Source organism: Mya arenaria, chromosome 16, assembly GCF_026914265.1.
Source record: "Mya arenaria isolate MELC-2E11 chromosome 16, ASM2691426v1".
Lineage (NCBI taxonomy): Eukaryota > Metazoa > Mollusca > Bivalvia > Myida > Myidae > Mya > Mya arenaria.
In genome coordinates, this window is record NC_069137.1 from 7856220 (window position 1) to 8141219 (window position 285000).

A 285000-nucleotide genomic window follows, 5' to 3' on the forward strand; every position below is an offset into this window, starting at 1 on the left:
TAAAATAGTAGGTATACTCAACGGGCAAGGAAATGAAGCTTACATACGCTACCTGGCTAGATAAAACAGTAGGTATTCTTAACGGGCAAGGAAATGAAGCTTACATACGCTACCTGGCTGGATAAAACAGTAGGTATTCTTAACGGGCAGGGAAATGAAGCTTACATACCCTACCTTTCTATACAAAACAGAAGGTATAATAACGGGCAAAGTAATGAAGCTTACATACCCTACATGGCTAGATAAAACAATATATACACAAATCGGGCAGGAAATTAGACTTTCATGGCTATATAAAACAATAGTTAATTCAACGGGCCAGAAAAATAAAGATTACAAACCTAACTTTGCTAGATAGTTTAATAGTTACACCAAAAGTGTCAGAAAATGAATGTTACAGACCCAACATGGCTAGATAAAACAATAGTTTCACCAAACCGGCCAGGAAATGAAGCCTACATACCCTACATGGCTAGATAAAACAAAATATTCACCAAACGGCCAATGAAATGAAGCTTACATATCCTACATGGCGAAATAAAACAATAGCAAAAGGGCTATGAAATGAATCCTACAAACACTACACGGCTGGATAAAACAAACAATACATTAACCAAACGGGCCAGAAAATGAGGCCTACATACCTTACATGAATTGATAAAATTATAGTTACACCAAACGGGCAAGGAAATGAAGTATTCATACCCTACATGACTAAATAAAACAAAAACATCCCCAAACGGACCCAAAACGTTATCAGTATTTGATATGGGATCAGTTTCTTACTGCGGCATCTGGTAGATATTAAGGAGATTGCCCCCCATCCCTGTTCCGCCCTTCATAAAAGGAAATATTTTACATAAAACAATTTAATTAGTTCTGTCTACGCACTTCGTGCGTAACCCATATGTGTAAGCCGAGAAGAATATTAATATGCTACATGAATCCAAAATGTTGTGCAAATGACGCACAAAGGTTATGTTATGCAGTTTATACACGTTTTTCATTGTGCAATCCCAGTTAATTCAAAGGCTGTATAAACAATTTGTGATTGTTATAAGAGAGTCCGTATTTCGTCTAACTTTTTTATGTTCACGTCGCATCATTTTGTAATTTATTTCCAACTGATTAAACTGACAAATATCAATGAGTTACAAAATAAATGTCAACTTACTTTAGCGCGGAATATATCCATATTATCTTCCACACAAAACACTTCAAAAAAGTTTAAATAAAAGCTGTGTTCTACATGTTTCTGATACTGATGATATTTCTTACTATTTATAAAAACAAATAAAACACTACAAGCAGCACTTGCGTCCACTTGAATCCTTTAAAAGGAAATCACAAGTTCCATTTCACTGTTCTAAACTAGCACAATGCGAATGAATCCGGCTCCGCATCAAGTATAGATGTTTTTGTTTGTCTAAATATTCAGGGTTTACTCTTACCATACGTTTACAGCAAACTATGATATAGCCTATCGGGTGACAAATTAGATGCAGTTTCCTCCGCTGAATGATTTTTCAAAACCTTCTTTGCAGCAGGTTTTCGAAAATTAAACGCATATTTGCTATACTGTTTTTCTATACCGGTGTGGTATAATCTTGATACGGTTCGTTTATTCCAACATATACATTGCAAATAAATTGTTCGTATAGTGTCTGTGTCCTATTGTTTGAATAACTTATGGCCATTCTATTTCAATGACTCACGAAAATTGGTTAAGCGTATATATGTAAATATCTGCATTTAGTGATATTTCATAAGGGGGTTAAAACGAAGATGAATCTCCATACACAAACACAAAACACCATATAGACAGTTGTTAATCATTTCTTAAAGAAGATAGATTTATAACAAAGATGATTCGATGAATATTTATGAATATGTATATTATTTACAATTATATACATTTACTACGATGACAAGAGTATGTGAACTGTATAAGATTAAGAAGACCACTTGCATTTTATCAAAAGCAGTAACGGTGGAATTGGGGTATATTTACTGGCCGTCCTTTTATTGTATTGCATATACAATATTAAGTATAATACTTATTTGCATGTTATCTCTTTGAGGGCAATATATTGTGTATAAGAAATATACTTTGTATACAAACTCCCTCATTACTTGAAAAAGATATATCGGTGTTTGTTCCAAACAATTTCCATGATATAAGCGACAAATGACAGTGGTGTCAATACATTGCAAACAGAAATGGTTATGAACTTTAACAATACGTCATTCTTGTAATGTATTTATTATGAATTTGGTCCAGTTATAGGTGTTAATATATATGGCCAGCCTGAATTGATAATAAGTCATTTATTTTCCAAAACTTGAGGCTGAACTACAAAAACTAAATTTAAATCAAAATTGTGTACAAGACCCTATTTAAGACAAAGCCTGCAGAGTGCCGATGAATCTGTGTCGTGTCAAGGCCATTGCAAAAACAAGGCTTACATTATCGTCCCTCTTAAGAGATTGCTCAGCGTGATTTATTCGTTGGTATACGGTCGTTAAATACTTGTAATTTATTAATCAGTTTATATGTAATTATTTACATTATTCGTCATTGTTTTCAAGTTTATGCTTTCTCTGCTGAGGCTTACATTTTAGATTTAGAAATTATTGATACATGTTGGGGTAGGTGTAAGTTTATGGCTATGTTTACTAGTTTAAGCCCCCTAGACGACTCGGGTTACAGTCAATATATATGCAAAACGCTACAGAATCAAGCTAAGTAGCAACAAATTATCTGTTGCCGACCAATAACTTCAGTCTGGTTCCACTTAGACACAGGTGTGTTATCTGTGTAACTATATGTTGTTACTTGTCCTGGCATAAGTGTTTAAGCCCCAGGCAGACGAGCCGCTTCAGTTTGGTTCTACGTAGGTAATAGTGTGTTATCTGTGTAACTGTAAGTTGTCACTTGTCCAGGCATAGGTGTAAAGCCCTGGCAGACGTGTCGATTCAGCCTGGCTCAATGTAGATTGAAGTGTGTTATCTGTGTAACTATAAGTTGTCAATTGTCATGGGAATAAGTGTAAAGCCCTGGCAGACGTGTCGCTTCAGCCTGGTTCCATGTAAGTTATAGTGTGTTATCTGTGTAACAATAAGTTGTCACCTGTCTTGGACATATGTGTGAAGCACTGGCAGACGTGTCGCTTCAGCTTGGCGCAATGTAGGTTATTGTTTGTTATCTGTGTAACTATAAGTTTTCACCTGTCTTGGGCATAAGTGTGAAGTACTGGCTGACGTGTCGCTTCAGTCTGGTTCAATGTAGGTTTTAGTGTGTTATCTGTGTAACTATAAGTTGTCACTTGTCCTGGGCATAACTGTTAAGCCCCATTCAGACGTGTCGCTTCAGTCTGGTTCAATGTAGTTTTTAGTGTGTTATCTGTGAAACTATAAGTTGTCATCTGTCCTGGGTATAAGTGTGAAGCCCTGGCAGACGTGTTATGCCTGGTTATATGTAGGTTTTAGTGTGTTATCTTTGTAAGTTTGCTTTTTTAACTTGTCCTTGGGATTAGTGTGAAGCCCTGGCAGGCCAGTCTCTTCAGCCTGGTTTTACGTAGGTTGTAGTGTGTTATCTGTGTAACTATAAGTCGTGACTTGTTGTACATGTTTAAGCCCTTGTAGACCGACTTTTTAATCTCGTTACACATATGATCAATTGTGTTATCTCTAAAGACATTTATAATATGCATGCAAACCATCCTGTGTTATAAAAAGAAAAAGACTTTAAACATGTTTGAAGCTATTTTTCACTATGTGTGAGTGTTCTTTAATCATGGTGCTTTCAAAGCGGCGTTAAAAGATCAAATCGTAAGGATTTAAGGTTGAGTCAAGAGCCTTTTATAAGGTACATATTTTGAATGTCGTAATGATAATAACGGTATATTAGATTTAACAAAAATGGTCACAAAGGAAGAGTACACACACATAATAATGAACTAACTTTCAGAGGTACGAATGGCTCTATTAATTTCGTCACTCCATGGCCCTCAGTAGACAGTATAAATGATCAGGATCCAACTATTATATGGTGTCTGGGGAACTCGTTCAAACACATTTGAGCTAATTGAGGTCTAACCTAATGTCTGTGTTACCATATTGACATAAACTCATGTTAACTTGAATAATTTTAGATGGGGCATCACCTACTGTAACCATCAGTTATTATAGCTGATTTATGTCCTCGGTAATAAGTGTATCAGTGCTTTTGCTCTATTTTGTTTATTCATCTTAGTATTTATAATCAATATTTTGTGAAGGCCTAACCTGGAACAACATAGCAGATATTTTGTATTCTTTTAAAAACATAGTCAGCCCAAAATGCGAAGTTTTCATTTGATTTTGCTGAAGATGGATGTGTTGTTTTTAACCACTTTTCCCTCATATTAAGCTACGTGTAATATAATCCAGCACAATTAACAAGATTCTACTTGTCTACTAATTATGTTCTTTATACTTTAACAAGCGTTTCATTGGGAATCGGTGACTAGAACCCCCTGAACATTTCCATAGTGTTGTGTTTATACAAAACAAAAACAAAAACAAAAAACACGGACACCAAAATGCACATTTTAAACTAAAGAACATTGAATATCTTGAGATACATGTAATGAACTAATGACGGATTCGTATCTGTTCAAGCGTTCATGTAATATACACGCTAGGGCGCAATTTTGAAATTCCATTAAACGCATTACCTTACAGTTAGAATTGTTTATATTATATTTAAGCTTTACAAACTCTATCTTAGTTTGCGGATACGATAAATCACATGATGTTTACATCTTCTTAAGTAACTAGATAGTTTTCCTTGTCTGGGTTTAAGAAATCTTAATCGTCATTAGGCTTAGGGGTGCAGGGCTTCATACTTTAGAACCGCAAATCGAATTTAGGTCTCCTGATATCAAAGGTTTGATATGACATAAGATAATAATGCGCCGGGGTTAGAAAATGGAGCGTATAACGTTATGTGGTTTAAAATAGTGTGTGTGTTTAAAGACCACTTTATATTTATACGTCTATAAGATTGAAACTTTAATGTGAATTTAAAAGAAAACCGACGAATCTTATATAAATCTTGGTAAGTAAACGAGGGTAATAGAGAACTACAGTTTCTTACGCCGAAAATTGACATGTGTTATCTAAATGACCCTGCCTTACTTAATCTACAACAAATAGTCAAAACGTCTTCAGCAAACAATGTGTTCATTTAATTCACTTGACAATAAACGCGTGGAAGGAAAGTACTGTTTATATAATAACTATCCAAATAAATATAGGTTTATCAGTTTATGTTAGAAAACTAACTAATTGTATGAAAAATTGTATTACAGAAACACCTAACATTACCTTTTCTTAGTTAATGATAGGGTTAGGGTTAGGTTATCTAAACAGCATGGTATTTCGATCTTAAACTGTTAAACTCCATGCATAACGATCGATATTTCGACTTATTTGTTCCATCATGACGTCGTTTGGTTTGTAAGAAGTAATTCCCGTTTATTATCAGTTGAACCAGAAAGTGAATTCAGCCCAGCACGTTGCCCTGAGCTTCTATCTGGTTTAAACAAATAATAAAATTATTCATTGATCACGAAACATGTACATTGACACGAATGTTAATATGGCATTATAGTTAAAATCATCCTTAAAATTCAATAGGGATTAGCATATATATCGCCAATGAATTCCATGACATATTAAAGGGACTAGACCCTAGATGATACAATTGCAAATTATTTTTATTCGAAAACGTACATAATATTGTGCTTAACACATTGAATCTGATTTTCGGATGAATCACATCGCTTGCAAAACAGTTTTTGCGTTGTTTTTTTCGTATTCTAAACTGATCAGGTTTGGCTACCACCATACAATAAATTTTAATTAAAAAATTAACGTCGGTATATGTATTTGGTCTAATCACGTGATTTTCACATGCTAAATAATCACATTATCAAGTGGAAACCATAACGCGCTATTTTCAAACGGACAAACACAGCTGTGGCAGCGACGAAATATAATTTGAATCATGTAAAGTGATGTATTATGGACCTCATACCAATTCATATTGGCATTACTAGGCTTGATTTGGGGAAATACTGAAATTTGCTATTTAGGACAATCTGGTATCTAGTCCCTTTAAGAGTTTTATTAGTCCATCATAATGAGCCCTTCAACAGTAGCAGTTTCACATATTAGGTATCATATTGCAAGATATGCAAAATACACGTCCTATAAACCGATTTTTAGAAAATTACTGACCTTGAACGCTTTGCAAAGTAATTTACATAACTATTAGATGATTAAAAGAGTAATACTAGCCATGTTTTTGAACAAAATTGTATTTTAATGTGAGCTGAGATTAACTTAGTTCATATATCATAATGTTTGTAACTGGGTAATCTGATTTTTAAATAATGTGTGCATTAAGGCGTTGAAATCTGCTCGTTATTTAAGAGATGTCATTTACTTTCATATCAAATATACTAAATACATTTGTGTCACTTTTTAAGTTTATTTTTTGTTTAAATACATCACCTTAAACATTCGTTTTGCTAAACAATTTATTTAAAATGAATATCATTAGAACTTATATCATTCTCAATACAAGCACAAACAGGTCGAATTGCAGTATCATGCAATATAAGTGGCTTTAGTTACAGATTAAAACACAGTCACACAATAGAAATGAAATGCATCAGGGTATTTTCAAAGCGGTATTTAAAAAATTAAGCAAACAGGTTATAATTTCCTTAACAACACATTCTTTAGTTCAGGTTAAAAATCCGTTTAATAATAATACCTTTATCGGAAAATGATATTATGCGTAAAAATTTTATCTCTTGATTCTGAAAATGTGAGCGCATTAACAATAGTTTGCGCATTGTCTTGGTTTATCTGAAGATCTTATATTGAATGACCGTCCTATTGTATATAGGATCATGGTTTACTCCCAGTAAAAAGGTGAGCCTGCTATTTCATTTGTTTAAATAATGTTAGAATACGCAATACACTGTGTGACGCCAAAATTGACTCGTATTTCTTCGCGTCATGACGTCAGTAGAGAACACTGCAAGTGAAATGTACAACGTGTGATTTCTACATCACGTTTTACAACAAAACCGATTATTGAAATTTGTAATAGTAAAAACCATCATTATTCTGCTTCCGATACGGCTGGGATAATCCGATCTTTAGGCACACTGTGTGGCTGTTAACCCGGCAAACCTTGTTGTTGTTCGGAGTTTTTACACAAAAACGAGATCGTATAATATATATAAATATTCTGACTTTTAAAGACAAATACGGGTAACATTGAAATTATATGAACTATTAATCATGTTTTAGTAATTTGGCTGATTGAGACATTGGTGAAAATTAATTAATCTAATAAATATAGGTTCGTCATAATAATTGTCAAATAGCCTTTCAACGAAAGAAAGTATGGCTCGTACTTAAAACATTGACTTTTAGGGAGTAATTTGACAGCATTAGCATTTAAATATAACAAACTAGATATTTTATGTTATCAGCAACTATTATCATCTATAAAACAGGCTTGTATCACTGTTTGCTCAATTAAATGTTATGCAACGTGATATTGGATTGCTTTAAACATTCCTTTTCGCCATATGATCACACAATGACAAAGTAACCGCATTATCTAAAAATAACATTCCATGAATTTTAAGTCGTTACAAAGAAGTAACGTGATTTTGTTCTTTTTGCTCATATTTAAGTTTCCATGAAGTCACACCTGAACTTTCAAATATACAAATACATAAGGGAAAAAACTATACATATTTAAATATATGTTGAATACCTAGAAGCGAGTGCTCATGTGTGAGTTTCTATTTATCTCAGTTATAAAAAAAAAACAATAAATTAAATGGATATTTGAAGTTATTTGCTTGGCTGAATGTAAAATGGATTTTCGGTTGTAAGAGCTTTTGGAGGCGTGCGGATTGAGGGTATATGGCAACACACCCGCTTAATCTACTGTTTATATTATATATGAATATCAACGTATGTTTTGGTAAAATAGATAAGTATATTTCAGTGTAAGGCTGGATATTAATTTGTGAAGTGTTATGTGGGTCGCTGACGACGAACAAAGCATACTTTTATTGTAAGACGATACCCGGGTTTGACTTACCTTGTCTGAAAACATTTAATGAATATGAATTAGTTCAGGTTGTTAAAGGGGGTTTAAACCAACTTATGTAGTTTGTTGTATAGAATGAAAGCGTTTCTTTGGTCTTAAAATAATATAGATTAGCCTTTAATAATTTTATCTACTGCAATATGAAACCTATAGAAACGTATATTCCCGCACCCCCCCCCCTACCCCCCCAAAAAATATATCACCATAAACACTGATAAAGTGTTCATGTATTTTTTTTTCTCGGATCATGTTATACTTTCGCGGGAACCATTTCAATTTCTTTCACATATGTACTAATCATTTCAGCATTTAATGTTATATTTACTATAGTGCTTTTGGTGATACGGAAAGCTGATGTATTTTATCCGTGCACAGTGGCATCAATATATAAGCTAATTAATTCAATAATTTTCACTGTAATCGATCAAAATACTTTACACTCACACGTAGGGAGCATACGAGGATAATAAAGTCCTCGAACTTTGCAGCACGTAGCTACGAAACAGATATCCTTGCGAATAATAAACACAGTGTGTGCATTGACCTGCTTCACAACTATCTTGATAAATCGGTACAGGTAGCCTGCATGGTTAAACGCTGTTTACGACGGAATGAGTATTTCAATCGTGATATTTATATTATAAACTACAGTTACAAGCCCAAAAGCCATAATCTTAAACATAACGGTTTAACATTTAAACAACCATTTATCAATATCAGACACCTTTCACAAAAATCAAAACATTCAAACTTAATGTGAACCAAACCTTAAGGAGGTCATGATATAGTAAAAGCGTATCGAATTGCCTCCCTTGATTGTATTTATGCCTTCTCTAGGAAAGTAGTATAACTCAATGCCGACTATTCCAACATTAGCAAAAAGTTGTTATCGTTAAACATTCTGCATTACTTAATCTATAGCGTGCCCGTATTTGTGCGGTCAGATTGAGAATGTCATATACAATGCTGCACAGCCATTTCACACCGTCGCAATGAAACGACGTACTATGGTTTTGACTAGTGAACGCGTATGTTTAATTAGTTAGTTAATGAAGTTTTGGAGAAAGTATATTCAATTACGACATACAGTTTTTAATTAATAGATTTGAATTAATAAAGCCACCTCAACCACATTATATGATAAGGATATCACAAACAGAGTAATCATAAAGCTCTAATCATCATAAAATACTATTTATATAACAGTCGTTCATCTCAAACCAGAGTAAAAATGATCAGGTGTTTATTTTAACTGCAGCTAGAGTAAGATGATCAAGCAATTATTCACTAACATTTGTCACCCGTTCACTCATATCCCGTATTAACACCGTAGCTCTTACTTTCACGCGATATAAACATTAAACAGATATAAAGTGGGTCAAAAGAGTCAGATTTCACTCGCTAGCTGTATATTGCCCTATTGTTAGGCCCATCATAAGATATTCGATGAGCTATGCTTACATTCATACGTTTTAAATTATACACAAGACAGGGTTGCATATTTACTCTACAAGTACAATTAATGTTCAAAGCCCAGAAAGCAATGATGATGATAAAGCTGCATGATATCTGAATAAAGGGACCTGATTATGACATTATCACACATTTGAGCCACTGCAAAATCAAAGTCGCAGAACACCTGAACCAAATCATGTTAATAACATATGCCCATATTATTCTCATGCGACTGTATCGAAAACCTACTTTCTAGCATGGTGTGTCGGTCAATCTTCTTGTTTTGCAAGATGATTCAAAATATGTTTTCATCATTTCAAGGATCTCGATAGCTTTCCTTGTGATTTTAAAAAAAATATGAATATTTTTCTTTCTGTGAACGACAAGACTGTAAAGTATTATGTTTTCGAAAACATTTGTACCTGACACAGATAAAGATCACGCTGTAATATAATGAAAGTATATATAGACTTAATATATGACATAAACACAGCTATAATGCAAATACATTAAACTCATATTACTACAACAGGTCTAACAGAGTATGAAATATAAACACGGATGTTTTAAACATAAGTTTGAATGGCTTGTTTAAAGCCTCAGTGCCACGTATGATTCAGTAATTCAAGAAAACAATAAAAGTGAGTTTGTAACTTTGATAGGTTCTCATATTATAATTAATCATTGAGGTCCACACGACCTTAGGCCCCGTGCCTTACTAAATGTTTATGAGGCAGATTAGTGAGCGGATCATAGCAACAATTTTGTTTGGTGGAATTAGCAGATGGGTACTCCATCATGTGTTTGTATACGCTTTTTTGTATTCCAAATTTAAGTTTGGTCAATCATTATGAGTGTTTATACTAAGATACTTAAGGCAGGACCCCCCCCCCCCACAGCTAAGTTATACTGATGTTTGCTCAAATATCGTCTTTGAAGACGTGTTTGGTTGATTTACATTATCACGTGAGGTAAATAATGTATGAACAAGATGTCAAATCCTTTACACAATGTATCGTAGTCCTCGTGGTCTAGTGATTCAGGTGATGTTTTCCTGTTGTTGTTTTTTTCTAACGGCGTGGGTTACCATTAAAGCCAAAATATGTTTAATACAATGACTCTATGTTTCTGCAATTTCGATAACATAGAGTACAATAAAGATAACATGAGTGTTTTCAGATGCATTTCCGGTAAACAAAAACAAAAATCTTCTAATCGCAAAAATGCAAATCATTATTATATAAGGCAAGTAAGAATTTAAGTCATTTAGAAAGTCAGGTGATATGCAAATTTCGTAAAGGCGTTGTACGCCGCCGTTTACATTGTTAATTAGTATTTAACAAGTATAATTATATACTTAGATTATACAATGACTTTATATTTTGTAACTGTATGTTTATCTTTTTAGGGGGTTAATGGTCAAAATGGTTAAGAGAAGCCATTACGATACACATTCAACAAATAAAGTTTGTTACTAAAATATACTGGGACTTTAACAGTCGCCTCGTTTGTAAAACGATTTATAGGATGTTTACGCCATTTCAAGAAACTTGATAGTTTGCCTTGTGCGATTGTTAGATACTTAAATCATTTTCTGAACGACAAGAGTGTAAACTACAATTATTAAAGGCTGATATTTGGCCTTCACACATATGCATATCACGTTTGCAACTTACTTTCTGAACTCAAGAATTAAAGTAAACACAGCAATAATACGAGTACAACTTCGATCTTTAATTAATACAACAGGTCTCACAAGGTTAACGGTATTTTATATCCAACAAAGGGAAAAGTTTGCTGGTAGGAATATATGATGCATTTTATATTCACTTAGATTAAACGGAGTATTATGTTAAATATACTTTACAGCGTGTTCACTGATTGAATACGCTTTAACAAAATTTGAACAAAATATGTTTTTGCTGGTAGTCGAATTCATTGCATTTATTTTATTGAGTTAGTTTTAAACATTTATTAGTTTAAATAAAGAAAATATTATTAACAAGAAAATGAAAAATATAGGTACGTAAAAAACAAAACAACAGAGGTCGAGTTACACAAAACAAAACGTATCAATTTGCAAGTATTCAAACACCACATTCAGGCCTACACTTTTTATTGTGCCATATTCTCCTTAGGACGATGTTCAAAACAAATAAAGCCTAATAATTGTCGAATGGAATCGTGTTATATGTTAACTTAATAATAGTTTAAGTAATATAATGTTTGCAGAAAACCGATGTATATATGCCTAACCAAAGCCAATAAAAGCTGGCGAAAAAAATGTCCAGAAAGCCAGATTGACACGCTATATACGTTATAGATGGCGTGTTAAATGAAAGGACATTCCGTTCGACACATTGTATTATCGCAATTTAACTGGTGTGAAAAAGGACCGGCTAGTCGGTTATATATTTTTCCCAAGGGAATACTAACTTACGATGTAAACTACAGGGCAGGCCGTTTGACATGTTTTACATAGGCATTAATAGTGTGAGTTTGAAAGGACGAGACAGGCAGTTCAACACGTGTTCTAGGTATTTGATGGATCTTACAATCACTTTATGACCATTGCCTCCAACATTAATTTAAACTCACGTACGAATAACTATAAACTTAATTGAAATCTTCATCAAACTGAAACTCATTTGCTATAGCAGTACCTTCACTAGAATTCCGTTTAGGCTTGATTTATCAACTCTTTCTAATACGTCCAATTCATTTTGTTTCAAATCAAAACTAGCTGTATTTTTTTTAAATAACAGAGCTGTTATGCGAGTGTAATAATTTGCTTGCTAGACTCACAAAAATGGTTACAGTAAAAGAAGTAAAACGACTGAGAGAAGTTACATTGTCGTAACGAGCTTTTAAATCCTTGTGTGAAGACGTGTTTGAGTAAATAGACACACTAAAGAACGGACCCCTTTCATCAGCATAGATTGCGCCATTGTACAATAAAATAGATGAACAAATACTTTTGTTTGAATATGTCTAAACTATGTTGTGCTTTGGGGCATTTGAGAGCATTCGATACGTCATATACCGTGTGGTATTTACACATTGGTACTTATTTGGCTACTATCCACTGTAAAGCTAATTGATCCGATGGTTTCCGTAATGGGCAATTTTCCGAGGCGCTTAAGTCATCCTGATACTTTTTTTCATATCTTAAATAATCAAATTGGTTTACCAAACATGAGTAGGCCCTTGAAAAAGGGTGTGTAGCATTATTATTACGAAAACAAATGATAAATGCTTGAATACAAAGACAGTGGAGGAGGTTTAAAGTAGGGGGCTTACGAATGGCAAAATTGATATTCGAATAATTCGAGTAATTCTTTCGAACGAACATTCGAATATTCGATTACCTAAATATATCTTTAAAAGATGTGCGAGTAGTAAACTATTATAGTATTCGCTGATGCAATAGCCCTAATTTGGCGTAACCACTACGCGCCGTGGATCCTGAATTTCACCAAATGAGCATCTGAAATTCCTCATTTTAGAAAGACAAAAAGAAATACAATATGAACAAAGTAAAAACTAAATATTTTCATGTATATTCATGTGCCTTCATATTGTAAACAACGTAAACTTGCATATTAATGGAATTCTAGTCAAATAGCGTTTTACGCCAATGGGTCTCTTCGTAGGACGAGCAGCCTCGTTCTGGGATTGACCTCTACTTAATAAAACTATGGAAACACACAAACCAACTCGGGAACTAATTTATTGTTATTTTGCAATGTATTTACCAATATAATTGAATTTTGTGTCACTTGTATTATAGCCAGTTATTGTAAAATTGCGGGAACTGTGTATAGTACCCGACGATATGTCCCTAAATGACATGTGAAAATGTGATTAATCCCGCTTAAACATGCCTTATAATAACAATTAAATACGACAAACTGTAAAGGTCATGAACCTGCCTTAATTATCATCTTATTTAAGAACTTAATAATATAAAATAAATAATAGCATTAAAGTACGTTATCTGTTTTTCGATTGACATTCACTTAATTACTACCTCATGCAGCCTTTTGATGTTGTTATCATAATATCATTAACCTAATCTTGCCCAGAGCCGTTGTATTACAGTTCAAAGTGTCTGCCGATATTATCAACGTTTATAAAGAACATTAGCTATGAATGTCTTTTGTTGCAGTTGTAATCATGTACCCGTCTTTAAAGCCCTCTAATTAACCTCAGCAGAACAACGATCCGCTGGTCTAGTTATTGTATTTGATCTGAAGTCATTATTCGAATATGGCATGTCAAAAATCGTTCAAATGGTCCAATCATTTATTAACTATTATATATATTCACTTCATGACAGTTGTGTCATTTTATTTATGTTCTATCCACTATAGCAGCTAAATAAAGTCCTTATTGTTTTTACTAAACAGGACAAATATATGCCACGGTTTCTATCGAATAAAAATCCTCAAATAAACTATGTTATTCACATATAGATACGTGAATATTAAGGATACTTGCAAGAAAAAGCAATATTTTTTAACAGAAGTGTTATAGTTTGCATACTATCCGTGCCGTATCAATTGGACGCAATTACTCATACATAATGCGTTATTTAATAAATTCATTGCACGGTTCAGCCTATTATTTATAGGCCAATTCAATTATACTAATCTCATTTCAAACGGTTTTACCACACTACGAAATTTGCAGAATCTACCTTTATTTTAACATTTCTAAAAATTTGATTTGCATTCCATTGTGGACATTGCGTGAGTAAGGTTACACCTTATTCAGCGTTGAGGATGCTTTTAAGGTGTGCTACTAAATAATAGCAATTGTTTTGAGGAAATTTCCACATTTTTTCCGCCATCTTTGTTTGCAGAATCCCAGAACCTCCATTGCACTATACGGACTCACCATACGTGACACTTGTTGGGACAATAGTAGGGGACGCTTAGAAGCTTTTATCAGTCGCTTATGTTGCCCTTTGAGCTGCTTTTATATTTGTTATGATAAGTTTTAATATATTGAAAAAGGTGTTTATTGCTTGACCTTTAGCAAAATTGCAAAGCATTGAAAGCCTTAAAGAGAACAAACACAGGAAAAGAACAATACATAGTGTTAAATGTATACGATTACATATCAAAAACGAAAAGAACTGGAAGGCATTTTGATGATTGTAGATAATTTGATTTTTTTAGAAAGGAGCCAAATCACCTTAAAATGTCCCTATGAATGCCGTTCAAACGTGTGTTAAAGTATTTTAATCTAACTGACAAAAGTTGACAAGTGTTATAGCACAACGAGAATATGTCCCGATGATTACGTTTTAGACGTTTAGAATTAGTTAGCTAGCTATCAATAGTAATACCCTTTGGAATCATGTCTCTAAAGAGGCTCATATATCTAATTATGATACTTGTTGGGATCATTGTGAAGTTACAGTCACACATACAAGCATTATGTTCGTGTTTCAGTGAAGGCAGAAACATCATTATTCATAATTGGTAAAACTAGATTGATGCATATGGGTGGTGTGTATGTGATGTTTAAACGCTTGTGTCTTTTGTTCATTGTCGTTCGGCCCATCGCCTCTAAACAAGGTTTTCTACCACATGGCTTGTTTCTAAATGTTTTCATACTTCGAATGATGGTCTCTTCAACCTAATGATTTTCATCTTCTTCACGTCTTAAGAACCAGTGAGACGATCGTTATCGGATTGCAGGTATGTACAGATTTCATGATACAGAGCTGGCCAAACAATTGTTTTGAACATATAAAACTATCACTATGTGCAGCTAATAAAACCGGGATATTCAGCCTGATGTGAAACACGTTTGGAAGACAAATGCGATATTACACTTACACAAACGAATTCTCGCATATGATATAACTTAATGCTGTTTAACAAGGTAGGAGTGGGTGCCAACTACACTGTTTGGCATGGGAGACTAGGGGAGACAACTGCTTGTTGCTGCACAAGCCGTGTTGGGTGAGATAATAAGTATAATCCATGGCCGAGAAAACACCGCAAAACACGCTACTCTCGGGCTTGGGATAAACCTTTCTTACACAAGCGGATATGGTTGATGCTTTTTCTCCCACTTCAGTAAAACAAAATAAGGTAAAAATGTATTTATCGCTGGAACTCCTATTTTTTATAGAATGATGGCCCTTTTAATTTTTTATCAATTTTTCTGCCAAAATAGGTCAATTCAAAACTTCCGAATTAGAATAAAATTAATAATGTAAAACAACACATTTTGTTTATTTTCTATAAATTTAATACACATTTCTAAATATCAGAGCTTAAACAATGTTTTAAGCAAATTATTTCACGATAAAGGAAATGATGAACAAAAGTTATTTTTTAAGAAATTTTAAAAAAGCCGTATATTTTGACGAATGAACTAGCAAAGAGATAAAGTCAAAGAACATTTTCATTCTTCCATTCATTGATGGACTGTTGCATTTTTACAATTAACATTATTATAAATAGGAATATTATAGGCAACACTAAATTAGTTGCCTCGGTAACCATTCAATAAAAAAATGCTAAGAAACATCGCTTTTTGTCATAAAAAGAGTATTATCTAGTAAGTCCATCTTGCATTGATTTGCCTGGCAATTGTTAAAAAGGTCAACGTATACCCATATAGCAATTCTGAATATTTTAAGTGTGTCAGCAAATTTCAAGGTTAAATCATAACTATAATTGTATACACAGTATCGCCAAATGAATAAGAAATAAAAGAAACCTTTTATTGAATGAAGCCGACATGCTCAAAATTATCACATTGAAAATACTAAGATTTACGACATAATGACAGTTTCCTAAGTACACTAGACTCTGGTAACCATGGTAACTGTTTAAAATAATTAAATTGACATGGTAAGTATAAACGTGAATAATATCACTTATTATTTAGAAACAAACAAAACATTTCTGTCTTAAACCAAATTTAAAATAATTTAGTGGTTAATTTTTGGAATCAATATTTTCATAGATGTATTCTATGGCCTTATATCTTACTGAAAGGAAGAAAGGATTAAATAAAAGAGGGGAAAATACCAATAAATGACAAGACTGACCATCCATGAATTGGCAGACTTACAAGATTTAGTTAAAAAGCAAGAACAGCCATTCATGGAATATGATGTTTGAAATAATTTCGAATGAATCATCAACATTGAGTTGAAAATTAATGACAGCAATTGAAATCCTATAATAACAGGAATTCCAAAAAATGTGAAGAGAAATAATGTTTGAAAAGTTGAATAATGTTTACAGAGAGTGATTTTATAATAAAAGTATACAGAACATAAACATGTTTCCAGAAAATTACAATTTAAAACATTGATATGTTGAAACTTTAAACTTTCCAAACATTATTGAAGTATTAGTTACTTAGTGATAATGTATGATTTATAAACAATTAAATTTGGTAGGCATCCACTTAACTGTTTAGAAGATTTAAAAATGCTTACTTTCTTAGTTTCAACTCTGAAATGACTATACATGAGCCAGCCTATATTTTTTATTAACCAATAAAACACTTAATGGAAACTTAGCGTTGTAATTTGATTAATTGATTTTGGGTTGTCGAGCTCCTTTAGGTTATTAAATATGGATTTGTCGAGCAATCCCATTGGCAGAAACATGCGCATAAACTTCGGCTTGACAGATTTTTAATTAATAATTTAGAATAGCTTTAAAGTTGCACTCTCACAGATTGAACGTTTTGACAACATTTTTATTTTTTGTCTTGGAGCGAGCCATTTTTTGCGATAATCTATAGAAACCATTTATATCAGACTGTTGACAAAATAGATTGAAAGTTTTTATATTTAAGGTAAAAAAAATGATGTTTTATGCATTTTTGGAACCGTTAGTAACGGTTAAAGCCATAAAACATTAATTTCCGTACGGAAATATGAAAATCTACGATCTGATTTTTGTCAGCAATCTTCAATCATTGGTTTGCAGAATTTTATGCAAAATTTTTCTCTTTCCAAGACAAAAAAATAAAACAGTTGTAATAATGGTATATCTGTGAGAGTGCAGCGTTAATAAAAAATAACCGCTTATTCTTCATTAGTTTATTTACTTTTTTTAAAAGTGACCAGATCCCTTAAGAACCCCGTCTGTTGATTTCTTTAAAACCGGTCTCAGTATTCTAAATAAAAACATCTGCAAATGTCTTATTTATTTAAATTATAATAACATTTGATCAATTTTCATGCAAAAAAATACCAATAATATAATAATACAATGATATGCATAAACCTACCTCAATGTTTACTCAAAATGAATTACTATTTACAAAGGTTGGCATTTTAAGTAAACAAAAAATAACATCCTGGTTAATTCGGATACTCTCGGCTTTTAAGGTTGCAAGCCTTATGAGTTATCAAATTGCTCTTGTTTTGGCCAATCTCAGAAACGATGTGTTTATAAATAGCCCTTGCGGAAAAATGCGATAGATTACTGAATCAAATGGATAGTATCACTGTGTAGATAAATTAATGCTTTTTCAGAAATTCGATGATGCATTGATGTTCTCTTTCGATTGGAACCTGTACATCAGCATGTTTTATCCCCTGTGTTAGTTTTTGTAAAAATAAATGCAAAAAATATACATAATTCTTCATAAAAGTTATACTCACCGATGCAGGAGACGTCAAAGTATCTTTGTAAAGTCACTGACAATCAAAACAATTATTCAAATATCCGAATAAAATAACAATCAAAACGTCCCGAGACCGGCAGAAAAAGTGTAAAATACGACGTCACGCTGTTATTGCTACTATATGTTTTTTATTATTTGTTTTATTGTTAACTTTCCTCAAGGAAATGAATACTTTGATAAAATTTACCCTTTTCCTTTTTTCTTTATTTACGATTGTTGGGATAAAAGTGAGGTTTGTGCATATAACTGGTTTTAACCCCCAGTAAATTTACATTTTACTGACCGTTCCAATGCAGTACCTAACAATCCTTGATACATATACCTAGTTTTAATTTGTATGCACTGTGCTGTTTGTGGAGTTTTGTGCTGTTCTTTCATGTTTCTTATTTGTGATTTTATGTTTTTATGTTCTATGTCTATGGCGTTTACCCAGTGCCATTAAACCGGGTTTATTGTTAAACTGTTTTGCTACTTGAGCTTGTAACTGTAGTTTTTCGCATACATATTTCCATACGGGAACTTGTTGTAAGAGTATCTAGCACGGACATTTTATTTTATCTTTTTATCTGAGTTGAAAGAAAACTGCATGTTTGAACAATTCAAGTCGGGGAAGATAACTGCATGTTTTGAGCAAGTCAAGTTGTGGGATAAAAATGCATGCTTTTGAACAAGTCATGTATCGGGGCGATAACTGCATTTTACTGAAATGTTTTGCAACAGAAAACTGTGGGATATAACACCATGTTTAACATTTCATAAGGAAAAATTAACATATTGCTACTGCACAAGGCAGGAGGTGGGTTAATTGCATGTCCTGGCACAAGGCAGCAAGTGGGGGTAACTGCATAGTCTGGCACAAGGCAGCAAGTGGGGTTAACTGCATAGTCTGGCACAAGGCAGCAAGTGGGGGGTAACTGCAAAGTCTTGCACAAGGCAGCAAGTGGGGGTAAGTGCATATTTTGGCACCAGGCAGGAGGTGGAGATAATTGCATGTTCTGGCACAAGCCAGGAGGTGAGGATAACTGCATGTTCTGGCACAAGGCAGCAAATGGGGGGTAGCTGCATATATTGGCACATGGCAGGAGGATGGGGACACTGCATGTGTTGGCACTAGGCAGGGGTCGATATAATCGCTTTTAGTTGGGAAAGGCATGAGGAAATATAACTGTTTGTATTTACCGGATGTCGACAGCCTTGGTATCATTTCGTTACCTATTTCGATGGAATATGCCAACAAAGCATGAGATCCTTTTTAAGATCACTGAACTATTCGCTACGATGTTCCTTTAATCTCTTGTATGAACTAAACCCTTAAAATTAAGATGATTGCTAAATATTGTTAAGTAAATAAGGTATAATATAATATATTTGCCTCTCTATATCTGATTCACCGAATATATCAAATCATATTATGATTTCAGAGCTGTGTGTGAAACCTCACACGTGTCGGGTACTATGTCGTAAAAGTATGTAGGATTCTAATAACGCAATATATATCTATAGTAAAACTTCGATCGTTCGAGGTCGCCGGGGACCGAGCCTAAACCTCGAGGAAACCGATGTTTCGAACGACCCGATTTTCAATTCTCCAGTCTGTTATAAAATATCTTTCAGTGTATTTAAGTTTGAATTCGTCTGTTGACTAAGACACCGATTATGTGTTGTGGAAATCGCTCATATGTTCAAAGGCTGTCGTATAATATATGTATACTAAATGTAAAAGAAATATCAATAAATGAATAAATAGAAATGTTTATGTTTAAAAAAATGCCATATTGCAAAGCAAAGTGACAAGAAGGAATTTTTTTCAGAGATTCCGATGTAAGATCGATGATATGGATGGATCGATGGTAGTGTTTATTCACATGTTTATTACCCATTATATTTCTCATAATTAACTTCTCGCCATCAACTCATAATTATCTTCTAAAATGCCCATATCAACTACTATCGGTAATGCCTTAACAGTGATAAACGGTTTTTCACACGTTATCAAATTGCTTTTAACACCTAGCAATTGTTTGTTTATTTTGGAACACGCGTTCGGAAAAGTGTGAAATTATGACCACCAGGGAGCCATAAGGTTTTGTGCATGATTCGTGTACTTGGGACCGATAATATTGCTCGACTCCTCGACATAATTAGGTTTCGATGCAGCGTAGGTATATTTTATATGAAAATAGAAGAAAAAACGTTCGCGACCAAGTTCCGACCTCGAGGGAACGCCGGTTCTCAAACGACCGCTTGTTCGAAAGAATTAGCGTGTAATCCGTTTTAAGTGAATTTATTAATGAAAACAAAGTTTATTTGAAATAATATCTTAATGGTCAATAAAGTACGTACATAATATTCAAGAGAAAACAAAACAAACCAACTATGGCTTTACTTTTTTGACGTCCGTTTTGAATACAATTAAGAAGCTGCCGTAAATAAAGTTTGATATGTTGAATGAAAAATACCTCAACATGACAAGTGTTTCATTCATGTGATCTGCCATAAGTGTTATCGACAAACCGAATTATTTGTAACTGCTAATCTTAATAAACAATTTGTCCTGATGATTAATTCGAGGACCAATGATTTGAACACAAGAATAATGTTCTGATGACAATGTCTTGACACAACTGATCTAGTGACGTTTTCGATTAACAAGCATACCAAGACAATAAATGTTAAGGACTCAAGTTATTTGGGTAACAATTACCCTGAGCTCGAATTAACTTTTCGGCAGAGCTACGGAGATTGCTTTGAGTAATTCTATTTTTAGAAAGGACACATTCTTATGGACAGTACCATATATCGAGGCCAATTTTAAGCCATGATTTAGCTTACTGTAAAGGGGTGTTCACTTTCATTCCTACTCCTTACAAACAAAGACATAATAATGTTCCTGTGTGTATACCAGACCAACCAATGGTAATGTAATATTCCAGGGAAGTTAGTGGATAATCGCCCAATTAATTGTAATATTGTTGTTCATTTGAGAACTGTCCCTAACCTTCTTTATCACTTCGATGCGAACGTCATGATGGCAGCGGACAAAAAAAATAAAACTCGAAAAAACAGCCTTTGTGTACAAGTCTAGATTTGGGTTACTCTGGACTTAATCGTTCAAGAGACTTTTCAACTTTTGTATTTTGATATTTAAGTTCATGTCATGCAATCACAACTGACAAAAAGTAGAAACAATTTTATTTCTAATACATAGTACAATAAGATAAAATAACGGCAACAATTTACAAAAGGAAATCAATCATCCAAAGTTAATTTAAATATGAAATTATCTTACTGTTTATCGCAATTAGAGTATTATTAGCAATAAGAAAGCGATTTTCACCGACATGTGGAGTAACTGCTTAAATAAAATGTCCCCATGGATTAAACATGATAATTATTATACAACAATTCGTCGGGACATATTTTATTTGTTTTTAAAAACACAATTAATGTATAAAGAGTTGAGAAAGGAAAAAATACACTTTTGCTCTATTGATTACCAGTCAGTTGCAGTTGGTAGTTTTGGTAAGATCTTCTTAAAAAACAAAAACAAATGTAGAATTATTAAAAAAAATGTGAAACTCTGTCCTAAACAGGAACTCTTTAATATAGTCCTTTACAATGACATTGAACAATGGAATATCAAAATTTTCAAATATTAATAAACATGATTATAATACTTCATAAAAAACATATGTTTATTCATAGACCAGATATAAGAAGCCTTTTCGTTATGAAAACACAACTGAGTGCTAGTATTTTACGACTTATCACACTATGTATGAGAAGGAAGTTCCGGATGGTTATTAAAAGTTAAGAAAATTAAAAGAACATTTTCGTATCTTATCATAAAATACAAACGGTTAATAGTGACCATTTTGTTTTTATAAAGTGACGCTAGCGAAGATTTACGGACAATAGGGTAAACATGTAATGGAACAAGTATATGAAGTAGTTCAAGGATTGCCTGCATGTCAGAGTGTGGCTGACACCATCAACAAATCAGATTCAAACCCTATATATATTGCTCATACTCAATGGTTTGATACAACCATACATTTATTCACTGTAATGTGTTAAAAAACACATTTTACACCGATATGTCATCTCCGAGAGAGGGTTTAACGACAAATGTGACGTTGGTGGAACGAGAGACATAATTATTTCAACGCTGTATAGGCTTAATTACATAAATATCATGATTAGGAATTTGAATATAGAAATTGTAGATAGTCATGATAGTTTGGTTAAATACGCGCATTGAAGGTTAATGCAGTAGCGGTCAAAGTAACTGATATGATGCTTTTATTTTGAATATACTTATAGATGAACCCATAATTCCTAATAAAATAACATACAACATGAAACCGTATTCAAATAAAATATACCATATAGGTTTCAACCAGAGAATAGCAGGTCCCCTAAATTCATATAATTATTTTTCTCTGACAAGCACTTATTCATTACCTACATACTTATACACGAAGTGACATAATTAAGAGTATACAATATTAGCAATATTCAATTCAAAATTTCATCAATGCTTAATAAATGTTGAATACATAAAATTTAATCTGATCAAGTTGAATGTCATCCATTTTTTACATGTATGAATGTTACTAAAAAAGAGTTTATTTATGTTTTGTAAAATCTGACGTACTTATTTAAATCTTCTGCATTTTCTAAACACTTTACATGCCTTATGTTTTGAATGCATTCCACTAACAAAATTCGTATTTGTTGTTTAGTTCCGTCAAGTTGTTTATCATATGCGAAGCATAATATATTCCGTTTTCTTCAGAACAGACCATGCCCACAAGTGCAAGATCATTGTTGTGGGCAAATCTTTCGTCGTCATTATTCGTTATGTTTACTAAAGTGTTTGGGTTTAGTGCATACACGAACGCTCCAGAATCACCAACATCGGAAAACCAAGGCTGATGGTTTTTTTATGCCCTTATGATATGTTCTTGCACGTCTTGTTGTTAGAATAGTGGCAACTTCTAAAACGTTGTTTTGATCAACAGGCCATATTTCTATTAGGTTAGTTTGTCCTGCAGACAAAACTGCAACTCAATCAAGATGCACAAATCCAAAAGTAAGGCCTGTTCTTTCTCCGTATTTCAGGACGATGTCATTGATTTTTGGAAACAGCAATGGACCCCGAGAGAACAAAACGTCAAATGTTTTCGAAGTCCTTTAAAAAGCATATAGATTGTCATATAACATGACCAATTATATAAACGCAAAAACGTTATTTATTATACGGATTACACAAGTTAGTTTTAATTGAACATTCTTTCAAAATAAGGTTTGGTATAGATTACGTTGAGTAGATGATAACTGTTTATTTAATGATGCTTAATGTTGACGGATGCATAAATAAATTAATTAAGTCTCATAACGCTGTTCTGGTTATGCTTTTAAGGTTAGGATACTGTTTATAGCACACTACTGATATAATCTGATGTTCTGTCAACGGTCGTCTGTTTTGTTTTTGATCAAACAAGTTTCATACCACGACACTGAAATTGTAATAACGGGCCTTTGTTGATATATGCTTAGTTTGTTTTACACCGTGCCAACGAAGATTAATCTATTAACTGATGTTGGCAAATTTTAAACAAGTATGCAATTATTTCAATGCAATGAAGAAATGTTTAATACAGCGCGTTGAATATAACGATTTCTGTAAAACGACTTCAGTAAAAATACAGTAATGTTAAATAACACATTCACTGGAAGTGTAATTCATATACTTGTGACATGCTGTATTTCTAAAAGAAATGAGACATCGGTTTCAGCGGCACTAGTTTATATATAAATGTGTGCGCATTTCGTAAACTATTTCATGTATAAAAATTAACAACGATGTTTTTAATCAAGTAATTAATTCTCGTTTATTTTTTTGTTAAATTTATTACTTTAGAAAAGTTAGAACAACAAAAGAAGTGAGGAGTTTCTTTTTACAAAATGAATGAGAAAACATTGATGTTAGCGTCAAGTAATCAATTGGGTTCGCCTCGTCCAATATTTTATACTTAGACATTATTTTTTGTGCTTTGATGGTAATATTGTTCGCTCGATTTTTGGAATCTGTTAGTAATGGTAAGGCCGTAATTGTTAATAATACATACTTGTTGACAGGCATGTTGTTAATAATACATACTTGTTGCCAGGCATGCTGTTAATAAAACATACTTGTTGTCAGGCATGTTGTTAATAATACATACTTGTTGCCAGGCATTTTGTTAATAATACATACTTGTTGCCAGGCATGTTGTTAATAATACATACTTGTTGCCAGGCATTTTGTTAATAATACATACTTGTTGACAGGCATATTGTTAATAATACATACCTGTTGCCAGGCATGTTGTTAATAATACATACTTGTTGTCTGGCATGTTGTTAATAATACATACTTGTTGCCAGGCATGTTGTTAATAATACATACTTGTTGCCAGGCATTTTGTTAATAAAACATACTTGTTGACAGGCATATTGTTAATAATACATACCTGTTGCCAGGCATGTTGTTCATAATACATACTTGTTGTCAGGCATGTTGTTAATAATACATACTTGTTGCCAGGCATGTTCTTAATAATACATACTTGTTGCCAGGCATTTTGTTAATAATACATACTTGTTGCCAGGCATGTTGTTAATAATACATACTTGTTGCCAGGCATTTTGTTAATAATACATACTTGTTGACAGGCATATTGTTAATAATACATACCTGTTGCCAGGCATGTTGTTCATAATACATACTTGTTGTCAGGCATGTTGTTAATAATACATACTTGTTGCCAGGCATGTTCTTCATAATACATACTTGTTGCCAGGCATGTTGTTAATAATACATACTTGTTGATAGGCATATTGTTAATAATACATGCTTGTTGCCAGGCATGTTGTTAATAATACATACTTGTTGACAGCAATGTTGTTAATAATACATACTTGTTGCCAGGCATATTGTCAATAATACATACTTGTTGTCAGGCATGTTGTTAATTAATACATACTTGTTGTCAGGCATGTTGTTAATAATACATACTTGTTGACAGGCATTTTGTTAAAAATACATACTTGTTGCCAGGCATGTTGTTAATAATACATACTTGTTGCCAGGCATATTGTTAATAATACATACTTGTTGCCAGGCATTATGTTAATAATACATACTTGTTGCCAGGCATATTGTTAAAAATACATACTTGTTGACAGGCATGTTGTTAATAATACATACTTGTTGCCAGGCATTTTGTTAATTAATACATACTTGTTGTCAGGCATGTTGTTAATAATACATACTTGTTGCCAGGCATGTTGTTAATAATACATACTTGTTGCCAGGCATTTTGTTAATAATACATACTTGTTGCCAGGCATGTTCTTCATAATACATACTTGTTGCCAGGCATGTTGTTAATAATACATACTTGTTGATAGGCATATTGTTAATAATACATGCTTGTTGCCAGGCATGTTGTTAATAATACATACTTGTTGACAGGAATGTTGTTAATAATACATACTTGTTGCCAGGCATATTGTCAATAATACATACTTGTTGTCAGGCATGTTGTTAATTAATACATACTTGTTGTCAGGCATGTTGTTAATAATACATACTTGTTGACAGGCATTTTGTTAAAAATACATACTTGTTGCCAGGCATTTTGTTAAAAATACATACTTGTTGCCAGGCATGTTGTTAATAATACATACTTGTTGCCAGGCATATTGTTAATAATACATACTTGTTGCCAGGCATTATGTTAATAATACATACTTGTTGACAGGCATGTTGTTAATAATACATACTTGTTGACAGGCATTTTGTTAATAATACATACTTGTTGCCAGGCATGTTGTTAATAATACATACTTGTTGTCAGGCATTTTGTTAATAATACATACTTGTTGCCAGGCATGTTGTTAATAATACATACTTGTTGCCAGGCATGTTGTTAATAAGACATGCTTATGATGCAAGTTTTTGCTGTATATGTTTATCGGTTTCCCAAATCGCTTCACTGAGACTTCCAAAATAATACTACTGAAAAGTATTGATTTTGTTGTTTTCTATAGGATAGGAGGTTATAGAATGGAATTAAGGGAAATTTAATTTAGTAGTTAAGCTTAATGATTTTACTTTTGGGAATCTTAATTATGTTTGCAATAATACACTTCACTCGCAATCAATTTTAATATTGACCAATACATACAAGCTTAAACACTTAATCCATTAATGAAGTTATTACAAACTTAACGAACTACTTAAACTGATGTACCGGCATACCGAAGTTGTTTTTGATAAAAAAATGGCGAGGAGTTCCGAATGCAGTCAATATTCAAAATAAGCTAAAAATGATAAAAACATGGCTGTTTTAAATTGATAATTTAGTACGAAATGTAATGTTTAAATATAAGGACTAACATTCTCGTGAATATAACTTTTCTCAATATACTAGTTCAAGGTCAATCACAAGTTTATTTCAAGGTCAAATAATGAAATTTATTTAAAAAAATAATTCCTGTAATGCTGTTCATTTTTTTATTTGTAAGAAAAGATTGTGTCAAAATGTGGCGGAGAATTGCAAACTGTATTGTCCTTCATTTTAAAAAAATATTTTAAGGTAAAGGTTTTATATATCGTTAAATGGTGTATGTTCGTATACACTTACAGAGTAAATAAGGCAAATTGTGCAAGTGTTACACTCCAAGTCTTAGTCAATATTATTTATACAAAGTGTTTCATGTTACCATGCATGAATGATCTCTTCAATTTCAAGGTCTAGTTCATTTCAAGGGCAAAATACAAATCAATACGCAACACATGCTTGTAACTTTAAGATATCATGTCTATTTTCTCCCTCTTTAAAGTTTACTATGGCATGTTCATTATATCCCGACACTGATCGACTGGCAAAACCCCTCTGATTCTTCTTTTCGTTATCAGAATATTATACATGTTCTTGTTTGAAATCCCAACTATATGAGCAATATTTCGACCTTTGTATAGGCAATCTCTTTCGATTAGCATGTTCATCGCAGCAATTTGCTGTATAGTAATACGGGCTCTAAACCGAGCGAAGTATTTTTTCTGTTCATAAACTTTATTGAGCGCGTGCATGCGGGACACCAAAATGGGCAAAATCATAAGAGCGTGACGACACCGAAGAAAACAGGCTCATGAAATTATGGGATGCGAAATAGCGCCCCACTAGTTATTAGAATAATTCAAAATATGCTTATAAACAATTACTATGAATACTTGTGGTAAATTCACAAAGACAAATAAAACATATTTCTATAGATTGTCTGAGATATATACTTTGTTTTCACTTGTTTATTAAAGATATTCATACGCATTGTTTACCATTTTATACGAAGGTCACACTTGACAGTTAGTAGTTGTCATTTTAGGCTTTACAATATCGATACTATTTAGATGTTTGACAGTTGTTGATCGGATAGAAATTACGAAGAATTAATTCCTGTTGGATTACCGATTCAATTACGACCATGGATTATACCGGTACACATAGCAGAGCTTGTCACGTCAGCCAGGTACAGTATGATTATTTTGTAGAAAACACCTTTCAGTTAATCATACAATGAAGATATCAATTTCATATACTTATGACATGCGGTTGACCAGGTCAGTAATCGCTATGGCTGAGCGAGATATTGTCACTGAAAAGATGGATTGGGGGTACCGTCTGTGAGCCTCACCAATGGATATGTGAGATGTTTTGACTGAGATCAAAGGATGGGAACACCTTTCAATTCCCAACACGCTGGTTGAGAGATTGAAACTAAAAAGATATACAGAAATTGTGTGACAGGTGAACTCTTGTGCTATGCAACACCACTTTTTGTGTAAATTAAGAAGTTTGGCGGGGAGGGTGCTGGAGGGGTATCCCCTCCTTACAAGTGAAACCATGGCGGAGCGCAAGATTATGACTGAAAAGATCAATGGACGGTTACGGTCCGACACCATGTGAATGATAAAGATTGTATGTAATATTAAAATATTTAATATGTGAAAATATACGACCAAAAGTGGATTATGTGTTTATTATATGTATGTATCATAGAGTACACAAGCACTTTTTTAGGATTCTCAGACCAAGCGATCACCCAAGGGACCATATCGCCCCAATCAGATAGCTCGACTGGCAAAAACTGCAGTCCAAGGTAAAGATGAATGGTTTTGCTTTGATCCACAGATTGTGTGAAAGATTGTAAATAAATAGTGCCGAGTGACCCCTCGTGCCAAGCAACACTATATGGGAGATGAGAGATTGTGACTGAATATGTTGAGAGGAAGGCTGACACCATAAGAGTGCAAGATTGTGATTGAAAGACAAATCGGCAAATGCGGGTTGATGGTTTTGCTGTGGGCCACTGATCGCATGAAATATTGTAACTAAATAGTCAGTCCAGGGTGTGTACAAGGCGAACAATCTTGCCAAACAACCGCCATGACTGAGTGAGAGTTTCCGTCCCCTTCCGATAAATCTCAATGCTGATCAAAACGTGGTCTTGTGATGGAATTCCTTACCGGTTCTTGGCAATGATTCCCGAGAAAGGAATATCCTCTCCAAGTAAGAAATAATTATAAGTATGTATCGTTTCAACGCTTTCAAAATGCATCCAGGTACTCAATTAGTTGAGATTAACCTTTGAGTTGTTAAAAACTGATTGCAAAATGTCCAAAAGACTATATATATATTTAATATTTTGTCATAAAAATCTTTGAATTAATGAACTTTCCTGCATATTTATCAAATAAATGCCTATATAAAAGGTTGTGTATGCCTCAAATGAGTGTTTACAGGCATTTTTCATACTTTAACAGTATAAAATGCATTTTCTACATCGTGTAGCCACCTCATACATGAACACACTAGCAGTTGTCATGAATCTTTCAGTTTTGGTGGGGTTTTTTGCCATTTCTTTTGTTGCGCCATTTGTCTCGGAAGCAATCAATTTGGCATATAGTGGTGTTTAGAATGTCTATAAACACATTATCACTTATTTTGTTTTGCTAAACTGAACATTTCTGTTACCTTTGTATATATAACTGGACCAGAAAAGCATAAATTTGAAAAGCTGAGGGATTTCAGTTTGGCGCTATGTCATGTTTTTATATAAAACAATAAGCCGATAAAGTGGAAAAACCTTATTTTGCTTAGAAACAATCTTATAAGAGTAGACAGGCCAATTTTGTGGTGCTGTTTTATAGACACCATTGAAAGTTACAAGGAGAACTTTACTTGGTCAGATTATTCCAATGCATGAGGAAACAATGGCTCTTAAAAAGTTTGCGGCTAACCATTTGATAGAAATGGCTATTTCTGCCTTTTAAGAAAACACCACAGGTGCTAATACTCATTCTTTAAGTGTTTAAGATATCATTGCCAAACTTTTAGTATGTGTTGCCTACAGCCTGGAATTGAACTATAGGGATTTTGAATTGCAAAAACATTATATGCAACGACTGTTTTGAAGAGAAAAGCCAGGTTAGTGTTTATATGAAACATATACTAAAAACATTTGTGGTCTTGGGTCATATTTACATACTTTTAGCAAAGGTGACTTCATTTATTAGTGTGATAGCCTCTTCACCTGTGTCAATGTGAACAAATTGACCCTTGTGTATTACTTCAATTTGGTGTTAATCTGTTTCAGATCGGGATCCATTACTTCAGTACCGTATTCACCAATAACGCAGGATACCAGATTGGCATCTGGGATTGATCTCTTCAGTACTGTATTCACCAGTAACGATTTGTCCAGGATACCAGAGTGGCATCAGGGATTGATCTCTTCAGTACTGTATTCATTAGTAACGTTTTATCCAGGATACCAGAGTTACATCAGGGATTGATCTCTTCAGTACCGTATTCACAAGTAACATTTTATCCAGGATACCAGAGTGGCATCAAGGATTGATCTCTTCAGTACCGTATTCACAAGTAACGTTTTATCCAGGATACCAGAGTCGCATCAGGGATCGATCACTTCAGTACTGTATTCAGCAATAAAGTTTTATCCAGGATACCAGAGTGGCATCAGGAATTGATCTCTTCAGTACCGTATTCACAAGTAACGTTTTATCCAGGATACCAGAGTCGAATCAGGGATTTATCACTTCAGTACTGTATTCAGCAGTAACGTTTTATCCAGGATACCAGAGTTGGCATATGGGACCGATCACTTCAGTACCCTAGTATACCAGAGTGCATATTAGATCTGGGATTGATGACTTCAGTACCGTCATCAAAAACATTTAAACTAAGAGACAAGAATTGCATATGCATCTCAAAGTGTTCTCAAAAGAGCATCATAAACTGTAATAAATATTGATTTACAAGTGAAAGTGGTTAAATTTTATGAATAAACATCATTTAAACACTAGTGTTGTTTTTTTCGAAAGTGTGTGTAGAACATCTTTAGTTCCTTTACAAATATTTCTTATCATATGATAAATTATTGAAATGGTTTTAAACATCTTGTAGAAATGTTATTTGTCAGTATTGTAGAATTACCTTTCATGATTTTGTACCATATGATGGCATATTTTCTTTAGCTAAAAACCAGGTTCTGATTCCATTATATTTCCAATTTTCATAGATATATGTTAAATTTGTATATTAGCACAAAAACACAAGTTCTTGGATGTTCATTTTTGAGTCGTATAAAGTAATGTGAAAGTGCTCCATATAATGCTGGAACTAACTTTGTTAGCCCAGGCACATATTCAGCCCTGGCTTTAGGGCCGAAGCCCCCCCCCCCTCCCCAGCTGGGCCCAAAGATATGCTTAGGGGAGAGCTGATCTTTTTTGTCATTATTTGTTGACAAATGCAGGGCTGATTTGTCCATTTTCAAGCAGAGTATTCCCTTATCACTAGATAAATACATCATGGTTTATTTCAGTCACCTGGTCAGTAGGCCATTAATCCCTTGCCAGGGGAGGGGGCAATAAACTTTGTCCAGAAAACCGTGGGTTGTTAAAATTAAAACTAAGCCTAGTACGTTCTGACCAATTAAGTGTATTTGAAAAGGATATAGTTTTAAACTGAATGAGCTAATGAATGAGCTGATTATGTTGTGAACTGTTAAACTGCTATATTGTGAATATATTACATGTTTACAACATTGCAGTAATATCCGTACAGAATACTCTTAATTCTTCTTTCTTGTTCATTTTACATCTATAACATTTAAAAAAAACAAGCACATAGATTATTCAACAAAACATGAGTTATTGATATTAATATTATTAATATCAATAACTCATGTATTGTTGAATAATCTATGTGCTTGTTTTTTTTTAAATGTAATAGATGTATTGTTGTTGAATGTTTATTTTTCAGTTTAAAGTCTCATACTTTAAATAATTAAATATGTTCATACTTTCTGCATACATTGTTATATTTAATGATGAAATGGTGCTAACAACGTCAACTACAGGGAATTTATATTCATTTCAAACTGCTGAGGGGGTCAAACCATTTTTGGGGGTTATTTGCAGAACCTTTAACATCTAAAATATACACAATGCTGTTTTACATATTAAAATAGTAAAGTACAGGTTGATTGTCAGATAACTGTGATCATTAATTTTTAAGTTAAGGTTTGTTTACCTTGTTATGTTTAACATTGTTTTGTTCTGTAACTGCTTGTATGATTTTCAGTATTAGGTAAATAAGAATATTTAGTGTGTTTGTAATGATGTGTTTTCTCAAACATTAAAATATTAAATTTGCTTTGCATTGCCTTAACCTTACTTGTGATGCACCTATATGATCTAAATGGTCGTAGTCATAACCGTAGTATGTCATATAAAATCAATTTTGCCTGTAGTTGATAACATACATAGAGCCCGTCTCAGGCAGTGCCTTATTTCATATTACACTTTAATGTCCTTTACTACGGCAGCCACCTGAAATACTTAATAAACTTACTTTTGTCCAAAAATGCTGATGGTGCACTTAATTTGAATAAGTCAGTGTTTGACATAGATATTTGAACATCCAAGTGACACGATCAATAGCTTAACCTAGGATATGTTCGTTACCACTGGATGTGAATACCATTGCTGTACCCAGTTAAATTGCTCGTGTGGACTTCACTATTGAATGGTAACAATAAATTAAAATAAAACTCATTTAGTCAAAACATAACGAGCTCGACAAAATCGTTTTTGTTTTTTTAGAAAATAGGAAAAAAATAGGTTAAATTTTAGTTTATTGAAGAAAACTCTTGTTATGCTATCACCAGCATACACGGATATTTTAAATAAAAGCCCCTAAAAGTGGCAAATGCATCACTCATTAACACTAAAAATAAACTTATGTGAGAGCAACAATTGCACACAATGAAATATCAAAAAAAAATAGTTAAACTTGTTTGTGCAGATAATTGGTTTATTACACATCTGTTCCGATGCTGCAAAATTAATCTAGTAACTATGAACACTGTTTATGCTGTTTACATGTTCCTGTTTAAAAAACGCAAATCCGTTTTCGAGAATGGTGTTCTCCTTTGAGGACCTTTGATGAGTATCTCTATAAATTATGTCATCTTCCCTTTATGTTCGTTCACAGGGTCGGTTATAGCCGACTTTAGGTATTTTGTGTTCTATTTATTCTTGTGCAGAAAAATGGTTTGCCTGGGTTCAACTGTTTATTCATCCATTGCCTTTTCTACCTTGTCTTAATCATACTGTACGTTAACTTTCCAAGCATCGTCATCACAAATATTTGGAACCGTTTGTGTTTGTCTTGCGTGCATTGTGTGCGCACTACTTTAATTATAACGGCAAATATGATTTTCTACTGTGATGTGAAAATCCTTACTGCACCATGTTAAGCCGTGAATAAGTGGTATAGTGATTACTTGTAACGTTACTATCCTTACCTCACCATGTAACGCCGTGATTGAATGGTATAGTGATTACTTGTAACGTTACTATCCTTACCGCATCATGTGACGCCGCATTTGAATGACTTAGTGATTACTTGTAACGTTACTATCCTTACCTCACCATGTCCCGTCCTGATTGAATGATATAGTGATCACTTGTAACGTAACTATCCTTACCTCACCATGTAACGCCGTGATTGAATGATATAGTGATTACTTATAACGTTACTATCCTTACCGCACCATGTGACGCCGTGATTGAATGATTTAGTGATTACTTGTTACGTTACTTTCCTTATCGCAACATGTTCCGTCCTGATTGATAGATATAGTGATTACTTGTAACGTTACTATCCTTACCGCACCATGTAACGCCGTGATTGAATGGTTTAGTGATTACTTGTAACGTTACTATCCTTACCGCACCATGTAACGCCGTGATTGAATGGTATAGTGATTACTTGTAACGTAACTATCCTTACCGCACCATGTAACGCCGTGATTGAATGGTATAGTGATTACTTGTAACGTTACTATCCTTACCGCACCATGTAACGCCGTGATTGAATGATATAGTGATTACTCGTAACGTAACTATCCTTTCCGCACCATGTGACGCCGTAATTGAATGATTTAGTGATTACTTGTAACGTTACTATCCTTACCGCACCATGTAACGCCGTGATTGAATGATATAGTGATTACTTGTAACGTTACTATCCTTACCTCACCATGTAACGCCGTGATTGAATGATATAGTGATTACTTGTAACGTTACTATCCTTACCGCACCATGTTACGCCGTGATTGAATGGTATAGTGATTACTTGTAACGTAACTATCCTTACCGCACCATGTAACGCCGTGATTGAATGGTATAGTGATTACTTGTAACGTTACTATCGTTATCACACCATGTTCCGTCCTGATTGAATGATTTCGTGATTACTTATAACGTTAATATCCTATATCGCACCATGTTCCGTCCTGATTGGATGACTAAGTGATTACTTATTACGTAACTTTCCTTATCGCATTTGTTACATCGTGATTGAATGGTATAGTGATTACTGGTAACGTTACTATCCTTACCGCACCATGTGACGTCGTAATTTATTGATATAGTGATTACTTGTAACGTTAATATTCTTATCGTACGACATTACGTCGTGATTGAATGGTTTACTGATTACTTGTAACGTTACTATCCTTATCACACCATGTTAGGCCGTGATTGAATGGTATATTGATTTATTACTTGTAACGCTAATATCCTTAATGCACATATTACGCCGTAATTGAATGATATAGTGATAACTTGTAATGTTACGATCCTTATCAACCTTGTTCGTCGTGATTGAATTATAGAGTGATTGATTACTTGTAACGTTACTATCCTAAATGCACCATAATATACCATAATTGAATGATAAAGTGGTAATTACTTGTAATGTTACGATCCTTACCACACCTTGTACGTCCTGATTGAATTATAGAGGGATTGCTAACTTGTAACATTACTATCCTTAATGCACCATGTTACGTCGTGATTGAAAGGTATAGTGAATACTCGTAACGTTACTAAGCATAGTTATTGCCCTTTTGTTCTAGTCAAGTGCATGTGTACACTTTTAAGCTCGGCTATGGTCATTTAATTTCTGATTTGAGTAATAACCATTGGAGTAAGGAGTGGTATTAGCATTGTGCAGAATAGGGAAGTGTAAAATACGACGTCACAATGTTATTGTTACCTATGGGCACATTGAGCTCAGTTTTGATAATATATATTCTCAATTAAGGACCTATGTATACAGAAGCATACTTATTGCCCCTTTGATCTAGTCAAGTGCATGTGTACACTGTTGAGCTCGGCTATGGTCATTTAATTTCTAATTTTGAAACCTATGTACACAGATGAGCTAGGGTATAATAATATATGTTCTTATTAGGTGTCGATATTGAGCTCGATTACGGCCCTTAATGTTCTTATCAAGTGACCTGTGTACACATTTGAGCTCGGTTACGGCCCTTTATGTTCTTATCCAGTGACATGTATACACAATTGAGCTCAGTTACGGCCCTTTATCTACTTATCAAGTGACCTGTTTACACAGTTGGGCTCAGTTACGACCCGTTTTGTTCTTATCCAGTGGCATGTGTACACAGTTGAGCTCTGCCTCGGCCCTTAATGTTCTTATCCAGTGATCTGTGCACACAGTTGAATTCTGTTATTGTTCTTTTTAATCTTATCAAGTGACCTGTGTACACAGTTGAGCTCGGATAAGGTATTTTATGTTCTTATCCAGTGATCTGTGTACAAAGTTGGGCTCGGGTATGGTATTTTATGTTCTTTTCAAGTGACCTGTGTACACAGTTGGGCTCGGGTATGGTCTTTTATGTTCTTATCCAATGATTTGTGTACACAGTTGGGCTCGGGTATGGTCTTTTATGTTCTTATCAAGTGACCTGTGTACACAGTTGGGCTCGGGTATGGTCTTTTATGTTCTTATCCAGTGATCTGTGTACACAGTTGAGCTCGGGTATGGTCTTTTATGTTCTTATCAAGTGACCCTTGTACACAGTTGAGCTCGGGTATGGTCTTTTATGTTCTTATCCAGTGATCTGTGTACACAGTTGAGCTCGGGTATGGTCCTTTATGTTCTTATCTAGTGATCTGTGTACACAGTTGGGCTCGGGTATGGTCTTTTATGTTCTTATCAAGTGACCCGTGTACACAGTTGGGCTCTGGTATGGTCCTTTATGTTCTTATCCAGTGGTCTGTGTACACAGTTGAGCTCGGGTATGGTCCTTTATGTTCTTATCAAGTGACCTGTGTACACAGTTGGGCTCGGGTATGGTCTTTTATGTTCTTATTCAGTGATCTGTGTACACAGTTGAGCTCGGGTATGGCCCTTAATGTTCTTATCAAGTGACGTGTGTACACAGTTTGGCTCGGGTATGGTCCTTTATGTTCTTATCAAGCGATCTGTGTACACAGTTGGGCTCGGGTATGGTCCTTTATGTTCTTATCAAGTGACCTGTGTACACAGTTGAGCTCGGGTATGGACCTTAATGTTCTTATCTAGTGATCTGTGTATACAGTTGAGCTCGGGTATGGCCTTTAATGTTCTTATCTAATGATCTGTGTACACAGTTGAGCTCTGTTATGGCCCTTTATGCTCTTATCAATTGACATATGTACACATTTGAGCTCGGGTATGGTCCTTTATGTTCTTATCACGTGACCTGTGTACACAGTTTGGCTCGGGTATTGTTTTTTATGTTCTTATCAAGTGACCTTGTACACAGTTGAGCTCGGGTATGGTATTTTATGTTCTTATCAGGTGACCTGTGTACACAGTTGAGCTCGGGTATGGCCCTTAATGTTCTTATCTAGTGATCTGTGTACACAGTTGAGCTCGGGTATGGCCCTTAATGTTCTTATCTAGTGATCTGTGTACAAAGTTGGGCTCGGGTATGATATTTTATATTCTTATCCAGTGATCTGTGTACACAGTTGAGCTCGGGTATGGTATTTTTTGTTCTTATCTAGTGACCTGTGTACACAGTTGTGCTCGGTTATGGTCCTTTATGTTCTTATCCAGTGATCTGTGTACACAGTTGAGCTCGGGTATGGTCTTTTATGTTCTTATAAAGTGACCATTGTACACAGTTGAGCTCGAGTATGTTCCTTTATGTTCTTATCGAGTGACCTTTGTCAGAGTTGAGCTCGGGTATGGTCCTTTATGTTCTTATCCAGTGACCTGTGTACACAGTTGTGCTCGGTTATGGTCCTTTATGTTCTTATCAAGTGACCCGTGTACACAGTTGGGCTCGGGTATGGTCCTTTATGTTCTTATCAAGTGACCCTTCTACACAGTTGAGCTCGGTTATGGTCCTTTATGTTCTTATCTAGTGATCTGTGTACACAGTTGAGCTTGAGTATGGTCCTTTATGTTCTTATCAAGTGATCTGTGTACACAGTTGGGCTCGGGTATGGTCTTTTATGTTCTTATCCAGTGATCTGTGTACACAGTTGAGCTCGGGTATGGTCCTTTATGTTCTTCTCTAGTGATATGTGTAAACAATTGAGCTCGGGTATGGTCCTTTATATTCTTATCAAGTGATCTGTGTACACAGTTGGGCTCGGGTATGGTCCTTTATGTTCTTATCCAATGATCTGTGTACACAGTTGAGCTCGGTAATGGTCATTTATGTTCTTATCCAGTGATCTGTGATACAGTTGTTCTCGGTAACGGTCCTTTATGTTCTTATCCAGTGATCTGTGTACACAGTTGAGCTCGAGTATGGACCTTTATGTTCTTATCAAGTGACCCTTGTACACAGTTGAGCTCGGTAATGGTCCTTTATGTTCTTATCCAGTGACCCTTGTACATAGTTGGACTTGGGTATGGTCCTTTAAGTTTTTATCGAGTGACCTTTGTACACAGTTGAGCTCGGGTATGGTCATTTATGTTATTATCAAGTGACCCGTGTACACAGTTGGGCTCGGGTATGGTCCTTTATGTTCTTATCAAGTGATCTGTGTACACAGTTGAGCTCGAGTATGGTCCTTTATGTTCTTCTCCAGTGATCTGTGTACACAGTTGGGCTCGGTAACGGTCCTTTATGTTCTTATCAAGTGATCTGTGTACACAGTTGAGCTCTGGTATGGTCCTTTATGTTCTTATCAAGTGACCCGTGTACAAAGTTGGGCTCGGTAACGATCCTTTATGTTCTTATCTAGTGACCATTGTACACATTTGAGCACGGTTATTGTCCTTTATGTTCTTATCAAGTGACCTGTGTACACAGTTGGACTCAAGTATGGTATTTTATGTTCTTATCCAGTGACCTGTGTACACAGTTTGGCTTGGGTATGGTCCTTTATGTTCTTATCACGTGACCTGTGTACACAGTTGGGCTCGGGTATGGTCTTTTATGTTCTTATCAAGTGACTTGTGTACACAGTTGGGCTCGGGTATGGTCTTTTATGTTCTTATCCAGTGACTTGTGTACACAGTTGGGCTCGGTTATGGTCTTTTATGTTCTTATCGAGTGACCTTTGTACACAGCTGGGCTCGGTTATGTTCCTTTATGTTCTTATCAAGTGACCTGTGTACACAGTTGGGCTGGGGTATGGTCTTTTATGTTCTTATCCAGTGATCTGTGTACACAGTTGAGCTCGGGTATGGTCTTTTATGTTCTTATCAAGTGACCCTTGTACACAGTTGAGCTCGGGTATGGTATTTTATGTTCTTATCAAGTGACCTGTGTACACAGTTGAGCTCGGTTATGGTCCTTTATGTTCTGATCCAGTGATCTGTGTACACAGTTGAGCTCGGGTATGGTCTTTTATGTTCTTATAAAGTGACCATTGTACACAGTTGAGCTCGGTAGTGGTCCTTTATGTTCTTATCTAGTGATCTGTGTACACAGTTGAGCTCGGGTATGGTCCTTTATGTTCTTATCAAGTGACACGTGTACACAGTTGAGCTCGGTTATGGTCCTTTATGTTCTTATCTTATGATCTGTGTACACAGTTGAGCTTGGGTATGGTCCTTTATGTTCTTATGAAGTGATCTGTGTACACAGTTGGGCTCGGGTATGGTCTTTTATGTTCTTATCCAGTGATCTGTGTACACAGTTGAGCTCGGGTATGGTCCTTTATGTTCTTATCAAGTGATCTGTGTACACAATTGGGCTCGGGTATGGTCCTTTATGTTCTTATCCAGTGATCTGTGTACACAATTGAGCTCGGTTATGGTCCTTTATTTTCTTATCCAGTGATATGTGTACACAGTTGGGCCCGGTAACGGTCTTTTATGTTCTTATCCAGTGATCTGTGTACACAGTTGAGCTCGAGTATGTTCCTTTATGTTCTTATCGAGTGACCTTTGTCAGAGTTGAGCTCGGGTATGGTCCTTTATGTTCTTATCAAGTGACCCGTGTACACAGTTGGGCTCGGGTATGGTCCTTTATGTTCTTATCAAGTGATCTGTGTACACAGTTGAGCTCGCTTATTGTCCTTTATGTTCTTCTCCAGTGATCTGTGTACACAGTTGGGCTCGGTAACGGTCCTTTATGTTCTTATCAAGTGATCTGTGTACACAGTTGAGCTCGGGTATGGTCCTTTATGTTCTTATCAAGTGACCCGTGTACACAGTTGGGCTCGGTAACCGTCCTTTATGTTCTTATCTAGTGACCAGTGTACACATTTGAGCACGGTTCTTGCCCTTTATGTTCTTATCAAGTGACCTGTGTACAAATTGGGCTCGGGTATGGTCTTTTATGTTCTTATCAAGTGACCTGTGTTCACAGTTTGGCTCGGGTATGGTCATTTAAGTTCTTATCAAGTGACCTGTGTACACAGTTGGGCTCGGGTATGGTCTTTTATGTTCTTATCAAGTGACCTGTATACACCGTTGGGCTCGGTAATGGTCTTTTATGTTCTTATCGAGTGACCTGTGTACACAGCTGGGCTCGGTTATGGTCCTTTATGTTCTTATCAAGTGACCTGTGTACACAGTTGTGCTCGGGTATGGTCCTTTATGTTCTTATCCAGTGATCTGTGTACACAGTTGAGCTCGGGTATGGTCTTTTATGTTCTTATAAAAGGACCATTGTACACAGTGGAGCTCGGTAATGGTCCTTTATGTTCTTATCTAGTGATCTGTGTACACAGTTGAGCTCGGGTATGGTCCTTTATGTTCTTATCAAGTGATTCGTGTACACAATTGGGCTCGGATATGGTCTTTTACGTTCTTATCAAGTGACCCTTGTACACAGCTGAGCTCGTTTATGGTCCTTTATGTTCTTATCTAGTGATCTGTGTACACAGTTGAGCTTGGGTATGGTCCTTTATGTTCTTATCAAGTGATCTGTGTACACAGTTGGGCTCGGGTATGGTCTTTTATGTTCTTATCCAGTGATCTGTGTACACAGTTCAGCTCGAGTATGGTCCTTTATGTTCTTATCAAGTGACCCGTGTACACAGTTGGGCTCGGGTATGGTCCTTTATGTTCTTATCAAGTGATCTGTGTACACAGTTGGGCTCGGGTATGGTCTTTTATGTTCTTATCCAGTGATCTGTGTACACAGTTGAGCTCGGGTATGGTCTTTTATGTTCTTATCAAGTGACCCGTGTACACAGTTGAGCTCGGGTATGGTCCTTTATGTTCTTCTCTAGTGATATGTGTAAACAGTTGAGCTCGGGTATGGTCTTTTATGTTCTTATCAAGTGATCTGTGTACACAGTTGGGCTCGGGTATGGTCCTTTATGTTCTTATCCAATGATCTGTGTACACAGTTGAGCTCGGGTATGGTCCTTTATGTTCTTATCAAGTGACCCGTGTACACAGTTGGGCTCGGGTATGGTCCTTTATGTTCTTATCAAGTGATCTGTGTACACAGTTGAGCTCGAGTATGGTCCTTTATGTTCTTCTCCAGTGATCTGTGTACACAGTTGGGCTCGGTAACTGTCCTTTATGTTCTTATCAAGTGATCTGTGTACACAGTTGAGCTCGGGTATGGTCCTTTATGTTCTTATCTAAAGACCAGTGTAAACATTTGAGCACGGTTATTGCCATTTATGTTCTTATCAAGTGACCTGTGTACAAATTGGGCTCGGGTATGGTATTTTATGTTCTTATCAAGTGACCTGTGTACACAGTTTGGCTCGGGTATGGTCATTTATGTTCTTATCAAGTGACCTTTGTACACAGTTGGCCTCGGGTATGGTCTTTTATGTTCTTATCAAATGACCTGTGTACACAGTTGGGCTCGAGTATGGTCTTTTATGTTCTTATCCAGTGACCTGTGTACACAGTTGGGCTCGGGTATGGTCTTTTATGTTCTTATCGAGTGACCTTTGTACACAGCTGGGCTCGGTTATGGTCCTTTATGTTCTTATCAAGTGACCTGTGTACACAGTTGGGCTCGGGTATGGTCTTTTATGTTCTTATCCAGTGATCTGTGTACACAGTTGAGCGCGGGTATGGTATTTTATGTTCTTATCCAGTGATCTGTGTACACAGATGAGCTCTGGTATGGTATTTTATGTTCTTATCAAGTGACCCTTGTACACAGTTGGGCTCGGGTATGGTCTTTTATGTTCTTATCCAGTGATCTGTGTACACAGTTGAGCTCGGGTATGGTCCTTTATGTTCTTATCAAGTGATCTGTGTACACAGTTGGGCTCGGGTATGGTCCTTTATGTTCTTATCCAGTGATCTGTGTACACAGTTGAGCTCGGTTATTGTCCTTTATGTTCTTCTCCAGTGATCTGTGTACACAGTTGGGCTCGGTAACGGTCCTTTATGTTCTTATCAAGTGACCCGTGTACACAGTTGGGCTCGGTAACGGTCCTTTATGTTCTTATCTAGTGACCAGTGTACACATTTGAGCACGGTTCTTGCCCTTTATGTTCTTATCAAGTGACCTGTGTACAAATTGGGCTCGGGTATGGTCTTTTATGTTCTTATCAAGTGACCTGTGTTCACAGTTTGGCTCGGGTATGGTCATTTAAGTTCTTATCAAGTGACCTGTGTACACAGTTGGGCTCGGGTATGGTCTTTTATGTTCTTATCCAGTGACCTGTATACACCGTTGGGCTCAGTTATGGTATTTTATGTTCTTATCGAGTGACCTGTGTACACAGCTGGGCTCGGTTATGGTCCTCTATGTTCTTATCAAGTGACCTGTGTACACAGTTGGGCTCGGGTATGGTCCTTTATGTTCTTATCCAGTGATCTGTGTACACAGTTGAGCTCGGGTATGGTCTTTTATGTTCTTATAAAGTGACCATTGTACACAGTGGAGCTCGGTAATGGTCCTTTATGTTCTTATCTAGTGATCTGTGTACACAGTTGAGCTCGGGTATGGTCTTTTATGTTCTTATCAAGTGATCTGTGTACACATTTGGGCTCGGGTATGGTCCTTTATGTTCTTATCCAATGATCTGTGTACACAGTTGAGCTCGGGTATGGTCCTTTATGTTCTTATCAAGTGACCCGTGTACACAGTTGGGCTCGGGTATGGTCCTTTATGTTCTTATCAAGTGATCTGTGTACACAGTTGAGCTCGAGTATGGTCCTTTATGTTCTTCTCCAGTGATCTGTGTACACAGTTGGGCTCGGTAACTGTCCTTTATGTTCTTATCCAATGATCTGTGTACACAGTTGAGCTCGGGTATGGTCCTTTATGTTCTTATCAAGTGACCCGTGTACACAGTTGGGCTCGGGTATGGTCCTTTATGTTCTTATCAAGTGATCTGTGTACACAGTTGAGCTCGAGTATGGTCCTTTATGTTCTTCTCCAGTGATCTGTGTACACAGTTGGGCTCGGTAACTGTCCTTTATGTTCTTATCAAGTGATCTGTGTACACAGTTGAGCTCGGGTATGGTCCTTTATGTTCTTATCTAGTGACCAGTGTACACATTTGAGCACGGTTATTGCCATTTATGTTCTTATCAAGTGACCTGTGTACAAATTGGGCTCGGGTATGGTATTTTATGCTCTTATCAAGTGACATGTGTACACTGTTGAGCTCGGGTATGGTCTTTTATGTTCTTATCAAGTGACCTGCGTACACAGTTGGGCCATGGTATTGTTTTTTATGTTCTTATCAAGTGACCCTTGTACACAGTTGAGCTCGGGTATGGTCTTTTATGTTCTTATCAAGTGACCCGTGTACACAGTTGAGCTCGGGTATGGCCCTTTATGTTCTTATCCAGTGATCTGTGTACACAGTTGAGCTCGGTAATGGTCCTTTATGTTCTTATCCAGTGATCTGTGTACACAGTTGGGCTCGGTACCGGTCCTTTATGTTCTTATCCAGTGATCTGTGTACACAGTTTAGCTCGGGTATGGTCCTTTATGTTCTTATAAAGTGACCCGTGTACACAGTTGGGCTCGGGTATGGTCCTTTATGTTCTTCTCTAGTGATCTGTGTACAACGTTTTGCTCGGGTATGGTCCTTAATGTTCTTATCAAGTGATCTGTGTACAACGTTGGGCTCGGGTATGGTCCTTTATGTTCTTATCCAGTGATCTGTGTACACAGTTAGGCTCGGTAACGGTCCTTATTGTTCTTATCCAGTGATCTGTGTACACAGTTGAGCTCGGGTATGGTCCTTTATGTTCTTATCAAGTGACCCTTGTTCACAGTTGAGCTCGGTAATGGTCCTTTATGTTGTTATCAAGTGATCCTTGTACACAGTTGGGCTCAGGTATGGTCCTTTATGTTCTTATCGAGTGACCCTTGTACACAGTTGAGCTCGGGTATGGTCCTTTATGTTCTTATCAAGTGACCCGTGTACACAGTTGAGCTCGGGTATGGTCTTTTATGTTCTTATCAAGTGATCTGTGTACACAGTTGAGCTCGGGTATGGTCTTTTATGTTCCTATCAAGTGACCCGTGTACACAGTTGGGCTCGGGTATGGTATTTTATGTTCTTATCAAATGATCTGTGTACACAGATGAGCTCGGGTATGGTCCTTTATGTTCTTATCAAGTGACCTGTGTACACAGTTGAGCTCGGGTATGGTCCTTTATGTTTTTATCAAGTGACCTGGGTACACAGTTGGGCTCGGTTATGGTCTTTTATGTTCTTATAAAGTGATCTGTGTACAAAGTTGGGCTCGGTAACGGTCCTTTATGTTCTTATCAAGTGACCTTTGTACACAGTTGAGCTCGGTTATGGTCTTATATGTTCTTATCTAGTGATCTGTGTAGAAAGTTGAGCTCGGGTATGGTCCTTTATGTTCTTATCAAGTGATCTGTGTACACAGTTGGGTTCGGGTATGGTCTTTTATGTTCTTATCAAGTGACCCTTGTACACAGTTGAGATCGGTTATGGTTCTTTATGTTCTTATCAAGTGATCTGTGTACAGAGTTGAGCTCTGCCTCTGCCCTTTATGTTCTTATCCAGTGATCTGTGCACACAGTTGAATTCTGTTATTGTTCTTTTTATTCTTATCAAGTGACCTGTGTACACAGTTGAGCTCGGGTATGGTCTTTTATGTTCTTATCCAGTGATCTGTGTACACAGTTGGGCTCGGGTATGGTCTTTTATGTTCTTAGCAAGTGACCTGTGAACACATTGGGCTCGGTTATGGTATTTTATGTTCTTATCAAGTGACCCGTGTACACAGTTGGGCTCGGTAACGGTTTTTTATGTTCTTCTCCAGTGACCAGTGTACACAGTTGAGCTCGGGTATGGTCTTTTATGTTCTTATCAAGTGACCTGTGTACACAGTTGGGCTAGGTTATTGTCCTTTATGTTCTTATCAAGTGATCTGTGTACACAGTTGAGTTTGAGTATGGTCTTTTATGTTTTATCGAGTGACCTGTGTACACAGTTGAGTTCGGGTATGGTCCTTTATGTTCTTATCAAGTGACCCTTGTACACAGTTGAGCTCTGTTATGGTCCTTTATGTTCTTATCAAGTGACCTGTGTACACAGTTGGGCTCGGTTATGGTCCTTTATGTTCTTCTCTAGTGACCTGTGTACACAGTTTGGCTCGGGTATGGTCCTTTATGTTCTTATCAAGTGACCTGTGCACACAGTTGGGCTCGGTTTTGGTCCTTTATGTTCTTATCAAGTGACCTGTGTACACAGTTGAGCTCGGGTATGACCTTTTATGTTTTTATCCAGTGATATATGTACAATTTGAGCATGGTTATAACCTTTTGTGTTTTATCAACTGACCAATGTACGAATTTACCTCAGTTATGGCCCTTTATGTTTTTATTCAGTGACTTTTGTACACAGTTGAGCTCTGTTATGGCCCTTTATGGTTTTTTTCAGAAACCTGTGTACACAGCTGAGCTCTGTTGTGGCCCTTTATATTCTTATTCAGTGACCTGTGTACACAGCTGAGCTCTGTTGTGGCCCTTTATATTGTAAATCAGTGACCTGTGTACACAGCTGTGCTATGTTATGGCCCTTTATATTCTTGTTCAATAACCAGTCTACACTGTTGTGCTCTGTTATGATAATCTATTTTCTAAGGTAATAACCTTTGTTCACACTTAGCTCGGTTATGGCCCTTTATATTCTTATTCAGTGACCTGTGTACACAGCTGATCTCTGTAATGGCCCTTTATATTATTATTCAGTGACCTGTGTACACAGCTGAGCTCTGCTGTGGCCCTGTATATTCTTATTCAGTGACCTGTGTACACAGCTGAGCTCTGTAATGGCCCTTTATATTCTTACTCAGTGACCTGTGTACACAGCTGAGCTCTGTTGTGCCCCTTTATATTCTAAATCAGTGACCTGTGTACACAGCTGTGCTATGTTATGGCCCTTTATATTCTAAATCAGTGACCTGTGTACACAGCTGTGCTATGTTATGGCCCTTTATGTTCTTATTCAATAACCAGTCTACACTGTTGAGCTCGGTTATGATAATCTATGTTCTAAGTTAATAACCTTTGTACACACTTAGCTCGGTTATGGCCCTTTATATTCCTATTCAGTGACCTGTGTACACAGCTGTGCTATGTTATGGCCCTTTATATTCTAAATCAGTGACCGGTGTACACAGCTGTGCTATGTTATGGCCCTTTATGTTCTTATTCAATAACCAGTCTACACTGTTGAGCTCGGTTATGATAGTCTTTGTTCTAAGTTAATAACCTTTGTACACACTTAGTTCGGTTATGACCGTTTATTTTTTAATCCAGTGATTGTGTGCACAATTGACTTTGGTTATGGTCAGTCAAGTTCAAATATAAAGACAGTTTAAATCAGTTATGATCCTTTTTTTTTCGATTTTAGTTACCACTTGAGCCCTGTCGAGGTCGTTCTAATTATTTGACTAGTATACTAACATTGATTCCGTTTACGGTCTAACACAATGAAATAAGCACAGAGTTGAACACGGTTGTGGTCCATTATGATCTAATTCATTTACAAAGTTGTGATCGATATAAGGCCTTTTTGTTTATTAAATGTAGCCAAGCTTCTTGTTTAGTTACCAGTGAAGCTCATTATAGCAGGATGACATTTGCAGTCACAGTAATGATAACCTTCTGTGTAAGTTATATCTTATAGTTGTCTAGACAATCTGAACAATAAACACACGAAACTATGCGAATATTTATTAGCAATATGTATAAGCAATATGGGTGACAATGCAATACGTACATGTGTATAGCATTTGTATAAATAAATGTCCAAAGGCACATTAACAAAGCGTAATTAATTCATGTGATTATTTTTGTTACTTAGGTGTAATAAAATTGAACTAGTTAAACTGAGAAAGGATACCAAAACCTATTTATCTTTGATGTAAAACCACACTAGTTTACATTGCATATCGCGAAACACTACACAATCATTATAACGGTTTACCTTTTTAGGAGTGATATCTTTTCGGGAAACCGGCGTTTGAAACATATTAAGGTTCACATAAATTGTGCATCAACATATTCAATACATATGCTAAGCTGTTCGAAATGATTTCATGAATAGTTAAGAAACATCACTGCGACGTAACATAATGCGGTATGGGTTGTAAAGGAGGTCATGATTAGTAAAGAAGTTAGAACAATGCAGCAATGATAACGAGATAAGACTCAACAAACAGGCTTCGTACAATCACAGAAAATATAATTACCTGGCTTCCCCTGACCGTTTTTCTATTATCCCTTACCAACTTTAAATAACTTTACATAATGTGTTTTATAACCGAACCTTTCCATGCATCATGAGAATAAACTATATAATAAAGATGTATGCCAGTTCACTAAATTATAACGATATCATGTCGCGTTATATAATTCTAAATCACAAAAAGTCATTGATAAATCAAACGCATCAGTGGAACTTATGGAATAAAATATCATTTATTATATTTTTTTTAAAAATCATATCAATGATACGCCTAGAACTAAACACCTTTTATTCAAGTAAAGTCAAATGAAGTAAAGGTTGCATGCTTATAAGTTAAGTATTATATATATGGCAAGCCCAATTTTGAGCTACTAAGATAAATAACGAGTAAATAAACACGTTCCATAAAGTAATGCTAAATTAATCATGCGAATATTTATATAAGTACATGCCCACTTATTGTTCATACAAAGATACATCATGTGGTATAATACACAAGTCCAATGAAATTAAACTTACATAATTGTGCGATAATTTATATAAGTACATGCCCACTCTTTGTTCACACAAAGATACATCATGTGGTATATTACACAAGTCCAATGAAATTAAACTTACATAATTGTGCGATTATTTATATAAGTACATGCCCACTCTTTGTTCATACAAAGATACATCATGTGGTATAATACACAAGTCCAATGAAATTAAACTTACATAATTGTGCGATTATTTATATAAGTACATGCCCACTCTTTGTTCATACAAAGATACATCATGTGGTATAATACACAAGTTTAATAAAATTAAACTAAACTAATTGAGCGATTATTTTTATAAGAACATGCCCACTCTTTGTCTTTACAAAGATACATCATGTGGTATAAAACAAATTCAAAGAAATTCAACTCAAATAAGTGTGCGATTATTTATATAAGTACATGCCCACTCTTTGTTCATACAAAGATACATCATGTGGTATAATACACAAGTTTAATGAAATTAAACTAAACTAATTGAGCGATTATTTTTATAAGAACATGCCCACTCTTTGTCTATACAAAGATACATCATGTTGTATAAAACAAATTCAATGAAATTCAACTCAAATAATTGTGCGATTATTTATATAAGTACATGCCCACTCTTTGTTTATACAAAGATACATCATGTTGTATAAAACAAATTCAATGAATTTCAACTCAAATAATTGTGCGATTATTTATATAAGTACATGCCCACTCTTTGGTTTTACAAAGATACATCATGTGGTATAATAAACAAGTACCATTATATTTAACATACATCGTTGTGCTAAAATTTATATAACGACATGCCCATTCTTTGTTCACACAAAGATACATCATGTGGTTTTATCAACAAGTTGCTAAAGTACTCAAATAATAGTGCGATTATTAAAGTGAAATACCTGTCCACTTTTTTTATACAAAGATACATCAATTGGTTTAATACACAAGCTTCATGAAATAAAACTTACTTAGTTTTGCGATTAGGTTTATTAAGTACATGCAAAGTCTTTGTTTATACAAAAATACATTATGTGGTATAATAAACAGGTATCATTACATCTAACATACATCATTGTGCTATAATTTATATAAGTGCATACCAATTCATTGTTTATGCAAAGATTCATCGTGTGGCATCCTACACAAGTTACATGAAGTAAAACTTAAATAAAATTGCGATTTTTTTAATGAAGTACATGTCCACCCTTTGTTTATACAAAGATACAGCATGTGGTATAATAAACAAGTTTCATAAAGTAAAACTTACAGGATTTTGCGATTAGGTTTATTAAGTACATGCTCACTTTTGGTTTATACAAATATACATCATATGGTATAAGATACAAGTTCATATAGTACAACTTACAAAATTTTGCGGTTATGTTAATGAAGTCCATGCCCACTCTTTGTTTATACAACGATACATCATGTGGTTTAATACACAATTTCAATGAAATTAAACTTACATAGTTGTATTATTATTTATATAAGTACATTCCCACTATTTGTATCTTCAAATATACATCATGTGATATAATAAATACAATTTATGAAGTGAAATTATCATAATTATATGGCCAAGAAGAAATAAACACTATTTGTAAAAAAATCAATTGAACATGCCACTCTTTCTTGATTCAAAAATGCATACTTTACTGTACGAAAGGAATCTCAAAATGTGCACTTACATAATTCTGAAATAAGGTATAAAAGGTACATGTACACTATTATTTTATTAAAAGGTACATCATGTGGTATTCTACACAAGTATTAATATATAGTTGAGTGATATGTATTATAAGATACTTTTATGTACAAAGGTTCCAAGCAATTTTAATAAGTAAGTACAGACGATCATAGCAATTTTACAATTTGCGAACAAACTTTCCAAGCAATTTTACAATGTGCGTACAAACAATTCAGTTTCTAAGAGTTGTTTTTATACAAGCTTCTAGATTCTACTATGACTGTTCTTTTTATATCACAAGGGTAATTCCTATATACAATTAAATTTTCAAAAAAACAATGCTTTTAAAAACTGCATTCATCATCAAAATACACAGCATCACAATTTTCCGTACTGTGATAAATGTTTCTAAAAACGGCTTTTTGAACATGCGATGAACACATATTTTCAACAGAATTACAAAATATATTAAGTTTTTTCATGAATTTCATCGTTTTTTCCGGATCTTTCGTTATTAATAAAAAGTGTGTATATCCTATTTTTTACACTTTCATTATTCAAAGCATTAATATACTCAAGTTTATTCTCATACGTCCATTTGTATTGTTATGGTAAACAACTAACCTCATCATCATTTTCCGGATGTAAGTATTAAAGGCTGTCAATATCCCATCTAAGTGAAGTATTTTTATAACAATTTATACTTGAAGTAACAATGCAGTGATCAGACAAGATAGTTGGGTCTTATACCTGGAAGCTATGTACAGTTGGAAACATTACTTTTACATTAAACAAAATCAAAGATACTTCCGCCCAGTAATTTATCAAATGTATAATTATTTTCTACTAAGCCTTATCCTACCCTTACATTCCAAATTCTCAAACCAGACATCTTACAAAAATGTAACACTATATATCTTAATTTACATTTTGATATAAATTGCTTTAAAATAAATATTCATCTTGTACATCATCTGGTAAAAGATATTCATAACAAAAACGAAAATTGATATTTGCAACAAATCTGGCCTATCACCTACTCTGGCGTTAAAATCTTCACATGAAAATCTCATATGTACTGTCATACTTATCAGTGAAATTCAACGTATCATCTAATATTTATATAAAACAACACTTTTCCATCAAAAATCTCTAAAGCTACCTTGTGAGAAAATGTAAATATCAACACATCATGCTTATGTTCAAATAATTTTATATCTAATTGCATCCAATGTCAACAATCACTTGTACATAGAACCAGGTATTATAAAAGTTGTTTCTGTTGAATCCTTTTGCCTCAAATCAAACGTTGTTTTGCATCAATTATATCAAACTTTTTATATATTATTTTTTTAATTAAGTCTGGAAATGTTTTGCATTAAACGAAAACATGTTGTCAAAAACGTTTGATGCGCAAGAGCTTTGTGGATGCAAACCAATGTCCACTGTTATCACATTTTATGATGTTATAGTTCCAAGCCATACATAGACTGATTCCGTAAGTCATGTATCTTTTTAATTCTAGCCATTTTTGAAGGACGAAACAGGGATTGTATTGAATATTGACGACTGGGCGTGTTCCTGTAGTTTCAATTTTGTTATTGTTAGTTAACACCATTCTGATACAAATCATCCTTCGTAAAGCTTTCTCATTAGCTACTCTAAATACTGTACCTCAAACATGAACGAGAATAGAGTTTTCAAAAATAAACATGTGGCCTTCAAAACAAACTTTTGAGTCGCAGTAGTGTCTTAATTGCAAAATGTTTTCATTCACCTCATCATTGCAAACGACACACCATACCTTTCACACAAGGTTTCCATCCCCTCTTTTAATGAAAGTGCAAGATATTGCGATTGCCTGTGCATCATCTTTCCTATCACCACCGCGATAAGACTGACTGAGCCGTCCCTTTCATCAGAACAAACAATGGCCCCACTGTCACCTTCCTTACAAAACGGACCCCCTGAGGTATCAGTTATTTTAAAATGATTGAATCTTCCCACAGTAATATCTACTTCTTCAATTTTACCAACTCCAGGTTTTGATGATGCACCCCAAATAAATACGTGCAGTCCACATAAATTTCTATTTTCAATCACACAGAGTCGGCCCCTTGCTAAGCGCCCGTCCTCCGATATAAACTGCGTGAGACACTGCGACAAAAAAGGTTCCACGACATTTGCCAGAGCTATATCGGGCTGATCGTGAACAAGCCGTGGAATATTTGCAATGGTATTATTCCGTATTTCAACATTTGTCGTTCCTAATTGCGCAACAACATGTCTTGAAAGCACAACATGCTTATCTTTACCATCACCAGATAAAAAGAACCCACCAAGAGTACCGTAGCCCTGGCTGTCTTGAGCCTCGACCTTTTCTCCGCATACGTAACTTGAATACGGTTTGACCTCAAAGGGAATAACTGTGTATGGAACTTCGGCGGAGTTATCCTTCAGGAATGTTTCTATCCTGCTCGATAAATTGTTTTGATCCTCAGACGGATCAACCCAGATATTTACGCATGCAAACGTCTTCTGTATAGCCATAACGCCTTCAATATTTTGAAGATCTCCTTGAACCTATTCATAATAAAATATATCATGGTTAAATACTACTTTCTTGACTTCGAGCATCAAATAAACCAGTTATATTTCATGACATATCACATTTACGAAATATGTCATTATCTATGAAAAAAATATGTCACCATTAACATATGTACATAGCTTAAATGAAAAAAAATCTCTTTATTGACATATATCGTTATCATGTAATAGTGTATTAAAAAACGCACTATATACTAAATCAAACTAATTGTTTGAGGTTATTTGCAGCGTTTTCAAAAAATCTAATAATAATCAAAGAAAAAAAGTCGTTAACGTCATCGTCGTTGATGTAAACACCAAGCTTTACGTTTACAAACTTTGAAATAAATGTTTTAGCTGTTCTTGTTTTGTATATATATATGAGATATATACATAAATATATGGGTACCATAAACCTAACCCTATTTATATATATAAGCAATTAAAACCTCTGGATCAATATTAGGAGTGTCTAAAATATACCAAACCTTTAGCGAAATATCATACGTTCGCCGAAAATGGAAACGGAGTTTCTCCTCGATTGGGATCATACTTCGCGCATACAATGCTTCGATTTCCTGGACTAATTGTTCATGACCTGAAATCAATTACGAACTTGAAAACATCTAAAAATATAATGTGATACTTTTCATCTAAGAATCTGAGATAATGTCGACGTACATTTGGTTTAGATAAATGTGTTAATTGTTAACATGTCCCCACTTGCAAACACGCATACCCAAACGGCTTTATAAATTAATCAATACAATTATGTTATGATACAACTTCTCTTTGATAATGTCATTCATACCCTATATTCTATATAATTATATAGATTTTGTTTAATGATCCCATTAGTTGGGATATGCACGCAAACACTAAGTATATTCATATAAACAAGGTGTATAAACCCGATTAATGTCACAGCACAAAAAAACACGCAGAAAACAAAGTGATTTCATTCTTTTTACAATTCAGAAGTACAAAATAAAATAAACACCTAATACCTGCATTCATTTGCCACTTTTGACTACTGTATAATTGCAAGGTATCGCGAGCAGCTGCGAATGCAAATCGTTCAAGGATATCGTTGCATGCAGACCAAGCATCTCCTTCGCTGACTGTTTTTGACAAGGAAATACTCCCAACCGTGAAATTTAAATGTATATGATGTTTAGTAGATCCGATACTGCTTTGGCCAAAAGTTGTTTTCGATTCTTGAAATTTGACACATGGTGTGTGACTTTTATGTTTATAATTTCGTTTTTGTATCAGTTTGGTTTGCGTTTTTAATGATTCTGCAATTATTTGGTTGCAATTTATATATACATGCGTTGCTGATAACAAGGTTATACTCTTAGACTTATTGTGTAACCATTCAGTATGTTCCTGCGATAACGTTTCATTATCATGTAAGATGTAATCTGAACGCAATAAGATATCATTAAGATGGCGTGCTGTGATGCGGTACGCCGGAAATTCGTCAAGTGAACTTGCATACCAGGTAAATTCAGCGTTGTCCGTGTCTAAAATTGAAAAATAAAACATTGATGAGTTCTCTTTTTATGCTATTTTTTGTCTACTTAGTAATTAACAAGAACAACCTCAAAAAGGAAAAAAAAACTATCATTTATTGAAAATTTAATAATTTAATATATATTATATTTGCCAAAAGTAGGTCAGTTTCTAGAGAAAAGTGTCAAAGTTTCTTAAGAATATGTTGGTGCTATATCAGTAAACGTAGCATAATGAAAGTGCAGAAATTGGAGTTACCAATAAGTTTTCCAGTTAAAAACTTGACTATATACCTATGTCTAAATACAAGCAGTGTTCAGTGTGTTGTTTTTTTTAAATTACTTAAAATTATAAATTAACCCACATAACAGACCAAATTACGGTTAAAGATCTTTAAGGTCATAATACAAATTATACCGGGTTGGAGTGTTTTCTTTGGTTGTGTCTATAAAATATCTGAACGGTTACCAGAAGGCTTATATTAACCATAAAATAACTAGAGTCAAGTTTATAATATAGCAAATCACCTATACACATGATAGTTATTGAACATTATTCTTGACGACAGTTACGTTACCCTCTACTCTCATTATTGAACTATACGAAAGGTTGCTGATGCACTGTAATATAGCTTACTTTTCGAGATTGAAGATCTATAAAGCATACTTTTAAAGATATTTGAAGTTCAGCTCGGTTCAAAGTTAATGCCAAGTTATGTAAATCTTCTTTATTTTATTCAATTCATACTAATGTGTGTAGAGAAAGCAGTTTAAAACTGAAAAGTGGTCATTTTTTTAATAAATATGTCGAACTGACGGGAAACTCGTCAAATATGAAAACAGCTACAACGATGTATTATTTTTTTCTAAAACTTATACGGAACGTCAGTGAGTTCTGAGTTCATTGGCCAAATATGTCTTATCATATAGATATGTAACAACTGTAACGTGTCTTGTTTGGGTTTGTTTTGATCTGAATATACTATATCGTTCATAAAATGTATTCAAGGGCACTGTGTATGCTTACCTAGTGCTACACATGGTTTTTTTTTTGGGCTAAATGGAGATTATGGCCTTCAAAATGTAGTCTAAATGGCACATTGCATACTTACTTATAGCTGCCCATTGGTTTGTTTTGTTCTCAATTGACTTTGTGGTTTTTAACAGGAAGTCTAAAGGGCACTGTGTAAGCTTATTTAAAGCTGCACATGGGTTTGTTTTGGGCTAAATCAGCTTCATGGTTTCCAAAATGTAGTCTAAAGGGTATCATGAATGCTGACTTAAAGCATCCTAATGGTTTGTTTTGGTTTAAATTGGTTTCATTCTTTCCAAAACACGGTCTAAGTAGGCTTACTTAGTGCTGTTTAATAGTTTGTTTTGCTCTAAACGGGCATTATGTGTGTCATAATGTAGTTTTATGGGCACAATGTATGCCGAAATAGAGCTGCAATTGGGGTTGTTTGCATCTAAATGGGTTTTATGGTTTCCAAAAGGTGGTCGATGCAACACTGAGTAGGCCTCGAGCGATAAGACACTCTATGATTTTGCACTAAAGAGGCAACGAAGTGACAACACCAATAATTATCGAGTGTTTTGCAGTGCTGGTAGCCTCCAAGTGTTGATGACGGACTTTGGCGGCTTATCGTACTGCGAGACTTTCTCTGAACTGCTAACATCGCGCTGATGTGTAGTCTTTTGTGTGACTCAAAATGAGAAAAGACTAAGCGTGAGGTTGCTTAAACATTCAGTTAACTGGTGTATCATTGACCGCACCGATGCGGTAATTCCATCCTTTTTTGAGGCAATTGCGGTCTGTGTGTTGTATTTGGACGTTAGTGTCTCTCAGTTCCATTTGGGCAAAACCTGTGCCTTTAAGTATGTTTAAACTTTGACATTGTACTACTGTGCTTGTTCTTGTAGGTTTCATTGTATCATAAATCTATAATTGCTAACTACTGGGTTTTTCTCTATAATTTTCGTTGTATAATTGCGTCCCTTGATTATGTGCAATCCAATGGAAATATATTTAAACAGATTCAAGTTTAAATTTAATATTTCCAACTACAGGCGAACCTTATATCACCACCTTCAACGACCCCATTTTCAGGCATCACTTATAAGAATTATGCATTAATTGTTAAAACCACATTTGTTGTAAAATAATATCATTACTAAGTCGGCTTGATCTTGGGAATTGTCGAAAATCCTGTTTAGAAATGGCATTCATATGGACAACTTACGAGCATTTTCCACCGTAAATGTCAAAAATTGGATTTTTTCCAATCTGAATTATGTATCTAAAGAAAAGCTGTAAAATGGTATTCGATATTAACGTTATATTTTCTCGACCTAAAAGAGTTCGAGAACAAGTATTTTGATAAAATAAATAGAACAAAACGCGACAGCAAATAAAAATGGTAAGAGAACATGTCGCCCTTGGTTTTTAAGCTAGGTGTTCTTTTAATCATCTGCATAATAAATAGTTCAAAAATAATTTGTAGAAAAAAAAATATTCCAAGATTATTTTCATTTTAAGTAACTGTAATTCATATGGTGGTTATAATGATTTCCTTTGTAATTATCTTGTTTTAATCAAGAAAAATAATGATATATTTTAACTCCTGTTTTACATATGCATAACAAAGGACGCTTTGAACCATTCCAATCAGTTTATGCACATATATATATATATATATATATATATATATATATATATATATATATATATATATATATATGCGTAATAATTCTGAATGTAATAAAGTAATGTACGGTAAATATTCAATGCCATTAATGGGACCATATGTAGACCTTCTAGAAAAGAGTTTGTCCAGTCAGGCCTGTCCTATTTTAAGAGACAGTGTTCTTGGGTTTATGCTTTGATTATTTCATCGCATGATATTTTGGGGCGGTATTTGAAATAATTTCAATACACGTAAATGAACTCAATGTAAAAAAGAATGAACGGTATATATTGAACACTATTTATGAGACCCCTGGCAGACCTCATAGCATATAATTTCCTGTCAGGTCTCTCCTATTCAAAAAGATAGTGTTCTAGGGTTCATGCTTTAAACGAGTGACATTTTTTAGGCGGTCAATTGCCAAAACGAAACTTAAAATAGTAACATTTTACGTTGATATTGCAAAAATACTGTGTTGATATCTCTACCGTTAAACCAGTTTTACAATTATTGATAATCAACACACCTGCTTCTATGCCAAAACTTTATAATAAGATAAAGTCCGGTAAACTCATGTACCGGTAATAGCAAGGTCTCACCATGCGACATTGTTAGCAACGACACAAAATAGTAAACAGGTTTTCAATATTATTTACTGCTTTCCTTTATACGAAGTAAGTATAAGGAACCACATACTAAGCTAAAATGATGATTAAAAAACTAAACAAACCTGTTGAGAAAGATCGCATACATTGCCAAAAGCTAAAACATAGTGGCGATGAAATCTTTTGTTAAATTAAGTGATACTGCGAGCTAGTAATTTTCTATCCATCTTATAAAAGAGTATTTGATGCGCGCTTTCCAATTGAAAGTTTTATAAAAATAAATGACATACGAATTGAAATCTAGATAATGTGTAAGTGAACATTTGTTGGAATATGAATTGAACATTTTACTAAGATCCAATCTTGAATACGATCGCAAAAAGCTCCATGATAAGCACCGCGCCGCATCGATGAGATGCGGCATATAGAAAGTATAAGTACGAACTTATTTTGAATATGATTACACAAATAGAAAACATTTTATGCAGTGCAAATATTTTCATAATGCAAAGTAGCTGCACCAAAAATGAAAACAATACCAAGGAGTTCTGGAGATAACGTGCATACACTACTTCATGTGTGTAATAAAAGTATGTAAAATATAAAACGAGGACAGCTTAAAATGCCGATGTTAATGCACAAATAGGCTTGAAGCTTTCCTGTCATGTAAGTAAATTCCCGTCAGGAGTTTTGGAGGTCCTTAACTCTTTCGAGAGCCCAAAGTATGTGGGAAAAATAACTGAGCGAAACAGGTAATACAAGTTTTAGTACTCATAATTACTTAAAGTTTCAACAAACACTGCCAAAAAGTAAAGATAAAATAGTACCAAATTAAGTTTTTGTCGGCCTTTAGACTTAATGACGACACCGACACCGCCATAAGTAATACTTTTTTCTTGCATTTCAAATTTCAAATTAAATAACAATCAATCAAATTATAACTTTTAAAACGCCAACAATTAATAATGTAAACAAATCCCTACTTCGCATTAAAATTACGTGTATTTTTAAGCAAAACATGTGGTCTATGTAACTCATCAGAATAAAGCGCAATTAATATATACTTATACAAACCTTTAAGCTTTGCTTTGACTTTCTCAGGCCACTCTGTATCCTCAAGAGATATGGAAATCGTATTTGCTTCGAGAGGTTCGATAACCCCTTTGGAAGTCTTGTCGTTCACCAGCACTTTCAATCGTTGGTTTGGAACATCGTAAACTGAGTCGACGTCGATATATTCGCTCGGGACCTGACACTCAGTGAGTGCAGACCTGAATCGATAGAAATGTTTCAGCGGGGTAAGAATTTGATTAACTGTTTTATTTTTAAAGAATAGTTAATTTGTATTCAAATAAACAAGTTATATCATTTTAAGCTTTTTAAGTCATTTAAGATCAGTGTTTGATAAACTATGAAACATATGGGCTGGTATTCATTATTTTTCTAATTGGATATACGAACGATGTAGCTAATGGGATTACTTGTTATAAGTTAGTACCCAAGAGAATGAATGGAGTCAATAATGTATGACCCTGAGATTAACTTATGTTGAATACCACCACAGATGTTAAACTAAGTTTCATTCTTACGATAAAAATTAGTTTTCAACGGCATCATTGTGTCGGGCTGTTGGTATATTTTGATTATTTTTTTAAATCCGCCTGACGCATTTGCATATTTATATCCAGGGAAATCAGCATTACAGTCAACGATTGCGTAACTATTAAAGTCACCCCTAATAATATCCACTATGTGTTTCCGCACCGGATTGAAATATACGATCCGAGTGCACGCGCTTAAATCGATAATGATGCTTGTCGAAAAAAAAGAGATTATTTTTGAGTGCATACCTAAAGTAATTAATTAATAAAAATGTTGATGTAGAAAACGCATTTTTGCACAATTTGGCAAAACGCGCGTGCGACGTTTCTTACTGACGTCAATACCCGTAGTCTATTAAGATCACTGTTAATGTCAAGTGGATCCTTTCAAGATCGCGGTTTTAATTAAATCCCGCTTACTTATTCATTTATTTGCGCTTTATAAAAATGACACAATGTAAATTTTATAAACAATACAATGAAATAATAAGAAGTGGCGCGTTGTTGCGCGTGACTCATCTGGCTTGGCTGAATAAACCGGAAATGTCCATCGGTGTGCATGAAACAATATCTTATACATGTAACTGGAATACATTGTGGGTTCGGCAATATTCCATGATAGGTCTGGGTAACACTAAAAACAATAGATACGATTTAGGATTTGTAAATAAATGATTTGTCGTCATGGTCGTAAGTATTATATGTGGCATTGTTTTAAAAACTGTATCTATTATGTTGTTTTAATCTGTAATGGTGAGACTCTAATAAAGAATTGAAACTCGCAAAGATACTCAATACGCTAATGTATTCCACACCTTTTATTAGGTTTTGCATTAATATTTTAAAATATACCTGCAAAAATTCCATTTTAAAATTGCAAACTCCGTACAGACTAAACTTGTTGGCTCGATATTGCATGGCTCGATATACACGTTGGCTCGATATTGCATGGCTCGATATACTCGTTGGCTCGATATTGCATGGCTCGATATACTCGTTGGCTCGATATTGCATGGCTCGATATACTGTTGGGTCGATATTACATGGCTCGATATACTCGTTGGCTCGATATTGCATGGATCGATTTGCATGGCTCGATATACCCGTTGGCTCGATATTGCATAGCTCGATATTGCATGGCTCGATATACTCGTTGGCTCGATATTGCATGGCTCGATATTGCATAGCTCGATATACTAGTTGGCTCGATATTGCATGGCTCGATAAACTCGTTGGCTCGATATTGCATAGCTCGATATTGCATGGCTCGATATACTCGTTGGCTCGATATTGCATAGCTCGATATTGCATGGCTCGATATAATCGTTGGCTCCATATTGCAAGGCTCAATAAAATCATATATATGGCTCAAAACAGTTTAAGAGGACCATTTTCTACTATGTGTTCATATTAAATTCAATCGGATGGCTCGATATCGTGATATCTTTCCACGCTCGATGTCATTTTCGCGGTACCTACTATGAATTTACACTGTGTTTTGTTTATTTGGCTCTATGTCATTTTCGCGGGCTCATGTAAGAATTTCACACCTTAACTTGTTTCCTTGGCTTCATTTAGCACAATGCCATAATCGATTAGAATTACTTGAGGGGAATCATCATTATTATCAAATCTGGGCAAACATGCTATCAATCCAATTTCTGCCAATGATTGGCATGAGTACAAACATCTAAATTTTGTCATTGCATCTGTAAATCTCAATGTATTTTGATCAGGCGTTATTCAATTATAATATAGCTCGGAATGTTTCTACAAATATTAGAATTCACACAAATGTCAAATGCTGAGCAATCTAGAGAATGACCCGGTACAACTTAAGCTATGTTAAGGTGTTTCTCACTGAATAAATATTGCGTCTTTATTGCATAGAGGTAGTTATAGTTTAACTGCTATTGCTTAAAAAAAATAAATGCTATTTTCATAATATCGAATGCGTCATATTACGAACTGTACGATAAATATTTCCAATATATACTGTTCTCTTGCGAACATAACGTAGTAAGTAACAAACGAGTTAAACAAGACGTTCGCTAATGCACCAAAGACAAATACACATTCAGTAAGAAATTCCGCTTGGCTCGATATTCTCGAGGCTCGAAGTATTTTGGCCGGTTCCGGGAATAGCCACTGAGTTTCGACAGTATTTCAATATAGTCTTTGAATGGCTATTGCAAAACGTTACCGTTATACGTGCTTAAATAAAGCCTAGAATGGCTATATCAAACATAATTAAAATATATATAACGTAAACTAACTTACTTTTTTGCGGTTGCTTTAAAACGGATGTCCCATGTTTGGTCTGCTTCATAACTTTTGGGCCATATCCAGATGTGCTCGTACTTTGGTTCAAACTTGAATTTCTCGATCTGAATGGCAGGGTCTTCCTCCATCTTTTTCTTCAATGACCTGACATCCGGGGGAGGCCATACATAACACTTATCTAACACACACTCAACCAAATGTCGAGAAATTTTTGCTTGGCAGGCGAGACGCTCAACTACGTGTTGTGGTATTGATGCTTCATGAAAAGTGAGTTTTGCTGTATGAGCAGGTGAGTGGATGGCAGCCATCTGGGGAAAGTGAAGATTGTCTGCATGCGGCACTTCACTGGGCAGTATATCACATCGTGATATCTCACACGTGTATCCATAATAAATTGCACTGGAAGCAACATACAAACACAATGTTTCCGATATGTCCATGTTTTCGATGGTAATACGTTTGGTATAGTTTAGTGACGTGTTTGGAGGAGGCACCATCTGATGCCTCAGCGGATTGTACTCGTCTGATTTTACGGTACACCTCTCCAATGTTAATGTTACTGAATGGTCGAGTTGATTAATCCTACCGACGATTTGACAAATTTGTTCTGTTGACATCTCAATCCAAGATAGTTTCAACTCCGTGGTATAATCAGCTGAGATAGGCTGTGGACCCAACATCGGTAAGACTGGTTGTTCAGCAGCAGGGTTTGAATGCAGGGTTAGCCATTTCAAGTCACAGTCCACGGAATGACCGCATCTGGTCACGTAGTCAATAAGTCGAATAAACCCCTCTACTGTGATGGTAACATACCGAAGACAAATGCGTGTTGTACACTCAGATGATACTACCTGCTGCTCGCATTCATTCTGAAGCTGCGGTACATCATCCCCCGGTTCTATGGAACAGAACACCAACTCCAATGACGTACCTCCCGCTTTTATGAAAGACTGAGATAGTCGTCTGAACTGTTCCTCTGACATGCGAATATTTTTCAGGGATAAGTCCTTCAGATGAGAGAAAAGTCCTTCCCGCTCATTCTGTGAAATGATGTTTTGTTATAATTATGACATGTTTCTTGAATAAGTATTACCACTAGTATCAGTAGTAGTCATATTAGGTTGTAATAATAATAATAATAATAATAATAATAATAATAATAATAATAATTATAACAATAATAATAATAATTATAAAAATAATAATAATAATAATAATAATAATAATAATAATAATAATAATACGAAGAAGAAGAATAACAATAATAGATATAATAAGAATAATAAGAATTATAAGAATAATTATAATAATAGTAATGAAATAATAATAATAATAATAATAATAATAATAATAATAATAGTAAAACAATAAAATAGATGAATAATACTTATTATTAAAATAATAATAATAATAATAATAATAATAATAATAATAATAATAATAATAACAATAATGATAAAAACAATAATAATAATATTGATAATAAAAATACTAAAAAATATAATAATAAAAATAATAGTAAAAAAAAATAGATAAATAATAATGATTATTAAAATATTAATAATAATAATAATAAAAGTAAAAAATATAATAATAATAATAATAATAATAATAATAATAATAATAATCATAATAATCATGATAATAAAATAAATAATCATAGTAATATAATAATAATAATGATAATAATAATAATAATAATAATAATTGTTTTAAAACAACAGGGTATTCATTGTGTATTAACAAATATAAACAGGGCATATTTTTTTTTTAAATTCCAAGACACTTAGTCGTACTTTGATATTTTAATTTTTTATTTTAACAATGCTGTTTATCCAGTGTTGCTTGCTTTTCAAAACCCTTCCACTATTGGTATATCAATTATAAATATATTAGTATTAGCATAAATGTACTACACATAATTCTGCAAGTTAATGCAAAAGCTTAAATTGGGTTACCACATTGGAACAGTCAACAGAAAGCGTTTTTCCGCTATAATAAACAACGCAAATCGTAATAATATTGCACACACATGCACGCACGCACATACACACACGCGCGCGCACGCGCGCGCGCACGCACGCGCGAACGCACACAAGCGCGCACACACACACACACACACACGCACACACACACTTGAACAAATAACCAATTATCCGCTTCGAAACAGACATAATTATGTAACTATACCTAGACGTTTAAGTAATTACTCGAAATCAACAATCCCATCTTCCATTGCTTTGTGGAACCGGCTTGATGTTCACCTTCGTAACAGTAACACGCTTAATGAATTTAAGGCATCTTTAAAATATACATGCAAATGCTCAATGGTTCCGAAATAATATCTTGTCAGAGAGAGACTTTCAAATCTCCACCATACAAGAATCAGAAATGCGTGCAGCAACCTTTATGCACATCTCCACATAAACTATCTTCATGATAATCCTATTTGTGACTGTGGACAAGGCACAGAAGATGCAGAACATTATTTCTTTAAAGTGACACTCTTATTCAAAATTAAAACATACACATGTATAACAAGCATAAACTTTGAATGATAAACCTTTGACTTATTACTTAATAATGCATTTATGGAAAATATTAATTACTGATAACACGAGTGATATATAAATATAAATACTATATAAAAATATATAAATATTAAATGATTGGTAAATGCTAAAAGTTTTAAGTAAGTACTGCAATCTTCCATCGTGTCATAAGGTAGAAATACCGTATTTTCTGTACCTTTCTTTCAAACTCGGCATCCTTCATAAGAATAATTGTTTTTGACATATAATCCATTTTAGGGGGAAAATTAAACAATTGTTTTAATTGCGGTAAATCGTATTTGGGAGTAAGAGTGCATCTTTAAATGTAGTAGATACGGCGAAGAACGCGTGTTATTTTTTTTTAAAATACTCGAATGTTTCATCCTTTAAGTAAATTATTATTTTAGAAAGAAAATAGCAGTCGATGAAAACAGTGTACTTTTTATTGAAGTTTTTAAATACATACAATTAACGAAACGTTTCTTTTGATATCATCCTCAATAACGATATAAATGGTCTGGGATGTTATTATATTTTTTTCTCTTTTGTGGTAACCAATTCTTTTCTTTTCTAAAGTAAATAACATTTTTTCATTGTTCTAGTAACTTTTAATCATGGATTTTACACGACATTGACGCTATATTGACGCCTGGGAAGGGCTGAAACTAATGTTGTTATAACTTGTAGCCCAACCATTTTGTTCTTTTTTGTTCGATTTGATTATAAGTGTTCGTGTAAATAACGTGTAAATTGCATGTAATTTATACTGTTTACAAAAGAGCAATAAAATATTATAAAACTAACACACACTCACACGCACACACGAACGCACGCACGTAAGCACGCACGCACGCACACACTCTTACGCACGCACTAACGCACGCAGGCACGCACGTACTCACACACGCACACATGCACTCACAAACCTACATAAGCACTTACGCACACAGGCACGCACTCAAGCAAGCACGCACTCACTCACGCACGCACTCACGCAAGCACGTACTCACACACGCACTCACGCACGCTCTTACGCACGCAGACAGCACGCAGACAGCACGCAAACACACACACCGTTCGTATATCAATAAAGGGCTTTATACTTTAACGAATTATATAATTTTCCTGTATTATATTACTACACATTTAACTGGGTTGATAATGCATTAATCTTCTTGTACTTCGTTTTGGATAGTCTACTTTAGTTCAAAAGGTGCTAAAATTTGAGTCTTCGAGAGTTCATTAAAGACAATTTCTAACATTGGATTCTTGTCTGTTTTATCGTTTTTCGATCCCTGTCGTTCCTTACGAAATTAACAACTTACAATAAATATATCACTGCTGTTCACACCTGTTAATTTGATGCTGTATTATAATTTCAAAATACGGACCTGTGGCTCCGTAAGTAAACACACTAATAAAAAATTTCACGGATGTAAACAAAATATAAAGATACTTCAATAAACTTGTTCTAAATCTGTTTTCATTTTGGAATTCTCCTGGAAAAAGGCAAATGACAAAACATATAAATATATATATACATATCATAATTTATATGTAAAAAACATTAGTTTTTATTATTATTTGACATAATATGAATTGACGAAACACTTGAAAAAAAATATTTTATGTCCATACCGACTGAAGATTTGACAAATACCCAAAACAAACAAACAAAATGTATGACTACAAAGTTATCAATGAAATACACATTTGTTACATTATTGTAAAGGAATATATCATCTGATCTACATCTATATTGCTATTGTAATTCAATTGCATATAAACATCGGTATGTTGTACAGTTTTTGTTTTCAAATTTTGATGCTGATGTTATGGCGTTGCAGTGCTAATGCCACTTGACACGACTTAACCACACGACTTAACCACACAACTTAACCACACGACTAAACCACACAACTAAACCACACGACTAAACCACACGACTTAACCACACGACCTAACCACACGACTTAACCACACGACTTAACCACACGACTTACCCACACGACCTAACCACACGACTTAACCACACGACCTAACCACACGACTTAACCACACGACTAAACCACACGACTTAACCACACGACCTAACCACACGACTTAACCACACGACTTAACCACACGACTTAACCACACGACCTAACCACACGACTTAACCACACGACCTAACCACACGACTTAACCACACGATTTAACCACACGACTAAACCACACGGCTTAACCACACGACTTAACCACACGACTTAATCATTTATTCATTCCATTATTCAATCGGTCATTCACTCCCAGGCCGCAACATTGTATGTTTTATCATTCATGTTTACTTTAATGATATGAATTCAACGTTAATTAAAATTTTACAATGTGCTTGTAATGTTTTTTATGTTTATTCCAATACAAACTTCCCAGGGGAAGGTGGAAATCTACAACAAACTAAAATTATATTCAAACAAGCAAAATTACCTACAGAAAAAATATAGTTACTGTAACATGCCGGCTGTATGTTCAATCGGTGTCGTAGAACTTATATGGATCGCTCTTATATAAATTTTCCTCAGGCTACGTTGCCTTATGATTTAAACAAATTCGAAAAATGATTGGTGGGCTAAAACAAAATCAACCTTACGGGAGCTTGTTTATTTGCGATGCAAAACATCTTAACCTTTGTCAGCGCGCAGATCGCAATGCTCTGTGGCCAACGCAGGTGTCAGGTATGAGGCTTACTAGAGTTTCTAGCCACCAGCTCCGTTCACCAGACTAGATTGCAATGCTCTATGTAACTGGCTACTTGAACTGGAACGCTAGATAACCCTATAGATGTCAAGTTCCTGGTGCCTTTTTATACCACAGGTCACAATGCTCTGTGTTCAATATTAAACAGCCAGAAGGTCAAGACTCTAATTATTTGCCTTCAAAAGACCATTTCTGGTTTACTGTTTGATGTTACCTCGACGGCGGTCAAACACAGACTGAATCTTTCAGCCGAGCGACGCGCTTATATACTCACCGGGCGGACGAGTTCATTATTAAGATGGGAAAAACGGGTATATTCCACTTTCCGAAAACATGAAGGGAGACAGCTTTATTTTCACTTATACTTTTTATGAAAACAACTCCAGGTTAATTAATAATGTTTAACATGATTTCTTTAATAATTATTGTCGCTAATAAAATATTTGTATGGAATAAATAAGTATAAAATGTAAAACTAACCTTTGAAATACACCGCCAGACATTTAACTTTGTAAGTGCAAATGGCTAATTTATAACAAAGGGCGGTAATCGTGCAACTATGCGGTTACGCTACACAAATGGCTAATTTATAACAAAGGGCGGTAATCGTGCAACTATGCGGTTACGCTACATTACTAAGACAAGCATACAAACAAACAAGAAAAATACATAATAACGGAAAATGTAGAAAATATCAGCGCAAGGAAATGATTTATCAAATAATAATGGAATGAATTCAATAGGAACTTACTCTGTGGGTAACCCAAAACTATCCTTAATTATAAAGAAAATACAAATTTCGCAGTAACACATTTTCATTGCAGAAATGGCCTAATTCTAACTAAGGGAGATAAACGCGCAAAACGAAAAAGTACCCTCACTGGCTTAATTGCCCATTACATGACAACAAAGTGCTATATTTGCAAAAACAAGAAAAAAATCTCAGTTTGAATTGAAAAAAAACAACAACATTTATTACGAGGAGATTATGTGAAAATTAATATGAGTTCTTAGATTATATAACATTAACTTGTATACACAACAATGTACTATATTTGCATAACCCATGTTAGCTAAAGTTCTATATATCACAGTCTTTTAGTTTATAATATAATATAAGATCGCTGACAAAAAATCATATCATAGATTTTCATATTTCCGTTCGAAAATTAATTTGTTATGACTTAAACCGTTACTAACGGTTTAAACCGTTACTAACGGTTTAAGAAAAATGCATAAAACATCAATTTTTAAAGTTAAATATAAACATCCGCGATCTACCTTTTTTGTCAGCAGTCTTATATTACTGGTTTCCATGGATTTTCGCACAAATTGGCTCGTTCCAAGACAGAAAAAAATAAAACAAAGTTGTCAAAACGTTCAATCTGTGAAAGTGCAGCTTTAAAGTGCAAATGAGTCAAACAAATACATTTTTTCCTTCATGTTTTAGTATTATTTCTTAATATAACTGTCAAACACATGAATATCACCTTTTGTTCTTGTAGCCAGTTCAAGAGCTTGCTGGGGAGTATTAAAATGTATGTTGCATTCTCATAAATTCCTTGAGGACAATATATGTTTTGTTTTAATTTAAGTACTTTAAACACTTGAAATTCTCTCAATCAAGTATTTCGCTGTCGCTATGTTTCGCTTTGTATTTGTCATTTTCCGTTAGAGTAGGATGAGGCTCTTCGTACAACTTTTCAGTTACCTAATCAGTGTTGAGCCAAATACACACACTGTGCTTATAGAATTATCACATAAATTAAACAGCTCCTTTATGGAATCTGAAAATAAATAATTAATGAGTACTTATCAATTGTAAATATAAAATATCATATACATGTCGACAGAGGTATAATATCATGGGAGAGGGTCGTATCTAATAATGTTATGTCAATGTACGAAATTATTCTGGTAATTAGTATTTAGTAATGTAGAAGATAAAAAATAGTTATTGGTATGTTTTTATTAGCGTACTGTGTGTAGTTTTCATACATTTTGTGTTTAATTATTTGCATCAATAGCGCAACCAATTTATACAAATTATATAAACAAGAAATCGTGCAACATGAAGATAAAGTATTACTTTTGGTTTAAATTAAGAATCATATCATACTAGTATAACCTGTTTTGTAAACTTCTGGCGCAAATTCTTATTTGATTATAACGTTAACATCGTTTGTATTTATACGCTTGAAGAATTGTGGAGATTCTGATTGCAAAGAAAGTGTTACCAAGCGTGAGAAAAACATGGGGAGTATACAGTGATGTGACGAAAATATCGTACAGATATGTTTGTTTTGTAGGAATGAATAAAAATAATATTTTAGAGATAATTGCAAATATTTCTTACATTAAAGGGGTATTAACCAAATATGTACGGCCGCAAGTTGATGGAGAGGCCTATTAACTCCATGTACGATATAAAGCAGCATGCATGAAGTTGTGAATCAGAAGTTAGATCGTTGTGGTAAGATTATTTAAAGTTTTGACTTTAGAACAGTTCAAGGAAATTGCAATTGGCAGAAGAGAGAAAGCTGAAAACACGTGAAAGATATATGCCGTTTTGTTAACATTAACATGTATATATTAGTACAGTCTGCAAGTGATTTGCTTTGGTAAGCACGCCGCTGTTCTCATCAAGATTTTATTTTTTATCTTAGAAGTGAATTTCGGTTCTAATGGATTGAATATCTCACCTAGCGTTGTTAAGTTGCTAAAAGACAACCAAGACACAAACGAAGTCCACAATATAAAAAACAGAATATTAACCAACAGTCTTCAAGTCCATACATGACTCCACTGTGGCCTGGAAAACGTCCGTAGTTATGGATGAAGGCTGCAATTTCGTTATGGTCGATATGTTCACAGCTGGTCGTTTCGTCATATCTCGTCATTGCACGAGGAAAGCTTAAAAATTCGTCATTGTACCAAGTTTCAGACGGGGCGTTCTTCCGAAACCGTCTCTGCTTATGTTGGAGTTGGATTTCATCACGAAATACGTCATAAAACGACAAAAAATTTCGCCATGTCGGATATTCTTCCGTGTTCTTGTGGTCACTGACATAGTCCTTTAAGCGAAATAATATTTGTATGTAATTTAACTGACTCGGACTTTACAGCATGCAAAACAGCTTTCCTCGTGATGAACACGTCCTTTAGATGCCGTAGCCATTATCGTGACTCGGGACTGTCAAAAAAGCCCATATTCACTCCCCTTATCTTCATTCAGTCCAATCTCAGTCTAAAATAAATAAGAAAGATCTCTAAAATGCATATAGCGGATTACAGCATCTAAGCGTTGAATATTTTTTAAGTTAAGTTATGCTAAAGTGTTGTTTTATTGTTTATGAATGCCAAAATAAGTACAGTAACAAGCCAACTAGCAAAACCATGCACTTGTCTCATCTTAACTTGAAATAGTATAATCAACATATATGTAGTTGAACAATTTGCATATGTAATTTTGTTTATAAGTCTTATGAAGAATTTTGATTATTATTGAATACAATCAGATTTCATACTTACTATTAACAAAAGATTGAACTGGCGGTGTATTAATGTTCAAGAGTTGTTCTATACCACATAACAGCGTCTCCTGTATAATTGTTTCACATATATTATTTATATATTGTATCACACGCCCTAGTTTGTTCTCAATTAAACAGAACCATCACGTATCTTTATGTTCAAAACATGTTTATTATGAAATTGCTCAATTTAATTTGGTCAAAGAAATAACCGGTACGAATGTTTATAAACAATTTAATTGATAACAAATGCTAATATTCTAGCAAGTCTCTCATTTTGTTTTGATGATTTCTTTTTAGAGAAAATATTTTTTTGATCTAAATGTATGTTGCAAACATAATATTTTGGTACCTTCTGTCTTAGACAGGAAATGACTTCACGAATATATAACAAACTATGACGTAACCTGGTGTCACGTAAGAATTTCAAAGAAAGCAAAATTATTTTAAAATAAAGTGTTTATATTGTGACTGTTACTGGATCGTTCTTGTCACTTGATATGATCTCAGTGTATTTACTTATTGCCGGAATTAAAACGAGTCGATACATGTTTGGTTTTAAATTCTTCCTTGTACTACCTTCAACAATGCATACATCGCGTACATTGCATTGCTATATTGAACTCGGCTCATCATCCGCGCAAGTGAAACTCGTCATCATTTAAAAATTCGAAGGAATATTTTATTAGCAATTCTGGAGCTCGTTAACATTATTTATTATATGACGACTCAAGACAGTTCCTATTTATCTATACTTTGTGTATGAAGTACTTGTATGAAGCTAGGTTGTGTAACCAGTGAGCAGAATCACGCCTTTGAACAACAGTGACACTGCATTGTATGTTTTATACACATGTAATCATTTTATCATCAAACAGTCTATAAACTCTTTGTTATGCTATTTTACCTGTTTTAACTCATCTACAAACCGATTCGGGTGTTGCATAAATTTTTACTCAACCTAAATGTGAAAATTGATACAAAAATTATTGTGGTCGGGTGAAATTTAAAAAATACTTATTTTGATGTGGTCCGGTGTAATTTAACAAAACAGTGTTAATTTGTTGCCCGTTGTTATTTAGCGAAGCAATCATGTGTTGTGGTCCGGTGTTATTTAATCAAACAGTCATAAAAAGTGGCCTTGTGTATTTTTTTTTAAATCGTTTCATTGCTTTTTCTAGTCATTAACCACACATTCCATAACGATATTGTTTTATGGAAAACTTTAAATATGTGATAACATTTGCGTTTTAATTTCTATAATAATAATGATAATTTACACAAAGGTAACAACACATATAAGTAAACATTCAGAAGAGGTGTTTTACATCCTGATGTAAAAGACATCGACAATAGAATAAAGTTTGTTTTACTTTTATCGAGAAGTACATAAAAATCTGATTTGCTGGTTATAAGAAAATCAAACACAACTACTGGGCTTGTCAAAATACTTAATCATTTTAGATGTACAATGGTGAGATTACTGCCTTAGAATGATCAATGGACAATGATTACTAGGAGTAAAGACTTACAAAGTTGACTCAACAAAGCCATTATTAACTTATTAACTATAACAAATAAGTAAAACTATCATATGCACTGACATTTATAAGGTCTCAATGAACTGATACTGTTGTTACTTGCAAGCGTATTATCAACTATTAAATTTAAATCGTCATAAATACTATTAATGAAATATGCTTTATCGGAAATTGGATTGAGATAACAGTATTACAACAGCCTCAACCAAAATAACCTCTCTGTTTCATAAAACGTTGTGATACTGTACATTAAGTGCACTACTAAAGAAATATTACACATCGCAAAAGGGTCATATGACATTATAAGGACCGGCCAGTCAACCCCAGAAGGTGTACATGGACCGAGGCGTTAGTTGTTTTTTGTTATATTTCTTATATTTTACCGAACACTTTATATTACCATTTATTACTTTTAAAGCGCCTTTGATGTTTAATTGAACAAAACTTATAATGTTATTTCTGAATTGTTTTTTGCCTTTGTGAAAATCGCGCACTCACCAGAATTAATACGTCAGTGGTTAGGGTTACGGTTAGGGTTAACCCTGACTGATCAACTTGATATAATAAAAGAAGGAACGCATTTATGTAAGGTATAATATTATTATTTAACGTAATAATTAACGTATTGTATATTGTTTTGCTAATTTTCTCTATAATCATTAACATTATTAAGTTTGTATTGAATATTAATTTTGTTTTTTGACGTCATTTTGTTCAGACCACCAAACGCAAAAGGTAAACGGAAACAAGCAACACACTTTAAACAACAGCATAATGAATTTACTTACAGTTTTACAAAGGTAAGTTCAAAAAACTAATAATGAAATTATTTTTAAATTTAAAAATAACGAAACAACGTTTAAAAGGTCACAATTAGTATATACTGCTCCTGGAATATTTGAAGGTCAAGAGAAATAAATACACATGTTACATCGAGCAACCTAATTTCTCACTTTTATAGTCAATCTACACTTTAAGGATTTATTTTGTAATAGTCAAGTTTCATTGTTAGGTTTAATAAATTCATTAACATAAGTGTTTCTCTATGATATTCAAAAAACTTTATCAGGATTTGTTAAGAATGCTCAAGAATCTTCTAGTTATTTCATGAATAAGTAAATAATATAACATAAGATTCTGCTTAAATTTTTGGGAAAGGGCATACGGATTTCAGTAGTATGTTCACGGTATATAAGGGCAAACTTCTCTGATCATTTTCCTTTAGTGAAATGGAAGGTACAATATGAAACGTAGTATTAATATAAGTTTACCCATTCTTAAACATGTTTTTTAATAAATTACTCTGTGAATATTACATATCAACCTTTTGTGGAAATTATTATGAAAGTATTGTTTGATGTAAATGGACTTCATATCGTGTATTATACTTTTTGGCGACTTAATTATGGTGGCATTGAAATCAATTACAATATGCAGTGAACCTTTCAATTTCGGACGTTATATTTAAATCGGAGCCTATGAAGGGCATATATTCTTAAACCGACAAAATTTATATCAGCAGAACAATTTATTTTGTTATTCAGTCAACGGTTATTTCTGTGACAAGATTAGCGTCAAATAACACGGGTTTTATCCATAGTTTATCAGCGCCTTGTGCGTCCAGGCAAATGATAACGCAAGAAATATATTAAATTTAACTGCAAGTGGGTAAATAACTTAGAGCTTATTCATGAGACATAACGGAATGACTATTAATAATCATAGTTAATAATACGAAGGCTACATCCCGTGTATTAGGATAAATTAGTAGTTTATGTTTGAAAATTGCGGACTTTCACCAAACAATCGACTATAAGAGATACATGTGGAATAGCGCCAAATAAAAATATATAGGTTAAATGAACATTACTTTTAACATTTGAGTTATACATAAGAAAACTGACGAGCAAAGCAATCTATTATAAATAGCATTGATTATACAAACAGTTAGGATTAAAAAAAAATATTTGAATATTGATAACGTAATAAATTAAGTTGCTATATAAACGTTATGACGACACGAACTTGCTGTTAGACTTGAACAACACCAAAACGAGTTTATCCTTACACTTCACCCTTGCCTCTTTAATCATCTTTAATCATACAAACTTTACAGAGATGTTGACTCGATGAACAAATAAATAAAGATTTTATGGCATTGGAACAGATGTGAGAGTCGTTATGTTTAGCTATCAATGCATATATATATGCAAAAAGACATTTAGATACTTTCCGCATCGGTCCATGAAAGTTCTTATATTGCTCAAACTAATGGAACTATAGTTTTTCTTTATTTCAAATATCTGTCCAATATACTCAATATTCTAATTAGATTTGCCCAGTTGTGTAATTTGTGTTACATTAACTCGTATCTAGCGTTTGTTTATGTCACGTTTATCATGGGGTAAATATTGGTTTCCTGCTGTTTGTGCACACCCATAAACACGTGTCAAGTTGTTAGAGTATAATGGAATCCTCACACTGATATACATGATGCGATGCGACACGATTAGATCCCAACATAGTCCATAGATCCATAACCACGTACTTAGACAGAGTCTTTGACTAAAAGAAGGTGATGGAAGGCAAGCATGATCTCATTGAAGGCATTTCATTACGTTATTTAAGCGCCACATAATTTCGTTTTATTTTGGAGGTTGGCGAATGTGTGGTATGCAATACAGAAAACACCTCCAAAAAACACTTTTCAGTTGGCATTTAATTTGACACGTTAATCAATTGACAACCAGTTACATACTTTAGTTGTAATATTAGTAGAAAACGAACATCAATTGCAATTTTACAGTTATTTGGTTCCTCATTTGCAATAATGCAATAATTTGAATATACACGAAACGAAACATGGCAGCAGAGATTTTCAGTATAAGTCAAATGTTTATTTAATATTCAATAACAGATTTAAAAAATACACTTACTTCAATAATTCACCTAGAAATTTTCCTTAATTGGAAAAGCGATTTCATAAAAAAAAAACATGGTTTGTAACTTTTGTCTGAATTGTTAGTGTTGTTTACTAATCTTCTAGTATAAAATACATTTACTGAAACTGTTGACTATATAATATGCAAACTCACATTGTGTCACTTTGGACGTTTGTGTCACAAAATAAATAAAACAGTGTGCAAACAAACCGGATTTGCAAACTAAAACCGGATGCTATTTGTATATTTACAAATATTTTTGGTCTGTATTCATGTTCAACAATTATTTGCAATAAAATATCATTAAATTGCAAATAATTATACCATTTATGCTCCAAATTTTAATAACATTAAAGTTAATCATCAAACATTCCTGTCACATAATTTAGTTGATGACGGGTGTCCGTAAGACACCACTAAATACATGTCATAATTATTGTTTTGTCAATAAATCAAGGCAATGAATGCAAGATTAAATTTATTTATAGTGCTTTACCACCCCCAATCACCATTTTGGTGGGAGAGAGTCACACTTGGGTACTAAACATTTAACAAGGTTAGACAAAAATTATCATTTTTCCTAATAACAAAAATATTGCTTGATGGAATTGTGTGTATTTGGTAAACTGACAATGTCTGATATACAAGAAGCAGGCACTAATAAGAAGAACAGTCTGTTTTTATGCCCCCGAAGGTTGGCATATTAAAATCGCACCGTCCATCCGTCTGTCCGTCCGTCCGTCCGTCCGTGTGTCCGGCTCAATAACTCGTGTCCGGGCTGTAACTTTCCCTTGTATGGACAGATTTTTAAATAACTTGCCACATGTGTTTCACATACCAAGACGACATGTCGCGTGCAAGAACCGTGTCCCTACCTCTAAGGTCAAGGTCACAATTAGTGTTTATTCACAATGGAGTGCTGCTAATAAGGACATAACAGTGAAGGTTGTCAAGCATGAGTGTTATTTTTTATGTTTAGAGGCAGTTTAAAATAACTTTCCATATGTATTTGACACGTAAAGGCAAGATCAAGTTTTCATGTACTGACCTTGTTCATAGGTCAATGTCACATTCGGGGGCATTCGTCACATACTGTGACAGCTCTTTTTGAAATAACAAACCAGTCAGCTTCAAAACCCATTTATAAAGTAGGTAGCCAATTGTCGGAGATGGTAAAACCTTCAGTTCACGGCCATGTGTTAATAAAATACATAAGGCATGCAACAATGAGTAGAGACTTCCGAATTGGTGTTATTATCCTATATACAATAACAATTTCTAGCTGCCATCCTTTAATAATACACACTAACACACTCACACACGTACACGTACACACGGTATACTTACTTCCGTAAAATTACGTATTTTCCCTACATGTGTGTATAGCTGAGCACAAATGTTTAATATTTAGAGTTGTGCACTTGGATAAGTGTACTTCAAATTTATTTGTCCACAAATCCGAACTCTAGTGAATATGTTAAAAGCGGCTATATCTAGAAGTCTTTCAAATATTAAAACACTGGTCTTTCGGTGTATGCTTTGTAAATCTTGCTCCTTAGAATATGTCTTAACATTTTTCGAATCAACGTTTAAGGATAAAACAACCAATCTTGAAAATATGTTCCCAATGTTGATACAATCATCGTGTAATCATAAAACGCTTATTCGTTGTGGAGTCATGTATACGACACAATATTAATTGTGCAGCGTTCGGTCAAGTTTGCTAAAGTGTTTATTGTGTATTTTTATTTCAATTAAATCATGAAGTATTTAATATTTTGAAGTGTTCGAATAACAACACATTTGTTCTTTGTTGGAAAACTGTCCAGAATATACACAAATAGGTACAAAGCATCGTTCAAAATAATCGTAAACAATTTAATTGAAATAACTCCTTTTTACTGCCTATATACAACATTTATTTGGTTTTAGATATATGTCAAAATCAATCTTATACACAACGTTAAACAAAATAGTTACCTGGAATGTTCCATGTGTTAATAACGTTGCCATAAGCAGTGGTGCTCGCTGTTTCTCATTGAATCCAAATTGTAACGAGTGTAATCCCAACGCTTGTAGATTCACCACGTCTGAGTAAGCCAGATTGTGTAATACAAGTTCGGTTAGGTTTTCAAGGCCTCTTAAATCAAGATGTCCATTTCGTTCTGGACTTTGACGTAACAAGGCCAACCCCTCCACATATGACAATTTAAGTGATTTCATTTGTTTAAAACTATCAATATCACAGTGGTAAAATGTATCTATGAGGTGCTGTGGTGTTGGACTTTCCTGCCAACAGTCTAATTTTATATATAAATCTATATCGCATTCTCTTAAATTACTAAGATTCAAACCAATGACATCTTTATAGTGTAACTTTTCCAGGTGTAAGTACTTAAGACTTGTGAAATTCTCGAAATCAAGGGCATTGCTGTCGATACTATTTGCAAAATGGGATGCATGGTTGGTGTCCCCATATATATTCAGTGATACTATGGATGATTTATTTGTCTTTATCAGTTGTTCTAAGACGGTTGCCTCCTTATCATTTACGGCTATGATTGTACTTATACGGATGTGTTGCAAGCACAGTTTACTGCCGGAGTTATCGCTCATGTCTAGCTCTATTTGGCCTTTTATGATCATGGCCTGGAAAATTTCCAATTCCCATTCAGAACAACCATATAAATCGCAAAAATTAGTGAACAGTTGGTTAATTGTTTTTGCCAGTTCTTCGGCAGCTTCTGAATTCAAACCACAAAGGAAAAGTAAGACATTTGACAAGCTTATTCCACTTTCTCTCCTGTGGTTTTTGTATGTTTGTTTGATATGCAAACAACATTCCCCAATGCATTCCGATAAAAACAGCGCCGCTAGGTATTCTTGAACTGATTTGTGAAAGAAGTAATACAGCCCAGAATATTCACCATGAACGTTTTTACAGGATATGATGCCAGACTTTAGCAATGCCTCTTCTAGATTTTTCAAGGTCGTCTTCTCCTGCTCATTTATTTCAAAAACAATTGTCTTTTTTTCATCTTCAGCAAATAACTTTTCAAAAGCTATTTTGCTCAGGGCACGTATGACGTCATTGAATTCGATTTTATATCCCATAGCTGGCCACCTCACATAGAATTCTTCCCATCGTTCACCCAGCATGGTTCTGTAAAGAACAGAGAGGTTTATATCTGCCAAAAGCTTTCCCTTGTACCATAACCAAACGATGTGAGCTAACAAGATTGGACATTCACTGAAATGCCACATTTTTTTATGGCGAATGTCATCAATGCATTGATCACTTGATTTTTCTTTGGCGTGAAAGTTGTTCAAACTAGATACTATTTTCGCAACAAGTTTTTTAGGATACGTGACTCCTTCAAGCAAAATGTGATTCTCAATCTTAGAGCAGCCTATTTTTAGCTGTGCCAGTTTGTACGGCCTAGTTGTGATGCATAATATACATTTCTTCCAACTTGTATCAACATGGGGAGTTTTCTCACTCAGAGTGCACTTTTCAGGATGCTGCCATTCGTCTAGACCATCAAGCAATAGTAGACAGGTGTTGGTTTCCAAAATGTCTTCAAGCAATATCTTTTCGCTTTCTTGTTCTAATTTGCTCCTGGCAATAATATATTTCAATATCATATTCGTTATATTGCATTCATTCTTTGCCTCTCGGAGAATAACGTAAAATACGAATTCAAACTGACTTAACATTTTACACCATTCATCCGTTGACTGCCCCTCAAGTCGCTGTTTTATTTCACACCAATCATGAACGATCTTCTTGCATAGCGAGGACTTTCCAGAGCCAGGCTCTCCTTCAACAAATATCGTTTTAGCCATCGTGCCCGCTTTGCCTTGAAAAATGTTATTTAATTTTATAGGCCTTTTGACCTCTTTTCTTTCTTTTTTTTCCCTTAAAGTAAGTTTAGGCTCTTCGTATACTTTTTCAAGTGCATCATCAATGTCAAAGCGAACACTCATTATACTTGTATCTTTGTACTGATCAAATAGCTTATTTCTCAATCCTGAAAATAAAATTATTTGCGTTAGGGCAGATCTCCTTCCTAAATACTAAGTATACATATATACAGATATCCATATATAAAGATATCCTTCCAAAATACTATTAATATATAAATAAAACTATTTGTCAACATAGAAATAAATGCCATGTTAGGTAGCTTTTTGGAAAATTCGATTGTCGACATTGATTACATTTGTAGTTTAAAGTATGATTAATGGAGCAATTTGTATTTATCGTGTAGCAGTCATGTTATTGTTTTAAATGTTATGTTTATTAGTTTATACCACCGGTGCAACCAGTTTTTAACTGAGTATACATTAAGAACATATAGTCGCGTCGAATAAACATTTACTCTTTCTCTTACGCTCTTTATAAATTGTGATCTGTTTTGTAAACCTACCGATTACCATACCGATTACAACCGCGACAGACATGACACTGTAGCAAGACATTATGACATCACATATCGTTCTGATCCCATATTTACTAAATAACCAAGGAATTTAAATAGGCTTTACAAACTGGGAACCGCAGTTCTTTTGTGAAAAGTAAGACACAGTGACGCCACATAGTCTTATTTCCCAAAAATAACTTTTAGACGCAGTTCAGCTTGTCGCGGTTAATGTTATCGAGTCGTAGGAAATTAGCAATTTAAAGGTTTTTCGTCTATTTCCTAGCCATTTCGCATTATCGATTTAGTAGAAATACTCAAAAATATGTTTACTTTGCAATGGGCTGCTTTCTAATGATTCTTCCAACTTGTTCAACCATCTAGGGTCAACTGGTCTAAACATAAGAATGTGGTCAATGTCCCCTTCTGTGTATGCTTGCTGTGACGGTGTTTTCGACTCATTGTAAGGGTGCTTGTTGAAATACTTGTGCATGTCATAATCTCTTATTAAAGGTGTATTTCCGCAACACCTACATTCCCAGGGATTTGTCAATACCTTGACAATGTCATTTACAAACTGGCTACCTGTTGGTTCACTGATAGCTTTTTGTTGGCTTGTTACGGCATTAAACTGTAATACCGCTTTTTCGCCCAGATTAAGCTTCTTTGGGTGACAGCAATCTAGAAATAAAATAACTTTCGTCACATGTTTAAGACAGATGATTTCCTTCTCAAGCTCACTGTCCTTCAGCGTATGAGTGTCTAATTGAAATCCTTCATCCCCATGATGGCCTGAATAAACTAATACCAGCGTGTTGATCTCTGAAGTATCAAAATTGCTGAATGCCTTCATCAATTGTTCACCGTACGTTTTCTTAGATTTCTTCACTGTGACTACATTGTCCCTGGAAAGAAAGCATATGTGCGTCAAAGGAAAATTTTGGATTATACACCGCATTCATTTTGGATAAAATACTGAATTATGCAAGTAGTTACTCAGTCTTATCATTGCTTTAAAGCCTGTTGTGACGGCTATTAACATGTGTTTACTAACTACAGTTATTCTTCCCTGCACATTAACCTTCACGTCACAAGATAAATTAATGTTTGACGTGATATTTTACTACATTGTCCCTGGAAAAGAATCATATGTATGTATTAAACACATTAACTTTGAATACAACGCTAAATTTTTCGAGTAGTTACTCGATCTGATCATTACTGTATACCCTGTTGAGATCATCATACACATGTCTTTACTTATAACCGTTGACTACCATCTTAAAACAAGCAAGCGACACTATGTACACGCCATAAATAAACTACTGACTATCATACCGTTTGATTAAATATATTACGTATATTAAAAACATTGAAACATACCTTACACCCATCAAAGTTGCTTTTGTAATGACTCTATCTTTCAGCTTTTCTATATCGTCTTCAAACCTTTTTGTTATGTCCTCCTTCTTATCTGTGCCCGCTATGAGAATGGCACCCCAGCGATCACCTGAAATACCCATACCTATCTTTAGTGCTATGCAAGATTAAGGCAATGACAATGTCGTCAACACAACGCGAGGCTAATAATCAACGATTGAGACAGCGGAAAAGTTATCAATATCAAAGGGGGGCCTATTATATAGTTATCAAGGCATCTAATGTGTATGTCATTTACACGGGTAAGGAGGCTACTTTTCAGTCATTAAGACCCTTCCATTATTAACATAACGTAAGAGGAGACTACAATAGAGTCACCAAGCAAATTTCATCAACACTTAAGGAAAATCCACTTTACAATGATCATTGCAAACCCTATGCTATCAACACGCACGGGAAGGCCAACATGCAGTGATCAAACCAAAGCAAATGTAATCAACACATGAGAGAAGGCCGCTTTACGGTGATCAAGCCAAAGTAAATGTTATCAACACGTAAGGGAGGCCACTATACAGTGATCAAGCAAATACCAAAAGCATCAACATGTAGGCCATTATACAGAGGTCAAGCCGAAGCAAATATCATAAACACGTTAGAGAATGCAACTATAAAGTGATCAAGCCAGAGCAAATGTTATCAACAAGTACGAAAATGCCAATTTACAGTGATTAAGCCAATGTATATGTTATCAACACGTAAGAGAATGCCATTATACAGTGATAAAGCCAGAGCCAGAATACAACACCAATAAACGTTTACAATAATATAATATGTGCCACCCTGTGCTTTATGTTTTATCTATTATCTACTGCAGTCACAATTTGATAGAAAACATATGCAACATGTTAACAACAAAGATATCGTTACTGCTCATTAAACAATTAAATGAAAATTGATTTCTCTGACCGCTATACCAGTTATATAAATGGTTTATTCGTTTTTATTTATTTCCTCATATTGTTGGCACTCGAAAAAGGCGTGGTATTCATTTCCAATTACCTGGATGTTTACATACCTGAAACAGTGTAAACAAATTCGATTTTCACGTTGAAAAATTATTGTGTCTACCTATTTCAATGTTTAACTTGTGGCTTGTGCATTTAAAACGCGCGAGTGCTAATCTGATTTTAAAAGGTATGTCCATTGTTAGATATTTCTCAGGAGTTAACAGTTGTTGTTAGCCGTTTGGATTAAGGACGTTTTGTCTTAAATATTCCTCCTTTAGTTTTATTGTTGAAGAGTATTCATGGTGTTCCACCATTTTTGAAGTCCCATCGAAGACTTTTCAAAGATTCTAAAGGCACGCGTTGTATGTATTATGCAAATATTAAAGTATTTTGATAGTTTCTTTAACTAATTAATGAATTCCTAATTGTTATTGTTTACAATATTGTTAATCAACATAAATTTCGGTTCTAAAGATTGTTTCTTTTGTTCTTAATGTTACGTAATTTCTCCCACGTGTTTAGATCTGATAGAGAACTTCATTTTACATGCTATTTTTTATATTTTAGTATTTCTGTTCTTTACAATCAGCTTTATTGTTAATTTCAGCTATTTACCACACTCGCACTACATGATACAAATAAATAAAAGTGTTCACGGTTATACTGCTGTCTGTTCATTTAATAGCGATGGGCAATCGGTTGAATTTACAATCGATAATCGGTTACAATCGGAGACCATCAACCGATTAGACATCGGCTATAATCGGATATTATAGAGCAGTGGTTGCTAGTGATATACTTGAAGGTAATGGGTATCACTTCGTCTCTGTATCTGAATTAAATATATAAACCAAACAATAGAACTTACATATTCATTTTTCAGGAAACTAACAAACATAAAACAGAAAAAAATATATATTTAAGTTAAAAAGAAAAAAAAACATTCAACTGAAATGTATACATCAGAAATTTCGAAGTCACCAGTATGAATCTACAAGTAAATGTTTGTTTAGAAATATTGTCTGGTCAATGAGATATGGGTTCATTCTACATCTCTTCTTGCTCATCACCTGTGATCTAGTTACTGTATACCTATTTTGCGTAAGCCTTTTTGCAAAGGCAACAATACGCCTTGCTTATGTCATGGTTTTTATTGGTTGGAGGTCCTGGTTTGATTTTTCTAAATGCAAAAAAGAGCCAGACTTTAGATTTTGCTTTTCCACCAGGATAATTGTACAGCATATCGTCATTGTCGTCTTCCATTCTTACGAATTGTACCCAAAGAAAAATGAGCGGAAATGCCGGCAAGATAAAAAATCGTAAATGAATACTGAGTAACCTCCCTTGATAAATTCGTTTGATGTTCCGCGATAATCGATTATGATAATTTACAATCGATTATCGCCGATTTTGAAGCTTTCCGATCAATTTTCGATTATAATCGATTATCGGCCCATCACTATCATTTAATAAAACAATACATAACAAACAGTGATTTAAAACACTGATAAGTGTCGCATCGCGATGAAGTAGTAACATCATTGTGCCAAGTTTGGGACATGCAATCGTTTAAACGCTGCTTGAATGTATATGAAAGTAAATGTATATTCCCAACGTCCTGCGAGATCCAAACATAACCAAAGCCAAACCTAAACAGCAGACTTTTAACCCCAGTCTACCCATCTTATCCGGCGATTTTATCATTTTATAGCAATTAACTGGATATCTTTGATTTGGCATTTGCAACGATTTGCACCAAAAATTGATACATTTTGAATAATATACAATGCAAAGTGGAATTAGACCGCATTCCCAAAGTACTATATACTTGTATTTACAGTCGAATTTACTCCAAGAAAATATCTACAAAATTATGCTTGAGCACTTTCTATTGCCTCACTATGTTCAAAGCCCCATATTTTAGACCCGAAGGTGAGAATTGGAGTTACCATACTGTCAAATAGTTTAAATATATCAGAATGCGAAAAATAGCCTAACGGCTTTTGTTATTGTTGTATGGAAAAGGCTGCTTTGCGTGCATGTGACACCAATTTAGTTTTAGCCGTTATCCAGGAAAGTTTCGGGGTAAACAATAATCCCATATATTTGTATATGGATACGGTGTTAATTTGATTTCCATTTAGAAACCATTTCTCATAGTTACGTAATGGGCCACCGTTCCGAAAAAACTATTATTTCTGTCTTGTTTAAATTCACTTGCATACTCGTATCATGACAAAAACTAGAAACAGCATTACGCTGCATCTGGAGATTGTTTGCCGTATCTGCAAAGTTCGCTACATCGTCAGCATACATAAGACAAACAATATCAAGAATATCATTAGTTATTAATATGCTATGTTTGCATGTGTCTCTTAAATGTGCTACTAAGTCATTGATGTAAAGAGAAAATATTTTTGGTGAATTCAAATCCCCCTGTCTGGTGCCTACGTTACATAAAAATGATTGGGTAATGTTATTTCCCTCAATTTTTACATGGGCGTTTAATTTTGAATACATTGACTTAAGAATGTTTAAGATATTTCAATAAATGCCCTTTTCTGAAAGGCTAGTGAATAATTTAAAGTGTATAAGGGAACCAAACGCTTTCTGAAAGTCTACGTAAAAGACATAGAAGCGGCCCCCCGGTTTTGAAATATATTTCTGAACTCTACCTTGTAGGCGAAATAAGTTATCAACTACAGAGTAGCCTGAACGAAAACCTGCTTGTGACTATTCAATGATTTCGTGTTCCTCAACCCAAGCATATATTCTGTCTTTTATTATACTAGACAAATTCTTATACAGTAAAACTGCGATCGCTCGAGATCCCCGGGACGGCGCAAAAACCTCAAGGGAACCGATGTTTCGAACGACCCGATTTTCAATTTTGTTTGTTATGAAATATATTTCAGTGTATTTTAAGTTTGTAGTCGTCAAACCGACTGTTTACTAAGACACCGATTATGTGTTGCATTGTGGAAATCGCTAATATGTTCAAAGGCTGTCGTAAACTAAATATATACTTAATGTAAAATGCAAAAGAAATAGCAATAAATGAATAAATATAAATGTTTATTTTAAACAAAAAAAACAACACATTTTTGTAACAAGCAGCATTTAAATGACAGTACATATTATGGCATAAGTCAGATTTAAGTTTCGCAAAATCAAGGATTGTTGATTGGCGCATCTTGTCGGTTTCGCGAAACTGTTCAATCGTAATGTGACGTGACAGCGTACAGAGCTTCTGAAGATCACGGTCAGCATTGGCAGTGAATTCAGTGTTTTATTCATATTTTGTTTACTCATTTAGATTTCTCACAATTAACTTCTCGTCATTAACTTCTCATAATTATCATCTCAAATGCCCATATCGACTAAAATCGGTCATGCGTTAACAGTGATAAACGGTTTTTCACGCCTTATCAAATTGCCTTCCAACTGTCATTGCAATTTTTACAACCTAAAGATGACCTACATGCCTTTTAATTAGGAACATCAGCATGAAAATTTGTCCACCTAAAACGTCTTAAAAGCAAATATTATTTTTTTTCTTTTGGCCTCTGTGCAAGATGCATCCCACAAAGGTGGCTGTGTCTGTTTAGTTTTTGTTGCTTTTACTCCCGCGCATATTTTCAGCGGACATTTTATATAACCATTCAATTTTTTCTACTGCATTGTTAATATTGGTGTCAATCGTCAGCATACTATCTTCTTGCGATATACCAAAATTATTTTATCAAGCTCATTATTGCGCCAGAAAAGTATCATAACTTAATATAGTCTGTACATCGTTTTTCTGCATTTCAATATGTCGCTCATTTTCAGTGAATTTTAACTTAGTTTACACTGGATAGTGGTCAGAGACATCATAGTTTTCGACATTGAAATATGAAACGTTATCAAACAATTCAGAAGAAACAATATGGTAGTCCACCACACTGTGGCCATCATTTGCAATACATGTAACATTACCATTACAATCATCGAACAATCTACCATTTACTATATGTATATTGTGAGTGCAACATACATCTAATCTAATAGAGACATTATAAATCGATTCACTTCAACATCCCTACCTTTCCCTGGCATATCAAGCCAATCTTGCCCATAATCAACGTCTAGGTAGTATAAATAAATAATCCAAATTATCTGATGGTATACAATCATTTAAAATTTTGGTCCGAGCATTAAAATACCCAAAAAGGAATCTGGATAATTATTATGTTGATTTCCAGTAATAATATAACATTAGTTTCTCCCATCGTATTGTAAATGGCAGATCCCTCTGGGGACACATATGCACAGAACATAATAATATCGTTCATATTTTCATATACACTAGATTTCATACATAGCATCAACATGCTAGCGGTTGCAACTATAAAGTTGTCAAGCCAAAGCAAATGTCATCAACAGGTAAGGGTAGGCCACTATACAGTGGTAAGGTAAAAGTTAATAGCATCAACTTTTAAGAGGAGGCTACTGAACAGTGATCACGAAAATGCCAACGACACTTACACGTAACGGGAAACTGCTATACAGTTATCATGGCAATGTGTATGTACCTCATACGCAATAGGAGTTCTTATGCAGTGATCAAGGCAATGCAAATGCTACAAACACGTCAGCAGAAATTTCTCTACAGTATCATGGGAAAGTGTATGCTATGCGCACGTAAGGTATTGTAACTACAGAGTGGCCATTGCACATCAAATGTTACCAAGATGTAAGTGGTATCTACTATACATTGATCAAGCCAATACCAATGTTATCATCATGTAAAGGTGGGGGGGGGGGGGCTACTTAAGGGTGATCGTTGCAAGCTCAATTTTTGCATCTCTATAAAAATTATACATTCAGAAGGATATATATATATATACGTTTAAATAGCATACGAACGTATTTCTTCAAAACATAATTTATAGTCTGAATTCAATTTTACTTTATTCACATCAGATCAATAGTCAGCAATTGGTCAGGTCTTCATTTTCATTGATGCTTTACAGTATGATAGGTATGAAATACATGTTTATGCTCTCTGTATATTGCTCACCAACTGGGGACTGTATTTTCTCTTGATCACACGAGTGGCACTTGACGGGATTGTATCGCCAGTTCCACAGACAACCAACGCACATCTTTATTTTTGAACGACAACTTATTCCATGTTGAAGTTTGACGAAAGTCTTCTCTGAAATAAATATTCTTTATGAATATATTACATTTTAAAGTTTCATTTTCCCGCTTACATGTGATATACGATTGCAGCATTTAATGAAGAAAATATGTTTTCATAAAATGTGTACATAACTATTTGTCCTTTGTATAAAAGTTCCATAGCAATCCACGTACAATACTTTAAATACATCCCTGGTTTGCTAGTTATAATTAAGCAATGTAAAATACGGAACTGTTTTCCTTTGTTTGGTATCAACCGACGATGTATAAAACGTTACTTTCTATCTGATTGCTTGTTATAAACCACCATAGTTAAACATATTCAACGGTACTTTCTTTCTGTTTGCTTGTTATAAACCACCATAGTTAAAAAGATTCAACGGTACCTTCTTTTTGTTTACTTGCTATTATCATAACATGCATAATACGTTACTTTTTTGTTTGCTTGCTATTCACATAAAATGCATAATACGTTACTGGTTTGCGTGTTACTAACCAGAATTGTAAAAATATCCACGTTTCTTTCATTTTGCTTGCTTGTTTCTTACCGACCATGTTTAACACATTTATGTCCTTCTTAATATCAACGAGCCATGTAAAATACGTAACTTTATTTTGTTTTCAACAATCCGCGCAATAAACGTTATTTTTGTTTAGTAATTATTAATCATCCATATCAAATACGTTACTATTCTTTCCTGGTTTGCCAATACGATACATGTAAAATACATTAGAAGAACCCCGGCTCTAAGATACGCGGTATCTAGGAGTTTTGTTAATGTGGTACACCAGACTGAAGTAAATTGTATGCAGTACGCAGAACCTCATAAACTGGCATTTGTGATGCGCAGACTTTCAATACAATTTGTATAACTTGACACGAAGTATCTTGAAAAATAAAAAAGGTGTAATTGAGACGCATTGGGAATTGGGCTAGACTCTCTATGCTCCATTCAAAGTTATCATTTAACATTTTAAACTATTTTCCGAGTTGTTTTTGTATAAGCTAATGCATATTTAACAAAACTCCCTTCAAAGTTTGTTAAGGATGTTTATTTTATTGAAGTATTGCGGTCTGTTTTCACCATTTATTTAATAATGTTTTTTAAACTCTTAAAGGTAGGTCACAAGTCGCAAATGCATGGGAAATGAGGCGTTATTTAAAATAACATACTTTATTGTGAATAGAAAAGATAGCTATACCATACCGTGCTTATTTACGCAGCAAATCTCACACTTGTCTTTCTTTTTTCCATCTGCGTCTTTCTTTTTTCCATCTGCGTCTTTCTTTTTTCCATCGTCGTCTTTCTTTCTTCCATCGTCGTCTTTCTTTTTTCCATCGTCTTGCGATGGAGTCCAGTACTTGATATCCTCTCTTCTGAGATCCGACTGATAATGAAATTATTAATATTACATGTATTATTATTATTATTATTATTATTATTATTATTACATGTACTATTATTATCATTATTATTATTATTATTATTAGTAGTAGTAGTAGTAGTAGTAGTAGTAGTAGTATTATTATTATTATTAGTATTATTATTATATAAACGTATCGAAGATTCATCAGTAAATGACATTTAATATTTACTGAGTGATAATATTGCTGCAGAAAAGGAATGCTGTCAGTTTTTTACATTCACGAACTTACGATGATTCTATGTAAATTAACGAAAAGTCGTGGTAATTTGAAATTCACTATTTTCTTGCAAACCAGATACAACAAAGCGTGTTTAAAGCAATCAAATGACTAAATATTTACGTTTTTTTTTCGTTTTATGTAGTTATCAAATCAGTTTAAATCACTACTACCTATTACAGAGTTTGGCTATGAACATATAGCATGCCAATTTCCTCTATAACCCACCCATCGGATCGAATCTAATATGAATAAAAAGGATATCGAAGCACCATTCGAATTTGTACATGATTCAAGACAAATATTCTTACCTCTAATTCTGTTTTTATATCTGTCATCGTAACAGCCTGAAAATGTCAAAATAAAAACTTTCCAAATGTCTGGAACCTTGTTAATAATACACACAATCCTACGGGATGATGCCAATTTCGATTAACAAAACTCTGTTAAGATTCAAATGGATAAAATTTTATCAATACTTTTACGAGAGTTAAACTAGAACACAATTACCGAAAAAGACAGAACACATATTTATCAACATATGCTTATATTAAAGGGGCTGCACTCCGTATGATGAAAAAAGCGAAAAAAGAAAATTGTCGAAAACTGACATTAATTTGGTATCGATGTGTACAATGCATTGACACTTACTAACTGCAGTACCACATAGTTTACAATTAATTTCTTTTCGCTGTTTTTTCATATTTTTCCATTAAAGAAAAAAATACGTATGTCTAACTAGTAGAATTTATTCCTTTTGCGTGATTGGCTAGTCGATGTTATCGCGTGATATTACCAAGTTAGGTGTAAAGCTTAAATTTTCAGCGTTTAGTGTAAACTTTCGTAGCAGAGTGAATACAACACTGGACTGCAATTATGGCGATACCGGTTCGAACCCGGTCTCCGACTCGTGTTTTTTTAACATTTTGGTATTTTTGTTTACAATTATGATATCAAAGAGTAAAACATTTATTAAATAATCGTCTTGAGATTCGTCACAGAAAAAAACAACATTTTGGTGCCAATCTGATGTATAGTCCCTTTAAACATTCGATTACCGCGATGGGATGATCAGGTAGTTTGATGCTGTTTTAAACTATATTCTAAATACTCAAGCTGACACATGTCCGAACCCTTATCAGCAACATGACAATATTAGCCTTATCTAAAACCACCCACCCTTTTGTGTCAACATTTTCTCTTCAATTTCTCGTTTCATGTCCGTTGATTAAATTGAATTAAAAGCGTACGGATAGAGAGCTATATTTGTATCATCAATTAATCAACGAAAATAAGGATGAGATGAGTTCATATTTACCCTTTTTATATGTGCAAGAACATCTGGTGTTGCTTCCTTCCCACTTTGTATAAGGACGTCGTGTGCCACTACAGATAAAAGCAAAACATATTCAAGACAGACGAATATATCATTTACATGCGATGTCGTAGTAGTAGTCGCGATTGCAGTAGAGTGGCTGCAGTAATGTTTATGGTGTTTTAAAAGTATATATACTAGGATAAAAAGCAGAAAAAATACACTAGCAATAGTAACAGTAATAGTAGACGTGGTAGTAGTAGCAGTAGTAGTAGTAGTAGTAATGTTGGTAGTGGAGGTCGTGGGGTGGTGTTGTTGTTGGTGTTGGTGGTGTTGGTGGGGGTGGTTAAAGTTGTAGTAGTAGTAGCAGTAGCAGCATCGGCAGCAACAGCAGTAGCATCAACAGAAGTAGCAGCGGTAGTAGTAGTAGTAATAGTGGTGGTGGTGGTGGTGGTGGTAGTAGTAGTAGTAGAAGTACAGGTAGTAGTTGTAGTAGTAGTAGTAGAAGAAGTAGTAGTAGTAGTAGGGGTAGTGAATGAAGAAGTAGTAGTAGTAGTAGTAGTTGTAGTAGTAGCAGAATAATGAGTAATTGTAGCAGTAGCAACATCAGCAGCAAAAGCAGTAGTAGTAGTAGTAGTAGTAGTAGTAGTAGTAGTAGTAGTAGTAGTAGTAGTAGTAGTAGTAGTAGTAGTAGTAGTAGTAGTAGTAGTAGTAGTAGTAGTAGTAGTAGTAGTAGTAGTAGTAATAGCAGTAGCAGCAGCAGCAGCAGCAGCAGCAGCAGTTCACGTACATTTTTTTACTTATAAAACTCTAAATTTAATCGAAAGGTAGAATGTTTATATTTGTAAGCGGTTCATACTTTCTTTGAATGTTTGAACATCGTGTTTTTTGTCCTCTTGAAACTGTTCCTCCCCAACTCCTCCTTTGACGGATTTTGGTGCAAGGAATAACAATCGGGCGTTCTTATTCTTATCCAATAGAACGTTTTGGATGCAAATGTTGCCGTGAGATACAGGTTTTCTGAATAATTAAATATATTTATAGATGTATTTTGGAGACGTTCACTCGATTCTAAATTAAATTGTTACCACGGCAAGTCATTTTAGTGCGCTTACATTCTGCAGTTCATAAAAAAGCGACACACTCTTGTATGATGGTTGTCACAATTATTTGCAAAAAAGCCATTGTTGAATAACCTTAACGCTTTAAGTTTTTGTTATCTTGATTAGACGCGGCCTGGAGGCAGCGTCTATAGGGATACATGTTTGCAATTGTCAATGGGGAAGTGTATACGGATAAATTTTAGTTATGAAAAAAAAGATTTGTTAATGATATCAACTTTTATTCAACTTTACTTATAATTTGTCATCAATAACTGTTTTAATGCGTGTACAATTTCCAAAACCTCATATAAAACGAATAAGCCTAATGTTTAAAACAAGAAATAAAAAAAGTTATTATCTGCGTTTTTGTATTGGGGAGCAGGACTTTTCAACCCAAAGATTTTTCAACCCATTCTCAAAACGCAGACTTTTTAACCCCTATTTTAAAGACTTTTAAATCCCTACCTGTTTTGACTTTTCAACCCCTTTATCAAAGACTTTCCAACCCCTAGTTGAACTATTTTAATAGCCATATTGAAGACTTTTCAACTCTTATATTAAAGACTTTTCAACCCCTATTTTCATGACTTTCAACCCCTACCTGTTTGGAATTTTCAACCCCTAGTTGAAATATTTTAATAGCCATATTGAGGACTGTTAAACCCTTATATTAAATACTTTTCCAATCCCTATTATTTCTGTCAGCCAAGTGTTTTGAAAGTCTTGGGGTTGAAAAGTCTGACAGCCTTTGAATTGACTGGTCGCCGGTCATACGAGTACATTATTTTAGAAATTTACTTTCTGTGAACGATTTATATACAAGCTGTGGTAGTAAATAAGCATGTGAGAAATTACGGGCATATCGTGAATAATAGTTTAAATTATGCATTTGATAACAAATATAAGTGCCTTAATACGACATTAATTGACTATTTTAAATTTCAGTGATATGAAATGGAAGTACAAAGCTTAATTTACACGATTTTACTAACACATATAAGTCGCAATAACGAAATTAACACAATATAAATTTAACTGATATGAAATGAAAGTTCAAAGCGTAATTCACACGATTTGAAACAAACATTAATGAATAAAAGTAGGCCGAAAAGGATCAGGCCGAAATGATATCTCGGTCGAATCGATTCGACACCAATAATTGTATCGGTGATAATGCAAGGTACCAGTCTAAATAATTTACGCATGCCGAAGACTACCGAATAGCTTCGATCTAGAAAGTTGATTAAACCGTCATAGTTCGGATATGTCCATGTTTATTCGGAATGTTAACAATTGTATGTATTGTCACATGACTTTATGATCGACCGTTTGTAAAGGTTGGTCACATGGGGTCAAAAACTAAGTGACTAAGTCCAATCTGGAACACACTAGAAGCATTGTGTTTGGTATAATATTCATGAAACTTAATCAGAATGTTTCATGAACATTAAAAGATAGATATTAATATTCAATAAAACCTATTCAGCCGCGTCTTTGATGCTTAGCATCAACATTCGTCTTGTGTAAATTCACATCTCAGATAAAAAAAAATGATTGAGTCGATCTATTGCATGTATGATAAGACAATATTAAGAATGCATAAATCAATGTATTTTAGTACAGCTATTTAGTTTTACTTTTGTAAAGTATAAACACGTTATTAAAGTTTTGAATGATGTTACATGCATAAGTGTGGCACTGACCTTTCACATTTTGGTGGCTGATGAAGATATTCAATGGCACGGCATATTTGGTAAAGTATTCGTAACTTATCCTTCCATTCTAACGTTTGTAGTCTTTCCGCTGCTATTTCCTGTTTTCTCTCAGATGGTCTTTCCGTTGCTATTTCCGGTTTTATCTCAGATGGTATTTCCGCTGCTATTTCCCGTTTTCTCTCAGATGGTCTTTCCGCTTCTATTTCCGCTTTTCTCTTAGATGGTCTGTTCATTTCGATCTTTGCTGTTTTATCTCTTTCTTTCGGTATTAATTCATCTAAGGTCCCCCCTCCGAATAATGGTGCGACGAAGCTTACAGTCCTAACAATAACAAATATAAATGTTTAGGTTTAATTGTCTACGAATAGAAAGTAATCTTCCAGATCATTACACTTTTTAGACGAAAAGTCATGGACTTACTTCTGAATGTTTAAGTTATTCTTTACAATTTCTCTCTCTCTTTAATTTAACAAAGAACTTGTCAAGTTCTCAAGTTTGAGAAGTATGTACCACTTATAAACCAGTTTCATTTTTACGTACGATAGCAGAGATGTGTATTCGACTACTATTCGTGCGTTTTGAAATGAGTTTAATCAATATAGTAAACAAAGCCATTTGATACCACTTGGGTGCTCCGCATTGGTTTACAAACACAAAGTTTTGAATACAACTAGGGGATGCAGTGAGCCTGTTATCAAGTTATATATTGGTCATGTATGTTTTTCAATATTCCTCAAATGACTTCGTGTTTGACTGTTTTTGAGACAGATTCCGTCGAAAGATGTTCAAGATAGCAAATAATATTAATCATTTCTGTTGTAGGCCACTTGGGGAACTATTTACAAGTTTAACCATAACAACATTACTGTTCATTTCTGCTGTAGGCCATTTGGGGAGCTACTTACGAAATAAAGTATAGCAAATATATTAGTGCATTTCTGTAATAGGTCACTTTGGGAATTATTGACAAGTAAAAGTAAAGTATAGCATATATAACTGTTTATTTCTCTACAATGCCACTTGGGGGAACTATTTACATTATAAAGTATATCATCTATTACTGTTCATTTCTGCAGTAGGTCACTTTGGGAATTTTTACATGATAAAGTATAGCAATTATGACTGTTCATTTATGTAGTACTGGCCCCATTGCGAGTGATAGGCAAGATAAAGTTTAGCAAATATTACTGTCTATTGCTATAGTAGGTGTCTTAGGGAACGAATAACAAGATAAAGTAAAGCAAACATTACTGTTCATTTCTGTAGTAGGCCACTTGGGGAACGATTGCATAATGTAGAATTGTCTGCTCCAGGTTATTCTGAAACACATGTAAGTATTTATGTACATCACACATGTTTATTTAGATCATTCCAGTTGTTATAATTCCAAAATACATCGCTAGTGTTGGTTAATGTAAGATTGATCAAATTCTAGTGCAGATTTATCTTGAATATAAATACGTAAATTTGTATCTCTAGACCTAGGAAAATGTGAGAGCACGAAAAGCTGTCATGTTTCAGTGAGATATTAGATTATTCTATATATTTCATGTGTTGTACCTTATTGTGAATATCTTGACACACAAAGGCGAAAACAAATGGTGAATCTACTAAATATCGTGCGGTATACTAAGCTTGACGTATACCAATCAAGGGAATCTACTTTCAGCTCGATCAGTGGCTTGTTAAATCGGACAAACGGACAAATGGCAAACTATATCACTGCACTGTACAAAACCCTTGAAATTAAAGTATTGTAAACATTACGCCATGTTTGATGTTAGGTTAAATAGCTGATACCTCTATTTCTTCCTCAGAGAGATCACCCGCCCAAGGTTTTTCCACCGTGCGTATAACAAGACGTGTGTCGTACAAAGGAACATCACCTTTTGCTGCACATAAAAATATGGGAATATGCGTTGGTAACATTGTCTGTTTAACACTCTGGTAACTATGTTTATTTAATGCGTGGGTATATTCAAGTATTTAACACAGAACCCTTTTTGGTAAAAAAAATATTGCATCTTGTTAATCATATGCCAAACAATCAACATGTACATCTCCCTCATGCTTTACTAATACAAACAAGAACTTGTTTACTTAACTCTACTATGTCTACTTACACACAAGCGTTGTTTCATTGCCTTGTTGAGTGTGTCCTTCATTTGCTTTCTCATGGTGGCATAGTAATTTCAACTTTGTAAATACACCTTCATTGAGCTTCCCAGCTTTTCCGTTGAATGCTAGAAGCTCATCCATTATCACTCACTTCAAAAGTGAAATATATTTATTTACTATTCAGTTTTTTTTTTAATTTAAGCAATGAATGACATCATTACAATTCAATTAAAAGCTGAAATACAAATACATATGCTGTTCATTATATAAGAAGATCACTGTCATTTCAAATTAGCTCATTCATACGCGACAGCAAAATAAAGCCTATATTTATCAATAAGCGCTAAATTAAAGATATAAGCCCTAACAGAGCCAGCAATTTTAGGACGATAAAGAATAAAGTTAAACAAAGTATACACAAAACATATAAACCCATTCATGTGTGCACGAAATGCAACGGAAACATTTTTTCCAAAGCTGTTTATTTTCTTCACGAGTATTTATATGCATGCTAAAGAATAACATCATAACATAACAAAAACAGTCGTATTGGTAGAAATCAATTCACAACAAATAACATGTTTTAACATTTTCATGAGCATGACAAATTTATAAGCTATTCTAGAGTACGCATCTTATACATGGTGACTTACTATTTACATTTTACTGACCGTTCCAAGGCGGTACCTAACAATTCTTGATAAACATACCAATTATTTATATATAGTATTTATGCACTGTGCTGTTTGTAGAGTTGTGTGCTGTTCTATGTTTCTTGTTTGTGAATTTGTGTTCTATGTATTTGGTGTTCGCCCATTGCCACTAAACCGGGTTTATTTTTAATTTTTTTGCTACTGAGCATGTTTCTGTAGCTTTTTGCATATATATTACTATGTAACCGTTATTGTATTTCACTATGAACTGTGTTAAGATACATAAATACAACATAAAGGAAATGGTACTCTTCGCCATCCTTGAAAATATTACTTCTTTTCATTTTGAACCGTAATCCAAAAATCCGCTTTAGTTTGAACATAAGTCCAAAATTTCATATTGTATGAATATGAGATAAAACGTCCCAATATTGCTTAATTTGCGTTTCTGGAATAATTAATACGAGTTGTAACATATTCATGATATTGTATGCCTAGAATCCTGCATTGAAATAATCCAGTGCAAGCAAGAACTTATACTTATGATATAATTTACCTGTTCGGAAGACATAGATGATATTGTTGAATCTAACCTTTCATTGATAGGACTTTAGAGTGTTCGGCATGTCATGTTAATAAGGCGGGAACATTTGTTTTTCATTTCGGCAATAAATGTTGGTAATCCGAACTCAACAGGAAACGCCACTAGGAGCTGCAATCAACCTGCAATAAGAGCCACATGTTTAACCCTTTACCAGGATTTGGTTTAATACAAAATACTGAAACTAAATGCCACGTCTGTTAATAACATATTTTCAGCTTAGCCGTATACTCAAATTTAAAGTCATATCCAACCCATTTTCATATAACATAACCATGTTACGTCTGATATAGATGTAAACATGCTTTCAAGCTTAAAACATAATTTCAAAGACATTAAATGCATGATTGAACTTAATTGTCTTCTATTTGAGAATTTAAACATACAAATAATAAACTTTTTCTGACTGTTGTCCGCTACCAAAAGAGAAGATAAAACATCAAATATTAATCAGTTTGAAGAAACCAAAGTAGAAATAAATAGGTGTTATAAAAAAGTTAGCACATAGCGGTTTTATGCAGCTTGTAAGAGCAAACTATTTAAAGCTGAAAACATTGTGAGCGCAGAAAAGTAAAACGTATGAACAAGAATCGGTTCTTGCCAACAACAAGTTAAAACAAGCTATAATTAAAGCAGCACAAACACGATACACGCACGACATACACATATAGTTCTAAAAAAGGGTGATGAAGTTGCTAGGAAAGAAACTTAGAATTTAGACAAGGTAGAAAAGTCGAAGGATGAATACACGGTTGAGTCCATGCAAGAATATACTTCTGCAATAGTGGAAATAAAACACAAAACCTAAAGTCGACTATAACCTACCTTCTTAACGAATATAAAGAGAAGATGACACGACTTATATTTTTAACAAGATATGGTTCCGGACGGAATGACGAACGGACGGACAACGCCAAAACAAAAACATTCATTGATTTCCTTTTTTCAAACAGGAACATGCAAACAGCATAAACAGTGTTTATAGTTTTACAATTAATTAGGCAATTCGGAACAGATGAGTAATAAAACAATTATCTGTACAATCTAATTCTAACTAAAATATTAGAAAATAAAATTGATATATTTTATAAAGATGGGTTTCCGAAGGGTTACAGGACCGAAACATATGATGTTTTACGTAAATATCCATTTAAAACCATTGCGTAGGAAGCAAGATTGAATTGCATAACTTTGCTGGAAACATAGGTAATTATTATTTATGAGAACCGCATACTAATGTGTTTAACAGAATATCATTTCATAACGAAAGCCATCCTTGAGTAATGATCACTTGCTAAGTAACAATATTAAACATGTTTTTGATTCTAATGTCGTAACTGTACGGCTTCAACTAAAGTACAGTCCGGTACACTGGTTATAGTACAGTTGGTAAAATTGATAATTTGTATGTAAGAAGTTAGGAAGGAATTTTCATGTTGACATGGATTCGGTAATGGTAAGTAAACGGCAAAGTTTTGAAGAAAATAAGCAATATGGTCTGTTTTTGAATAATAGCTTGATCAATTGATTTGATTTGGTATACAGGTTAATAGTTATGTGGCAAGGTGTACATTGTATTTGTTTTAAAACACGGACTAACTTTAAATTATAAATAGGCAACATTGTGCTTGTACATGCATTTAAAATATTGATTATAACATGTATTACAATCGAAATATAATGACATTCTGGATCATGGTAAGAAAAGGAAAGTTAGTATATCAAATTCGGAAACGGAAATGTTATGTCGTGTGTTTGTTTAATAACATTTGACATCTACCAGCAGAATTGGGTACTTTCTGAAACTTGGACATTTTGGAAGGTATGTGTTTACAGTGAAACATATTTTTTATTACTGCTTTTTGTTTGTAAACAAGCTTTGCTATTCATACTTTTAAGATATATAGATTCCATGTAGAAGTAACACCTTGATAATTTAACACCTGTTTTATACGAGATGAAATTACGTCATTTGCATTTAGCCCCCGTAAGGCGATATCATGTTTTTCCGCGCATGGTAACAGCAAACCGTGTGCTAAACAGACTTTGACATTGTATTAATTTCGTCTCTTATTCGATACTTTCAATAAAACACTCCTTTGACCTATGGTGAAATAATCCCATTTGCATTTAGCTACAAGATGTGCTTCCGTAAGACGTGTGTTGTTAATGTAATGGATACAAATCATATTCACGTATTGAAGTTTGTTTTTCATTTTTCTAGAAAATTAGTGTGCATTTGATTGCTCAACGCAATAATGTCGTAACTCCATTTTTTCACAAAATAATATTTTGGCATTTTTCACATGCTTTAACAGTTTTCCATCTGTCATAGAAATATTTTTGCAAATATTGAATTTTAATTACCCAAGATAAAGAGTTGTCCAAAAGTCGTATTTTAATTTTTCTTTTTTCATTTTTGCAAAACTGTCGTAACTTGAGATACATACAGTGTTGCACTAAAAACTATGCCAAGTTCGATTAATAAAAAATGCAACACTATAGTAACTCAATGAATTTCAACAAAATGATGTCATAAAAATGATGTCATAGTGCTGTGATTTCACTTTTCTCAGAAAAGAAAACAACAACAGTAAACATACACATGTGCATGTTAAAAAATATGAAATCCAAAGAATTTTAAAGATTTATTTACGCGCCATTTGAAGATAACAGTTTTAGGTGTTTTTAATTATTATTATTTTTTAATTCTTATGAAGTATTCCCTATCCCAGTTATATTTTGTAACTTGTGCTTAAAAAGTTAAATGATAACTTAATATTTGATATTCTGAGGCGATATAAGTTATTGCAGTAGCATCTTAACTGAATGAAGTCTTATCCTAATAAAACTGACTTGTTCCATAACTTACTTATCAAACTTATAGGATATGTTTGGTAGCATTTTGATAAATAAATGAGACTTACTTATACTTTTATACCATAGCAGTTAAAATAGCTTATTGTATATAATAGTGGTATTGGAAATAAAATATTTGTAGAAAAAAAGAGACTAAAGGCAAACTGTTGTGATTTGGATAATTTTTTTTGCAGAAGGTGATAAGTCAAAATGGTTGGTAATCAAATAATGCTGATTCAAATACAGTTCTTGTCAGTCTTTTTTGTAATCAATCTTTAGATTTCACATCATGATCCAAGCAAAAGCTACTAGGCATCAATGAAGCAAAGTGTTTTGTAACAGATGGAGACAAGGTTACGAAAATTTGGTGTGCGCATTAGTAACATCTTATACAATGCAACCAAAACCTGGAATCAGGAAACGATGGATGAAATTTTATTTAGTGGTGACAAATTTATAGCGATGTCAATTTGAAAAGGCCATACTGGTCAACAAATTACATTCCTGATCTTCTTGACTTCGTTAATATATAGTAAAGGAACATCCACTGCATTGAACTTTAGATAGAAAAGAACCGAAGTTCCCTTTTGCTACCCTTGCAGATACATTAGAATTGGATTCTTCCAAATGCATAATTTCCATGGGATGTTTCAGTCCTGTATACACATGCACAATCATGAAAAACAGAGAAAGCATCGTCTGTTTTGATCCCCACAGTAGGTCAAATAAGGGAATGCCAGTGTGTGATGGGTCAGCTGCCCTGATAGGTCATGAAGATATTGAGAGCATGACATAATTTAATGAATGCGATATATCATCGGATACCTTAAAGCTTGCGAGTGTACATCAGATACCTTAAAGTTTGCGATAGAACATAAAATAGCTTAAAGCATGCGATAAAACATAGAATACATGAAAGCTAACAGTAATATATCAGATACCTTAAAGCTTACGATAGTATAACAAATGTCTTAAAGCTTGCGATAGTACATCAGATACCCAAAAGCTTGCGACAGAATATAGGATACATGAAAGCTTACGATATAATATAGAATACCTTAAAGCTTACAAAAAGTATATCGGATACCGCAAAGCTAACGATAGTACATAGGTTACTTGAAAGCTTGCCATAGTATGTCGTATATCTTAAAGCCTGTGATATATCATCAGATACCACAAAGCCAGCGATAAAATAACAGATACCTTAAATCGTGCGAAAGTACATGGGACAACTAAATATTTGCTACAGTACATCAGATACCTTTAAAATTGCGATAGTACATCGGATAACCTTAAAGCTTGCGATAGTACATTGGATAACCTAAAAGTTTGCGATAGTACATCAGATAATCTTTAAGCTTGCGAAAGTACATCGGATAACTAAAAGCTTGCGACAGTATATCAGATACCTTAAAGCTTGCAGTAGTACTTCAGATACCTTAAAGCTTGCGATAGTACATTGGATAACCTAAAAGTTTGCGATAGTACATCAGATAATCTTTAAGCTTGCGAAAGTACATCGGATAACTAAAAGCTTGCGACAGTATATCAGATACCTTAAAGCTTGCAGTAGTACATCGGATACCTTAAAGCTTGCGATAGTACATCAGATACCTTAAAGCTTACGATAGTATATCGGACACCTTAAAGCTTGTAATAGTACATCAGATACCTCAAAGCTTGCGATAGTACATCAGATACCTTAAAACTTACGATAGCACATCAGACACCTTAAAGCTTGCGATAAAACATAGGATAACTTAAAGCTTACAATAGTATGTATGTTAACTTAAAGCTGGCAATTGTACATCAGATACCTTAAAGCTTGCAATAGTATATCAGATAATTTAATACTTGTGATAGTACTGCATACCTTAAAGCTTGTAAAATAATATCGGACATCTTAAAGTACATAAGATATCTTAAAGCTTGTGATTGTACATCGGATACCTTAAAGCTTGCAATGGTATATCGTATAATTTAAGGCTTGCAATTGTACTTCAGATACCTTAAGCCTTGCGACTGTACTTCAGATACCTTTTAGCATGTGATAGTACAGGAAACCTTAAAGCTTGCAATAGTACATCGGATACCTTAAATCAAGTGATTCTACAATGGAAACTTTAAAGCTTGCTTACATAGAATTCATAAAAGCCTGAGATAGAACATCGGATACCTTTAAGCTTGCGATAATACATTTGATACATTAAAGCTAGCAACAAAAGTTGTGTGATAAATTTGAAAAAAGAAAAACTAATAATTGCAATGTGAATTGTAGATTTTTATGGTCATTTTTGGATATTATTACTAAGGTAAGTTTTTGCTACACACATACGAAACATTGTTAAAAAAGAGATTAAATGGAGCAAATTATTTGATAAAACGTTGATGGCTCATTGTGTTAATGATAACAAAGACATATTGTTGAGCAGTTGTCATAGTAGCCTATGTTTATGTTTATAAACGAAGACTTGCCTAGGGGCCACGCTCCTCGGTTCTCTTGATAGCCCCAGTACATGATTAAATAGAGGGACATCAATCAACAGCTAACATAACGGGACAATAGTGTATTCAAGATGTCAACCGATGAAACGGACCTTAAAGTACTGGTAAACGAAAGAATTTGCGCATTAAGCGCGAACGGACTGCTAGCCAGTGTAACAGCATCTTCGAGGATGACGCTTCGTTCGAGGACCCTGATGTTGATTTATCAAAACCCCCGCTTCCCCAGCAGTTATTTCAGAAACTTGATTACAAACTCGTGTCGTGAGGATTATATACGTGAAATATTAAGATTATGCTGCAATGATTATACAAAGATTGATGAGTACTGGCATCGGCTTGCGGACAGAGCACGTGCACTTCCGGATTGCCCACGCACCCGCCTTGTAAACCGTAGGAACTCGTCGCAAGCCATCAGGGAAAAAATACGCCAATGACTGCTATATAGAGAGATATTTACAAGCGCTGGAAATGACACTATAATCTTGTGCAATGACTGTCCATCGCCGAACGAAAGCATCTTTCAACCTGACTTATTTGCATTCATGGCAAATATGAATTCTGAAAATTTTAATGCTGTGTTCTCACCGCCGATCAGATCAACTCGATAAAGCACGATCAAGCGATCGGGTACCGGTCTAGCTCGGTCTGCATGCGTGATCGGGGGTGGTCGGAGCGGTCTACCTCGGTCGGCATGGATCGGGCTTCTTACCCGAATTTTTTGACATGTTAAAACAATTCGAGTAGCGATCGAGTAGATAAGCGGTCGAGAAGCGATCGTATAGTGATCGAGTAGAAGATCTAGTTGATCGAGAATAAATCGTGTAACAATCTAGTTTGGTCGGGTATACATCTCTTACCCGATCTGTACACGATCATCTCGACTTCTACTCGAGCATTATCCGATCGCAACCCGTTCAACTCGACCTCTGTTCGATCTATTGTCCAGAATAACTAGACTACTACCCGACTGCTACACGACCACACACGATCGCTTCCCGATAGTTATTCGACCATACACGAGTTCCATCATGAACTGATTTGAACCAGGAATGTTTGAAGATTTTTGTTCTAAACAATTCGATACACGACTATTCACGACTCGATTACGATCATTACGATCTGGTCGGGTGGAAATCTGGCAACGATCGAGCAGAGGTCCAGCTTGTCTAGTTGAGATCGTGTATGACTCGCGTAGGTCTGGGTGATCGAGAAGAAGTCGGGATGTTGGTCAGGTTGTCGTCGAGAAGAAGTCGTAAAAAATCGTGTAGGGTCGACTTGAGGTCGTGTAGGAGTCGTGAATGTGCATTCAATCGAGCTTGGTCGGGCTTCATCGGGGAATTAATGTGATCGGGACGATCGAGTTGATCTGATCGGCGGTGAGAACATAGCATTAGATATCGGCATAACAAGCTAAATAGTCAGTGCTTGTCGCAGCTATTCAAACTGACATGATTACAGAGTGCTTAACGGAACGTTTAGAAGTGTACTTGCGAGGCTACCGGAAGCAACCGCTACTTTCGAAATCAGTAAGCTTCAGACTGAGGTAAAGCGTCTTGGCCCTTCCATAGCGACCGTAAATCAACGGTGCTTGGAATAAAACCGATGATACACCCGTGAGCTATAGTGGTCATGATGCAGGAGCTGACGCTGTACAGCCAAAAACATACGCCGATGCTATTACGCTGATAAGTAAAGTGCGCTCTAGGAATCAGGACATGCATAAAAGTATAACTTAAGATAACTCCAAAATGACGACAATAATCGCACAGGACAATACTAAATCATTGCCGTCAACAAAACGACAGAGGGAGCAGCGCCCTTAAAAAGTTCTATACAGTCCGAATCGTACGCCGATGCCATTACGCTCGAAAGTGCGCTGCGCGTACCGGAACAGGAAACACCCAAGGGTACAACAACGTTAGACCCACAAGACTACACGAATCCGTCGTCACCCGAGAAGCATAAGGAAGCAGAGCCCGTACAACGTACTGGAAAAGAAAACGAGCATTCAAACGTCGACGCAACAGATATACTTTTCCGTATTACATTTACCATTTACAACGTATAAGATATATCCATGTACGTTTTCATTTGCCAAGATTAGTCCAACATTTCTGTCCGAGCAATAACACACGTCCGATCAAAGCTTTCACGGACTCGTAGCAAGGATAGCTAGATAATTATCGCAAAAATATATTGAATTAGCATTTCAGTGCGGTATTAACTCATAAGCTATCCAGGGTCTCTTGACGAGCTAGCCTAAGGTAGTTTTGTTATGATATTGCTTTATATATCAGTGTTAGTCATTCACTCATTAGCTATCCAGCGTCACATCAAAACGTAGCCTAAGATAGCTTTATAATGATATGGCCTTGTATCTCACTTTCAGTCATAAGTGTAAACTTATTCATTGTGCAACGAGTGTAAAACAAGTTATTACACCATTATATTAATCACTCTTGTTGGCACGATTTTCTCGCGAGAGTGTTGGTGACCACAGACCAAACCCACATGCGCCCAGGCTGGGAATTGAACCCGGGTCGCCTAGGTGAGGAGCGAGTGCGATAACCGCTGCGCTAACCGGACAATTATTCAGTCTTCATAACAAAACAACCTCACTGCAGTTGTTCACACATTAGCAATTCAGTGCCTCACCACAACCGGCCTACGGTAATTTTGTATTGGTACGGCCTTACATCACTCCCATAAGCTGTCGATTGCCACACCACAAATTAGCCTCTATGTTTGTTTCGAAAACGATCAACCTATTCGTCTTTATATTTGATATTTATTAGCAATGTATCTCTATATTACCAAATCATCTAGATGCTTCTAGCAGTACAAATACTGTACGACATAAAGAGGATGATAGCTAGCAGCGCTATAAAGAGTTAAAGTTTAAAGTTACATAATGCTAAAAACTGACGGAATCGTTCCGTATCAAATAAATAATCAATTAAACTCGTAGCAGAATGTAAAATTACTAATTTTTTAAACAAAATCCATTACTTCCATACTACTCACTTAATCCAATTTTAAATTATTGTTATTTTTGATTCCGCATACACAATGTCCATGATCTTCAAGGTGTTTCCTTATATTTACCCAGCTTTAAAAGCATAGACAAATAAGAGAGATCGTATTTTGAGTGAAATTCTTGTAGACATGCTTGTATTATCAGAAACAAAGTTAGATGTATCTTTTAACAATAACTTATATACTTTTAAAGTTTTCAAAATGCAAAGAAAGGACTGAAATAGGTTTGGCGGGGGAATTTTAGTATACATAAGATATGATCTCCCTTTTAGAAGAAGAACTGATTATGAATGTGAACATTTAGAATCTGTGTGTTTTGAACTGTCCATGCACAGTCTAATAGAAAACGGGGTATTTTAGCACTGTATAAGCCCCCTACTGCAAAATACACAATATTTTTAGAAGATATCTCAATTTCACTTGATAAAATGTTATTAAACTATGGCCATATATTAGTTATAGGAGATCTAAATTTTGACTTAAATAAGCCAGCTAAATGTTAACCAATTTCACAAATCCGTGACACTTACAACATTAAAAATGTTGTCAAGGGTTCAACATGCTATACAAAAATTGCTGAGCCTTCAAATCTAGATGTTACTGTTATGCAGTATTGACTCTAAGAAAGCCACTGGTGTGGATAATCTCCCACCAAGGGTGCAGGTGCAGTTTCACTGACAGAACACCTTACAAATATTGTCAACACATCTTTTGCAACAGGAAACTTCCCAAATGCTCTCAAACTTGCTCAAGTTACACCGTGTTTAAAAAAGAAGACCCATTCAAAAAGAAAAATTATCGACCTGTCAGTATTCTTCCTACTATATCCAAAGTTTTCGAGCAGTTGGTTAGTGAGCAACTCTGTTTTCATTTTGAAAATATTTTTCATAATTTCTTATCAGCTTTTAGAACAAATTTTGGTTGCCAAACTACTCTTCTCCGATTAATGGAGGTTTGGAAGAGGGCCTTGGACAACCATACGTATGAAGCGGCTATACTGATGGACATGTCCAAGGCCTTCGACTGCCTCCCCCACGATCTTATTGTCCTAAAACTTAAAGCCAATGGGCTCTCCGAAAAAGCTTCCGACCTTATGCATGATTATTTGACTAACCGCAAACAAGGAGTAAAACTGGGCGATTTTCATAGTGAGTGGATGGATATATCAAAAGGCGTACCACAGGGATCGATCTTGGGACAGTTGATTTTCAATATTTTATCAATGATATATTTTATTTCATTAATCAAGCCAAAGTTTACAACTATGCTGACGTCAATACTTTATCTCACTGTGATTCCATCATCAACAACCTAAAATAAGTTCTTGAATCTGAAAGTGCTATCCTAATTAAGTGGTTTGAAGATAATCTAATGCAAGCAAATCCTGATAAATTTCAATCAATATGTATCGGAAAGTCCACATTAAGTAAAATAGATTCCTTCATAATTGAAAACTCAGAAATACAATGTGAAGAAAGTGTTAAACTCCTAGGAGTAGAAATTGATTCACTGTTAAACTTTGATGCTCATGTTGCAACTATTTGTAAGAAATGAGCCCGGCAAATAAATGTTTTGTCAAGATTGTCTAAATTTCTCACACAAAAACCAAAATTTCTTATCTACAAATGTTTTGTCCGTTCCAATTTCGACTACTGTCCTTTAGTATGGCATTTCTGTAATCAACAAAACACTTCAAAACTAGAAAAAATGCAATATAGAGCTCTAAAATTAGTCTTTGATGATTATACATCGAGTTATAAACAGCTTTTAGAAAGGGTAAATATGCCAACCCTACATATAAGCAGGCTAAGACAAATCGCTGTTGAAGTTTTCAAATGCTTACACAAGTTATCTCACATTTACATTCAAGAACTTGTCTCTGTTAAATCTAAACATTACTCTTTCAGACATAAAAAAAACATACTCGACATTCCAAGTGTAAATACAGTTACTTATGGTAAGAAAAGCTTTCGTTTTGAGGGCACCCAAGTATGGAACAGTCTACCAAACGAATTACGCACAACTACTGACTTCAAAGAGTTTAAGAGACTGACACTTGGAGTGGCAGCAAATGTAAATGCTCTATGTGTGTATAGTTTAACCGCTTTTCTGTTATAACTTTTACCTTATGTGCTTGTAAGCTTTACTAACTACTGTTTGTGCTTGTTTAACAAATGTATAGCTGTAGATGAAATGTGTCTTAGTCGCTTTATGCATAAAATGTGAACTATGTGCTTTTGTTATCTGTTTATATATTCTCCAAATGATGTGCATGACCAATATAATAACCTCTTCATAGCTTATAGCCATATTATTTCTGTGTTTCCTGTTTTATTATTATAATAATGTTTTAGTATGTAAGTAAGGCATCATCTTTTTCTTAGCAAAAAGCTTTTGCTTTTATGTAGTCTGGTTTTATTTCTATGCTTGAAGTGAATGCTAATCTGTTCACCACAGGTCTGACCGTGGTGATAATAGGATCTTTAATTTCCATTTTTTATCTATGCATCGTAAAGCGTGATATTTCTTCAGTGTCTTATTTTCTTTTCGTCTTATTTTTTTTTTTAGAAAACGATAAGCGTTCACCTCCAGCATCTTATTTGTGTATATAGTACACATCTGTCCTATATGTTGAATTGCTTTGTAATAGCCGCTAACAACTATCTTATCACTTAAATATGTATTGTTGTTTGAATTACATGTTTTGTGTCTTACTGTTGCTTTTATTTAAATTTCACTTAATGCATTGGACCTGTATTTAAATCATAAATATGTTTTATCTAGTAACTTTTTATTTATCTCGTAATGAAGCCAATGATCTCATTATAACCCATGTTTTAACATTTTAATTAACATGTGATATTATGATATTGAATATTTTCAGGTCTTTTGTCTGTTATTGGATAATCTATTATGTCGGAAAATAGCTATCAGCTAGTGTTGTTTATGTTTATCATAACCGACTTTAAATAAAGATAATCTTATCTTATCTTATCTTATTTCATCATTTACAAAGGCTACGGTATGCGCCTCTTTAAAAATACCCAAGGACGACAGTCAATAGAAGAATTTGTAAATTATTTGTCCACTTTTTAGATCAACTTTTTGTTTTTTTTAATTGGATGTGAAAACTATTAGATCATGTAACTTGAAGTATACTGAAATGAATGGATTGTGTCTGGTTTTAATTCGTATTTGAAATCTTGACGGTTTACAATGACTTTGAGACAGTTGATCAATCAAAAAACACATCCAATACGTTTAATGCTATACTCAAAAATTATGACATCCACCAATCGGCATAATTTATGTATGGTTAGACACGTTTGTACCCTCAGATCCCCCGTTGCTACAAACTTGCATCAATTTGTCAGTATTGAAAAGGACGTGTAGCGACTAATCACAAACTTGCATCAGATTGTCATTATTGCCAAGAACGTTCAGCGACATTTCAAAAACTTGTATCAGATGTGATGCTAGAGACTGTCGCATAATGAGAGGACACAGGTTAAAGTATGTAACACCATTTGAAGTATTACAGTTTCTTCAACACCCCTTTAACATACAAGAGGGCAATTACCAGCAATTACAGGTTTATTACTATAGGAGAGTCTCTTTCACAAGTCCTTATGACGCATCATGTCTCTATCAAATGTGAAAACGACGGATGAAAGGACGGAACAAATAGTAGACTTATAACTATAGGAGAGTCTCTTTCACAAGTCCTTATGACTCATCATGTCTCTATCAAATTTGCAAACGACAGATGAAAGAACGGAACAAATAGACAGGCTTATTATTATATGATAGTATCTTTATGAAATGCCTTGCATTAAGTCTAAGTACAAACAACAGAATGGCGGAAGGATTAAATACACAGGTTACTAATTACAGGAGGGCCGCTTTCAAAATTCCCAATGTCGCCTTATGATTTTAGTATATGTGCAAACGATGGTTGGTCAGAAGGAACAAATGAACGGGCTTAATACTATATGAGAGTCTCTTTAACAAGTTCTTATGACGCTACATGTCTTTACCAAATGTGCCAACGACAGATGGACGGACGGAACAAATTGACCGGCTTATAAACTATAGGAGAGTATCTTTCACCAGTCATTATGACGTTCCATGTCTGTGCCAAATGTGCAAACGACGGATGGACGGACAGAACAAATAGGCAGGTGTATTACTATAGGAGAGTCTTTTTCACATGTCCTTATGACGTGCCATGTCTTAAGTGTATGTACAAACACCAGATGGGCGGACGGATTAAATACACAGATTAATTATGAGAGTAGAGCCGCTTTCAGAATCCCTAATGACACCTTATGTCTTAAGTATATGTGCAAATGACGGATGGACGGAGGGAACGAATAGACAGGCTAATTTATATAGGATAGTCTCTTTCATAAGTCTGTGTACATGTGCAAACGACAAATAGACGGACGGGATAAATTATTAACAGTGTGATTACTATAGGAGAGCCGTTTAAGTCCTTATGATGCCGCTTCACCGTATACAAGTGTCATTGACGGATAGTTTGAAAGAACAAATAGACAGGTCAATTACTGTGTATGTACCACTTTCACAAGTCAAAATAACCCCGCATGTATTTGTACATGTGCATTCGACGGATGGACGGACGAAATAAATTGACAGGGAAATTACTATAGGATAATTGTTATCACTAGTCATAAAGACGCCGCATATTTTATATGTGGAGTGTACCACTTGTATGATGTGTGTATTGTTGTGTGAGTGGGGAGTATTACTCTACGGATGTGAGTAATTAAGGGCGAGGAGTGTACCACGTGTATAATGTTTTTTGTTTTTGTTTTTGTGTGTGTGAATGGGAAGTATTACACTAAGGGTGTGAGTAGTTAAGGGCGAGGAGTGTACCACGCGCATGGTGTGTGTAAATTGATGTGTGCGGGGAGTATTGCACTAAGGGTGTGAGTTGGTAGGGTCGATGAGTGTACCACATGTATGGTGTGAGTGGGGAGTATTATACTAAGGGTGTGAGTAGGTAAGGGCGAGGAGTGTACCACGTGTATGGTGTGTGTATATTGTTGTGTGAGTCGGGAGTGTTACACTATGTGTGTGAGTAGTTAAGGACGAGGAGTGTACCACGTGTATGGTGTGTGTATATTATTGTTTGAGTGAGGAGTTCTACACTAGGTGTATGAGTAGTTAAGGGCCAGAAGTGTACCACGTGTGTGGTGTGTGTATATTGGTGTGTATGGGAAGTATTACACTAAGGGTGTGAGTAGGTAAGGGCGAGGAGTGTACCACGTGTATGGTGTGTGTATATTGTTGTGTGAGTGGGGAGTATTACACTAAGGATGTGAGTAGGTAAGGGCGAAGAATGTACGACGTGTATGGTGTGTGTATTGTTGTGTGAGTGGGGAGTAATACACTTAGAGTGGGAGTAGGTGAGGGCTAGTAGTGTACCACGTGAATGGTGTGTGTATATTGTTGTGTGAGTGGGGAGTATTACACTAAGGGTGTGAGTTGTTAAGGGCGAATAGTGTACCACGTGTATGGTGTGTGTATATTGTTGTGTGAGTGGGGAGTATTACACTAAGGTTGTGAGTAGTTAAGGGCGAATAGTGTACCACGTGTATGGTGTGTGTATATTGTTGTGTAGGTGGGGAGTATTACACTAAGGATGTGAGTAGTTAAGGGCGAGGAGTGTACCACGTGTATGGTGTGTGTATTGTTGTGTGAGTGGGGAGTATTACACTAAGGGTGTGAGTAGCTAAGGGCGAATAGTGTACCACGTGTATGGTGTGTGTATATTGTTGTGTGAGTGGGGAGTATTACACTAAGGGTGTGAGTAGTTAAGGGCGAATAGTGTACCACGTGTATGGTGTGTGTAATGATGTGTGAGTGGGGAGTATTTCACTAAGGGTGTGAGTTGTTAAGGGCGAAGAATGTACCACGTGTATGGTGTGTGTATTGTTGTTTGAGTGGGGAGTATTACACTATGGGTGTGAGTAGTTAAGGGCGAGGAGTGTACCACGTGTATGGTGTGTGTATATTGTTGTGTGAGTGGGGAGTATTACACTAAGGGTGTGAGTAGTGAAGGGCGAGGAGTGTACCACGTGTATGGTGTGTGTATATTGTTGAGTAAGTGAGTCAATAGGATTGTAGGGTAGTGTGCCACGTTGTGGGTGTAAGTATATGCAATTTTAAATATCTCATTTTAATGTTGCAAGATTCCAATTGATATATTCATATCGAAGATTTAGTATTGTCATTATTCAGCGGATGTATATCTTTATTGGGTTTCAAAATAATACTTGTTCATCTTTCATTCGCAAACAAACGTCAGACAGATGAGATTATCAGCATTAATATATATTTAATAGTTGTTTTATTGCCATAACATTAATGCAAAGACGTATTTGAAAATAGTTTTCCTAAAATGTCACCGATGGTAATATTGTAAAATAGCACTTAAGCAAATAAACGAAAGTGACGTTTTTTTGAAAGAAGCATCTTAAAAATAGAATGCAATCATTAACATTTTTTTTCAGAAAATTAATTGATATGTTTATATGTTAATATATCAAACACACACATTGCCATCTATTTAAGCTTTAAGTGTTTAAAGTGTTGTTTTTCAATATATTTGTTTCTATGTTCTAAGGAAAGGTATATACATTATATGTTTAAATAGTACAAATATATTTTCTCTTAATGTCATCGAAATTGATATTTTTAGAAGTGTTTATTTTGATTTATAAACATGATGCACATGTTTTGCAATTATAATTGTATATATTGACGATTACTCTTGGCATAGGAAGAACGACGATCCGTTGGTCCACGATTCGACGGTCTAAATATTAATGGCAGGCACTATAATTGTTATAATTGTCACTGAGAGGGGTAAAAATTATGCTAATACATAAAATGCCTCCGTCGGCTTTTTACCGCATGTCTGACCTTATGAAGGCTTAATATTGATTTAAACTAAATTGAACTTGAATGAACTTCCCTATGTTATATGTGGAAGCATGTCATTTTTTATGAAAATGTTGAATTTGAAAATACTAGTGTCTCAAACTAAATGCAGACAACTCAAAAATCCAAACAATGAGTTAAGGATCCCAACAAATGCTTTGAAACCAAATCAATTACTCTTCTCAATACAACAGAAACTCTTTCATCGCTGCACTTTTGAACAAGGATAATAATAACAGTCTTTGTCATCCTAGCACAACATTGATATTTGGTAACATGGTATATTGCATTGCTTCAGAAACAAGTACATCAAAACCGTTAGAACAAGCTTTGACCCTGGGGACATTATTTAAACACAATTGGTAGAGGGCAATCGTATGATGCCACATAATAAATATCAAAGGTCTTCGCCACTTCGTTAAGGAAAAGAAGATTTTCCTATATAAGTCTATGAAACTGATGAACTCCAGGGCGTTGCCAGTTTTGTCCCCAGAGACAATCTTTTCACAAACTTGGTGAATGACAACTGTTTAATGCTACATACAAAATATCAAAAGTGTTGGCCTAGCGGTTTCGATAAGAATATTTTCAAACTTTTCTTACATAAGCTGAAAGGAAAATTGTGACCCCTGGGGCGGTGCCCAATTTTGACCCCAGGGGCTAAATCTGAACGGACTAGATGCTACATACAAATATCAAGGGTGTGGGCCCAGGGGATAGTTTGAATAGTGGAAGAAACCACTAAGCAATGTTACACAATATCTGAGCTCTCGCCCTGATGGATTTTGTCATGAAAAGTTTTTTTTTTCTTTTCGGTTACATGGAAAACAAAGTTTTGCATGAAGTTCATTAATTTTTATAATTTCAAAAAGAGCACCATCCCTGGAACGGTGAAGTTTCATCTAAATTAGTTGTTGACGCACGACAGACGGACGGACGACGGACGCCGGGCGTTGTGCGAAATGAAAAGCTCAGTCTGAACACTACTAGCTACGTGCTCAGTAGAGCTAAACCATAAATAGCAAACCTGTTAATGCTCTAAATCTAAAGTTTGGTCATTTTCAAGTGTGTATTAAGTCTTATGATAATTATCTCACCAAAATGTATTCTTAACATGTTTTGTACAAAACAATTTGAATGACGATAACTTACCTACTCCCATTATCAATTCCAATTACTTTGATTCAATGGCTTGCTTTCATCCAACTGAAAAATATATTAATGACACTTAATATACTGGCCCAAAATCCAGAAACGTATGTAAGAAAAAAACAATATTGACACAAGATTGATCGATATAAAAGTCTTATATTTATAGTATATGATTATTATGAGTTTTAAACGAAAGACGAAACCAACTTCAAATGCATTTTCGAGACGGTCAATGCTACCCAATATATTGTAGTTAAAATACTTGTTTCGTAACCTCGTATTTTTTCAGCAGAAAAGAAAAAATACACCTGTCGAGATTTGTATTTATGATTTAAATTTGGGAAAACATCTGCGTTTCGTCTGTTTTAATTAACATCCAGGCCTAAAGTTAAAACAAGCTGATACATTTCAAAACTAAGACATCATTTTTGTGTTTTTGAAATATGTAATTCAAGTTTCCGGTTTCTAAAAGTATGACAAAAACAGTAGGAGAAAAGAAAGTTCATGTAGTGGAATGTGTTGATATGGCATTTATTTTATTCGTTGAGTTTATACGTCACTAACAGCACCTTACGAGTCGACAAACCATAATATATCTTCAATACAACTCTATACAATACATCTCAGTCATACCGTGAAATATGCATTGCGTTAGACGGATAGGTTATACAAATAATTAAGAAGAATCATGTTGATGAATTGATTTTCAGTAATTTGATAGTCGAGGGTAAACGGAGTAAATTATAAAGGCTTGTAATGTATTATTTATTAGGTTTATATTTCTGATCTTGTTATTATTGAAAATCATTGAGACAATTTTGAGGTTATTGCAAAACAGGTGTAATCCCCAAGAAGATTCAGGATTCAAAACGACTCGTCTTTCAATGACATTGAAAAGCGGTAAACAAATAATTTACTGGTAAGGCTATTTTGATGCGTGAGTTATTTGTTTGAGGTTTTTGTAGTTGTGTATGAAATGTTTATACGTTCGTGTCTCTAATTCATTGTCGTTAAAGCCCTTGTTTTGTGTCTCTGAACATAGTAAAGTTTTGAATTAGCTTTGCTCGACTCTATAGTTTCAATTGTATATGTGCTAGCAAACACCGCAAGGTACACAGCATAGTAAGAAATCATTTACATCTGTATGGCAGTAATCTTTTGGATGGGATAACATAGTTACGAAGTACAGGCGTTTTGTATCAAACAGTTTGCGGATGTTTAGTATTTTAATATGGTGATGTCATTGTTGCGGCATGCTTCCATTATGGCAAACATGATGAAGTAGATGACTAGGAAAGGAAAAGCCCTCTTCATTATCCCTGCTTTGTTGCGCTTGAGAATGAATACATTAATAGAGAGGATGTCCGCTATCCTCGGTACAGTTGCTGAATGACGCCGATTCAGTAAGTGTCACTTGTGAACAATTTGTGATTTTGTCATAAAAGAGATTCATTTTTTTCAGTTCAGTTACGTGCATGGAATTCATTTATTTGTATAATTTTAAAAAAGAGTTTGATCTAAATTGGCCAGATGGTTTTGGTGGAGATGACGTTAGATGTTGACGAACGACGGACGGACGACGGACGCCGGGAGTTGGGCGATAGGAAAAGCTCAGCTTGAACACTACTACCTACGTGCTCAGGTGAGCTAAAAAACTTAATAACCTGGTTTCTTAACAATATGCTTTATTTAATTTTTTAATTGTTATTTATTTGGGTGGTTTTATAGACAACCATAAACATTTCAAAATCCATAATAAGGATTTTTCCTGACTTCAAAATAATATGTTAATTATATAAGATACATCATTTAAGTATGGTGGCATATTATAACTTAATAAGTAACGCGAATCGTATTACATTAACCAGGTGGTATTTAACTTATTTACTGGAATTCGCAAACCATAACTAGATAACATGTTAGCGCCTGAATCTGGAATGCATTTATAGCTAAGTGGTAACACGAATCTTATTACGCTAAACATGTATGTAACTTATAAAGGGGAATTCTCAAACCATAACTAGATAAGCAGTTACTGCTAGAACCCCAAAGTACATTTATATCTAAGTTGTAATACGAATCTAACCACGTAAATCAGTTAGTATTTTGCTTATGAAGTGGACTTAACAAACCATAACTAGATAACCTGTTAATGGTGTACATCTAAATAAAAAGGTAATAGGTGACACTTCTGGGCACTTCCAAGCCTGTTTTTAGTCTTATGATAATTATCGTACCAAGATATTAACACGAGTATGAACTCGATAGCTAGATAATTATTGCAAAAATATAATGGTTAGCTCGAAACAATTCGCGAACGTTAACAGACTATCTTAAGGCAGGTATATGCCACCATACATAAGGATGCTTTTTTTAGCCAAGTATCTAAGCAATATGACTTGAAGTTCACAAATAAAAAAGCTTGTATCAGTCTAAATTTACTGCATGTGAAAGAAGTCTACAATGAGACATGATAACGTTAAAATAAGCGCTGTGCACTTTCTTATCCAAAATAAATGTTCCTTCTACTAACAGCAGAGACTAGTACATGCAAACAAACATAGCATAGATAAAATTGAAATAACATACAGACCTTAATCACAAAAAACGATAGCTTAAATCACATATTTGAGATATATATTTCCATTAATGTGAACTTAAACTTTAAATAACATACGTCTTACTTTTCTTAACAAATACTGTGCTTTAGCGTGGCACAGCAGTGTTAACCTGGTATCCAAGGTGTGAATAATAGAATTGCGAACAAGTGTCAAGTTCCGCTCACATTCAAGATTTGGGTGAAAATAAAAGAGTGCCTCTTTGATATAAAATGTTAGAAGTCCAATGATAGATTGTTTGTATAGTTTAACGATTTAAACAGTATTCTTGACAACAGCAATCTAAATATTGGCGCGCTTTGAGTATGCCACGTCAATAGGGTTTTATAAGCGAGCGGGGGGTATGCCACGTTGTGGGTGTGTGACATTCTTCAGCTGAATGTAAATTTGTATTGGGTCTCGAAATACTGCTGGTTTATGTTTCATTCGCAAACAGAAGTCAAAGGAATAATATTATCAGCAAAAATATATGTTCAATAGTTGTTTCCATTGACATTTGCTTAATGCAAAGAAATATGTGAAAACAGTTTTGCTAAAAGGCTACATTGGAACAAATAATCACGTAGTTACATGTTCTTCAAATGTGACCACATACATATATCCATCTATCAATATCCAATTATTCATTATTTATTATTAACTTGTATGCGAGAGCAGCACTTTAGTAACTCAACGACATTTGTGTTTTTTGAAAGAACAATCTGTAAATTTTAAATGCAATTGTTCACATATGTTCTTGTCAAAATAGATTCATGCATTTATGATATATTAAATTTATTTTTGACATCTATTGAAGCTTTGATTATTAAAAAAGTGTTGTTGTTTTTCAAGTTCTGTGTGAAACTATAAATATTTATCATTTTCAAATAGTACAAAGACCTTTTCACTTAATATCACAGAAATATAAACTTGTAACAGAAATGTTTATTTTTAGTTTTAAACATGACGAACATGCTTTGCAATTATAATTGTATATAATGACAATTACTTCAGGCATGGCACAACCATTGATCCGTTGGTTTATGATCCACCGGCCTAGATATTAATGATTGACACTAGAATTGTTAACATTGTAATTGAGAAGAGTACTAGATACGCAAATAGATAAAATGCCTCTGTCGGCTTTTTACCACATGTCTGAACTTATTAAGGTCGATTTAAACTGCAGTGAACTTAAAATAACCCACCGACATTGTTATCTAAGGTCATATTATATTTATTATTAAAATCTAACGTATTTAAAAGACCATTTTCTCAATTTAAATGCACAGTACTCACTGTCAGTCATTAACTCATTAGTAACCCAGAGTTTCACCACAAACTAGCCTAAGGTAGTTGCGTTATGATATTGCCTTATATCTCACTGCCAGTCATTCACTCATTAGATATCAAGGGTCTCTTGACGAGCTAGTCTAAGGTAGATTAATATGATATTGCGTTGTATCTCAGTGTCAGTCATTCACTCATAAGCTATCCAGGGTCTCTTGACGAGCTAACCTAAAGTAGTATTGTTATGATGTTGCTTTATATCTCAGTGTCAGTCATTCACTCATAAGCTATCCAGGGTCTCTTGACGAGCTAACCTAAAGTAGTATTGTTATGATGTTGCTTTATATCTCAGTGTCAGTCATTCACTCATAAGCTATCCAGGGTCTCTTGACGAGCTAACCTAAAGTAGTATTGTTATGACGTTGCTTTATATCTCACTGTCAGTCATTCACTCATAAACTATCAAGTGGCTCTCAACGAACTAGCCTAAAGTAGTTTTGTTATGGTGTGGCCGTATATCTCACTGTCAGTCATTCACTCATTAGCTATCCAGGGTCTCTTGACGAGCTAACCTAAAGTAGTATTGTTATGATGTTGCTTTATATCTCAGTGTCAGTCATTCACTCATTAGCTATCCAGGGTCTCTTGACGAGCTAACCTAAAGTAGTATTGTTATGATGTTGCTTTATATCTCAGTGTTAGGCATTCACTCATTAGCTATCCAGCGTCACACCACAATTTAGCCTAAGGTAGCTTTATAATAATATGGCCGTATATCTCACTTTTAGTCATAAGCGTTAACTCATTTATTGTGCAGCGATTGTGAAACAAGTTATTACAACATTATATTAATCACTCTCGTTGACACGATTTTCACGCGAGAGTGTTGATGACCACAGACCAAAACCACATGCGCCCAGGATGGGAAATGTAACCCAGGTCGTCTAGGTAAGGAGCGAGTGCGCTAAACGCTGTGCTATCCGGACAACCTTTCAGTCTTTATAACAAAACTACCTCACTGCAGTTGTTCACACATTAGCAATTCAGTGCCTCACCACAACCGGCTTACGGTAATATTGTAATAGTATGGCCTTACATCACTCTCATAAGCTATCGATTGCCACACCACAAATAAGCCTCTATGTTTGTTTCGTAAACTATCAACCTATAAGTCTTTATATTTGATATTTATTAGCAATGTATCTCTATATTACCAAATCACCTAGATTCTTCAGTATTTCATAAAGAGGATGATAGCTAGCAACGCTATAAAGAGTTAAGGTTTAAAGTTTACATAATGCTAAAAACTGACGGAATCGTTCCGTATCCAAATAAATAATCGATTAAACTCGTAGCAGAATGTAAAATTACTCATTTTTAAACAAAATCAATTACTTCCATACTACTCACTTAAACAATGCTTTGATTCCGCACACACAATGTCAATGATCTTCAAGGTGTGTCCTTATATTTACCAAGCTTCAAAAGAATAGACAAAGAAGATAGATCGTATTTCATCATTTACAAACGCTACGGTATGCGTCTCTTTAAATATACCCAAGGACGACAGTCAATAGAAGAATTTGTATATTATTTGTCCACATTTTAGATCAATCTTTTGTTTTTTAAATTGGATTTGAAAACTTTTGGATCATGTAACTTGAAGTATACTGAAATGAATGGATTGTGTCTGGTTTTAATTCGTATTTGAAATCTTGACGGCTTACAATGACTTTGAGACAGTTGATCAACTTCAGAAAACAAGAAATCCAATACGTTTAATGTTATACTCAAATATTATATGGACATCCAACAATCGGCATAACTTATGTATGGTTAGACACGTTTGTAACCTTAGATCCCCCGTTGCTTCAAACGTTCAGCGACACTTAAAAAACTTGCATCCGATGTGATGCTAGGGACTGTCGCATAATGAAAGAACACAGGTTAAAGTAAGTAACACCATTTGAAGTCTTACAGTTTCTATAACACACAATATATAATATACTAGTGTGCAAGTGCCAGCAATTACAGGTTTATTACTATAGGAGAGTTTCTTTCACAAGTCCTTGTGACGCCTCATGTCTCTTCCAAATGTGCAAACGACGGATGAAAGGACGGAACAAATAGACAGGCTTATAACTATATGTGAGTCTCTTTCACAAGTCCTTATGACGTTCCATGTCTGTACCAAATGTGCAAACGACGGTTGGACGGACAGAACAAATAGACAGGCTTATCATTATATGAGAGTATCTTAACATGCCATGTATTAAGTGTATGTACAAACACCAGATGGGCGGAATGATTAAATACACGGGTTAATAATTACAAGAGGGCCGCTTTCAAAATTCCTGATGACGTCTTATGACTTAAGTATATGTGCAAACGACGGATAGACAGAGGGAACAAATGCACGGGGTATTACTATATGAGAGTCTCCTTAATAAATCCTTATGTCGCTGCATGCCCTAACCAAATGTGAAAACGATGGATGGACGGAAAGAGCGAATTGACATGCTTATTACTATAGAAGAGTCTCTTTTACAAGTCCAAATTACGCCCAACGTCTGTATCAAATGTGCAAACGACGGATGGACGAACAGAACCAATAGACAGGTGTATTATTATAGGAGAGTCTCTTTCACAAGTCCTGATGACGTGTCATGTCTTAATTGTATGTACCAACACCAGATAGGCGGACGGATTAAATACACAGGTTAATTATTACAGGAGAGCCGCTTTCAAAATTCCTAATGACGCCTTATTATTTAAGTATGTGTGCACACGATGGTTTGTCGGAGGGAACAAATACACAGGTTTATACTATATGAGAGTCTCTTTCACAAACCCTTATGACGCTACATGTCTTTACCAAATGTGCAAACGACGGATGTAAAGACGGAACAAATAGACAGGCTTATAACTATAGGAGAATCTCTTTCACAAGTCCTTATGACGTTCCATGTCTGTGCCAAATGTGCAAACGACGGATGGACGGACAGAACAAATAGACAAGTGTATTACTATATGAGAGTCTCTTTCACAAGTCCTTATGACGTGCCATGTCTTAATTGTATGTACCAACACCAGATAGGCGGACGGATTAAATACACAGGTTAATTATTACAGTAGAGCCGCTTTCAAAATTCACCTTATGTCTTAAGTATATGAGCAAATGACCGATGGACAGAGGGAAAAAATAGACAGTCTTATTACTATAGGATAGTCTCTTTCATAAATCATGGTGAATCCGCATGTCTTTGTACATGTGCAACAACAAATAGACGGACGGGACAAATCATTAACAGTGTGATTACTATAGGAAAGCCGCTTAAGTCCTTATGATGCCGCATGACTGTATACATGCGTCATTGACGGAAGGTTGGGAAGAACAGATATACAGGCCAATTACTGTGGATGTACCACTTTCACAAGTCATAATAACACCACATGTATATGTACATGTGCATTCAACGGATGGACGGACGAAACAAATAGACAGGGTTATTACTATAGGAGATTTTATTTCACTAGTCCTAATGACGCCGCATATCTAAAATATATGTTCAAACAACGGATGGGCGGACGGAACAAACAGACAGGGTGAAAGAAGGTTCTGCTTTCTGATAAGCCCTTATTGACCCGAATGACTTTTGATGGACTCGTTTTTACATACATATTGTGTATCTGAATATCTTATTTTACGTAAATAAAAAGTTATTTATACGTGATGTGTGTGGTGTCATTATTTGCGTGTGTATGCGTACATTCGTGTGTGTCTGTTAGTGTACTAATAATTAAGGAAAACAAGATTAAGCCTTACATTGTTGGCAAAGCAGAGTCATCTTGAAACCAAATTCAAGAATTGCATTGCACAGAACAGTTATAACACTGTCTTATAGATGATCAAAACAGTCATTGATAGATTAGATTAATATTTCATCAAATTTTAAAAAAGGTTTAAGCGTAATAAATTGTGTTCAATATTAGAGTGTAAACTGCCACTGCTCAACTAAACGATATAAAGAATTGCGTATTAGCACTTTACTTTTTTGCTGTCCGGCACTTGGGCGTGCTGCACAAACTTAACAATCGTCGCTTTTCTTTGAATTTTTTTATCCGAAAACATTTGCTTTATATTATTATGCTAAGACTGTCAATGACACTTGTTTATGATAATCAATGTGAAATGTTGTTTATGTCTCAGTTTGACTGATTTGGAAAGTTTGACAAAAAACATAAATCAAGTAAATTTGAAGGATATCATGAAAAAAATTCATGTCGACTTCAAGCTTGAAAGGTAAACAAAATATAAAATGTCTAAAAAGGCATGATTATTGTCTTACACAATGACCTTCTAATGTATGGAATCATGGCAATTTGACATGCATTTAAACAAATAAAACTCCATATTGTACTAAATAAAAAGACGCCTATTCTTATCTATAAAACAGATCGTCTGACAGTTTGCCATATTGAATATCTTACAAATGATAAGAAATTGGTGGATATTGTAGTGCATTTAGACATTCCATTGTGTCATGTAATGATTTACCATCGTTACCCCGCTATCTAAAATGGCATTTATTGAAAGCCATTACAAAGAGGTTAAGTGCATATATTTTGCTTTCGTAAAGTCTCACATGAACTTCAATTGCCGTGAGCAGCATGGCGCCAGCTAATCATTAAGAAGACTCTCCATGTTACCTTTATGGCCTGATTGATCAAAGAAATGTTCCACTTTACTAGGACATGAAATGTTGACCAAGATTCAAAGAGAATGTTTTGTTTGGAAGAGGATACACAGGATTTATTTCCTAAACTGATGAATAGGAAATGAATAGATTTGTTTTCTGTCTAGAAATGTCAACTGTAAATGTCTTTACAACTATTATGACACCTTATATGAGTTAGGACATGCTTTATAAATAATCGATATCGCAGAACATACACGATCTCAAAATGTGATTTTGCAGAACACAATACAAGCGTTTAGTTTTGCAGCTTTTTGGATGGAAAAGTCTGCACTCAGTTGAGTCCCATACGCGGTATGCGATATACTGAACCTCTAGAATGGCATTTTTTGGTTCCTAGACTTGCCTTGTATAGTAATTTTTAACGTGATGAGATGAAGCCCACATGTATACCTTATGTATAAGAAAAAAGCGGTCTTTAAATTTTAAAGAACATAAATATCAACATTTAATATTCTAACCTTCTGTGACGTGAAGACAGTATTTATAGTCCCCCTACCCCACGGAAAGACAGTTTATTTGATCTAAATTGATCTAAAACCATTACATGCAGATTACTATTTATGAACTATTCATAAAGGTATTGAGCATATTTAAATTATCAAACATTTCAATGTCAGTTGTATAGGGTCTAAATCAGATAACTTCAAGTGCTTGTCATTGTTCAGCGGATGTAAATTTGCATTGGGTTTCAAAATTATACTGGTTCATCTTTCATTCGCAAACAAACGTCAGACAGATTAGAATATCATCAATGATATATATTTAATACTTGTTTGCATTGCCATATCCTTAATGCAAAGACGTATTTGAAAATAGTTTTGCTGAAATTTCACCGATGAAAATTTTATGAAATTAGTACTTTAGCAAATGAACGAGAGTGGTGCTTTTTGAAAGAAGAATCTTGAAAATAAAATGCAAGCATTTACATTTTCTTCAAAAAATAATTGATATGTTTATGTTTTATTCTATAAAACACACACATTGCCATCTATTGAATCTTTAAGTGTTTGAAGTGTTGTTTTCAATATATTTGTTTTCGAGTTTTAAGGAAAAGTATACACATTTTATCTTCAAATAGTACAAATATATTTTCTCTTTATGTCATCGAAATTGATATTTGTTAGAAGTGTTTATTTTGAGTTATGAACTTGATGCACATGTTTTGCAATTATAATTTTATATATTGACTATTACTCATGGCATAGCAAGAACGACGATCCGTTGGTCTACGATTCGACGGTCTAAATATTAATGACAGGCACTATAATTGTTATTATTGTCATTGAGAGGGGTAAATATTATGCTAATACATAAAATGCGTCCGTCGGCTTTTTACCGCATGTCTGACCTTATTAAGGCTTACTGTCGATTTAAACTTAATTGAACATGAACGAACTTGCCTATGTTATATGAGGAAGCATACCATTTGCTATGAAAATGTTGAATTTCAAAAGACTAGTGTCTCAAACTAAATGCAGACAACTCAAAAATCCAAACAATGAGGATCCCAACAAATGCTTTGAAACCAAATCAATCACTCATCTCAATACAACAGAAACTCTTTCATCACTGCACTTTTGAACAAGGATAATAATGAAATACGAAGTGAATGAGTGATAACCAAGGCTCATAATTAAAACGTTTTGAGGCAGACTTCGTTTCGCATAACGAAAATATTCAGATGGCTATATATATATATATATATATATATATATATTCGGAACAAACAACCAGGGTAATTACCTTAGGCAAGCTGCTTTCTGCTGAGCTCATATTACACCAATTATGACATACCGCCAATGATATATTAATTGTGCGTTTCCCAAAATATGACGGCAAAGATAATTTGTAATGGTTTTGCCTTATATCTCCCTGTCAGTTATTCACTTATTAGCTATACAGGGTCTCACAACGAACTAAACTATGGTACTTTAGTAAAAGTACGACCTTATATCTCACGGTTAGTCATTCACTCATTAAATATATTATGTCTCATCGCGAACTAGGCTATGGTAATTTTGTAATGGTATGACATTATATCTCACTGTCTGTGATTCACTCATTAGCTACCCAGTGTATTACCACGAATTAGCCTAAGGTAGTTTTGTAATGGTATGGCCGTATATCTCACTGTTAGTCATTCACTCAATAGCTATCGAGTGTTCCAACAAAAACTTGACTAAGTTAGTTTGTTATGGTACGACCTTTTATCTCACTGTAAGTCATTCAATCAATAGTTATCCAGTGTCCCAACACTAGCCTTCGTTAGTCATTCACTTATTAACAAGCCATTGTTCCAACACATACTATCTTAAGTTAGTTTTTAATGGTACGACCATATATCTCACTGTCAGTCATTCACTCAATAGCTATCCAGTGTTGCAACAAAAACTTGCCTAAGTTAGTTTGTTATGGTACGACCTTTGATTTCACTGTAAGTCATTCAATCAATAGCTATCCAGTGTTCCAACAGAAACTAGCCTAAGTGAGTTTATTATGGTACGACCTTATATTTCACTGTCAATCATTCACTAATAAACTATCCAGTGTCTCACTATAAAGTAGCTCACGTAATGATATGGCGTTTTTATGCCACTGTTAATCACTCATTCATACATACGTTATACAGTGCCTTACCACGAACAAGCCTCAGGAAATTTAGTAGTGATATGGCCATATATCGCACTATATTGTAATTTTGTAATGGTATGGTATTTGTTCGTACCGTATCTTTATATTTCCGTATCACCTAAATGCTAAGCTTCCTACCTACATATTTCTAGCAAAAAAATCACAGATGTAAACGTCCTATTTATTATTGTCATATTTTGTGCAATATTTATGTTTATTAACTGAATCAATGAATACACCATTTACCAAATACAGTAAGATATATAGATAATGATAACTAGCGCCGCTGTTAAAAGTAAAAGAAAATAAGTTTATATTGTGTTAATTACTGATGGAATGATATTTCAGTTACACTCTTAGCAAAATGTAAACCTGTCTTCTTTTTAAACAAGATCCATTCATTCCATATCTGTCACTAAATCCAATATTGATTGTTTCTATTTCTAGAGCCGCACATACAATGTAAATGATCTTCTTTGGTTGTCCTTTTATAATTACTAAACTTCAAAATCATAGACAAGAATACATATCATATATTTCATTATTTGCATAAACTTCATAATGTGCCTCTTAAATATACCATATAGCAAACAAGAAAAAACTGTGATACAAAGTATCACAGCGGGCCAACAAACAGATCTACCATGAACATATTTTGAAGTTGGTAATGGCTGATGTCGAGTCAAGGCTATGAAGGAATTGAAAGAGACCTATTTTGGTAAAACATTAGTCTATGCACAACTACAGTTTATATTAAACACTTCTTCCAGGTTTCAGTACAACTATAAGTTTTACAGGGGACAAAGTTTTGTGACCGACAGACAGCACTAAATCAATATGTCTCTTGTTTACTCGGGAAAAGTCATAAATAAGGCAAACCAAAGTTACAGTTCTTGCACAAGCACAGCTGTAACAATACTTTTTTTTTTAAATTTTGGTACCCATTTTTATATTTAGTAACAATTCTCGGGACATTTAGTTGCTTATATTGAAAATAAGTTTCAATAACATAAATCACTATGTAAATTGACACTAACTTTACAATGCATCAGAGTCAAGTTTTCATATATGTTTCATATATGTTGCATTGGTCAGCTAAGGAATTGGCCAGTAACTTATTAATACGGCAGTATCGAGTTTTCCTAAAGCATACATTGGTCAGCTAAGAAATGGGTCATTAAATTCTGAATGAGGCAATAATTGGTCATCTATATGCACTGGACCATGAAATTTAATCACCATACAACAATTCAACACCCCGAGGGGCTTTGTGCGAAATGTGATAAAATGCCTTTGAGGCTTAATGTACTATACAAGTTAATAAACAAATAATAAATAAAAATGAAAAGATTGCACTTATTTCGCCATTAATGATTAATGCTTTATTTTTTACATCATATGAACATTTCATTAGCAACAGTTTGCCTTGTTTTCCACAAAACAACTTCGAAAATAAAACAGATTAAAGATAAATCTATTTTATTTAAAATGATCACTAATGGATTGGCGAACAACATTCTTTTGATCGTTCTTTGATATAGATGGTTTTCCACAAGTTGTGAGGCTAAGATTTAAAGCTACATTTACAATTAAAATAATTGGTTCAAACACTTGTAAATGAAACACCAAAAAAATGTAATTTAATCCGTTTTCACCAAACCAGCAATAATAATAATAATAATAGAATTCTGAAGAAATTGTAAACTATTGGTTCCCATTTCAGATCAATCTTTTGTTTCGTTTCTATTTGCATTTGAACAATATTAGATCATTTAACTATGATTATACTGAAATGAATATATTCAGGCTTATTGATCATTCTTATTTTAAATCTTGGCGTTTATCAAAATGACTTTGAGACCGTAGATCAATGACAGAAGTTTTGCAAATTTAATTTGTTTAATATTATGAAGAAACGTAATAAGGACGCTCATTGGTCGGCGATACTTATATTTAAGTAAACACATTTGTACCCTAATATCTCTCCTTGCTAAAACCTTGTCATTATTGCTAAGGACGCTCAGCACATATCACAAACTTGCAGTCACTGTTATGAAGTGTTGCGTAATGGCCGGACACGGATAAAGTCAATAACACCATAAAAGTATTACAGTGCCTTTCACACACATGTAACACTAAAGTTCCACCGCAAATCGATTAATCAATTCCGAAACACGCCGCATGTCTTTAAACATGTTCAAAAGACAAATGGACGGAAAGAGCAACTAGACAGGGTGATTACTATGGGAGAACCCCTTTAACAAGTCCGAATGACCCCGAATGTCTTCAGACATGTGCAAACGACGGATGGACGGACGGGACATTTAAACCGGGTAATTACTATCAGAAAACCTCTTTCACAAGACGGGCGGAACAAATTGACCAGGTAATTACTACCGGAGAGTCGTTTTCAAATGTCCTTATATCAACGCTTATGTTAAACAAACAACGGATAGATGGACGGAATAAATAAACATAGTATAAGTCTCTTTAATAAGTCCAAAAGACACCGCATTCCGTCAATATTAGTTCAATGGAAAGCTAGTCGGACGGAACACAAAACCAGGTAAATTACTATAAGGAAGCCGCTTTCACCAGTGACTATGACATCGCATGTCATTTTTTATGTGAAAAAGGCGGATAAACGGTTGTAGCAAATAGGCATGGTAATTGCTACAGAGGAGCCTTTTTTAAAAGTCACAATGACAATGCGTAAGGCGACGACTTATATTTATTTGTATAAACATGTAGCCATATATATTTAGTGGTTATTTACCACGATTGTTCTATCCTGACCCTGTAGGTTCTTGTTATGAGGCTGGTGTAGTAATTTAGTATTTGAAAATCTTCTTGACTGAAACCACGAGGCGTCTACCATTGATGTTTGATATGTAGTCCCATGTGTAAGGTGTTGGTTAAATAAATTATAATGCACATTGTTTGGAAATATAGTACTATGTGTATTTTGGTTATCATACGCCAGACATGTAAATTTATTTGTATAAGTCTGATTGTACAGCATTGAGAAATTCAAAAGAGCTTTTATCCTGCCACCTCAACGACGCTTTGAGCATTTTCTATTCATTCGATAGTGCCCCCCTTGTGGCATGAGCTTTTATCAATGCTTATAACACAGTTACCAACATTCCTCTGAATGAAACCCTAGTCCATCTGCGCTTTCAGCACTTTGATTATTCTTTGTATTCATAGTTTCATTAAACAAAAGTATCTTTTTGGTAACTTTTTATAGTATCCGCCTGTAAAATCCCAAACCTTACTCAGCAGTTCGATCTTTCATATTATAATTCTTAAACAAATTGACGCACAAAAAAATCGAGTATGAGCAATTGTTCATGTAAACCAGTGTAGATAAACCATTGTCATATCGAAATTACATGTCCCACCTTTCCGTCATTCTGTCCTGAGCTCCTTCTATTTATTTCACCTCATCTTTTTTGAGGTATTAATATCAAACTTCATACACATAAAGACTGTGTTTAGGAGAAGTGTTATGCAGATGAACCATTATTTTGTAAATGATAAAAGTAGTTCTCATATTTAGAAATATGGACTATAACATACTTAAAATAAGGCATAAACTTTCTTTTGTAAGTTTTAAAAACATCGTTGATATCGAATTGACTGTTATGTTAATTAACCGTTGCTGTTTTAATAGCAGGTTAATAATGGATCATGTATTGAATATTAAGTATAACCATCAGTAGTATTTGTTTAATCAGTGTAAGGAGAGTGAATGAAAATATATATAATAATGTTTCTTTTGTACATTTGAATTTAATTCCTCAAGAACATATAGTTATTGAAATAGCACCATCCACGAAACATACCAGTGAAGTATCATCTAAATTGGACAGGTGTTTTAGGCGGGTATGCCGTAATTTGTTGACAGACGACGGACGGACGGACGACGAACGCCGGACTTTGGGCGATAGGAAAAGCTCAGCCTGAGCACTTCGTGTTCAGATGGGCTAATAACTTAGCATGTCTTGTTTCTAAACAAGATGTTTTATTTCTTCTTTTTTTTCTTTTGATGGTTTTATAAACAACCATAAACATTTCGAAATCCACAATAAGAAGTTTTTTCTGACATTTAAGCCAATTATCTTAGCAATATGACTTGAAATCTACAATGAAAAACAAATCATCTTGATTCTTATATGAAAAGAAATTTACAATGAGAAATAAATCCATATATATCTGTGAAGATTTAAGTCAGTAATATAATGAACAAAACATAATAGAGCCTTGCAACATGTATAATTATTACAGGTTAAAGTAACGATGAACGTTTGATAATGATACGGGCCCCTGGTATTGTTTATCTACTCAAACATCAAGTACACTATTGTCGCTGTTCCGTATGTGTCAATCATTTAGGGCCATTATATGTTAACTTTTTCGAGCGGAAGGGCCCGTGTCAGATAATGTGAAATGATCATGTCCTACTTGCGTGAATTCGATATATATCTGTGAAGATTTAAGTCAGAAATATAATCAACAAAACATATTAGAACCATGCAACATGTATAATTCTTACAGGTTAAAGTAACGATGAACGTTTGATAATGATACGGGCCCCTGGTATTGTTTTTCTACTCGTATGTTGGACTATCGTTGCAATCCAATCAAATAAAACAGTGAACAATGAAAGATAATGATTTAAAATGATTGACGTTCATTTATATTTATATGAACAACTTTAAATCACATGTTCTATTTATTGTATTCCTTTAATGTTTATATGAAAAACTGGATTTTTTGCAGAGAAGTATTGCAATGATTTTTTTTTCGATTATACCAGATTGTAAAAACAGGATTCCATCAGTTGAAGCGTTCTACCCCGTCGATTTCTAATTCGATTCCTTCTAAAAAGACCCATTCCAAACTTATTATGACGATTCAACATTTGTAATTATAACGAAAATCGGACCATTTAAATTTACATTTCAGATATCAAGCATGCATATCGTCAAGTTCACATTAATACAACTTAAACTCACGCAATATTTGACCGTCATTTTTTTCTCAAATTGACAGATAATTTATTATAATGCAAACAAAAATGAACGAGGCTCTTCTCTTACATTTTGCCAACAGGCTATACCTTTAAACCACTGAACAATACTTTAAATTTACAATCCAACTAGGCAAAAATGAATAACTCATGAGAAAGCTTGAAATTAAATCTTCATAAAAGGTTAAGGGTCAGATTTGATAAACATCGGCTGTATATTATGAATCTTCATATCGATATATTTTTGCTTAAATATTCCCCTTGTCTTCCTTAAACGTGGTTATCATATTAAAATACCATAAATGGTATACCAGGAGCGTATCCAGAATTTGACGTTAGAGGTGGTGTAACTTAGGAGCGTAGGCTTTTGACATGCGCCGCTCCCACCGAAATGAAAACAGTTTGGTATTAAGTATTTAGTATTACTCCCTCAATTACATTTTAGCAACTTTCAAGTCCGAAAGGTTGCATTTTGGGCGTATTTAATTATTTTACATTCCTATATTGCATTACCCTCACACTCTCCAACACACACACACCCCTGGACCCGCTTTTGTTTACTGATTTATTCAGTGTATGACATAATTATTGTAATATCATTTACTTTTACCCAAATACTACCTCATAGTCATTTGACATTTATACGCCCCGCCTCTAGAACGTACTGTTTAAACTCAATATCAAGATTTCCGTTCAAGGTGGAACATTTAATATATTTCAAAATTGTTTGCATCGAAACGTATAAAATTTAAGAATTTTATAAAAAAAAAATGTTTTATTTTTTAAAAGCAAATATAAAAAAAGAAATTAAGAAGAAACTTGACTTTACAATATGTAAACGGCAGAACTAGAGGGATACGTGCAATAAGACTCAAACCCTGCACAACAAGACTTTAGAGGGTAGAATCAGTGATTCGAATATGTCCTTGTCATATCAATTGAACGAAACCACTCGTAAAGATTGTGGTAATAAATAGTAAGTATTTCATTGTACGAACTAACCTATTTATACCAGGATTTGTCATCAATCAGAAATATCGATCAAGGGATGTAAAGCATAAAAGATTAAACCAAAGGAATCATTCATTGCTATTTTCTTGTTCATAATGTATTGGATTTCTTTACTGTGAACCAAACATTTTAAAAGATCTATGCATGAATATTAATATCATTGAATAAATGAATACCTTATATACACAATCTCCGAGTTACAAGTACTCTTGGACGAGTATATTTAAGGAATGAATTGCGGGGTTGATGTCATTATCGGGGTATAAACGCAATCGTGCTGGTCAAAGTGTGTGGTGTCCGAGAAATGGAAGTTGCGATATAAATATTTGATAATAGGTCAGGAATGTATCTAAAACAATTGCCGTTTATGTTCATCTCATTTATTGATGATAAACAATATGTTCTTTTGATAATGAAACCCCATGCTTTTAAAACCTGTGTAATGACCTCGTATGGTGTCCATACGTGCACTGTTCTGCGGCAATATAAAATTGATATATTTTCAGTTCAATCATGCTTAAGGAATTCCGGAAATAAGTGCATTACCCAGCAATGATCACGGTGTCACTGTAAAGGGTCACATGGTTCAATATCTATCAAGTTTTATTAAGGAAGTCCAGACAGTACGTAAACAGCGAATTTGATGTATGATTATCGTTGAAAGATCTCTTTTGAAACCATTATACAATGATTTGCGTCAAATTAACGACAAAGAAATAGTCAGATTTTAAATTGGTAAATAGGTAAATGAATGGCAATTATTAAAATTTCATCGATCAATTGGTCATTATCTTCAAAATTCAGATCATCGTTTACATTAATTATTGACGTAGCGGTTTTCGTCGGTGCAAAAACGTTTCGTTCCAGCGATACAATCTGATAATTTCTTAACCTTTTGCGTATATTGGCTGAACATGGGTGAACAAGTTAAGTAAGCCTATGTAGGTGATGATATCTTGGTCCTGACATTTTGTTTTCTGCATTCCATATAAAAAGTTAAGCTTCATGTAAATATATGTATACTCGCCAGTTTTGGATCGTGTAGGGCATACCCGTATTTCTCAGGCAGTATGTTGAAATTTGATATAAAAAGGGATATAGTTCCTTTTCCATTGATTGGGTTTTGAATAACTACTATGGCGACAATGCCAGCAGCGACATAAACATCGAGCTAAAAAAATGAAGCCTAAACCTAGAAGTAGCATATTGCATTACCGATCATTATCCTTCACTAATTGAAAGTTCTTGTGCCAATTACAGTTCACAAATATACACTTAAACGTTGGTTGAAGAGATATCGACCGTGTTAAATTGTTCAATAGTGTTTGCTAAAATTTAAAGTTATACAAAACGTGCATGCATACTTCACTCACTGAAAAAGACAACTCTCCGTTCTTATTCTTATAAAATGCACACAGAATAACTTCTCTCCATAGCATGGTTTAACCATAAGTATGTAAATATAACATTATAATTCCAAGGATTACGCCTTTTAAATAATATCGAAAGATATGGAGTAGAAATTATATCGTTAACGTAGACACAGGATAAAGACAGAACATAAAAGGCTCAAGTAGTTTGTAAATATAAAATGTTAGATATGCAATGGTAATAAAACCGTATATTATTTGTAATGCGTTGATTGTTTGACTTCTTTCAAAGCATTGGAATATTTAAGAGAACGGACAATACGTAATGTAAAATAGAATGCCGTTTTATCAAAGAGAAATAGAAGGATTTTCAATGGTTTTGGAGAAAATGTTGTACCTCTCTCGTTGTTCACGAAAGGGCTTGTGTGTCAGTGTTTAGGCCCCGAGTTATAACATGTGGTATCAGTGTGTTAGATTCTCAACATGTATGCGTTTGTGTTTTGAGCACAGTCAACACACCGAACCTTTGGCACCATGTCTTTGAAATCTCTAGAAATGTCCGACCTTCTATTTGACTCTCGTAATTAAAGTCTTTTAAACGAGTAAATCAATCGTAATTATAATTATTACGGGTTTGAAACAACAGTCATGATTTGTAACTAGTCCAGCCAAAACTTTGGTTATGCGCTTTAACAAAACTGTCAGGATATTTAAGACTCATTTAAAACAAGGATAAGATAATACATGTACACATTAACATGCACGTTCTTCTGATACAGTTAGAGCATGTTTTTTGTTATATGACGGAGGGGAGACAATGAGTTGTTGGACACGACAGTAAGAATGAGAGATAACTGCATATTTGCTGGAAAATGCAGGAGGAACTAACTGTATTTTGTTGCACGAAGCAGGAGTGATGGATTACTGAAAGCTGGTGCACAAACAGAAAGAGGAATTCATGGTATTTTGTTTTGCAAGGCTTCCGTAGGACTAAACTGCCTGTTGTTACACAGAGCAGAAGGGAGGAATAACTGTATTTTGTTGTACTTGGCTGGACTGGACGCTATAACAGGATACTGCTCAATATATGAATGGAAATGATTTCATGTGGTTGCACAAGGCAATTTGGAACACAAATGCATGTTGTTGCAAGTGCAGAAGAAGCTAATCATTGAAGTAAATGCAAAAGTAGCTTAACGTGGAAGTACATGTACAAGTAGCTAAAGGTTGAAGTACATGCACAAGTAGCTAAACGTTGAAGTACATGTACAAGTAGCTAAACATTGAAGTACATGTACAAGTAGCTAAACATTGAAGTACATGTACATGTAGCTAAACGTTTAAGTACATGTACAAGTAGCTAAACATTGAAGTACATATACAAGTAGCTAAACATGGAAGTACATGTACAAGTAGCTAAACGTTGAAGTACATGTACAAGTAGCTAAACGTTGAAGTACATGTTCAAGTAGCTAAACGTTGATGTACTTGCAGAAATAGCTAAACGTTAAAGTACGTGTACAAGTAGCTAAACGTCGAAGTACATGTACAAGTAGCTAAACGTTGATGTACTTGCAGAAATAGCTAAACGTTAAAGTACGTTTACAAGTAGCTAAACGTTAAAGCACATGTACAAGTAGCTAAACGTTGAAGGGCATGTACAAGTAGCTAACCGTTGAAGTACATTCACAAGTAGCTAAACGTTGAAGTGCATGTACAAGTAGCTAAACATTGAAGCACATGTACAAGTAGCTCAACATTGAAGTACATGTACAAGTAGCTAAACGTTGAAGTACATGTACAAATAGCTAAACGTTGAAGTACATGTACAAGTAGCTAAACATTGAAGTACATGTACAAGTAGCTAAACGTTAAAGTACATGCACAAGTAGCTAAACGTTGAAGTACATTAACAAGTAGCTAAACGTTGAAGTACATGTACAAGTAGCTAACCGTTGATGTACTTGCAGAAATAGCTTAACGTTAAAGTACGTGTACTAGTAGGAAAACGTTAAAGTACATGTACAAGTAGCTAAACGTTGAAGTACATGTACAAGTAGCTAAACGGTGATGTACTTGCAGAAATAGCTTAACGTTAAAGTACGTGTACAAGTAGCAAAACGTTAAAGTACATGTACAAGTAGCTAAACGTTCAAGTACATGTACAAGTAGCTAAACGTTAAAGTACATGTACAAGTAGCTAAACGTTGATGTACATGCAGAAATAGCTAAACGTTAAAGTACATGTACAAGTAGCTAAACGTTGAAGTACATGTACAAGTAGCTAAACGTTAAAGTACATGTACAAGTAGCTAAACGCTAAAGTACATGTACAAGTAGCTAAACGTTAAAGTACATGTACAAGCAGCTAAACGTTAAAGTACATGTAAAAGCAGCTAAAGGTTGATGTACATGCAGAAATAGCTAAACGTTAAAGTACATGTACAAGTAGCAAAACGTTGAAGTGCATGTACAAGTTGCTAACCGTTGAAGTACATTCACAAGTAGCTAAACGTTGAAGTACATGTACAAGTAGCTAAACATTGAAGCACATGTACAAGTAGCTAAACATTGAAGCACATGTACAAGTAGCTCAACATTGAAGTACATGTACAAGTAGTTACACGTAGAAGTACATGTACAAGTAGTTACACGTAGAAGTACATGTACAAGTAGTTACACGTAGAAGTACATGTACAAGTAGTTACACGTAGAAGTACATGTACAAGTAGCTAAACGTTGAAGTACATTAACAAGTAGCTAAACGTTGAAGTACATGTACAAGTAGCTAAACGTTGATGTACTTGCAGAAATAGCTTAACGTTAAAGTACGTGTACAAGTAGCAAAACGTTAAAGTACATGTACAAGTAGCTAAACGTTCAAGTACATGTACAAGTAGCTAAACGTTAAAGTACATGTACAAGTAGCTAAACCTTGATGTACTTGCAGAAATAGCTAAACGTTAAAGTATATGTACAAGTAGCTAAACGTTGAAGTACATGTACATGTAGCTAAACGTTAAAGTACATGTACAAGTAGCTAAACGTTAAAGTACATGTACAAGTTGCTAAACGTTAAAGTACATGTACAAGCAGCTAAACGTTAAAGTACATGTACAAGTAGCTAAAGGTTGATGTACATGCAGAAATAGCTAAACGTTAAAGTACATGTACAAGTAGCTAAACGTTGAAGTACATGTACAAGTAGCTAAACATTGAAGTACATGTACAAGTAGCTAAACGTTGAAGTATATGTACAAGTTGCTAAACGTTGATGTACATGCAGAAATAGCTAAACGTTAAAGTACATGTATAAGTAGCTAAACGTTGAAGTACATGTACAAGTAGCTAAACGATGAAGTACATGTGCAAGTAGCTAAACGTTGAAGTACATGTACAAATAGTTTAACATTGAAACAAATGCACAAGTAGCTAAACGTTAAAGTACATGTACAAGTAGCTAAAGATTGAAGTACATGTACAAGTAGCTAAACGTTAAAGTAGATGTACAAGTAGCTAAACGTTGAAGTACATGAACAAGTAGCTTAACGTTGAAGTACATGTACAATTAGCTAAACGTTGAAGTACATGCAGATGTTGCTAGACGTTATGAAGCGCGCAGCCCGAATACGCACCACTTTAACATGTTCGGTACCCTTTTTTATGTTGCACGCACCCCGGATACATCCCACTTTAATGCTTGCAATCTCCTTGTTCCCTATGTATCATACCCCCTAATCACCCATCTTAACACGTACTGTCCTCTTGTTTTCTATGGATTATACCCCCGATACAACACACCTTAACACGTACCGTCCCCTTGTTTTCTATTAAGCGCGCAGCCAGAATACGCACCCCTTTAACACGTTCGGTCCCCTTGAAGTTTATGTCGCACGCACCCCGGATACAGCCCACTTTAACACGTACAGTCCCCTTTCGCTTCTATATATCACACCCCCAATGCTCACCACCGACCACTCACTTAGGCCACGATTTTCGTCCTTAGAATGATCTTCAGAGGCAGTGATTTCTTTTCATTAAAACGTTTTTTGTTTTGTTTTCTTGTATTTTTGTTTTGTATTTCTGTTGTTGTTTTGTTCGGTGGGAGATCGTGGGAGAAACGGCCATTTACCATTAAGACGTTTAGGGGTGGACACATACGGGTATATTCAATATAGCGGTTTAAAAATGCAGTCGAAACTGATAGCTATGTCACAAACATGTTACTCAATATATTCTCATTGGATTAAAGCATTTATGCATTTTAAATAAAGTAAAACTTGAACTTAACTATTAGTTAGTAATGATATGCAAGCGGCATTGAAATATGGCTGGGAGAGCATTTGTTGTTCGCGGGGCTTAAACAATATCAAATGGATTATTGGGAAGAGCCAGTAAGTTCAGCATTGCTTATTTTGGGGCATAAATTAAAGATTTTAAATTGAGCATTTACTAATTAATTGAAAAGTAAAAACAGGTTCAATCATATTCTTTACATAAAAGCACATTTTTATAGTGCTTGATTCATAACGCACACAAACAGCCATTTCCCCCTTAATCATTAATCATTAATCATTAACTATGATTATTTACAAATGCTGTAGTGGTTAAGGTCATCAACGCAAAAAATGAAATTTGTTTTCAAATCTGTGCACATGGTCCGAGCTTCGTTAGTGTAGCTTCAAAAATAAGAAGGTAGATCAAAATCTCACAGAAAAGCTCATCCAAGAAAAAAACATTGAAATGTATTTGCAAAACTGCACGCAATGTCTCAATATCAAAATGTCAAAAGATAACAGTCTTTATCATCCTAGCACAACATTAATATTTGTGTTCTAAATTGGATACATGGTCTATTGCATTGCTTATGCTTCAGAAACAAGTACATCAAAAATATTGGAACCAGCTTTGACCCTTGGGACATTATTTAAACAAAATTGGTAGAGGGCAATCGTATGATGCCACATAACAAATATCAAAGGTCTTGCCCACTTCGTTAAGGAAAAGAAGATTTTCCTATATAAGTCTTTGAAACTGATGAACTCCAGGGCGTTGCCAGTTTTGTACCAGTGACAATCTTTTCACAAACTTGGTGAATGACAACTGTTTAATGCTACATACAAAATATCAAAAGTGTTGGCCTGGCGGTTTAAATAAAAATATTTTCAAACATTTCTTACATAAGCTGAAAGGAAAATTGTGACCACTGGGGCGGGCCCAATTTTGACCCCAGGGGCACAATCGGAACAGACTAGAGGCTACATAAAAATATCAAGGGTGTGGGCCTTGGGAAATAGTTTGAATAGTGGAATAATACCAATGCAATGTAACACCATATATGAGCTTTCGCCCTGAAGGATTTTGTCATGAAGAGTTTTAAAGTGTTTCTTTTTGGTAACATGGAAAATAAAGTTTTGCGTGAAGTTCATTAATTTGTATAATTTTCAAAAAAAGCACCATCTAAGGAACTTTAATAGTAGTTGTTGACGCATGACGGCGGACGGATGGTGGACGCCGAGCGTTGGGCGAAAGGAAAAACTCAGTTGACCACTAGTAGCTACGTGCTTAGATGAGCTAAACCATAAATAGCAAACATGTTAAAGTTAAAACACTCTGATACATTTCAAACCTAAGACATCATTTTTGTGTTTATTGAATTATGTAATACATGTTTCCGGCTTCCAGAAGTATAGCAAAAGCAGTAGGAGAAAACAAAGTTCATGTTGTGTAATGTGTTGATATTTCTTTCATTCGTTGTGTTTGTACGTCACTAACAGCGCTTCACGAGTCGACGAACCATAATACATCAGCAATACAACTCTATACAATAAATCTCAATCATACGGTGAAATATGCATTGCGCTAGATGGATAGGTTATACAAATAATTAAGAAGAATCATGTTGATGGTTTGATTTTCAGTAAGTTGATAGTCGAGAGTAAACGGAGTAAATTATAAAGGCTTGTTATGTATTATTTATAAGGTGTATATTTCTGATCTTGTAATTATTGATAATCATTGAGACAATTTTTTTGGTTATTGCAAAACAGGTGTAATCCCCAAGAAGATTCGGGATTCAAAACGAATCGTCTTTCAATGACATTGAAAAACGGTAATCAAATAATGTATCGGTAAGGCTATTTTGATGCGTGAGTTATTTGTTTGAGGTTTTTGTAGTTGTGTTACAAATGTTTATACGTTTGTGTCTCTAATTCATTGTCGTAAAGGCCATTGTCTTGTGTCTCTGAACAAAGTAAAGTTTTACCTGTGCTCGTCTTTGTAGTTTCCATTGTATTTGTGCAAGTAAACACTGCAAGGTACACATCATAGTAAGAAATCATTTACATCTGTATGGCAGTAATCTCTAAAATGGGATAACATAGTTACGATGGAAAGGCATTTTGTATCTAAAAGTTTGGGGATGTTTAGTATTTTAATATGGTGATGTCATTGGTGCGGGATGCTGCCTTTAAAGCAAACATGATGAAGTAGATGACTAGGAAAGGAAAAGACCTCTGCATTACCCCTGCTTTGTTGCGCCTGAGAATGAATACATTAATCGAGAGGATGTCCGCTATCCTCGGTACAGTTGCTGAATGACGCCGATTCACTTGTGAACAATTTGTGATTTGGTCATAAAAGAGATTTTGTTTTCATATCAGTTACGTGCCAACCAATGTTCTGCATGGAATTCATATATTTGTATAATTTTAAAGAAGAGTTTGATCTAATTTGACCAGATGGTTTTGGTGGAGATGACGTTAGTTGTTGACGAACGACGGACGGACGGACGCCGGGCGTTGGGCGATACGAAAAGCTCAGCTTGAACACCACTACCTACGTGCTCAGATGAGCTAAAAACCTTAATAACTTGTTTTCTAAACAAGATGCTTTATTTCATTTTTAATTGTTTTTTATTTGGATGGTTTGATAGACAACCATAAACATTTCAAAATCCACAATAAGGATTGTTCCTGACTTCAAAACAATAAGTTAATGATATAAGATTCATCGTTTAAGTATGGTGGCATATTATAATTTAATAAGTAACGCGAATCTTATTACATTAACCAAGTGGTATGTAACCTATTTAGTGGAATTCGCAAACCATAACTAGATAACATGTTAGCGCCTGAATCTGGAATGCATTTATAACAAAGTGGTAACATAAATCTTATTACGCTAAACATGTATGTAACTTATAAAGGGGAATTCGCAAACCATAACTAGATAGGCAGTTACTGCTAGAAGAACCCCAAAGTTCATTTATATCGAAATGGTAACACCAATCTAATCAAGTAAACCAGTTAGTATTTTACTTATTAAGTGGACTTCACAAACCATAACTAGATAATCTGTCAATGTTGTACATCAAAAAGGTAATAGGTGGCACTTCTGGGCACTTCCAAGTCTGTTTTTAGTCTTATGATAATCATATTAGCAAAAAAGAACACGAGTATGAACTCGATAGCTGGATAATTATCGCGAAAATTTAGTGGTAAACTCGGAACAATTCGCGAACGTTAACAGGCTATCTTAAGGCAGGTATATGCCACCCTACATAAGGATGCTGTTTTTAGCCAAGTATCTAAGCAATATGACTTGAAGTTCACAAATAAAAAAGCTTGTATCAGTCTTAATTTACTGCATGTGAAAGAAACCTACAATGAGACATGGTAACGTTAAAATAAGTGCTGTGCACCTTTTTATCCCAAATAAATGTTCCTTCTACTAACAGCAGAGACTAATATATGCAAACAAACATAAAATAGATACAATTTAAATAACATACATACCTTAATCACAAAAAACCGATAGCTTAAATCACATATTGAGATATATATTTCCATCAATGTGAACTTAAACTTCAAATAACATACGTCTTACATTTCTTAACAAATACTGTGCTTTAGCGTGGCACAGCAGTGTTAACCTGGTATCCAAGGTGTGAATAATAGAATTGCGAACAGAGCGTGTAAAGGAAGTGTCAAGTTTCGCTCACATTCAAGATTATGGTGAAAATAAAAGAGTGCCTCTTTGATATAAAATGTTAAAAGTCCAAAGATAGATTGTTTGTATAGTTTAATGATTTAAACAGAATTATTGACAACAGCAATTATCCCTCTTTGTTGAAATGTAGTCACTTATTATCGGACGGTGGAACTATCATATGAAATCACATATACTGATCGTTTTCCTACGTGCATAAAACTGTACTGTAAATAAACATTGTAGCTTACCATTAAATGCGGATTGTGAAGTATTCATTTTTGTATAGAACATTTTTAATGGATCACACATTTCAACGTCAGCTGTATATGGCTTAAATCATATTAACACATGTGCTTGTCATTCTTCAGTTGAATGTAAATTTGTTTTGGGTTTCGAAATACTGCTGATTTATGTTGCATTCGCAAACAGAAGTCAAAGTGATAATATTATCAGCAAAGATATATGTTCAATAGTTGTTTCCATTGCCATCAGCTTAATGCAAAGAAATATATGAAAACGGTTTTGCTAAAAGGCCACATTGGAACAAATAATCACGTAGTTACATGTTTTTCAAATGTGACCACATGCATATAACCATCAATCAATGTCCAAGTATTCATTATTTATAAATAACTTGTATGCGAGAGCAGCACTTTAGTGCAATTATTCACATATGTTCTTGTCAAAATAGATTCATAGATTTATGATCTATTAAATTTCACTTTGCCATCTATTGAAGCATTGATTATTAAAAAAGTGTTGTTTTTTCAAGTTCTGTGTGAAACTATAACTATTCATTATTTTCAAATAGTACAAAGACCTTTTCAATTTATATCACAGAAATATAAACTTGCAACAGAAATGTTTATTTTGAGTTTTAAACATATTTTGCAATTATAATTGTATATAATGTCAATTACTTCAGGCAGGGCACTACCATCGATACGTTGGTTTACGATCCACCGGCCTAGATATTAATGAATGGCCCTAGAATTGTTAACATTGTAATTGAGAAGAGTACTAGATAGCAAATAGATAAAATGACTCTGTCGGCTTTTAACCACATGTCTGAAATTATTAAGGTCAATTTAAACTGTATTGAACTTAAATGAACTCCCAACTGTTATCTAAGGACATATTATATTTATTATTAAAATCTAACATATTCAAAAGACCAGTTTCTCAATTTAAATGAACAGTACTCACTGTCAGTCATTTACTGGTTAGTTACCCAGAGCCTAACCACAAACTAACCTAAGGTAGTTGCGTTATGATATTGCCTAATATCTCATTGTCAGTCATTCACTCATTATTTATCCAGGGTCTTATCACGAAAAAGCCTAGGGTATTTTTGTTATGATATTGCCTTATAACTCAGTGTCAGTCATTCACTCATAAGCTATCCAGGGTCTCTTGACGAGCTGGCCTAAGGTAGTTTTGTAATGATATTGCTTTACATCTCAGTGTTAGTCATTCACTCATTAGCTATCCAGCGTCACATCACAACGTAGCCTAAGATAGCTTTATAATGATATGGGTTTGTATCTCACTTTCAGTCATAAGTGTAAACTTTTTTGTTGTGCAACGATTGTGAAACAAGTTATTACAACATTATATTAATCACTCTTGTTGGCACGATTTCACGCGAGAGTGTTGGTGACCACAGACCAAACCCACATGCGCCCAGGCTGGGAATTGAACCCGGGTTGTCTAGGTGAGGAGCGAGTGCGCTAACCGCTGCGCTATATATAACAAAACTACCTCACTGCAGTTCTTTGCACATTAGCAATTCAGTGCCTCACCACAACCGGCCTACGGTAATTTTGTATTGGTATGGCCTCACTCTCATAAGCTATCGATTGCCACACCACAAATTAGCCTCTATGTTTGTTTCGAAAACGATCAACCTATTCGTCTTTATATTTGATATTTATTAGCAATGTATCTCTATATTACCAAATCCGTATTCAAATAAATAATCAATTAATCTCGTAGCAGAATGTAAAATTACTCATTTCTTAAACAAAATCCATTACTTCCATACTACTCACTTAATCCAATGTTAAGTAATTTGTTATTTTTGATTCCGCACACACAATGTCAATGATCTTCAAGATGTTTCCTTATATTTACCAAGCTGCAAAAGCATAGACAAAGAAGAGAGATCGTATTTCATCATTTACAAACGCTACGGTATGCGCCTCTTTAAATATACCCAAGGACGACAGTCAATAAAATAATTTGTAAATTCCACATTTTGGATCAATCTTTTTTTTTTTAATTGGATTTGAAAACTACTGGATCATGTAATTTGAAGTATACTGAAATGAATGGATTTTGTCTGGTTTTAATTCGTATTTGAAATCTTGACGGTTTACAATGACTTTGAGACAGTTGATCAATCAAAAAACACTTCCAATACGTTTAATGCTATACTCAAAAATTATGACATCCACCAATCGGAATAACTTATGTATGGTTAGACACGTTTGTACCCTCAGATCCCCCCTTGCTACAAACTTGCATCAATTTGTCAGTATTGAAAAGGACGAATAGCGACTAATCACAAACTTGCATCAGATTGCCATTATTGCCAAGAACGTTCAGCGACATTTCAAAAACTTGTATCAGATGTGATGCTAGAGACTGTCGCATAATGAGAGGACACAGGTTAAAGTATGTAACACCATTTGAAGTATTACAGTTTCTTCAACACCCCTTTAACATACAAGAAGGCAATTGCCAGCAATTACAGGTTTATTGCTATAGGAGAGTCTCTTTCACAAGTCCTTATGACGCATTATGTCTCTATCAAATGTGAAAACGACGGATGAAAGGACGGAACAAATAGACAGACTTATAACTATAGGAGAGTCTCTTTCACAAGTCCTTATGACGCATCATGTCTCTATCAAATTTGCAAACGACAGGTGAAAGAACGGAACAAATAGACAGGCTTATAACTATAGGTGAGTCTCTTTCACAAGTCCATATGAAGTTCCATGTCTGTACCAAATGGGCAAACGACGGATGGACGGACTGAACAAAAAGACAGGCTTGTTATTATATGATAGTATCTTTATGACATGCCTTGCATTAAGTCTATGTACAAACAACATATTGGCGGAAGGATTAAATACACAGGTTAATAATTACAGGAGGACCGCTTTCAAAATTCCTAATGTCGCCTTATGATTTAAGTATATGTGCAAACGATGGTTGGTCAGAGGGAACAAATGAACGGGCTTAATACTATATGAGAGTCTCTTTAACAAGTTCTTATGACGCTACATGTCTTTACAAAATGTGCCAACGACAGACGGACGGAACAAATTGACCGGCTTATAACTATAGGAGAGTATCTTTCACCAGTCATTATGACGTTCCATGTCTGTGTCAAATGTGCAAACGACGGATGGTTGGACAGAACAAATAGACTGGTGTATTACTATACGAGAGTCTTTTTCACAAGTCCGTATGACGTGCCATGTCTTAAGTGTATGTACAAACACCAGATGGGCGGACGGATTAAATACACAGGTTAATTATGAGAGTAGAGCCGCTTTCAGAATCCCTACTGACACCTTATGCCTTAAGTATATGTGCAAATGACGGATGGACGGAGGGAACAAATAGACAGGCTAATTACTATAGAATAGTCTCTTTCATAAGTCTTTGTACATGTGAAAACGACAAATAGACGGACGGGATAAATAATTAACAGTGTGATTACTATAGGAGAGCCGCTTAAGTCCTTATGATGCCGCTTCACCGTATACAAGTATCATTGACGGATAGTTTGAAAGAACCAATAGACAGGTCAATTACTGTGTATGTACCACTTTCACAAGTCAAAAAAACACGCATGTATTTGTACATGTGCATACAACGGATGGACGGACGAAATAAATTGACAGGGAAATTACTATAGGAGAATTGTTATCACTAGTCATAAAGACGCCGCATATTTTATATGTGGAGTGTACCACTTGTATGATGTGTGTATTGTTGTGTGAGTGGGGAGTATTACTCTACGGATGTGAGTAATTAAGGGCGAGGAGTGTACCACGTGTATAATGTGTTTTTTTTTGTGTGAATGGGGAGTATTACGCTAAGGGTTTGAGTAGTTAAGGGCGAGGAGTGCACCAAGTGTATGGTGTGTTTATTGTTGTGTGAGTGAGGAGTATTACACTAATGTTGTGAGTAGTTAAGGGCGAGGAGTGTACCACGTGCATGTTGTGTGTAAATTGATGTGTGCGGGGAGTATTACACTAAGGGTGTGAGTAGGTAGGGTCGATGAGTGTACCACGTGTATGGTGTGTGTATATTGTTGTGTTAGTGTGTTGTAATACACTATGTGTGTGAGTAGTTATGGACGAGGAGTGTACCACGTGTATGATGTGTGTATATTATTGTTTGAGTGGGGAGTTCTACACTAGGTGTATAAGTAGTTAAGGGCGTGAAGTGTACCACGTGTATGGTCTGTGTATATTGGTGTGAATGGGAAGTATTACACTAAGGGTGTGAGTAGGTAAGGGCGAGGAGTGTACCACGGGTATATTTGTGTATATTTTGGTGTTGGTCGGGACTATTACACTAAGGGTTTGAGTAGTTAGGGGCGGGGGATGTACTACCTGTATAATGTGTGTATTGTTGTGTAAATGGGGAGTATTACACTAAGGGCGTGAGTAGCTAAGGGCGAGTAGTGTACCACGTGTATGGTGTGTGCATATTGTTGTTTGAGTGGGGAGTTCTACACTAGGTGTATGAGTAGTTAAGGGCGAATAGTGTACCACGTGTATGGTGTGTGTATATTGGTGTGTTAGTGTGTTGTATTTCACTATGTGTGTGGGTAGTTAAGGGCGAATAGTGTACCACGTGTATGGTGTGTGTATATTGGTGTGTTAGTGTGTTGTATTACACTATGTGTATGAGTAGTTAAGGGCGAATAGTGTACCACGTGTATGGTGTGTGTATATTGGTGTGTTAGTGTGTTGTATTACACTATGTGTGTGAGTAGTTAAGGGCGAATAGTGTACCACGTGTATGGTGTGTGTATATTGGTGTGTTAGTATGTTGTATTACACTATGTGTATGAGTAGTTAAGGGCGAATAGTGTACCAAGTGTATGGTGTGTGTATATTGGTGTGTTAGTGTGTTGTATTACACTATGTGTGTGAGTAGTTAAGGGCGAATAGTGTACCACGTGTATGCTGTGTGTATATTGGTGTGTTAGTGTGTTGTATTACACTATGTGTATGAGTAGTTAAGGGCGAATAGTGTACCACGTGTATGGTGTGTGTATATTGGTGTGTTAGTGTGTTGTATTACACTATGTGTATGAGTAGTTAAGGGCGAATAGTGTATTACGTGTATGGTGTGTGTATATTGGTGTGTTAGTGTGTTGTATTACACTAGGTGTATCAGTAGTTAAGGGCGAATAGTGTACCACGTGTATGGTGTGTCTATATTGGTGTGTTAGTGTGTTGTATTACACTATGTGTATGATTAGATAAGGGCGAATAGTGTACCACGTGTATGGTGTGTGTATATTGGTGTGTTAATGTGTTGTATTACACAATGTGTGTGAGTAGTTAAGGACGAGGAGTGTACCACGTGTATGGTGTTTGTATATTAATGTTTGAATGGGGAGTTCTACACTAGGTGTATGAGTAGTTAAGGGCGTGAAGTGTACCACGTGTATGGGGTGTGTATATTGTTGTGTGAGTGGGGAGTATTACACTATGTGTGTGAGTATTTAAGGACGAGGAGTGTACCACGTGTATGGTGTGTGTATATTATTGTTTGAGTGGGGAGTTCTACACTAGGTGTATGAGTAGTTAAGGGCGTGAAGTGTACCACGTGTATGGTGTGTGTATATTGGTGTGTATGGGAAGTATTACACTAAGGGTGTGAGTAGTTAAGGGCGAGGAGTGTACCACGGGTATATTTGTGTATATTTTTGTGTGAGTCGGGACTATTACACTAAGGGTTTGGGTAGTTAGTGGCGGGGTATGTACTACTTGTATAATGTGTGTATTGTTGTGTGAGTGGGGAGTATTACACTAAGGGTGTGAGTAGTTAAGGGCGAGGAGTGTACCACGTGTATGGTGTGTGTGTATTGTTGTGTGAGTGGGGAGTATTACACTAAGGGTGTGAGTAGTTAAGGGCGAGGAGTGTACCACGTGTATGGTGTGTGTATATTGTTGTGTGAGTGGGGAGTAATACACTTAGAGTGGGAGTAGTTAAGGGCGAGGAGTGTACCACGTGTATGGTGTGTGTATATTGTTGTGTAAGTGGGGAGTATTACACTAAGGGTGTGAGTAGCTAAGGGCGAGTAGTGTACCACGTGTATGGTGTTTGTATATTGTTGTGTGAGTGGGGGTTATTACACTAAGGGTGTGAGTAGGAAGGGTCGATGAGTGTACAACGTGTATGACGTATGTATATTGTTGTGTGAGTGGGGGAGGTATTACACTAAGGGTGTGAGTAGTTAAGGACGAGGAGTGTACCACATGTATGATATGTGTATTGTTGTGTGAGTGGGGAGTATTACACTAAGGGTGTGACTAGGTAAGGGCGAGGAGTGTACCACGTGTATGGTTTGTGTGTATTGTTGTGTGAGTGGGAAGTATTACACTAAGGGTGTGAATAGTTAAGGGCGAATAGTGTACCACGTGTATGGTGTGTGTATATTGTTGTGTGAGTGGTGAGTATTACACTAAGGGTGTGAGTAGTTAAGGGCGAATAGTGTACCACGTGTATGGTGTGTGTATTGTTGTGTGAGTGGGGAGTATTACACTAAGGGTGTGAGTAGTTAAGGGCGAGGAGTGTACCACGTGTATGGTGTGTGTATTGTTGTGTGAGTGGGGAGTATTACACTAAGGGTGTGAGTAGTTAAGGGCGAGGAGTGTACCACGTGTATGGTGTGTGTATATTGTTGTGTAGGTGGGGAGTATTACACTAAGGATGTGAATAGTTAAGGGCGAGGAGTGTACCACGTGTATGGTGTGTGTATATTGTTGTGTGAGTGGGGAGTATTACACTAAGGGTGTGAGTAGTTAAGGGCGAGGAGTGTACCACGTGTATGGTGTGTGTATATTGTTGTGTGGGTGGGGAGTATTACACTAAGGGTGTGAGTAGTTAAGGGCGAGGAGTGTACCACGTGTATGATATGTGTATTGTTGTGTGAGTGGGGAGTATTACACTAAGGGTGTGAGTAGTTAAGGGCGAGGAGTGTACCACGTGTATGGTGTGTGTGTATTGTTGTGTGAGTGGGGAGTATAACACTAAGGTTGTAAGTAGTTAAGGGCGAATAGTGTACCACGTGTATGGTGTGTGTATATTGTTGTGTAGGTGGGGAGTATTACACTAAGGATGTGAGTAGTTAAGGGCGAGGAGTGTACCACGTGTATGGTGTGTGTATTGTTGTGTGAGTGGTGAGTATTACACTAAGGGTGTGAGTAGTTAAGGGCGAGGATTGTACCACGTGTATGGTGTGTGTGTATTGTTGTGTGAGTGGGGAGTATTACACTAAGGGTGTGAGTAGTTAAGGGCGAGGAGTGTACCACGTGTATGGTGTGTGTATATTGTTGTGTGAGTGGGGAGTATTACACTAAGGGTGTGAGTTGTTAAGGGCGAATAGTGTACCACGTGTATGGTGTGTGTATATTGTTGTGTGAGAGGGGAGTATTACACTAAGGTTGTGAGTAGTTAAGGGCGAGGAGTGTACCACGTGTATGGTGTGTGTGTATTGTTGTGTGGGTGGGGAGTATTACACTAAGGGTGTGAGTAGTTAAGGGCGAGGAGTGTACCACGTGTATGGTGTGTGTGTATTGTTGTGTGAGTGGGGAGTATTACACTAAGGGTGTGAGTAGTTAAGGGCGAGGAGTGTACCACGTGTATGGTGTGTGTATATTGTTGTGTGGGTGGGGAGTATTACACTAAGGGTGTGAGTAGTTAAGGGCGAGGAGTGTACCACGTGTATTATGTGTGTATATTGTTGAGTAGGTGGGGAGTATTACACTAAGGGTGTGAGAAGTTAAGGGCGAGGGGTGTACCACGTGTATTATGTGTGTATATTGTTGTGTAGGTGGGGAGTATTACACTAAGGGTGTGAGAAGTTAAGGGCGAGGGGTGTACCACGTGTATTATGTGTGTATATTGTTGTGTGAGTGGGGAGTATTACACTAAGGGTGTGAGTAGTTAAGGGCGAGGAGTGTACCACGTGTATGGTGTGTGTATATTGTTGTGTAGGTGGGGAGTATTACACTAAGGGTGTGAGTAGTTAAGGGCGAGGAGTGTACCACGTGTATTATGTGTGTATATTGTTGAGTAGGTGGGGAGTATTACACTAAGGGTGTGAGAAGTTAAGGGCGAGGTGTGTACCACGTGTATGGTGTGTGTATATTGTTGTGTAGGTGGGGAGTATTACACTAAGGGTGTGAGAAGTTAAGGGCGAGGAGTGTACCACGTGTATTATGTGTGTAAATTGTTGAGTAAGTGAGTCAATAGGATTGTATTAATTAGCGGGTAGTGTGCCACGTTGTGGGTGTAAGTATGTATATGCAATTTTAGATATCTCATTTTAATGTTGCAAGATTCCAATTGATATATTCATATCGAAGTTTTAGTATTGTCATTATTCAGCGGAAGTATATTTTTATTGGGTTTCAAAATAATACTTGTTCATCTTTCATTCGCAAACAAACGTCAGACAGATGAGATTATCAGCATTAATATATATTTAATTGTTGTTTTCATTGCCATAACATTAATGCAAAGACCTATTTGAAAATAGTTTTCCTAAAATGTCACCGATGGTAATATTGTAAAATAGCACTTAAGCAAATAAACGAAAGTGACTTTTTTTTGAAAAAAGCATCTTAAAAATAGAATGCAATCATTAACATTTTTTTCAGAAAATTAATTGATATGTTTATATGTTAATATATCAAACACACACATTGCCATCTATTTAAGCTTTAAGTGTTTAAAGTGTTGTTTTTCAATATATTTGTTTCTGAGTTCTAAGGAAAGGTATATACATTATATGTTTAAATAGTACAAATATATTTTCTCTTAATGTCATCGAAAATGATATTTTTTAGAAGTGTTTATTTTGATTTATAAACATGATGCACATGTTTTGCAATTATAATTGTATATATTGACGATTACTCTTGGCATAAGAAGAACGACGATCCGTTGGTCTACGATTCGACGGTCTAAATATTAATGACAGACACTATAATTGTTATAATTGTCACTGAGAGGGGTAAAAATTATGCTAATACATAAAATGCCTCCGTCGGCTTTTTACCGCATGTCTGACCTTATAAAGGCTTAATATCGATTTAAACTAAATTGAACTTGAACGAACTTCCCTATGTTATATGTGTTAATGCAGACAACTGAAAAATCCAAACAATGAGTTAAGGATCCCAACAAATGCTTTGAAACCAAATCAATCACTCATCTCAATACAACATGTCTGACTTTATTAAGGCTTAATGTACTTTATACAACAGGAACTCTTTCATCACTGCACTTTTGAATAAGGATAATAATGAAATACGAAGTGAATGAGTGATAACAAGGGCTCATAATTAAAAGGTTTTGAGGCAGACTTCGTTTCGCATAATGAAAATATTCAGATGCCTAACTATAAGTCAGAACAAATAACCAGGGTAATTGCCTTAGGAAAGCTGCTTTCTGCTGAGCTCATATTACACCAATTATGACATACTGCCAATGATACATTTATTGTGCGTTTCCCAAAATATGAAGGCAAAGATTATTTATAATGGTTTAAAATGGGCCCTGATATTTGTTTTTCGACTGGTATGCTGGAATATCGTTGCTATACAAACAAACAAGATCACTGAACAATTAAAAGATAACAATTTAAAATGATTGACTTTCATCGATATTGATATGATTTTTTAATATTTATATTAAAAACCGGAATTTTCGCAGAGAAATATTGCATTTATTTCAATTATACCAGATTATAAAAGCAACATTCCATGAGTTGAAGCGTTCTACTCTGTCGATGTCTAATTCGATTCCTTTTAAAAAACACAAGGCCAAACTTAAGATGATTCAACATTTGTAATTATAAAAAGAATCGGACAATTTATATCTACATTTCAGATATCAAGCATGCATACCGTCAAGTTTAAATTTATACAGCTTAAACTTACGCAATATTTGTCCTTCATTTTTTTCTAAAATTGACAGATAATTATGATAATCCAAACATAAATGAACGTGGCACTTCTCTTACATTTTGCCAGCAGGCTCCAAGTATATGAAGTTTAACCATACTTTAAATTTAATCATGAGAAAGCCTGAATAAAAAACCTTCATAAAAGGTCAATATTAAGGATCAGATTAAATAATCATCTGCTGTATAGTACGAATCTTCATATCGATATATCTTTGCTGAAATACTACCACTTGTCTTCCTTAAACGTGGTTATCATATTATCGATCACCTTATATGATATACCAGGGGCGCATCCAGAATTTGGCGTTAGAGGGGGTGTAACATAGGAGCGTAGGCTTTTGTTTGACAAGCGCACCTCCTTACGAAACGAAATTAATTTGGTATTTAGTACTGGCAGGACGGGAGAGGGTACTATCCCTTATTACATTTGAGCAATTTCAAGACAAAAAGGTTTCGTCATGGGCATATTTCATTACTTTTCTCTCCTATATTTAATTGACTCCCCCCAGCACCTCTCAACCCGCCTTTGTTTACTGATTTATGCAGTGTGTAACGGTCCGCTGTAGGCGGCGGATTAGTGTAATGATCCGCTGTAGGTTGCAGATGTGCGTCCATAGTATAACATTCCAGAAGGAAGTACATTCATAGTACGTATGTTTACTTGGTTGGTTATATGCAAAATTAGCAAAGCCTGGGTTGTGTATGGATTGAGGATTAACATGCTTTTCTCTGAAGGGATTAGTTGGTGTTTGTTGGTCTCGCACGTTACAAGTGTATGACATGGGTTTTATAATGTCATTCACTTTTACTTTTTCACTTTTTGTGTTAGTGTGTTGTATTACACTATGTGTATGATTAGATAAGGGCGAATAGTGTACCACGTGTATGGTGTGTGTATATTGGTGTGTTAATGTGTTGTATTACACAATGTGTGTGAGTAGTTAAGGACGAGGAGTGTACCACGTGTATGGTGTTTGTATATTAATGTTTGAATGGGGAGTTCTACACTAGGTGTATGAGTAGTTAAGGGCGAGAAGTGTACCACGTGTATGGGGTGTGTATATTGTTGTGTGAGTGGGGAGTATTACACTATGTGTGTGAGTATTTAAGGACGAGGAGTGTACCACGTGTATGGTGTGTGTATATTATTGTTTGAGTGGGGAGTTCTACACTAGGTGTATGAGTAGTTAAGGGCGTGAAGTGTACCACGTGTATGGTGTGTGTATATTGGTGTGTATGGGAAGTATTACACTAAGGGTGTGAGTAGTTAAGGGCGAGGAGTGTACCACGGGTATATTTGTGTATATTTTTGTGTGAGTCGGGACTATTACACTAAGGGTTTGGGTAGTTAGTGGCGGGGTATGTACTACTTGTATAATGTGTGTATTGTTGTGTAAATGGGGAGTATTACACTAAGGGTGTGGGTAGTTAAGGGCGAGGAGTGTACCACGTGTATGGTGTGTGTGTATTGTTGTGTGAGTGGGGAGTATTACACTAAGGATGTGAATAGTTAAGGGCGAGATGTGTACCACGTGTATGGTGTGTGTATATTGTTGTGTGAGTGGGGAGTAATACACTTAGAGTGGGAGTAGTTAAGGGCGAGTAGTGTACCACGTGTATGGTGTGTGTATATTGTTGTGTAAGTGGGGAGTATTACACTAAGGGTGTGAGTAGCTAAGGGCGAGTAGTGTACCACGTGTATGGTGTTTGTATATTGTTGTGTGAGTGGGGGTTATTACACTAAGGGTGTGAGTAGGAAGGGTCGATGAGTGTACAACGTGTATGACGTATGTATATTGTTGTGTGAGTGGGGGAGGTATTACACTAAGGGTGTGAGTAGTTAAGGACGAGGAGTGTACCACTTGTTTGTTGTGTGTATATTGTTGTGTGAGTGGGGAGTATTACACTAAGGGTGTGATTAGTTAAGGACGAGGAGTGTACCACGTGTATGGTTTATCTATATTGTTGTGTGAGTGGGAAGTATTACACTAAGGGTGTGAATAGTTAAGGGCGAATAGTGTACCACATGTATGGTGTGTGTATATTGTTGTGTGAGTGGTGAGTATTACACTAAGGGTGTGAGTAGTTAAGGGCGAGGAGTGTACCACGTGTATGGTGTGTGCATATTGTTGTGTGAGTGGGGAGTATTACACTAAGGGTGTGAGTAGTTACGGGCGAAGAATGTACCACGTGTATGGTGTGTGTATTGTTGTGTGAGTGGGGAGTATTACACTAAGGGTGTGAGTAGTTAAGGGCGAATAGTGTACCACGTGTATGGTGTGTGTATATTGTTGTGTAGGTGGGGAGTATTACACTAAGGGTGTGAGTAGTTAAGGGCGAGGAGTGTACCACGTGAATGGTGTGTGTGTATTGTTGTGTGAGTGGGGAGTATTACACTAAGGGTGTGAGTAGTTAAGGGCGAGGAGTGTACCACGTGTATGGTGTGTGTATATTGTTTTGTGGGTGGGGAGTATTACAATAAGGGTGTGAGTAGTTAAGGGCGAGGAGTGTACCACGTGTATGATATGTGTATTGTTGTGTGAGTGGGGAGTATTACACTAAGGGTGTGAGTAGTTAAGGGCGAGGAGTGTACCACGTGTATGGTGTGTGTGTATTGTTGTGTGAGTGAGGAGTATAACACTAAGGTTGTAAGTAGTTAAGGGCGAATAGTGTACCACGTGTATGGTGTGTGTATATTGTTGTGTAGGTGGGGAGTATTACACTAAGGATGTGAATAGTTAAGGGCGAGGAGTGTACCACGTGTATGGTGTGTGTGTATTGTTGTGTGAGTGGTGAGTATTACACTAAGGGTGTGAGTAGTTAAGGGCGAGGAGTGTACCACGTGTATGGTGTGTGTATATTGTTGTGTGAGTGGGGAGTATTACACTAAGGGTGTGAGTTGTTAAGGGCGAATAGTGTACCACGTGTATGGTGTGTGTATATTGTTGTGTGATTGGGGAGTATTACACTAAGGGTGTGAGTTGTTAAGGGCGAATAGTGTACCACGTGTATGGTGTGTGTATATTGTTGTGTGAGTGGGGAGTATTACACTAAGGTTGTGAGTAGTTAAGGGCGAAGAATGTACCACGTGTATGGTGTGTGTATATTGTTGTGTGAGTGGGGAGTATTACACTAAGGGTGTGAGTAGTTAAGGGCGAGGAGTGTACCACGTGTATGGTGTGTGTATATTGTTGTGTGAGTGGGGAGTATTACACTAAGGGTGTGAGTAGTTAAGGGCGAGGAGTGTACCACTTGTATGGTGTGTGTATATTGTTGTGTAGGTGGGGAGTATTACACTAAGGGTGTGAGAAGTTAAGGGCGAGGAGTGTACCACGTGTATTATGTGTGTATATTGTTGAGTAGGTGGGGAGTATTACACTAAGGGTGTGAGAAGTTAAGGGCGAGGGGTGTACCACGTGTATTATGTGTGTATATTGTTGTGTAGGTGGGGAGTATTACACTAAGGGTGTGAGTAGTTAAGGGCGAGGAGTGTACCACGTGTATGATGTGTGTATATTGTTGTGTGAGTGGGGAGTATTACACTAAGGGTGTGACTAGGTTAGGGCGAGGAGTGTACCACGTGTATGGTGTGTGTATATTGTTGTATAGGTGGGGAGTATTACACTAAGGGTGTGAGTAGTTAAGGGCGAGGGGTGTACCACGTGTATTATGTGTGTATATTGTTGTGTAGGTGGGGAGTATTACACTAAGGGTGTGAGAAGTTAAGGGCGAGGAGTGTACCACGTGTATGGTGTGTGCATATTGTTGTGTAGGTGGGGAGTATTACACTAAGGGTGTGAGAAGTTAAGGGCGAGGAGTGTACCACGTGTATTATGTGTGTATATTGTTGAGTAAGTGAGTCAATAGGATTGTATTAATTAGCGGGTAGTGTGCCACGTTGTGGGTGTAAGTATGTATATGCAATTTTAGATATCTCATTTTAATGTTGCAAGATTCCAATTGATATATTCATATCGAAGTTTTAGTATTGTCATTATTCAGCGGAAGTATATTTTTATTGGGTTTCAAAATAATACTTGTTCATCTTTCATTCGCAAACAAACGTCAGACAGATGAGATTATCAGCATTAATATATATTTAATTGTTGTTTTCATTGCCATAACATTAATGCAAAGACCTATTTGAAAATAGTTTTCCTAAAATGTCACCGATGGTAATATTGTAAAATAGCACTTAAGCAAATAAACGAAAGTGACTTTTTTTTTGAAAAAAGCATCTTAAAAATAGAATGCAATCATTAACATTTTTTTCAGAAAATTAATTGATATGTTTATATGTTAATATATCAAACACACACATTGCCATCTATTTAAGCTTTAAGTGTTTAAAGTGTTGTTTTTCAATATATTTGTTTCTGAGTTCTAAGGAAAGGTATATACATTATATGTTTAAATAGTACAAATATATTTTCTCTTAATGTCATCGAAAATGATATTTTTTAGAAGTGTTTATTTTGATTTATAAACATGATGCACATGTTTTGCAATTATAATTGTATATATTGACGATTACTCTTGGCATAAGAAGAACGACGATCCGTTGGTCTACGATTCGACGGTCTAAATATTAATGACAGACACTATAATTGTTATAATTGTCACTGAGAGGGGTAAAAATTATGCTAATACATAAAATGCCTCCGTCGGCTTTTTACCGCATGTCTGACCTTATAAAGGCTTAATATCGATTTAAACTAAATTGAACTTGAACGAACTTCCCTATGTTATATGTGTTAATGCAGACAACTGAAAAATCCAAACAATGAGTTAAGGATCCCAACAAATGCTTTGAAACCAAATCAATCACTCATCTCAATACAACATGTCTGACTTTATTAAGGCTTAATGTACTTTATACAACAGGAACTCTTTCATCACTGCACTTTTGAATAAGGATAATAATGAAATACGAAGTGAATGAGTGATAACAAGGGCTCATAATTAAAAGGTTTTGAGGCAGACTTCGTTTCGCATAATGAAAATATTCAGATGCCTAACTATAAGTCGGAACAAATAACCAGGGTAATTGCCTTAGGAAAGCTGCTTTCTGCTGAGCTCATATTACACCAATTATGACATACTGCCAATGATACATTTATTGTGCGTTTCCCAAAATATGAAGGCAAAGATTATTTATAATGGTTTAAAATGGGCCCTGATATTTGTTTTTCGACTGGTATGCTGGAATATCGTTGCTATACAAACAAACAAGATCACTGAACAATTAAAAGATAACAATTTAAAATGATTGACTTTCATCGATATTGATATGATTTTTTAATATTTATATTAAAAACCGGAATTTTCGCAGAGAAATATTGCATTTATTTCAATTATACCAGATTATAAAAGCAACATTCCATGAGTTGAAGCGTTCTACTCTGTCGATGTCTAATTCGATTCCTTTTAAAAAATACAATGCCAAACTTAAGATGATTCAACATTTGTAATTATAAAAAGAATCGGACAATTTATATCTACATTTCAGATATCAAGCATGCATACCGTCAAGTTTAAATTTATACAGCTTAAACTTACGCAATATTTGTCCTTCATTTTTTTCTAAAATTGACAGATAATTATGATAATCCAAACATAAATGAACGTGGCACTTCTCTTACATTTTGCCAGCAGGCTCCAAGTATATGAAGTTTAACCATACTTTAAATTTAATCATGAGAAAGCCTGAATAAAAAACCTTCATAAAAGGTCAATATTAAGGATCAGATTAAATAATCATCTGCTGTATAGTACGAATCTTCATATCGATATATCTTTGCTGAAATACTACCACTTGTCTTCCTTAAACGTGGTTATCATATTATCGATCACCTTATATGATATACCAGGGGCGCATCCAGAATTTGGCGTTAGAGGGGGTGTAACATAGGAGCGTAGGCTTTTGTTTGACAAGCGCACCTCCTTACGAAACGAAATTAATTTGGTATTTAGTACTGGCAGGACGGGAGAGGGTACTATCCCTTATTACATTTGAGCAATTTCAAGACAAAAAGGTTTCGTCATGGGCATATTTCATTACTTTTCTCTCCTATATTTAATTGACTCCCCCCCAGCACCTCTCAACCCGCCTTTGTTTACTGATTTATGCAGTGTGTAACGGTCCGCTGTAGGCGGCGGATTAGTGTAATGATCCGCTGTAGGTTGCAGATGTGCGTCCATAGTATAACATTCCAGAAGGAAGTACATTCATAGTACGTATGTTTACTTGGTTGGTTATATGCAAAATTAGCAAAGCCTGGGTTGTGTATGGATTGAGGATTAACATGCTTTTCTCTGAAGGGATTAGTTGGTGTTTGTTGGTCTCGCACGTTACAAGTGTATGACATGGGTTTTATAATGTCATTCACTTTTACTCAAATACTACCGCATGGTGTATATTAACATGTATAAGTCCCGCCATAAGTTACTTTTGTTTAAACTCGATATCTAGATTTCCATTCAAAATGGACCATGTAATATATCTTAAAATTATTTTGCATCGAAACCTATAAATTTTTAGAATTATAAAAAAAAAATATTGATTTATTTTTAAAAAAAAACATCAAAGAGAAGAAATTAAAAGGAACCCTGAATATACAATATGTTTTTATAGGGATGCCTACAAAAATACACCAACCCTGCACGACAAGATATTAGAGAGTAGAATCAGTGATTTCATTATGTCCTTGCCGAATCAAATGAACGAAACATCTAAAGATTGTGTCATCTAATACTTAGTCATTATTTCATTGTACGAACTAATCCATTTATACCTGGATTTATCTCAATAAGAAATGTCTATCAAGGGTTGTAAAGCATTAAAGATTAAGCCAAAGTTTTCATTCATTGCTTTTTTCTTGTTCGTTATGTATAAGATTTCTTTACTGTGAACAGAACATTTTCAAAGATCTGTGCATGATTATTAATATTGTGAATAAATGTATACCTTATATACACAATCTCCGTGTCTTAAGTACTGTACGACGAGTTTATTTAAGGAATGAATTGCGGGGTTGATGTCATTATCGGGGTTTGAACGCAATTGTGCTGGTCAATGTGAGTGGTGTCCGAGAAAATGAAGTTATGGTGTGAATATTTGGTCTGAAATGTATGTAAAACAATTGCTTTTTATGTTTTTCGCAATTATTGATGAAAACAATATGTTTTTTTGATCATGAAAACCCATGCTTTTAAAACAGGAGTAATATTTTACCTTGTATGTTGTACATACATGCACCTTTCTGCGGTTTTATACAATTGAATTCATTTCAGTTCAGTCATGCTAAGGGAATTTCGGAAATAAGCGTAGTATCCAGCAACGATAACGGTGTCACTGTAAAGGTTCAATTGACTTGGTTATGGGTATCGTCGGTGCAAAAACTTCTCGTTCCTGCGATACAATCTGACAGTATCTTAACCGTTAAGTATTTCTATGTTGGTTAGATATCTGGGTCTTGACATTTTGTTTCAGGATTCTATAAAAAAGTTAATCTTTACGTATATATATTTATACACTCCAGTTATGGACCTTGCAGTGCATTTTCGTATTTCTCACGCAACATGTTGATATTTAATATGAAGAAGGATAGAGTTTCTTTTCCATTGATTATGTTTTGAATAGCTTCTATGGTGACACCACCAGCAGCGACCAAAACCGTCGAGCTTAAAATTCAAGCCCAAACACAGAAGTAGCATATTGCAATACCGATCATTATTCCTCACTAATTGAATATCAAGATATTATGCCAATTACAGTTTAGAAATATATACACATTAAGACGGGGGTTTAAGAGATATCGACCGTGTTAAATTGTTCCGTAGTGTTTACTAAAATCTAAAATAATAAGAAACGTGCAAGCATACTTTACTCACTGAAAAAGACAACTCTCCGTTCTTATTCTTACAAAATGCACACATAATAACTTCTCTCCATAGCTTGGTTTAACCTTTAGTATGTCAATATAACATTACAATTTCAAGGTTTACGCCTTTTGAAGAAAATCGAATGGTATGGAGTAGAAATAATATCGTAAAATGTTATATATGCAATGGTAATAATACGGTATCTCAATTGAAATGCGTTAATTGTTTGACCTCTTTCAAAGCATGAACATGCACGTTCTTCTGATACAGTTAGCGCATGCTTTTTGTTATATGACGGAGGGGAGACAACGAGTTGTTGGACACGACAGTAAAATGAGAGATAACTGCATATTTGCTGGACAATGCAGTAGGAGGAACTAATTGTATTTTGTTGCACAAAGCAGGAGTGATGGATTACTGCAAACTGGTACACAAACAGAAAGAGGAAATCATGGTATTTTGTTTTGCAAGGCTTGCGTAGGACTTAACTGTTTGTTGTTACACAAAGCAGAAGGGAGGAATAACCGCATTTTGTTGTACTGGACTGGACTGGAGGCTATAACAGGATACTGATCAATACATGAATAAATACATTATGTCGCACGCACCTCGGATACATCCCACTTTAACACGTACAGTCCCCTTTCTTTTCTATGTATCACACCCCAATGCACATCACCGACCACTCACTTAGGGCTGCATATTTTAACCCGCATAAGAGTACTCACTATAGCTAGGCCAATGCAACGAACTAATGTCAATGAAGTCATTGACACACTGTTTTACTTGTTTTTGGTTAATTAAAATCCCTATGCCAAACCCAAACCGGGATATTTCTTGCTTGGAATTAAAAGAAAAATACGCAGACAAAAAGGCCACGATTGTCGGCCTTAGAATGATCTTCAGACGCAGTGGGTTTTTTTTAAAAACGTTTTATGTTTTGTTTGCTTGTATTTTTGTTTGTTATTTTTGTTGTTGTTTGTTCGGTTGGGGATCGTGGGAGAAACTGCTATTTACCATTAAGACGTTTAGGGATGGACACATACGGGTATATTCTATATAGCGGTTTTTAGGTAAACAAATACGGGTATTTATTATTTAGACCTTTTGGTCTGAATAAATACCAGTATTTATTTTACAACATTTTGATATCAGAACATGCGGTATTTATTATTCAGACGTTTTGTCGGCCTGAATGAATGAAAAAAAAGAATAATAAAACAATGTCCATGGGAAGTTGTTACCAGTGATCAGAGTGACACTTTCAACAACAACTCAACATTGCCAAGAAGGAACTGTGGTCAGACAAGCAAATAACATATTGGTAACAACAATGAATTTATTAAAAATGTTTTGTGAGAAATCGTGTAGAAGAAATCCTGCAACTGAAAGAGAACCGGAAGTGAAGGTATTGTCCTACAGAAGAAAATCCAGGGGACTTATTATTTGGAGAATTAAATTCATCTAGGGATAGCTCTAGTTAGCTTTTTTTTGTTTGTTTTTTCACCAGTGCAAGAACCGACTCTAATGCGAGGGGTTTATCGTTTGTCATTGATCGTTCCAAGGCGATAATCCTAGCCATGGGTAAATTTGTTTTGATGGGTGTGTCTATTTGTGTTGTTTGTATTTGTGTTTGTGGAGCTTTTTGGTGTTTGTGGTGTTCATTTTTGTGTATATGGTGTTAATATGTTTGCTTGTCTAGTCCCATGATGTTTGGTTACTTGCCTTGAGACTATAAACAGGGCTAAAGATTCAATTACTAGGCTTTGCCCTGTTGTCGTTAACTAGTATAAATCATTTGCATGAATAAAAATGCAGTCGAAACTGAAAGGTATGTAATGATATGCAACCGGCATTGAAATATGACTGGGAGAGCATTAATTGTTCGCGGGGCATAAAAAATATCAAATGGATTACATGGAAAGAGCCAATAAGTTTAACATTGCTTGTTTTGGGGCATAAATTAAAGATTTTAAATGGAGCATTAACTAATTAATTGAGAAGTAATAATAATTAGGTCCAAGCATATTATTTGCATAAAAGCACATTGTTCATAGTGCTTGATTCATAACGTACAAAAACAGTCTTTATGCCCCTTAATCGCTCATTAACTATGATTATTGGCAAATGCGGTAATGGTTAAGGTCATCAAAGCACAACATAGAGTTTTCAAATCTGTGCACATGGTCCGAGCTTCGTTAGTGTAGCTTCAAAAATAAGAAGGTAGATCGAAATCTCACAGAAAAGCTCATCCAAGAAAAAACATTCAAATGTATTTGCAAAACTGCACGCAATGTATCAATAACAAAGTGTCAAATGATAACAGTCTTTGTCATCCTAGCACAACATTGATATTTGTGTTCTAAATTGGATACTTGGTATATTGCATTTCTAATGCTTCAGAAACAAGTACATCAAAAATGTTGGAACCAGCTTAGACCCTGGGGACATTATTTAAACATTTTATTGTACACGTCTATACACGTTAAAGTTCTTGGACAAGAAGCTACACTTTGACATTCATGGACACTTAGCTACACATTAAAGTCTATGTACACCTCAATACACGTTGAAGTCCATGTACAAGTAGCTACATGTTGAAATCCATGTACAAGTAGCTACAAGATCAATTCATGAACACGTAGTTACACGTTAAAGATCATGGACATGTTGCTCCGCGGTAAAGTACTTTTACACGTAGATACACGTTAAAGTACAAGTACGTGTAGGTACACGTTGAACTGCATGTACAAGTTGCTACTCGTTACAGTACATTTGGAAGTAGCAACACTTTGAAGTTCTGGTACGCGTTAAAGTACAAAGAAACGTTGAAATATATGTACACTTAGGAACACGTTGAAGGGCATGAACACGTCGATATGCGTTGAAGTACATGTACACATTGGTACATGTTAATGTCCTTGGACACGAAGCTACACGTTAAAGTCCATGTACACGTCGCTACACCTTGAAGTTCATGTACACTTCGACAGACGTAGAAGTCAATCTACACGAAGCTACACGTTGAAGTCCATGGACACGTAGCTACACGTTAAAGTTCATGTACGCGTCGATACCTGTTTAAGTCCATGTACTCCTAGCTACACATTTAAGATCATTTACTCGTCGATATACGTTGAAGTCAATGTACACTTAGCTACATGTTGAAGTGCATGGACACGTATCTGCACGTTTAAGTCCATGCACACGTAGCTACACGTTGAATTCCATGTTAAGTAGCTACACATTGAAGTTCGTATACAAGTCGATATACGTTGAAGTCCATGTACACGTCGATACACTTTGAACTCCTTGCACAAGTATTACAGATTGAAATCCATGTAAAAGTTGCTACTAGTAATATTAATAGATACGTAGTTACACATTGAAGTTCATGGTCCCGTAGCTTCAAGTTAAAGTACTTTTACAGGTAGATACACGTTGAAGTACATGAACACGTAGCTACACGTTGAAGTTTATGTACACGTTGGTACACGTGGAATTGCATGTACACGTCGATACCTGTTTAAGTTCATGTACTCATAGCTACACGTTGAAGTGCATGGTCACATCGATATATGTTAAAGTCAATATACACGTAGCTATACGTTGAAGTCCATTGACACGTCGCTACACGTTGAAGTACATGTTCAAGTAGCTACACGTTAAAGTCCATGGACACGTAGCTACACGTTGAAGTTCATTTAGACCTCGATACACGTTGAAGTTCATGGACACGAAGCTACACGTTTAAGTTTATGTGCATTTCGATAAACGTTGAAGTTAATGGTAACTTATCAACACGTTGAAGTCCATGAACAGGTAGCTGCACGTTAAAGTCCATGTACACGAAGCTACAAGTTAAAGTGCATGGACACGTAGCTACACGTTTAAGTTCATGTACAGTAGATAAACGTTTAAGTCTATGTACACGTCAAAAGGCTTGCCATATATAACATTTACATGGTCGTAGTCGTATGTATGTATGGACTATCGTGTTTCATCGCATGAGTGTGACTCGCTGTAGTTACGTGAATGTATAGACGAGCTGGTATTTCTTGGTCAGATTTGAACATCAAATTATCTCATTCTCAGACATTTCTTAAATGCTGTATTAGGAAATGACCTGTCAAAATTATATTTCACTAAAAAGTGAATTTTAAAATCGGCTTTTCGGATATTATTTTTTAAGTATCTCAATTTTATGTTGCAAGATTCCATTTTTTTGTTTATCAAAGACTTAGTCTAAAGCATTACTTAGTCTTACTATGAACAAAACAATATCATTACAATTTATCTTAATATTACACGAATAACGCAATATTTACTATTTGCTTATCATGACCTTTGTATATCCACTTATTTGATCTAAATTTTGACAGCCATTTGCAAGTGAAAATTGAGTTTGTGTATCAGTTATTGTTTTAAGATAACATTAAAGAGCATTTCTAAGGCTAGCAATACAAATACATACGGAATAAATTATTCAGAAAACCATTTTATGCATTTTGTGAACTATTCATAGAGGTATTGAGCATATTTAAATTATCAAACGTTACAATGGAAATTGTATGAGTATAAATCAAATAAATTAAAGTGCTTGTCATTATCCGGCTGAATGTTAATTTGTATTGGGTTTCGAAATCATCCTGGTTCATGTTTCATTCGCTTAGAAATGTCAAATGGATACGATTATCAAAACAGATATATGTTTAATAGTTGTTTCCATTGCCATAACCTTTACGCAATTGACAATTTTGCTAAAATGTCACCGGGTGTAATATTGTCCAATTATATATCTTCAAACGTGATTAGTTTTTAAATTGTATGCAAGAAGAATTTAGTCTTTGATGTGTTTTTTTTCTAGTTCAACGGAAGATAATACTTTTTTATTTTCAAATAGTACAAAGATATTTTCAATTTTTGTCACCGAATAGATATTTGTTACAACAAGTGTTTATATTGAATTGCACATTCCTTGAAATCATAATTTTATATATTGACGATTACTCATGGCATAGCACTACCGTCGATCCGTTGGTCTACGATTCACCGGTCTAGATATTACTGATTAGCATTATCGTTGTAAACATTGTCATTGAGAGGAATACAAGATATGCGAATTCATAAAAAAACCTCTGTCGGGCTATTACCGCATGTCTGAACTTGTTTAGGCTTAATGTCGATTTAAAATTAATTTAACTTGAACTAATCTGCCTATATTATATGAGGAAGTATACCATTTCTAATGAAAAACTAGAGAACTCAAAAGACTAGTGTCTTAATCTTAATGCACATAACTCAAAATCCAAACAATGAGTTCCCAAGGATCCCAACAAAAGCTTTATATCCCAAAACAATAAATTATATAAATACGAAGTCAAGGAGTGATAACCAGGGCTCATATTTACTAACGTTTTGAGTCTGACTTTGCTTCACATAATAAAAATATTTAGATTCATGGAATTAATAGCCAGGGTAATCACCTTAGGCAAGCTGCTTTCTGCTAATCCTATATTACGCCAATTATGACATACCGCCAATGATACATTTATTGTGCGTTTCCCATATTATGAAGGCAAAGTCAATAGCTATAAAGTGTCTTTCCACGAACAAGCCTAAGGTAGTTTTGTAATAGTATGACCTTATATCTCACTGTCAATCATTCACTCAATAGCTATCCAGTGCCTCATCAATAATTAGCCTAAGGTAGTTTTGTTATGGTATGACCTTATATCTCACTGTCAATACCACTCAATAGCTATCCAGTGCCTCATCAATAATTAGCCTAAGGTAGTTTTGTTATGGTATGACCTTATATCTCACTGTCAATACCACTCAATAACTATCCAGTGCCTCATCAATAATTAGCCTAAGGTAGTTTTGTTATGGTATGACCTTATATCTCACTGTCAATACCACTCAATAACTATCCAGTGCCTCATCAATAATTAGCCTAAGGTAGTTTTGTAATAGTATGACCTTATATCTCACTGTCAATACCACTCAATAGCTATCCAGTGCCTCATCAATAATTAGCCTAAGGTAGTTTTGTTATGGTATGACCTTATATCTCACTGTCAATACCACTCAATAGCTATCCAGTGCCTCATCAATAATTAGCCTAAGGTAGTTTTGTTATGGTATGACCTTATATCTCACTGTCAATACCACTCAATAACTATCCAGTGCCTCATCAATAATTAGCCTAAGGTAGTTTTGTTATGGTATGACCTTATATCTCACTGTCAATACCACTCAATAGCTATCCAGTGCCTCATCAATAATTAGCCTAAGGTAGTTTTGTTATGGTATGACCTTATATCTCACTGTCAATACCACTCAATAACTATCCAGTGCCTCATCAATAATTAGCCTAAGGTAGTTTTGTTATGGTATGACCTTATATCTCACTGTCAATACCACTCAATAGCTATCCAGTGCCTCATCAATAATTAGCCTAAGGTAGTTTTGTAATAGTATGACCTTATATCTCACTGTCAATACCACTCAATAGCTATCCAGTGCCTCATCAATAATTAGCCTAATGTAGTTTTGTTATGGTATGACCTTATATCTCACTGTCAATACCACTCAATAGCTATCCAGTGCCTCATCAATAATTAGCCTTAGGTAGTTTTGTTATGGTATGACCTTATATCTCACTGTCAATACCACTCAATAGCTATCCAGTGCCTCATCAATAATTAGCCTAAGGTAGTTTTGTAATAGTATGACCTTATATCTCACTGTCAATACCACTCAATAGCTATCCAGTGCCTCATCAATAATTAGCCTTAGGTAGTTTTGTTATGGTATGACCTTATATCTCACTGTCAGTCATTCACTCAATAGCTATCCAGTGCCTCATCACTAATTAGCCTTAGGTAGTTTTGTTATGGTATGACCTTATATCTCACTGACAGTCATTCACTCAATAGCTATCCAGTGCCTCATCAATAATTAGCCTAAGGTAGTTTTGTAATAGTATGACCTTATATCTCACTGTCAATACCACTCAATAGCTATCCAGTGCCTCATCATTAATCAGCCTAAGGTAGTTTTATTATAGTATGACCTTATATCTCACTGTCAATACCACTCAATAGCTATCCAGTGCCTCATCAATAATTAGCCTAAGATAGTTTTGTTATAGTATGACCTTATATCTCACTGTCAGTCATTCACTCAATAGCTATCCAGTGCCTCATCAATAATTAGCCTTAGGTAGTTTTATTATGGTATGACCTTATATCTCACTGACAGTCATTCACTCAATATATAATTATGATCACTAAGAAGAAGTAAAAAAGTAAAGTCTTTATCACCTACATGCTAAGCATCATACTTTAATATTTCTAGCATAAATAATAGAAGTAAACGTCCTATATCATATATCATATTTTGTGCTTATTAACTCAAAATAATCACTTATCAAACTTATAATCCATTAATACACCTTTTACCAAATACAGTATGATATAAATATGATAACTAAGAAGAAGTAAAAAAATAAAGTTTTTATTATTAGTATTACTGACGGAATCTTTAAGTATGGAATGAAATAATCAATTGCACTCGTAGTAGAATGTAATGTTACCTTCTTTTTAAACAAGATCTCTTTATTCTATATGTGTCCATTAACCGAATAGTGAATTATTGTTATTTCTGAAACCGCACATACAATGTGAATGGTCTTCTTTGGTTGTCGTCATATAAATACTGAACTCCTTAATCATAGACAAAAAGGATGTGCCTTTTTAAATCTACCATAGAACAAAAATCAATAGGATAACTTTTAAACTGTTTGTCCCCATTTCAGATCAACCTTTGTGTCGATTCTATTTGGAGTTGAACAATATTCGATCATATAACTAGAATTATACTGGAATGCATGTATCTGGGCTTCTTGTTCATTCTTTAAGTTATCTTAAATCTTGATATTTATCAAAATGACTATGAGACCGTTCATCAATTACAAAAAAATACAAATCCAAATCGTTTAATATTATTAACAAACGTAAAAAAGACGTCCACTAGTCCGCATTTCTTGTATTTAGTTAAACACATTTGCACCCTAAGATATCCCGTTGCTACAAACTTGCATTTGATCGTCATTATTGCAAAGGACGCTTATCACATATTACACATTTGCATTCGAACTGCTAGGAACTGTAGTGTAATGGCCTGAGACGGATAAAGCCAATAACACCATTTGTAGTCTTACTAGGTCTAAGCTTGACTTGTTTTAAATTCCTACCAGAGATATGTTCACTCATGTCCTCGGATAATTTAGGAATGTTAGTTGGATACTAAGAGAAAAATGAAAACAATCTATGTCCGTAACCCTAACCTAACCCTAGGTGTATTTTGTTTTAAAATAAATTGGCTGCCAACTGTAAACTGGCTTCCAATTATGAGCTGGCTGCCAACTGTTAACTGGCTACAGGCGGCCAGCTGGCTGCCAACTGTTAACTGGCAGCCAGCTGACAATTGGCAGCTGGCAGCCGTACAAAAGGCGGCTGCCAAAGGGCGAGCTAGGCTCTATAGGGCTGAGTATAAATTGGCTGCCAAATGCTGCCAATTGTCAGCTGGCTGCCAACTGTTTACTGGCTACAGGCTGCCATCTGGCTGCCAACTGTTAACTGGCTGCCAATTGGCAGCTGGCAGCCGTACATACGGTTTAACCCTAACCCTACCGCAATTGCGTCCACATTCTGCAGGTGCAAAGGCCACCGTTAAGCAAATTGCCACTGTTTCGCAAAGGCCACCGTTAAGCAAATTGCCCCTGTTTCGCAAAGGCCACCATTGAACAAAATGCCGCTATTTATCAAATGCCATTGTACAGCTAACTGACAGGCAATTACAGGGTAATAACTACAGGAGAGCCGCTTTCACAATTCCGAATGACATCGCATGTCTTTGTACACTTTCAGCCGACAGATGGACGGAAGGAACAATTAGACAGGGTGATTACTATGGGAGAGCCTCTATTACAAGTCCTTATGACGCCCCATAACTTTAGTCATGTGCAAACGACGGATAGACGGAGGGAACATAAAGACAGGGTAATTACTATAGGAAAGCTGCTTTTACACGTCCGAATGACGCCGCATGTCTTTGTACATGTGAAACGACGGGTAGACAGGCGGAACAAATGGACAGAGTTATAACCAACCGAGAGCCTTTTTCATAAGTGCTAATGACGCTGCATTCGTTTTCACATGTCCTTATATCATAGAATGTGGTAAACGTATGTGAAAAGACGAAAAGACTGACGGAATAAATAGGCAGGGTAATTAATATAAGTCTCTTATATTATTCCTAAAGACGTCGCGAGTCGTTAACTTTATGTGCAATGGACAGATGAACGTACGGAACACAAAACCAGATAAAATACTATAGGGAAGCCGCTTCCACAAGTGACTATGACGTCGCATGTCATTTTTTAAGTGCAAACGACGGATAAACGGACGTTACAATTGGAAAGGGTTACTGCTATAGGCCGTTTTTAAAAGTCATAATGGCACCGCATGTATTCAGTATATGTCAAAACGAGGGGTGGTCCGACGCTATAGAGAACTGCTTTCACAAGTCCTAATTATGCAGCATGTTTTTGTGCATGTGCAATCGACGTATGAAAGGACGAAACAAACAGACAAGCAAACAATTTATATGAGATAATGTGCAAACGATTGAGGGTCGAAACAAACAGACAGGTAATCTAAGTAGACTGCAAATTAACTTATAATCACAATTCCGTTAGTTCTAAATGTCTTACTAAATTCAGTATTAAAAAATTGTTATCTCTGATTGCGTACACACGTACAATGTGAATAGTAGTCTACTACTACTCGCCAAATACGGAATGCAAGGAATGACACATTTGCATTACCTGTCAAAAGGCACCCTTATACGAGAATGCTTGTTAATTATAAAATTCCTCAGTCGTAATATTTCGTTTTACCGACTTTAAAAAAAATAACGTTTGGCTTGTTTTAAATGTTACTTTGAATTTCTAGCCTATATAAATGTTGTATACGTTTGTGTTGCAATTGTGTTTTACCTGTCAGTGGTTTTGATGACAATCAGATTTTTGGAAACCAAAAAAATGGACGTAAGAGGTGAAAACATTCTTGAACTTTTGGCAGAAGATTTGCTCAATAATCACTGAACTATATATGCTTCCTTAGAATGCACAGTGCAGTGATTTTTTTCATTAGTCTGCACAATGTCACTATCCAAAAAATGGACGTAAAAGGTGAAAACATTCTTGAACTTTTGGCAGAAAATTTGGTCAATAATATCGGAACTATATATGCTTCTTTAGAATGCACAGTGCAGTGACTTTTTTCATTAGCCTGCACAATGTCACTATCAATGATGCATTTTAAAATCAGCAAAGTCAAGTCTAGAAAAGCTGAATACATGAATGAAAAAGGGAAATCCTGTAAGATTCAATAATATGTTTAGAAGGATATAAGCTGGTTTTAATCACCATGTCGTAAACCTGCTCTTGGTAAGCAGTAGTGCCCAGTATTGCTGACCTCGGACGGATAACTAAGCCAATATTTAATCACCTAATGAATAACATAATATTGTTATTAAACTTCACTATTCTATATGAAGAAATGATATCATATTTCATCCCTTACAAAGTCTTCGGTATGCGCCTCTCTAAATCTACCACAGGCGGAAAAAATATAATAATGTGTATGTTAACCATTGACAATTATTATTGTGTAATTTAGACGATATAAAAATGATGATAACTTGCGTCGCTTGAAAAAGATTAATATTTAAGTTCATAGTTTAGTATTAACTGACGGAATCGTCAACTGGAAAATTTAATAAACAAAAACACGCATAGCAGAATGTAAAATGACTTACTTTTTAAATACAATCCGTTCTGTCTATATTTCTCACTTAATCGAATTTTAAATAATTTTACACGCACAATGTCAATGATTGTCCTTCAATAATAACCACACTTTAAAATGGTATACAAAAAAGAGAAAGATCAGATTTTATCGCTTACAAATGATACGGTATGCGCCTCTTTAAATGTACTTAAGGACTAAAATCGATAGAAGAAGTTGTATATTATTTGTCCCCAATTCAGATCACTCTTTTTTTTATTTGAACAGAATTCGATCATATAACTTTCGTTTACCAAGTGCTTTTAAACCGGGTTTATGTTCAAATATTTTGCTACTAAGCTTGTTTCTGTAGTTGTCCACATACGTACTAAACAATACTAAAATGAATGTATTTTGGCTGCTGTTTAATTCTTACTTAAAATCCTAATGTTAATAAAAATATTTTGAGATGCTGATTAATTTCAGCACACGATTGTCATCATAGCCAAGGGCGTTGGGCGACTGATCGCAGACTTGCATCAGATTGTCATCATAGCATAGGACGTTCAGCGACAGATCGCAAACTTGCATCAGATTGTCATCATAGCCAAGGACATTCAGCGACAGATCGCAAACTTGCATCAGATTGTTATCATAGCAAAGGACATTCAGCGACATATCGCAAACTTGCATCAGATTGTTATCATAGCCAAGGACGTTCAGCGACAGATCGCTCACTTGCATCAGATTGTTATTATAGCGAATGACGTTCCGAGACAGATCGCAAACTTGCATCAAATTGTCATTATAGCCAATGACGTTCAGCGACAGATCGCAAACTTGTATCAGATTGTCATTATAGTCAATGACGTTCAGCACAGATCGCAAACTAGCATCAGATTGTCATTACAGCCAAGGACATATATAGAAATATCACAAACTTGCATCAGATTGTCATCAATGCCGAGACCATTCCGCGACATATCACAAACCTGCAACAGATTTTCATTATAGCCAAGGACGTTCAGTGACATATCACAAAATTGCATCAGATGGTCATTACTGCTCAAGACGTTTAGTGACATTTCACAAACTTGCATCAGATTTTCATTACAGCCAATGACACATAGCGACATTTCACACACTTGCATCAGATTTTCATTACAGCCAATTGACACATAGCGACATTTCACAAACTTGCATCAGATTGCTATTACAGCCAAGGAGATATAGAGACATTTCACAAACTTGCAGAAAGTTTTCATTACTGCCAATGACATATAGCGACATTTTACAAACTTGCATCAGATGGTCATTACTGCCAACGACATATAGCGACATTTCACAAACTTGCATCTGATTTTTATTACCGCAAAGGACATATAGCGACATTTCACAAACTTGCATCAGATTTTTTATTACCGCAAAGGACATATAGCGACATTTCACAAACTTGCAGAAATTTTTCATTACAGCCAAGGACATATAGCGACATTTTACAAACTTGCAGAAAATTTTCATTACTGCCAATGACATATAGCGACATTTTACAAACTTGCAGAAAATTTTCATTACTGCCAATGACATATAGCGACATTTCACAAACTTGCAGAAAATGTTCATTATTGCCAATGACATTAAGCGACATTTCACAAACTTGCAAACCTTTTTCATTACAGCCAATGACATTAAGCGACATTTCACAGACTTGCATCAGATTGTCATTATTGCCAAGGACAAATAGCGACATTTCACAAACTTGCATCAGATTGTTATTATAGCCAAGGACGTTCAGCGACATATCACAAACTTGCATCAAATTGTTATATTACTACTCAAGATGTTGAGCGGCATTTCACAGACTTGCATCGGATTATTATTAATGCCAAGGATGTTTAGCGAATTATCTAAAATTGCAATAGAGTTTCATTATTGCCATGGACGTTCAGCGGCTAATCACAATCTTGCACCAGCTTGTCATAATTGCCAAGGACATTCATCGACATATCACAACTTTGCCGTCGCCCAAACACATTCAGTGTAAATGGTAGTCTATGAGTGTCCTTTTATTATTAATTATCAAGTATTTGACGTGATACTCGAAAGTCGTTATTTGCTCTCAGAAGGAACCTAATGAATCACATTAAATTATTATTGAACTCCGCAATCCTATACAAAGAAGTCATATCATATAACATCCCTATCAAATGCTTAGCTCTACGCTTTCTTTAAATCTACTACGGACGGAGAACAATGAAAGCATTTGTCACGTTGTGGGTGTGTGTATGTTTTTTTTTTACAGACGAGCGGGTTTAAGTAAACTTCAAGTATATCTTAGACAGAAATAGATCATATAGCAAACCATTACATGCAGATTGTGAATTATTCATAAAGGTATTGAACATATTTTAATTATCAAACATTTCAATGGCAGTTGTATTGGGTTTATATCAGATAACGTCAGGTGCTTGTCATTATTCAGCTGATGTTTATTTGTACTGGGTTTCAATCTCATACTGGTTCATCTTTCATTCGCAAACAAACGTCAGACAGATGAGATTATAATCATTAACATATATTAAATAGTTGTTTCATTGCCATAACATAAACGCAAAGACGTATTTGAAAATAGGTTTGCTAAAATGTCACCGATGGTAATATTGTAAAATTAGCACTTAAGCAAATAAACGAGAGTAATGTTTTTTTAAGAAGAATCTTGAAAATAGATTGCAATCATTAACATTTGTTTCTGAAAAAACACACATCTATTAAAGCTTTAAGTATTTGAAGTGTTGTTTTTCAATATATTTGTTTTTGAGTTCTAAGGAAAGGTATATGCATTTTATCTTCAAAACAGTACAAATATATTTTCTCTCTATGTCATCGAAATTTATATTAGTAAGAAGAAGTGTTTATTTTGAGTTATAAACATGATGCACATGTTTTGCAATTATAATTTTACATATTGGCGATTACTCATGGCATAGCAATAACGACGATCCGTTGGTCTACGATATGACGGTCTAAATATAAATGACAGGCACTATAATTTTTTATTATTGTCACTGATAGGGGTAAATATTATGCTAATACATTAAATGCCTCCGTCGGCTTTTTACCGCATATCTTACCTTAATGTCGATTTAAACTAAATTGAACTTGAAAGAACTTGCCTATGTTAGATGAGGAAGCATACCATTATCTTCAAAAAATGTAGAATTTCTAAAGACTAGTGTCTCAAACTAAATGCCGACAACTTAAAAATACAAACAATGAGTTAAGGATCCCAACAAATGCTTTGAAACCAAATCAATAACTCCTCTCAATACAACAGAAACTCTTTCATCACTGCACTTTTGACCAAGGATAATAATGAGATACGAAGTGAATGAGAGATAACCAGGGCTCATAATTAAAATGTTTTGAGGTAGACTTCGTTTGTCATAATGAAAATATTTAGATGCCTATATATATATAGTCGTAACAAATAATCAGCTGCTTTTTGCTGAGCCCATATTACACCAAGTATGACATACCGCCAATGATACATTTATTGTGCGTTTCCCGAAATATGACGGCAAAGATAATTTATTATGGTTTTGCCTTATATCTCCCTGTCAGTTATTCACTTATTAGCTATCCAGGGTCTCACAATGAACTAAACTATGGTACTTTTGTAATAATACGACCTTATATCTCACGGTTAGTCATTCACTCATTAAATATTTTGTCTCATCACAAACTAGACTATGGTAATTTTGTAATGGTATGACATTATATCTCACTGTCTGTGATTCACTCATTAGCTACCTAGTGTATCACAACAAATTAGCCTAAGTTAGGTTTGTAATGGTATGGCCATATATCCCACTGTTAGTCATTCATTCAATAGCTATCCAGTGTTGCAACAAAAACTTGCCTAAGTTAGTTTGTTATGGTACGACCTTTGATTTCACTGTAAGTCATTCAATCAATAGCTATCCAGTGTTCCAACACAAACTAGCCTAAGTTAGTTCGTTATGGTACGACCTTTTATCTCACTGTTAGTCATTCACCTAGTAACAAGCCATTGTTCCAACACATACTATCTTAAGTTAGTTTTTAATGGTACGACCATATATCTCACTGTCAGTCATTCACTCAATAGCTATCCAGTGTTGCAACAAAAACTTGCCTAAGTTAGTTTGTTATGGTACGACCTTTTATATCACTGTTAGTCATTCAATCACTAGCAATCCAGTGTTCCAAAACAAACTAGCCTAAGTTAGTTTATTATGGTACGACCTTATATTTCACTGTCAATCATTCACTAATAAGCTATCCAGTGTCTCACTATAAAGTAACTCACGTAATGATATGGCGTTTTTATGCCATTGTTAATCACTCATTCATAAGTTATACAGTGCCTTACCACGAACAGGCCTAAGGAAGTAGAGTAGTGATATGGCCATATATGGCACTATATCGTAATTTTGTAATAGTATGTTGTTTGTTCGTACTGTATCTTTATATTTCCGTATCACCTAAATGCAAAGATTCGTGCCTACATATTTCTAGCAAAAAAATCACAGATGTAAACGTCCTATTTATTATTGTCATATTTTGTGCAATATTTATGTTTATTAACTGAATCAATGAATACACCATTTACCAAATACAGTAAGATATAATGATAATAAGAACTAGCGCCGCTGTTGAAAGTAAAAAAAAATAAAGTTTATATTATGTTATTTACTGATGGAATGAAACATTCAATTACACTCTTAGCAAAATGTAAACTTGTCTTCTTTTTAAACAAGATCAATTCATTCCATAATTGTCACTTAATCGAATATTGATTATTTCTATTTCTAGAGCCGCACATACAATGTAAATGGTCTTCTTTGGTTGTCCTTTTATACTTACTAAACTTCAAAATCATAGACAAAAATAAATATCATATTTCATAATTTACACAAGCTTCGCAATGCGCCTCTTAAATATACCATAGAAAAAAATAAATAATAGAATTCTGAAGAATTTGTAAACTATTGGTCCCCATTTCAGATCAATCTTTTGTTTCGTTTCTATTTGCATTTGAACAATATTCGATCATATAACTATGATTATATTGAAATGAATGTATTCAGGCTTATTGATCATTCTTATTTTAAATCTTTGGGTTTATCAAAAGGACTTTGAGACCGTAATTAAATAACAGAAGTATTTCCAATCCAATTTGTTTAATATTAAGAAGAAACGTCATAAGACGCTCATTGGTCGGCGTTACTTATATTTAAGTAAACACATTTGTACCCTAATATCTCTCCTTGCTAAAACCTTGTCATTATTGCTAAGGACGCTCAGCACATATCACAAACTTGCATTCGAGACTGTAGCGTAATGGCCGGACACCGAAAAGTCAATAACACCATTGAAGTCTTACAGTGTCTTTCACACACATTTAACACGTAACTGCAATTACTACCGAAGAGCACCTTTAATAATTCCGAAAAACGCCGCATATATTTGTACATGTTCAAACGACGGATGGACAGACGGAGCAACTAGACAGGATGATTACTATGGGAGAGCCCCTTTAACAAGTCCGAATGACGCCGAATGTCTTTAGACATGTGCAAACGTCGGATGGACCAAAGGGATATTTAAACCGGGTAATAACTATCGGAAAGCCTCTTTCACAAGACAGGCGGAACGAATTGACCAGGTAATTACTACCGGAGAGTCGTTTTCAAATGTCCTTATATCAACGCGTAAAGCCTCTTTCACAAGACGGGCGGAACAAATTGACCAGGTAATTACTACCGGAGAGTCGTTTTCAAATGTCCTTATATCAACGCTTATGTTAAACAAACGACAAATAGATGGACGGAATAAATAAACATGATATAAGTCTCTTTAATTAGTCCTAAAGACGCCGCATTCCGGCAATATAAGTTCAATGGAGAGATAGTCGGACGGAAAACAAAACCAGGTAAATTACTATAAGGAAGCCGCTTTAACCAGTGACTATGACGTCGCATGTCATTTTTTATGTGCAAAAGGCGGATAAACGGTTATAGCAAATTGGCATGGTAATTGCTACAGGGGAGCCGTGTTTAAAAGTCACAATGACAATGCGTAAGGCGACGACTTATATTTATTTGTATATACATGTAGCCATATATATTTAGTGGCTATTTACCAAGATTGTTCTATCCTGATCCTGTAGGTTCTTGTTTTTTATGCTGGTGTAGTAATTTAGTATTTGAAAGTCTTCTTGACTGAAACCATGAGGCGTCTACCATTGATGTTTGATATGTAGTCCCATGTGTAAGGTGTTGGTTAAATAAATTATAATGCTCATTGTTTGGAAATACAGTACTATGTGTATTTTGGTTATCATACGCCAGACATGTAAATTTATATTGTATAAGTCTGATTTTACAGCATTGAGAAATTCACAGTTACCAACATTCCCCTGAATGAAGCCCTAGTCCATCAGCGCTTTCAGCACTTTGATTATTCTTTGTTTTCATAGTTTCGTTAAACAAAAGTATCTTATTGGTAACTTTCTATAGTACACGCCTGTAAAATCCCACACCTTACTCAGCAGTTCGATCTTTCATATTATAATTCTTAAAACAATTTACGCACAAGTAATCGAGTATGAGCAATTGTTCATGTAAACCAGTGTAGATAAACCATTGTCATATCGAAATCACATATCCCACCTGTCCGTCATTCTGTCCTGGGCTCCTTTTATTTATTTCACCTCATCTTTTTTGAGGTATTGATATCAAACTTCATTCACATAAAGACTGTGTTTAGGAGAAGTGTTATGCAGATGAACCATTATTTTGTAAATGATAAAAGTAGTTCTCATATTCAGAAATATGGACTATAACATACTTGAAATAAGGCACAAACTTTCTTTTGTAAGTTTTAAAAAAGTCCGTTGATATCGAATTGTCTGTTATGTTAACCGTTGCTGTTTTAATAGCAGGGTAATAATGGATCATGTATTGAATATTAAGTATAACCATCAGTAGTATTTGTTTAATCAGTGAAAGGAGAGTAAAGGAAAATATATACAATAATATTTCATTTGTACACTTGAATTTAAGTCCTCAAGAACATATATTTATTGAAATAGCACCATCCACGAAACATACCAGTGAAGTATCATCTAAATTGAACAGGTGTTTTAGGCGGGTATGCCGTAAGTTGTTGACGGACGACGGACGGACGGGCGACGAACGCCGGAAAATGACCGGTAGGAAAAGCTCAGCCTGAGCACTTCGTGTTCAGGTGGGCTAATAACTTAGCATGTCTTGTTTCTAAACAAGATGTTTGTTTCTTTCTTTTTTCTTTTGATGGTTTTATAAACAACCATAAACATTTCAAAATCCACAATAAGAAGTTTTTTTCTGACATTTAAGCCAACTATCTTAGCAATATGACTTGAAATCTACAATGAAAAACAAATCATCTTGATTCTTATATGAAAAGAAATTTACAATGGGAAATAAATCCATAAATATAAACGTTATTCGTTTTATTTCCCTAAATGCATTTCCTTCTACTAACAGCAGAATCTAATACATGCAAACAAACATTAAATAGATACAATTTGAATAACACACATACCTTTATCACATATTTGAGATAAATATTTCCATAAATGTGAACTTAAACTACAAAAAACTGACGTCTTACTTTACTAAACGAATACTGTGCATTTATCGTGGCACAGCAGTGTTTACCTGGTATCCAAGGTGTGAATAATATAATTGCGAACAGAGCGTGTAAAGGAAGTGTCAAGTTTCGCTCATTTTCAATATCGTGGTGAAAAGAAAATAATGCCTCTTTGATATAAAATGTTTAAAGTTCAAAGTTTAGTTTATTATGTGCAGTTATATGATTTAAACATTATTCTTAATAACAGTAATTATCCCTGATGAAATCAAATATACTGATCTTTTTCTACGTGCATAAAACTGTACTATGTTTGGTATGCGTTCGAGTTCGAGTTTCTTAATTTCTAACACAGTAATTGCTTCTTCCGGTTTAATTATCGCTTCTTCAAAATGACCCCATGACATAACGTGCACATTATTAAATAACACACAACGACACGCACGCGCGTGCGCACATGCGCACGACCGCATTCACACAAACACACACAATAATGACTGCATATAATTGTTATATATGAGATTTCTCGATGGAGTTCTCGAAGACGATTGTCACTTGTCTCGCTGGCTTACCATGACATGACTTAAGTTGGGTCTCGCCTCAAGAACTTCATCAAACGAGAGTAATGTATAGGTTCGGGTTGTTCGTTAATTGTATACTCGTACATGCTTGTAACATGCTAGTTGAATGTTTATCAGGGTCTTAATGGGCTCTGGCCTCACGGGAATTATTAAAACGAGCTTCGTTTTCTTAATTTCGTTGTTCCTTCATAGCTAACTCGTACATAAATGCGTATTGCCAGTTTAAACATTTTGCAAATGGTCAGTGCTTGTGTCTTTCTTGGATAGACACCCCTACGGTCTTGGTCATTTTCTGCGTGAACTAGCGAGCACATAATTGACAAGATGACGAGCATACTATGGTTGTTTTCCTAATATGTTTGTTGCTTATGAGGCATGTGGTAAACGTTATTCTGCCGATTACAGTTTGAAGAATCCTATGTTATGAAACACTGCTGTTAATGCAAAGAATTTGAAAATCGAACATTGCAATTTCGAAATGCAATTCGTTCTCAAGTTTGATACACTGAAATTTGCAAATCAATAGCTTCAAATTTAAGACCGGGTAATAATCGGGCTTCACAAAAACTTTAAACGTTTAAAATTCTGTTTGGTCATATTTAATATCAAGATCGTTTTACATATTGGTTAAATCACGATTAAGAGCATTATTTATATCTAAATACGAGAAGATAATTCGAACGTTTAAAGCTCAATTATCTATACTTGTAATACAAGCCGACTTGTTCAAGCCTTGGAAAACATTTTTTAAATATTAATAGCCTTAGACTATGAATGTATGCTCATTATAATTTGAATAAACTATTCAAATTGATTTCTTTAACAAGCAACCTTAAATAACGTAATTTGAAGTTATTATTCAGACATTCAACATTTTTGGCAGCCTGTTTGCTATTTAAGTGGCACCGTACCATATCAAGTACCGTCTTCGTGGCCTTGTAGTTAAGGCGTCCGCATACGGAGCGAGAGGTCATGGGTTCGATCGCAGGCCGCATCATACCGAAAATTGTTTAAAGTAGGTACAAATAGCTCCCTTGCCTGGCGTTCGGCATTTAAAGGGTAGTGCTTGGAAAAGTGGTGTAGTCAGTACTAATTCAACCCAGGAAAGTTGTATCCCGTGTAACGGTGCTTTACACCGAGCACGTTAAAGTACCAAGAGTTATCTTCGCAAAGAGCTAGGGTATCGCACCCGGATTTCTTGTATCTCATCTTGTCTTCATATGTCTGGATTTGACTGCGAATTTCTGTCACTTCTATCTCATGTCACTTATGACATTTAACCACAATTCAAGTCGTGATGGCGTCACGGCGGGGTCAAGCCATAATGCAGCCAATGGGTGCGGGCAGACCTTGATAAACTCAAATAAACAAACAAACATCAAGTACACTATTGTCGCTGTTCCGTATGTGTCAATCATGTAGGGCCATTACATGTTAACTTTTTCGAGCGCAAGGGCCGTGTCACATAATGTGAAACGATCATGTCCTACTTGCGTGAGTTCGATATATATCTGTGAAGATTTTAGTCAGTAATATAATCAACAAAACATATTAGAGCCATTCAACATGTATAATTCTTACAGGTTAAAGTAACGAAGAACGTTTGATAATGATACGGGCCTCTGGGATTGTTTTTTCTTCTCGTATATTGGACTATCGTTGCAATCCAAACAAATAAAACAGTAAACAATGAAAGGTAATGATTTAAAATGATTGACGTTCATTTATATTTATATGAAAAAAATTAAATCACATGTTCTTATTATTGTATTCCTTTCATGTTTATATGAAAAACTGGAATTTTTGCAAAGTATTGCAATGAAAGTTATTTCGATTATACCTGATTATAAAAACAGGATTCCATCAGTTGAAGCGTTCTACCTTGTCGATTTCTAATTCGATTCCTTCTAAAAAGACCAATTCCAAACTTAAGATAATTCAACATTTGTAATTATAACGAAAATTCGGACCATTTAAATTTACATTTCAGATATCAAGCATGCATATCGTCAAGTTCACATTAATGCATCTTAAACTCACGCAAAATTTGACCGTCAAATTTTTCTCAAATTGACAGATAATTATGATAATGCAAACATAAATGAACGAGGCTCTTTTCTTACATTTTGCCAGCAGGCTTTACATTTAAACCACTGAACCATACTTCAAATTTGCAATCCAACTAGGCAAAAATGATTAACTCATGAGAAAGCTTGAAATTAAAACTTCATAAAAGGTTAAGGGTCAGATTAAATAAACATCAGCTGTATATTATGAATTCTCATATCGATATGTTTTTGCTTAAATATTCCCCTTGTCTTCCTTAAACGTGGTTATCATATTACCAATTACATTAAATGGTATACCAGGGGCGCATCAATAATTTGACGTTAGAGGTGGTGCAACTTAGGGGTGTAAGCTTTTGACATGCGCCCCTCACACCGAAATGAAAACAGTTTGGTATTTAGTATTTAGTATTACTCCCTCAATTACATTTTAGCAATTTTCGAGTCCAAAATGTTGCATTTTGGGCGTATTTAGTTACTTTACATTCCTATATTGCATTACTCTCCCACCCTCCAACACTCACACACCCCTGGACCCGCTTTTGTTTACTGATTTATTCAGTGTATGACATAAGTATTGTAATATCATTTACTTTTACTCAGATACTACCTCAAAGTCATTTGACATTTATACGCCCACGCCTCTAGAACGTACTGTTCAAACTCAATATCTAGATGTCCGTTCAAGGTGAAACATTTAATATATTTCAAAATTGTTTGCATCGAAACGTATACAATTTAAGAATTTTATAAAAAAGAAAATGTTTTATTTTTAAAAACAAATATAAAAAAGAAATTAAGAAGAACCTTGACTATACAATATGTAAAGGGCAGAACTAGAGGGATACATGCAAAAAGACACCAACCCTGCACAACAAGACTCCAACCCTGCACAACAAGACTCCAACCCTGCACAACAAGACTCCAACCCTGCACAACAAGACTCCAACCCTGCACAACAAGACTCCAACCCTGCACAACAAGACTTTAGAGAGTAGAATCAGTGATTCGATTATGTCCTTGTCATATCAATTGAACGAAACCACTCGTAAAGATTGTGTCATTTAATAAATAGTAATTATTTCATTGTACGAACTATCCTATTTATACCAGGATTTGTCATCAATCAGAAATATCGATCAAGGGATGTAAAGCATAAAAGATTAAACCAAAGGAATCATTCATTGCTATTTTCTTGTTCATAATGTATTGGATTTCTTTATTGTGAACCAAACATTTTAAAAGACCTATGCATGAATATTAATATCATTGAATAAATGAATACCTTATATACACAATCTCCGAGTTACAAGTACTCTTGGACGAGTATATTTAAGGAATGAATTGCGGGGTTGATGTCATTATCGGGGTATGAACGCAATTGTGCTGGTCAAAGTGTGTGGTGTCCGAGAAATGGAAGTTGCGATATAAATATTTGATAATAGGTCAGGAATGTATCTAAAACAATTGCCGTTTATGTTCATCTCATTTATTGATGATAAACAATATGTTCTTTTGATAATGAAACCCCATGCTTTTAAAACCTGTGTAATGACCTCGTATGCTGTCCATACGTGCACTGTTCTGCGGCAATATAAAATTGATATATTTTCAGTTCAATCATGCTTAAGGAATTCCGGAAATAAGTGCATTACCCAGCAATGATCACGGTGTCACTGTAAAGGGTCACATGGTTCAATATCTATCAAGTTTTATTAAGGAAGTCCAGACAGTACGTAAGCAGCGAATTTGATGTATGATTATCGTTGAAAGATATCTTTTGAAACCATTATACAATGATTTGCGTCAAATTAACGACAAAGAAATAGTCAGATTTTAAATTGGTAAATAGGTAAATGAATGGCAATTATTAAAATTTCATCGATCAATTGGTCATTATCTTCCAAATTCAGATCATCTATTACATTAATTATTGACGTAGCGGTTTTCGTCGGTGCAAAAACGTTTCGTTCCAGCGATACAATCTGATAATTTCTTAACCTTTTGCGTATATTGGCTGAACATGGGTGAACAAGTTAAGTAAGTCTATGTAGGTGATGATATCTTGGTCCTGACATTTTGTTTTCTGCATTCCATATAAAAAGTTAAGCTTCATGTAAATATATGTATACACGCCAGTTATGGATCGTGTAGTGCATACCCGTATTTCTCAGGCAATATGTTGAAATTTGATATAAAAAGGGATAGAGATCCTTTTCCATTGATTGGGTTTTGAATAACTACTATGGCGACAATGCCAGCAGCGACAAAAACATCGAGCTAAAAAATGAAGCCTAAACCTAGAAGTAGCATATTGCATTACCGATCATTATCCTTCACTAATTGAAAGTTCTTGTGCCAATTACAGTTCACAAATATACACTTAAACGTTGGTTGAAGAGATATCGACCGTGTTAAATTGTTCAATAGTGTTTGCTAAAATTTAAAGTTATACAAAACGTGCATGCATACTTTACTCACTGAAAAAGACAACTCTCCGTTCTTATTCTTATAAAATGTACACAACTTCTCTCCATAGCATGGTTTAACCATAAGTATGTAAATATAACATTATAATTTCAAGGATTACGCCTTTTAAATAATATCGAAAGATATGGAGTAGAAATTATATCGTTAACGTAGACACAGGATAAAGACAGAACATAAAAGGCTCAAGTAGTTTGTAAATATAAAATGTTAGATATGCAATGGTAATAAAACCGTATATTATTTGTAATGCGTTGATTGTTTGACTTCTTTCAAAGCATTGGAATATTTAAGAGAACGGACAATACGTGGTGTATAATAGAATGCCGTTTTGTCAAAGAGAAATAGAAGGATTTTCAATGGTTTTGGAGAACATGTTGTACCTCTCTCGTTGTTCACGAAAGGGCTTGTGTGTCAGTGTTTAGGCCCCGAGTTATAACATGTGGTATCAGTGTGTTAGATTCTCAACATGTATGCGTTTGTGTTTTGAGCACAGTCAACACACCGAACCTTTGGCACCATGTCTTTGAAATCTCTAGAAATGTCCGACCTTCTATTTGACTCTCGTAATTAAAGTCTTTTTAACGAGTAAATCGATCGTAATTATAATTATTACGGGTTTGAAACAACTGTCATGATTTGTAACTAGTCCAGCCAAAACTTTGGTTATGCGCTTTAACAAAACTGTCAGGATATTTAAGACTCATTTAAAACAAGGATACGATAATACATGTACACATTAACATGCACGTTCTTCTGATACAGTTAGAGCATGCTTTTTGTTATATGACAGAGGGGAGACAATGAGTTGTTGGACACGACAGTAAGAATGAGAGATATCTGCATATTTGCTGGAAAATGCAGGAGGAACTAACTGTATTTTGTTGCACGAAGCAGGAGTGATGGAAATCTGCAAGCTGGTACACAAACAGAAAGAGGAAATCATGGTATTTTGTTTTGCAAGGCTTGCGTAGGACTAAACTGTCTGTTGTTACACAAAGCAGAAGGGAGGAATAACCGCATTTTGTTGTACTCGGCTGGATTGGATGCTATAACAGGATACTGCTCAATATATGAATGGAGATTATTTCATATGGTTGCACAAGGCAATTTGGAACACAATGCATGTTGTTGCAAGTGCAGAAGAAGCTAATCTTTGAAGTAAATGCAGAAATAGCTTAACGTGGAAGTACATGTACAAGTAGCTAAAGGTTGAAGTACATGTACAAGTAGCTAAACGTTGATGTACATGTACAAGTAGCTAAACGTTGAAGTACATGCACAAGTAGCTAAACGTAGAAGTACATGTACAAGTAGTTACACGTAGAAGTACATGTACAAGTAGTTACACGTAGAAGTACATGTACAAGTAGTTACACGTAGAAGTACATGTACAAGTAGTTACACGTAGAAGTACATGTACAAGTAGTTACACGTAGAAGTACATGTACAAGTAGTTACACGTAGAAGTACATGTACAAGTAGTTACACGTAGAAGTACATGTACAAGTAGTTACACGTAGAAGTACATGTACAAGTAGCTAAACGTTGATGTACTTGCAGAAATAGCTAAACGTTAAAGTACGTGTACAAGTAGCTAAACGTTGAAGTACATGTACAAGTAGCTAAACGTTGATGTACTTGCAGAAATAGCTAAACGTTAAAGTACGTTTACAAGTAGCTAAACGTTAAAGCACATGTACAAGTAGCTAAACGTTGAAGTGCATGTACAAGTAGCTAACCGTTGAAGTACATTCACAAGTAGCTAAACGTTGAAGTACATGTACAAGTAGCTAAACATTGAAGCACATGTACAAATAGCTCAACATCGAAGTACATGTACAAGTAGCTAAACGTTAAAGTACATGTACAAGTAGCTAAACGTTGAAGTACATGTACAAGTAGCTAAACGTTGAAGTACATGTACAAGTAGCTAAACGTTGAAGTACATGCACAAGTAGCTAAACGTTGAAGTACATGCACAAGTAGCTAAACGTTGAAGTACATGTACAAGTAGCTAAACGTTGATGTACATGCAGAAATAGCTTAACGTTAAAGTACGTGTACAAGTAGCAAAACGTTAAAGTACATGTACAAGTAGCTAAACGTTCAAGTACATGTATAAGTAGCTAAACGTTAAAGTACATGTACAAGTAGCTAAACGTTGATGTACTTGCGGAAATAGCCAAACGTTAAAGTATATGTACAAGTAGCTAAACGTTGAAGTACATGTACAAGTAGCTAAACGTTAAAGTACATGTACAAGTAGCTAAACGTTGAAGTACATGTACAAGTAGCTAAAGGTTGAAGTACATGCAGAAATAGCTAAACGTTAAAGTACATGTACAAGTAGCTAAACGTTGAACTACAAGTACAAGTAGCTAAACATTGAAGTACATGTACAAGCAGCTAAACGTTGAAGTACATGTACAAGTTGCTAAACGTTGATGTACATGCAGAAATAGCTAAACGTTAAAGTACATGTACAAGTAGCTAAACGTTGAAGTACATGTACAAGTAGCTAAACGTTGAAGTACATGTACAAGTAGTTACACGTAGAAGTACATGTACAAGTAGTTACACGTAGAAGTACATGTACAAGTAGTTACACGTAGAAGTACATGTACAAGTAGCTAAACGTAGAAGTACATGCGCAAGTAGCTAAACGTTGAAGTACATGTACAAATAGTTTAACGTTATAGTAGATGTACAAGTAGCTAAACGTTGAAGTACATGTACAAGTAGCTAAAGGCTGAAGTACATGTACAAGTAGCTAAACGTTAAAGTAGATGTACAAGTAGCTAAACGTTGAAGTACATTAACAAGTAGCTTAACGTTGAAGTACATGTACAATTAGCTAAACGTTGAAGTACATGCAGATGTTGCTAGACGTTATGAAGCGCGCAGCCCGAATACTCACCACTTTAACATGTTCGGTACCCTTTTTTATGTTGCACGCACCCCGGATACATCCCACTTTAATGCTTGCAATCTCCTTGTTCCCTATGTATCATACCCCCTAATCACCCATCTTAACACGTACTGTCCTCTTGTTTTCTATGGATTATACCCCCGATACAACACACCTTAACACGTACCGTCCCCTTGTTTTCTATTAAGCGCGCAGCCAGAATACGCACCCCTTTAACACGTTCGGTCCCCTTGAAGTTTATGTCGCACGCACCCCGGATACAGCCCACTTTAACACGTACAGTCCCCTTTCGTTTCTATATATCACACCCCCAATGCTCACCACCGACCACTCACTTAGGCCACGATTTTCGGCCTTAGAATGATCTTCAGAGGCAGTGATTTCTTTTCATTAAAACGTTTTTTGTTTTGTTTTCTTGTATTTTTGTTTTGTATTTCTGTTGTTGTTTTGTTCGGTGGGAGATCGTGGGAGAAACGGCCATTTACCATTAAGACGTTTAGGGGTGGACACATACGGGTATATTCAATATAGCGGTTTAAAAATGCAGTCGAAACTGATAGCTATGTCACAAACATGTTACTTAATATATTCTCATTGGATTAAAGCATTTATGCATTTCAAATAAAGTAAAACTTGAACTTAACTATTAGTTAGTAATGATATGCAAGCGGCATTGAAATGTGGCTGGGAGAGCATTTATTGTTCGCGGGGCATAAATTATATCAAATGGATTACATGGGAACAGCCAATAAGTTCAACATTGCTTGTTTTGGGGCTAACTTTTAAAGATTTTAAATGGAGCATTAACTAATTAATTGAAAAGTAAAAATAATTAGGTCCAAGCATATTTTTTTACATAAAAGCACATTTTGTATAGTGCTTTATACATAACGTACAAAAAAGGTCCGAGCTTCGTTAGTGTAGCTTCAAAAATAGAAGGTGGGTCAAAATCTCACAGTATAGCTCATCCAGGAATAAGACATTGAAAGGTATTTGCAAAACTGCACGCAATGTCTCAATAACAAAAGGTCTAAAGATAACAGTCTTTGTCATCCTAGCACAACATTGATATTTGGTAACATGGTATATTGCATTGCTAATGCTTCAGAAACAAGTACATCAAAACCATTAGAACAAGCTTTGACCCTGGGGACATTATTTAAACACAATTGGTAGAGGGCAATCGTATGATGCCACATAATAAATATCAAAGGTCTTCGCCACTTCGTTAAGGAAAAGAAGATTTTCCTATATAAGTCTATGAAACTGATGAACTCCAGGGCGTTGCCAGTTTTGTCCCCAGAGACAATCTTTTCACAAACTTGGTGAATGACAACTGTTTAATGCTACATACAAAATACCAAAAGTGTTGGCCTAGCGGTTTCGATAAGAATATTTTCAAACTTTTCTTACATAAGCTGAAAGGAAAATTGTGACCCCTGGGGCGGTGCCCAATTTTGACCCCAGGGGCTAAATCTGAACGGACTAGATGCTACATACAAATATCAAGGGTGTGGGCCCAGGGGATAGTTTGAATAGTGGAAGAAACCACTAAGCAATGTTACACAATATCTGAGCTCTCGCCCTGATGGATTTTGTCATCAAAAGTTTTTTTTCTTTTCGGTTACATGGAAAACAAAGTTTTGCATGAAGTTCATTAATTTATATAATTTCAAAAAGAGCACCATCCCTGGAACGGTGAAGTTTCATCTAAATTAGTTGTTGACGCACGACGGACGGACGGACGACGGACGCCGGGCGTTGTGCGAAATGAAAAGCTCAGTCTGAACACTACTAGCTACGTGCTCAGTAGAGCTAAACCATAAATAGCAAACCTGTTAATGCTCTAAATCTAAAGTTTGGTCATTTTCAAGTGTGTATTAAGTCTTATGATAATTATCTCACCAAAATGTATTCTTAACATGTTTTGTACAAAACAATTTGAATGACGATAACTTACCTACTCCCATTATCAATTCCAATTACTTTGATTCAATGGCTTGCTTTCATCCAACTGAAAAATATATTAATGACACTTAATATACTGGCCCAAAATCCAGAAACGTATGTAAGAAAAAAAACAATATTGACACAAGATTGATCGATATAAAAGTCTTATAGTCATAGTATATGAGTATTATGAGTTTTAAACGAAAGACGAAACCAACTTCAAATGCATTTCCGAGACGGTCAATGCTACCCAATATATTGTAGTTAAAAGACTTGTTTCGTAACCTCGTATTTTTTCAGCAGAAAAGAAAAAATACACCTGTCGAGATTTGTATTTATGATTTAAATTTGGGAAAACATCTGCCTTTCGTCTGTTTTAATTAACATCCAGGCCTAAAGTTAAAACAAGCTGATACATTTCAAAACTAAGACATCATTTTTGTGTTTTTGAAATATGTAATTCAAATTTCCGGTTTCTAAAAGTATGACAAAAACAGTAGGAGAAACGAAAGTCCATGTAGTGGAATGTGTTGATATGGCATTTATTTTATTCGTTGAGTTTATACGTCACTAACAGCACCTTACGAGTCGACAAACCATAATATATCTTCAATACATCTCAGTCATACCGTGAAATATGCATTGCGTTAGACAGATAGGTTATACAAATAATTAAGAAGAATCATGTTGATGAATTGATTTTCAGTAATTTGATAGTCGAGGGTAAACGGAGTAAATTATAAAGGTTTGTTATGTATTATTTATTAGGTTTATATTTCTGATCTTGTTATTATTGAAAATCATTGAGACAATTTTTAGGTTATTGCAAAACAGGTGTAATCCCCAAGAAGATTCAGGATTCAAAACGACTAGTCTTTCACTGACATTGAAAAGCGGTAAACAAATAATTTACTGGTAAGGCTATTTTGATGCGTGAGTTATTTGTTTGAGGTTTTTGTAGTTGTGTATGAAATGTTTATACGTTCGTGTCTCTAATTCATTGTCGTTAAAGCCCTTGTTTTGTGTCTCTGAACATAGTAAAGTTTTGAATTAGCTTTGCTCGACTCTATAGTTTCAATTGTATATGTGCAAGTAAACACCGCAAGCTACACAGCATAGTAAGAAATCATTTACATCTGTATGGCAGTAATCTTTTGGATGGGATAACATAGTTACGAAGTACAGGCGTTTTGTATCAAACAGTTTGCGGATGTTTAGTATTTTAATATGGTGATGTCATTGTTGCGGCATGCTTCCATTATGGCAAACATGATGAAGTAGATGACTAGGAAAGGAAAAGCCCTCTTCATTATCCCTGCTTTGTTGTGCTTGAGAATGAATACATTAATAGAGAGGATGTCCGCTATCCTCGGTACAGTTGCTGAATGACGCCGATCCAGTAAGTGTCACTTGTGAACAATTTGTGATTTTGTCATAAAAGAGATTCATTTTTTTTTCAGTTCAGTTACGTGCATGGAATTCATTTATTTGTATAATTTTAAAAAAGAGTTTGATCTAAATTGGCCAGATGGTTTTGGTGGAGATGACGTTAGATGTTGACGAACGACGGACGGACGACGGACGCCGGGAGTTGGGCGATAGGAAAAGCTCAGCTTGAACACTACTACCTACGTGCTCAGGTGAGCTAAAAAACTTAATAACCTGGTTTCTTAACAAGATGCTTTATTTAATTTTTAATTGTTATTTATTTGGGTGGTTTTATAGACAACCATAAACATTTCAAAATCCATAATAAGGATTTTTCCTGACTTCAAAATAATATGTTAATTATATAAGATACATCATTTAAGTATGGTGGCCTATTATAACTTAATAAGTAACGCGAATCGTATTACATTAACCAGGTGGTATTTAACTTATTTACTGGAATTCGCAAACCATAACTAGATAATATGTTTGCGCCTGAATCTGGAATGCATTTATAGCTAAGTGGTAACACGAATCTTATTACGCTAAACATGTATGTAACTTATAAAGGGGAATTCTCAAACCATAACTAGATAAGCAGTTACTGCTAGAACCCCAAAGTACATTTATATCTAAATTGTAATACGAATCTAACCACGTAAATCAGTTAGTATTTTACTTATTAAGTGGACTTAACAAACCATAACTAGATAACCTGTTAATATTGTACATCTAAATAAAAAGGTAATAGGTGACACTTCTGGGCACTTCCAAGCCTGTTTTTAGTCTTTTGATAATTATCGTAGCAAAATATTAACACGAATATGAACTCGATAGCTAGATAACTATTGCAAAAATATAATGGTTAGCTCGAAACAATTTGCAAACGTTAACAGACTATCTTAAGGCAAGTATATGCCACCATACATAAGGATGCTGTTTTAGCCAAGTATCTAAGCAATATGACTTGAAGTTCACAAATAAAAAAGCTTGTATCAGACTAAATTTACTGCATGTGAAAGAAACCTACAATGAGACATGGTAACGTTAAAATAAGTGCTGTGCACCTTTTTATCCCAAATAAATGTTCCTTCTACTAACAGCAGAGACTAATATATGCAAACAAACATAAAATAGAATTTAAATAACATACAGACCTTAATCACAAAAAACGATAGCTTAAATCACATATTTGAGATATATATTTCCATTAATGTGAACTTAAACTTTAAATAACATACGTCTTACTTTTCTTAACAAATACTGTGCTTTAGCGTGGCACAGCAGTGTTAACCTGGTATCCAAGGTGTGAATAATAGAATTGCGAACAGAGCGTGTAAAGGAAGTGTCAAGTTTCGCTCACATTCAAGATTTGGGTGAAAATAAAAGAGTGCCTCTTTGATATAAAATGTTAGAAGTCCAATGATAGAATGTTTGTATAGTTTAATGATTTAAACAGTATTCTTGAAAACAGCAATCTAAATATTGGCGCGCTTTGAGTATGCCACGTCAATAGGGTTTTTATAAGCGAGCGGGGAGTATGCCACGTTGTGGGTGTGTGTCATTCTTCAGCTGAATGTAAATTTGTATTGGGTCTCGAAATACTGCTGGTTTATGTTTCATTCGCAAACAGAAGTCAAAGGAATAATATTATCAGCAAAGATATATGTTCAATAGTTGTTTCCATTGACATTTGCTTAATGCAAAGAAATATGTGAAAACAGTTTTGCTAAAAGGCTACATTGGAACAAATAATCACGTAGTTACATGTTCTTCAAATGTGACCACATACATATAAACATCAATCAATGTCCAATTACTCATTATTTATTAATAACTTGTATGCGAGAGCAGCACTTTAGTAACTGAACGACAGTTATGTTTTTTTTTGAAAGAACAATCTGTACATTTGAAATGCAATTATTCACATATGTTCTTGTCAAAATAGATTTATACGTTTACATCTTTTTATTTTTGCCACCTATTGAAGCATTGATTATTAAAAAAGTGTTGTTTTTTCAAGTTCTGTGTGAAACTATAACTATTCATTATTTTCAAATAGTACAAAGACCTTTTCACTTAATATCACAGAAACATTAACTTGTAACAGAAATGTTTATTTTGAGTTTTAAACATGACGAACATATTTTGCAAATATAATTGTATATAATGACAATTACTTCATGCATGGCACTACCATCGATCCGTTGGTTTACGATTTACCGGCCTAAATATTAATGATTGGCACTAGAAGTGTTAACATTGTAATTGAGAAGAGTACTAGATACGCAAAAAGATAAAATGCCTCTGTCGGCTATTTACCACATATCTGAACTTATTCAGGTCGATTTAAACTGAATTGAACTTAAATGAACAATGATTCAAGGATAATGTTTTGTTTGAAAAAGGATACACAAGGTGTTTTCCTTAACTGATGAATAGGAAATGAATAGAGTTGTTTTCTTTCTAGAAATGTCAACTGTAAATGTCTTTAACTATTATGACACCTTATATGAGTTAGGACATGCTTTATATAGAATCGATATCGCAGAACATACACGATCTCAAAATGTGATTTTCCAGAACACAATACAAGAGTTTAGTTTTGCAGCTTTTCGGATGGAAAAATCTACACTCAATTGAGTCCCGTACGCGGTACGCGATGTACTGAACCTCTAGAATGGCATTTGTTGGTTCCTAGACTTGCCTTGTATAGTATATTTTTAACATGATCAGATGAAACCCACATGTATACCTTATGTATAAGAAAAAAGCGTTCTTTAAATTTTAAAAAACATAACTATCAACATTTAATATTTTGACCTTCTGCGACGTGAAGACAGTATTTATAGTCCCCCTACCCCACTGAAAGACAGTTTATTTGATCTAAATTGATCTAAAACCATTACATGCAGATTACTATTTATGAGCTACTCATAAAGGTATTGAGCATATTAAAATTATCAAACATTTCAATGTCAGTTGTATAGGGTCTACATCAGATAACTTCAAGTGCTTGTCATTGTTCAGCGGATGTAAATTTGCATTGGGTTTCAAAATTATACTGGTTCATCTTTCATTCGCAAACAAACGTCAGACAGATTAGAATATCATCAATGATATATATTTAATACTTGTTTGGATTGCCATATCCTTAATGCAAAGACGTATTTGAAAAAAGTTTTGCTGAAACGTCACCGATGAAAATATTGTAAAATTAGCACTTTAGCAAATAAACGAGAGTGGTGCTTTTTGAAAGAAGAATCTTGAAAATAAAATGCAAGCATTTACATTTTCTTCAAAAAATAATTGATATGTTTATGTTTTATTCTATAAAACACACACATTGCCATCTATTGAATCCTTAAGTGTTTGAAGTGTTGTTTTCAATATATTTGTTTTCGAGTTTTAAGGAAAAGTATACACATTTTATATTCAAATAGTACAAATATATTTTCTCTTTATGTCATCGAAATTGATATTTGTTAGAAGTGTTTATTTTGAGTTATGAACTTAATGCACATGTTTTGCAATTATAATTTTATATGTTGACTATTACTCATGGCATAGCAAGAACGACGATCCGTTGGTCTACGATTCGACGGTCTACATATTAATGACAGGCACTATAATTGTTATTATTGTCACTGAGAGGGGTCAAAATTATGCTAATACATAAAATGCCTCTATCAGCTTTTTACCGCATGTCTGACCTTATTGAGGCTTAATGTCGATTTAAACTAAATTGAACTTGAACGAACTTGCCTATGTTATATAAGGAAGCATACCATTTCTATGAACATGTTGAATTTTAAACGACTAGTGTCTCAAACTAAATGCAGACAACTCAAAAATCCAAACAATGAGGATCCCAACAAATGCTTTGAAACCAAATCAATCACTCATCTCAATACAACAGAAACTCTTTCATAACTGCACTTTTGAGCAAGGATAATAATGAAATACGAAGTGAACGAATGATAACCAGGGCTCATAATTAAATAGTTTTGAGGCAGACTTCGTTTCGCATAATGAAAATGTTCAGATACCTATATATATATATATATAGTCGGAACAAATAACCAGGGTAATTACCTTAGGAAAGCTGCTTTCTGCTGAGCCCATATTACACCAATTATGACATACCGCCAATGATACATTTATTGTGCGTTTCCCAAAATATGAAGGAAAAGATAATTTATAATGGTTTAAAATGGGCCCTGATATTTGTTTTTCGACTCGTATGCTGGAATATCGTTGCTATACAAACAAACAAGATCACTGAACAATTAAAAGATAACAATTTAAAATGATTGACTTTCATCGATATTGATATGATTTTTTTTTAATATTTATATTAAAAACCGGAATTTTCGCAGAGAAATATTGCATTTATTTCAATTATACCAGATTATAAAAGCAACATTCCATGAGTTGAAGCGTTCTACTCTGTCGATGTCTAATTCGATTCCTTTTAAAAAATACAAGGCCAAACTTAAGATGATTCAACATTTGTAATTATAAAAAGAATCGGACAATTTATATCTACATTTCAGATATCAAGCATGCATACCGTCAAGTTTAAATTTATACAGCTTAAACTTACGCAATATTTGTCCTTCATTTTTTTCTAAAATTGACAGATAATTATGATAATCCAAACACAAATGAACGTGGCACTTCTCTTACATTTTGCCAGCAGGCTTCAAGTATATGAAGTTAAACCATACTTTAAATTTAATCATGAAAAAGCCTGAATAAAAAACCTTCATAAAAAGTCAATATTAAGGATCAGATTAAATAATCATCAGCTGTATAGTACGAATCTTCATATCGATATATCTTTGCTGAAATACTACCACTTGTCTTCCTTAAACGTGGTTATCATATTATCGATTACCTTATATGATATACCAGGGGCGCATCCAGAATTTGGCGTTAGAGGGGGTGTAACATAGGAGCATAGGCTTTTGTTTGACAAGCACACCTCCTTACGAAACAAAATTAATTTGGTATTTAGTACTGGCAGGACGGGAGAGGGTAATACCCCTTATTACATTTGAGCAATTTCAAGACAAAAAGGTTTCGTCATGGGCATATTTCATTACTTTTCTCTCCTATATTTAATTGACTCCCCCCATCACCTCTCAACCCGCTTTTGTTTACTGATTTATGCAGTGTGTAATGGTCCACTGTAGGCGGCGGATGAGTGTAACGATCCGCTGTAGGCGGCGGATGTGCGTTCATAGTATAACATTCCAGAAGGAAGTACATTCATAGTACGTATGTTAACTTGGTTGGTAATATTCAAAATTAGCAAAGCCTGGGTTGTGTATGGATTGAGGATTAACTGTATATAAAGACCAGCGGACCCCATCAGGGTCGAGCATGAAATTCTCTGAAGGGATTAGTTGGTGTTTGTTGGTCTCGCACGTTACAAGTGTATGACATGGGTTTTATAATGTCATTCACTTTTACTCAAATACTACCGCATGGTGTATATTAACATGTATAAGTCCCGCCATAATTTACTTTTGTTTAAACTCGATATCTAGATTTCCATTCAAAATGGAACATTTAATATATCTTAAAATTATTTTGCATCGAAACCTATACAATTTTAGAATTACAAAAAAAAATATTGATTTATTTTTAAAAACAAACATCAAAGAGAAGAAATTAAAAGGAACACTGAATATACAATATGTTTTTATAGGGATGCCTACAAAAATACACCAACCCTGCACAACAATATATTAGAGAGTAGAATCAGTGATTTCATTATGTCCTTGCCGAATCAAATGAACGAAAGATCTAAAGATTGTGTCATCTAATACTTAGTAATTATTTCATTGTACGAACTAATCCATTTATACCAGGATTTATCTCAATAAGAAATATCGATCAAGGGTGGTAAAGCATTAAAGATTAAGCCAAAGTTTTCATTCATTGTTTTTTTCTTGTTCGTTATGTATAAGATTTCTTTACTGTGAACAGAACATTTTCAAAGATCTGTGCATGAATATTAATATCGTTGAATAAATATATACCTTATATACACAATCTCCGTGTCACAAGTACTGTACGACGAGTTTATTTAAGGAATGAATTGCGGGGTTGATGACATTATCGGGGTTTGAACGCAATTGTGCTGGTCAATGTGAGTGGTGTCCGAGAAAATAAAGTTATGGTGTGAATTTTTGGTCTGAAATGTATCTAAAACAATTGCTGTTTATGTTTTTCGCATTTATTGATGAAAACAATATGTTCTTTTGATCATGAAAACCCATGCTTTTAAAACCGGAGTAATATTTTACCTTGTATGTTGTACATACATGCACCTTTCTGCGGTATTATACAATTGATTTCATTTCAGTTCAGTCATCCTAAGGGAATTTCGGACATAAACGTAGTATCCAGCGACGATAACGGTGTCACTGTAAAGGTTCAATTGACGTGGTTATGGGTATCGTCGGTGCAAAAACTTCTCGTTCCTGCGATACAATCTGACAGTATCTTAACCGTTAAGTATTTCTATGTTGGTTAGATATCTGGGTCTTGACATTTTGTTTCAGGATTCTATAAAAAAAAAGTTAAGCTTTACGTATATATATATTTATACACTCCAGTTATGGACCTTGCAATGCATTTTCGTATTTCTCACGCAACATGTTGATATTTAATATGAAGAAGGATAGAGTTTCTTTTCCATTGATTATGTTTTGAATAGCTTCTATGGTGACACCACCAGCAGCGACCAAAACCGTCGAGCTTAAAATTCAAGCCCAAACACAGAAGTAGCAAATTGCAATACCGATCATTATTCCTCACTAATTGAATATCAAGATATTATGCCAATTACAGTTTAGAAATATATACACATTAAGACGGGGGTTTACGAGATATCGACCGTGTTAAATTGTTCCGAAGTGTTTACTAAAATCTAAAATAATAAGAAACGTGCAAGCATACTTTACTCACTGAAAAAGACAACTCAACGTTCTTATTCTTACAAAATGCACACATAATAACTTCTCTACATAGCTTGGTTTAACCTTTAGTATGTCAATATAACATTACAAGTTCAAGGTTTACGCCTTTTGAATAAAATCGAATGATATGGAGTAGAAATAATATCGTAAAATGTTAGATATGCAATGGTAATAATACGGTATCTCAATTGAAATGCGTTTATTGTTTGACCTCTTTCAAAGCATGAACTTGCACGTTCTTCTGATACAGTTAGCGCATGCTTTTTGTTATATGACGGAGGGGAGACAACGAGTTGTTGGACACGACAGTAAAAATGAGAGATAACTGCATATTTGCTGGACAATGCAGTAGGAGGAACTAATTGTATTTTGTTGCACAAAGCAGGAGTGATGGATTACTGCAAGCTGGTACACAAACAGAAAGAGGAAATCATGGTATTTTGTTTTGCACGGCTTGCGTAGGACTTAACTGTTTGTTGTTACACAAAGCAGAAGGGAGGAATAACCGCATTTTGTTGAACTAGGCTGGACTGGACGCTATAACAGGATACTGATCAATACATGAATAAATACATTATGTCGCACGCACCTCGGATACATCCCACTTTAACACGTACAGTCCCCTTTCTTTTCTATGTATCACACCCCAATGCACATCACCGACCACTCACTTATGGCTGCATATTTTAACCCGCATAAGAGTACTCACTATAGCTAGGCCAATGCAACGAACTAATGTCAATGAAGTCATTGACACACTGTTTTACTTGTTTTTGGTTAATTACAATCCCTATGCCAAACCCAAACCGGGATATTTCTTGCTTGGAATTAAAAAAAAAATACGCAGACAAAAAGACCACGATTGTCGGCCTTAGAATGATCTTCAGACGCAGTGTTTTTTTTTAAAAACGTTTTATGTTTTGTTTGCTTGTATTTTTGTTTGCTATTTTTGTTGTTGTTTTGTTCGGTTGGGGATCGTGGGAGAAACGGCTATTTACCATTAAGACGTTTAGGGATGGACACATACGGGTATATTCTATATAGCGGTTTTTAGGTAAACAAATACGGGTATTTATTATTTAGACCTTTTGATCTGAATAAATACCAGTATTTATTTTACAAAATTTTGATATTAGAACATGCGGTATTTATTATTAAGACGTTTTGTCGGCCTGAATGAATGAAAAAAAAAGAATAATAAAACAATGTCCATGTGAAGTTGTTACCAGTGATCAGAGTGACACCTTCAACAACAACTCAACATTGCCAAGAAGGAACTGTGGTCAGACAAGCAAATAACATATTGGTAACAACAATGAATTTATTAAAAATGTTTTGTGAGAAATCGTGTAGAAGAAATCCTGCAACTGAAAGAGAACCGGAAGTGGAGGTATTGTCCTACAGAAGAAAATCCAGGGGACTTATTATTTGGAGAATTAAAATCATCTAGGGATAGCTCTAGTTAGCTTTTGTTTGTTGTTTTTTTCCACCAGTGCAAGAACCGACTCTAATGCGATGGGTTTATCGCTTGTCATTGATCGTTCCAAGGCGATAATCCTAGCCATGGGTAAGTTTGTTTTGATGGGTGTGTCTATTTGTGTTGTTTGTATTTGTGTTTGTGGAGCTTTTTTGGTGTTTGTGGTGTTCATTTTTGTGTATATGGTGTTAATATGTTTGCTTGTCTAGTCCCATGATGTTTGGGTACTTGCCTTGAGACTATAAACAGGGCTAAAGATTCAATTACTAGGCTTTGCCCTGTTGTCGTTAACTAGTATAAATCAATTGCATGAATAAAAATGCAGTCGAAACTGAAAGGTATGACACAAACATGTTAATTTATATATACTCATTGGATAAAAGCATTTATGCATTTCAAATAAAGTAAAACTTGAACTTAACCATTAGTTAGTAATGATATGCAACCGGCATTGAAATATGGCTGGGAGAGCATTAATTGTTCGCGGGGCGTAAAAAATATCAAATGGATTACATGGAAAGAGACAATAAGTTTAACATTGCTTGTTTTGGGGCATAAATTAAAGATTTTAAATGGAGCATTAACTAATTAATTGAGAAGTAATAATAATTAGGTCCAAGCATATTCTTTGCATAAAAGCACATTGTTCATAGTGCTTGATTCATAACGTACAAAAACAGTCATTATGCCCCTTAATCGCTCATTAACTATGATTATTGGCATATGCGGTAATGGTTAAGGTCATCAAAGCACAACATAGAGATTTCAAATATGTGCACATGGTCCGAGCTTCGTTAGTGTAGCTTCAAACATAAGAAGGTAGATCGAAATCTCACAGAAAAGCTCATCCAAGAATAAAACATTGAAATGTATTTGCAAAACTGCACGCAATGTTTCAATAACAAAATGTCAAAAGATAACAGTCTTTGTCATCCTAGCACACCATTGATATTTGTGTTCTAAATTGGATACTTGGTATATTGCATTATTAATGCTTCAGAAACAAGTACATCAAAATTATTGGAACCAGCTTTGACCCTGGGGACATTATTTAAACAAAATTGGTAGAGGGCAATCGTATGATGCCACATAACTATGTAAGTCTATAAAACTGATGAACTCCAGGGCGTTGTCAGTTTTTTTCCTAAGGGACAAACTTTTCACAAACTTGGTGAATGACAACTGTTTAATGCTACATATAAAATATCAAAAGTGTTGGCCTAGCGGTTTCGATAAGAATATTTTAAAACATTTCTTACATAAGCTGAATGGAAAATTGTGACCCTCGGGGCGGGCCCAATTGTGACCCCAGGGGCACAATCGGAACGGACAAGATGCTATATACAAATATCAAGGGTGTGGGCCCAGAAAAATATTTTGAATAGTGGAAGAATACCACTAGGCATTGTAACACAATATATGAGCTCTCGCACTGAAGGATTTTGTCATGAAGAGTTTTAAAGTTTTTCTTTTCGGTTACATGGAAAACAAAGTTCTGCGTGGAGTTCATTAATTTGTATAATTTTCAAAAAGAGCACCATCCAAGGAACTTTGATATTAGTTGTTGACGTACAACGGACTGACGGACGCCGGGCGTTGGGCGAAAGGAAAAACTCAGTCTGACCACTAGTAGCTACGTGCTCAGATGAGCTAAACCATTATAGCAAACCTGTTTATTTTCTAAATCTAAGAAAGGTTATAAAAGTGTCAGTTATGGACATTTTCAAGCGTGTATTAAGTCGTATGATAATTATATCAACAAAATGTACTCTTAACATGTTTTTAACAAAATAATTTGAATGACGATTACTTACCTACTTCCATTTTCAATTCTTATTACTCTTATTCAATGGTGTGCTTTCATCCAACTGAAAAATAGATTAATGACACTTAATATACTGGTCCAAAATCCATAAATGTCTGTAAGAAAATACATTATTGACACAAGTTTGATCGATATAAAAGTCTTTTGTATATGATAATTATGAGTTTTAAAAAACCAGACCAACCAACTTCAAATATATAATTGCATTCTTGAGGCGATCAATGCTACCCAATATATTGTAGAAAAAAGACCTGTTTTGTAACGACGAAACCAACTTCACATTTATAATTGCATTCTCGAGGCCGTCAATGCTACCCAATATATTGTAGAAAAAAAGCCCTGTTTTGAAACCTCGTACTTTTTAAGGATAAAAGACAAAAATACACCAGTTGAGATTTGTATTTATTATCTAAATTTGATAAAGCATCTGCTAATAGTCTGTTTCAATCAACATCCAGGCCTAAAGTTAAAACAATCTGATACATTTCAAACCTAAGACATCATTTTTGTGTTTTTGAAATATGTAATTCAAGTTTCCGGCTTCTAAAAGTATAGTAAAAACAGTAGGAGAAAAAAAGTTCATGTAGTGTAAAGTGTTGATATTTCTTTTATTCGTTGTGTTTATACGTCACTAACAGCACCTTACGAGTCGACAAACCATAATATATCATCAATACAACTCTATACAATACATCTCAGTCAAACGGTGAAATATGTATTGCGCTAGATGGATAGGTTATACAAATAATTAAGAAGAATCATGTTGATGGTTTGATTTTCAGTAATTTGATAGTCGAGGGTAAACGGAGTAAATTATCATGGCTTGTTATGTATTTTTTATTAGGTTTATATTTCTGATCTTGTTATTATTGAAAATCATTGAGACAATTTTGAGGTTATTGCAAAACAGGTGAAATCCGAAGAAGATTCGGGATTCAAAACGACTCGTCTTTCACTGACATTAAAAAGCGATAAACAAATAATTTACTGGTAAGGCTATTTTGATGCGCGAGTTATTTGTTTGATGTTTTTGTAGTTGTGTATGAAATGTTTATACGTTTGTGTCTCTAATTCATTGTCGGGAAGGCCATTGTCTTGTGTCTCTGAACAAAGTAAAGTTTTAACTGTGCTCGTCTTTGTAGTTTCCATTGTATTTATGCAAGTAAACACCGCAAGGTACACAGCATAGTAAGAACTCATTTACATCTGTATGGCAGTTATCTCGAAAATTGGATAACATAGTTACGAAGGAAAGGCGTTTAGTATCTAAAAGTTTTCGGATGTTAAATATTTTAATATGGTGATGTATTTGTTGCGGGATGCTGCCTTTAAGGCAAACATGATGAAGTAGATGACTAGGAAAGGAAAAGTCCTCTGCATTATCCCTGCTTTGTTGCGCCTGAGAATGAATACATTAATCGAGAGGATGTCCGCTATCCTCGTTACAGTTGTTGAATGACGCCGATTCAGTAAGTGTCACTTGTGAACAATTTGTGATTTGGTCATAAAAAGAGATTTATTTGTTTTCATTTCAGTTACGTGCCAACCAATGTTCTGCATGGTATTTATATATTTGTATAATTTTAAAAAATAGTTTGATCTAAATCGGCCAGATGGTTTTGGTGGTGATGACGCTAGTTGTTGACGAACGACGGACGGACGGACGACGGACGACGCACGCTAGGCGTTGGGCGATAGGAAAAGCTCTGTTTTAACACAACTACCTACGTGCTCAGGTGAGCTAAAAACCTTAAAAACCTGTTTTCTAAACAAGATGCTTTATTTCATTTTTTAATTGTTATTTATTTGTATGGTTTTATAGACAACCATAAACATTTCAAAATCCACAATAAGGATTATTTCTGACTTCAAAATATTATGTTAATGATATAAGATACATCATTTAAGTATGGTGGCATATTATAACTTAATAAGTAACACGAATCTTATTGCATTAACCAGGTGGTATGTAACTTATATAGTGGAATTCGCAAACCATAACTAAATAACATGTTAGCGCCTGCATCTGGAATGTATTTATAGTTAAGTGGTAACACGAATCTGATTACGCTAAACATGTAAATAACTTATAAAGGGGATTTCGCAAACCATAACTAGATAGGCAGTTACTGCTAGAACCCCAAAGTACATTTATATCTAAGTGGTAACACGAATCTAATCAAGTAAACCAGTTAGTATTTTACTTCACAAACCATAACTAGATAACCTGTTCATGTTGTACATCTAAAAAAGTAATAGGTGGCTCTTCTGGGCACTTCCAAGCCTGTTTTTAGTCTTGTGATAATCATCTTACCAAAAAATTAACACGAATATGAACTCGATAGCTAGATAATTATCGCGAAAATATAGTGGTTAACTCGAAACAATTCGCGAACGTTAACAGGCTATCTTAAGGCAGGTATATGCCACCCTACATAAGGATGCTGTTTTTAGCCAAGTATCTAAGCAATATGACTTGAAGTTCACAAATAAAAAAGCTTGTATCAGTCTAAATGTACTGCATATGAAAGAAATCTACAATGAGACATGATAACGTTAAAATAAGCGCTGTGCACTTTTTTATCCCAAATAAATGTTCCTTTTACTAACAGCAGAGACTAATATATGCAAACAAACATAAAATAGAATTTAAATAACATACAGACCTTAATCACAAAAAAAGATAGCTTAAATCACATATTTGAGATATATATTTCCATTAATGTGAACTTAAACTTCAAATAACATACGTCTTACTTTTTGTAACGAATACTGTGCTTCAGCGTGCCACAGCAATAGATAAAATGCCTCTGTCGGCTTTTTACAACATGTCTGAACTTATTCAGGTCGATTTAAACTGAATTGAACTCAAATGAACGATGCTTCAAGGAGAATGTTTTGTTTGAAAAAGGATACACAAGGTGTTTTCCTTAACTGATGAATAGGAAATGAATAGAGATGTTTTCTTTCTAGAAATGTCAACTGTGAATGTCTTTACAACTATTATGACACCTTATATGAGTTAGGACATGCTTTATATAGAATCGATATCGCAGAACATACACGATCTCAAAATATGATTTTGCAGAACACAATACAAGAGTTTAGTTTTGCAGCTTTTCTGATGGAAAAGTCTACACTCAATTGAGTCCCGTACGCGGTACGCGATGTACTGAACCTCTAGAATGGCCTTTTTTGGTTCCTAGACTTGCCTTGTATAGCAATTTTTTAACGTGATGAGATGAAATCCACATGTATACCTTATGTATAAGAAAAAAGCGGTCTTTAAATTTTAACGAACATAAATATCAACATTTAATATTCTGACTTTCTGCGACGTGAAGACAGGATTTATAGTCCCCCTACCCCACTGAAAGACATGTTAACGTCATATTATTCCACGGAACATGGAATATTTTAATGGTTACAGTTTTGAATTGATGAAGACCATTACCAATCAGGTTAAAAATTAAGGCGTTTTGAATTAAAATATTTTCGGTGATACGGTTAGCTGAGGGCGAGGAGTGTACCACGTGTATGGTGTGTGTGTATTGTTGTGTGAGTGGGGAGTATTACACTAAGGGTGTGAGTAGTTAAGGGCGAGGAGTGTACCACGTGTATGGTGTGTGTTTATTGTTGTATGAGTGGGGAGTATTACACTCTGGGTGTGAGTAGTTAAGGGCGAGGAGTGTACCACGTGTATAGTGTGTGTATATTGTTGCATGAGTGGGGAGTATTACACTAAGGGTGTGAGTTGGTAAGGGCGAGGAGTGTTCCAAGTGTATGGTGTGTGTATATTGTTACATGAGTGGGGAGTATTACACTAAGTGTGTGAGTAGGTAATGGCGAGGAGTTTGCAACTTGTATGGTGTGTTTGTAGTGTTGCGTGAGTGGGGAGTATTAAACTAAGGGTGTGAGTAGGTAAGGGCGAGGAGTGTACCACGTGAATGGCATGTGTATACTGTTGCATGAGTGGGAAGTATTACACGTAGGGTGTGAGACGGTAAGAGCGAGGAGTGTGCAACTTGTATGGTGTGTGTGTATTGTTGCGTGAGTGGGGATTATTACACTAAGGGTGTGAGTACTTAAGGGTAAAGAGTGTACCACGTGTATGGTGTGTGTATTGTTGTGTGACTGGGAATATTACACTAAGGGTGTGAGTAGGTAAGGGCGAGGAGTGTGCAACTTGTATGGTGTGTGTGTATTGTTGCCCGTTTGGGAGTATTACACTAAGGGTGTGAGTAGTTAAGGGCGAAGAGTGTACCACGTGTATGGTGTGTGTATTGTTGTGTGAGTGGGGAGTATTACACTAAGGGTGTGAGTAGTTAAGGGCGAGGAGTGTACCACGTGTATGGTGTGTGTATTGTTGTGTGAGTGGGGAGTATTACACTAAGGGTGTGAGTAGTTAAGGGCGAGGAATGTATCACTTGTATGGTGTGTGTATATTGTTGTGTGAGTGGGGAGTATTACACTAAGGGTGTGAGTAGTTAAGGGCTAGGAGTGTGCCACGTGTATGGTGTGTGTGTATTGTTGTGTGAGTGGGGAGTATTACACTAAGGGTGTGAGTAGTTAAGGGCGAGGAGTGTACCACGTGTATGGTGTGTGTGTATTGTTGTGTGAGTGGGGAGTATTACACTAAGGGTGTGAGTAGTTAAGGGCGAATAGTGTACCACGTGTATGGTGTGTGTGTATTGTTGCGTGAGTGGGGAGTATTATACTAAGAGTGTGAGTAATTAAGGGCGTGGAGTGAACCACGTGAATGGTGTGTGTGTATTGTTGTGTGAGTGGGGAGTATTACACTAAGGGTGTGAGTAGGTAAGGGCGAGGAGTGAACCACGTGTATGGTTTGTGTGTATTGTTGTGTGAGTGGGAAGCATAACCATAAGGGTGTGAGTAGTTAAGGGTGAGGACTTTACCACTTGCATGATGTGTGTATATTGTTGTGTGAGTTGGGACTATTATACTAAGGGTGTGAGTAGTTAAGGGAGTGGAGTTTACCACGTGTATGGTGTGTATGTATTGTTGTGTGAGTTGAGAGTATTACACTAAGGGTGTGAGGAGTGTACCACGTGTATGGTGTGTGTGTATTGTTGTGTGAGTGGGGAGTATTACACTAAGGGTGTGAGTAGTTAAGGGCGAGGAGTTTACCACGTGTATGATATGTGTATTGTTGTGTGAGTGGGGAGTATTACACTAAGGGTGTGAGTAGTTAAGGGCGAGGAGTGTACCACGTGTATGGTGTGTGTATTGTTGTGTGAGTGGGGAGTATTACACTAAGGGTGTGAGTAGTTAAGGGCGAGGAGTGTACCACGTGTATGGTGTGTTTGTATTGAGTGGGGAGTATTACACTTAGTGTTTGAGTAGTTAAGGGCGAGGACTTTACCACTTGTATATTGTGCGTATATTGTTGTGTGAGTGGGGAGTATTACACTTAGGGTGTGAATAGTTACGGGCGAAGAATGTACCACGTGTATGGTGTGTGTATTGTTGTGTGAGTGGGGAGTATTACACTAAGGGTGTGAGTAGTTAAGGGCGAAGAATGTACCACGTGTATGGTATTTGTATATTTGTGTGGGAGTGGGGCGTAGTACACTAAGGGTGTGAGTAGGGCGAGCAGAGCGTGTAGTGTATTTGATCGAACGGGAAGAAGGGCACGTTGTATTTTGAATGAGCATTCCACGTAAAGGTTTTGTTTATGTATGGGTACGCGGTGAGTATACCACTTTGAACATGTATGTATGTATTGGCAAGCTAGGGTTTGCAACTTTGTAAGTGTGGTTAAATTTGGGCACGCTTTGAGTATGCCACGTCAATAGGATTGTATTATTTAGAGGGGAGTGTGCCGCGTTGTGGGTGTGAGTATGTTTATGCAATCGTGTAATTTGCCGCATAATTGGTGCGATTATCCATAGGCAATCGGTGAATGAGTATTCCACTCTGAGGGTTTGTTTATGCTTGCAATAATGGGGAAAATATCACGATGAGGGTGCGTGTTTGAAAATTTGGGAGCGGAATATACCCCGTTTTTAAGACGCGTGTTAATATGAGTGAGCGGTAATAAGTGAAAACGTATAACAAGTTCGTGTGTGTGTGCGTGCGTGCGTGTGAGTGTGCGTGTTTGGGGTTATACGCATTGCTGCCAGTGTTTTTATATATGGAATATCGAATTACGGCGAATGTATGTGCCTCGCTGTGGTAATGTATAGACGAGTGTGTGTGAACAAGCTTTCAGTATTTCTTGGTCAGATTTGTACGTATATTTTTCACTAAAAAAAAGAATTTTTAAACCGACTTATCGCTTGATATTTTTAAATATCTCATTTCAATGTTGCAAGATTCCAATTGATATATTTATATTGAAGATTTATTCTTTAGTCTGACATAGTCTGACTATGAACAAACAACATAATAAAACAATTAACATTAATATTACGTGAATTTCGCAATGTTTAGTATTTGCTGATCACGACTAATATATCCGATTATTTGATCTAAATTAATCTAAAACCATTACATGCAGAGTGTGAACTATTCATAACGGTATTGAGCATATTTAAATTATCAAACATTTCAATGTCAGTTGTATAGGGTTTAAATCAGATAACTTCAAGTCCTTGTCATTGTTCAGCGTATGTAAATTTGTATTGGGTTTCAAAATAATACTGGTTCATCTTTCATTCGCAAGCAAACGTCAGACAGATTAGAATATAATCAAAGATATATATTTAATACTTGTTTGCATTGCCATATCCTTAATGCAAAGACGTATTTGAAAATAGTTTTGCTGAAATGTCACCGATGGTAATATTGTAAAATTAGCACTTTAGCAAATAAACGAGAGTGACGCTTTTTAAAAGAAGAATCTTGAAAATAGAATGCAAGCATATACATTTTCTTCAAAAATCAATTGATATGTTTATGTTTTATTCTATAATGCCATCTATTGAATCTTTAAGTGTTTGAAGTGTTGTTTTTGAATAGATTTGTTTTCGAGTTTTAAGGAAAAGTATATACATTTTATCTTCAAATAGTACAAATATATTTTCTCTTTATGTCATCGAAATTGATAAATTAAGAAGTGTTTATTTTTAGTTATAAACATGATGCATATGTTTTGCAATTATAATTTTATCAATTGACAATAACTCATGGCATAGCAATAACCGTTTGTCTACGATACGACGGTCTAAATATAAATGACAGGCACTTAAATTGTTATTATTGTCACTGAGAGGGATAAAAATTATGCGAATACATAAAATGCCTATATCAGCTTTTTACCGCATATCGGACCTTATTAAGGCTTAATGTCGATTTAAACTAAATTGAACTTGAACGAACTTGCCTATGTTATATGAGGAAGTATACCATTTTTTACAAAAAAATGTTGAATTTCAAAAGACTAGTGTCTCAAACTAAATGCAGACAACACAAAAATCAAAAACAATGAGTTAAGGATCCCAACAAATGCTTTGAAACCAAATCAAGAACGCATCTCAATACAACAGAAACTCTGTCATCACTGCACTTTTGAACAAGGATAATAATGAAATACGAAGTTAATGAGTGATAAACAGGGCTCATGATTAAAAGGTTTTGAGGCAGACTTCGTTTCGCACAATGAAAATAATTAGACGCCTATATATATAGTCGGAACAAATAACCAGGGTAATTACTTTAGGTAAGCTGCTTTCTGCTGAGCCCATAATACCCCAATTATGACATACTGCCAATGATACATTTATTGTGCTTGTCCCAAAATATGAAGGCATAGATAATTTATAATGGTTTTGCCTTATATCTCACTGTCAGTTATTCACTTATATGCTATCCAGGGTCTCACAACGAACTTAACTATGGTACTTTAGTAATAGTACGAACTTATATCTCACTGTCAGTTATTCACTTATTAGCTATCCAGGGTCTCACAACGAACTTAACTATGGTAGTTTTGTAATAGTACGACCTTATATCTCACTGTTAGCATTCACTCATTAAATATCTTATGTCTCATCGCAAACTAGGCTATGGTAATTTTGTAATGGTATGACATTTTATCTCACTGTCTGTGATTCACTCATTAGCTACCCAGTGTATCACCACAAATTATCCTAAGGTAGTTTTGTAATGGTATGGCCATATATCTCACTGTTAGTCATCTACTAAATAGCTATCCAGTGTTCCAACACATACTAGCCTAAGTTAGTTTTTAATGGTACGACCATATATCAAACTGTCAGTCATTCACTCAATAGCTATCCAGTGTTGCAACAAAAACTTGCCAAAGTTAGTTTGTTATGGTACGACTTTTAATTTCACTGTTAGTCATTCAATCAATAGCTATCCAGTGTTCAAACACAAACTAGCCAAAGGGAGTTCGTTATGGTACGACCTTTTATCCCACTGTTAGTCATTCACTCAATAGCTATCCAGTGTTGCAACAAAAACTTGCCTAAGTTAGTTTGTTATGGTACGACCTTTAATTTCACTGTCAGTCATTCACTCAATAGCTATCCAGTGTTCCAACACAAACTAGCATAAGTTAGTTCGTTATGGTACTACCTTTAATTTCACTGTTAGTCATTCAATCAATAGCTATCCAGTGTTACAACAAAAACTTGCCTAAGTTAGTTTGTTACGGTAAGATATTTTATATCACTGTTAGTCATTCACTTATTAGCTATCCAGTGTCCCAACACAAACTAGCCGAAGTAAGTGTATTATAGTACGACCTTATATCTCACTGTCAATCATTCACTAATAAGCTATCCAGTGTCTCACTATAAGTAGCTCACGTAATGATATGGCGTTTTTATGTCATTGTTAATCACTCATTCAAAAGTTATACAGTGACTTACCATGAACAAGCCTAAGGAAGTTTAGTACTGATATGGCCATATATCGCGCTATATTGTAATTTTGTAATGGTATGGCATTTCTTCGTACTGTATCTTTATATTTCCATATCACCTAGATGCTAAGCTTCGTCCCTCCATAATTCTAGCAAAAATAACAGAAGTAAACGTCCTACTTATTATTGTCATGTTTTGTGCAATATTTATGTTTATTAACTGAATTAATAAACACACCATTTACCAAATACAATAAGATATAAAGAGAAAGATAACTTGCGCCGCTGTAAAAAGTAAAAAAAAATAAAGTTCATATTATGTTAATTACTGATGGAATGGAATATTCAATTACACTCGTAGCAGAATGTAAACTTACCTTCGTTTTTAAACAAGAGCCATTCATTTCATATTTGTCACTAAATCCAATATTGATTATTGCTATTTCTGAAGCCGCACAAACAATGTGAATGGTCTGCTTTGATTGTCCTTATATAAATACTAAACTTCAAAATCATAAACAAAAATAAATATCATATTTCATTATTTACAAAAGCTTCGCGATGTGCCTCTTTCAATATACCATATAGCAAAATTTAATTGATTTCTGAAGAATTTGTAAACTATTGGTCCCAATTTCAGATCAATCTTTTGTTTCGTTTCTATTTGTACCCTAATATCTCTCCTTGCTTAAACCTTGCCTTAGATTGTCATAAACGCCAAGGACGCTCAGCACTTGCATTCGACTTGCTAGGACTTGTAGCGTAATGGCCGAACACGGATAAAGTCAATAACACCATTAAAAGTCTTACAGTGTCTTTCACACACATTTAACACAAAAGTTTGCAAGTGCCAGCAATTACAGGGTAATTACCGTCGGCGAGCCGCTTTAACAATTCCGAATGACGCCGCGTGTGTTTGTACATGTTCGAACGACGGATGGACGAACGAAACAACAAGACAGGTGATTACTATGGGAGAGCCTTTTTAATAAGTCCTTATGACGCCGCATGTCTTTAGACATGTGCAAACGACGGACGGGAAATGTGTAATTACTATAGGAAAGTAACCTTTACAAGACGAGCGGAACAAATCAACCAGGTAATTACTACAGGAGAGCCGTGTTTACAAATCGCTATCACAACGCATATGTAAAGCATTTGTGCAAACGACGGATTGACAGACGGAATAAATAGACAGGAACATCATTGATATGAGAGAATCTTTCAGAGGTACACGTGTGCAAACAACGGATTGAGGGACGGAACAACAGACGTGTAAATTGCTAAAAGATAACCGCTTTCTGTTAAAATCTAATGATAGCGCTTGCTTTCTGTTAGAAACGTCTTACATACGTGTTTTTTATCTAAATATCTAAACTAAATACTAAATATATATATGTGTGCGTGTGTGTGAGAATGTGTGTGTGTGTGTGTATGAGTACATGCGTGTTTATATGTTTGCGTACTTTGAATTATAGAAAACATGAGCAAGTCAATAAACTCTACTTCATCCGAGTTTTCTTTACCTAGCCTTTTGATCTGGAAACTAAATTAAATTATTACATTCAGCCGAACAGTTTTTTACACTTAAAATGATCAGTTATTGAGTCTGTCAATTTACCTGTGTATAATAAGACCAATGGTACAAAAAGACATATTGTCTTATATATGATCGAATCAGTTCAGATTATATTAGTATTTCATCGATAGAAAGGCTGTGTCATGTTTTCACTTGTGTTAAAAATGAAAACAGCTACTGCTCAAATAAACGAAATAAAGGAATACAAATTTACATAATACAAAACTCATAAACACCAAGTTTATTATAACTTTGATTAATGAATCAATACTGTCAATATTTACAAAACATAAATGCGAAATAAAGAGGTTGATAATTTGAGCCGCTTGGAAGAAGTATGTTCATATAAATTAACGGAATCCTTTTCTGTTCAACTAAACAAATAGTAACACTCAAAACAGACTGCAAAATAATTTATAATAACAATCCCGTTCCTTCAATGTTTCTCACTGCGATTTAACTCTTGTTAGTTCTGATCCCGCACACACATACATTGTAAATTGAAGTCAATGATTGTCCTTACAATAATTCTAATCATCAAGTATTTGACGTGCTACTGGGACACTCATCTTAATCTATAACAGTTGACGAAAACATATGCCAAAACTCGCCCAAAACGGACCAAAGTCGGTAAATGCGTGTTTTTGCCATTTTTATCGGCTACTAAATTCGCCAAATACGAAATGCAAGGAGTGTCCCATTTTCATCAGCTGTCGTAACTCACCATTATATGAGAATGCTTGAAAATTTTAAAATTCGGCAGCCATAATTTTCGGTTAAAGGACTGTAAATATATTGTGTGTTGTATTTGATACTCATATGTTTTAATTGAACGAATTAATCCACAAATTACCAAATAGAGAACGATATAAAGCGGATGAAAACTTGCGCCGCTAGAAAAAGGTTCGATTAGTTTGATAATAACTGATGGAATCGTCAACTGTTTAACTTAATAAATAATAACACACATAGCAGAAAGTAAACGTACTTACTGTTTAAACAAAATCCCTTGATTCCATATTTCTCACTAAATCGAATGTTAACTAACTTTTATTTCTGAAGCCGCACGCACAATGCCAATGCTCTTCTATAATTGTGCTTATATAAATCCTACACTTCATAATTATATACAAAGAAGGGAGAGATCAGATTTCATGATTAACGAAAGCTAGGTATGCGCTTCTTTAAACCTACCCAAGGACGGAAATCAATAGAAGGATTTGTATACTATATTCGACATTTCAGACCAGTCTTCAGATTGTTCATTTTGAATTAACCTGTATTCGATCAAATAATTTAATTAAATTTATACTGAAATGAATGTTTGACTGCCTTTTCAATTCTCACTTTAAGATGCATTCTCTCATAATATCAGTTTTGACACTTTATTTATGTGTTGTCTCAATATTGGCTGAATTTGGCATTAATGCCTTAAAGTCAATTATATTTAATGATAAAAACTTACTATAGAATATATCTATATTTGTTGGTGAACTGCCAAAAATTCGCCATAAGACATCATCTTTTGAACGCAAATATGATAAACTTTGATCTGATCTTATTTCAGCAGTCTAAAGCTGCTGTATTATTGATTGACAACTTTGTTTTTTTCATGAAATTATTCTTACATTTGATACATAGTTCACAAGCGAATTAATTGAGGGAGGATTACTTACCCGGCGAGGGCCCCCGTGAAGATGTACATATAGTATATGACATTATCGAATTCAAACAATATTTGCCTTCGTGAATTTTATTTGTTTAATTAATCGCTACTTTGCCACAAATTTCGTGGTTTAAAATGCTCCTTAGAATCGTTATTATTATTTTAATACTGATAAAAAGGACGTGTAGCCGAACTACAGGATCAGAACATCCGACGTGCGACTATGGCGAAGAACCGATCTACCTATGGTTAATATATGGTGATAGGTTGTAAAGGTCCTATCCCTTACTAGATAGGCCTTCCTTGGTTTGAAAGGGTGCATCCTGGGTATTATATTATTTTTCTCTGATTTTGACATACACAATTCATTTAGACACTAAAGAGGCGGGGGACAGATGAGGGTCGGACGCATCCCCCTTTAAATGCCATTGTTGATACACTAAGGGGCGGTGGACATATGAGGGCCGGATGCATATCGACCCGCCCTCTTTAAATAATATTGTTGATACACTTAAGGGGCGAGGCCGGATGCATATCCAACTCCCACCTGTAAATGCTATTTTAAATGCTATTGTTGATACACTAAAGAAGCGAGGGACATATGCGGGCCGGATGCATTTCCACCCATCCCCCTTTAAATGCCATTGTTGATACACTTAGGGGCCGGGGGACATATGAGGGCCGGATGCATATCCAACTCCCACCTTTCAATGCTATTGTTGATACACTAAAGGGGCGAGGCCGGATGCATCTCCAACTCCCACCTTTGAATGCCATTGTTGATACACTAAAGGGGCGAGGCCGGATGCATCTCCACCCATCCCCCCTTTAAATGCCATTGTTGATACACTAAAGGGGCGAGGCCGGATGCATATCCAACTCCCCCCTTTAAATGCCATTGTTGATACACTAAAGGGGCGAGGCCGGATGCATATCCAACTCTCCCCTTTAAATGCTATTGTTGATACACTAAAGGGGCGAGGCCGGATGCATATCCAACTCCCCCCTTTAAATGCTATTGTTGATACACTAAAGGGGCGGGGGACAGATGAGGGCCGGATGCATTTCCACCCATCCCCCCTTTAAATGCTATTGTTGATACTCTAAAGGGGCGAGGGAAATATGCGGGCCGGATGCATTTCCACCCATCCCCCCTTTAAATGCTATTGTAGATACACTTAGGGGGCGGGGGACATATGCGGGACGGATGCATCTACACCCCCTTTAAATGATATTTTTGATACACTAAAGGGGCTGGGGTACAGATTTCGGCCGGATGCATCTCCATCCACCCCCTTTGAATGTTGTTGTTGATTCACTAAATGAGCAGGGAACAGATGCGGGCCGGTTGCATCTGCACCCACCCCTCTTTAAATGATATTGTTAATACACTAAAGGGGCAGGGAACAGATGCGGGCTGGATGCATCTCCCCCTCCTTTAAATGCTATTGTTGATACACAAAAGGGGCTGGGGTACAGATGCTGGCCGGATGCATCCCCCTTTAAATGCTATTGTTGATACACTAAAGGTGCGGGGTACAGATGCGGGCCGGATGCATCTCCACCCCCCCCCCCCTCTTTAAATGTTATTGTAGACACACTAAAGGGACGGGAAACAGATACAGGTCGGATGCATCTCCACCACCCTCCTTTAAATGTTATTGTTTATACATTAAAGGGGCGGGGAAAGATACGGGTCGGATGCATCTCCACCACCCTCCTTTAAATGTTATTGTAGATAAACAATAGGGACGGGAAACAGATACGGGTCGGATGCATCTCCACCCCTCCTTTAAATGTTATTGTAGATACACTAAAGGGACGGGAAACAGATGCGTGTCGGATGCATCTCCACCCCCTTCTTTAAATGTTTTTGTTTATACATTTAAGGGGCGGGGAACAGAGGCTGGTCGGATGCATCTCCACCCCCTCCTTTAAATTTTATTGTAGATACATTAAAGGGGCGCGAAACAGATGCGGGTCGGATGCATCTCCTCCCCCGTCTTTAAATGTTATTGTTTATACATCAAAGGGGCGGGGAACAGATGCGGGTCGGATGCATATCCACCCCTCCTTTGAATGTTATTGTGATACACTAAAGGGACGGGAAACAGATACGGGTCGGATGCATATCCACCCCCCTTTAAATGTTATTGTTGATACACTAAAGGGACGGAAAACAGATACGGGTCGGATGAATCTCCACCACCCTCCTTTAAATGTTATTGTTTATACACTTAAGGGACGGGAAACAGATGCGGGTCGGATGCATCTCCACCCCCCCCCCCCCCCCCCTTTAAATGCTATTGTTGATACACTTAAGGGAAGGGGAACAGATGCGGGCCGGATGCATAACTGAAATAGTGCACGAAATTGCACTAAATATGTTATTGAATCAAACTTTAACAACGTTAGAGGGGGTGCGCGTCGGGTGAGCACTGTCCTAATTCGTTAGTACCAAGCCCAAGAGATAAAACATAACCCATGAAGGAAATGGGAAATAAGCTTCAATAATAAGGTAATACAATGTAGTAGAATGTTTGCAAACGAAATGTCCCTAGCACTGAAACATACATAATTTGTTTCCGCACTCATAAACTCATTTAAAGGTGTTTTTTAACCATTAATTCACCAAAGACATGTAGATACATAAATATATATATATTTCAAAATAAAATGTATCAGTTACAGGGCAATCCAATCATACAGTTGTTCAACAATAATTTTTATAGTACAATACACTCTACCACTTATTTGCTACGTTGACTCCGCCCATTCTTAATTGTTAGATGTTAATTAATGTTTTCCAGCGATAACATAAGTCGTTCAGAAGAGTCAGATTACAATTTATACAAGGTGTATAAGGTCCCTGTTTGATGCCCTGTTTACGACATTCGATGAGGTATGTTTAAATTAATACGACATACATTATCCATACCTTATAATTTCAAACATAATGGTAACATATGAATAACAGATAGAGGATTAAACACAAACAGTAACTTTTTTTTATGAATCACACGCCTAAGATACACCTTTTTACACGTTCAATAAACGTGTTTTATTGGATTCACGCAGCCCGATCCGCATCACTTGTAACAGATGTTGTCCTTCTGTTTGTTAAATACACATGACCCAATCCGCTTCATTTTAACACGTACATTTTCCTTGTTTTCTATATAGCACGCACCCCGGATACGCACAACTTGAAGACCTACAGTCTCCTTGTTTTCTATGTAGAATGTACCCCGGATAAAACCCATCTTAACACGTACAGTCTCCTTGTTTTCTATGTAGCACGCACCCCGGATACGCACAACTTTAACAAGTACAATCTCCTTGTTTTCAATATAGCACGCAGCTCGGATTCGCACCACTTGAGCACGAATGGTTTCCTTGTTTTTTATGTCGCGTCGACCCCTAATACACACCACTTTAATACGTACAGTTCTCTTCTTTTGTATGTAACATACCCCCGATACAACCCACCTTAACACGTACCGTCCCCATTGCTCACCACCGACCACTCACTTAGGGCTGCATAGTTCGACCCACATAGGTGTACACCCTATAGCTAGGGCAATGAAACGAACTAACGTTCAATTAAAAACAAAAATACGCAGACAAAAAGGCCGTGGTTGTCGGTTTAAGAATGATAATAAGACGCAATTTTAAAGACGTTTTGGGGGTAAACAAATACGGGCATTTATAACTATACATCATTATACGTTTGCCAGTGTTTTATTTTTATTAAAACGTGTGTTTAGTGTTGTTGTTTTGTTGTTTTTTTTGTTTTTTTTTGGGGGGGGGTCGGGGGTGGGGGTCGCTTGGTTTACGGCTTTTTAATCAATAAGACGTGGGTGGACACATACAGGTACATTCTATTTAGAGGTTTTTAGGTAAAAATACGGGTATTTATTATTTAAACGTTTTTGTTTTTTTTTGACTGAACAAATACAAGTTTTTATTTTACACCGTTTTGGTATCAACACCTACGGTGTTTACTATTAAGATGTTGTGTCGGTCTCAAAGGATATTCAATCACAATTTCCAACCCCCAATCAAATATAATAAATAAAAAAAGAATAATAAAGCAATATCCCGAGTTGCCTACCTTATATTTATATGAAGTAAGATCTCGCAAACAAAGACTTTGTTGGGATGCATGCTAGGACAATAAAATACATCATCAAACTTGTGAAAACACTTAGCGTCGGTCATAAAGAACATGTGTCTGTCTGGAAGCATATGCGCTTCTCTCTATTATAACGTAAACAATGCAGAATAACCGTATAATTTATGTTTGAATAAGAGGTAATGTTAACTAGATAGTAGACTCATTTGGCATTTTAAATACTAGGATCAAGTTGTTAGCGTTTTCCTTTTATCAAAAAGAATCATTTCAAATGTTTAAAACGCTCGCCGTGATTGAAAGAAGATGATCAAATTGGAAGAATACTTTGTGACCCAAAACGACCCGAGTCGGTTATTTTTATTTTAACTCGTATCGCGTTTCCTTAATTACTACAAGCCCGCGATAGAAGATATGTGATATAGTACATTTATTGTTAAATGCGACCTGTGGGTTAGATAGTTATGGTACGCTGTAATTTATATTTAAACACCTTTTAACGTGGGAGACCCGTTTCAACATTAACCCATTTAAAGGCAAAGGGTAAACGCCAAAGATATAGAACACACAAAAAAAATCACAAACAAGAAACATGGAAACAACAGCAGAAAACTCTACAAACACAGTGCATATACGTATACTATATAAAAACTCTGGGTGTGTTTATCAAGGATTGTTAGGTACTCACTCCTGTCCCAACAAAATAGTCATTATATCCGGATAACAAACGGAATTCAAAATGCATTTAAAGGCATCACAAACTTGCGCCTCCGCACATTTTATAACATCGTCATTTAATTATTCCTGATAGCTCTTTTATGTATAACCATTTACGTTTTAATGGTTAATAGCATTTTATCTCATCAATGCTTATCAGATTATAAAACAAGGTGTTTCCCCCTGCAAATAAGTGTCGAGATGGTGAAGGGAGGGGTGAATAGGGTGAAGGGAGGAGTGAAAAGGGTGGAAGGGAGGAGTAAAAAGGGTGGAAGGGAGGAGTGAAGAGGGTAGAAAGGAGGAGTGAAGAGGGTGGAAAGGAGGAGTGAAGAGGGGGAAGGGAGGAGTGAAGAGGGTAGAAAGGAGGAGTGAAGAGGGTGGAAAGGAGGAGTGAAGAGGGGGAAGGGAGGAGTGAAGCGGGTGGAAGGGAGGAGTGAAAAGGGTGGAAGGGGGCGTGAAGAGGGTAAAGAAAGGTGTGAAGATGGTGGAAGGGAGGAGTGAAGAGGGCGGAGGGCGAAAGGGAGGAGATAAGAGGCTGAAAGGGAGGAGTTAAGAGGGTAAAGGGTGGGGTGAAGAGGGTTGAAGGGAGGAGTGAAGAGTGTGGAAGGTAGGCGTGAGTGGGTAAAGGGAGGAGTGAAGAGAGTGAAGGGAGGCGTGAAGTGGGTGGAAGGGATGAGTGAAGAGGGCGGAGGGCGAAAGGGGGAAATTAAGAAGCTGAAAGTGGGGAGTTAAGAGGTTGAAGGGTGGAGTGAAGAGGATGGAAGGGAGGAGTGAAGAGGATGAAGGCAGAAGTGAAGTTGAGGCTTCGAGGAGTGAAGAGGGTGAAAGGTGTAGTGAAGAGGGTGGAAGGGAGGAGTGAAGAGGGTGAAGGGATGAGTGAAGTGGAGGCTTCGATGAGTGAAGAGTTAGAAGGGAGGAGTGAAGAGGGTGAAAGGGAGGAGTGAAGAGGGTGAAAGGAGGAGTGAAGTGAAGGCATCGAAGAGTTAAGAAGGAGAAAGGAAGCGTGAAGTTGGTGAAGGGAGGAGTGAACACGGGCGAAGGGAGGATAGAAGTGGAGTCTTGGAAGAGTTAATATGGGCGAAGTGAGGAATGAAGAGGGTGAAGGGAGGAGTGAATATGGGTGAAGGGAGGCCTAAAATGGATGAAGGGTGGATTGAATATGGGTGAAGGGAGGATAGAAGTGGAAGCTTGGAGGAGTGAATAGGTTTAAATGAGGAGTGAAAAGGGGAAGGGAGGATAGAAGTGGAGGTTGGAGGTGTGAAAAGGGTGGAGGGAGGAGTGAAGAGGGTGAAATAGATGAAAGAAGTGAAGGCTAAGAAGAGAGAAGAAGGTTAAGGTAGGAGTGGAGAAGGTGAAAGGGATGATAGAAAAGGATGCTTTGAGGAGTGAAGGGAAGGAAGGGATGAGAGAAATGCAGGTTTGAATGAGTAAAAAGGGTGAAGGGAGGAGTAAAGAGGGTGAAAGGAGGATAACAGTGGAAGCTTGGAGGAGTGAAGAGGGGGAAGGGAAGATAGAAGTGGAGGCTTGGAGGAGTGAAGAGGGTGAAGAGAGGAGTAAAAAGTGGGAGGGAGGTTAGAAGTGGATGCTTTAAGGAGAGATGTTGAAAAATAGGACAGTGGAAAGGGGCAGGGAGAAGTGAAGTAGAAAACGAGAAGAATGAAATGACGCAATGAAAATAAACATGATACTCGCTGGCGTATATAGAACACTTAAATGAATGTCTATGAATGTTTCTTAAGGTTGTAGCAACGGTATTCCTGGAGTAATCCTTTGCACCTTTCTTGAGTATGGCACACAAGTGCGTATTAGTTCTGCCCATTTCTATGATATGGCGATACAGAATGATACAGAATGAGAGAACATTTTTTATTTATATGAAGCATAACACCTGAAGCGTATGGATAATAATAACACAACAATAAAGAAAGTGACTGACTGTGTTCAACCAAATTGAGCGTATGGATATTAACAACACAACAATAAAGAAAATGACTGGTTGTGTTCAACCGCATTGAGCGTATGGATAATAGCAACACAACAATATAGAAAGTGACTGGTTGTGTTCAACCTCATTAAGCGTATGTATTATAACAAGATAACAATAAAGAAACTGACTGAAAGTAATTAACCTCAGTGAAACACCTTTTCTGTATGTGACAAGCTCCGTCGATACGCACGTTTCCCCGATTCGCATCACTTTTACAGGTCCCTTCCACAGCAACCAAATTCTGCTTCATCTAAACACGAGCAAACCCGCTACTTATTTATGAAATTTGAAAATGTATAGTTCCCTTGTTTTGTATGTAGCAATCTCCAATGATCCGCACAAATATAGTAATTAGTGCCCCTTGTTTTGTATATATCACGCAACACTGATCCCACCGACATTAACACGGACAATCCCCAGGTTTTGTATGTAGTAAGCAGCACCGATCCCCACTACTTGAACAATTACGATTTCCGTTTTTTTAAGTTGTAATTACACACTTTCCGCCCAACTTTGACTACTACAATCCTATATTTCTAAACAAACTCGCACGCCCGATTCGCCTGTAATATAAGTTTGTAAAATGTTTTGCCGATCCGCACCATTTACACACGAACAGCCCCTTTCTGTTCTAAGTAGCATCCACCTTCCAACCCCTCATCCAAACCACTTGAACACGTAGAGTCTCTCTTTATCTAGCATCATATGTTCGAGCACCATCCCGGTAGTTTTATGCGATTGATTACCTCAACCAAAACTATTACTCTGTTGTTTCTTGAGAATAATTACTCTAAACCTATCCCTTACCCGATTGTTTCTGTTGTTGGTTACTGTACGCCTATCCCTAATCCGTTAGTTTGTCTATGGTGAAAGACACGTTAATTTACCTAGCCAATTTGGTTTTGGTATTCATGGTGAAAATAAAATTCGTTAAAAAAAGAAAGAAATTATTTCCCTACCTTCCTTACCTATATATCCACGCCATTCAAACGGAAAGAACATTTTTAGGATATATGTTTTTGAACAATAAAAAAAACGTCATCGAACTAGTGCTGACACTTTACCATCAACATGTCGGTCGTCATCTCAATTGTTGCTATTATCGATCTTAAAGAACATCCTCAAAGAAAAAGGTCTTTCCAACCTTTTCTGCTATCATCAGTCATAAAGAAACCATCAACAACAAATCTGATTTCTCCACCTCGTCTGCTATCATCGGTCATAAAGAAACCATCAACAAGTCTGTTTTCCCGACCTATTCTGCTATCATCGGTCATAGAAAAGGCATTCAACAAGTATGTCATCCCCCACCTCGTCTACTAACATCGGCCATACAGAAACCATCAACAAGTCTGTTTTCCCTATCTCTTCTACTATCATCATAAAGAACAACACCAAAAAGAATTTCTTACCCCACCTCTTCTTCTATCATCGGTCATAAATAACACCACCAATAAGTATCTCTTCGCCACCTCTTCTTCTATCATCGGTCATAGAGAACACCACCAACAAGTATGTCTTCGCCACCTCTTCTCCTATCATCGGTCATAAAGATCACTATCAACAAGTATGTCTTCGCCACCTCTTCTTCTATCATCGGTCATAGAAAACACCACCAACAAGTATGTCTTCGCCACCTCTTCTTCTATCATCGGTCATAAAGATCACCATCAACAAGTATGTCTTCCCCACCTCTTCTTCTATCATCGGTCATAGAGAACACCATCAACAAGTATGTCTTCGCCTCCTCTTCTTCTGTCATCGGTCATATAGAACCCAATCAAAAAGTGTGTCTTCCCCACTCCTTCTGCTCTCATCGGTCATAAAGATCACCATCAACAATTATGTCTTTCCCAGTCCTTCTGTTATCATCGGTCATAAAGATCACCATCAACAAGTATGTCTTCCCCACTCCTTCTGCTATCATCAGTCATAAAATACATAATCAACAAGTACGTATTCCTTACCTCTTTTATTATCATCTGTCAGAAAGAACACCATCAACAAGATTGTCTTCCCCACCTCTTTTACTATCATCGGTCAGAAAGAACACCATTAACAATTCTGTCCTCACTAACTCTTTATTAAGACTACTATCGATAACATGGTCTTCCTCTCTTCTTCGTCTGTCATTGGCAATAATGAACTACATCAACAAACATATCTTTAGCGCCTTTTCGTTTGTCAGTGGCCTTATAAACACCATAACAAAAGTATGTCTTCCCCGTCTCTTCTACTGTCAGAGCTCATATTTACGCCATCAACAAGTCGGTCTTCCCATTACTTCAAACAGGATCCGTCACCTTGTCAACTGTCATCGGTCATAAAGAAAAACATCGACAAGTTTGTCTTCCCAATCTCTCCTGCTATCGTCGGTCATAAATAACACCATCAACAAGTATATCTTCCTGACTCTTCTATTATCATTAGCCATGAAGAACACAATCAACAAAGTAGTCTTCCCCAACTCTTCCACTATCATCAGACATAAATGACACCATCAACAGGTCTCTCTTCCCAACCTCTTTTAAAATCATCGGAAAAGAGATCACCATGAACAATCTGTCTCCTCTACTTCTCCTTCTATCACCAGTCATAAAGAACACAATCACTTATTATGTTTTCCCTACCACTTTTACCTGTGTCGGACATATAAAACATATCAAGAATTATGTCTTCCCCACCCCTTCTTCTATCCTCGGTCGTTTAGAACACAATCAAGTCAATATTTGTTTATTGTCGGATTCTATATTTATTAATTGAAACGTAAGATATGTATAGCTTTTAATCGACATAATCAACAATTATGTCTGCCCTAATTCGTCTAATATCATCGGTCATAAAGAACACAATCAAAAATTGTTTCTTCCCCACTCCATTTTTTGTCATCAGTCATACGGATCACCATCAACAATCTGTCTTCACTTCCTCTTCAACTTTAATCAGTTATAAAGAACACAATCAAGAACTATGTCTTCTTCACCCCTTCTTTTGTCATCGGCCATAAAGAACACCACCAACAAATATGTGTTCCCGCATATTTTACTGTCATCGGTCATAGAACAACACCTTTTTTAAGTTAGTCTTCCATACTTCTACTGCAATCATCAGTCAGATAAACAATTGCCCATCTAGAATTACCAGAATTAAGACACACAGCAAGTAAATGCGCCTCACTGAATTTTTATTTTAATAAAATGCAATACACGTATGTCTTATGTATGAATGCGTAATTCGATATACAGTAGATATTATTTATTTGCTTTCATTTTATATAAGAATCATAATTGTGTAGCCTTTTTAAACTGCATCATTGTATCAACTTTCTAATCCTCTTACTTCTTTGAAACTATTTTGTAATCTAATACTGTTGTGTCTCTTTTAAGAAAATTTACTATGATATTTCATTAACCTTTTTTATACATTACTATCTACGAAAATTTATCATAAGAACTGTGCGAATAAGAAAGGGGTTTCATAATAGCATGTATACGTAATTGACAACATTAATGCGCGATATGAAAGAACATACAAGTAAATAGTGCGTTATTTTAATCTTAAATACAACTCAATTGCTACAAAGGTTCTGTAATCAAATAGTTTAACTTCAGCTAAAGAAATTGACTGAATATGTTTAGACAGCAATTATATATGTCTGTTTCATTACAATTTTAAAACAATTCAAGGTGAAATTTGATCATATTCTTTTATGCTTATTATTTCTGAAACCTTTAAAAGGCTTAACAATCATGCATTCATCAGAACAATGATCAGCCAGGTGTGTTTTATGTTACATTATCAGCCGAATGACAGGTAACGTATTTGTTATCATAAAACGAACTAAAACACTCTCTTTGGGGTTGATCTTAAGATAAAAGGAGGGACTACCGGGCTTGTCATTTTCATTGATTTATTGGTTATAATTTAAATATCAACTTTAAAAAAGAAAGCCTGTGGTAAACATATTGTTCAAGGCGACTTTCATACAATGTAAAACAATCACTGGGCGTCTCACATGATCAGGAAACAAAGTTTATGTTTATGGTAATGCAACCTCAATGTTTACTTAGCTGACTTCCGAAAAAAAAGGTTTTTTGATGTTTTTAAAGAATGAATAGCGGAATCAATGTCACTATCGGGGTATGAACACAGTTGGGCTGACCAAAGTGTGGAGTTATTTAGCCAGCTAAACTGCGTTGAAATCCTCGATAATAACATCAATAACGTAATTCATTCATTGTTTTTGCACTAAAAGTTCATTATTGTTTTCAGGAATTGTTGAAGAATACTTAGCGACCCGACTATAACCGGAAACAGTTTATAATAGTACGTATCAATAACGCGGGAAATAATTAATCATTTTAGATCACTTTTAAGCGTAAAATTGAAACGATTATAACAAAAATACATTTATCATAATTATCATAAATTAACAGTGGCCTGTTGACATTTTACATACAATAACAAGAAGAACAAGGTACAATTTACATGTATATTAATATGCGATTATTCGCGATCGGAACATATCCGAAGATACTGCGTTCATAGGAAAATATTCGCAATTACCGAAAGGCAGTTAATATAAGAAATGGACGTTGAGGTGTAAGCATAATGACTTCAAACACCGACCCTGCAATAGAATACATGGCTTAAGCTTCAAAAAATCCTAATTCACTGTGACTTGATTCTTTGTAGTGTGAATATATTATTTGTATTCTGTTTTTTTTTTATTAAAACCTTGTTTAATTATTTGGTTGAGCCTAAACTTTGTATATCCAGATCTGCAATAATTTTATTTTGAAATTAGTACTGTTTAAGCTGACAGAAGATGTATGCCTTTTGATCATTGTTTTACCAATTATGAACGACGTAACAGTTGAATAAATCTATTGTAAATGATTTGTTTAAGATTGTAAGATAGTAGTATTAATTTCATGATATATATTTAGATCACCTGCCATCTAAGACGACGTATTGAAAAATTACGATGCTTAAGATGAATGTATAACTTATTATTTATGTGTTTTAATTTAAGGGTTTCATTAAGGGAAATCGTTTGTTTTTATATAAAATGTACCATGTACTGAGATGTTTCTAAATATCGGCAAGGAGAAATCTGTTGACATCATTACAATCAGGCTAGAATAAAATGGAGCCCAATTAAACTGTAAACAACGAGCATAAGGCAACTATTTGTCGGCCTTTTGTGATCACATATTTCAAATATACAATAATATATTGAGATTCAGTTTGACATATAACCTTACGCAATTAAACAACTAGTTAATTATTGATTTGGTCTTACGGCTGATGAATAAGAATAATACAATATAATGGGCCCATAGCTTAAAGGGAATATACACCAGACGGTCCAAAATTAGCAAATGACAACATTTTCTGAAAACAAGCCTAAAATTGTGAATAAGAATAATGAAATATGTTGCTGCACAAGACAATTGGAGAAAAAATCATGTTGCTGCACAAGGCAGTATAAGGAAATAACTGCATGTTGCTACGCAAGGAAATTGGGGAGTGAAATGCATGCTGTTGCAAAAGTCGAAACGAGGAGTGAAATGCATGCTGTTGCAAAAGTCAAAACGAGGAATTAACTGCGTGTTGCTACGCAAGGCAAGATGGGAGACAAATTCATGTTGCTTCACAAGCCCTACTGTTATGCCCAGAGGCATAAAATACAAGAATGTCTTCCCAACCCCTTCTGCTACTATCGGTCATAAAGATTACTTTCAACAAATATGTCTTCCCTACCCCTTCTGCTATCATCTGTCATAAAGAACACCACCAACAATTATGTCTTCCCTACCCTTTCTGCTTTCATCGGTCATAAAAAACACCATCAACAAGCATGTCTTCACGACCTTTTCTGCTATCATCAGTCATTTATAACACGATCAACAAGTCAGTTTTCCATCACTTTACTACTGCCATCAATCACAATAAGTATATCTTCCCAACATATTCTACTGTCATCGGTCATAAAGAACACCATCAACAAGTATGTCTTCCCAACCTCTTTTACTATCTTCGGACATAAAGAACAACATCAACAAGTAGGTCTTCCACACTTCTTCTACTATCATCAGTTATAAAGAACAGCATCAACAAGTAGGTTTTCAAAACCTCTTTTACAATCATCGGACATAAAGATCACCATCAACAAATATTTACATTCACACTTCATTCCTTAACGATGGTTGTTGTTTATCAATTGCACTTTATTTCTGTTTAAAATGCAATGGCATTTCCCATCGATATCGCGTGCGTTAGTTCGATACTTCTGTCCTGTCATTGGGCTCAATAATACCAAGGGGCGGGGTATATTTACTACGGAACTATTTTTTTAATGAAATCGTAGTAAAACTATTGGCAACATGCAAAACTGTAATCTGCAGTAAAGCAGTTCAAACAAACTAAGCAACGATAATTTGACTGATTTTAATGTAGATAATTTCATGATGGATGGAACAGTTGAAGAAACGTTTGTGTTTAAAAATGTTGTTAAATGTCACGAAAATGCAAAAACAGTTAGTTCAAAATAACCTCTATAATGGGTGCTTGTATGACGTTATGAGTGATGTCATTGATTTTTTTTACATAAAGCTCGATTCGGGCCTCAACATAACTCGGCAGCTGCAATTTGTTTCGACGCCATTATTTGCAGTGTTCATTAGTTTTGAAAGTTTTTTTTTTTTCGAAAATTGACTGGATTACTGGGATTATTTACACACAATACCTATTGGGTAATCAATTAATTACCTATTCAGTTCTTCTTTAACCATTATTTGTTTTGATAACTAATTAAAGCCTGAAAATTTTGTAAACATGTTCTTGATAAAATGTACAGCATCTTCAGCATTAGAGAATTTTATTTTAAACTTTCTATGTTCATTGCATACGACGTAATGGAATCATGTCCATATAAGTCGTATGCTCTGAATGAAATCGACAGAAATAACTAAAGTTCGGAGGAGTTCGTCGTTTTAGACATAATTTAGTGCTTTTAATAATCAAAACAACTGCAGAAAAAACTATTTGATAAACACATCAGCTTGCCAGGAAAAAACAACTCAGCAGAAAATATGTAAGTTATATGTGGTTTATTTTCTGTTTTGGTATTTGTATACAGCTACATTATAGATTCTTAAATATGTTTTGTGCAAAAGTTTGCATCGTTGACTTACTTTCGGTCAAAAGCCAGGTCGCTCAGTCTTCATTGTTATGATGCGGGCCCTGAAAGCGCATATGTAAAACAAAAAACCGGGCATTAACGGCATGTGAATTTACTAAATACTGCACGTTTTCTTCTGATAACGCCCGGTGTTTTGCGTTTTAATACACCACGATAACGGACCGAAAACACACATTGTATGCAATAATACGTATTTATAATATTCTTGACCTTAAAAAGATAGAAAATAAAGATATAAATAAGGAACTATTTTATCTGTGCATTCATTGTCGTATATAATTAGGTTACGATAGCTGTTCTAATTTACCCACCGTTGAGAACAACGAGAGAAAGAAAAGAGAAAATGCTCTTGAATAATCAATTTATTTTAGCAGAAATGTAGATTTAAATGAATGAAAATATAACTATTAAAATTCGACATGTTGCATTTTATTGGGGTATGGTATGCAATGGCGCAGTTCAAAATGTTGGTGGAGTTCGAACTCCACCCATTTTGAACAGCCCCATTGCATATCAAACCCCAATAAAATGCAACATGTCGAATTTTAATAGTTATATTTTCATTCATTTAAATCTAATTTTAATCCTTAAATATGTCTTTTCGACCTCTTCTGTTATCATCAGTCATAAACTACACCATCAACAAGTATGTATTCCTTACCTCTTCTACTAACATCGGTCAGAGTGAACACCATCAACAAGTTTGTCTTCCCCACCTCTTTTACTTTCATCTGTCAGAAAGAACACCATTAACAATTCTGTCCTCACTTACTCTTCAAATATCATTGGTAATTAGGACTACCATCAACAACTTTGTCTTTCTCACTTCTTCGTCTGTCATCAGCGATTATGAGCATCAACAAACATATCTTCAGCGCATTTTCGTTTGTCAGCAGCCTTATGAACACCATGAAAAGTATGTCTTCCCCGTCTCTTCTACTGTCGGAGAACATATTAAAGCCATCAACAAGTCAGTCTTCCCATTACTTCTTCTTTTTATATCAGTCATAACAACACCCTCAACTAAAAATATTCGCCACGTTGTCAACTGTCATCGGTCATAAAGAAGAACATCGACAAGTTTGTCTTCCTAATCTCTCCTGCTATCGTCTGTCATAAATAACACTATCAACAAATATATCTTCCTGACTCTTCTATTACCATTCGTCATGAAGAACACAATCAATTAGTTTTTCTTCCCCAACTCTTCCACTATCATCAGACATAAAGGACACCATCAACAGGTCTCTCTTCCCAAACTCTTAAAATCATCGGATAAAAGAACACCTTCAACAAGTATGTCTTGCTGCCGACTCTTTTTTCATCGGTTATAATTAACGCCATCAAAACGTATCTGTTCCTGTCGCCTTTACCATCATTGGCCAGAAATAACTTCATCAACACGTATGTCTTTCTCACGTATTATAATGTCATCGGTCATAAAGATCACCATTTACAATCTGTCTTCCCTACTTCTCCTTCTATCATCAGTCATAAAGAACACAATCACTAATTATGTCTTCCCTACAACTTATACTTGTGTCAGTCGTATAAAAAATATCAATAATTATGTCTTCATGTCAATATTTGTTTATTGTCTGATTCTATATAGAATATTTGAAACATAAGCTATGAATAGCTTTTTACCGACATAATCAATAAGTATGTTTTTCCTACTTCGTTTACTATCATCAGTATACAGATCACCATCAACAATCTGTCCTCCCTTTCTCTTCAACTTTAATCAGTAATAAAGAACACAATCAAGAACTATGTCTTCCTCAATACTTCTTTTGTCATCTGTCATAAAGAACACCACCAACACATATGTGTTCCGACATATTTTACTGTCATCGGTCATAGAAAAACACCATCTTTAAGTTTGTCTTCCATACTTCTACTGCAATCAGTCACATAAACAATTGCCCATCTAGAATTACTAAAATTAGGACACACAGCAAGTATTATTATGCGCCTCACTGTTTTTTTTTATTTAAATGCAATACACGTATATCTTATGTATAAATGCGTAATTCGATATATAGTAGATATTATTTATTTGTTTTCATTTTATAAAGTAACTATAATTGTGTAGCGTTTTCAAACTACATTATTGTATCAACTTTCTTATCCTCTTACTTCTTTGAAACTATTTTGTAATCTTATACTGTTGTGTCTCTTTTAAGATAGTTTACAATGATATTTCATTAACCTTTTAATATACATTACTATCTACGAAAATTTATCATAAGAACTGAGTTTAATATCAGCAATTGGCTTCCTATTCACTCTCAGTAGTTATAACATAAGGGCACAGCTAGAGACCAAAATCTGTCTTAGGGATGTCAGCTACACAGCTTGAATCCGTCTAAGTAAGGACACAGCATCAGTCCAAAAACGTCCTCGCAGAAACGTTTTAAGGCCCGCGTTATGTTGTAAAGATGTGGAGAACACACGCTTAAAGAGCTGTGTATAGTAGTTTGTATTGAAACTGACTTCTACGATATTTAATTTGGCAACAAATAGTCTTTAAAGAAACGTCATTTGTTGGTTATCTTTGTATGAACAGGTATAGAGTTACGTTAATTAAGAAAAGGAGCGATAAGAAAAATATTATTTAGTTAACGTATTGTTAAATATGACCCGTGGGTAAGATATTTATGATAGCCGGTAGTTTACGAGTTTGATACCTTTAGAGCGGGATACCAAATACTCGCGGATACCCATAATTCTTGTGTTAATTTGACGAAAATAATAATGACCTGAAAATTGGAATTTAAAATGCAGTTAAATGAACCACAGTCGTACCCCGCCTCTAATGTAATACAATATTCAATTAGCATGTAATCTTTATCAATAACCCATTTTACGTTATAATTATTTAATAGCAAGTTAAACTCTACACTTTAACAACGTTTATTGGATCACATCGAATATAAGCTGTTATCGAAATATGATCAATTGGATTTATCAATATCGTTGTTTCCTTTAGAAAGAAAAACAGGAAAACAGGTTTTAATTCGTCTTAAAAATATTGTTTTAGTACTTTTTATTTTTGCTTTAAAATAAGTGATGTTTATGGAATCAACTGCCTTCTTCATGCCTTTCCCTTTGCAAACAAATGTCGATTTTCCCATAACAATCATAGTTCTTTTCATGTTCGGTAAACACAAGTTCCGTCAATGAATAAAAGAAACATGAAATTATTAAAAACTAAACGAGTAAACTTTTCAAGAGTAGATAAAATTCAATATACTGTAACACTTGTGTATTTGTTATTGTATCATAGATTTTAAAATGATTGTGTTGTTCCCAAAGTAATACAAAATTAAAAAAAAAAGCACAAGTGGCCAAACTGTACTTCACTCAAAATATTGTTCCTATTATCAGTTTTTGTATTTTTTATAACACATACTGTTGTGAATGCAACCAAGAAATGGAATGTGTTTACCATTGGCATATTTGCTTCCCGTTGTGGCATTACTGTCCTATCTTTGTATTACCCGTTTAGCAATCAATAAAGCGGGATTCTATTATAAAAGGCTAAATCGAAATTAAAGTAAGACATGGGAGAAAACGATAGGGAAGAGTGAGCATGTGGCAAGGGGAGACAGAGAAGAGTGAATATGTGGCAAGGGAGACAGAAAAGAGTGAATATGTGGCAAGAGGAGACAGAGAAGAGTGAATATGTGGCAAGGAGAGAAGAGGAAACAGAGAAGAGTGAATATGTAGCAAGAAAAGAAGAGGAGACAATGAAGAGTGAATATGTAGCAAGAAAAGAAGAGGAGACAGGGAAGAGTAAACATGTGGCAAGACGAAAATAGGAGATAGGAAGGATTGAACATGTGGCAATGAGAGAGGAGGAGACAAGGAAGAGTGAGTATGTGGCAAGGGGAGAAGAACAGACAGGGAAGAGTGAATATGTGGCAAGGAAAGAAGAGGAGACAGGAAAGAGTGAATATGTGGCGAAAAGATAATAGGAGATACGGAGGATTGAACATGTGGCAATAAAAGGGGAAGAGACAAGGAAGAGTGTATTTGTGGCAAGGAAAGAAGAGGAGACAGGATATAATAAATATATGGCAAGGTGAAAGGAGGAGACATGGAAGAGTGAATATGTGGCAAGGAGATAGGAGGAGATAGGGAAGAGTGAATATGTGGCGAGGAGAGAAGACGATACAGAGAAGAGTGAATATGTGGCTAGGAGAGAATAGGAGACAGGTAAAGTTGAAAATGTGGCAAGAAAAGAAGAGGGGACAGGGAATACTGAATATGGGGCTAGGAGTGAAGAGGGAATAGGGAAGAATGAATATGTGGCAAGGAGAGTAGAGGACACAGGGAAGAGTGAATATGTGGCAAGGAGGGAAGAGGAGACAGGGAAGAGTGAATATGTGGTATGGAGACAACTGGAGACAGGGAAAATAATATATGTGGCAAGGAGAGAAGAGGAGACAGGGAGGAGTGAATATGTGGCAAGGAAAGAAGAGGATACAGGGAAGAGTGAATATGTGGCAAGAAGAGAATAGGAGATAGGGAGAAGTAAATATGTGGCATGTAGATAATAGGAGATAGGGAGGAGTGAATATGTGACAAGGAGAGGTTAAGTAACAGGGAAGAGTGAATATGTGGCAAGGAGAGAGGAGGAGACAGGGAAGAGTGAATATGTGGCAAGAAGAGAAAAGGGGATAGGGAGGAGTGAACATGTAGCAAGGAGAGAAGAGAAGACAGGGAAGAGTGTGTATGTGGCAAGGAAAGAAGAGTAGACAGGGAAGAATGAATATGTGGCAAGGTGAGAGGAGGAGACAGGGAAGAGTATGTGGCAAGGATAGAAGAGGAGACAGGGAAACGTGAATATGTGGCAAGGAGAGAGGACGAGACCAAGAGGTCTTTATTTGTAGCTAGGAGTGAAGAGGGGACAGGGAAGAGTGAATATGTAGCAAGGAGAGAAGCGGAGACAGGGAAGAGTGAATATGTGGCAAGGAGAAATGAGGAGACAGGGAAGCGTGAATATGTGCCAAGAAGAGAAAAGGAGACAGAAAATAGTGAATATGTGGCTAGGAGTGAAGAGGGGACAGGGAAGAGTGTATATGTGGCAAGAAGAGAAGAGGGGACAGGGAATACTGAATATGGGGCTAGGAGTGAAGAGGGGATAGGGAAGAATGAATATGTGGCTAGGAGAGCAGAGGACACAGGGAAGGGTGAATATGTGGCAAGGAGGGAAGAGGAGACAGGGAAGAGTGAATATGTGGTATGGAGGGAAGTGGAGACAGGAAAAATAAAATATGTGGCAAGGGGTGAAGGGGAGACAGGGAGGAGTGAACATCTGGCAAGGAAAGAAGAGGAGACAGGGAAGAGAAGAGTGAATATGTGGCAGTAGAGAATAGGAGATAGGGAGGAGTAAATATGTGGCAAGTACATATTAGGAGACAGGGAAGAGTGAATATGTGGCAAGGAAAATATAGGAGACAGGGAAGAGTGAATATGTGGTAAGGAGAGAGGAGGAGACAGGGAAGAGTGAATATGTTGCAAGAAGAGAAGAGGAGAAAGGGAAGAGTGAATATGTGGTAAGGAGAGAAGAGGAGACAGGGAAGAGTGAGTATGTTGCAAGAAGAGAAGAGGAGAACGGGAAGAGTGAATATGTGGTAAGAAGAGAAGAGGAGACAGGGAAACGTGAATTTGTGGCAATGAGAGACGACGAGACGAAGTGGTCTTTATATGTGGCTGGGAGTAAAGAGGGGATAGGAAAGAATGAATATGTAGCAAGGAGAGAAACGGAGACAGGGAAGAGTGAATATGTGGCAAGGAGATATGAGGAAACAGGGAAGCGTGAATATGTGCCAAGAAGAGAAAAGGAGAAAGAGAAAAGTGAATACGTGGCTAGGAGTGAAGAGGGGACAGGGAAGAGTGAATATGTGTTAAGGAGAAAAGGGGAGACAGGCAAAAGTGAATATGTGGCAAGAAGAGAAGAGGAGACAGGAAAGAGTGAATATGTGGCAAGGAGAGAAGAGGAGACAGGTGATAGTGAATATGTGGCCAGGAGAGAAGAGGAGACAGAGAGGAGTGAATATGGGGCAAGGAGAGAAGAGGAGACATGCAAGAGTAAATATGTGGCAAGAAGAGAAGAGGAGACAGTAAAGAGTGAATATGTGGCATGGAGAGTAGAGGAGACAGATGAGAGTGATTATGTGGCCAGGAGAGAAAGAATATGAGACAGAGAATAGTGAATATGTGGCAAGGAGAGAAGAGGAGACAGAGAAGAGTGAATATGTGGCAAGGAGAGAAGAGTAGACAGGCAAGAGTGAATATGTGACAAAAAGAGATGAGGTGCCAGGAAAGAGTGAATATGTGGCAAGGAGAGTAGAGGAGACAGATGAGAGTGAATATGTGGCCAGGGGAGAAAGAAGAGGAGACAGAGAAGAGTGAATATGTGGCAAGGAGAGAAGAGGAGACAGGGAAGAGTGAATATGTGGTAAGGAGAAAAGGGGAGACAGGCAAGAGTGAATATGTGGCAAGAAGAGAAGAGGAGAAAGGGAAGAGTGAATATGTGGTAAGGAGAGAAGAGGAGACAGGGAAGAGTGAATATGTTGCAAGAAGAGAAGAGGAGAACGGGAAGAGTGAATATGTGGTAAGAAGAGAAGAGGAGACAGGGAAGAGTGAATATGTGGCAAGGAGAGAAGAGGAGACAGGGAAGAGTGAATATGTGGTAAGAAGAGAAGAGGAGAAAGGCAAGAGTTAATATGTGGCAAGAAGAGAAGAGGAGAAATGGAAAAGTGAATATGTGGTTAGGAGAAAAGGTGAGACAGGCAAGAGTGAATATGTGGCAAGAAGAGAAGAGGTGACAGGGAAGAGTGAACATTTCGTAAGGAGATAATAAAGGGTAGGGATTGGGCTGACAGAAGTGGAGAGGATCCTTTACATCATCAGTCTATGAGTGTTTCTGAATGCTGAACAAACGCTTGAAAATGCTACATTTTGCGAATATCAAGTTCAGTGTCTTGGGACATACTACTGTTCGATGTCGACTTACGAAACTATGACGATTATCTTTATATCCGTGAGTCAAATGCGGTTTTTTTCAGTAGGAACGTTTGGCACTATTTAAGAGTATTGCATACATGCGTGTATTATTCTAGATTACGTTTTTGCTGTAAAGGAGCGTTTTAGGATCGAAAAACAATGTTGTACATGGTCAACCGATGTTTCCGTACCAATAGCTTAACAACAAAATACTGAGTTAATCAGTGTTTATGAACCAAAACTTAACTGCAAACGTTCACTGTCGATTGATGTGTCTGTACCAATATTGTTTGACTAAAAAACTATTTCAGTCAATGTTAATATACGAATACTTAACAGAAAATTTAAAGTGTATATCGAAGTATATGTACTAAGACCTTTTGATAAAAAATGTACTCATATATATGGGCAAAACTATTATCTCGCATGTTTATTGGAAGCGTTTAAATAATAAATGAAACCCGATAAGACGTCTTTTAGACAACAGATTCTCATTTGTTTGCGAAAAGATATATAATTATATTTTCCCCTCTTCCTTACTTATCTTCATTCAGGATTTTTCGGCTTTGTCATACGTCAAGTTTATTAACCACGGCGCATGCACTTTTTATATATGTCATGTAAAAAAGAAGATCTGACGATACCTGATTTCGATTTGCGATACTTAAATCTGTGGCCTTGCGGCCTACGGCATATAAATAACTAAACAATCTCTTTGAGGTGTATCTTTAGACAAAAGGAGGGACTACCGGGCTTGTCATTTTCATTGATTTATTTGTTATAATTTAAATCTGAACTTTAAAAAAAAGCCTGTAGTAAACATATTGTTCAAGGCGACTTTCATAAAATGTAAAACAATTACTGGGCGTCTCACATGCTCAGGAAACAAAGTTAATGTTTATGGTAATGAAACCTCAATGTTTACTAAATTGACTGCTGAAAAAAATGTTCTTTGCTTTTTTAAAGAATGAATATCGGGATTAATGTCGTTATCGGGATATGAACACTGTTGGGCTAATCAAAGTGTGGAGTTATTTAACCAGCCCAAATATCCTTCATATCCTCGATAATGACCTCAATAACGTAAGTCGTTAAAAAAATACACTAAAAGTTCATTATTGTTTTCAGGAATTGTTTAAGATATACTTCAGAGAGACCCGACCTTAACTGGAAGCAGTTTATAATATGACGTCACAATAACGCGGGAAATAATTAATCATTTTAAATCACTTTTAATCGTAAAATTGAAACGATTATAACAACAATACATTCATCATAATTATCATAAATTACCAGCGGCCTGCCGAAAGGCAGTTCATTCAAGGAATGGACGTTGAGGTGTTAATATGTTGACTTCAAACAACGAACCTGCAATTGAAGACATGGTTTGAATACATAGGAAAATAATCATGTGCAAATAGAAAAGAGGTTTCATATCAGCAATTGGCTCCCAGTTCAATTCTCAGTAGTGATAAAATAAGGTCACAGCTAAATCTCTAAACCCATCCAGGCGCTGTCAGCTACACAGCTTGAATCCGTCTTAGTGATTCCACGTAAGGTCACACTTTTAGCCCCAAAAACGTCTTAGGGCTGCGCAGAAACGTTTAAAAGCCCGCAGTATGTTGTAATAATGTTGATAATACACGCTTCAAGAGCTATGTATAGTAGTTTATACTGAAACCGCATTCTACGATATCTAAATTGGCAGCAAATAGGCTTTTAAAGAAACGTCATTTGTCGGTTATATTTGTATCAACAGGTATAGAGTTTCGTTAATTAAGAAAAAGGAGCGATAAGAGAAATATGATATGGTTTATGTATTGTTAAATATGACCCGTGGGTAAGATATTTATGACAGTCGGTAGTTTAGAGTGCAATACCTTTAGTGCGGGAGACCAAATATTTCTTATGTAGATTCGACATTAGTAATGACCTGAATACCGGAATTCAAAATGTAGTTAAATGGACCAAAATCGTTCTTCGCCGCACATGTAATAAAATATTTAGTAGCCTTGCAATCTCTCTCAACAGCCCATTTTAAGTTTTAATGCTAGTCATTTTAACCCTAAACTGCAACAATGCTTATCGGAATATATCATATTGAATATTAGCTTGTTATCGAAAATGACCACCTGAAGCAATCATTAGCGCTGTTTCCTTGAGAACAAAAAGGAAAATACGTTTTAACTTTTCTTTTAAAATATTGCTGTAGTATTTTTTTGTTTTTGATTTAAAAAAGTGATGCTTGTTGAATCCATTGCCTTTTTCAGGCCTTTCCCCTTGCAAGAAGTGTCTAATTTCCCATAACATTCGTGGTTCTTACCAAGTTCGGTAAACACAGTTTCCGTCAATGAACAAACGAACAATGAAGTTCATCAAAAGCAAACAAGGTCTTTTCAAGGGAAGATAAAATTCAGTATTATGTATGCGTAATAAATCAAAACTTGTGTATTTGTAATTAGACATTTTGGAATTATTTTGGTGTTTCCCAAAGTAGCACAAAAATCGTTAACCTTAGATTTGTCAATCAAATATGCGTTTGAAAAATGAATTACTAGGCCCTTTCATAAGGAATTTATTCCATTATAATATTGTCGAATTGTCAACCAAGCATTCGCAATTTCGTAATTTCGAGTATCTGCTTAACATGTAGCACATTTTAGATCACATGCCATCTTAGACGACGTATTGCGAACATTATGATGCTTAAGATTATAAGTATTTTACATGGCCGAGAGTGTAAGATAGGTTCATCCCGACCTGCGCGAGGGTTGGGATGAACCTATCTTACACCATTGGCAATGGTAGATGCTTTTTCTCTCACCTCAGTAAAACAAATTTAAGTAAAAATATATTTTTTGCTAGAACTATTTTGTGCGTAGTGAAAATAAATGCGTATAGATATGTGATCATTCATGGTTGTCATGGATATGCGCGCAGTGATTCACATTATGTTTATAGTCAAATCGGCCTTTAAATAGTTCTGAGGAGAGTAAAGTATTATTTCTTGAAAGGAGCGTGAACCCTTTTTTATGGAGATATTTGAAGTGCAAAATAATTAATTAGCAATCTAAATATTGCAACAAAACAACGCTTCTATGATGCTACAGACGACAATCTTCAACAAGGAAGGTAATTACAATGTGATAACCATTAAAAAGGAGTTCCATACGGGCGTTTTATCTTTGCACGTGGGCAAGATAAGAATTTCTAGCATGATTTAATTTTTGGATCTACTTATCTGAGGTGGGAGAAAAATGCATTACTTATCTTCATGTGGTTTAATGTCAAAATTTCATTAAGGGAAATCGTTTGTTCTTATTCAAAACGTATCATGTCCTTAAATGTATCTAAATATCGGCGAACAGGAAACAGTTAACATATTTACAATCAAGCTAGAACAAAATGGAGCCCAATAAAACCGTAACAAATGATCATAAGGCAACTATTTGTCGGCCTTTTGTAATGACATATTTCAAATATACAAGAAGAAATTGAGATTCAGTTTGACATATAACGTGACGCAATTAAGCGACTAGTTATTCATTGATTTAGTTTTACGGCTGTTAAATAAGAATAATACAATATAACAAACGCTATAGCTTAAAGGGAATAGACACCAGATGGTCAAACATCAGCAAATAACATAATTGTCTGAAAACAAGCCTAGAATTATGAATCAGAGCTGTACCATTTATGTGGCCGATAATACATCATTTAACATAATGAGCAATCTTGCAATATCCCCCGGCGAGGGAAAAAATCTCCGGAATTCCAACCAATCCGCTTGTCCCCTGGAACTCACTATGTCCTGTTTTTTTCTCTTAAGTTGATTTGGACACGATGATGATTTTAAAATTATTTGTATTTATCATTTTCTTGCATATATATTACAGCAATGACGAAATGTATGCAAATACTTTTTCAGATTTCTGCATTAATATTATAAACCTACCAATGTATTATGGTCAAAAAACAAATTCAATCGATGCTTATATACCTATACTTAACAGAAAGTGTAAAGAGTTTATAGATTTGTATGTACTAGGACCTTGTGGCCAAAGCATATTTATGTACTCACGTATATTGACATAGCTTTCATCTCGCATATTTATTGTTAGCGTTGAGACAATTAAAAGAACCCCGATATTGGCTAACACGTTTTGTCTACTTTTCGTAGATGATGTATGCCAGGGTCTTTTACACAACAGATTTCCATTTTCTGCGAAAATATCTATACTTATATTTTCCCCTTATTCTTACAAATCTTCATTTAGGATTTTTCGGCTTTGACACGTCAATTGTTTAATCCCGGCACATGAACTTTTTTCATGTCATGTAAAAAAGTGGATCCGACGATTCCTGATGTCGATTTGCGATACTTAAATATATAGCCTTGCGGCCTACTGTCTCTTGTTTTCCTAATGTATTCATACTCTACGGAAACCTAAAACCGCAAAGAACGTATTTTTTTTATTTAAACGTAATTGACAACATTAATGCGCGATATGATAGGACATAACAGTAAATATAGTGCGTTATTTAAATCCTAAGTACTACTCGATTGCTACAAAAGTTCTGCAATCAAATAATTAAACTTCGGCTGACGAAATCGACTGAATATGTTTAGACAGGAATTATATATTTCTGTTTCAATTCAGTTTTGTAACAATTCAAGGTGAAATTTGATCATATTGTTTATGCTTATTATTTCTGAAGATTTTGAAAGGCATTACAATCATGCATTCATCAGAACAATAAACAGCCAGGTGTGTTTTTATTTAACACTATCAGCCGAATGACAAGTAACGTATTTGTTACATTATTAATAACTAAACAATATCTTTGAGGTTGATCTTTAGACAAAAGGAGGGACTACTGGGCTTGTCATTTACATTGATTTATTGGTTATAATTTAAATCTTGTTTTTAAAAAGAAAAGCCTTGAGTAAAGATATTGTTCAAGGTGACTGTAATACAATGTAAAGCAATCACAGGGCGTCTCACATGATCAGAAACAATGTTTATGTTTATAGTTATGCAACCTCAATGTGTACTAAATTGACGTCTGGAAAAAGTATTCTTTGATTTTTAAAAGAATGAATGGCGGGATTAATGTCATTATCGGGGTTAGGCTGATCAAAGTGTGCAGTCTGACGCATTGTATAATCGATAATGACATCAGTCATCATAATTATTTTGACACTATTAGTTCATTATTTTGTTCACGAATTGTTGAAGAAGTACTTCAGAGCGATCCGACGGTAACCTGAAACAGTTTATAATATTGCGTCACAACAACGCGGGAAAGAAATAATCACTTCAAATCACAAGCATTATATTGAAAAAGTTAATGACAACAATACGCTGTACAAAATGTCTAAACGTCCACTTTATGAAATTCATTTATATGAAAACTGCTTAATGTATCGACTTGAAATTTTGAAAATTTATCCTTAAGCCTAGAACTCTATCGATTGTTATAAGGAAGATCACACCTTACGGTCGAGGTAAACCATGCGAGACGATAGGTGGGATTTCCGATTTTTTGGCACGAAAATCACAAGGATTCTGAATTTAATGCTAATTTTCGTGTCGACGCAATTCATGTTGAATTTTCAACTCGAGAAATAGAAAAAATGGCTTGAATGACCATTGAAGAGCTGACACGAGCCGTTGGGATGATTGACTCAGGTACCCAATTCGGTAGGTATAACCAATTTTGTAAATTGTCTGCCTTTTGTGATCACATATTTCAAATATACACAAAGATATTTTGATTCAGTTTGACATATAACGTGACGCAATTAAGCGACTAGTTATTCATTGATTTAGTTTTACGGCTGTTAAATAAGAATAATACAATAGAACAAACGCTTAAGCTTAAAGGGAATAGACACCAGATGGTCAAAAATCAGCAAATTACATCATTTTCTGAAAACAAGCCTAGAATCGTGAATAAGAGCTGTATCATTTATGTGGCCGACAATACATCATTTTACATAATGAGCAAACATGCCATAACCCTCGGCGAGTGAATAAAATCCCAGGAATTCCAACCAATCCCGTTGTCCCCTGGAATTCACTATGTCATAATTTGCTTTATATGATATTGGTGTATTATATACTTATGATATGGATTTACACGATGATGATTTTGAAGTTTTTATTTTATTTATTATTTTCTTGTTTATATCTTAGAGCAATGAAGCAATATAGGTAAATACTCATTCAGATTGCTGTATGCAGTATTATATTATGAATGTCGATATCGCATTTAATTTGGCTGCGTAAAAATCCCCTTGTCTAATATCAAAATCCTCTGTAATTCAGACCCAAATCCCCTGGGAAGCCTCTTAGAAATATGGCATGTATGGATGAGTGTCGATCAAAATACCGTAGCTTTTTTCAAACTTACTGGATAGACATATCCAATGGATTTCGATTTTGAAAAACAATCGCAAAACAGAGAAAAATAAATGTGTTGTAAGCAATGTAAATTGACAATCATTATCCCTCGATATTTGAATGGCAAGTTCATGTGCCAATTACAGCTCACAAGTATATACACTAAGGCATTTGTTTAAGAGATATCGACCGTGTTAAATAATTCAATAGTGTTTACCAAAATTAAAAAAAAAATGCAACGTGAAAACTATATTTTATTATACTCAAAAGTTTCTGACATAATAACTGTCTCCATAGATTGGTTTAACATATTCATTGTAATATAACATTAACAATTCAAAAGATCACGCTTTTTGAGTAGCAATTATATTCTAAACGTAGACACAGGATACAGACAACACATTAAATGTCCATGTATTTTGTAAAGATAAGATGTGTTAGGTATGCAATGGTAATAATACGGTAAATCAATTGAAATGCTTTGATTGATTGATCTCTTTTAAAGCATTGAAAACATTTCAGAGAACGGACAAAAATTAGAATCATACATGGTGTACACTGCAAATGTTGGTTTGTCAAAAAGAAATAAAATGAAACTTGAATGATTATGATGAAGTGTTGTTCCTCTCTTGCTATACAATCCTTGTGTTTGTTGTCCACGAAAGGGCTTGTGATATCGGTGTGTTTGGTTCCAGATAACATGTTCGTGTTTAGATTACTCTCCATACTCCGAACCTTTGGCATCATATCTTTGAAATCCCTAGAAGACTTCTACTTAACTCTCGTAAATTCAATTATTCAACAATTTCTTTAAAACTTGTTACACAGTTGTAATTATAATAGGGGTTTTCAACAATTGTCATGATTTGTAACTAGTCCAGCCACGTTATGCGCTTTAACAATAATGTCAGGATATTTAACTCGACGAAGACTCATTTGAAACAAGGACAATATTTTACCTGTACACTTTAACTTGCAAGCTCTTCTGATATAGTTAGTACATGCTTTTAGTTGTAAATGGAAGAAAGGGAGACAACTACAAGTTGTTTGACACGACAGTAGGAGGGGAGATATATACATTTTGCTGCACAATACAGAAGAATGAACTATCTATAGTTTGTTGAACAAAGCAGGCGGAATTCGATTACTGCAAGCTGGTACACAAACAGAAGGGGAAATTCATGGTATTTATGTTTCTCAAGGCTTGAGTAAGACTTAACTGTATGTTGTGACACAAAATGGAAGGAGGGACTAACACATGTTGTTGCACTAGGCTGGACTGGACGCTTTTACAGAATGTAACTCAAGACATAGGTAGAAATAATGTTATGTTGTTGCTCAAGGTAATTCGGGAAACAAATGCATGTAGTTGCACAAGGCTGTATGAGAAAATAACTGAATGTTACCGCGCAAGGAAATTTGAGGACAAAACTGCAATTGGGGATAAAAAACATGTTGCTGCACAAGGCAGTATAAGGAAATAACTGGGGAGTGAAATGCATGTTGTTGCTAAAGTCAAAACGCGGAAATAACTGCATGTTGCTGATCAAGGCAATAGGAGGAAATAACTTCATGTTGTTGCGCAAGGCAATAGGAGGAACTAACTGCACGTTGCTGCGATAGGCGATAGGAGCAAATAACTGCATGTTACTGTTCAAGGCAACAGAAGGAAATAACTGTTTGTTTCTGCACAATGCAACGGGAGGAAATAACTGCATGTTGCTGCAAAAGACAATTGGAGGAAGTAACTACATGTTGTTGCAAAAGGCAAAACGAAGAAATAACTGCATGTTGCTGCACAAGGCAATTAAGAAGATGAATTTATGTTGCTGCAAAAGGCAAAACGAAGAAATAATTTTACGTTGCTGCGCAAAGAAATTGGGGAAATAATTGCATGTTGTTGCAAAAGGCAATAGGAGGAATAAATTGCATGTTGCTGCGCAAGGCAATTTGAAAGACGAATTCATGTTGCTGCAAAAGGCAAAACGACAATATAACTGTATATTGCTGCGCAAAGAAATTGGGGAAATAATCGGATGTTGTTGCAAAAGGCAATATAAGGAAATAATTGCATGTTTCGCACAAGGCAATTGGGGAGATAAATTAATGTTGCTGCACAAGGCAATAGGAGGGAAACAAATCTATGTTGCTGCACAAGGCAATAGGAGGAACTAACTGCATGTTGCTGAACAAGGCAATAGGAGGAACTAACTGCATGTTGCTGCACAAGGCAATAGGAGGGAAACAAATCCATGTTGCTGAACAAGGCAATAGGAGGGAAACAAATCCATGTTGCTGAACAAGGCAATAGGAGGAACTAACTGCACGTTACTGCAAAAGGCGATTCTGCACAAACTATGCACAAGGCGGAAAGAGTAGATAATGTGGAAGTGGGACTCGAAACCAGGGCCTCAAATAGCATATGAACAGGAAATGTGTTAATTATCTTTGCTTTATATTCATTATGATTCTGTTTATGATGTAGTTGTTAGTGTCTCAGGGAAGAAAGCAGGTTGCTATGTCTTTAACACGATCATTTGATCCGGTGAACTGCTTGAAATAAACTGCTTAAAGACATTGTAGAGGTCATTCATTGTTAAATACGGGTTTGGTGTAAATACATTTGGTATAAACACGGTTTAATTGAAAAAAAAAATTCATTAGCGTTTAATATTTAAAACACGGTTTTCGTGTAGAGTATATGATTTTGGTATGTAAAGATTATTCAAGAAACAATTACAAAAAACTAGATTTTAAACGCTGTATTTGTGACGTGCATATTGCTTAAGTAGAAAGCAAATAAAATCATGTGTTAACTGGTTTTGTGAGGTACATTTGAAAAATCAGGCCTAGTGTGTGCGAGCGTTGAATATAGACTTAAAAAGCTTCATATACTTTCATCTGTGTTCGTTCATTCGTTGAATAACATGGTTAATAGACAAGGGTTAATTCTTAAATCAAAACGCAAACCCGCCGACAGAGCTCTTACCATGCATCATGTAGTTGATGGATGAAATATACAGCTATACAAAAACATACATACTAAAGGTGAACACTGTTAGAGACAATATGGTACACAACTGTTCACATTCGTATTGCAAATATGTTTAAATCGTTTTTATCACATTTTTAGTAAGGCAAAAGGTTATAAAATACGTTGTTAATAATATTTGTCTCTTAGATAGGTTTAGCTTTATTAAGATTTTGACTAAACTGAAACTTTATACGCAGATATACGTCAAATAACATGTTGGTACATTTACAGTAACGAGTTAAATTGCATGCACAAGGAGTCAAACATGTATACGTAGCTACACTTTAAAGTGTATGTACAAATCCATATATGATAAAATACATGTAAAAGTAGCTAATCATTGAAGTGCATGTCTCAGTTTTTACATGTTTAAGTACATTTTCATGTTTACAGCAGGAGAGTGTGCCGATAGAAATGACCATGCTTCATAGACATCTTCGGTTTGTCACATAACCCGGCTTGAAACAGCAGTCACTCAATAGAAAATTATTTGGGGTTGGCAAACACCGACGAGGAACAGCAGGGGAGTCAGCCGGTAGAAATGACCATGCTCCATAAAGTCTTTAGGGTTGTCATACACACCGACGAGGAACAACAGGGGATGTGCCAGTTGAAATAACCATGCTTCCTAGTGTCTTTGGGATGGCATGCACACCGACGAGGAACAGCAAGGGCGTCTGCCGGTAGATATGTCCATGCTTCGTAAGGTAATTGGGGTTGTCATGCACACCGACGAGGAACAGCAATTGAGTCCTTTGGGTTGTCATAAAAACCGACGAAGAATAGAAGGAGAGTGTGCCGATATAAATGTGCTATAAAATCCTGGGGTTTGTCGCAAATCCCGCCGAGGGAAAATAGCGGAGCTTGGCGGTAGAAATGTCAATTATTTAAGCTGACACTCGAAATAAAAGATTTAAAAGAATATGCAAATGGCCTAATGGTAATATCAAAGTATTTGTCAATGTGATATATTGAGCGAGTCGGTCGTGACGGCGGTCTTGTATTCGTCACCAGTTTTCACACTTGAGGTCACTAAGGACTGACCCACAGTGCATACTGAAATGATGATGGTCAATTCTGCATGTATAACCCAGTCAATACAATTTGACAAGAACATGAGTAGTGTTTATTGAATTGTCATGGTTCGACCAAAATGGTTATCCTCTATTTTTGAGGAATAAAACCTTTTAAAAGGAAATCCATTCCGAATTGTTATTCATTGAACATCATGATGTGACTTAAGTAACATTTTTAGTTTTGCTTTCGTTTCAATGTGTCTTTATATATCATGCATATGATAGTTAGACATACAATGTAATGAATGTTGCAATGTTGAAAAATAATAAGGATAATAGAATAGAGTTTTCCATATACCACAAAGTACCCTTTGTAATGTTCATAACGCCCGCGTTGATATTGAGAGAATATATTCATATTGGAAAAGAATACATTTTTGACCCAAAACGACCCGCGTCGGTTTTCTTTATTTTAACTCGTATTGCCTCTCTTTGATTACTACAAGTAAGTGATAAGAGAAATGTGATATAGTACATGCATTGTTAAATGCGACCTGTGGGTTAGATAGTTATGATACGCCGTAGTTTATAGTTCAACACCTTTTACCTTGGGAGACTCGATACTTCTTTGTTAATGCGATATTAGTAATAAAATTAATACATGTTAAAGTCAATTTAACCGGATAACAACCGCAATTCAAAAATGCATTTAAACGCATCACAATAGCTCTTACGTTTTAATTTGTACGTGTTATTGGTTTTATATGACTTTAACCCCATCAATGCCTTTTACATTATATAACTTCGGATATATACTTTGGGGCTAGTTGTAAGAAAATGATCCGTTACAATCAACAAAGTTGTTTTTAGTGAAAAAAAAAGAGAAATGTGTCTAAAAAGTACATGTACAAGTAGCTTAACATTGAAATACATGCACACGTAGCTAAACGTTGAAGTGCATAAACACATAGGCACACGTCGAACAACATTTACACGTAGCTAAACTTTGAAGTACATAAACACATAGCCATACGTCGAAGAACATTTACACGTAGCTAAACGTTGGGGTACATGTACACGTAGCTAAACGTTGAGGTACATGTACACGTAGCTAAACGTTAAGGCACATGCTCACGTAGCTAGACGTTGAAATGCATGGACACGTTGAAGTACATATACACGTAGCCATACGTTCAAGTACATACACACGTAGCCATACGTTGAAGTACATGTAGAAGTAGCCATACGTTGAAGTACATATACACGTAGCCATACGTTGAAGTACATACACACGTAGCCATACGTTGAAGTACATGTAGAAGTAGTTAAACGTTGAAGTACATGTACAAGTAGCTATGCGTTGATGTTCATGTACAACTAGCTAAACGTTGAAGTACATATATACGTAGCCATACGTTGAAGTACATACACACGTAGCCATACGTTGAAGTACATGTAGAAGTAGATAAACGTTCAAGTACATGTACAACTAGCTAAACGTTCAAGTACATATAGACGTAGCAATACATTTACAAGAAGCTTAACGTTGTAGTATATGCACACGAAGCTAAACGTTGAGAGTCATGTACACGTAGCTATTCGTTGAATTGCAAGTACACGTAGCTAAACGTTGAAGTCCATGTACACGTAACTACACCTGGATGTTCATGTTCACGTAGCTACATGTTTAAATCCATGTACACGTAGCTTCACGTTGAATATTTCATATACACTTCGATACATTTTACGGTTCATGTTCACGTCGATACACGTTGAAGTACATGTACACGTCGATACAAGTTGAAGTGCATGTACACGTCGATACACGTTGAAGTCCATGTACACGTCGATACACGTTGAAGTACATCTACACGTCGATACACGTTGAAGTACATGTACACGTCCATACACGTTAAAGTACTTGTACACGTCGATACACGTTGAAGTACATGTACACGTCGATACACGTTGAAGTACATGTACACGTCGATACACGTTAAAGTACATGTACACGTCGATACACGTTAAAGTTCTTGTACACGTCGATACACGTTTAAGTCCATGTACACGTCGATACACGTCGATGTCCATGTACACGTCGATACACGTTGAAGTACATGTACACGCCGATACACGTTGAAGTACATGTTCACGTCGATACACGTTAAAGTTCATGTACACGTCGATACACGTTGAAGTACATGTTCACGTCGATACATGTTGAAGTACATGTTCACGTCCATACATGTGAACTACATGTTCACGTCGATACACGTTGAAGAACATGTACACGTCCATACACGTTGAAGTAGACTACACGTTGATACACGTCCATACACGTTGAAGTACATGTACACGTCGATACACGTTGAAGAACATGTTCACGTCCATACATGTTGAAGTACACTACACGTCGATACACGTTGAAGAACATGTACACGTCCATACACGTTGAAGTAGACTACACGTCGATACACGTTGAAGTACATGTTCACGTCGATACACGTTGAAGTACATGTACATGTCCATACACGTTGAAGTACATGTACACGTCGATACACGTTGAAGAACATGTACACGTCCATACACGTTGAAGTAGACTACACGTCGATACACGTTGAAGTACATGTACACGTCGATACACGTTGAAGTAGACTACACGTCAATACATGTCCAAGTACATGTACACGTCCATACACGTTGAAGTACATGTTCACGTCGATACACGTTGAAGTAGACTACACGTCGATACACGTTGAAGTACATGTTCACGTCGATACACGTTAAAGTAGACTACACGTCGATACACGTTGAAGTAGACTACACGTCGATACAGGTTGAATTGCATGTACAGCTAGCTGCCTCACGATGCAATACATAAACCATTTACATAAGCTCTTTTTTGTGGAATTTAATTAAATTAGAAATAATATGTATTCCGCTTGCATGAGGTACACCTAAAGTTAAGCGACTCGGATGGCATTCATAGACCCACTTTAAGGGCCGTAAATATCACATAAACTTGGAGATGTGATTATATGCGTTTTATCCCCTTTTATTATATTTCATTTTGCATGTTTTGATTTTGGTATTAAAACGAATAAATTGATATGTGGTTGACAATAAAGTTTTTTTTTTAATTACAGCCTTTGCGAAGTGCATATGTTTTTTGTACATTAACTGATTAAACTGATATATTTTATAATACATATTCTAAATTGTTCTTTTATAGGTGTATTTGATTATGGTTTAAGGCACACATAGTTGTGTGCTACTTAGTTTTGGTTTATTCCTTAGAAATCTCAGGTGTGTTGGGGAAAAGGTTGGAAAAACGAATTAAACACCTTTTAATATAATGGGGTTAATTCTTAAATCAGAGCGGAAAAGAGTCGACAGAGCTCTTACCATGCTGTTGTAGCAGACGGATACATTATAACGCTATTAAATTGTGCGCACGCTACTAACTAAACACTGTCCGTGATATGGTACCACAAAGTTTAAACGTGTTTGTCGCTGTGCCTATACCATGGAAGTTGTAGCGGACGTATACATTATAACGCTATTAAATTGTGCGTACGCTACTAACTGACTCCAGTGTCAGTTATCCCTGTTGGACTTCAACAGGTCTCGTCCTCAGATTGTGCTCAAACAGCATCCCCTGATCGTTCTGTTAAAGTGACACTCTTATTCAAAATCACTACCAACACAAGTGTAACAAAAATCAATTTTGACTTATAAACCTTTAACTACTTACTTAATAATGCATTTACGGAAATAATCTATTACTGATAAGAAGATTGTAACCGTGTATTTAATAGCAGAAAGCGCAAAAATATTAAATGATTGGTGAATGCTTAAAGATTTATTGTGGTCTACTATAGTCTCCTAAAGAAGAATTACTGTGTTTTCTGCTGATTTCTTTCAATTCAAACTCGGTATCCTTCATAAGAACCACATTTGCTCATCCCATTTGGAAAATCGAAACAATATTATTAATTGTGGTTAATCTTATTTGGGAGTAATAGTGCATCTATAATGCAAATGTCTTGAACGTCTCGGACACTCTCTAGTTCAGCTTCCGGTAGATGATATATCCCGTCAATGTTCGGAGTGTCTCGGGCCTCTGAGGCTCAACTTCCGGTAAATGATAAATCCTGTCGATGTTTCGGAACGCCTCGGGCCTCTGTGGCTCAGCTTCCGGTAAATGACAGATCCCGTCGATGTTTCGGAACGTCTCGGACCTCTGTGGCTAAGCTTCCAGTAAATGATAAATCCCGTCAATGTTCGGAACGTTTCGGGGCCTCTGCGGCTCAGTTTCCGTTGAATGATATATCCCGTCAAAGTCGGAGCTAATTTGAATCGCGATGACTGGTGTACTAGCTCTTTGTGCTTGATGGTCGTACAAAACGCGCAGATTTTCCTTGTAGCTCAACACGTTCTGCACCATCGCTTAGAGTTCTGTGATATAAATACTTCAAAACTTTGCCTAACAGCATGCGGGGTGAGGGGAGGGGCGTGGCATGGGGGGAGGGGGGCGAGGGGTTAAAACATTGATAATCGATGGATATAAACACACATATATCTTATATGGTGCCACATTTGCTTTCAAACTTTTCTCCTGAATCCTAAAAAATTTAATAAACAAAAACAAAAAAAACATCTATTAAAAAAATCGTCCTTAAAATGGTTGGTCTGAATACACATACGCCATCGAAGAGCGAAAATACAATGAGGTTTACGCATTTTGTGAAATTTAATGCATACAAAAAGAACCCTGTCGGTCTGTTATTTATAAACAGAAATCTGATTAGCTACATCGTTTTAAGATCCAATTAAGGCCAAGATTACCAGCCCAGGGCTCAAATATAGTTAAAAAAAGTGTGCAATCACATAGAGTTAAATTAATATACAGAACAGAGGGCCGGGGCGGGAGGGACGAAGCGTTGGAGGGCGAAGGGTTAAATCATTATACAGATCGGAGGGCCGGGGCGGGAGGGACGGAGCGTTGGAGAGCGAGGGGTTAAATCATTATACAGAACGGAGGGCTGGGGCGGGAGGGACGGAGCATTGGAGAGCGAGGGGTTAAATCATTATACAGAACGGAGGGCCGGGGCGGGAGGGACGGAGCGTTGGAGAGCGAGGGGTAAAATCATTATACGGAACGGAGGGCCGGGGCGGGAAGGACGGAGCATTGGAGTGCGAGGGGTTAAATCATTATATAGAACGGGGGGCCGGGTGGGAGTTACGAAGCATTGGAGAGTGAGGGGTTAAATCATTATACAGAATGGAGGGCTGGGGCGGGAGGGACGGACCATTGGAGAGCGAGGGGTTAAATCATTATACAGAAAGGAGGGCCGGGAGGGAGGGAAGGAGCATTGGAGTGCGAGGGGTGAATCATTATATAGAATGGGGGCCGGGCGGGAGTTACGGAGCATTGGAGAGCGAGGGGTTAAATCATTATACAGAACGGAGGGCTGGGGCGGGAGGGACGGAGCATTGGAGAGCGAGGGGTTAAATCATTATATAGAACGGAGGGCTGGGAAGGGAGGGACGGAGCATTGGATAGCTTTTTTATGTGGTGCCACATTTGCTTTCAAGCTATCCTCTGGAATCCATTAAGAGACAAATCAAACTGAAAATATAACCCATGCAACCAAATCTATAAACAATTTGTTCTTTTAATGGTTATTCTGAATACACAAACGCACAGGAAGAGCAGCGAAAAACAATAAAGTTTACGAATTTTCTGAAAATCCGTACATACAGAAATAAAATGTATTTTGCCAGTTTAAAATAAACATAGAATTATTAGTCACAGCTGTTATTGTGGATTTATAAACCTAACATAAGGGACGCAACCTTCCATATATAACTTGGAGAAAATGCATGAACACGTTATTTCCCTTTGGTTACATTTCAACATGAATGTATATTTCACAACGATTGTTTATTCACATTTATCGCACTCGTTGGAACGATTTTTCGCCTTAGATAAACGGATAAAATGTTTTCTTAAAAGCTTTCAACTTGTTAAACACGGTTCTCGTGATGCGCATTTTTTTGGTATTTAAACGTTTAATATGATATATTTACACTATCTAAAACTATACTTTTAAAGTTCATTTTTGCGTAAATGTCCCTGTCGAATCACGGGTGTATTAATTTCGGCGGCCATTTAATATAGAAATGCTAGCTGCGCGCATGTGCAGTAAACGTTTCCTATCAAAACAATAACAAACGCTACAATAAAAGTTAAAAAATTGTACAACGACAAGTAATACACATGTTACTATGTATATTATACCTTACATAAATGTGTCCTTTATGTACATATAAAGTCGATCGGTCCATATATCAGTGTATTTTAATCAACTACCCAGTTTTATGACGTCAGCAGTCCATATCATATTTTGGCCGGTCCGGACCTCGCCAAAAATAATATGGACCGCTCACGTCATATACTATGGAACGCCGACGTCAAAATTATGGTGAGTACGACTTGCATTTTCACATCGGCGAACAATTGTCGCAAGTAAACATTAATTGCTTTTTTCAATGAAATACATTAATAGCGCTTTCAAAATATTGATTAGTAATATGAAATGTTCGGATTAATATAAGGAATATAACACACGACTTCGGGCCATATGGCATTATAAGGACCGGCCAGTCAGCCCCCGAAGATGAATGGACCTCAGCTAACGCCTCGGTCTATATACACGTTCGTTGGCTGACTGGCCTGTTCTTATAATGTCCGTTATTGTTTCATAAGCCTTATATGTCAATTTAACTTCTTTACCACCATTAAACAACTCAAATGTTCATTATATATGTTTGTCCCAAAGGGACAATACTCCTACTACTGTTTTACAAATCATTTTATTAAAAGTATTTTGACACTGAGATAATTCTTAAGACGTATTCTTGATATTTGCTATCACCAAACCTTCAATACCCTGTATTGTAGGGGACCCGTTTTGTCGCGTGTCGAATAAAAGGGACGGACTGGTACCCGTGAGAAATATTTAAATCAACAGCGATGAACCATTTATTTGTTATCAAAATATTTGGAAACATTTGACTGAAGGAATTCTATTGTTGAGGTTTCCTATATCTGAAATGAATTGAATCGCTAGATAATAAAGCTATCATTTCTTATCGGATTGTGCAGCAATATGAACACATTTGCGGTTATCATAGTTGGTGCGGTATTGTGCAGCAATATGAACACATTTGCGGTTATCATAGTTGGTGCGGTATTGTGCAGCAATATGAACACATTTGCGGTTATCATAGTTGGTGCGGTATTGTGCAGCAATATGAACACATTTGCGGTTATCATAGTTGGTGCGGTATTGTGCAGCAATATGAACACATTTGCGGTTATCATAGTTGGTGCGGTATTGTGCAGCAATATGAACACATTTGCGGTTATCATAGTTGGTGCGGTATTGTGCAGCAATATGAACACATTTGCGGTTATCATAGTTGGTGCGGTATTGTGCAGCAACATGAACACATTTGCGGTTATCGTAGTTGGTGCGGTATTGTGCAGCAATATGAACACATTTGCGGTTATCATAGTTGGTGCGGTATTGTGCAGCAATATGAACACATTTGCGGTTATCATAGTTGGTGCGGTATTGTGCAGCAATATGAACACATTTGCGGTTATCATAGTTGGTGCGGTATTGTGCAGCAATATGAACACATTTGCGGTTATCAAAGTTGGTGCGGTATTGTGCAGCAATATGAACACATTTGCGGTTATCATAGTTGGTGCGGTATTGTGCAGCAATATGAACACATTTGCGGTTATCATAGTTGGTGCGGTATTGTGCAGCAATATGAACACATTTGCGGTTATCATAGTTGGTGCGGTATAGTTTTAATTCATCTCATATTGCAAAACATTCGTCGGTGTCATGGAACGCATGCAGATAGTCGTAGTAGTAGTAGTAGTAGTAGTAGTAGTAGTAGTAGTAGTAGTAGTAGTAGTAGAAGGATAAGTAGTAGAAGTAGTTGTTGTAGTAGTAGTAGTAGTAGTAGAAGTAGTAGTAGTAGCAGTAGTAGTAGTAGTTGTTGTAGTAGTAGAAGTAGTAGTAGTAGTAGTAGTAGTAGTAGTAGTAGTAGTAGTAGTTGTAGTAGCAGTAGTAGTAGTAGTAGTAGTAGTAGTAGTAGTAGTAGTAGTAGTAGTAGTAGTAGTAGTAGTAGTAGTAGTAGTAGTAGTAGTAGTAGTAGTAGTAGAAGTAGTAGTAGTAGTAGTAGTAGTGGCAGTGGCAGTGGCAGTAGCAGTAGCAGTAAAGGTAGAAGTAGCAGTAGCAGTTGTAGTAGTATTTGTAGTAGTAGCAGTAGCAGCAGCAGCAGCAGCAGCAGTAGTAGTAGTAGTAGTAGTAGTAGTAGTAGTAGTAGTAGTAGTAGTAGTAGTAGTAGTAGTAGTAGTAGTAGTAGTAGTAGTAGAAGTAGTAGTAGTAGTAGTAGTAGTAGTAGTAGTAGTAGTAGTAGTAGAAGGATAAGTAGTAGAAGTAGTTGTTGTAGTAGTAGTAGTAGTAGTAGTAGTAGTAGTAGTAGTAGTAGTAGCAGTAGTAGTAGTAGTAGTAGTAGTAGTAGTAGTAGTAGTAGTAGTAGTAGTAGTAGTAGTAGTAGTAGTAGTAGTAGTAGTTGTAGTAGTAGTAGTAGTAGTAGTAGTAGTAGTAGTAGTAGTAGTAGTAGTAGTAGTAGTAGTAGTAGTAGTAGTAGTAGTAGTAGTAGTAGTAGTAGTAGTAGTAGAAGTAGTAGTAGTAGTAGTAGTTGTGGCAGTGGCAGTGGCAGTAGCAGTAGCAGTAAAGGTAGAAGTAGCAGTAGCAGTTGTAGTAGTATTTGTAGTAGTAGCAGTAGTAGTAGTAGTAGCAGTAGCAGCAGCAGCAGCAGCAGCAGCAGCAGCAGCAGCAGCAGCAGCAGCAGCAGCAGCAGTAGTAGTAGTAGTAGTAGTAGTAGTAGTAGTAGTAGTAGTAGTAGTAGTAGTAGTAGTAGTAGTAGTAGTAGTAGTAGTAGTAGTAGTAGTAGTAGTAGTAGTAGAAGTAGTAGTAGTAGTAGTAGTTGTGGCAGTGGCAGTGGCAGTAGCAGTAGCAGTAAAGGTAGAAGTAGCAGTAGCAGTTGTAGTAGTATTTGTAGTAGTAGCAGTAGTAGCAGCAGCAGCAGCAGCAGCAGCAGCAGCAGCAGCAGCAGCAGCAGTAGTAGTAGTAGTAGTGTCGACAGCGTCACAAAAACATATACAAGACCATATTCTTGTTTGAACTTACAGTAATCTTTGTGCTGAGGCGATAAAGGTTCTATTTCAAAACAGAAACAGATGATTTCACCTTATCAGAGCGGTCTTCAGTATCGCATTGCGAAACGGCCTAATGAACAGTTATGTCACGCCCTTTCGTTGGAAATGTTCTCTAAATTACCGTGTCTATGAATCAAACATTGGTTGTGCGTTTATCAAATAGTTCCGAAGTTTTAACGTATCAGTGATGAGAGCGGAAACAATGAGTGAAATTGGTGAATTCGTCAGAAGTGCAACTGGTTTGTTAACGTTACTCTAATAAAAGACAATAAAATAAAAATAACATGACAAGACAAGTGACACGACTAGCAGCGACCAGTCACGACCAGACGACACGTCGCGACTAGTTGCAATACTTAAAAAACGACCAGTCACAACCAGTTACACGACCAGTCACGACAAGGCACGACCAGTTACAACCAGTTTCACGACCAGACACAATCAGTTACACGACAATGCACAATCAGCTACTCGACCAGTCCCGACTGGCACGGCAAATTATACGACCATGCATGGCCTTTAACACGACCAGTCATAACCAGTTATACGACATTGCACAATCAGTTACTCGAGCAGTCACTACGAGGCACAACCAGTTACATGATCATTCAAGACCAGTTACTATACCAGGCACGACCAATTACACGACCATTCATGACCAGTTACTAAACCGGGCACGACCAGTTACACGACCATTCAAGACCACTTACTATACCGGGCACGGCAAGGTACACGACCATTCAAGACCAGTTACTATACCGGGCACGGCCAGTTACACAACCATTCAAGACCAGTTACTATACCGGGCACGGCCAGTTACACGACCATTCAAGACCAGTTACTATACCAGGCACGGCCAGTTACACGACCATTCAAGACCAGTTTCTATACCAGGCACGACCAGTTACACGACCATTCAAGACCAGTTTCTATAGCAGGCACGGCCAGTTACACGACCATTCAAGACCAGTTACTATACCAGGCACGACCAGTTACACGACCATTCAAGACCAGTTACTATACCAGGCACGCCCAGTTACACGAGCATTCAAGACCAGTAACTATACCAGGCACGGCCAGTTACACGACCATTCAAGACCAGTTACTATACCAGGCACGACCAATTGTAATCTGTAATGACTTATGTTGATGTCCGTTTTCTACTCATATACGTTTATATGCGATTATGCTATAAACCAGCATTCAGCATACAGTGATAAGTTATTTGCCTTGTTTTCCAATCCATTAATCATCATACTCGTGTTTTTATTCATTGTCTGTAAAAATTTGTAATAACATATTGTTCAAACTAACTCTCAAAAACTCAAAAAAGGTCTTGTGATGCATATAAATAATCTGTGTTTCCATTAAATGTCATCTAGTATGTTCTTTTTGTATTATCACTTTTATAACTGAATCTGTAATAAAGGTTAGACTTGACTTGATTATGACGGCTCCATACTGTATTACGATTACCGAAGTATTGCTCCACAAAACAAAACAATCGAAAAACAACCGAAAATGATCATTGTCATGAATATTTCTCTTTTCTCCAAAGCTGAATAAATATTTATCTAACAAACAATAACGCGTAAACGGTGACACATTTGAATAGATTACATGCCATACCATTGGTTTTTTCTTTGTTATTGCGAAAATTTATCGTATTGACTTATTTCTATAGTAACAAAAGTTAAAATAAATGTCTTTTCTTTTGTATATGAATAATTTAGTCATGAAAATATGTAAATATTTAAACATTGGAAATTGGCTTCGTGGCACGCCGTCTAATTAAGCACTTGGCATCTAACGGAAGTATGCCGGAAATAGCCGTGTGTTCACGGAAATTCCCGAATGGTTACGATGAAAGGAACAGAAAAATGTCGGAAACCCTCACAGATGAGAAAATAACTGCTGCATTTGTTACCAAATATTAGTTGCATTAATTATTAAGATGAATAATATTATTATAAAAATATTACTGCACGTTTTTTTATACATTGAAGAGATGTTTTTATGTTGATTTAAAGAAAATCGTCCTGTAAGATAGTTAACAGGTGGCAATAAATTAATAATTCAATAAAGGGGTCAATCGGCCCTAATGTTTTAAACAATATTATCAAGGACCAACTCAGCATGATATGTCAGTTCTAATATGATATCCACATTTAAAAGAGTTATGAGAGGTTTTCTTATACGACATGTTCTGTATGATAATCAATTTTAACTAGTTTTACACATTTTAAGTATAAGTAAGTAAATAGTAAGTAAAATAAGAACCTCTGAAGAAGGACTTTGTAAGTGTAAATGTGAGATTCCGTTAAGCCAGATCGAGTGAACTCCCCTCGTTCACCAGAGTGATGATGCTATGGGTACCACGTTAGATTTAACGTCATTAAACCTCTGATGAATGAGAATGGGGATCAAATTCGACATTAGTAAGGGCTGCCCCTTTCTATAGGCTGCACTTGGGTTTGTGCCGGGACCATCCCCCGGTGTCACATTTAAACGATTGCCGTTGCTGAAAAGAGAAAATATAACCCAATATTCTCCAGAGAAATAAGGCCAAAATGCTGTGGAAACCACGATCAAAAAAATGAATGGCTCAACAGCGGCGACGTTGTTGTTTATTAACCATCACCTTCGTCATGGATTCATCAGCTGTATACTATATGCCTAACTACATCCCGTGGAGTCACCTGTCATATGTACCACCGCCACGTACCAGTGGGTCGAATAACCATTAATACTTAGAAAAATAGTTGAGGAAATATGTATTCGTAAGAAAGATTTCAGTTTTGAAACAAAAGTTGTTGGAAATCAATGGATTACAAATCGAACAAATCAAATCAAATCAAATCAAATTTTATTTTCAGTCGGTGTGACATAACAGAGAAAACATTAGCTATGAATAGCTATTGACCGAATGAGCGAAAGTCACGGCTTGTTTGAAGCTATAAACTAAAAACAAATTGTAAAACAAACAAATAAAGACGAGTATAGTGTATAAAAGGTCTTTATGCAAAGCTGTTTAAGAATGGTGGTCTTTAGTAGTTCTATTATTTGCTAAGCCTAACATGTATCATAAACATTCATTAAATAAACGACATATAAAAACAAACATATCATGTATTATAAACGGAATATTATAAGTATAATGGTAGATAAAACATACAAGAAGTTAAACCAGTATTGATAATGATAGACAGTAGAAAATCCTTCACAGGTCGTAAATGTCTCCACACACGTCTTGTTACAACAGGTGTGATAAAATGAGCGTATTTTATCTGCCCTCTGTCTTTGGTATTTATTCATACTATTAAATTTGATACAATACCTTAAATAACGGATATTTTATCACCCAGACATCTTCAAAAGATGCCGATGAATTGAAGCAACACCGACGGAACTTGATTGCAATTTGGTCACCTTCGGAATTGTTCGGCGGTATCTATGGGACGTTTTGAAAACCGTTAATTTATCTATTGAAGTGTCCGTCGTTCGTAATAAATTTCCTGGATGAATGGTGGCTTATATTCAACATAAAAGATCAAAGATAGTTGACAATATATTTCAATTGAATGCATAGGCTTAATTTAAACAGAAGATTTAATATATCAAATTAAGCAACAATAAAGTTACAAGATGGATTATATCAGCGCTTGTATTCCATGCATACTGATGTCACTGTCCGGTAGCTCTCTTTAGACCACAGTTGGACCACAAACTTCAACGTCATAGTCGTCTTCGTCGTCGTCATCATCATTATCATTGTAATCCTTGCCGTCATCGTTATAGCAATATTAATAATAATAATAATAATAATAATAATAATAATAATAATAATAATAATAATGTTTCGTTATATTCTGTTTCGTTCTGTTTCATTCTGTTCTGTTCTGTTCTGTTATATTCTGTTCTGTTCTGTTCTGTTCTACTTTCAGTTGTCGTAGTTGTTTTGACACTGTAGATCTGGTGTGTGCGTCACATCAGGGCAAAAGTACATATTAATAGTGGTCCTACATGCCCTGGATAGAATTGTTGAAATGTAAGAATGTTATGAGAAAGCCGTTAAATGGAGCCGCCTTGGTGTTTCTTTATGGTTAATCTGACGTTCTTTGTGTGTTAAAAACTTCTTAATTTCACCATTGTGTCTCTCACTTTAAATGTCCGATTTTAACAATGTCCGAAATACGGGTATTGTTCGACGTGGCTTTCAGAATTAAGGGTGTAAATAACACATACTAGGTTTTGATTTATGACATTTTGGCTTATTCAATTATAAAATGTAAATCACTTAAGCCGAATACGAAAACATCCTTAAAAGTACGGAATTCAAATATTTCATTATGTTCAAAGTTGGAATGAGTTAGCAAAATAATTTCATATTTCTAAAGGTAGCACCACAAGATATACATCGCTATAGAAGAAGTTTAAATGCAAAATTATTTTTATATTATTAGATTTTTATAGGACATACAAAAATGCCATTAATCTTTAAAAACGACTAAATGATTTTGAAAATTAATGTATTGTATGTGTACTTAGGTCGCTTAATCAATTAGTAAATCCAAAATCATTGTATCATACAGTAAAGTATCCTTCATCTTGCACATGAAATAAGAACAACACGATTATCAAATTTAAAAAAATGAAAATCGGAAAGAACTATTAATACCATTAGGGATTTCTTAGTTTAGTTCCCTTTTGATCCTGTCTAAGTCGAAGTTTTCACAAACTTGAAAATAAGTTTCTTCCATGGCCGAGAGTGTAAAATAGATTCATCATAACCCGAGCGTAGGTTTTTTAAGGAAACGAGGTTTACCGCGTTTCCGCAGAACACGTTGCGCGAGGATGAACTATATGCTGGTATTTGCGTTTTCTCTCATCTTAGTTAAAAAAATATAGCAATTTGTTTCTTTTCGGTGGAGTTATTTTGTACACAGCGAAAACAAACGTAGTTCCATACATATTTTTATCTGCGCCCATGGGTAAGATTAAGAATTATCTTGGGTGGGAGAAAATGGCTTCACAACGGTAATAATTTCTGTAAAATTAGGTATATATTTCATTACACAGCAACAGATGCACGATGGTGAAATTTGTGATAAAATCCATTCATAATTTCGCGAGCTTTGTAACACGTTTTTACCATTATGACTTCCTTCTGGAATCACCTCGACAAAACCTGGCATATATTACATTATTCGTTGCTTTCAGTTAATTGATGCGTTAAAAGTCGTTCTTTTCTGAAGTCGAGTTATATTTTGGCACAATCCAAAATGTACACATAATATGATGACGTAATTAGGATTCCGAGACAGATAATGATTAAGTACAGTAATTAGACGATGATAGAAACTGTCGTCTGACGATGAATGCTATGAGTCATAATGAAAGATATTCGGAAGATTTTAATAAATTTGTATATTGAAGTGTCGTGGATTAGAATTAAGCCCTTGATTCAATGAGGCTGAACTTTAAGCAACCCGGTGGTTCGTTTCTTCACCTCTTTCGGTCTTCGAGGGCATATGTACTTAGTTTGACCGAAAGCACAGTAGCCACATGTGTTACAAGTGATGAAATAAAATAAGTCATTTTGAGTGTTTCGTAGAGACTAGAATAATTTATCGGCCATTCTCTTACTCTAAGGCGAATTGTCTTTAAATGCTGAAAATAATTGCAAAGGATTGTCGTAAGTTGAATTAAAATTTCAGTTTCTGCTCAGAAAATGTTAACTTTAAAATGAAGCACTTCTTTTCTTGTTTATATAAGACTTGTAGGCAAACGGGATCTTCGGATATAAACTTATTATGTTCTTTCTGAAATAAAGAACGGCTAAACCCTGCATAATTGTCTCCCTACTCAGGAAGCTCAGAAAAGCGCATAATTTCAGAATTAATCTGTAAGCCTCTTGAAATCAAATTCTCTCCTTTAAGAAAGCCTCATTTATCAAAATTCTTAAAAGCACTGAAACACGTTAAGAGCTTGATAAGAGACGGGCTTAACTATTGAGTGTAATATATGTACGGCCATAATTTATCAATACAAGATCTTCTTATTCTCAAAATATTGAAGATACCTTAAAATAGATGAGTGTTTTCTTATCTTAAATAATAGACATGTCTGGGCCTGAGTCATTTTGGTATTGCACTAAACACGTTAGCCTCGGGAAAAGCTGAATCAGTTGTAGAATTCACTCTTTCATAAAAAGCATTCATTGCAATATTAAAGCCGCATTTAGTCATATAAAAGAAATATGTAGCAAAAATGTTTAACCATAGGATTTCTGAAATGTATCTCCACTGTAGAGTGACGTCAAAACCCCGACAGCGTCATTTAATGTCGTGAACATTTGAACTTGTAGCTCGGCGGTAGAGTGACGTCATTGTATGAAGGCAGTCGCGGGTCCAAGCCTCGGCCGGGTCATTTAAAGACGTGAACATTTGAACTTGTAGCTCGGCGGTTGAGTGACGTCATTGTATGAAGGCAGTCGCGGGTCCAAGCCCCGACAGCGTCATTAAAAGACACGATCAACTGTTCAGGTAGCTTACTTAAATATGCTTGACATTAAAACAAAAGTGGAAAATAAGCATAGAGGAGAAAAGCATACAACGAAACACATGTAACACACATGGATGACGAAAACATGTAACACACATTGATGACGAGAAGCGGCCCCACGTCTAAGAATGGGGTGATCATACCAGTGGGGGCTTTTGATAGGTCCCCGGGGGAGGGCCGGTGTGCTCTTAGGGGGATTGTAGCCATTGAGGGGGCTTTTGATAGCTCCCCGTGGGAGGGGCGGTGTGTGATAAGATATCCCCACCCAATCTTGCTCTTCAAATTTCTTTGTTTAATTTGCCGTTGGCATGTATAACAAATTGTTTGTCGATGTTCTTGGTCTAAGTATCAATTGATTGTTCCATTCACTCGCATGTATCTTAATGTCTTAAATAACGTATATTATACTTGATTCTACAAAGGATGAAAACCCAGTAGCTCGGGTAGCGCAGGCTAAACAAAGAAGTATCCAGTTGCGTATGGAATCTCTTTTATCATTTTATAAGGCCTAATATACTGTGAAATAGTATTTGAATGTCACATAATGGAGCCAGGGGCTTGTTCGTCGGGAGCCGCCCCTGAAATTGCACGTTGAAATATATTAATGATCAGAACAGACCAAAATGTGCCATGATAGATAACTATATTAACAACATTTTCTCGAAGAAGCTAACCCGTAATAGGTTTTAAGGATTCTATTTTTCTAGGGTTCTAAAGGGGGTTGGGGAGGGGTGGCTTGTTTTCTTCTAAGGCAAGGGCCCCTTGTAAAGTCAAATCTTGAACCAGTTTACGTCGAGTAACATAATACAATGAGGGTTCCAGGATTTGAGACTAGATGTGCGCTTTGATGGGGTTTAGGGATACCGACCGCCCAGACGCCAATTCCTAAAAATATGTTTGACTATATATAACATTGTATTATAAGCATCTATCTTACATAGACTTTAAAAGTTCACTAAATTTTATTAGAGAGTGGGGGTGTCGGATGCGCCCCTCAAAACCTCGAAATGAAACCAAATATATTAGAACTGTCAATGCTAGCAGATAAAACGTCACTACTTGACCATAAAGTGCAATCAAACTGTAATCATTGTTTTATAGACAATAAACACAACCGACAACCTTTAGACAGACCTTCTAGTTTTCATAATAAAACAATTGAAAATCATTACCGTAAACCCTCGAAAACCGCTTATGACATTGCATCGACATTCTAATCATATCGCTTACATCATTTTATTTAATAATTGACAACATTTCGAGATATAAGATGCCTGCCTATCCGTCATATACCAAAGACACATCTTCAATTTAATTGAAAAGTAAACAAATTACCGCCGGATACAGTGTAAATAAATGTGTCACTTTTCAAGTGTTGGTCATTATAATATTGGTGGTCTATTTTAAATTCATTTATTAAGCTTACTTTTAAAGACTTCTCTACGCTTAAGTGAATCATTCTCTAATCCGCTCTTATGGTAAAAATCAAGACTGATGACCTTGTCAGAGGCCCAGAGAACGTCCCCCCCCCCCTGTGTGGCTCGAACCCATGACCTCTAGGGTGAGGGGCCGGACACCATTATACCGATCTCACCCGAGGTGGTGTTGTATTAAAGTATCGCCTCCTATTTCACTGATAGGGCTCGTTCCAATGACCTCTAGGTTGAGGGGGCGGAAACCACTAGAACGACCTCACATTAGGTGGTGTGATATTAATGTTTCACCTCCTAATTCCACTAGTGGTGCTCGTACCCACGACATCTAGGATGAGGGGGCGTACATGACTAGACCGATCTCACATAAGGTTGTGTAGTATTAAAGTATCGCCTCCTATTTGACGCGTGATGCTCGTACTCATGACCTCTAGGGTGAGGGGGCGTACAAGACTAGACTGATCTCATGTTGGATGGTATAGTGTTAAAATATCACCCCCATTTCATAGGGCGTTGGTTGGCAACACATTATGGTGGATCCTTGGTCACGTGCTAAGACACCTGACTGTCAACACAGGGGTCGTGTGTTATCCCCGCATCACAATTCAAATTCCGGGAGGGACATTAAACGGATGACCCGTGTGATATTGATATACAATGGTGCAAATTAAGGAACTAGGCTGGCAGATTTGTAGCAGCAATAACAACAGAAGCAGCAGCACAATGATATCATCGGAACAGAACAGAACATATGTTGCTTGTGTGTGTTTTATATTAATATTATATAAACAATACAAGTATGTCATTGTATTTATAAACTACCTCAAGCTCAGTCCCAGAAACTTTTAAAACGTTGTAATACAAGTGTGCCTGCTTCAGAATGAATGCAGTAAATTCTTTCGGATTTGAAGATTAAAGTTTAATTTAAGACGTCTGGGTAATTAATCTATATAATGGGGCTGTATATGACAGTTTATATAAACTGGGTATCAAATGTTAAAAAGCTTTTGAGCCAGTATGGTTTTGCATACGTATTCAATAATCCTAATATGATAAATGAAAAGTACTTTCTAACTGAATTTAAAACAAGAATAATTGATTGTTTTAAGCAAAAATGGTATAGATCCCTTGATAGCCCAGTTTTATTTTTGTATAAGGAATTTAAGACTACTTTTGTGTATGAAGATTATTTGGATTTATTACCTAAAAGCTTACGACTATTTTTCTGCAGACTTAGACTTTCTGCACACCCGTTAAGGATTCAAACGGGTAGATATAATCGTAATCGAATACAACGTGAAGAAAGACATTGTTTATGCTGTAACTCAAGAGATATAGAAGACGAATTTCATTTTATTTGTACGTGTACACGTTTTGAAACTATAAGAAAGAAATACATAAAACGGTATTATTATTTACGTCCGTCTGTTTTTAAGTTCATCGAACTGTTAAACACAAGAAATAAACAAGAACTTATAAAACTGTCCTTATTTGTCAAACAAGCTCTGAGTATTAGAAGATCAATTTTAAATATTGACTTATAATTATAATAGTTTTGTTCATCCTCACCTGATTTGCATATATATTTATTTATTTTTTTGAATGTATTTATGATTCTATTCCATAGTATGTATAACCTATGTCATACCATGTGTTTGTTTATTTATTATTCATATGTGGTTAAGAAGATGATGTACTTTGTACAAGTCTTAATAAGATATCTGTTCTGTTCTGTTCTGTTCTATAAACGTGTATCAAACGTTAATTTCCTAGTTGTTACAAACTGTTACAGTGTATACACTCTCTGGTATAAACATGGCCATCGAATTTTACCAAACATTGACGAGTGTTACTTTCCTAATTCAATTGGCTATTTTGAGGGGTTACAGGAAAAATTTTAAGTTTAAGTGACATAAAATAAAGAAGCAGATATATTTTTTCCCTCTTACCTTCCACTGCAAGTTATCGTTACTATAGCGTTGTTGGCGATGCTTTAAGACTATATCAAAAAATGGACGCACATTTTAGTGTTTAAACTATATATAAGTTTAATTATGAACACGGAAATGTTTAAGTGACATAAAATATCTTTTTCCCTTTCATCTTCTACTGAAAGTTATCGTAGCTCTGTTGACGATGCTTTAAACGTATATATAAAAAAATGGAAACAAATTTTAGTGTATAAACTTTCATAATTGTTCAGTTATTTATTTACTTTTGATATTCGGGTTTTCAAAATGACGTTAACCTTAAACTGTCCAGTGTTTATGTTCACTCCCCCCCCCCCCGCACGCCTGAGCGCCCGTCTGTCCGTCCGTTTGTATGGCTGTATTACTGTCCTAAAACATTTGCGATCAATTACACAACGATTAATGCAACCTATAAATATTCATGACCTAATGATGATAGTAAATGATTGGCGTAAATTGTTTCTATTTTCCCTTATATAATGGCACTTTTTGGAATACCGAAGCTGTGTTTATTGCTCTTCTTTTGTTATTTGTTACATTATGAGAAAAGAATGGAGATCATTTTTTCTCTTTATTCATGCAATAACAACAAATGACACAATTTACACTACTAAAATGCAAATTCAGTCCAATAATTAGCGGTGTCATATTTTTATAATTGTTCATAAAGCAAGCAATAATTTTCAAAGCATTTAAAATTCCTTAAAGTCTTAGTCACCCTTGTCTAAGATCGCGTTAACCCGTAAGACAGTCTATTGTCATGGCGTAATGAGATATATTGCTTTGTTCGAGAGAAAAATAGGAAACCCGAAATAAAAAAAACCCTCATTTTTTGAAATTTGTTTATTGTAGTTAAGCTCATGTGCTCTACATGGATCAGACAGCGCTTAACAACGAAAAATAACGGAAAACGAATTCGGCAATTATCGGTACATTCCTGTTTCTGGGGCCAGACCGCCGTTCACCATGCCCTGTTTCTGGGACCAGATCGCCGTTCACCGTGCCCTGTTTCTGGGGCCAGATCGCCGTTCACCACGCCCTGTTTCTGAGGCCAGATCGCCGTTCACCATGCCCTGTTTTTGGGACCAGATCGCCGTTCACCATGCCCTGTTTCTGGGACCAGATCGCCGTTCACCATGCCCTGTTTCTGGGGCCAGATTGCCGTTCACCATGCCCTGTTTCTGGGACCAGATCGCCGTTCACCATGCCCTGTTTCTGGGGCCAGATTGCCGTTCACCATGCCCTGTTTCTGGGGCCAGATCGCCGTTCACCACGCCCTGTTTCTGGGGCCAGATCGCCGTTCACCATGCCCTGTTTTGTGGGTCAGATCGCCGTTCACCATGCCCTGTTTCTGGGACCAGATCGCCGTTCACCATGCCCTGTTTCTGGGACCAGATCGCCATTCACCATGCCCTGTTTCCATCATCGTTATACAAACTACCCTTTTGAAAAACATGAGTGCAGGCATTTCTTCTATTGACTTGGATTCCTATATATTATGTTAGAAATCCAAGTATTATTGAACTTAAATCTTTACTAAATTCTGTTAAAAAAACTCTGCTAATAAATTAGTCATTTTCTGAATTAAGGCTTTTAAGATAAGAGACATAAATATTTGATATTTTAAAAGACATTCTCGCATTCTATTGTTGTTAAATGTGTTAGTTTTGTGTATACCAAATGTATTGATGAAAAAGTTACCCAAATATATCCATATGCAATACTTATTTATTACATGCATGCTAGTTTTCATTTTGTATTTATAGTGATGGGCTGTATATGCTAAGTTAAATTAACATTCTACTCATTTCTGTTCTGTTCTGTTCTGTTCGGTCTTATAATGGGAATTAAAGGTAAATCTCGTATCGCTTGTATCAAAGATTCCCTATATGACCGACACCCTCCAACATTAGAAACCATGAGCAAGGGAGAGTATGCCCTTCAATAAAGGCAAGTTTTAACAGTTACTTCCCTTCGACAGATACAAAACTGAAAACAACTGGTTATTTGGAACTCCTCGGCCATTTTATATCGAAAACAACATCGGATGTGTGCCGGTACATCAGTACAAGTAAATAGTACAATATTATATAATAGTACATAATAGTTCTAGTAAAGTTTGAGTGTTTAACGTCTATTTTGCATTACTAAGTCTAAATTGATTGTCAGTGAAGTGTTTAATTGCATAGATAGTTAAGATTTATATGAGTTAAGAAATAGAATTTAACTGCTAGACTGAAATTGCTACGCGATCATCTTGCAGCATAGTTAACTGTAAAGATTTCTGACTTTGTAAACCGTCCATACTCCATATACAACCGAGGATGTTTTAGACGAAAAATGGCCGAGGAGTTCTGAATTAGCAACTGGTTTGTAGGCGTTACCTCCCTTTGGTTTGTTATAATGAAATGGACTGGGTCACAGAATAATGCGTTATAATTATAAAGGAAACCCAAGTGTCCGGCTTGCTGATCACCACCCAAACGCCCAGGTTGGGATTCGAACCCGGGTCAACTTTTATGAAAAGCGACTAACGCATGAGGTAACCTTATAACACAGCCTCAAACGGCCTTTCACCTGCATCTATATTCCGATTAACAAACCAGATGGTATGTAAGCTAATTTATACTCGCATTCGGGCCTTGCCTATTCGACGAGTGATTCGATGAGATTGTTAGTCATTTTAGGTTTTTGGATTAATGCTTCCCTGATTCTTTAACGTGCACCAGTTTATAGCACTGTCACACGTAAACCTCATTTAACGTCCCTCACGGAAGACGATTAGTATGTTCTAGGTGATGCGGCGGGATATCGAACCTGCGACCCCTGGACTGACAGTCAAGTGTGTAACCAATAGTTCACGGATCCGCCAATGAACAATGAACGCATCAATTTTGGTACACCACCTATACAACATAAATCACGCGTGTGATTGGTCAACAGACGTTCAACTAATGTGACGTAGATAAAACACGTGGCGTCATAAGTTTAAACAGACTTTGTTCATGATTCGGAGCGATATTTATCGGAATTTCAGTACAATTACCAGGGTCAGGGTTAGGTGAAAATACATTCATTTTTAATACCGTAGAATGTGGATTCATCTATGCATGGCTAATAATGCGATTGAGGTGATTATTATGTGTGCATATCTAATAATGTGAATGAAAGAACAGTCCGGATAGAAAAATCCCAGACGATGACACGTGCAGGAGTCGATGTTAACGTTTTTCCCCGTTGAGCTATACAATTAAAGATTTTGTTGTTATTATTGCTAAAATGTTTGTATTTAAATGTTTTATTATTGGCAACATGGTTTTTCTTTAAGTAGCGCGCATGTGTGGGCTAAACTCCAAGGGTGTGCTATGAACCGACAACAATTAGGCCTTCAGCATTGTATGAGGCGATCTTCCAAGAACACATTGGCTAAGCGTGAAAGGGGTCACTAGGTGCGGATTGGACCATGTCGATAGATGACGCTTATAACGAATTCTGGTGGACGGAAACATTTTAAATTTCTTTGCGGCGACAATCACCGTTTTATGGTGCCTCCAAAATATTTATATTCGATCTTACAATGGCGTAAGGCACTTATCAACATGAAACATCTGATTAAATAGACCCAAAGCTGAAAAGTCCCAAATATTTCAAATGTTGACTCGATTTTACAGTAAAGCCTGACTTAGTAGGAATTACCCCAAAATCCTTAATCTTCCGACTTTTGATGTAAAATCAATGACTGGATTAACTCGAGACCTATTGATTAGATTTTGGTTTATTCGGACAGAAACAAATCCCAATCGTCAGCTAATTTTCAGATTATCTAATCCATGCGAAAACAAAAGGTATTTGCATGAGGAGAGAAGAAAGGGAAAAGGGTAATATCTGCTGATTTGTTCAACGTCACTTAGGCCATTTTCGATCTTACTCCCCATTTTAACTAAATTGCGGTGGCTCATATGTCAAGTGATGTTTTACATACAGATAAGAGGATTCAATTGTTTAATACCGACTTTCTTATTAATTGGTCTCCACGATTTCCATTTGCCAGGGCAACGTGACATGGGCAGTGTAATTTAACCTGTGCAATCTCGTACATATGCGAAAGGGTAAGTGTAGTCGTATGGTATAGGTGTCTGCATCTCACACCAGTGAATGTGGTCTAGTGGTATAGGTTTCTGCCTCTCACACTAGCGGCTATAGGTTATATAACAACCAGTGTAAGAGAGGTATAGAAGTATAGGTGTCTGCCTCTTACACCAGAGGCTGTGGGTTATATCACCACCAGGGTGAGAGTGGTCTAGTGGTATAGGTGTCTGCCTCTTACACCAGAGGCTGTGGGTTATATCACCACCAGGGAAGAGTGGTCTAGTGGTATAGGTTTCTGCCTCTTACACCAGAGGCTGTGGGTTATATCATCACCAGGGTAAGAGTGGTCTAGTGGTATAGGTGTCTGCCTCTCACACTAGCGGCTATAGGTTATATAACAACCAGTGTAAGATAGGTATAGTAGTATAGGTGTCTGCCTCTTACACCAGAGGCTGTGGGTTATATCGCCACCAGGGAAGAGTGGTCTAGTGGTATAGGTGTCTGCCTCTTACACCAGAGACTGTGGGTTATATTACCACCAGGGTGAGAGTGGTATAGTGGTATAGGTGTCTGCCTCTTACACCAGAGGCTGTGGGTTATATCACCACCAGGGTGAGAGTGGTATAGTGGTATAGGTGTCTGCCTCTTACACCAGAGGCTGTGGGTTATATCACCACCAGGGTGAGAGTGGTCTAGTGGTATAGGTGTCTGCCTCTTACACCAGAGGCTGTGGGTTATATCACCACCAGGGAAGAGTGGTCTAGTGGTATAAGTTTCTGCCTCTCACACTAGTGGCTATAGGTTATATAACAACCAGTGTAAGAGAGGTCTAGTGGTATAGGTGTTTGCTTCTTACACCAGAGACTGTGGGTTATATCATCACCAGGGTGAGAGTGGTCTAGTGGTATAGGTTTCTGCCTCTCACACCAGAGACTGTGGGCTATATCATCACCAGGGTGAGAGTGGTCTAGTGGTATAGGTGTTTGCCTCTTACACCAGAGGCTGTGGGTTATATCACCACCAGGGTGAGAGTGGTCTAGTGATATAGGTGTTTGCCTCTTACACCAGAGGCTGTGGGTTATATCACCACCAGGGTGAGAGTGGTCTAGTGATATAGGTGTTTGCCTCTTACACCAGAGACTGTGGGTTATATCACCACCAGAGTGAGAGTGGTCTAGTGGTATAGGTGTTTGCCTCTTACACCAGAGACTGTCGGTTATATCATCACCAGGGTGAGAGTGGTCTAGTGATATAGGTGTCTGCCTCTCACACTATTGGCTGTGGGTTATATCACCACCAGGGTGAGAGTGGTCTAGTGATATAGGTGTCTGCCTCTCACACTAGAGGCTGTGGGTTATATCATCACCAGGGTGAGAGTGGTCTAGTGGTATAGGTGTTTGCCTCTTACACCAGAGGCTGTGGGTTATATCACCACCAGGGAAGAGTGGTCTAGTGGTATAGGTGTCTGCCTCTTACACTAGCGGCTATGAGTTATATCACAACCAGTGTAAGAGAGGTCTAGTGGTATAGGTATCTGCATCTCACATCAGAGACTGTGGGTTATATCACCACCAGGGTGAAAGTGGTCTAGTGATATAGGTGTCTGCCTCTCACACCATAGGCTGGGGGTTCTATCATCACCAGGGTGAGAGTGGTCTAGTGGTATAGGTTTCTGCCTCTTACATCAGAGACTGTGGGTTATATCATCACCAGGGTGAGAGTGGTCTACTGATATAGGTGTCTGCCTCTCACACCAGAGACTGTGGGTTATATCATCACCAGGGTGAGAGCGGTCTATTGGTGTAAGTGTCTGCCTCTCACACCGGAGGCTGTGTGTTCGATCACCACCAGGGTGAGAGTGGTCTAGTGGTATAGGTGTCTGCCTCTCACACCATAGGCTGTGGGTTATATCACCATCAGGGTGAGAGTGGTCTAGTGATATAGGTGTCTGCCTCTCACACTAGAGGCTGTGGGTTATATCAACACCAGGGTGAGAGTGGTCTAGTGATATAGGTGTCTGCCTCTCACACCAGAGGCTGTGGGTTATATCACCACCAGGGTGAGAGTGGTCTAGTGGTATAGGTGTCTGCCTCTCACACTGGAGGCTGTGGGTTATATCACCACCAGGGTGAGAGTGGTCTAGTGATATAGGTGTCTGCCTCTCACACTGGAGGCTGTGGGTTATATCACCACCAGGGTGAGAGTGGTCTTGTGGTATAGGTGTCTGCCTCTCACACCAGTGACTGTCGGTTATATCACCACCAGGGTGAGATTGGTCTAGTGATATAGGTGTCTGCCTCTCACACCAGAGACTGTGGGTTATATCATCACCAGGGTGAGAGTGGTATAGTGGTATAGGTGTCTGCCTCTCACACTGGAGGCTGTGAGTTATATCACAACCAGTGTAAGAGAGGTCTAGTGGTATAGGTGTCTGCCTCTCACATCAGAGGCTGTGGGTTATATCATCACCAGGGTGAGAGTGGTCTAGTGATATAGGTGTCTGTCTCTCACACCAGAGACTGTGGGTTATATCACCACCAGGGTGAGAGTGGTCTAGTGATATAGGTGTCTGCCTCTCACACTAGAGGCTGTGGGTTATATCATCACCAGGGTGAGAGTGGTCTAGTGGTATAGGTGTTTGCCTCTTACACCAGAGGCTGTGGGTTATATCACCACCAGGGAAGAGTGGTCTAGTGGTATAGGTGTCTGCCTCTTACACTAGCGGCTATGAGTTATATCACAACCAGTGTAAGAGAGGTCTAGTGGTATAGGTATCTGCATCTCACATCAGAGACTGTGGGTTATATCACCACCAGGGTGAAAGTGGTCTAGTGATATAGGTGTCTGCCTCTCACACCATAGGCTGGGGGTTCTATCATCACCAGGGTGAGAGTGGTCTAGTGGTATAGGTTTCTGCCTCTTACATCAGAGACTGTGGGTTATATCATCACCAGGGTGAGAGTGGTCTACTGATATAGGTGTCTGCCTCTCACACTGGAGACTGTGGGTTATATCATCACCAGGGTGAGAGCGGTCTATTGGTGTAAGTGTCTGCCTCTCACACCGGAGGCTGTGTGTTCGATCACCACCAGGGTGAGAGTGGTCTAGTGGTATAGGTGTCTGCCTCTCACACCATAGGCTGTGGGTTATATCACCATCAGGGTGAGAGTGGTCTAGTGATATAGGTGTCTGCCTCTCACACTAGAGGCTGTGGGTTATATCAACACCAGGGTGAGAGTGGTCTAGTGATATAGGTGTCTGCCTCTCACACCAGAGGCTGTGGGTTATATCACCACCAGGGTGAGAGTGGTCTAGTGGTATAGGTGTCTGCCTCTCACACTGGAGGCTGTGGGTTATATCACCACCAGGGTGAGAGAGGTCTAGTGATATAGGTGTCTGCCTCTCACACTGGAGGCTGTGGGTTATATCACCACCAGGGTGAGAGTGGTCTTGTGGTATAGGTGTCTGCCTCTCACACCAGTGACTGTCGGTTATATCACCACCAGGGTGAGATTGGTCTAGTGATATAGGTGTCTGCCTCTCACACCAGAGACTGTGGGTTATATCATCACCAGGGTGAGAGTGGTATAGTGGTATAGGTGTCTGCCTCTCACACTGGAGGCTGTGAGTTATATCACAACCAGTGTAAGAGAGGTCTAGTGGTATAGGTGTCTGCCTCTCACATCAGAGGCTGTGGGTTATATCATCACCAGGGTGAGAGTGGTCTAGTGATATAGGTGTCTGTCTCTCACACCAGAGACTGTGGGTTATATCATCACCAGGGTGAGAGCGGTCTAGTGGTGTAGGTGTCTGCCTCTCACACCGGAGGCTGTGGGTTATATCAACACCAGGGTGAGAGTGGTCTAGTGATATAGGTGTCTGCCTCTCACACCAGAGGCTGTGGGTTATATCACCACCAGGGTGAGAGTGGTCTAGTGGTATAGGTGTCTGCCTCTCACACTGGAGGCTGTGGGTTATATCACCACCAGGGTGAGAGAGGTCTAGTGATATAGGTGTCTGCCTCTCACACTGGAGGCTGTGGGTTATATCACCACCAGGGTGAGAGTGGTCTTGTGGTATAGGTGTCTGCCTCTCACACCAGTGACTGTCGGTTATATCACCACCAGGGTGAGATTGGTCTAGTGATATAGGTGTCTGCCTCTCACACCAGAGACTGTGGGTTATATCATCACCAGGGTGAGAGTGGTATAGTGGTATAGGTGTCTGCCTCTCACACTGGAGGCTGTGAGTTATATCACAACCAGTGTAAGAGAGGTCTAGTGGTATAGGTGTCTGCCTCTCACATCAGAGGCTGTGGGTTATATCATCACCAGGGTGAGAGTGGTCTAGTGATATAGGTGTCTGTCTCTCACACCAGAGACTGTGGGTTATATCACCACCAGGGTGAGAGTGGTCTAGTGATATAGGTGTCTGCCTCTCACACTAGAGGCTGTGGGTTATATCATCACCAGGGTGAGAGTGGTCTAGTGGTATAGGTGTTTGCCTCTTACACCAGAGGCTGTGGGTTATATCACCACCAGGGAAGAGTGGTCTAGTGGTATAGGTGTCTGCCTCTTACACTAGCGGCTATGAGTTATATCACAACCAGTGTAAGAGAGGTCTAGTGGTATAGGTATCTGCATCTCACATCAGAGACTGTGGGTTATATCACCACCAGGGTGAAAGTGGTCTAGTGATATAGGTGTCTGCCTCTCACACCATAGGCTGGGGGTTCTATCATCACCAGGGTGAGAGTGGTCTAGTGGTATAGGTTTCTGCCTCTTACATCAGAGACTGTGGGTTATATCATCACCAGGGTGAGAGTGGTCTACTGATATAGGTGTCTGCCTCTCACACTGGAGACTGTGGGTTATATCATCACCAGGGTGAGAGCGGTCTATTGGTGTAAGTGTCTGCCTCTCACACCGGAGGCTGTGTGTTCGATCACCACCAGGGTGAGAGTGGTCTAGTGGTATAGGTGTCTGCCTCTCACACCATAGGCTGTGGGTTATATCACCATCAGGGTGAGAGTGGTCTAGTGATATAGGTGTCTGCCTCTCACACTAGAGGCTGTGGGTTATATCAACACCAGGGTGAGAGTGGTCTAGTGATATAGGTGTCTGCCTCTCACACCAGAGGCTGTGGGTTATATCACCACCAGGGTGAGAGTGGTCTAGTGGTATAGGTGTCTGCCTCTCACACTGGAGGCTGTGGGTTATATCACCACCAGGGTGAGAGAGGTCTAGTGATATAGGTGTCTGCCTCTCACACTGGAGGCTGTGGGTTATATCACCACCAGGGTGAGAGTGGTCTTGTGGTATAGGTGTCTGCCTCTCACACCAGTGACTGTCGGTTATATCACCACCAGGGTGAGAGTGGTCTAGTGATATAGGTGTCTGCCTCTCACACCAGAGACTGTGGGTTATATCATCACCAGGGTGAGAGTGGTATAGTGGTATAGGTGTCTGCCTCTCACACTGGAGGCTGTGAGTTATATCACAACCAGTGTAAGAGAGGTCTAGTGGTATAGGTGTCTGCCTCTCACATCAGAGGCTGTGGGTTATATCATCACCAGGGTGAGAGTGGTCTAGTGATATAGGTGTCTGTCTCTCACACCAGAGACTGTGGGTTATATCATCACCAGGGTGAGAGCGGTCTAGTGGTGTAGGTGTCTGCCTCTCACACCGGAGGCTGTGTGTTCGATCACCAACAGGGTGAGAGTGGTCTAGTGGCATAGGTGTCTGTATCTCACACTATAGGCTGTGGGTTATATCACCATCAGGGTGAGAGTGGTCTAGTGATATAGGTGTCTGCCTCTCACACTGGAGGCTGTGGGTTATATCACCACCAGGGTGAGAGAGGTTTAGTAATATAGGTGTCTGCCTCTCACACTGGAGACTGTGGGTTATATCACCACCAGGTTGAGAGTGGTCTTGTGGTATAGGTGTCTGCCTCTCACACCAGTGACTGTGGGTTATATCACCACCAGGGTTAGAGTGGTCTAGTGATATAGGAGTCTGCCTCTCACACCAGAGACTGTGGGTTATATCATCACCAGGGTGGGAGTGGTATAGTGGTATAGGTGTCTGCCTCTCACACTGGAGGCTGTGAGTTATATCACAACCAGTGTAAGAGAGGTCTAGTGGTATAGGTGTCTGCCTCTCACACTTGAGGCTGTGGGTTATATCACCACCAAGGTGAGAGTTGTCTAGTGGTATAGGTGTCTGCCTCTCACACCAGAGGCAGTGGGTTATATCACCACCAGGGTGAGAGAGGTCTAGTGGTATAGGTGTCTGCCTCTCACACCAGAGGCAGTGGGTTATATCACCACCAGGGTGAGAGAGGTCTAGTGGTATAGGTGTCTGCCTCTCACACTGGAGACTGTGGGTTATATCACCACCAGGGTGAGAGTGGTTTTGTGGTATAGGTGTCTGCCTCTCACACTAGAGGCTGTGGGTTCTATCACCACCAGGGTGAGAGTGGTCTAGTGGTATACGTGTCTGCCTCTCACACCAGAGGCTGTGGGTTCGATCACCACCAGGGTGAGAGTGGTCTTGTGGTTTAGGTGTCTGCCTCTCACACTAGAGGCTGTGGGTTATATCACCACCAGGGTGAGAGTGGTCTAGTGATATTGGTGTCTGCCTCTCACACCAGAGGCTGTGGGTTATATCACCACCAGGGTGAGAGTGGTCTTGTGGTATAGGTGTCTGCCTCTCACACCAGAGGCTGTGGGTTATATCACCACCAGGGTGAGAGTGGTCTAGTGGTATAGGTGTCTGCCTCTCACACTATTGGCTGTGGGTTATATCACCACCAGGGTGAGAATGGTTTAGTAGTATAGGTGTCTGCCTCTTACACCAGAGGCTGTGGGTTATATCACCACCAGGGTGAGAGTGGTCTTGTGGTATAGGTGTCTGCCTCTCACACTTGAGGCTGTGGGTTATATCACCATCAGGGTGAGAGTGGTATAGTGGTATAGGTGTCTGCCTCTCACACCAGAGGCTTTGGGTTATATCACCACCAGGGTGAGAGTGGTCTTGTTGTATAGGTGTCTGCCTCTCACACTATTGGCTGTGGGTTATATCACCACCAGGGTGAGAGTGGTCTAGTGGTATAGGTGTCTGCCTCTCACACTGGAGGCTGTGGGTTATATCAACACCAGGATGAGAGTGATCTAGTGGTATAGGTGTCTGCATCTCACACCAGAGGCTATGGGTTATATCACCACCAGGGTGAGAGTGGTCTAGTGATATAGGTGTCTGCCTCTCACACTATTGGCTGTGGGTTATATCACCACCAGGGTGAGAGTGGTCTAGTGGTATAGGTGTCTGCCTCTCACACTATTGGCTGTGGGTTATATCACCACCAGGGTGAGAGTGGTCTAGTGGTATAGGTGTCTGCCTCTCACACCGGAGACTGTGGGTTATATCAACACCAGGATGAGAGTGATCTAGTGGTATAGGTGTCTGCATCTCACACCAGAGGCTGTGGGTTATATCACCACCAGGGTGAGAGTGTTCTAGTGGTATAGGTGTCTGCCTCTCACACTGGAGACTGTGGGTAATATCACCACCAGGGTGAGAGTGTTCTTGTGGTATAGGTGTCTGCCTCTCACACTAGAGGCTGTGCGTTATATCACCACCAGGGTGAGAGTGGTCTAGTGGTATAGGTGTCTGCCTCTCACACTGGAGGCTGTGGGTTATATCACCACCAGGGTGAGAGTGGTCTAGTGGTATAGGTGTCTGCCTCTCACACCAGAGGCTGTGGGTTATATCACCACCAGGGTGAGAGTGGTCTTGTGGTATATGTGTCTGCATCTCACACTGGAGGCTGTGGGTTATATCACAACCAGTGTAAGAGAGGTCTAGTGGTATAGGTGTCTGCATCTCACACTGGAGGCTGTGGGTTATATCACAACCAGTGTAAGAGAGGTCTAGTGGTATAGGTGTCTGCATCTCACACTGGAGGCTGTGGGTTATATCACCACCAGGGTGAGAGAGGTCTAGTGGTATAGGTGTCTGCCTCTCACACTGGAGGCTGTGGGTTATATCACCACTAGGGTGAGAGTGGTCTAGTGGTATAGTTGTCTGCCTCTCACACTAGAGGCTGTGGGTTATATCACCACCAGGGTGAGAGTGGTCTAGTGGTATAGGTGTCTGCCTCGTACACCAGAGGATGTGGGCTTGACTCCATTAGTGGCTTTTCCAGTCGAATAACCTTACTGGAATTAACTCAAAAGTAAAAAATAGAGCCAGATTTTAAAAGCTGTCAGATTTCGTCCCAACTGCCCCCAATTTCTCGAAACTTCTTTAGCCTAACAGGGTTAAGAAGCTTACTTCAAGTACCCAAAATACATACTGAAATTAGATTTTGATAAATAAAAAATGGTTGATTGTAATTATCATAAAGATAATTCCTATCTAAAGTGTAAAATATCTTTAAAAAAGGAAATATAACGCAAATTATTGAAAGACAAAAATAGTGAGCTTAGCTTAATCCTGTTATAAAGGACTCAAGAAGTTTCGAGAAATTGGGCCCTGAACTTAACATTCAAATGGAACAATTGGCGCAAACTCTACAGCAGTAAATGGTATGTGTTATCGTTTAGCCTTACAATTCAATTAGCAGGGAAAATCCCAGTAGCCGAAAAATAACGAAACCCGGATATTCAGTTATTGTTCATCAAACATTCAAAATCCATTAACAATATCAAAATAACAGTTCATATTCATGCGCTTGTGAGTTCATAATTTTATCTTGATTTTTCGATTTATATTGGATGATTTATAGAGATGAATTCAGCGGTTTAAGGGAACCAAACAAGTTTTAAATCAAGTGGGTGGGGTATTCTGTTTAGTGTTTACACGATCCAGTCCAGAAATTGTCAAGATCCCTCTTCAACATTGCCCTGTTTTTCACAGACAACCTTGGATTATACTAACAATACATCTTAAGTAACAGGGCAAATAATTTAATTGGCTATCAGTATTTGCTTAATGGATTCTATATCATAAGTCACATATTTTTGTGGTATTCATTTGCTACACTTAAACAGGTGCAAAGAACGAAATTTAAAGAGTTCCTAATTCAATATCACAATATCGCCTATTGTTTGCTTTTTCATTAATATAAACACTATAATATACATATATATTGTATTGGAATTTAATTTTGTTTTATTATACCATCGAAACGACATCCTCGTTAGATCCAATCTCAATAAACAGAAAAGAACAGAACAGAACAGAACATTTATTGTTAACTTGAACATATACAGTTCATCGTTGTTACAATAACATAACACATGGCATGGCAATAGTTGATAAATGCGAGAGTGCATTATACATATATACATATATGAACTAACAATGATTTCAACATGTTAAAAGTTAAGCATTATTATTCAAAGCAGTATATCGTAGCTTAAAAGCATGTTTGCAATACAAAGCTAGTTTTCGTAGACATGCAGAATAAACAATCAGCCGGACCCCAACACTCGCTCATCGACGATACTCTGGGGGAAGAGCGTAATAAAATGAAGTTGACATCACAATAGGATTTTATTCTGATGAGATTGCGTTAGTTATAAATAAATGTTACGGGAACGTGGCCATGATGCGGCTTCTTCATCGTATACGTGAACATATCAGAGCAGTTTTAAACAATAAGTCAGGGTTGTATATTGGGGCTGAATTTAGGCCCCATTTCCCATTGGACAATGTTAATAATTTCCCCATTATTATGCCAAAATGTCCTTACATTTTATGAAGTACGAAATTTAAATTTAAATTCCTAACAAAATTGCTAAAATAGAGGCAGTTTTCCTTAACAATATGCTGTCAAATGTTACAATCATGTTGTATAAATGTGCAACTAGGTTATATATGGCACAACTATACATAATACTGTTTGCAGAACTCCCTTTAATCGACAAAAGCTCCCTTCTGAATGGCCCTGTCAAAGTTCCGCTACAGCTGAAAGGCAGCCGGTTACTAATAGGTACAAGGATAAAACACGTTCCATTGTGAGTGATCTGATATGACTGATTGAATGCATTAATACAAAAATCAGCTGAATCTGAGACAAAAATGTCAAAACTGCCAATCTGTTCAAGTGTACCTTTAAAGCTGCACTCTCACAGATTGAACGTTTGGACAACTTTTTTTATATTTTTGTATTGGAACGAGCCAATTTTTCCGAAAATCCATGTAAACCAGTTTTATAGACTGCTGACAATAAAAAATCGCAGATTTTGATATTTAAAGCTGCACTCTCACTGATTGAACGTTTGACAACTTATTTATTTTTTGTCTTGAAACGAGCCAATTTTTGCGAAAATCCATGGAAAGCAGTTAAATAATACTGCTGACAAAAAATTAGTTCGCAGATTTTTATATTCAAGTTCAAAAATTGATGTTTTATGCATTTTTCTTAAACCGTTAGTAACGGTAATCTGTGAGAGTGCAGCTTTAAGTTAAGAAAATAAGGTTTTCTGCATTTTTTATTAAACAGTGAGTAACGGGTTTAGCCATAAAACATTAACTTTCGAACGGAAATATAACAAATCTACCATCTGAATTTTTGTTAGCAATCTTATATCATTGGTTTGCAGATAATTATGCAAAAGCATGCTCTTTCCAAGACAAAAAATAAAAAAAGTTGTAAAAATGGTATATCTGTGAGAGTGCAGCTTTAAGGTCAAGCATTGTATTGGCCCGTCGCGTGCTGAATAATAGGAACGAACAGTGTACCGTGAGAAATATGTCGAACAATTCATATTTAATCAAAATATTTGAATAAATTTGATTTTAAGGAATTCCGTTCTTAAGCGATTTTATCAATACAATTATTGTCCACAGATGAACAGTATCGCTGAATAATAAAACCATCTTTCGTTATCTGTTGAATAATCGCAGGTCTGCAGCGATGTTATCTGACTTTAACCACCCAGATGGTTCACATAACTGGATCCTCATTGTTTTTAATGTATCTCAAATTTCAAAACAATCCATGTCTGTCTCTTATAGAAAAAAAATGCGAATAGGCAATTTTGAGAAATTACAGTATGAGAAAATGTAGAAAAAAAGACAACTTACTATTGTTATTATTGACCAGTCGTAAAGCAATTCTTTCACCTTGAAGTCATTAGGCGGAGGTTTTTCAGTAAATTCATTAAATGATGTTGATTTGTAAGCTTATTTATACTCGCACTCGGGGAGTGTTCCGATAAGATTGTTTGTCATTTTCGGGTTTTGGAGCAAAGATAATGTAACCCTGTTTAGAGCTAACCGGATTTAAAAGTAGCAGCGGCCCGAATAGTTGGTTGTTGCCTAAAGTAACAATAGCAGTAACAGTTATAGTAGCAGTAGCAGTAATAGTAGCAGTAGCAGTAATAGTAGCAGTAATAGTAGAAGTTGCAATAAAAGTAGCAGTAGCAGTAATACAGCAGTTGCAATAATAGTAGCAGTAGCAGTAATAGTAGCAGTAGCAGTAATAGTAGCAGTTAAAGTAGCAGTAGCAGTAATAGTAGCAGTAATAGTAATAGTAGCAGTAATAGTAGCAGTATCAGTAATAGTAGCAGTAGCAGTAATAGTAGCACTTACTGCAGTAATAGTAGTAGCAGTAGCAGTCATAATATTAGTAGCAGTCATAGTAGCAGTAGCAGTAATTGTGGCAGTAGCAGTAATAGAAGCAGTTACTGATAGTAGCAGTAGCAGCCAGAATATCAGTATCCTTTTTAGTTCGGTTTTTAGTTCTAAATTTGATATTCGTCAAAACAAAAGTTGGTGTGGAATCCGAGGGTGTTGAGCCATTTGAAACTTCCATCGCATAAATACACCTGCAATAGACATTCTGAATAGCTTATTTAATAAGATGACATCGCCCCTATTAATCCCTTTATTGTGTTCCACTTCAACCCACGCACAATATGTAAATTGCTGTTAGTTTAATACACTGAATAAACGTCCATCATCTTGAACATTGGGTGGGTATTGACTTGAACTTCTTAAGAAGCGCTTGAAAGTAATTAAAATGCTAAACAGCTTATGTCATATTTTCAAATTAGTAATCGAAGTTGGACGCGAAAAGGTCATATATGTTTCTTGTGTCTTTGCCGCTTATTGACTTTTTGCTTTAACCCGCTTGATGATTCCAAATAGCTGGAAACAAATATGTTCTTAGTTTACAGTGAACTCGAAGACTCAAGAACAGCAAAAGTGTAGGCCGTTATATAAATATGGTAGTGAAAATAATGTCATGGTGACTTCACATTTTCGCATTTTTTTTTCAGAAGTACTTGAACAGCTATCTTGGTATTTTGTTTTGTATTATACCTCGAAGGGTTAAAGCGAAACGCGTTCAAGTTCACATGAAATTAAGATGTAAATATAACTTTCCGCTTGCACTCGTTGACATAGTTTTCTATAAAAATTGTGTCCCAGCTCTGTGCACGCTCACGTGTGATTTGGTCGTGAGAGCGGGCTAAGAATTAAAAAAATATCAAATGGGTATTTTTACTGTTTCAAACAGTGAAATAATATTCATTTATAAATCTTTCGGAAATGACATAATAAATACGAATAATATACATGACTATGAATGTTGTAATGTCTGGTACAATTTTATTGTTATTATCTATTCGCTTCTCGATGTGTGTAATAGTGATGTCATAATGCTGAGTCAACGGAAGTCGTGCCTGTCCAATCAGAGTCCAGCAATAAACAGTGATGTCATAATGCTGAGTCAACGGAAGTCGTGCCTGTCCAATCAGAGTCCAGCAATAAAAAGTGATGTCATAATGCTGAGTCAACGGAAGTCGTGCCTGTCCAATCAGAGTCCGTCAATCAACAGTGATGTCATAATGCCGATTTAACGGAAGTCGTACCTGTCCAATCAGAGTCCAGCAATCAACAGTGATGTCATAATGCCGAGTCAACGGAAGTCGTGCCTGTCCAATCAGAGTCCAGCAATAAACAGTGATGTCATAATGCCATCACTGTCATTATGCCGAGAGTTACACTAAAATCGTTATTTTGCTTTCTGTAATTACCAAATGTGACTTGAGACACCACGTGGTATGTCCACACTGTGTACAACAACCTCTAGCATACGGATATGTTTTCCAAGAAGAAGTATAACAGTATATAGAACATTATCTCAATAAGGTGAAAGGGGCTAGCTCCGATCACGAGACTGTCCCTAAAAAGTCCCCGATTCTGGTTTTGTCTTTTTTGCAAAATTGAGAGCGACAACGTTGGAACATATGGATGTAATACGATGTATAAAGTGTGTTAATAAGAAATGTAACTTAAGTACCAAATGAAAAACGATTGCATTCATAAATATCGATATTTATATGAAAAACTACAAAAGCAAGGTCCAGTAGCCAAAGTTTAACATAAACCCCGTTTAATGGCACTGGGTAAACGCCAAAGACATTGAACATAAAAACAAACAATCACACACCAGAAACATGTAACTATAAAAAAATAATACTTGATTGCCTCCAATAATGAAAATATGTGATGAGGAAAATAAAATGTTAACAGAATTCCTGTATTCCATTCAGAAATACATTTATGAGTGTTCTATCTGTACCCTACTCAATCATCTCTCATCGTTATCTTAAAGGAGTCCGTTGTTTTAAGGGCCCTGTTACTGTGACCCTGCTAGAGAAGTGGCTTTCCCACGTTCTTGACGAGTTCTCCTGATGGCGTAAAGGTCCTTCTGCTGACAGTATTGAACTGGGTAGTCAGGCGCGTAGCTGTCTGTACGCGTGTAAGCGGTTGAATCCACATGATTCTGGCAAAAATATTGGCCAAAGTTGTAGTATGCATACTTTACACCATGATCCTAATACTGTCCATTTTCCAGTAGTGAATAAAGCACCTCAGAACGCCAAGAATGCAATAGATTGAACCATCGTTTCAAAAATTTCGATGGGGCATGCCACCCTAACAAAATAATGAGCCTACGTGAATAGAGGGCTAGCTACGCCCTTCGTAGAATTACTATATAAAATAAAAGTCATTTTCAAGACAAAAGAATATTGAATGGACACTCGTATTTAAAATCAATACATACACATGTATAACAAACACAAATTTTGAGTGATTAATCTTTAACTACTAACTAAAAAATAAATTTATGTTAATAAAAGTTATTGATAAAAAGAGTGTAACCGTGTAGTTTACAGCTGAACACGCACAGATTTGAAAAAACTGGATGGTCCTCAAATAATTTATGTGATCTACTGTCGTCTTAAAGGGGCTGTCTCACGTATTTGCACCAAAAAAAGTTGTTGTTTTTTCCGTAACGAATCTCAGGACAATTATCTAATAGAAAGTGTTACGCTTGGTTCGAACCCGTGTCGCCAATATTGTAGTCCAGCGTCGTACTCACTGAGCTACAAAGGCTTACTCTAATCGCGTGACATAATTAAGCAATACACCTACCTCAGTAATATCACGTGATAACACCGACTAGCCAATCACGCATAAGGAATGAATTCCACCTTGTAGACATACCCAGTAATATTTTCTAATGGAAAAATACGAAATAACTGCTAAACTTTAATAAATTGTAAACTATGTGGTACTTCAGTTAGTAAGTTTCAATGCATTGTACACATTGATGCTAAGTTTATGTCAGTTGTCGACAATTTTCTTCTTCTTTTTTTCGCTATTTTATCATACGTGAGACAACCCCTTTAATAGGTAAAATGCCGTGTTTTCTGTGACTTACTTTCAAATTATACACGGTAATCTTCATAAGAACCATTGTGTTCGATATTTATTTATTCTTCTCGGCAAATTGAAACAATTGTTGTACATATCATTTGAAGGAAAGAGTGCATCTTTAACTGCCGCCATGAAATATAGGATTTATGAGTTTAACCTTATTTGCCACGTTCAGCGGTACGAGTGAAAAAACTGTGTTAGACTTGACATTCAAATAACATTAACCAATCTTTCTACACTTACTGCTATATTCTTTCTGCTGAAACATGACCCTGTAATCCGTTATGAGACCAGCCATGACGCTCACATTTAATTATAATTTCGCTACTCATGGAAACGGTTTTGAGTTGCAGAAATACATTAATTACATTTTTATGGCGTTGAAAGGTTTAAATCTCGCAGCTAGGCGGGTCATTAAGTAATATAAATGAAGTGGGTAAGCCCGGGCTTCTTATTAGCTTGCCCAAACGTATTAATGTCTTGAATAATCACAAGGTCTTTTTTTGATAACGGAAAGAAAATCTAGCATTTTAATTATGCTTCGTTTGAATAATTTTATAATTCCGCTTATGATACGTATATAACAGTATACGCCCTCCGCGGCCAAGGCCCTTGGTGGATAATTGTACAAGAAAGGATACAAAGGCAATACCGTGTATGCTATTTAAATATAATTTGCGTCCATAAACGTATTGTTTGATTACTTTGAATTTTATTTAATAACTTTGCGTATCCTAATTAACTATAGTTGGCACGATGTTGCAGGAGAGTCTGGCCTTAGGTTATGGGCGAGACCGGAGAACCCTTTCGACCACCTAACACACTTGCTTACGCACAGCCCGGGAATCGAACTCTGGTTTTGTTCGTGCTCACCTAATTTAAATATGTCTATACATTTGTATTCTATTTGACTTCTTATTGATTACCCGTGTTTTCACTATGTGTTCAATTATTCTATATATGTGATTATTAAAAGATCATGTATTTTGTATACGTCTTAATAAATAATATGTTCTGTTCTATTATATTCTGTTATGTTGTGTTCAGTTCAGTTCTGTTTTATTCTATTCTGTTATTCTGTTCTGTTGTGTTGTATTCTGTTCTGTTCTGTAACCATCTTAGTGAGAAGCTAAGCGAGGGCACTAACCACTGCGCAAACTGGACAACCGATAGTTCTTCTCTTTAATTACTTGTTTTCCAAAATATGTTTGCAAGGAACAAAACGAAACACATTGATTTAATCAACTAATATTTGTATTTGTTATTCTGCGCATAAAATATGTATGAACTTGAGCAAAAGTGTGCATATGGTTTAAGTTACTTAAAGCGCATAATGCTTAAGAAACATTTCTAATCTAATGCACGTACGTCATTTATTGTGTTACATTCGAAGCAGTAAAATTAAGTTTTTTTTCTTTTGGAAAATGAAATCAAAGAGAGCTTTTGGTATTTCAGGCAAACAGATTATTATTAATTTCACACGCTTCGCTACCGCACTACGAATGAAAGTCAATGATAGAATTAAATAACATTCAATTAACGGTGTTTGTTCACAAAAGAAAAGTCTTGAATTTTGAGTAAGTTAACTGAAATTGTAGACCTCACTGTCGAAATGATTCATGTATTATCGTGCAACAAACATTAAAGAAACTATTTCAAGTCTTATAGGGTCAGAAATCGATATAAAATATTTTTTGTCTGAAATGTGAACAAAATATTTTATGAGAATGTCAAATCATCATCAGAATTTCAAATTTTAACTCTTATAATGACTCAGTCACATAGCCCGGCCGATGAGGTTCCGATGAGCCAGCGATGCGATTTTCACCGAACACCGGCCGGACACCGGCCGGACATCCGTGGCGTTTGTTGCTTAAAACCGCATCGGTGGCAGCTCGGTGAAATTTTAACTTCGGAGCTAAATTTCACCGGGCTCTCACCGAGCTCCCTCATCGCAGCCCCATCGTAACCACATCGGAAAACACGTCGTCCGGTGCACGGCCGATTATCGGCCGGTGTCCCGTGCATCTGAGACAACCAGAGGACGAGGTTTTTTTAACGGACACCGGCCGAGCTCCGACCGAGCTCCGGCCGATGTGGGACAGAGCCTTGGAAAGTATAGTACCGGTGGCTGACCGATGTAAGGGACACCGGCCGATGCTCGGCCGGAACTCGGCCGTAACCCGGCCGGATATCTCTGCTAGTATATATACTGTTCGCTCCTGTCTGTGTACAGCATTCAGCAAGTTGTACCCACACGATTCACTCTTGACAGACTTTATAAACAGGATGCCAAAATTAGTCAAGGAAAGTGATGGAGATGAGAAGAATTGCAGCAAGAAGAGGCAGCAGCCAGCTAGCAGCAAGGGAAAGGGCCAGAAGAAGCAGAAGACGCTAGCAGTGAAGACCAGAAAATCTCCCCGAAAGAGGATACAAGAGGAAGAAGGCGGTGCCAGTGGTACGGAGGGGGAGCAATCAGAGATATCCGATGCTGAGTCCATGGCGTCCCGGGCGTCCCAGGCGTCAAAGTCGTCGCAGTCCAAGCCCACGTCCTCGTCCAAGTCTAAGTCCAAGTCTAAGTCCTCGTCGGCGTCTGCGTCGCGGCGAGCCGTTGGTGTGCCGATAGAGGAGATCACCCAAGACCAGATGCAAAAGATAGCAGAGTTCTACGAGGGACAACCTATGTACTACTATGCTGGGCATGAGAAATACAAAAACACGGCATTCTGGATGTTGGGGTAACGAGTCCTCATGCGGTTGTGTAGGGTCATGCAGGCCATGACGGTCTTAGTAACTGTCGACGGTCTCATTCCCAGGGTTGTTAGAAGACATCTGAAGCGATTGGCAAGTATACCAAACGCATTTTCAACCACACGGCGTGCCCTGGAACACCGGTAATTGAAGATCCGCTCGTCCCGTGCCAGGTGACGATGAGGGTAGGGCTTTAACATGTATTGCCGAAGGGGGAAGGCGTCGTCTCCGACCATTTAGTAGTCCCGGTGTGTCCCGGTCGTCATTAGGCAGGGAATCCGGTTGGGGGAGTCCGATCGTTCCCTCACGAAGACCTGGCTCTAGCCGCGACCGGTTAAAGATGCCGGCATCGGAACACGACCCTGGTGACCCCACATCCACCCAGATGAACTTGTAGTTCGAGTCTACCACCGCAAGCATGACGATAGAAAAGAAGCCTTTATAGTTGTAGTAGAGTGAGCCACTCTTGGGGGGCTTCTTGATTGCGACGTGTTTCCCATCGATCACGCCACAACAGTGGGGGAAGTTCCACCTGTCTCCGAATCCCTCGGCCACCGGGCGCCATTCATCTTCTGTCTGGGGAGTGGCCCACATCTCATCCTCGTATACGTCGTAGATGGCCTGACACACCTCGAGGATGAAAAGGGCGATGGTGTTGTGTGGGACACAAAACGCAAACGCAAGATCGTGGTACCTGCTTCCGGTCGCCAAAAACCTCAAGGTGATTGCCAGCTTCAGCCCAAGGTCCAAGGGGGTTTGATGCCTGCAACAGAAGAGGATGAAATATGATTAAACCTTAGCAAGAATATAATGTTTGGAGGGAATTTTGTTTGCAAAATACGGATTAACTTACGTTGTAATCTTGGTAATGCGGGGGCCAACTCGGTTAAGCAACTCATAGTACATCTGTGGCTCCATGCGGAGGAAGGCTTTGAAGTCGGCAGCGTGCTCGGCCTCGAGTTCCTTCGTGAGAGTCTCGTACTGGCCGAAAAGGGGTCTGCGTATGATCCACGCTCGCACCCACCAGCGTCTTTCTCTTCTGCGGGCCCTCTGTCGCTCCCTCTCGGCGGCTTCTAGTATTGCCGCCAGGACCAGGTTGTACTGGAACCTTGCTTGAGCCAGTTCGTGTTCGAGCAGTGCCATTCGAAGTCTCCTCGGTGCAGCCATAGTGATGAACTGACAATGTCAGGTAGGAAGAACGGAATAGCTCGGCACGCAAGTCCGTGTTACATCGGACGAGCATCGGCCGGTCATTGTTCAAAGCCCGTTAACAACCTGGCCGGCGATCGCACGGTGTCCTGTTACCTGCTCGGGTACCGGCCGTATTCCTTCCGATGTCCGGCCGACCTCCGGCCGGTAGTTGCTGCCACATCGGCAGAAAAAACTCCCATTTTGAGACAGACTCTGTACGGTCACCGGCCGGTGTTCGGTCGGTCGCCTGAAGATGTCCGGACGGAGTCCGTTCACGTCACCGAGCTCTGCTTCCGATGAGGAGAGCTCGGTGGCACCAAAAAAATCCGCCGAGCTCTACCGATGCCGGACATCGGCCGGGCTATGTGACTGGGCCATAATGTTATTCAAACTTGCTGTATAGCGTAAGTAACGCTTTTGAAAATTAAATCATTTAAGGCTTGAAATAGCAACAAACAATGTTCAAGTGAGTACTTGCTGGTTGAAATTTGAAGTGGGTTTATAAAAGTAAGTTATCCACCTCAATTTGAACAAAGTTAAAAAAAAATATCATTTTCAAAATAACAGGTGTAAGCGAACAACTTTAAAGGTTTTCATCACGGTTAAAATCTCAGCAAATCATCATATTTCGGTCTTCATTACATAATAATTGCCGTTACCCGTACAGCCAATTTCTAAAGACGGCGTGATTCTCAAATTTCGAGTTTTCTTATGTAAAATGTTTTATTGACTCTGCATGTCTTAGTGAAATTTTGCGGAGGCGGTCGGTGAATCGGGTTATCCATTCTTATATCTTCTTTTAAAATAAAAATTAAAATTAATATGCGTGTTATAAGATTGTCTATTTAATAATGTTTAAATAAATAGATATACCAAATGCAATTTGTATGAAATTAAATACCGACGTATGATATATTAGGGATGATATTTGCTGTATTTGCTCATTGTGTATGCAGTAATTGCTTGATTTTACGATAAATAAAATCGTAACCTCGTTTTGTGGTAAGGGCGTCCAGGTACGGAGCGGGGTCTCGCGCCCCGCTAGGGGCTTGCTTTGGTAGGGCCAGTTGACAGCATATGGAACTTACTTAGATATTTTACCAGGTAGTTTAAGCGTTTACTAAAGTCGATGACGTCTATCTGTACATCCACCTCGTATTCAAACTAGTAGATATGCCAGAAATAACATACCTAGAGCTGAAAGGCATTGTCAATGCTGTAATTCTTTGGATGTTGAAGAAGAATTTTTTTTAATGTTCACCTTCTCATTGATAATTCATTGTTTTTTTCTACATAATTATTTGTATGTTTTGATTTGTGTGTTTTTATTGTTTGTATTATCATTGCTCATACACGTTGACAAATTGTATTATAAAATGTATGTGTTGTGTGGATTTACTATGTGCAAGTCAATAAATTGTCCGTCTGCCTGTCTGTCTGCTCGTCCGCCAGAGTCGAGAGGAGTCGGGAGGAGGGAGGAGTCGGCGGGAGTCGGGAGGAGTCGGGAGAAGTCGGGAGAGGTCGGGAGGAGTCGGGAGGAGTCGGGAGAAGGAGCCGGGAGGAGGGAGGAATCGGGAGTCGGGAGGAGGGAGGAGTCGGGAGTCGGTAGGAGTCGGGGCGAGGGAGGAGTCGGGAGGAGGGAGGAGTCGGTAGGAGTCGGGAGGAGGTAGGAGTCGGGAGGAGGGAGGAGTCGGGAACAAGGATGCTCCTCAATCAAGGTATCAGGTAAGTCTAGGGGACTTGGGGGTGACACTTTAATAAGGCACACACAGGCGGCGGAGTTCATCGCGATCTTACCGTGAAACAAACAATGTTTCATTTTATGTTAAGCCGAAATAGGCTTTTAAATGACTGATTAATGTAGGTGTTTTTAAAAAGAGCGCCAATTTGTTCGCGAAAGTATAGTAATTTCGTTATATATTTAGTTAAAAGTTATCTTTTCTACAACGATGGTAAAACAAGATATTACAGCCTTATATTTATCACTCTCGTTTGCACGATGTTACGCAAGGGCGCGGCGTTGTCTTATGGGGAAAACCGGAGTGCCCGGGGAAAACCCACATGTCCGGCTTGGTTACCACAAACCAAACTCACATGCGCCAGGGTGAGAAACGAGTGCGATCACCACAGTCCTAATCGGACAATCTCATGTGTTTTATAATGTTGTAAATCCTTCGCGGGTGAAAAGAAATAAAATATGAACAATAAATCTACAATCCCCTAATTTGACATCCATGTAACCTTTTTAACAGTATTCTCGCTCATTAAGATTTAAAATTTAAAATTAAAATCATTAATTAAAATCAATTACTTAGTAAGTTACAGCACAATATAGAGTTTATCAAATTTGTTTTTACTTTGACATAACTTTAATTGACAAAGACCCCACTGAGCTTGTAATGAACCACCTTGCGGCCCTTCATTATAAATAGTTCAAGTGTTTAAAAAGCAAATAAGGGTCCTGGGGGAGGGTTTCAATCCAAAAGCAGTACAAACATGATCAAGTAAAGCATACAACGATCCTGTTAATAAACCTGAATTACACGTAATAGAAACCAAGGCAACGCAAAATATTTAATACGTTTATTCGTCCACATTTCTGCCTTTCTGAGTCAAAAATAAGAAATTGTATAAAAAATAAATTAAACACACGATCTCGTTAAAGCATTGTAAACTTGTTGCACTTTGTGTGGATATTACATGGAAAAGAATACTCGTAATATTAAACAGCTGTATGCTTATAACATGTAATTGAAGCCCCAAATTTAAATTTCTATAGCCTCAATATTAGTATGAATCTCTGGGCTGATAACGCTATTGAAATATTGAAAATCCCCTTATGATTCGACTGAAGTGCAATAAAAACAGATTGCTGTGCATGTAATCGTACCGGAAGTCTGACCTCCAGGGGTCA

The 285000-nt window shown here is 36.1% G+C and overlaps 4 protein-coding genes across 10 annotated transcripts in view; 2 read left to right on the forward strand and 2 right to left on the reverse strand.

Moving 5' to 3' along the window:
* Positions 1-46356: 46356 nt before the first annotated feature.
* LOC128221930 (uncharacterized) lies at positions 46357-207936 on the reverse strand. Of its 7 annotated transcripts, XM_052930621.1 has the most exons (22): positions 207847-207933; positions 196414-196467; positions 184713-184766; positions 111350-111403; positions 94784-94950; positions 93580-93724; positions 93257-93348; positions 92708-92775; positions 91445-91777; positions 89498-89658; positions 88642-88709; positions 87635-87670; positions 86887-87067; positions 85554-85691; positions 79488-79614; positions 78438-79009; positions 75664-77714; positions 60377-61419; positions 57570-57766; positions 52700-53218; positions 52181-52290; positions 46357-51686 (listed from the first exon to the last, which is right to left on the reverse strand). In XM_052930621.1, the coding sequence occupies exons 6-22, from the start codon at positions 93713-93715 to the stop codon at positions 50877-50879; spliced, it is 6642 nt and encodes a 2213-aa protein (XP_052786581.1). In that variant the 5' UTR covers positions 93716-93724; positions 94784-94950; positions 111350-111403; positions 184713-184766; positions 196414-196467; positions 207847-207933; the 3' UTR covers positions 46357-50876. The 7 variants fall into 7 exon arrangements, with proteins under 7 accessions (XP_052786581.1, XP_052786580.1, XP_052786579.1 ...); XM_052930620.1 differs by lacking the exon at positions 196414-196467 and having other exon boundaries at positions 94821-94950; positions 207847-207936; XM_052930619.1 differs by lacking the exon at positions 196414-196467 and having other exon boundaries at positions 207847-207936.
* An 18283-nt stretch (positions 207937-226219) lies between these two features.
* LOC128222411 (trichohyalin-like) lies at positions 226220-228772 on the forward strand. Its single transcript, XM_052931392.1, has 4 exons — positions 226220-226361; positions 226812-227074; positions 227353-227936; positions 228055-228772. The coding sequence occupies exons 1-4, from the start codon at positions 226220-226222 to the stop codon at positions 228770-228772; spliced, it is 1707 nt and encodes a 568-aa protein (XP_052787352.1).
* Positions 228773-281009: 52237 nt separating this feature from the next.
* Positions 281010-282062, reverse strand: LOC128222412 (uncharacterized). Its single transcript, XM_052931393.1, has 2 exons — positions 281749-282062; positions 281010-281658 (listed from the first exon to the last, which is right to left on the reverse strand). Exons 1-2 carry the CDS (start codon positions 282060-282062, stop codon positions 281010-281012), a joined length of 963 nt encoding a protein of 320 aa, XP_052787353.1.
* A 2877-nt stretch (positions 282063-284939) lies between these two features.
* LOC128222251 (uncharacterized) overlaps positions 284940-285000 on the forward strand; it is a 12691-nt gene continuing 12630 nt past the window's right edge. The window contains exon 1 of the mRNA XM_052931206.1: positions 284940-285000. This exon is cut by the window's right edge and continues 22 nt beyond it. The gene's annotated coding sequence lies outside the window, so the exon portion shown is untranslated.

What these genes read in the sequence shown, in the direction of transcription:
- LOC128222411 (XM_052931392.1), top strand. Translation starts at nt 226,220, where the DNA reads ATGTGGCAAGAGGAGACAGAGAAGAGTGAATATGTGGCAAGGAGAGAA. An exon ending in AGAAGAGGAGACAGGGAAGA is followed by an intron (nt 226,362 to 226,811) that starts GTAAACATGTGG and finishes TGGCAAGAAAAG; the next exon opens with AAGAGGGGACAGGGAATACT. An exon ending in AGAAGAGTGAATATGTGGCA is followed by an intron (nt 227,937 to 228,054) that starts GTAGAGAATAGG and finishes ATATGTGGTAAG; the next exon opens with GAGAGAGGAGGAGACAGGGA.
- LOC128221930 (XM_052930620.1), bottom strand. Translation starts at nt 93,715, where the DNA reads ATGGATGAGCTTCTAGCATTCAACGGAAAAGCTGGGAAGCTCAATGAA. An exon ending in CAGCCACCAAAATGTGAAAG is followed by an intron (nt 89,659 to 91,444) that starts GTCAGTGCCACA and finishes TTAATTATTCAG; the next exon opens with AAAACCTGTATCTCACGGCA. An exon ending in AGTCAAAGCAAAGCTTAAAG is followed by an intron (nt 53,219 to 57,569) that starts GTTTGTATAAGT and finishes TTTCAATTTTAG; the next exon opens with ACACGGACAACGCTGAATTT.
- LOC128222412 (XM_052931393.1), bottom strand. Translation starts at nt 282,062, where the DNA reads ATGGCTGCACCGAGGAGACTTCGAATGGCACTGCTCGAACACGAACTG. An exon ending in CGCATTACCAAGATTACAAC is followed by an intron (nt 281,659 to 281,748) that starts GTAAGTTAATCC and finishes CTTCTGTTGCAG; the next exon opens with GCATCAAACCCCCTTGGACC.